At 41.3% G+C, this 288,358-nt stretch overlaps 1 long non-coding RNA gene across 1 annotated transcript; it reads left to right on the top strand.

The window, feature by feature from the left end:
• The first annotated feature begins 77,118 nt into the window (after nucleotides 1-77,118).
• Nucleotides 77,119-84,521, top strand: LOC116453670. The gene is made up of 2 exons (XR_004243892.1): nucleotides 77,119-77,159; nucleotides 80,189-84,521. It is a non-coding gene; the product is annotated as an uncharacterized LOC116453670 (long non-coding RNA).
• The last annotated feature ends 203,837 nt before the right edge of the window (nucleotides 84,522-288,358 follow it).

The following is a 288,358-nucleotide window of genomic DNA, read 5'->3' as shown; positions in this document are numbered from 1 at the left end:
CCATAGGTATGGTATTCTTGCATTTATCACACCAACACAGCAAATGGAAATTATTTTGACTGCTGATGGAGAAACAGGACATCCCTGCCTACCATCCATATGATTTGGGTTTTTTCCTTGAAATGGGAGCAAAATCTCATAGAAGGCCACTCAACATTACGTGTTAAATCAGCCTTACTGTGTGAAAAAAATTAACTGGAAGCCTCCAACTAAATTTATCTTCGAGAAATTGTGCTGGTCTGAGACAAAACTAAAATGTATCTAGGGCAGGTATGTCTAAACATCCTGGAGAATAATATTTACAAGTGGGGTTCCAATAGCTGTCTTTAGTTTCTAAGATCTGTGGTTTTCCAATCAGTTGTTGGTATCTGTCTTCTAGAGCAAGAGCACTTGGCCCTTCTTGCCAGTGCATCTGCATCACCTCATAGTGGAAAACTGGTCAGTAACTTTGCATTCTGTTCCATCCTGCGGGTCTACTCCAGAGTGACGATTATTTTGCAACCATTGCCTTTTAGGCTATTTGTTTTAAATTGTTGCAACACAAAATCAATACAACAGAGAAGGGCTCAAATGGTAAATACTGAAATTGGGAATGAAGTTTCTCCTGCTAACCCCCCACACCTGTGTTTTCATTATTTGTAGCACAGAGGATTGCATGTTTCTGTTTCCCCAATTTACAACAAGCTGTACTTCTGTGAACAGCCCAGGTGATTTTCTTCTAAGCATTTCTGTAGAAAGGCTACAGAGGTCTTCCACAGGAATAAGTTTTGTGACAAATGGGGTAGAAGTAGTTGGAATGTTTTTAGGGCAAACTGGGTGGTCTTCATATTCTGTTACATGATCTATCTTTTTAAAGGACACATGAGAAGCATAAAGAAAGAAAACCAACAAAAAATCCCATCCCCAAAACTACAAAATTTTTGTTAATAAGGCACAAGTTAAAAATGTAATTTCATAGTGTGTGTGATATCTGAAGCAGGGATCTTGGCACCCAATGTGGGGCTCGAGGGCATTAAGAAAAAGGAATAACAGTTCCTGGGTAACTTAATTCTGTGTGCTGGATATAGGAACCTCATTAGACAGCACCATGTGGGCTAGCTTACCCTGGTTCGCGTGTCACGTGTTTGTGGCTATATTTCTCCCCTTTGCATCTCCTTATCTAAACATGGGTCCTCTGACTAAGGCTACTGTAGCTGTTATCCAGTTGATGCTATGGGTTGATAAGGTGAGGAATTCATGGGTTTTTAATTTCCTCTTGAATGTGGGCACGTGGATAAAAAGCTATCACACACTAAGAGTAGGTTTTTGGGGTTACATTAACAATGGTACCTTCTGTGAGGAAATAACCCTGAGGGAAGTTTTCTCCCAGTCCTTCAAGCAGTTCTTTGGGCCTGCCCCACCAATCATCGAGGGGTTTAGATTTCCCCTAGCTACTAGTCAAGTGTTGTTGATAGGTTTACTCTATCTGGTGTTGTCGCTAGTTGTACTCTATTTAGCACTCAGGGATAAGGTGAAATTGACTTATATTGATGCCTTTTCCTGGTCTTAAAATCAAGAGGCATACACGGTTAGAAGGGGAAAAGGGATTTTACCTTGGTATTTATTCTTAAGGATCCTTAGGTGTACACGTCCAGGTCATATGCATCGAGATGTACCCCACCGAGTCTTTCCCTGTGTCTCTGTGTCTCTCCTCTCGTGTGTCCCCCCCCAACATTGGGTATAACATTATAGGCTTTACTAATTAGCATATCTATCAAAGATTCCCCAATGAGAGGTTCAAGTGAGCCCCCCCTCCTCAAGGAACCTTCCCCTGGATGGTTCTATCTTAGTTTACAGAATGTGTTCTGGAGAGGACCTTGGGCTCTGGGGCACACTGATCCCTAGCTAGGAAGCTTCTAAAATGTTTAGTCTCTTAGCTTAACAAACAAGTCCAAGAATGTAGGCAAAAAGCACTAGGAATACAGAAGCTGTAAAAAGGTATAACAGGGGTATAAAAGAAAAGGCAAAAATCTTCATGGCATCAATATAACTACCCAGGCACCTGCCCCAGAGTCTAGGGATGCTGCCTCAGAACCTGACATGGCCCCAGAGACTAGAGATCCTGTCCCACGGCTGCCCAACAGCCTGCCTCAGAAATGGACCACCCAAACTGGGTGGAGGTACTGGTGAAGGGGATGCAGGAGATGTGCCAGGAGATGGGCCAGGTGTGCCAGGAGATGTGCCAGGAGATGTGCCAGGTGCGCCAGGAGATATGCCAGGTGCTGAGGGAATATACCTCCCCAGCTAGTGAAAATCCTTCTCCCTGCCCCAAAGAGGGTGAGTCCAATGGTGCAGCAGTGGAACCCACAGATGTTACAACTGTCCTGGTTCCAGGTGAACCACAAGGGCAATCAGAGCCAGCAGCAGTCGTCCCTGTGCAAAGGAGGAAGTATAAGACCAAATCAGTATGACCAGTTAATGATGATGGGGAACCAGGGCCCTCACATCCAGCAGGAGAGCCAGAGCCAGAAATCATCACTGAGTCCCTGTTGTACGACAGTCTCCGTAATATGCAAAAAGACATTGTGCGAAGGGGGCGTGAGCCTTATACAACCTGGCTGCTTTGGGTTTGGGACCTTATGGGCACAGGTGTGCAACTAGATAGTGGTGAGGCAAAGTACCTGGGATCATTGACCCAGGACCCAGGTGTGGACCAGATATTTGTGAGGGAGCCAGGGCCCCTTTCTCTCTGGTAGCGGCTTTTAATGAGTGTGAGAGAAAGGTTCATTCACAAAGAAAGAATGCAGGAGTATCATCATAGAATGCAGTGGAAGACACTCAAGGAAGGGATCCAGCAGCTAAGAGAGGTGGCAGTATTAGAGGTACTCTTTGGGAAGGATGGACAGCGTGATAATGACCCCGATAAGGTCAGGTGCACAGGACAGATGATGTGGAACCTGGCAAAGCTAGGGCCACAGCAATACACCACCTTCATTGCAACGATTGATGCTGACAATACCCGAGAAACAGTGGGCTCTGTCGCCAACAGGCTGAGGAATTATGACAGTATGGTCAATGGCCCGCTGAAAGCTCATGTCTCTGCTGTGGTCCAGGACCTCAAAGAGGAATTTAAAGAAGAGATTAGGGGGATGAGGGGGGAGTTGAGGAAGATCAGTGTGGCACCAGTGCGAGTCACAGGCCCCCAAGTCAGAGCCCAACGTCATCCAGCTAGGGAGAGAGGGTACACCCCATGAGCTGTGCTGTGGTATTTTCTGTGCGACCACGGGGAAGACATGAGAAGGTGGGATGGGAAACCCACTCTTGTCCTGGCAGCACAGGTGCATGAACTCAAAGGGAAAGACACTAACCGCAGGGGTTCTGCTAAAGTGAAAGTAGCCTCAGCCTCCTGTGACCGAGCTGCCAGGTATTACAGAAGGGAGAATGATATGTTGGATCCCCTTGAAAGGACCTCTAGCATGTATACCCAGGGAGGGAATAATAACCAGGGCTAGGGGGGCCCTGCCTCTAGCCAGGGAGAAGCACGGGAGAACCAGGTTTTTTGGACAGTGTGGATCCGATGGCCTGGCACATCAGAGCCACAGAAATATGAAGTGTTGGTTGATACTGGTGTGCAATGTACTCTAATACCATCGAGACATGTGGGGGCAGAACCTGTATCCATCGCTGGGGTGACTGGGGGATCACAGCAGTTGACCCTGTTGGAAGCTGAGGTGAGCCTGACTGAGGAGTGGCAGAAACATCCAATTGTGACTGGCCCAGAGGCCCCGTGCATTTTGGGCATAGACTTCCTCTGGAACGGCTATTACAAAGACCCAAAAGGACTCAGGTGGGCATTTGGGATTGCTGCTGTGGAGGCAGAGGGCATTAGACAATTGAACACCCTGCCTGGACTATCAGAGAATCCTTCTGCAATCGGGGTCCTGAAAGTGGAAGAGCAACGAGTGCCAATTGCCACCTCGACAGTGCACCGCCGGCAGTATCAGACAAATCGAGATGCTCTGATCCCCATCCACAAGATGATCCACGAGCTAGAGAGCCAAGGGGTGGTCAGCAAGACCCACTCACCCTTCAACAGTCCCATCTGGCCTGTGCGCAAGCCTGACGGGGAATGGAGATTGACTGTGGACTATCGTGGCTTGAATGACGTGACTCCACCGCTAAGTGCTGCTGTGCTGGACATATTGGAGCTACAGTACAAGCTGGAGTCCAAAGCAGCAAAGTGGTACGCCACTGTTGACATTGCCAATGCATTCTTCTCCATTCCTCTGGCAGCAGAGTGCAGGCCTCGGTTTGCCTTCACCTGGAGGGGCGTGCAGTACACCTGGGACCGACTGCCCCAGGGGTGGAAGCACAGTCCCACCATCTGCCATGGACTGATCCAGGCTGCACTGGAAAAGGGTGAGGCCCCAGAACTCCTGCTGTACATTGATGACATCATTGTGTGGGGGAACATGGCATCGCAGGTATTTGAGAAAGGAGAGAAGATGATCCAAATTCTCCTGGAGGCTGACTTCACCATCAAGAAGAGCAAAGTCAAGGGACCTGCCCGAGAGATCCAGTTCCTCGGGGTAAAGTGGCAAGACAGAAGGTGTCAGCTTCCCACCGAGGTCATCAATAAGATCACTGCGATGTCTCCACTGACCAACAAAAAGGAAACCCAAGCTTTCCTAGGTGCCATAGACTTTTGGAGAATGCACATTCCCAAGTACAGCCAGATCGTGAGCCCTCTCTACCTGGTTACCCGCAAGAAGAACGATTTCCACTGGGGCCCTGAACAGCAGCAAACCTTCACCCAGATCAAGCAGGAAATCGCTCATGCTGTAGCTCTTGGCCCAGTCAGGACAGGATCAGAGGTGAAGAATGTGCTCTACTCTGCAGCCAGGAACAATGGTCTGTCCTGGAGCCTCTGGCAGAAGGTGCCTGGTGAGACTCGGGGTTGACCACTGGGATTCTGGAGCCAAAGCTACAGAGGGTCCAAAGCCAACTACACCCCAACAGAGAAGGAAATCTTGGCTGCCTACAAAGGAGTCCAAGCTGCCTCAGAAGTTATCAGCACAGAGGCACAACTCCTCCTGGCACCCCGACTACCGGTGCTGGGGTGGATGTTTAAGGGAAAGGTTCCCTCCATGCATCATGCCACCGACGCTACTTGGAGCAAATGGATCACCCTCATCACACAGTGCGCCCGAATTGGAAACCCAAATCGCCCTGGGATCTTGGAAGTAATTACGAACTGGGCGGAAGGTGAGACTTTTGGGTTATCTTCTGAAGAAGAAGAAGAGCAAGTGACACATGCCGAGGAAGCCCCACCATGTAACGAGCTACCAGAGACTGAAAGATGATATGTCCTCTTCACTGATGGTTCCTGCCAAATTGTAGGCACTAACTGGAAATGGAAAGCTGCCATATGGAGCCCCACATGACAAGTTGCACAAGCTACCGAGGGAGAGGGTGGATCGAGCCAGCTTGCTGAACTCAAAGATGTCCAGTTAGCCCTGGACATTGCTGAAAGAGAGAAGTGGCCAAAGCTCTACCTCTACACTGATTCATGGATGGTAGCCAATGCTCTGTGGGTTTGGCTGGAAAGGTGGAAAAAGGCCGACTGCCAGCATAGGGGAAAACCAATCTGGGCTGCTGATGAATGGAAAGACATTGCCACTCGGGTAGAGAAGCTGCCTGTGAAAGTCCGTCATGTAGATGCTCATGTTCCCAAGAGTAGGGCTAATGAACAACATCGTAACAACAAACAGGTAGATCAGGCTGCGAAAATAGAGGTGCCCCAGATAGACTTGGATTGGCAACATAAAGGAGAGTTGTTCCTAGCTCAATGGGCCCATGATGCCTCAGGTCATCAGGGCAGAGATGCCACCTATAAGTGGGCGTGAGATCGAGGGGTGGATCTAACTATGGACAGTATCTCCCAGGTTATCCATGATTGTGAGACATGCGCTGCGATCAAGCAGGCCAAGCGGGTGAAGCCCCTGTGGTATGGCGGGCAATGGTCCAAATACAAGTATGGGGAGGCCTGGCAGATTGATTACATCACACTGCCTCAAACTCGCCAAGGCAAGAGCTATGTGCTCGCAATGGTAGAAGCCACCGCAGGATGGCTGGAGACCTACCCTGTGCCTCATGCTACTGCCTGGAAAACCATCCTGGGCCTTGAAAAGCAAGTCCTTTGGAGGCATGGCACCCCTGAGAGAATCGAGTCTGACAATGGGACTCATTTCAAGAATAGCCTTATAAACACCTGGGCTAGGGAACATGGCATTGAGTGGGTGTACCACATCCCTTACCATGCACCAGCAGCTGAGAAGGTTGAGTGGTGTAATGGATTGCTTAAAACCACCTTGAAGGCACTGGGTGGGGGGACTTTCAAAAACTGGGAGGTGCATTTAGCAAGAGCTGCCTGGTTAGTTAACACTCGAGGTTCCACCAGCCGAGCAGGCCCTGCCCAATCTGAACCCCTACAAACAACAGACGGGGATAAGGTTCCAGTGGTGCACATGAGAGGTATGCTTGGAAAAACTGTTTGGGTAAAATCTGCCTTGAGCAAAGACAAACCCATCCGTGGGGTTGTTTTTGCTCAGGGACCAGGTTGCACCTGGTGGGTGATGCAAAAGGATGGAGAGACCCGATGCTTACCTCAAGGGGACCTTGATTTAGGGTGAACTACCCATGGCTCTGTACTTGTATCTGTATCAGCATGTATATATGTATATAATTCAAGTGATGCATGTATGTATATGGTTAAAAGGTTCAAGTTTGATGTAACATGTTAGTATGGGAAAAATTCAGGCTGGATAATGTTTGGGGTTTAGGAGTTCCCCTTCTGTTTTTTTCCCTCTTGAGGCATTTTCCCCATATATGTTTCTGGGGTGACAAATTGCTGGGTACTTTGGGAGGACAAAGGTTCTAGCCATTGAGGATGTGGTCCGACAAGCTACTCTCTTTGACCTGGGTGTGTTGGTGGTTTTGTGCTCTGTATTCAGACGGAGAGAGAGAGAGGCCGCTGCCATCTCATCAGCACTGCAGGCTTTCTGCTCTCGGCTACCTTCTTTCTACCAGAGAAACCACGGGATTCCCAAGCTTGCCTTTCCCTGCCCCGCTGGGAGCCAGGCCATGGCCGCCCTGCCCCTGCCGTTGCTTTGAGCCTTCGCTACTCTGTAGCCCTGCCACGTCCTGCCTGCCCAGACCTCCGAGGAGTTCCCACTGCAGCTCTGGAGTTTGATCCATCTCGTCTGCTGCCTGGGATTTGTGCTCGTCCCTGCCGTTCCAGCCTGCTGTTCCCGAGAGTCTGGCCGGACACCGGGATCGGCTCCCCAGGCGTTTGTGAAGCCTTTGTCCCATCCCTTCCCGGGATCCCTGGAGCACCGGTGCCGCGTGCTCCCCGAGCTCGCTCCGGAGCGCCCCCTGCAGCCGCGGGGGAACCATCGCACCTGCCCTGCTCACCGGGAGCTGCCAGCGCCCCTGCCGGCTGCGAGCGGAACTGCACCCGAGGGGAAAGGGCCCGACAGCCGAAAGGCTGGGACTGGGTTTGTGATTGTTTGCTGTTACTGCCATAGTTATTGCTGGGATTTTGCCTAGTTATACATATATATATATATATATAAAAAATAGTAAAGAACTGTTATTCCTGTTCCTCATACCTTTGCCTGAAAGCCCCTTAATTTCAAAATTATAATAATTTGGAGGGAAGGGGGTTGCATTTTCTTTTTTTCATTTCAAGGGAGACTCCTGCCTTCCTGTCTTTCAAACCAAGACAGAATTAATAAAATCTTCTCTTCAAGCAGCTGATTGTAGCAACACCTGGTGTTTACTTAGCTCCTCAGAGTGTCTGTGGTCTGAGACTACTCTGATTTGGTCTGACTGTTCCAGGCCGTGGGACACTTCTGGGAGCGAGCTTTGAAGGAGTCACTGGAGAGTCCACACATCACACTTGCTCTTGGCTCTTCCCCTTATTCCAGCTCCCCCTGTACTGATCTCTTGCTGCAAGAGAGGTCCCTGGAGGATGGGGTGCAGCTGTTACCAGGCTGATACACCACTGTCCTTTGCTCTTCTTACTCCCAGTTAAGTAAATGAAGTAACAGAAACCTTGCAGAAGAGTTTGACTGCTGCTATAAATTTTGTATTCAGATATAACACGGCTACAGATGTCCTGTCGCTGTTGGGGCAGTCACGACACACAAGGACAGGGCCTCTTTCAAGGGCCAAAAAGCCATTTTATTAAACAAAGCAGCCTCTTTCATACACCTTTTATATGTTAACATTCGTGTTACAGATTCATTGGCTGCTAAACTACTACACTAGACTCACTGGCTATTACTAACCACAACATGCTACCATTGGCCACCTATAGCCTAAGCACTCAAGCATTCAGAAAAATAACAGGTGCGGATATGTTGCTGTTTTCTCCTTCTACTGTTTAACTTACTGCTTCTGTTGATACCCATGATTCTCATGGGTAAAAACTAATTGTTTTTCTTCTCATGGACTTTTCTCACAGTGCTTCTCTAGCCGAAGTAGCAGGTCTGATCCATAATTTTACAAAGGCAGCAAGGCCTTCATTTTATAAGGTTTTACTTAAATGCCACAATGGCCTTGGTTTAGGTTTCTTGGTTTTCCAGTTATGTCCAAGTTCTTGTGTAAGGCTGGGTCTCAGTTTTCTGACTCAGTCCCATTTCTACCATTTGCAGAATTAACTACAGTAGTCCCTAGGAAAAAGATGATCTCATCTTACACTTGCTTTCAGCAAATACTTCCACATATGTATTGAAGAGTATATTGTTTGGATGGTTTTAGAGATACTTTTTTTGTTTTCAAAGAAGTTCTTAGAAGAAAATAGTGTTTATTTTTAAACTTTTAAACAGGGCTGCTTGAAGACGAGAATTCTTTCAGAGTCACTGTGTTTTCACTACTAAAATGCTAATTAAGCTTGCTGGAAGTGTAGAAGAAAGTGGCTTTTGACCTTCTATATTAATTTTGTGTAGTTACTTTCTTTTCCTTCTCTGCTCCATAGACTCCAAAGGTGCTGGTTTTACATTAACTTCTATTAATTTCCCGGTTTGTACGACCAATAGTGGGCTATTTGGCCCTGTTCTATTGACTTGGACAGAATCTGGGTAACATCCTTAGTGCTGTGGTGAGTAACCTGTGTCAGAGAGGTGGCAGTGGTGACTATAGAGTGGCTTGAGTTGGAAGGAACCTTAAAGATCACCTGGTTCCTCGCCATGGGCAGGGACACCTTTCACTAAACTACATTGCTCAGATCTTTATCTCTCTTGAGCTTTACACTTGGTCTTACTACTTATACCTAAATACTTAGTTACATAACTACTATCACCTGTTACCTAACCCTGAAGTCTAAATTTCCCAAGATTTTCAAGGGCCACTTCTGAGCTTGTCCAGGTCTGTCTGGATGACGCTTCATGATGGGATGCTCTTTTTCAGCTAATGTCTGGAGAAAAGCAGCTGCTCTAGAGGTGCAACCTACACCATTCCAAAGATTGCAGCACAATTTTATAGGCAGAGGTCTGACAAACATCTGCTTTAAAATATTGGTCATATTGGTGTATTGTCTTGATTCTGTTTCATGTTAACACTTCTGTGTTGATGCTGTGGGTCTTTAAAGGCAAAAAAATCTGTTAATAAATTCTTAACAATAGTATAGAATATGTAAAACAGAATATGCATGTGTAACAGGGAAGAATATGGGAATTCATGGGTTTGGGTAGGGAATGGTATAAACCCCCAAATCCCCTGAATCTTTACAACAGGGAATTTTATCAACTCCAAAATACCCTCGATCTTTACAAAAAAACCAAGAATTAGCTGTGCTAAAATGAGTGCTTGGAATTACTTCTATAACTGTCTGGATGTTTATGGACATGTTAAACAGGTTTTGTGTGAGAAGCCATTGGCAATCATAATTAAAACTTCCCCAAATACGTATTATTTATGGCACAGTTATTCTCTGTAGTAAGTAAAAATTTAAAGGCTTAAATTCAGATGACCTGCAGCTATAACCTTCTATATCTTATTGAGTATTTCAGCCATCTTTAATGACTTTTACTCTTTAAGTGTTCTGAAGGTTTTTTACCAGTCTGTAATTAGTAGACTTATTTCAAAAAGAAACCGAGTACTTTAACTCAAGATATCTTACCCTTGTCTCATTTTCTAAAGTTCCTAAATGTATTTTTTCACATCAATGTTGACTGCTGCAACTGAAACCAAAAATATATGTAATTTGATTCTTAGACAAACAGAAGGAGCTGTTCTATAATGTTGTGAGACAAAATCACCAAAAGTAATACGCTGAAGAGAACTCCCCAACATTTCTTTCACACTTCTTGTCAGCCAGTTATGGGGGATTAATGAAGTTTGTGGCCCAGGGAGGAGGCTGGTGCTGGGCACACTTGAACATCAGACCCTAGATTGAAGTTGTTCTTTTTTTGCTGATTCAGGGAACAGCAGGTTTCTGCTGAGCCCAGGGCTCTCTTAGCACATGCTGGGTCTACATCCATCTGCTCCTAGGTAATGCCAGAGTTTCCAAAATACTGTACAGGGGAACAGCATATGTGACTGATGCCTCTGTTCTCTCAGAAATTGCCAAGATGAAGTAGGGAGTGTTCTGCTCTCCTGAACCCAAAATATTTCTTTACACATGCAGAAAATAATCTCAGAAGAGGTTGCCAGAGTGCTGTGTGTTGTATGTAACTGAAATTCTTGATTTCACTATGTCACTTAATCCATATTACATAACTCTTCTTTTCTTTCTTTCAATGCTTTCCTTGAGAACATTGTTATTCTTGGAACCTTCAGCTGCCTGTGGTAACTCCACTGAAGAAGAATCAATCTGGGCATAATTTGCAATCCCCCCTTTTTTTTTTTTAGCTCTGTGTATTGATTATTTCTGCTTAACATTTAAAGATTAATTAATGCTGTGGTACACAAGGATTAACATAATAAATAGGCAGATTGTAAGCCTTTCTTCAAATTAAGGAAGAACCAGCCTGTGTAACAAAGCCTACCATTTCTGCAACGTGGGGAAAAAGAGAGAAATTGGAAATACAGAATAGGCATCTTTATTACTCTTCTGGCAAATTCAATATTGTAAAATTTTTATTCACTAGGGACAGGATGTCTTGGATCATCTAATTCTACATTTGAACCTGACAGTCCTTTACAAGCAAGGACAGCTCAGCACTGAATATTAAATTGTAAAAATAAGGAAGTGTTTTTTCAAAGGGCAAAATACATTGGTAATGTCATGTGTTATAACCTATAAACTTTACCTGTATAAATACTTGAAAGGCTGTCAGGCTGCTTAGATAATAACTTGATATTTCCAGCAAATAAATCTTTATAATGTGTTGACCCTTTATTTTTCTTGAGCCAGTTCAGCTATGGAGAAATCACTGTAATCTGGAATGCTCCATCAAGCTGCTGGTTTTTGTGACAACAGGAGTTTTTCAAACTTCTCTTATAGCTGTATACTGAACTTGGAAATACACAGTGAGGGAAGGGAGACTGAAAGCTCTGGAATACTGTGAGTCATCTTTGCAATTGTCTGGATGACTATCTGCCTTTTTTAGTTCTTTCAAATATCACTAATGGATCTGCATAGAAGAAGTGATGGTTTGGGTTCTTTTGGCAAATCTCCTTTGCTTTATTCCACTTAGAAACACGTCATAGGCATTTCAAAATTTACTAATTACAAACCAGTCAGGCAGGTTAATGTTGCAATTTGCAGCCACAGCAATTAGGCAACGACAGTGGGATGATGAATCCCAGGATCAATAACAGATGAACCCTGGCTAATTGCTGAGTTTAGTTGGTGTGATAAACCCACACCTCACGGTTGGGAAATGGTTTCTGGACAAGGTATTTAGAGTGAAGTTTAGGTCTTTATGTCAAAACAAATTCTCTGCCTCTGCAGTCTTGTTGTGAAGAGTCCATCACATACCTGTATCTTTTGTGGAGGGGAAAAGCACCTCCTTTGCCTTCAATCTGCATCCCATTAGTTCATCTGATGTCTCCTCCTTACCTATGTACCACCTCTTGTGATACTGTGTGACCTTGTGCCATGCTGACCAACAATTTATTATTTCTCTCTGCTCACTTTTCATCATGCATATATTGACTTCATTGCTGCCTAATGCTGCACAGAAGAGTCAACATTCTCTGTCAAAAATCTTTGTAGTTCAGCATTTGAGCAGCACTTTAATAACCAGTGCAGTGTTCTGGTCTGGCTGTCTGCAACCTGCTACAAATAACTTGTAGGCAAAATTATCTCATGAAATCACATTTCACATAAGGAAATTATAGTGTTTAGCAAGGAATTTAAAATTAATCTTATTTTTATGTCTTTCTGTTTTGCATAGTAAAGTAATCAAATCTTGCCTTGCAAAACCAAACAGTGCCGTTGCAGGGAAAGCAGTAAGAGGATCTGGAATTTTTCACTCTCTATTCTTTGTGCTTAGTCAGCTGTAGTAGAGTGGTTTACAAAAGTTTCTTCAGTAAATTCCCTATATGAAAGTGCCTTATATGGGCCACACTGGCTTCTTCTATGTCTTTTCCTTTCACCTTTAGTCATCACCTGACAGGACACATTTAGTGGCTGGCAAAAGAAAGAGGGTGCAAACTTGAATTTTAAAGGAATGATTTTCAAGTAAAAGTTTTTGTGCATAGAAGGTATTGATGAGAATGAAAAAATGTATCAGCCAAACCCTTTCTGACAAACACAAATTTTGAAATATTCAGCAGAATTTAGGTATTGATATCTAGTTTGCAATTTTGTGTTCTTTGCTAGGCATTTACAGGGCAGGTTGAAAAGCTGAATAGGAAACTTGAAGATGTCTGGGCAGACAGATTGAGGCAGAGGAAGAGGTTGGACCTGCTTTGCCTGGCTGCTGAAGGAAGCTGATTTATGTGGATGCCACAGGAGGGGAAAGTGTTAATATAGTTTAGAATTCCAAAATATGGACATTTTCCACGGTGTTTTTAGTATCTGGGCAAGGTGCTTCAAACAGCTTCCTTCACTTCCCAGACAGCTGGATCTGAAGCCTGGTTAACCAAAACTATTAAGACCTCATCAAAAAAATAAAAAGGTGTTCTTAAACACACCGTGACATGAAACCCAACGAGACCCAAAGTTTGAGGCATCCCAGTCTGTCCAGGACTGATTTATTGAGTTTCACAGTGGCTCAGAAATGCATCATCAGGAATATGTGCTAAGCTGTTTGTTACAATAACAAATTCTATGTACAGCAGCCACTTGACAAGGCTGAGTGATGGTGTCACGATCCGCTAATACAAGTGAGGGTCGTGATGGTTCATTTATAGATCTCAGAGTGTAAAAGGACACAAGGGATTTCAGTTTTAATCAGAACAGTGCATCTTTATTAAGTGCCCACAACACGGTAATGCGATAGAGGAGAGAAAGAGGGAGAGAGATAAAGGAAAACAAAGCAAAAGAGTAGGGAGGAAGAAAGGGGGCAATAGCTACCAACGGATGAGGCGAAGTCCTTGTGGTCTCCTGCCAATGGATTCATCTTCTTTCTGTGGGGAGATCTCGATCTCAGTTATTTCAGAAAGTCCCTTTATAGTCCTTTTCAGAAGCGAGGGGCAACTGGCCAAGAGGTTGGGGAAATCTACAACCATTGTTATGAGGCCCATTGCTTTGAGAAAACAGGCACAGGACAGGTGTACAGGACAGGTGTACAGGACAGGTGTACAGGACAGGTCATTCCTTTCCGCTTCAGCGCAGTCCTTCCCGCCTGGGCAGCAAGAACGGCGCAGTCCATTGTGACCTGCACTAATTTCCTCAGGAATGCGTACCAGTTCCCAGTGGGCACACCCGCAGGCAGCACTTGGCAGACACCCCACCTCAGCCAGGCCGGGACTCCTGTGTTCAGTCTCTGTCCTCGGCGATGATCATGAGGCAGATGAGGGATCTTCAGACCGTCTCTTATAGATGGTTTCTTACGTTACTGTCTTGGTTTGAAAGACGAGTGTCTGCTAAGGAAGGCAGAAGCCTCCCTTGGAATGGCAGATGCAACCCCTTTCCCTCCGAGTTATTATGATTTTGAAATTAAGGGGCTTTCAGGCAAAGGTATGAGGAACAGGAATAACAGTTCTTTACTATTCTATATATAACCAGTCAAACAAACAGCAATAACTATGGCAGTAACAGCAAACAATCACAAATCCAGTCCCAGCCTTTCGGCTGTCAGGCCCTTTCCCCTCGGGTGCAGTTCCGCTCGCAGCCGGCAGGGGCGCTGGCGGCTCCCGGTGAGCAGGGCAGGTGCGATGGTTCCCCCGCGGCTGCAGGGGGCGCTCCGGAGCGAGCTCGGGGAGCACGCGGCTCTGGTGGCCTGGGATCCCGGGAAGGGATGGAACAAAGAAGCTTCACAAACGCCTGGGGAGCCGATCCCGGTGTCCGGCCGGACCCTCGGGAACAGCAGGCTGGAATGGCAGGGACGAGCACAGATCCTGGGTGGCAGAGGAGGTGTATCCAAACTGTGGAGCTGCGGTGGGAACCCCCCCGGAGGTCTGGGCAGGCAGGGTGAGCACAGCTGCAATGTAGCGAAGGCTCAAAGCAAGGGCCGGGCAGGGCGGCCATGGCCTGGCTCCCAGTGGGGCAGGGAAGGCAGGCTTGGGATCCCGGGGCTTCTCCAGCAGAAAGGAAAAGCAGCTGAAGAAAGCAGCCTTCCTCTCTGTCTGAACCCAGGAGACTGAACTGCCCACACAGCCAGGTGAAACAAAAAGAGCAGCCAGCTCTTTTGTTTTTCTGAAGTACCTAGCCATTTGTCCCCCTGGCAACATGTATGGGCAAAACTCCTTTAACAGAAAAAAAACCCAGGAGAGCTCCTAAAACCCCAACAGTTACCTTACTTCTGAAATTTCCTTACCTTACAGCACTTGGCTTTGCAGCCTTGATTGCACTACTTAAACAAGAGGCATCTGTGTAACCGATGATGAATAGGGGTTTTTTTTCTGGATTTTGCACACAGTTAAAGAAATAAATTCCCAGAAAGCTTCCCATAATTATTCTTTTAGCTCTGTTTGGCTTTAATTGGTAAATTACTCCTTGTAAGTCTGACAAATGAAGAGTCTTCTTTCCTGGAGTTATTTGGTTGGCAACTTAGAGATGATTTTTTAAACTGTTAGAGAGTATTTCATAAGCTTAAATATAAAAATGCAGAACTTCTCAAGGCCGTAATTGCCCTGCTTTCTTCTAGAAACACTGTTGTGCTTCATATCTATAAACCAAATATGTTCTTGTGATGTTGGTACTGCAAAAGAGACACAATGGTACTTTCCTTGGATCTAAAATATTCACTCCATCCTTATATCTGTTCTCTGCTGCAAAGTCCCAAAGTATTCTTGTTAATAAATGAACTTTAAACCATAACCTTAACATATTGGAGGCAATTGGTCTCTGTTGCATCCTTTTAGCTTATCTGCTGATAATGCTTTCTCATTTCTTAGCTTGCAAACTCTTTTTTTTAATATGTGTAAAAATTTACTTTCTAACAGGGACAAGTTGGTGAAATGAAAAGGTGGATAAAATGGTGGATAAAAAATTTACTATTAATAATTATGAAGAGACTCGGTGATGTCTCCTCCTATACAGAGCAAACTCTAAAATAAGTTGGGAGGGGCAGGGCAGAAACTGATTTGAGATGTTTTGGCAGCAAGACCAGGATCTGGACCTTGAGTACATTAAATAAAATGACAGATACAGAAAGGCTGCAAATCACATTAAGGCAAAATATTAATAAAGGGCAGAATGTCTCTAATACTTTATGCTAGAACTAATTATTAATAAGATATGTTGAATCTCTCTTATTTGACTTGATAGGGTGATTCACAAGCTGAGGGTTTGTTAAGTGAATTACTCCTTCAGTCCCTGGGCTGTCCAAGTGCAGCATCTCTGCTGATCTGTTATCACTTATTGCTTGGGACCTTATCAGGATTAAAATTCTCTTTCAGCAATAGCCTGAATATTGCTGTGGTAGAGCACTGCAGCTGTCCCTGTCTTAGCCAGTTAGGGAAATCATTGATTTTCTCTTTTGTTAAACTCTTTGCGCTCTTTATGTACCCAAATCAAGAGCTTGTCATTTCTTAACCCTTCCCTGTTATACTGATACTTTCATCAAAGCTCTCAGTGATTTTATTGCCAGTAATGAGAGCGATGCATCAGTGTTCATTGCCTGGCAAAAGCCTCAAGTATTGGATGCACTGACATACCCTGTTGGACTCCAGTCCTAAAATCCACTGCAGTGCTAAAGTCTGTCAAGAAAAGCGCATGATCCCTCTTGCATAGATAAATATTGAGTATTTAGTTCTATAATGGACAGTGTCTTTTGGATTTTAGACAGTTATAAGGATAAAAAAGTCTGTGTTTTAAATGAAAGCAGGGTACTGCTTAAAAACTATCACTTCATTCTAGCATGACTGGGGTGGGGGAGATGAATTTTTTTTAGCACAAAAGGCTCATTCTCTTAAACCCTCCACAGCCCTTGGTGCCTTTTGATAAATCTTACGTTTTGCTGTGAATTAAATTAATAGGTTCTCCTTGTGCTGTGCATTTGATATCTATGGAATTTGAGAAAAGAAGATAAGAAACTCTTTCAGGTCTTAGATCATCCCCAGCATCTCTGTGGAGCTCTACAGTGCTCAGAAAAATGAGCAGTAAATGCAGCAATTCCTATCACACGTCACAGACCTTTTCCTGCAAGGAACCTGGGCTGGGGACATGTGGCATCCAGGCCTGTGATGACTCAGCAGCCCAGCTATGATAATGGTTTTAGGAAATCAAAAAACCCCCTCTTTGATGCTGTTACATTGAACAGTGGTGGTTGTAATGTGAGAATGCTCATTCCAAAATAATCTGGTTTGCTTTATGTGGCTTTGGAAGCTAGCAAGGTAAGTGTGCATTCCTGTGAGGCAGGGACGTTTGCTGAGAGTGCTTTTAGGAGTTGGCTTTGCTCTGATAGCAACAACCACTCTGGAATGATGTAAAAGCCATGGGAAAAGGTGCCTGAGGCAGTTTTTCTGGCTTTCTAAACTCCAGCCCCTAAATGCATCTATTTCCTTAAACCAGGGAGTTTAGAAGATCCTCAGAAATTTGACCCCAAGGTGAAAGCAATATTTTTGTGTCACCAGTTGGTGGTTTTCTCCTAGCAAGTTATGTGACTTTGTTTTTGCCAAATTATCTACTGCTAATATTTGCTATTTATGGCTTTGGGGATTTGAGTCCTGAAGGACATCTTGGAAAAGATGGATTTTTTTATGTGTGTGTCCCATGTCCTGGCTAGAATTTAGAGGTGATATATGCTTAATTCTCCTTAGGTTACAGCAACTCAGTGTTTCAAAGGAAAATTCAGGTTGGGATTCTCATGGGCGTTGGTTTTTTGGGTCTTCTGATGGGTTCTACTCCATTCGAATCAGGCTCCCTATTCTAACTCTTAATGTATCGAACTAGGAGAAGTTTTTTCCTCTATATCCAGTATGGGAATTGCATTTTCTTGATCTGTTTGGGGATCTGTATACAACTTGTTGATTAGTGAAATTGTTTATACCTGAAGGTTGCTCAAAGCTAATACAGTAGAGCCTAAGAAATTTTGATAAGAATACATTTCTCACATAGGGTTTGTACAGACAAGAGTCCTAATTCACCACTGAGGCCCTTTTTCCATGTTTCTGCAACCAGACTGAAATGGAAGAATGCAGTAGGGAATCTGTCAGCCTTTATCAAATCTTTTAAAGGCCTCCTCATTCCCAGTGCTGAGATTTCTCTCTGTTGAATTGGTTTTCCTTACAGAAACAGTGAGCACTACTAATATTTCTGAAAAACAAAACACAAAGTATTTTCTGCATTTAAGCAACAGATTAGATCAATCCTGGAGAGGAACTCACAGCATCTGAGATAACATGTTAGATATAAAAAGTGTGAGAGGATCCTCATGGAGCTGAATATAACAAGAGAGTAGAAAGGTGTTGCAGATAGTGGGAAAAAAAGCCCTGAGGGCTCAGCTGGCATGGCACTCAGGGAGAAGGTAATGCCATCTTCTTGCCTTTAACACTGGATTTCTCATTGTGTACAGGATACTTTCAGTAAGTGCTGAAAAAGAACTATTAAATCTCAGCCAGCTCAAGGATCTGGCTGTTCTGTAAGGACTTCAAAAGAAATTGGAAAATGAGGTATGAACAGAACACTTTGTCTTATGTGACTTCCTTTTGGTCCAGAAGCCACAAATCTCTTTGCAATTAGTAGTGAAGTCCCAGTGGAGCTGATAAATAATTGATTTAAAGGGGCTGTTGGTGGAGCAGAGGGGAGCGGAACAGCAGTGATGTCAACAGCAGTTTTGCACGGGCAGTGAAAATTTCAGTGCTGTATTGATGAGTACTGTTGGAAGTGGGAGATTTGTGGGGGTCAGGGACTGCATTATGAAGGGTGTAAAAACTTCCTTGGCTTTAGCCCTGTGAGAGATGGAAAGAAAACAAGCATTGAGGTTTGAGGTATGACCAACATTTGGGGAAATGAGGGCCTTGGCATTGTACCCAGAAGAGACCACTTTTTTATAGTAAGTGATGAAGGGAAAGAAGGGAGGAATAAGGGGTTGAAAGAACGGCAGTGGAGCCACTTAAATGAGTGGAAAAGAAGCTCTTGAACCCTAAGCCATTGTGGTACTTTGCTTTGTGTTCTAGAAATATATGTGTGCTCTTGGCCTATGTCCAATATTTTAAGGACCTACAGGACAAGTTGGGTGTTCAATCATCAGTGACAAGAAATCACACTGAAAATATGTCTTTAGCTAATGGCATCTCATGTATCACTGCTATCCATGGCATGGTTTTCTTCTCTTTATGGGTGAATCTTACAGCAAAGGCAAGCAAGTGGGCTTAGTATCTGGAAATTAAAATCTTGAGGGGTTACTCTATCAGCAGCCCTGGTATTAATATTAAATACTTCCTAGTGCTGCCTAGCCTCTAAGTTCTGCTCATGGAGAGGCACTGCCTGGCTAATTTTTCCTTTCGTGGAATGAGAACAGAAGAATAAACTCCAGTGTGCAACATTTTTTTGGTTTAGGCTTATAATGAGTAATTACAGCTATTTGTTCTCTAAGGGAATCTGAAATTTCCTGCAGCAGGTAGACTTGGGTGGCCAGGAGTCTTGCTTGGATGATCCCCCAGATGCCTGGAGCACCCTTGGATTTTGTCAGGCAGATGGAGGAATCAAACAGTGCAATTTCTTTCATGTCATCTTCATAGTTATATTGTCTTTCCCTGCTCCCACGAGCTAAAATAAGGGACTATGAATAACACTCAAAACAGGAAAGAATTTATCAAAGCTTGGAGTTATGAAAGGTTCATTTTAAGTCTAATTTGAAGCAACTGCTCAAAGACTCTGTGGTGCTGGTTAAAATTGTAAAGCAGAAGACTGTTTCATAATCACTATTTTTTTACAAAAATTACACTATTTTTCATCTAGTTCTGAGAGGTGTGGAAAAAACTGAGATGCTGTAGCTGGAGAGAACAAGAACTGAATTGGAGAGATTAAAATATAATACTAATATAAACTAGTGCAAATTCAGTGTAGCTGCACAAAGACTTACTGTAGTAGCAATGATACAGTGGCAGTACAGGACTTTACAGAGTAAATACTTATTCACTGCTGGAGCACTTGGGTCTCTGCATTAGTTTCCTTCTCCTTGGATGACCTAGGCAAGAAAATTGGAGCGAACTGAAACTAATAAGCAGGGTTCCAGTTGGTGTTTAGAGACCTTGTTGCAGCTTGAGTTTCCTCTGTCCCTACTTTACACTGTCCTGTCCATGATCTCCCTTTCCATTCCTGCCTTGTGTCCCGCAATCAATCCCCAGCAGAAGAAATTTGTCCCTTTTCTATCTTCCCCATACCTCCCTTTAGCTGAGGTGCTCCTTTTAACCCTTCACTCTTTTTGAGAGCAAAAACTGTACAAGGTACTGTATGATGTGGGGTATTTGCATATTTTGACACTTCAAGCCCAATTTGTGTCCCTCCACTGTGGTTTATAAATCCTCTGGGATCAGGACTTCTCCCTGCTGTGTGTGTGCAACTCCTGACACAATTTTCTATCCACTTGGCTTGGTCTGTAGATATCACCTAAGAAATATGAGTAATAACAGTAACAGCAATGGAATCTTCTCATCAGTCTTGAAGATATCCAGAGTATGAGCTTCAGCAAAGTGACATGAACTTTCTAGTTTATGAACTTTATCTGCAATGAACAGTGAGGTAATCAAAAAAAAAGTATGTGCACTAACATCAGAAGGTTTTTGATCCTGAAAATGGGACTGTGCAATTAATCTGGTTTCCCAGAAGCTAGCAGAAACATTCAAATGTGAAATTATTCCTCTTTTGCAGAAATGAATGAATTCAAAAGATCAATCTCAGCAGTTTCTGATGCAACTGTGCCCTGGGAATGTAATTTATTTTCTAATTTTTTTCAATTAGATTACTGCTCTCTTTCAAAAGAGAGGATGTCCGACTATTTAATCTAATCTAGTTCATTTATTGTTTTTATCCTGTTGAGCGTCTCACAGCAAATCCAATAGTTCTCTTATAGCACAGAGTTTGGGAGACCTCCAGGGAATTTTTACAGTACTTTTCCAGTAGCAAAGCTTACTAGGGTCAAGATCTTTATTTTAGTTGCAATGTACAGAATATTTCCAGCACTCTGTTATTAGTTGGGAAGATCTGGGTGGAAGACAGGGTGAGAAATACAGCTATGGTTTTCAAAACTGAGGAGCATTTATGAGAGGATTTCTTGAAGGTCATCTTCATCTATTCTCTAGCCATTTTGTTCCATAGCCAGGTGTTTCATATACTTTTTTGTGGGAATTGCCATGTTTCCAGTTTTGCTGTAGGGATCTCTGCCACTTTTTCGGGGTATAGAATGTCTTGTACACTGTGTAGTACTGATTTAACTGAATATACAACAAATTATACCAACAAAACATACCAGCAAAAGATATATCATTGCTCACTATCTGCTTTTGGATGTTTAATGAAGATCACTGAAACTACAGCACTCTGTGATCCTTTTTTACTGTATGTCTTAGCAAAGAATCAAACTGAAGATAAATCCAGACCCTGTGGAAAGAAGCTGAAAGATTCCCATTGGCTCCCGTGGGAAGTGGATGGGTTTTTCTGAGAGAAGCTGAAACAGCCCTTGAAAAAAAGATAGACCTCCAGATCAGAGTATAACTTAAATCTTCTGTGCAACTTTATCACCATCTGCTTTCAGTTCTGTTCACGCTGCAGAAGGTCACACACAGAAACTTGCCGTAGACTTGAGAAGTGCTTCTCTGTCCTTAAAAGTAAAAAGTGAGGAATGGAAAAACAAAGCTGGCAGTATTGCCAACTGGTGTTTTTATAAGGAGGGAGTTACTCATCAAGGTGTGCTCCTGGAGTTGCCAGGGTGATAGTTTTAAAGTCATTGTGCTTGGATATCTACATTCTTTTCCTCTTGGTTATTAGAAGCAAATGATTCCCTGTTAGTTAGATGGACAGTGAAACATGCAATAAATGTTTACTGAAATGAGTCAGAAATCCTAATTGCAGTTCTGGAATTATGAGTGCAATAAGCAGTAACGTTGTTTAGCGCTTTCTAATTTCCAAATAAAATGTGCAGTGTATGAAGATCACTGTGTTTAATAATGAACCGTAAGCTATTACATATATTTTGCCTGATGCTCTGAAACCACACAAAAAAAATGACCAAGTGAAACTTTGCAAATTAGAGAGAGGTTTATGATGCTCAATTCCCTGATCAGGGACTCACAGGCTCCTCCTGAGAGTGCTATTCCTTGTGGGGTGCAAATCATAGGTATGGGGGCACTACCTTTGATTCCTCAGCAAACTGCTGACATGTTTGAAGTGCTGAAAAATCACAGGAGTCTATCAAAGAAAAAACAATTAGATACATCAGCAGTCTGAACACCATACCATTTTTGTGGTTTTGTTTTCTTTCAGAAGGAAGTGACTGAAATTCTCATAATTGTTAAGTTTATGAAAAGGCTGCTGTTGGCAACTGCTGATTAGATATGGCAGTGCCCTGACAGAGTAAATCTGAAACCCAATGTCTGCTGGCAGAAATCTTTATTTTCCTTACTTCTAGGGATCTGGAGTTCTTAGGCTGTCCTGCCCCAGTGCTACAGTCTGAGGATTGATCACTACTAATTTTATACAGGAAAGCTTCATGCAACGTAGAGCACGTACAGAGACAATTAGGAAATAAGTGACAGGAAACATTTGCATTTTTGAGGCAATAACCTTAATTTCTTCATTTTTGAAAGCATTCCTCTTGTGATATTCAGGTGTAAAATTAAAGACAGAAAGGCAAGCAAATTTTAATGGTCTAAAATTGAGAGATTAATTCTGAGATCTGTGATTTTATTTTTTTTCCTGGACAGAGCAGGTGCAAAATGTTCCTTTTGTGCCACTCTTCTCCTTTTTATTCTCCATTCCTGTCACTTTTCTGCGCAGGTTTTATATAAATAGAACATGAATGGAGTTGCCTGCTCTGATCCAGATGGAAGGATACAGGGCTGGTGTAATTTTAGTGTGGAAGGTGCTTTAGTTTTCATTTAAATTCTGTAAATATGCATCTTCTTCACTGAACAAGTGAAGACAAACTGGAAGGCATCAGTGATAATTGTACATGGAAGGCAGGAGACCTTGGCATTGGTACCCACACAAGCTTTTCAGTTTTGAACAACTTAATGTGGATGAATCACTGACCTGATCTTGCAAACAATTACCCATGTGTTTAGTTTTATGCACTTCTGCAGAGCTGTTGCAGGCAGCAAGTTAATTGAAATTTGGAGTACGTGCACAATCGATAGATCACATTGGAATGGAATTTTGTGCTTGAAAACAATTTTGCTGTTGCTTTACATGTGAATTCAGTTAATTTAGGCACTGGTTTATGAAGCTGCTCCAATTATTGCAAATGTTTTGTCCCCCTCCAGGTAATAGTGTCATCAGAGAGGAGGTAGAAAAAGCAGCCTTGAGAATAAATTTACCCCAGGAAATGAATCAAAAATTTACCAAGGCATTGACAATCTGAAATTATTTCTTCTGCTGCTGACAGAGTCCAAACTGAGGTAAATGGATGGGCTTGACAATTATACACTCATGTTGTGTGGTGTCTGCTAACCATGGAATACAGACAGGATACAGAGGGCAATAAAAAATTATTTTGAATGAGTCAAATGAGTGCAGTGCTGTGCTAGGCAGGAGTTATGTAGTACAATAAGACCCATGAGCTGTAAAGGGACCCAGGCTCTTTGAACAGCAAGTCCATTTGTTGTGAGGGCTTGGAGAGAGTTGTGCACAGGTGTGAGTATTCATGTTCCTCATTAGAGAAATAAAATGTTCTCCCTTATTCTTAGCTCGTTTATTTTTATTTTTTCAGAGCAATACTACTCCCTAAAGAGAAATAATTCTGTTCTCCATGTCAGCAGTAGTAACTGCTCTGTGTTCCTCAGCTGGCTGGGGCAGCAATAATGTACATTGTGTATTTCCACAGCCTAAAATATTAAAAAATCAAGTGATTCATGGAAGAGAAAGGGCATGTATGTTGTTTCTTTTTAACCATTTTTCTCACCTTTGCATAAAGGGCTGCCTTAATTAGCTGTGGTGAACTGGAGAACAGCTGCAGCTGGGAGGATCTTCATTTCTCTCCTTTACTGACACCTAAGAAGGGAAATATTTGAGTACTTTGGACATGAGTACCTTTTAGATATTGATGTATTCTCTTTAAAAGGAGCCACCTCTATCAACCAAATACCCTCATAGCCAATGACAATGAAGCTTTTCACTTATGAGAAGGACTTTTGTAATTGGAACAGGCTTTTACTGATCCCTGCACACTGTGAAGAAAACGTGGTATTGCCCTACAAAAATGCTACAAAAATCATTATGTTGCCCCCCATCAAAATATCTTTTTCCTAATAAATATTTTATCTTTAAGAGTAGAAGTTTGGAATTAAGAAGTTACTCAGCAGCTGATAAAAACAATTAGAAAGCTTATCCTCTTTCTTCTCCAAACACAGCATTTGGAATAGTGAGTACCTCCAGGCAGCTTAGAAAGAAAGACTCGTTAAACAATTACAGTGTTGCAGAGACCACTATAATGGTATTTCATTGATTTTAAAATTTATTTGTTTAATTAGAAAATCCTTCCCAAACATATCTGGAAACTTTTATAGCCCTGGTCATTTTGTCATTAATATATTTTTTTTTTAAAGTTACAGCACATGTTTAACAAATATCTGAAAACATTATGCATATTTTATGTGGCATAACCACCCATTTATTATTTCTAACACATGTTGCTAAAAACATTTATTAAACATTGATAGCTTGTTTCATTTTACTACTACTCTATATTATAAATGCAATAAAATCACTCAAATGTTCCCACAATATTTCATCAACACTCACTTATTTTTAAAAACTATAGTAGTGTAAAAATGGCTGTAACGATCATAAATGATTTATGAAGTTATGTCTACCTTCTCATTTTTCACTTAGGCCATACATGATATGGCAGAATTTTCAAACCAAACTTGCTGGTAACCAAGTCAGTAACTAAGCTGAGATGACCTGGACTTGAGCACAGCAAATGAATTTGTTCAGCAAAGGAGTCTCTAACTCCTCTTACCCCACTCCTCAAGGGTTTTCTGCTGGGTTGGAAACCTCGCTCTGCAATCCAGCCTTTTTTCTGTGGGTCACTGCCCTTCTTCCCTGCTTTGGTTGTGGTGTCATCATCTTTGTCTCCCCTCTGGCAGATTTGGGAGTAACAGGGGTGGAGGGAAGGAGGTTGGGAGGCTTTGAGTGTGAGCTGGCCTGGGCCAAAGGCTGTGGGACAGGAATCCTTGTTTCTCTATGAGCGGAGTGTTCTAGGCAGAGCCACAGGAGTAGAGACTGCTGTTCTCTCCTTGGTGCCATGATGATTTTTTACCTTTTCTTTTATATCCCTTTTATATACCTTTTATAGCTTTTTGTAGTCTTAGTGTTTTTCAGCCTACATTCTTAGACTTATTTTGTCAAGCCAGGAGACTAAACATCTCAGGAGTCTCATAGTTAGGGATCAGAAAGCCCCAGATACCAAGGTCCTCTCCAGAACACATTTTGTAAACTAAGATAAAACCATCCAGGGGGAAGGTTCCTTGGGGAGGGGGACTCACTTGGGCCTCTCACTGGGGAATCTTTGATAGGTATGCTAATTAGTAAGACCTATAATGATATACCCAATCTATCAGGGGTGTGCACTGCAGTGTGTATTTCGGCACATTCCACCTGGACATGGTGCACCTAAGGATCCTTAAAATAAATACCAAGGTAAAATCCCTTTTTCCCTTCCAACCGTGTTTGATTCTTGATTTTAAGACCAGGAAAAGGCATAATCCTTACCACTACTTACTTGAAAAACCTGTTTAGTATAAGATGTTTAAGAAGTTCTGGAGCACGAGGTAGAGTTTAGGGCTGCACCTTTCCAAGGTGCCTGGACAGTGACCCTTAACTCTTATTTGTTGGTGTGAATCAGAACCACCCGCACTTCTTCAGCCTAGCATCTGCAAGATTAATGATCTTCCTTACTTGGCAAATCCCTTCAGATCTCTCCCTTGTATACTGCACTCTGTATTAATTTGTGGCCTTTGCCCTTGTCCATAAGTCTTGGGTTTTGACTCACAGCCTTTGAGCTCTGCTTTAATGGGCATTTGCTAGTTTAAGTTGCTTTGCTGCACTTGTGATTTTAGGCCTGCAGAGGAGAGAGCCCTTCCGAGGCCTGGGGAAGACACTGGGGAATGCTGGAGGGCAGGCCTTGGTTAAGTGGCAGCAGAACTCTTCCCTTGCATCCACTTGTTCATTATTGTCACATCCCCTGCTGTGATCTCTTTGCTACGTGAATGGGTATTTTGCAAATGAGATCCCTGGACCATGGGATGGTCTTCCTTCCTTTTGAATATTTAAACTGTGCCTCTGAATCAATACCAGCCATTTTATGATAAGGTTTCAAAGTATTCTGTGGAATTCCTTGAGATACACATGGCACATTGTTATTTTTATTGTGTTTCTATTTATGCTTTCACTATTTTTTTTTAATATAACCAACAGTTGTGTACAATTTAATCTCTTCCATTCCATGTATTCCTAACCCAGCTAAGTTTCACTCTCTGTGAAAGACTTTTCAGCCCTTACAGTTATATTAGAGCTGGAATTTTACGCAAATCCTATGCATTCTGAAATATTGCTGCGCAAATGTATAAGTTACTCTATTTTTGGTGCTACAATAATAACCACAATTAGTAGGCACCCCAAATAGTGTCTGATAGTCAAAGAGAATCATTTGGTGCTATGGATTCTCCCTAGCTAAGTGTAATTTAATTGCTCCATTGTTTGCGATCTGTAATTTGCCATTCTGAAAGATTCTTTTAATAAAGGGGGAAACTTTAAAATCCTGTTAAAGACATGATGAATTTTGCAAATAGGGATTCCTGTGTCTTCTGTTTTCCTGTACAGATCTACAAAGCCATTGATCCTTAGTGTCTGTGCTGTACTGCAAATCAACCTCCACCGTTCTCCAGTGTTATCCTGGAGAGCTCCAGGGGCTGCAGCAGTGATATTTGTTTTATTCTGTGTGCAGCTGATGCTAGCAGACTTTATTAGCCCATTACTTCATTGTTACTTTGTGTATCTCGATTATAAATAAAAGTAATGCTGGCCTTAAGCACAGGAGCCAGTGTATGTGACTGGAGTTTGTACACATAAATTATATATAAATCTGTCCCAGGATTGAGGAGACTGGAATTTTTAGAAATTTTAAAGAGAAGAATCATAAAGGGCTTTCAAATTCAGCTCCCACCCAGTTCCTTTACAGAAACTCAAAGCTGAGGCAAGTCAGGATAAATCCATAAAAACAATGCTTCAGAACCAGAGAGTGGTGTGATGCAAACATCCTGAGGCAGTGTTCATTATGAAGCAGTCTTGTTTAATGTATTTGGAGTTTTCCCAGTGCATTCAGACATGCAGTTTTTGCCATCTTTCCCTTTGATGGAGTTTTTGGTGCTCACACCTTACTCTTTCTAGGAGGAAATAATTGCCAATGAAGTTTTATCATTAACTTTCAAACAACTTTTCTTGTATGAAGGAAGATAAATCAAACTAGCAAGGTCTCTCCCGATCTGATATGCATTGCTCACCCTAAAGAACAGAAAATTTTAAACAGTTCTTAATAGGAACCTTAGAGGTATTCAAAGCTCTCTGAACATGGTCTGGCTAATAGCTTTAAGTGCCCCAGCTTGAGCAGGGCTTTTGGACAATGTAACCTCTAGAGATCCCTTCCAAACACAAAAATTCTGTGATATTTTATTAATTAGGTCCCTTATTCCACGATTAAACTTACGTGGGGTTTTTTTTCTAACCTTTTCTAATGAAACCTTTGTTTAATTAAATGCACTGAAAAATAAAGGTCCATTGTAGAACCAAGACTCTTTTTCCTCTTTGCATCTTTTAAAGCAAATGAAAATGGAGGATTTTGCCATGGAGGTAAATAAAGAGAACATGGGGGTGATAGGATCTGATTATGCCCTTAGAGGGTGACATCTTCAAATCAAAGAGAAGAAAAATGTTTTCAGTGCCTCAGTAATGGTAATTGTGGGAGCAGGGGTTTCTGACCCTCTAGTAATGAACTGAAAACACATGGAATATACTGGGTGTGAGGAAAAGGAGCAAGGCTTATGTGTGATTGCATTTGCTCATTGATATTGTGCTGAGAAATGAGTAGATGGAACTATCAATAAGCTTTAGGTGTTTCTTTGCAGTTGCTGTTATCATCATTTTAGAACATTGAAAACTGAAGTCTGAACCAATATCACACAGCATGTCCAGCAGATTAGAAAGGCAAACACAGAAACACTGTCTGGCAGCCCGGTGTGTTAGCCTTCCACCAACTTCTTGCCCAGTTTGCACTTCAGTTTCAAAACGTTTTTGTGCTTTTCCAGGGAAGAAATGCGATTCAGCTGCTTGTTTTCAGTTCGAGAAGAAAGCACTGAGTATTGTAAAGTGCTGGGTTTGAGGGTTTTTTTTTGTTTTGGGCTTTCTTTTTTCTTTTTTTTTGGTTTGTTTGCTTTGGGTTTTTGTTTGGTTTTGGGTTTGTTTTGTTTTGGGATTTTGTTTGTTTTGATGGGTTTTTTGGTTGGTTGGTTTTTTTGTTTGCTTGTTTGTTTTTGTTGGATTTTTTTCTGGGCAAATCTGGTTAATAATGAACACAACATAAGGCTCTATAAAGCAGCAGCCCTTGAGCCACAGCTCTCTCCATAACGGTAACAGAACTGCACTTAAACTAATGGGAACCATTGCGAATAAACAGCAGCAGCACTTTTGAGACAGAGCCCTGGACTCAGGGCTTTGCAGTCAGTTTGGAGGATGAATACTGGCAGTTTTCCAAGAGAATATCTCAGATGTGTGTGTCCATAATGATGCAGAGTTACAGTAGATTCAGGCTGACTTCCTTGCGCACACACACAGAGCATTCTCCAGTCCATGTACAGTGTGGGTTCTCAAGCCCTGTTGTTACAATGATCTCCTCTCTGTAAATATTTTTCTAAAGCAGGAGTGGCTTCTGATTTAAAAACAAACCCAAAGAACAACTGCTCTGGGAGCGGATGACAGCCCTGTGTTCTCTGTGTGTGGATGCTGGTAAATGAATTACTCTTGCTCTGCAGAGATTTTCCCCTCAGTATTGAGTGTGTCTCTAACAAGGCTTCACAGCTTTGGGAAACTTAACAGCTTTTCAGATGAAAAAGTGTAAACTAATTTACGTGTGTATTGCCTCTTTCTGCAAAGCACTTGGACAGGAGATGAAGTGACAATCGGAGGTTTTTGGGTTAACTATAGTGCAACCATCACTGTGTTTAAAACAAAGCATCTCCTCAAGCAGTGTCTGGGATCAGTGACAGATCTGGAGGATGGGTAATGCAATATCACTCAGGGCCCCCATCTTTTATTTCTAATGGAAGTTCTGACTGAGAGATTTCTTATTCCATAGCAATTGATGCTGCTTTTGGGATTCTGGTACATTGATTTTTTTTTTTTTGTACAGGCGGTGCAAAATAGTTTTGTGCTCTTGAGGGGGTTGGCTCAGATTCCAGTCTTAGGCATAGAAAGGCACAAGAATTAATTTCTGGGCATAGGGCAGTGATATGGGATACACATCATAAAGTCACCCCAAGACAAGGGGTGTATTTGAAATCACATTAGGAGATTGTTAACCAAACTCTGTGCAATTTCTTTCTGAAGCTGAAAGGAACTATTTAAATTGCCCAATAATATCACTGATTAAGTTAAAGTTATGGTCTCTTTTAAATTAAGGTATTTTTCTTGTTAAAATGCTAATGGTAAAATGGAAGCTTATGAGAACTTACAGTCTTCTGTGTCATTCTCTATTGTACATTTGTTCTGCTAATTAGTTTTTAAATAATAGATCTTATTCTGGTGTTTGAAGCTCAGATTTCATTTTGAGAGTGTATAAGGAATTCTCTGTAGGCAGTTTCATAATTACAGAGTCACTTGTTTGTTATTTGATGACACACATTTTCTGTTACGACTCTTCTGTAAATTAAAGACGTAAAGAACCTGACTTTAGGTCTACAAGTAATCAGAGATTTCTTTAAGTAGATGGAAGTGATAGTGAGATGCGATGGGTAATAGACAACACAGCACATTTTGCTAGAATACGGAATTTTCTCTATAACGGTTAGGGAAAGTTCATCTAGCCCAGCCTTCTAATTTGCTGAACATCCCTAAGTTCTTTATAATGATTCTGCTCCTGTTGGTACAAATTTAGATTTTAAAAAACACACACAAATGCCAATTTACTGAGAAACCCCTGGACAGCAGTGCTGAGGAGTCCTTTGTCGAAGAAATGCTTTTTTCCAAACTCCACAGGCTCTGTCTCTGTCAAAGGACTGAGGACTTGAGAAGCCAATGGTGAGAAGTGGTGTGGGTGAAACCAGAAGAATCCTTGTTAAAGAAACAGACTGTGCTCATGTAAAAGGCACAAACTATGCACTTCAAGAGTGTTCTGTCTGTTGTGAAGTTATTTATCTGAGTTAATTGACATATATAGGATTAAGCCTGGTTTAGTTAAGAAGGTGCCTGTGTATGGAGAAGGGAGGAATTCTGGGTGATATGATAGAAAAGGCTGTAATTTCCCTCTAACAGTCCCAGAAATTGGTATCAGTGATCTCTCCTCTGTGCATGGCATCTGTTTTTTCCTGTTGTGCTGCAGTAGAAAAGAAGAAAAAGAAGTGCTTCAAACCTAGCATCTCCTCATGAAATCCTGAAATTTCTGTTTTTAATGTGCCAATATTGATTATATGTGTGACCAGCATGGCCAGTGTCCTGTGAGACGTGATGAATCCATAGCTCCCAGACTCCTAATCTGGGAAAGATACAACACTCTCCTTCTCCAGCTATAGGACTACAGGAGGCACAGGGATTCTGGTGGGGGACGTGGATGCTCGGCAGCAGAATAAATTTACTTTAATGGCTGTGGTAGATGGAAAAATAGATGCTAATTTGTCCTCTTGAAATGGGGGGAAAATTCCAGAGAACTGGATGAAAACTACCAGGAGGGGCAGATGATAAGAAAGATGATATGGTAAGAGTGCAGAACATTTAGGTGCAATGACCACAACATGCTGCAGAGCTGGGCAGGGTAGACCACAAAGAGATCATGACCATCACTGGGGTGTCTTGACATGACTGTTACCTCACATTGTGGTTAATATGTCACTGTCCTGCTGGGATGATTGAATGTCATAATTTCTTTTGATTAGTCCTGGCTGTTGGAAAGTTTCCAAGTGCTGAATTTCTGTATTCAGTGAATTTTAAGTCTGTTTTTTATTAATCATATTTGGCTGGCACATCAGTTGGTCACTGTGAGAGGTTGTGGGGGAACCAGACTGCACTGATAAGGCGTTAAAATCCCTTCATCCTCTGGAGCTCCTGATGATTTTTGACTTTGTGACTGTGGCCTTGAACATCTGTTCCCTCCACCTTTGCAAAGCTAATGCTCAAAGTGAGCTGCTGGCTCCTGCACAAGGGCTGTGTGTACTGGTGTAGTTCTTTACTCCTACTTTTTTCCCACATACAGATCCACAAAAGGCAAAGTGCTTAAATCACCCCTGCATTGTAAATGTTTGTTTGTTTTCTTTTGTTAGTATTTTACAGGTGACAATTTTGTTAAGGAACTTAAGGAAACTTGCAAGGACAGATCTCACTTACCCCTCTCTATACTTACGACATATACATATAAATAATATTTAGCTTTATCCACATTTTCAAGAACCACTGCTGTAGCTTTGTAGGAGGATTATCTCTAACTGCTTGACAGGAGAGTGTGTGTTTATGTAATGGGTAGTATCCATGACTATAAATATATTTAAACACCAGGGCTGAGTTGCTGAGGATACAGAACTGCTGTTGGGATTGACCTGCTCTGCGGCTGGGTGCGTTGGAGCCATCTGGACCTGGCAGCTTTGAGGACCTTGTGCATGCACATTGGTGCCTTTCCTCTGGATGATGTGGGTCCCTGCTGTGGTCTCCCAGGGTTTTCAATAGAAAAGGAAATTTTCATTCGGCAAAAGATGGAGGGATGGAGGACTTGGACCCATCAGGACCCACCAGCTCCTCTCTTTTTCCCCCAGTACTGGTAGAGCAGTGGAGCCAGCAAGCAAAGCATGTACAATTAACCTGCTGCCTCTTCATCTGGAGGGACCTCAGAGTTAACAGGAACAAGAAAAAGTGCAATTCTGATCTTATTTACTACATTTGTTAACAAGCTGTGATATAAATCTTCTAAAGTGAAGGAGCTGTCAAATTTCATTCTAGTTAAACCTGTGAAAGCAAAAGAGTAGATTTTAATTTCTTTCATCTGGCATTCAGTGCAGCAACAACCTTGCACAAAGAGCAGTGCTAATGGAACTACTGTTTTTATTCTTTTGGTATGTCCACACTTTCACAGGTTCTGGTTGCTGACAGAGGTCACCAGTGGTCAGCAGGTTATGTGGAGGATGACAGGGAAGGAGGTCAGCAAGGTGAGAAACTTCCTTGACTGGAACTGTCAGGTTCTGTGAGAGGTGATGGACCCATAGCTTGGAGGTTGCTAAGGTGGCAGAGGTGCAACACTCTCCTTCTCCAGCTATGGGCCTACAGCAGGCAAATTAGGTCTGGTGGGGGACATGGATGCTCTGCAGCAGAATAAATTTGTTTGAATAGCTGTGGTAGATGGAAAGCAAGGTGCTAATTTGGCCTCTTGAACTGGGGAAAAGTGATGTCTGAGAATTCAGCCGAGACACTAGGAGGAGCCAAGTGATAATGAAGGTGCTGTAGCCTGCCCTGCAGAGGGATGGAAGCTCTCTTGGAGTTTGCACAGAAGGAGAACAGGGCAGGATCATTTTCAGAATTTGCTGGACAAGAATGCAATAAAAAATACAATGCAAAGAAGGATCAGCACAAATTGTGGCAGTTTAAGGTACTAGAAATGTAACAATAAATAATGTAATGGGGATGGTAAGATTTACTATACAGCGCTGAAAAAACTTTGCTCTTGGTTTGTGACTGTGGAAACTGAGCCGTGGTGTTCTTTGACAATTTTGTTTTTCATTATTTACCAGTTTAGAGCTCTGCTATCAAGTTGGAGAATTGGTGCTGCTCCCTTTCCTGAAAAGTAGTGAGCAAAAGTAAAAAAATTAAGGAAGAGAAATTACTTGAAGAGAGGGAAAAACAAATAAGAACAATGTCTCACAGCAGGGAGTCAAATTTTGCGCTGGAGCAACCTTGGTTTCACTGCAGTGAACACAGTTTAGAGGAGAAAAGTATTTGCCCCTGGATTTTGAAAGTGGGGGGAGAAAAATGCCCCAGTTCTGATCAGAGGTGAGGGAAAGCCGTATCAAGGGTGGGACAGAGAAGGTGTGATCACATAAAGTAGCTGTAGAGATCTCCTGCAAGACAGGAATGGGAATTGGTGGGAATCTCTTTTGTAATGCACACAGGCTTAGAATCTGGTCCTGACATACCCTGCTAGGTGTTGATTTACCTCTCAGGAACAGTGTACAAGCTAGAAAGAGGTATGGTGCTGCCTCCAGGAAAAATGAACTGGGGAACTGTAGCCCTTTGCAACGTGGGAGTTAAGTGTTCTGCACTACTGAGAATCAGGTTGCTTTGGTGCCAAAATATGGATTTAGTTGCTTAAAATTAAGTCTGCTTGTGTCCCAGTTTCCCCATCTGTAAAATGTATTACAGCAATTTCAGCTAATCCTATTAAATTGTAGTACTAGTGTTTCACTATTAATATATCCTCCAGGACATGCATCATGGTAACTTTACCCCATGGTAACTAGAATTTCTGCAGGAGCACAGGATGAAATAATCAGAGCCTTAGGGACTCTGGAGTTCTCCACTTTTAATTGGTTGACTAGCAAGAAATTATGCCAATTTTCTCCAAGTAAAGGTCTGGTCTACTACCCTCACCATGGAGGAGGGAAAGCAATCTATTTTTCAGACTATGATTTTTCCTATTTTGTCTCAACCTTGCTTTTTTGGGATAACAAACAAGCAGGATTTGGTGACAAATCTTTGCCTTTCCTTGTGAATTTTTTTTGGTTTCTTTGTTTTATATATCACTTTTCAAGCAAGAACTCTGGTGCCTTCAAAATGTAAAAACTCTGTAATGAAAAGTTTTCCTCCTAGGCGAGAAAAGCTTCAGAGGTAATTACAGATTTGTTTCTCTGGCATTTTGTTCTATTTAGTGTTTTATTAAACCTCTCACCTGATCTTTGGTGCGTATATGATAAAAGAAAATTTGTATTCCAGCCACCTCTGATAGATGATATAATCCTTTCAGCAGCCAGGATGTAAAGTAGGTCCCATAATGCATCAGAATTTCCTCAGAAATCTCTGGTAAGGCTAATTTTTTTTCCTAGCCACTGAGCAATCACTAACTCTCCTGCAGTTTCTAAGTGCTTCTGACCTTCAATATGTCTTCTACACTTGTTCAAATATTACACCTACAGTCCTCAAGGACATGCACCTGGGTTACTGTCTCAAACCAGGGCTTGGGAAGGACACAAGTTTTGAGAGATGCAGTGTTTGCTCTCTCAGTGCATTCTCCAAAGGCAGCAGCATAACCTGTCACTTTGCCATAAGAAAAAGTCAAAAGCCTGTGGGCAGGGTTATAGAGGAAGGTTATGGCACCTGGTGCTGGTAGCTTTCTGCTGGAATAAATCACGAGGCAAAGGCAGGGCAAGGTCCCAAAGAGACAAACTGGGTCCCAAATACCCAGAGCTGTCCCAGGCTGGGAGTGGAGCAGCAGTGAGAGATGCAGCTGCTTCCTTCATAACCTTTCTAACCTGAACTTGTGAGTGTGATGATCTGCCAGTGAGTGGTCCTTGTCTCAGAAAGGCTGGGAAATCTGATGCAGGGATTCAGAGCACGCAGCAAGAACCATCTCACCCCTCTCTCCCTCTTCTGCACAGCCACTCCCATTTCCCTCTGATTAGGAGCAAAGGTTTAATTAGAGTAAGGCTTTAAGTGTTCGCCAACGTGTGGTAATATTTTGGATGTCCAGATTTTTCCAAGACGTCCTGAATGTACTTTCAGATCTTCTGTCGGCTCATGGATCGCTGGTAATGCAGAAGATTATCCTTAAGGTCTCCAGAAATCAGAACTAATTGCAAAAATATGAGGCTTAACCTTCTTGAAATAGTCATTGTTTGATAAAATCAATAGGCATTTAAATATCTTCACTCTAATTATGACAAATTATGTACAAGGACTGAAATCTAAATTTGATGGTCAAGTGCCAAGAGCTTAAGTCTCAGGTCATATGTAATTTAGAAATGAATGTTCTATCTGTTGTTTTAATAAGTTAAATGTTACCTGTTGTAGTGCTTTATTTGAAACCATTTTCACCAGAGGTGAGTTCATAACGATTCTGTCTCTGTCCTCTGAACGATGAGCTTCTGCCACTTGAAATTTGCTCTCTCTGTTTAATGTTCTTTTATTTTAAACACTGATTCCTGCCAGCTTCATCCTTCTTTCTCAGCATCCCCAGAAAGACAGGGATGTCCTAGAGCAAAGTGGTTGGGGTTTACAGCCCCCAGCACATGGGTTGCTGTACCCTGGGGCTCCTTCTGAGAGTCAAGACTTGGGAAAAAACCTTACTCTCTTAGGCACATTTTCTTTTGACACATTATTGCCAAGTGTGTGACTACTATTTAAATAAATAATTACCAGAGGTATGGTTCCATTCAGTTGACAGCCTGTTTCTTATTTATGTAATTTTTATGGTTCTCCAACCAGAACTCAATACACCATATACACAAAATAATTACAAGGAAGCAGTGTTGCACTCTCTTTGAGGAGTCCATTTTTCAAGCATTCCCTCAGAGTGAGCTTTACCTCACCCAGGCACTCTCACTGTTACAGCTGTAACTGAAACTGGAACGATGCAATTAACTATTACATCATCAATCAGATGCTCCCTGTTGCTGTTTCATTAGATCAAGAACAATCAGCCTAAAAGGGAAGAAGAAAAAGGCAAAATCTACACCACTTCACATTTTCTGTGGAGGGCTGGGAGCCCTTGGCACAGGAGCCCTCTGCTCTCCCTTGGAGAAGAGAGGCCTGGGGGCACGACCTTCGTCTGGGTCATGGCAAGACAGCGAACCACGCCCAGCATGCCTTCTTTCTATATGGTAATACCCAGTACCCAGCTGGCTAGTTGGTTTCTACCCCACCCCCTGCCTACCCCATATAACCTCTGCCCTCTAGCCCTGATGCAGGGAGCTTTGTCCCTGGCCACCCCTTTACAGGGACTGCTGGACAATAAAGGCTACCTCTGTGGAACTGCTGTACGAGGCTCCTGTCTCTATCCCTGAGTTTGCTTGGGTGATTTCATAAAGAGCTGAATCACAAGAACTGGAATCACTTGTAGCTGAGAAATCGCTACACTTGCTGAAATCACTTGTTGCCCAGGGAAGCCGGCCACCGCTCCTGGAAGAGTTGTTCCTTGCAGGACACTCTTTCTAGGAAGGTCATGGCACACCGGGTTGTCCATCCTCAGCCTGCTTTGGAAGCAACAGTTTTCCACAAGTGGAAGAGACCTTGGGTGGCTTTACAAACATGAGTATGAGGAGACACCTCTGAGGAGCTCTATTCCTACAAATCATCAGCAACCTGCAGTTCTTGGCACAATTGAAGATTGAAAGAAGCCTTCCTCTTCCACAAGGGAAGATTAGAAGTGCTCCCACAAATAATACGTATTTCTATAAACCCTGTTTACCCTGCAGGCCAAACTATCCTCACATGTGGAAAGCTGCAGAACAGACATTGAATGAATTTCTGAGAACTTGAACACAACTGGGATTCCACCCCAAGTCTTGGAACTTGTAGAAGTTTTCTAGTAACTAATGGATTGTTTTTCTGTTGAGGTGATTATAATATTTTATGTCATAAATGAAAAAGTCTGATTTTCCTGAAAACAATTCCAAAGCTGTGTCTGGGATGCCTGCTAAAATCATGCTATAACAGTGATGTAATGAATGCCCCAAATGTATTCCCTGTCTAGCTGTGGAGTTGGCTGGTTCATGTAAAGAATATATTTTATGTATTTTGGAATACCTGTAGCTATAACTGGGGTTTTTTGCCCTACTGGGGCAGAGCAAAGCTTGAGAACAGACTTCAAAATATGACACTCTTCCTTACTACTTTTAAGGCCTTGATATTGCTGGAATAGCACAGTAAATCTCCTGCCTAATGAAAACCTGAGTCACTCAACCTATGATATTACTTCTATCAAAGGTAATTTTTCAAAGTGCAGGTATACTCAGCAGGGCATGATTCTTGTTGCTAATGAGATCTTTCCTTTTCTTTGCATTTACCTGGAGTTTTGCATTTCAGAGATACATCTACATGTTGTCAGCAGAGACCTGCTTTTAAACTAGAACTGGTCTGTGGTTTACCCCTTTATCTCTGACAAATATCTTCTTTCATTATTATTTGTTGTGTATTTTCTTTAAAGTAATTCTTGGATTGAAAGTCCATGCTCTGCACTTGTTTGGTTTTTTTTTTGGTTTTTTTTTTCAGCAGCAGCAGTTTAACTGTTGTGACCCAGAAATTTTTGCTCATTCTCTTTTCCTGGGTGCCTGAGCTCCCGTTGCATTAGAAATGAGGAAGGTTGAATGATGAATGCAGGGTTACTTCTCCTATCTCTCCTCTCTTCTATAGTTTGTATGGAGTAACTGCTTGCAGCTGGATACTCCAGTTGGAAATGTTGCTGCCTTTCAGAGGTTCTTAGGCTCTCCATTTCTCTCTGAAAAGCCAGCATTTTCCTGTGACACTGGGAAAAGTGTTTATATTGTGATATTTCTGATATCAAAATTGCATGTGCTGGAAAGTGCATTCTTCCTGTCCTTTCTCCACAATGGAACTTATTTCTCTTCTGTCGTCTTGTGACTCCATTTTTTGGCAATCTAATAATTCTCTTGCTGTGGTGGGTAAGTATATGTGACCTATTCCTGCCTTCAGGGCCTTTGAAGGCTGAACTAGACCATTGAGATCTACCTTAACATGGATTTGTTGAAGTCAGAAAAGCAGTGACAAATTAAACAGATGACAATTTGGCTCAAAAAAGTGTTCCAGCCTCTTGGAGGGCTCTGGCTAATAAACAGGAATGATGTGTGTGTTTTCCTACTAAGTAGAGTCACTACAAAGCAGGCTCTGCAGGGATGCTGAAATTGCTTGCAGCAGCATTTTCTGTAATATGAATCCAAATAAGTGAACAGACAAAACTTTCCATGAGGGTGAGCGACTCACAGGGGAAGAATCCGTTTCTCAAACACCTTAGAAATGTTTTTGTAGCTGGGGAATTACTGGGCATAAGCAGAGAGGCTGGATGGTGCATTCTCCAGTGCTGTCAGGGTGTTGTTTAGAGCTTTTCCACAGCCAAATCCCAGCAGTCCAGTGACAGCATTTCCAGAGAAGTACCTGGCAGAGGGAAGATGTGGCTGACCCAAGTACCACAATGATGCAGTAAAGGCTGTTCTTGTATTTTCTAATCAGAGTCTATAGGGTTTTGCTCTTTTGTAGTGTGACTCTGAGTCCTCTAAGCAGAAGGTTGCAAAAGCTTAAATCTGTGTCTTACTAGCATTTGACTATAGCTTGCTCTTTGAATACTTTAATATTTAGTATTTAGTAACTTCAAATCCTGGAGAATATTAAGAGTACTGTCATGGGTCAAGTCAATGTTAGGTGATAGTGCAAGTCATTCAAAATCTACCTTTTTTTTCCAGTGACAACCTTTTTATGTGCCAGTGTAATGTGTAACCCTGTGTTGGAGGTGGATCTGGGCTTTGCTTTGGAAGTAACTGAGAACTAGTGGTAAATAGAACTCACCATAAATTAAAACAGATTCCCATAGATACAAACTGCTCTGAGTCTGGAGCACCAAGTTCTGGGCACGAAGAATGAACTACAGGAGTTCAGGAAATTGGAAGCTCATAAGGAAGAGGAAAAATTCTCTCCATCCTGGTACCAAAGCCCAATTCTTCACATTATCTTTTAGGGAAAGGGGCAAGTCCCCCTACTTTTTGTTAATGTGGGGCTCCTTCAGCTAAAACCAAGGTGTCAACAGGAAACTGTATTTCTTCAGTGGTGTTCCAGGTGTTGTATCCTTCTTTAGTCTTTGTTTTTGCATCTGGTAAAATTGGATAACTATTTAATTTGCTGCTTACCTCACTGGTTAACCTAGGACAGATGTCCTAAAGCAGTGTCATTGAGCAGAGCTGATTATTCACAGCATTTCTCCAATTTGTCTTTATCTTCAAAATGATTTCAAGCAATAATTAAAAATTGCAAGGGAATGGAGAAAAACATCAGTGCAGCAGTTGTGTCGTGACTGACTGTGGGACTGTGTCAACAGATGTCAGCCAAGTGCCACCAAAGGACTGTCCACAGCAAAACTGCAGCTGTGCATTTGTCACCTCCCTCGGAAGGCAAGGGAGGATTATTTTGGATAGAAAAATATCAGCTTTCTGGATACTAATTGAACCTCATAACTGGGCTTCATTGACATAAAGGTGAAAGAAATGTAGAAAATTTGAGTGCTGCTGTGCAAATTTCTGCAAATAGTGCTCAGGCAGGCTGCTGGAGTGTGTTAGGCTCAGCCAGGCTGCCTCGCCACCTTCTCTAAAGCTCTCAGCACTTCTGTGTTGATGACTGACATGTTGAGAATGGATTTGCTCTCAGGTGACTGGCAATGGATTCTTGCACAGGTGACTGACCCACTCTCCACAGCTTGAGGTGTAACCCCAACACCTGTGTCTGAGAGATGTCTGAGAGTTTGTGCTTCCATGAGTAATAATTCAGCTGGTTTAGTTATCAGTGTGTTTTTTTGAGCATGGCAGGCACCTCCTTGGGCTTCCCCATGTATGAACAGGCTGGACAGATGGGCCAAATCCAAAAATATGAGGTTTAACAGGACTTAGTGCTGCGTCCTGGTTTTTGGCCACAACGTTTCCCTGCAGCGCTACGGGCTGGGGACAGAGTGGCTGGACCGTGGCCAGGCAGAAAGGGACCTGGGATGCTGACGGATGGCAGGCTGGACATGAGCCAGCAGTGTGCCCAGGCGGACAAGAAGGCTAATTGCCCCTGGCCTGGATCAGGAATGGTGTGGCCAGCAAGACCAGGGCAGTGATTCTTCCCCTGTACTGGGCACTGGTGAGGCCACAGCTTGAGTGCTGTGTCCAGTTCTGGGCCCACAATTTAGGAAGGCTCTTGAGCTGCTGGAGCATGTCCAGAGAAGGGCAACAAGGCTCGTGAAGCGCCTGGAACACAAGACCTGTGAGGAGGGGCTGAGGGAGCTAGGGTTGTTTATTCTGGAGAAAAGGAGGTCTCATTCTCTAAAACCCCCTTACAGGAGGGTGCAGCCGGATGGGGGGTTGGGCTTTGCCCCCAGGAAAACAGCGACAGGACAAGAGAAAGCCTTAAGCTGCACCAGGGGAGGTTCAGGTTGGACATTAGGAAGAAATTCTTTACAGAATGAGTGATTGGGCACTGGAATGGGCTGTCCAGGGAGGTGTCACTGTCCCTGGAGGTATTTAAGGACAGACTGGATATGGCACTCAGTGCCATGGGCTGGGTGACAGGGTGGTGTTGGGCCACAAGTTGGACTGGATGATCTCAAAGGTCTTTTCCAACCTCATTGATTCTGTGAAGGTGGAGGCATGTGCCTGTCGCATCAACCTGGACTGTAATGGATACAAGGGTTTTACCTGTGCACTCAGGTAGGGGAAACGACAGCATTGAACTCTGCATATGCATTAGAGACTGTCCTGGGTTGCAGTGTATTCTATTACCATCCTCATGAGGTGTTGAAATCAGGAGGGGCAGTGTTTCCTTGCCTCCTCCCCCCAGACTATCTTGCTGTTAATGGCCCATCATTGTCCTGCCCCATGACTCACAGATAACTCCCTCCGGACCATCTTCTGTTAATGAGCCTAATCAGCACTTGGCCTCATGACTCATTACCCCATTGTGAGATGCTCCACTCAGAGGGAGGAACCAAGCATCCCATCCTGAATATAATCTGAGACTCTGAACACCAGAGACAGCCTTTCCACTGGATTTCCAGAGGACAGGAGCTACACAGCCACCACTGGACCTTCTGAGGAAGAGCAGAACCTTTTTTCTACAGGATCACAGCTTCAGAGGACTGCAGCCACCATTCTACCAGACTGCTACCACCACCCTGACTAACAGGGAGTCAGGTTGTATCTTGACTCTGTCAGTTTGAACCAGTGTTTTCTTTAGTTTCTCCTTTTCTTTAATTTCCCTATTAAATTGTTATTCTGACTTGGTGCCTCCCCCTGGTTTGTTTTCAAACTAGTACAGACACTAAATGTCATCAAGTTTGGGTTGGCCAGCTTGAAAAGCCCGTGCATGTCTGTGCATGATAATTTTGACATGTGCTACACCTCTGGGGAGGAGGGAGTGCATCTGTGTCCTGCTGCTTTCATGGTGACCCCATCATAATGGACAAGAATAGTTCATGGCATGGAAATAATTTGTGCAAAGGACTAGGATGTCTATTTCTTGTAAAATACCCCAAAAGCATTAAAATAATTTCCTTTTGTATTATGATCAATCATTGTAAATCCATGTGTATAAAGAATACCTGACTAGAAAATACTGCCATCTCTGCTGATCCAAAGCTATCTGAAATTCTAGTTCAATACAGAATTATGAATCTGATAAAAATTTAGGTTTAGACTGAACTTCCTACTGACATTAAAAAAAAAAGAACCCACAAAATACAGCAGCCAAGAAACAAAAACCCAGACAACTCCAACACCCCGAAAACCCAAACACACCTACAAAAAACCCCAAACCAAAAAACCCAACCACAATAAAATAAAAGAAACCCTGAATAGTTTTTATCAATATTGTGTGACGTTGGAGCATTTTGATTGTTTCAGGGTTTTTTATTGTTTAATTCTGTATAAAACTATTTTAAATACTTTCACTAACAGTGTTTAGAATATAAATGCAAATTACAAGCCAAATAATACATTTACAAACTAAGAGGAAGATTAGAAGGTAATGAACTGTGATTTCTGAGAGAACCTATAAAAGTATTCTGTAGAAATATGGAATTCTGAACTGCAATAGAACATGTCTTTCCAGTGTTTAGATATTCAAATCCCTAGTTAGGATTTTTTTTTCTGTCTGATCTTTATTTTATGTACCAAAAATCTGAAAAAAGACCTTTTCTTCTCTATATTTCAATCTGCAGAATAGATGTCCACACACACACCCTCACCCATCCCTAACCCATCCATTCCTTGCCTCCTCCAGCTCCCAGGGCCACTCCCTTCTTGGACCACGTCCTGAATAATTCTCCCAATGTAGCTCTGTAATGGACCATTATTCTGAGACCTTCAGCACTGGGAAAGAAATACATCTTTGTGCAGGGGGCTGGCTTGAGATTGATGTGCCTCTTAAAATCTGGAAATAGGTCTGAAGTGTGCTATTCTCTCCAGAAGGGAATTGCAATTCCCTGAAGCACAAACTACTCCTCTTTGACTCATGGGTGTTACTGGAGAGCAGAACTCCAGCCTAGCGTGTCTCCTGTTGCATTTACCCCTCTGTGGGATACAACAGCTTATACAAGCCTCTAATCAGTGTGCCAACTTGGATGTGGTTTGGCATCCAAGTGATCCTGTGATCATATGCCTGAAGGTTCCATAGGTATCAGGGTGGAGATGGATCACAGAGCCGCAAAGTACCTCCTGAAATAGTTTGTGTAGGATGATTTGGGATTTCCCATTGACTAGGATAAGTCCTTGGGAAATCATTTGAGGCAAAAGAAAGAGAAAAAAGGAAGAAGGAAAAAAACCCTACAAAATTTCAACAAAACAAAAAGACTCAAACAGGAAAAACCAGGAAACACCCAGACCTCAAAAATCTGCCATGGCATTCTCTGGTACTGTCTGAAGGGAGAGCCTGTTATCTCCATTCAAATTTCTTTACGAACAGAATCCTGTAGGTTGTTCCAGACTGGAGCACAGCACATGTTTATGTGCAAGCTGGACAACTGGGGGACCTAAGCGCTGCAGTGCAGTGGAGAGAGCAGCTGGGTGGATATGCTGAGAGGTTCCTACAGCTGGGACAATATTAAATATTAAGTTCCGTTTATGGCTAACAACTGCAGCACATTAGAACCACCCACACTTCTATGCATGCAAAGCTGTTTTTACTGCAGAGTGTAAGTCCAGGAATCAAAAAAAATTAGCAGAAAATTCAATCAAATTATATCATGTTCATTAATGGTGGCAAACCAACCACATATATCAAGGCTAGATTAAGATTTGGTGTCATTGGGCTTTTTTGTCTCTCCCTACACCCTGCTATGGTTAAAAACCAGTTCAAAACAGTTTGGGGCTGTTTGGTAGTGGTTTGGTTCATATAGCCATAGAACTCCATTCTTGGAAAGCATTACTTTTCAAATTACCCTGTAACTCTCTCCTGTTGAGGTAATAACATATTTGGGCATCACAATATTGAATTGTAGCGTAACATTTCTTAAATATTACAAAAGGAACATTAGCATGGGCTGAGGCCACCAATTTCTCTCACGGCTGAGCAGCCTGAGAAGTTGCTGCTGAATCAGGATTCCCAGGAGGTGTGAGGGCTCGATTTGCTGCACAGTCTCTTAAAAGTCTCCAATTAATTTCCATTGGTGCCTTATTGCTGCAAGTATCTTCTGCACTAAAATATTTGCACCAAATTCTATTGTCTTTTTTCAGAAATTTTTCTGCCTTTTGCATTTGTCAGTTTTGTTGGACATTTCTCTGTGTGTTTAAAAGATTAATTTCAATGTAGAATTCATCCTGAAGCAGAACAAACATCATATTTACAAAGCAATCCTTTTGAATGTAAATTGGCAATTCCTATTTCCTACCATCTCCTGAATCCTCACCTTTTTCTGGCACAGGAGTATTAGCACATTGGAGCTGACAAACCGGATGCAACTTCCCAGGACGTCTCCTGTCCCTCCACCCCTTTTCCCTTCCAGTCAAAAGAGCTAAATCAAGTTACTGAATTAAACTGGGAGGACTGGTGCTGGTTTATGTTGCTGTTGTGTTCTCACAGCAGCAGTTTCTTTTTACTTTCCCATCTCTGGAGAGGTAAAACCTCACTATTGAGCTGGAAGGCTTTTCCTGCTCAAACTGTTCTCTCTGAGGGCTCATGAGGCCATCAGAGCCTTTTTTTTTGCAGGTCTCTGGCAGGGACATCATTCCTGCCAGAGGACTCCTCAGACAGTCGGTGTCCATGGTACAGACCAACAGCATTGTCCCTGGTTTAAGCAGTGTCCCCAGTGGCACAGACCATTTCTGGGTAGCTCATTGGCAAATAAACAACATATTTTGATCAGTTCTCCCTGATTGTCATGACGTGGGGTTTGCAGTGGGTGTGGAAGCCACATTACCTGCTGCAATGACAGACTGCAATTATCCTAACCAGGCCTGCTAACAAGCACTAACATTCTGTCTTCTGGCTCTGCAGCTCTATGAGAGCCAATATATCTCAATATTACAGCTCCATGCCATGTTCTGGAACTGGGCTGTGTGACACAGTTCGGATTAAAGTGCCTAAAAAGAAGAGGGTAAGAGGAATGGCAGCTTGTCAGAGTTTTAGAGCTCAGCAAATAGAGACTGAGGCTTTTCAGTGATTTGGTGATTTAGTTTATGCTGCTTTTTCCTTAATTTGTTTCAGTTGATATGGTATCTGTGTTTTAAGGAGTTGTTTAGTCTGTATTCTGCTATTCAAAGTTTTAAACTTAGGCTGTGTGGCTCACATTCACCAATATAATGCTCTTCCTATCTGAAGAAGCATGACCCCTGTAACTCATTTACAGGAGGAGAAGCTTATGGAAAATGTATTTTAAAATATAGTTTTAGAAAAGTGTAGAATGTCTAAAATTTATGCATTTTTTGGAATTCAGTTAGTGGGGGAAAAAAAAAAGCAAATGATCCCACAGCATGGTGGAAAAGTTGGAGGCAAACAATCATGAGCAGCAGAAATTTGTTTAAAGACTGAAATGATTTGTAATGAAAAGTCCTTTGTGGTAATTTGGCTTTACAAAGTGTAGGGGCGGGAGCCTTGTCTTGCTGTTCTGAAAAAATGCAATAGAGGACTTGGATTATTTTTGCATTTGCTGTGGGAATAACTATAATAAAACTCAAGAAGGCATTTTGCAAATACTAAATTAGAAATGATCAAAATATTCCAGTCAGGAAGGAAAGCAGTAGTGACTCAAGAAATTTCCAGATTAAATAAATTGTTAAAAGCAAATAAAAAAACCGAGGGTCGGACCAGATTTATTACAGCACAATAAGAAAGCAAATAACATTTGGAGCTGCAGTGTTCCTGACACTGCTGTGCTCTCTGGAAGGCTTTGTGCTGGATGGTAACTTTGTCCCCAAGACACATCTTCAGGCGAGGGCATAAAGACCATGTCAGCTCAGTTGTCAGGGGAATGGAGCTGCTGGTGCACAGCAGAATTTGCTCATGTTTTTTAGGGCAAGACAACAGAACAGCAAAAACTCCTCACAGAGACACAGCACTGGTATGGACTTCACCATGCCAAGGCTGCATGGGCTGGACCCCATTTCTGCAATCCCACACCAGGCTGCTGTTGCAGACCTGCTTCTCTGTTAGGACTTACCCTGTGAGATCTGGTGAGGTTTATCTACAGGGATTTGGATTTTTTGCAGCAAGGAGATGGGGAGGTTTTCCTGCCTCTTGGGGACGCTCATTGGCAGCAGTGGGTGCCAGTTAACAGGGTACCAGAGTGTCTTGCAAAGTTATCCAGTGTTAATCTCGTTGGATGTATCTGTATTTAGAATTAATTGTTTCTGCTGATATTGGCTCACATAGGAACTATGTTTGTGTACCTACTCATTTGCATGTTAATGGGGTTCTCCAGGGCTTTTCCTTGATCTTTAACAATAGGAATGCCTGGCTAATTGAAATTTATTTGAAAAGGGTTTTATTTGCCTCTCGGGCTGGGAACAATGGTCTACAACAGCTGAAGAAGGCTGCAATGCTCATTTTAGCAGAGTTAAATTCTAATACCTGAGCATTCCTACATTGTCAGGATAAACTGAGAGAGGCAGTGAAGTGTGCACACTGATCCTTTTCCTGCTAACCCCCCTAAATTGGTTTGGGTCCCTCTTGTTGTTGTAGTGCTGTTGTAGGCTGCTTCCCAGCTGCTGAGGTGGGAGCTCTTGTTCAGAGGAACAAAGGACCTCCATGAAAGGCTTTCCATATGCTGTTGTACATTTCTAACAGTTGAATCTGGCTCCAGGGTGTAGCAGTGACAGCCCACAAAGACCTGTCCTACTCACCACCACTGACCCCTGACCGCCTGGACCATCCTTAAGTGCCACACATCACACCATAGCTTTGTTTATACCAGCCCCTTTGCTTTTCCAAGCACCTTATTCCACTATCAGTGGAGCAAGACTCTTCTGTCTCAGGTCTTAGGGGGTCTTGCAAGCAGCCCCTTGCTTTGTGTGTGCCTCTTGTCCAGTGGAGCTTCTGAGGTGTGACAGTTGTTGCAGCAGATCAAGGTACTCTGGGAATTACTTCCAGGCTGGGAACATTGTGATGGCTCAATTCCTCAGCTGCCCCCTTGGCCAGCACCATCAGTCACACTGGAGCCGGAGGTCAGGATTTCAGTGTGGAAATAATGTTTTGGGCGAAGAATGATTATTTGCTAGGGGGAATGGGTTGTGTGTTTTTACTGCTCATCCTCTACAGCCTGTGTTTCCAGCTGACTGCATGAGAGCTATCCTGGTGTGCATCTTCTGGGGTGCTTTGGTTTTAATCCAAATACTGGAGTTTCCTTCTGTCTAGTTAGTCACCACAAAACACTGCAGGGGATGATTAACACTTCTCTAATCTCCGTGTTTTAGAACATGTCTATGATTTGGTGGTCTCAGTCCATTTCTTTCCAAATATTTAATTGCTGGGTCTTATGTTGAAGTTTTTGATTATGAAGAGTTCATTAGAAGGCAGACAGCACATTTCCTAGTACAGAACAGAGTATAATCACAGCTGAAGCACAGCTGTCAAAATAAAATGAACACAAAGTGCAGCTATTGCTTTAGTTGGGCTTACAGACTCATTAACTCTGAAAATTTCACACTCCAAAGTGGTTCTTCCTGCTCGTGGTGCAGTAAGAATGGACTCCCATGCTGCTGTGACCAGAGTCCAACTGGATTTTGTCTTGCTATCCTGAAGCAGAGCCGATAAATGTTTTGAAAAAAGCACAGTTACCTGTGATCTTCCAAGGCAGGGTAATACAAATGTAACAAAGAGAGCAGGACAAGACTACCAAAGGAGACTAGAGTTTGGAGGGATGACTGGATGCCAGGTGGCCTAGGGGTGTAGAGGTGTCCTGGTGACAGTTTTCTGTGGGGGACAGGAGGAGTGGGTGGAGTCTGTTCTCAAGGCAGCCTTTGTGTTCAGACCTGATAATCCATTTAGCAGGAAAGTGCAAGCACATTGTGAAACCAGAGCTGTTTGTACCATCCAAGCACCTTTCCTGAGGAATAATTTAGCATCTTCTTGTTTTTGAAGACTCTGACAGTTCAGGGTAGGATTGGACCATGCCAGCCTTCCATCCTTTGTATTCCTCCTTATCTCCCATGAGTGTGAGTCACTGATTTTATTTCTGCAGGAGAGATAAAGGTGTAAAGGCTCTACCAGAGAGCACAGGTGAGGAATTTTCTGGACCTTTTGTAAAAGTAATGGAAGTTTTAAAAGACTGGGAGACACTTGTTTGGCCACATATCTCTGGAAAAGGAGACCTACAATATGTGGGATTTTTGCCTTACATGGATGTAACTCAGCAAATTGCTCTGTCATTTGTTCATGATTTTGTGGCTATTTATAATCTCCCCTTTTCATTGTCCTTGAACAAATATGAGCTTTTATGTCTAATTTATTAATTTTTGACATGCTTAGAGCAAATGATGAAACGGTTCACCTTTCTGCTGTTATTTGTTTATGAATTCTTCCTATCTACAAACAAGAAATTATTTAACTGCATACATATTACCATGTACGTAAAGGGGTTTCTCATTGTTCCTTTCTTATTTTTGCCTTAGATTTCAGAAATTTTCTTCTGTACAAAGTTCCTTATAAGTAACTATATATGTTTCTAGCACTGAATGCCACAAGTACTGCATAAGGAAAACTGGAAATTCCTTAATAAATATTTCCATTTGTAATCTGGATTTGGGCATTTTTGATGCATACCTCCTCCTGTGTCTATTCAAGGACTATTATTTGTTATGAATGGAGAGGGGAGAGCTTAGCTCCTGCTTTTAACTCAGATTTATGGCAGTACCTCTGTTTGGGGCGGCCTGCACCCCAGATTGCTCTCACTCGCAAGTTTTTAATAATGACGAATCAGGCCTATAACAAGAATTATTTATTGGGTAGGCCAAGGGAACAGACACAAGACTGTAAACAGATTACACAGGATAAACAAAAGAAACTCTAGTAGTAGATAACATGCAGTGCATGACAAAGGTAGCTATATTACAGCTAGCAAAGAAATAGTATAGATTACGATTCAATGTAACTTACCACTGAATTAATGATGGGGTACACAACCAATTCTTCCTCTCAATTCCCTGGGAAAGTATCTGCAGAATTCGCATCCAAACTCACGGGAGAAGTCCCTGCATGTTTCCAGGTGTGTTTAGGGGGCTTCCACCTCCGTGGAATTTTGTGTAGCTTTTGTAGTTGTAAAAGTAGTGTCTATTCAGTCAGAAATTGCTGGGTTATCTCCCCACATCTGTCCTGCCCATTGTTTATTGGGATTTCTACTCCTGGTGCCAGAGGAAGAAATAGCTCTCAGGCTCCTGACAACAGGCTGGCCTGGGTTATCTCATCACTTCACGTCGGGGGAGAGAATGCCTGGAGCTGTTGCACCAGCTGTGGATAAGCTCATCCGTGGTAGGGGGGAAGTTCTGCCACATTATTTCACAGGCAATGTTATATAAGTGAAGAAAGAATTAAATTTTAAAAAAGAGAGAAATTTTAGAGATGGTGGTCCACCCACACAGGAGTGTTGGTCTTCCACGTGAGCTGTGGGGTGGTGCATTCTGCAGTGACCCCGACTAAAAATCCCGGGATGGTGGTGGGATTTCCAGTCAAGTCCCCCATTGGGATGAGCGATCCCTGCCCCAAAGCGTAAACCCTGAGCTGATGACAAATGGCTGGAGGGACGCAACATGACCGTCTGGGCCCTCTATGACAATATTATTAGTACTCCACATAGAAGCTGCCAACCCCCCTATCCCGGTGACCCTCCTGTTTACCGGCTTCAAGTCCCATTTTTTGGGCCACTTGGCACTGGAGACCATGGTGATATCGGCTCCAGTGTCGACCATTCCGGTCAGGGTGGCTGTGGAGTGCCCATTGCGCAGTTTGCAGTTCGGTGTTGGTTTGTCCTGTCCTACTATTTCCACCCACCATATGGATGGCGTCCTGTGGTACCGGGGATAGTCTTCTGGGATTAAAACTGCCTGTGCAACCACTTGTCCTTTAGAGAGGAGCCATGGCTGGTTCTGGCAGTAGACCAGAATGGTGATGTCACCATCAGGCTCCACCTCTTTAATCTCAGGGATGACAACTAACTCAGGTGGGCCTCGCACAGGGTCTCCCATCACCAAAAGGTCATAGTCAATGTCCATAGATAAGTCAATCCTTGCAGTGATCTGCCACTGAGCCTTGGTGAAGTGAATTGAAGAGGCACTCACCAGGGGAATATGCCTTCCTGCTTGCCTTCACCGTGATGTCCTGGCACAGTCACATTGGGTAGCAGGGCAGGGAGAAACGGCTTGTAGATTTCTGTCTTGTCTCGCGCAGGGCCGTCCTGTGCTCTAGCGTCTGTTTCCCTGGTGATGCTGTCGGCAGTTGTGGCAGCCTGTAACAGGAGGCTTAGGAACTGGGTTAGATCTTTTGGACTCCCGGCAGTCCTTGACAAAGTGTCCCAAGCACCCACAATTGTAGCAGCGGGGCTTGTTCTTAAAGTCTTTCTTGGTATTGGCCCCACCACTCCTCCCATGGGAGCTGGCAAGGGTGCTGTTTCTGTAGTTGCCAGCTTTGTCCAGGCCTTGATCATTTGATTGAGGGTGGCGGTTGGGTCCAGCGGGAGGGCTCTCAGCACTTGTTGACAGTGCTTGTTGGCATTCGCCCTCACCAACGCACAGAGCAGCTCTCACTGGGCCTCTGTGTTCTCGACTTGACTCCCTACTGACTCTTTTAATCGACCAATGAATTTAATAAAGGTCTCTCCTGAGGCCTGCTTAACATGGGAAAAGCTTACAGAAGGGGTGACATCAGTGGGAGTGAGCAACAACGTTCGCTCAGCCATTTTCTTTAGGTCTACCAGGACTGGCTTTGGCAATTGGAGGGCCTGGTCTTGAGGCTTTTCCAGGTTACCTTCACCACAAAGGTGTTCCATAGTTAGATGGTTCGTGGTGGGATCCCTCTGACAGCATGAGAGGAGATCCCGGAGTGATCTCCTCCATGTCCTTTCCCGCAGCAGGTATTCTGCTGGAGAAAGGAGGCATGACATGATGGTCTTGATGTCGTGTGGAACCAGGGTGTTGGTGGTGAAGGTAGCCTGTACTAGGCTTTTGAAATAGGGGGAGTCCCTCCCAAACTCCCTGCCTTGCACAGCTCCTTTAGATGTGCACATGGGAATGGCTCCCATTGGGGGTTCCCTGCCCTGTTATACAAAATCGGGTCAGCCATAAATCCCCCTTCTCCGCCCACCTCCTGGTTCTCAGCACTCCTACTTTCGGCCCCAAGAGCGTGGGAACCGGAAGGGGCGGCATGGGAACCTGGAGTGGGTTGGTTCCCAGGGGCGGATGGAGGGGGTGGGAATTTGGAAGGGGAATCCCAGAGACAGGGGAGGGACCTGATGTGGTTACACCCATCGATGTCACAGGGAGCGGAGACAAGGAGGAGCTGCACATTTTGACGGGAAAATGGGAGAGGGAAGGGGACAAAATGGCGGATCTGGCCATGTGGTTGGTGCCATTTTGTGGAGCCACCGGGGGGGACACAGCTGGGAAAGAGGGCATTGGCTGAAAGGTTTAGGGAGAGCTCAGGGCAGCATGGCCAGTGCTGTCCTGAAAAGGGTGCTGAGGGGACCTAAAAGGGTCAGAGGGACGGTAGCACCTCTGCACTGAGTGATGGGCTACACCTTCTGATTCCCTCAGAATGGGGTTAGTGGGATGAGAAGCACAGCTAGAGGACAGAGGCAGAGGAGCAACTTCAGCAAAGGGATTCAAACTACCCGACGCTCCCAGCTCTTTCCCTGCATCTTTAACTGATCTATAAATTAAAACCAGCAAAGGAAAAATCTTCCCCACTGAATCATCCCCATTTATTTTTAAAACTGTTAACTTCTTCCCCACTTCATCACAGAACTCAAGCAATGTAACCGAGATTTTAGGGAAAAACTGGAAGATCCATTGCACAAAACGTTTTAAAACACCCTTAGAAAACTTAAATCTTTCCGCTTTAGGGAGCCTGCAATTTGGATGTACACCTCTCTTTGGGGACAGGACAGCCTAGCACCCATCTTCCCCCAAAAAAAACCTCACCCGCCACCAAGAGGAAAGGAAAAAAACCTTCAAAGGCGCCCCATGGCGCTTCACTCACCAAAACACTAAGTCCCTGACTCCGAAGCTTCCACAGGAACAAAAGGAGCTCTTGGCAGGGTCCACCGGCTTCGACCGGTCCCTCTTCCTGAGAGGGGTATCGGTCGTCCCTCAGAACAGGTCCAATAAAACTTGGATCTGTCTTCAGAGGCATGGCTGCCCCGAGCACGAACTCCTGACAGCCTGCAGCTGTCAGGAATGCTTTTCGGGACGCTCCACAGAGGTCCCATTCAGGCACCACGCTGACACGATGCGAGTGTGGGGGGGGGTGGACAGGGTGTCGCGTCCGTCCCGATTGCATCTTTGTCGGATCAGCTCGGGGGATGCCACGCAAACACTCAGACGCACTCTGACACACCAGAGCTGGTGGATACTCGCCACCACTCGCACACACACAGAGCCGGACAGCTCCTGCAGTGTCATCGGGGACAAAGAGGCGGGAGGGGTCCTTTGTATGGAGTTCCGAGGGGTTTATTGGGGTCCCCACTCGAAGGGATCCAGGGACAAAGAACACAGAACACTGAGGGGTCCGGGGTTTTATCTGGCACCGAGGGCAGGCAGAACATCAGAACCTGTCATTTGGGGGCCAGGGGGTGGAGAGGACGTGGGGTGACAGGACAGTGACCATTGAGGAAGGCGAGGGGTGGAATAAGGGAACTGAGAGCCAGTGGGGTATCAAGGAAAGGAGAACTATCTAGAACATGGACTTTAAAAGGGGGGTGGTCTTAGACCTCTGAGCCTGTCCACCAGCAGGCCTCCACTGTTTTGGGGTCCTGAGGCTCCCTGGGCAATCCTGCGGTGGCCTCAACTCCTGCAACAGATCCCCAGGCTCTTGTGCATCACAGGAGAAACCATCCAGTGCACAGAGGAAGGCCAGGTGTTTTCCTCGAGGCAGAATGGTCTGTAGTCACCAAAAAAATGATGCTCTGCTCTCCTGTTTCTTCTCCACATGTGATATGTACAATAGAATGAGAAGTGAGCAAATGAGAAAGTAAATTCCTATTGGTGAGGAACAATGACCAGATGTATTTGACTTCAATTGTTTGGCATCCGCCTCTGAGGACAGATCTATTTAGCCAAACACAGACCAGTCTGCAAAGAAGAGGGGGGAAGAAAAAGGTCATTTTCTGAGATTGTCCAGATAACTGCACACTTCAGCTTCAGGCTAGCTACAGGGCTTCATTCCCAACAGCCATTTCTTTCATTTTGGCAGTACATCACTGCTAATGTCACACCAATCTTTGCAAAAATATTTAACAGAGGAAGATCAGGCTTGCTGCATCTGAGAGCAGCAATAGCAAAGTAAGGCATGAGTAAATGCTCTCCAGGTGTAAATGCACTGTGCACGTGAGGAAAGCTGAGTGTCCAGTAAGGAAACACTAGAGAATGTTCTGAGATGGATTTTTTTTTCTTTTGCTTGTCTCCACATCTGTTTGATGGGTGTTTTTTCTGTTGACTGGAAATGATGTTAAAGTAAGCAGCAGATGTGCCTCCTGAGATATACTGAGATACTCTGAAATCAATCTTTGTTCAGAAAGTCTTTCAGAAAGCTTCAAAAAGCTAAGAGAGAAAAATAGAATATTAATAGCTGAAGGAGTTGGTAAACTCTGCAAGCATTTTAGAAATACCCTTCAAAGAAAGAATGTGGTAAATTTTAAATTGGTCCTGAGGGAGCTACACAGGACCATCACCAAATAGAACATTTAAATTAAAGTGTGTCAGGAATATATGTTTTTGTCCCACCAGCTGGAAAACTTCTTCAGCATTTAGTTAATCATAGCCTTTATGATGTTTATTCCTATTCAAATGGAAAAATAAACCAAGATTAATATTACAGAGAAAATAGTTCCCTTTACAACAGAATTTTAATTAAGTACTGGAGAAAAAACACAGGCTAAACTAATTCTGCTTGCTTGAAATAATCTGGAAGCTGAAATAAATTTATTATTTCCTGTCTCAGTATATTAGGAATAAAATGGAGAACTGAAAGCAACAGGACTCCTTCATACAAACATTTCAAAAGCCTCAAAAGGGAGTTTCGGAGGCATATATTGCTGCAAATTTTACCTTAAGTGTGTTTGCATCTATTTCAACAGCTGAGTTTTAATGTATGTTAGAGTTCATTTATTAAGCAATGGTTATGAATATTTGTACATGGCAGACAGTGAAATAGGAAATTTGACAGGTTTGCCATGACTGATTAAATTCTTTCTCCACTTCCATTAGGGTTTTAAATCTCACCTTGAAAATCTCATCCACACCCTTGATGTGATTTTTAAATGACATTTATGGTGTGTGTATGAAACACAGTAACTTCTGCAAGCTCTGTATTTAATAATGAGCCTGAGAAAGTACTTGCAGGTAGTCCCCAGGAAAAGATAATGAATTTTTCAGCAGAATCATCTAATGCTGTCAGGCACTGGTGATGGGTCTACTCACTTTTCTGTATTCCTGGAAGCAGCAACCCCTATTTCATGAGGATTGTAAAATGGAAAAGACACCTATTCTCAAAGCCATTTCATGGTCACACATTCCCAGGTCAGCCCTTCTGGCTGAGCTCCTGGAGGAAGCAAAAATAACAGAACAAAGAGATACATGTGTTTACCTGCAAATCCACTCAAAATCAAAGTGAAATCAAAGTCTCAGACAAGGGACAGGAACATAGCACTACCAGAAAGCAGAGAATCTCTGGGGAAACACCGGGGAGAAGTTGCCAGGATTTTTACACAGACAATGGTGACAAAGCCTCATCCTTTGTCAGCTGGTGAAGGTCTGCTGGTTTCTGCACAGAATTTGGCCAGATATTTGCATGTGGAAGGGAGACTGTCTCTGAGTGGCTCTGGCAGGAGGTCTGCACGTCAAAAGTCAGTGTCCTCATCCTCCCAGAATATCTCTCCCTAAAGGCAGCCTTTCAAATTTTTGTTTTAATTAGAACATGTTGCATGAGAGCCACTGTATTTTCAGCTGCTGGATGCTCCTGGATGTAAGAGAGCAGGGCTCATTCTTTCTCTCAGTAAGGGCTGGGTGTGCTAGGTCAAAGGCAATGGTTAATACAAAAATTGTCTCTAATAGATCCATATGACCTATGAAGTGGTTGCAATGTGCTTATCATCACAGGATCTTGGTGGTGGGTGATGTTTGTTGGTACCAGAACAAAAACTGTAGAATCCAGAGACAAGAACTGGAAATAGAATATCTTTTCATCTATCTGTAATTTACCTTTGCCACCCTCTTTTCAGAGATTTTCTAACCAAAACACTGCATTTGATGGGTTCAGGCTTAACTTTTGTATATTTAGCTGGTTTTGAAAAAACTTTTTTTACTGACTCACAGGTCATTTGTTCCTCCCCTGTGCCCTGACAACACATTTGAATAAAAGGTAAACCTCGGCTGGCTGTAAAATCTGAAGTGGGAGAAAATGCTGATGTTGTGCTTATTTCCAGTACTTTTTAACTCCTGTTCAGGGAGACAGGCAAACACAGCACTGTTCAAAATGTGCCTAAAGCTACAGTTCTTTCATTTCCCTGCACGGTGCCCATAAGAAGAATTATTAAACATGGTTTTCACAAGGCAGGCATTTGTTTTTTAAATCAGGATTGGAAGATACGCTAGGGCTTAAGAGATTTATATGCTATTGCTTCTTATAATTGTTTCTGTAAATGGATGTGAGAATTGAATCACTTAGCATCATTTGCTTGGCTGGAAAAAAGCAAGGCATTTAAATCGAGCTTATTTTCATAGCCAGGCAGATGATCTGTTATTCCTGAGAACACCTTGGTGTTAGGGTTTATTACTGCATGTTTATTGCTGCCTTTTCCATGGGAAAGAGGAAAAAAATGTACAAACAGCAGCTCATGCTGTCAAAATTCTGGGATATCTTTGAAAATGTGTATTCTCCATATGTGAGCAAGATTTATTTTCACAGAGGCTGTTCATATCCTCAGATTTTACTGATTTTGCCAGCTCAGTTGATTTCACTGGTTCTAATTTACCTGGCACCAACTGTGAAAATCAGGATCCTGGATGTTTGTACTCCAAAGACAAGAATTTCTTGTTGAATATTCTGTAGTCAAAACTGGGGGTGTGTGTGTTCATCCTCAGTATGAAAGTTTGCAATTCCTAGTTTAGCCATGTCATTGTCTTGCAACCATTTTTCCATATACATGATATACTATTATAATTTAAAGATGCAATTTTACTTCCAACACAGAGTTAAATCTTATTTTAAGGACACTTAATGCAGTCAATGTCAGGATTTTTTTGCGACTAAAGATAGATAGTAATTTTAAATAACTAATATTTGGATTTATTCACATTTCTCCCTGTAAAAGGGAATTAGTTTGAGATACTGGGAAAAACATATTTTTCATAATTTCATGTTAGAAATAAGAAAATTGATATGAAGATATTTGGCATGGACCATAAAATCTCATTTAGCAGCAGTGTTCTGAAACAGCCTAAGAGGAGGAATGTATTTAGTCAGACCAGATTATTACATCACAGTGCTATGGAGTAACCTATGTCCTCCTGATTATTTTGTTGGACTTTAAGATATCAGTTTATTTTACTCATTTGTTTTCCCTCATGAAATTAATATTTAGTGAGCAAAATTCCAGAATAAGTCCCTCTGTCAAGAGTGGTTTGTAAATTGAAGCTATGGAGTAATCAGGAGTTTTTCTGTATTTTTGCTCTGCTGTTGTCCTGGACTGATGGAGAATACTCTGTCCTAGTGCAGCTGTGAGTATTGACAGGTTTTTTCCTCAATAAAGTTCTTGAAGAAACTTTCCATCCTTGTTCCCAGAGAAAACAGCTTTTATTGTAAGCAGGTCTGCAATGTTTGAAATATTCCAGTTGCTCTCCTTGGGGCCTGCAGGTTCTTCTTTGGTAGGGAGATAATAAAGACATTAAGATGCAGCATTACTATACTTCTGTAATCTCACAGTAAAATAATTAACTCTGGTAGCTGGATACAGGGCAAAAGGTCTGTTTGAAGAATAAGGTGTCACTAATTACTTTTTGTGATTGAATATATTGATAGGCCAATGCAGAGTCAAATGGCAGTAGTCTGTCAGAGAACTGTGCTCCTGGCAGCAAAACTCCCCTTTATTTGCATGAGCCCAGAATTAACACACTTGGGTAAATACATACTCTCCTTTGGCAGGAATCTCTTGCTCTAGAGTTGATTACTGGGTAAACCCACAAGACTCTAAAATAATAAAAAGCACTGGTAATCCTATGTGAAAACTAGGAAAAGAAAAGTTGATATTAAAATGTGATTTCAGTGAAAAACACTGCATATTCTCAGCTGAGGTGATCATAACTCTTGGCCCTTTACCTCTCCCAGGCTTTTCCCAGCAATGTAAAACAGTGCATTTTCAATGCTTTCAGTATTAGTTTAACATCAGTGTTTTCACTAATGTTCATGCTCCCTAAATTCCCCTGCAAACTCTGCAGTGATGGTGTCCTCCAGGACACCCGTATTTCAACAGGAATTGCTCCATTGCGGTCTCAACTTGGTTTGACCTCTCAAAGTGCAGTATTGAAAAAGACAGACAACTTCAACTGCATAATAAAGTATTAAAAAAAAAAAAAAATGTAGCTGCATCTTGCTCCAGAGGCTTGTTTTCCAAAGTGAAGCAGCCCCTTGGTTTTGCAAAACACTAAGAGGATGGCCATGAGTTCAACCAGTGCCATGAAAACTATTTGAAAGGCTTCATTTACATAGAATTGATTCAGAAGTTGCTTATGTCTTAATACTTATTTAAAATGTTAATATTAGATTACATCAGATAATTTCCATTTCTTTTTTTGCAATAGACTCAGTTTACTCTAAAGTAAACCCTATAGCATGGGGTTCAGGGCAGCAGTGGTGTTTCTGGTAAACTCCTGGAGATTCTGTTCTAAAATAAATCCAACACTCACCAAAGTCTAATGTTTGAACACTACTTTTGCCTCGTGTTACAATTTTGACCTTTTTTCCTGCTATTTTGTGTTTTCTTTTCTTCTTTCTTTTCTATATCATGTAGCTTCTCATAAAAGGTTTCATATAATGGCCATTAAGATCAGCAAGAGGCACTGCAGGTAAACATTATAATGTTCATTCATTCTTAAACATCCAGGTGATTTTTAAAAGGAAAAATTCACCAACCTCATTAGGCTAAAGACTGGCACATTTCACCTGGGGAGATGTGGTTTCACTCCAGTGATCTATGAGACTAATTAAGTGTGTTGTCTATAGCACAGCAGGCATATTATCTATTTTATTATAGTTGTAATATCCAGCTTAAATATTTTGGAGAACCAGTTTGAAGACCCAGAAGTACCTAAGTGGAAGTTTTTCAAATGATAGGAGGAGATACCTCAGAGATGCTATTCAGGTTTGATGTGCTCTTGTTGTTAAGCTCTTCTCTAGGGCTGCAAAAACAGTTTTAACTCAAATGTTCTGTGCAGGTCAGGATGTGCAGGAGCTGTAAATGAGAGGTGAAGGATTTTCAGGTAGGTAAAAGGATTTTATTAAACTGTAAAGACCAACAGCAGCATCACAGAAGGGGAAAAACTAAAGGTTTTTAAACTAATCTGTTCTTGGTCTCCAGAAAAGGTCCAAAGAAGGCATCAGGTGATGTTTTGTGCCATGGAAGTGTCAACAAAGGGGAGAATTACAATTTGAGGAAAACAGGCTACTGCATTTGTTCCTCAACACAGGTGCATGAAGAACATCTGATTTCTTGACATTTTAGCCTAGCAACCTTGGTTAAAAAAAAAAAAAAGAGATGATAATAAATATGTATCTAGACACATACATATAGATCCAGCTGGAAAATCAGCTGAAATTTACACGTTATATTCAGAGAAAAGCACATACTCTCTCTCTTGCAGGGCAGTCTGGGTGATGTGAATTATTTTGTATTTATAAATTTTGACAAGTTCCCTTTCTCTCTGAGAGAAACAGAAATGCCAGAAACAAGAATACTATATGCACTAAAAAAGAAAATGGAAAAAAGAAAATAAAAAGGTTGGGAGGATCAAAACAATTTTCTCAATCTGGAGAAATCTGTAACTCAGGGGGAATCCACAGGTAGCTGGTTAAGGCTGCTCTGTGCCTCTGGGCAATCCTGGGAGTCTGATTCATTATTACTACCATATAAATCTCAGACTTAAAGGTTTGCTTCTGGAAGATGTAGGCATGAGTCTCATTATTCAATCATTCTTATTTTTAAACAGAAGGAACTATTTCATGTCTTGGTGGTTTGTTGGTTTTTTCCCCCTTCCTTTGCTGATCTGGTGTTTATAGCCTGTTAAAATTTGTTAAATTTGTAAAATTTAGCTGGCAGTGAAATGCAAGGCTGTCTAAACCAAAAGATCATTTAGATAAGCTGTGTCCTCAAAACAGTTTTTTCCTTCTACTAAGAAAGCAATTATTTGAATACTACTGTGTTCCTACCTGCTACATCCCTTTCAGCACCTTGTTCAGAGGCACTGCGGACACAGCACAGTAAAACCAGAACAGCTCTTCTGCCATTTTTCATCACTGACAGCGCAGCTAAACCTTCATGAAAGCTCTGTCTCCAGAAGAGCAGGTGCCTGACAGAGGAGCTGCTCCCAACTGCAAGGAACAGAACTGCTTTTTCAGAGCTGGGAACTTCTGTTAGGTTGAAAATTTAATTTCCAGATGTTTGTTGAAGGATCCTTTGTACCCCTTCCACTGCTCAGTGGCCATAAAGAAGCCTGTAGTGAAAGGGCAAAAGCAATGCCTGTGATTGACAACCACCATCACCCTTCCCTTTAATTTAGGATGCTGGAATAGGATTCCTGTATGTGCTGCTGCTTAAGAGCTGTTCTTTCACAATAAAGGCCTTGTGTGACCATGAAGTGGAAGAATTTCTCTTGTGCCAGTATCATCCCATGTACAATTTATGAGCCAAGGAAGTTTAAAAGCAGAAAAGAACTTCAGAAATATTCTGCTCTTTGAATGCAGAAAAGATTTTCCAGCCTTTCAGGAACACAGGTGTTGGGTCTGGAAGTGGAGTCAGACAGAAAAGGGAAGCTGTCACAGCACGAATGCAGTGTGGACCTGGGGCACATCAGCTACCAGTGCTTACAGAAGTTTTGACACATCTTCAAGGATCATAAATCTATTTTATCCCAAAATGCAGAGTTGCAAATCCTTGTTTAATTCTGTAGGGTCACTTTGAAAGAAGTCGCTTTGCTGGTACATTTGTCAGGTGCTTGGGCTTGTAATCTTAATGTATGAGCTGTGACAGAGGAAGGGACAAGGCTGGACAAGCACAAATCTGGTGGCAGAAGTACCAACACTGCTGCCCATGAATGTGAGGCCAGTGTCTCCTCAGCAGTAAATACACCCAGCACCTCTCAAGAGCAGACCATTTTAGTGTCACTGGACTTTATAGGATTTGCCCCATTGAATTATATAAATAGCTACAAGTTACAGTCCTGTAAAATGCTAAATGTCCTTCTGAGGTTGCTGAAGGCACTCAGTTCCCACTGACCTCCAGATGAACTAAATAAAAGCTGATGTCAAAGGGAGTTAAACACATTCAAAACATTTCCTTCTCCTTGGGAAAGTGGTGAGCATTAAGAAAAGCTGTTATATCAGATATCTAGTCTGGATTTTCTTCTTGTGCTTGTTTCAATTTGTATGTGAATATATGTATATATGTGGATCCTACAGGTACGTGTAAAATACAGGAGAAATAATGCTCAGCATAAAAATGAATAAATGTGGAAAATTATAGTTGATGTGTTTTTATAGGGGAACTGCTCCTTGTAAATTACATATTCCACTCTGAGAAGATTTAAATTAAGTTATGTGTAGGTATTGATTTTTCTCATGAGTCACAGATCTATAACTTAGATAGAAATCCTTTTGTGTTCAGCAGCATTGTTGGGTTAGGAGTTTTCTTGTGTAACTGTGAACTTATAGGCTTCCATAAAAACAGCCTGTTGCTGCAGACAGGGACTGTTCTGCCTCTGACTCCTGGGGGTGACTGATGTCCAGCCTGCATGCAGACGGTGTCCTTGAGTTTGTGTGTGCACCAGTGAAAATGCTCTGGTTGTGCTTTGCCGGGGAATGATTGTGCTGGATAACAGCTGTAATGGATAACGTGCCCAAATCCGCAGAGATTAGCCCTGACAAGATATGTTCTTGTCAGGGTTTATAAGATTAAGTTCTCCAGAGGTGACCTCGAGCTGTGGTTACCACCCGAAAGCTAAAAGCAAAGCAGACTTCGATTAATGAACCTCACCGGCCACTTGTTTCTCTGTCGCTGAGTTCTATCCCCCAGACAGGCTTGATTTCTGAGCCCAGGAGTCCTGAGGTGCAGTGATACAGGTGCTCAGAAACGTGCTCTGTATGGTCTCATGTCGAACACCGTTGTGGGAGTCCCTTGGGAGCAGTTTGTCTCACGATATTTTCACTTTAATGTCTCCCACTGCCGCCCCTCACTCAGTTTGATGAGACTGGCTCTCTGCAGGAAAGTCTCCCCTTCCCAAGGTGGGTTTTAGGGCTTTTGGTTGACTCAGAAGGGTCTTGAATCATGTGCAAAATACCCCCCTCCGCTGATGGTGTCTGGGCACCAGTGACAGTGCTGGGCCAGGAGTCCTTGTGTGCACAGCAGGCACCCAAGGAAATAGTGCAGCATTAATTCTTGTCCATGGGAAGTTGTCCACAGAGTGCTGTCTGACAGGATCAACTCACTTCACACAGCCCAGGCTCTTCTTTCATGTCTAACACCAAATTCTCTTCATTTCTTTGAATGTTGGGGTTTCCCTTCATATTTCTCCTTCTGTATCAGAGTAATGGTTTTTAATTTGCTTGTTTACACCATCTCAAAGGTCGTGTTGCTCATAGTAATGCTAATTTCCTAAATTCACTCAGAATTTCCAGTTGCTGGTCCTTAAGTACTGGTTGTTTGCCCATTGATTTATTATCTTTTTCTTACAGTACGTGATGTTATTTTTTTAAACTTTTTGTCTCAATCCCAAGTAATTATCACCCCCCCACACACATTACAAAGGGTACATTTTGGAGTTCAAGTTTCCAGAATATGGTGCTGATAAATCTGTGAAACACCAAGACTAAGACTGAAAGGTGGTTTTATTTGGAAAAAAATACTCTGCCTCCTACTTCACAGACCACAGCACAGTTACAGCTGGGACAGTGCTGAGGTAGAGTGATGCTCCCAGGAGTTTCTTCAGGGTCTGGCACTACAAATGCAAAACAAAAGGCACAAAATAAACAAACTCCCTGGGTGCTAAGGACAAAACCCTTCCACACAGTAGCACAGAACTCAGGGTTTGTGCTAAATGTCCTAAATGGTTTCTTCTTAGCTTCGTGCAGTCAAGGAAGCCTTGGGGGGAGGAAAAACAGAAATCATACCAGGGGAAAAAGTTGTGAACATATTCCAATTAGTGTGTTAGAGGAACTTTATTTTTTTAAATTGTTCTACACTGTGTCTTTCACTGATAATCCAATTCACCCTCTGAAAATACATGGGTTTTAGATGTTTTGCAAGAGTTGTTTCAGATAACTCTTTATCAGCAGAAACTGCTCGAGGAAATACATTGTAAAGTCTTCCTTCATTCACTGATAACTTCAGACATTTAAGAAAATGAGAAATAAGATTATTTGATAAAATCATTATTTTTTTTTCACTTCAAGATTTTAAAGGAATTGATTTATTTTAAAAGAAAAAATCTTCAAGATGTCATTTTTCCAGAATAACCCACAAATATGACTGAATCGATTTGCCTTGGGATCTGAGGAAATTGTAATTTTTTAGCATGTTTTTAGTTAGGAATAGCAGTTCATGGACACACACTTTTCATCCTTGACGGATGTTGAAAACAATAATTTTTCATGATGAGATAAAGTGAATATACAGTACTTGCATGTGTAGTAAAATGAATTTTTATATGCCATTAATTATCAGTTTCTGAAAGCAGATGAGGAATGGTTTAGATGCTCAGATGAGCTATCTGGGATTCTTCGGTCTGTAGTGCTGGGTATGATTTATCTCCTATCAGCCAGAAAACAAATCTCTCTTAAAGATTAAAAGTTAAATTTTCCTGTGAACTCTGTGACAAGAAACTTGCTACATTCCTCCTGTGTCCCTTTGCATTTTGCAGTGCCCTCTTAAGGTGTGACAGAAATATGGCTCAGGATGGCTCTTTGCAGCCATAATTCTTTTAAGATATTTCACTTTGGGCACACAAAAAAACCAAACAAGCATCAAAGGAAAGTGATGTTTCAAAGGTGATTAAAAATTAAGAAAGGTGTATTTTACATAGTGAAGAAACTTTCTTCTGTCATCTCATGTATGATCTTTGGAACAGCAGTGAGTTACCACCTTTTCTTCTGTTCCAAATCCCATTTCTATTCCAGCCATGCAAAATTAATGTATTTCATTCAATCCCATTTAAGGCAACTCCACAGTACACGTTCTCCCTACAGTACATGGGGTTATTGCCTTCCAGATCTGATAGAGCCAAGGCTTTGGGATGAGATCAGCAATATTAATGTGAGTCCAACAAATCAGTGCAGCCATGGGCCCTGAGCACCAGCAGAGTAAACAGTTGGCTCCCCTCTGATGTGCAGCAGTGTCAGTTCCTCCTTGGGCACAGTTCCTGCAATTTGTTTTCATTTGTGTTGAACCACCAGAATCTTTTGTGCTGCCATTAGCACTTTGGAAGCATTAGGGAGAAAAGTGAGATGGATTCCAATCCATAGATGTTCAAAATCAAGCTAATGTTTTGTAGCTGAATGTGAAATTCTGAGAAGCTCGGAATTCCTCAGAGTCATTTCTCCAAATTCATTGTAGGAATGATCAAATCACTGTTTTTCTGCTTTCTCTTAGTCTGAAAAAGAGAAGTTACTTCTCCTGACTAGAAAGTATATTTTATATTCCAAATACAACCCAGAGCCTGCTCAAACTGAGTCCTCATTTATTCTTCAGAATACATTGTCTACAAAATGACTACAGAAAATAGTATCTGTGGGAGAGCAGGATGTAAGCAGCAAAACTATAGTTTGAAGTTTACCACACAAACATAATTAAATATGATTTCTTTAAAATACATAGTTTTTCTTTGAGGTTAGCAGGGAAACCCACACAATTCTCTGTCCTATTTTTCATTCTGTGCATGCTGTCGAGCTTGGTAAATTTTTTAGCAGCTGTCAAAATAAATTTATTACCAAAGAGGTCTATGTTCTTGTGCAATTCAGAAGGGAAAAGCCCTGCTGACTTGGTTTTGCTTCAGCTTTTGTCTTTACTACACTAAAAGCCTCATATACTTAAGATTCATGAACAGCGGTAGTTAAACAAAATTTTTCGTCTGCTAGGGTGTGTTGGTGTGTAAAATATCAGTGTGTTTACAATTAAAAAACAATTTAATAATAGCCTACTTCTTATAAATTCTGCTTTGATCATGTCATCTGCTAAGAATGCAAGTGTTAAACTAAGAATGCAAGTGTTAAGCTAATGGAATGGAATCTGAGAGCTGGGGTGGGCACAGCACAATTGAAGGTGCTCTGAAACAAGGGAATTTCTGATGATGTTTGGCCGAGGGAGCCTGAACTCGGGTGAAGGAGGAAAGCTGCCAGATCCATGACTGAGGGGTTGGAGGATGTGTCCCCACTGCTGTGCAGTGAGATGTCACCCTAAATGTCAGCACTGCAAAGAAACCTCTTAAAGAACAATAGAGAATATGGCACAAAAGGAATAAAATCAAGGAAAAAAAATCAGTATCTTACAATGTGTTCAAATTTATTAAATACTCCAAATATCCTGATTTTTTTGGGCAGAAAACATGAGATAAAATTCATTCATGGATCTGGTTGCTCAGTAGTAGTCTGGACTGTGCCTTACCTCCCGCTCTCCCTTCTGCTCCAGAAAAGCTGTACTACCTTGTTCTGACATGCAACCATCTGGTCCACGTTTGTGAAGTGAATTCTTTACTGCTCTGCAAGTCTGGGTCACTGGCAAAGCACTTCTGTGTTGTCACTCCTGAGAAATGAAAGTTCAGAGAGTCCCTCTCCACACTTGTGAGGAGCAGTCAGGGCTCTGAGTTATAGCGACAAACAGCAAGAGGCAGGAGGAAATTAGAAAGATTTATTTTTCAATTCATTTCTACAGAAACGTGCACAGCTCTGCTCCCAACAGCCTTCATTTAGATGAGCGTGTCTGTGCCTATCAATTTCCACTCAAACAAAAAAGCTTGGAGTTCACTTAAATTAAAGCAAACATGTTTTGAAAAACAACAATAAAACAAGCGAACAACCTACTGACCCCCCAAAAAACCACTGCACTTGGAAATGGAGCAGTTTGAACTCCCATGAGTGATGTCTCTTTGATTTTTGGGGAGTGTAAAGAGATCCCCACATGCTGATCCTGAACAGAAGGGATGAGGAGGGGTGAGCAGTAAAGCACCTCATTTTTGGTACTGTCCTGGACCTGTGCTGACCTTGGCTGAAGTCTTAAATCGTTGTGTGATCTCTTTCAAACACCTGGATTCCCTATCTTAGCATTATTTACATTTTATTGGTCAGCTTTAGCCTTTTTCACATGGGAGAACCCACCCCCTGGATCAGTGTCCATCTGATGATTGTGCCACGATGACTTGAGCTTTGCCACTTTAGTTTTACAGCGAGTTAATGTAACTCAAAGTCAATAGGATCAATCTGCCTCAAACTGATTTTAGTTCTTCCTCAGCAGGAGGAATAAATGAATGGGGCGAGAGATTAATTTGTAGAGGGATTCCTTGTGGAACAGGGGCATATGATACCCCTGGAAAGATTGGACAACCCAGCGTTGCTGAGGAAAAGCCCCTGAACAGGCCCCTGGCTGCAGGCAGGCCTGGAAAGCACCTGGCTGCAGGCAGCCCTGAGAGTCCTTGGCAAAGTTATACACTGGTCGGCTCCTCTGCAGATTAGAGGTCGTCTAGAGGCACTGGGCGTGAATCTTTGCAAAAGTAGATACAAGCTTGTATAGGTAAACAATAAAGGGAGAACGATGCTCAAATCGTATCAGTGTACGTGTCGTTACTCTGGCCAGCTCTCCAGCACTCGAACCCCTCAGAATTAACTCAACATGAAAAGTTGTATCATTTGCTACCCAGGTCTGCTAATGAGAGTATCATTGTTACCAGTTTTATTCTCTTTACTACATCAGTTCTTTATGAGGAATAAATTAATATGGCTTCAGGTTAGGTTTTATAGTTGTTACATTTTGGGGGAAATTATTATTTGCATAATATCCATATTATCCTTTATTCTTTCCCTGTGTTGTTCAAATTTGCCTTTTCTTGCATAACTGACGTTACTGGTGTGAGTGGTTGACCTAAATTAGCTGAAAATATCACCTCGGTGCACACTGTAGTATATTTTCTGTGTTTGCAAAATGTTTAATTTTGTTGGGAAATGTAAGAACACAAAATTGCCCTTTTTTGCAGTCTCTAAAAGAATTCCAGAGTCCTTAAGAAAAGTATTGTAGTACAGTTTTATAAAGGTTTCAATAGATTCACACAGAATATTTTAATTTTTTTACAATTTTAATGCAGTAAGGTTGCAATTTGTAAAGACTTCAGCATTGACACAACTGCGTTCCTCCTGAAGTCAGTGGAAAACAGTGATTGATTTCAGCAGGAGCAGGGTGAGCCAAAAGCAGGTAATTATGAAAGTCATAGCCAAGTGGGAGTAGACCTAGGTTAAATATTGAAAAGTGCCTCACTGACTGGGGACTGGAGTGCTATTGATTTTTATTCTGGGTGAATTTCTCGCCTGTAGCTCCACATGCCTCCAGCACCAAGTGTGGAACTGCATTTTGGTGTTTCTTGGGCTTGGGTTGCCTTTCAGATTAGGAACTGTCCCCCTGCTCAGTGTTTAGTGGTCACACACTGACCATCCATAAATTAGATCATGGCTGCAGAGGTCCCAGTGATTTAGGGATCCACCGAAGCTGTTACCAACACTCAGGCAGTGGCACTTGCCATGGAAGTGCTGCCCCAGATGAGTGAGGGTTTCGAGGTAATTAGTGTTGCTGCTTTTCACAATGCAGCAATCTGGACGTGGAAGGCAAAGTAGCACACAAAAGCTGATAAAAATAAATTTCTGCATCAGCTGGAGCTACAGCCTCAAATCTTCTAATCTACCAGGCTGAAACCTGCAATTTGTTCTCATTCAAAATATGCAGGGAAGTCATGGGCTTATTTCAACTCCTCCAACATTGTCATTAGGGATGCTCATTTCCAAACAGAAACCTGAGCTGCTGATTCTAATTGTCATGTAGCCTTTGTACATGGTCTGAGTGCTTTAAGGGGTTAGAATCAGGATCGATAACATTCACTTGAGTCTTTTTACACAGGAAGGAGAATGGGAAGGACAAGACACGAATAAAAATCAGCATCATTCTGATTTCAGTTTGGGGATTTTGTTCATGTAGCTCCTACTGTAAATTTTATCTTCTGTTCCAATTTTGTGGCATCTGACTTAGTTTCTTTAGTGTTGTCTGTGACCTGGTTATCTCTAGGATCTCTGTAAGAAACTTGCAGAACCACTGCTAGTGAGTTTCTCTAAATGTTACTGATTTTGGCTCAGTTCTGACCTCAGCCCTTCCCTTACCTGCCTTTGGTTCCACTTTTGCAACATCGGCAAATTTCATTCCTGTACTTTATATAATCTGTTTTTGAGTTACTGACATATAAACTCTGCATGTGTTGGGGGCCTTGATTACCCTGCTGGTATCAAGCTGGCAGCTCTGTGAATCTCAAATTGCTTCTATGCCAGGTACCTTTTCTATGTCAAACTAAGAGAATTTGCAATGGAAGATTTCTGGTTTTTTTCCTTTTAAAAGGCTCAGTTCCTCCTTAAGTAAGATGTGTATTTGTGCAATACTCCTTTTGCCTTAGGCAGAGTTCTTGTGGACATTAGTTCAGTTGCATAATAGTCTTGTAAAGTAAATAAAATCTTCACATATAAAAAAACTGAGGACAAGCAGCTAAGACTTTCTAGGATAATGCTGGAAATCTGTGTGCATCTAGGATTTGAACTTTTCATTCCAACCACGTTACTTCTGTCATTATAACACCATGTGATCATAGATATCCAGTATATAAACCCAGCAGGACTCAATTAAAGAGAGAATGGTTAAATATTATAGCTTTCCATTAGTATCTACTTTTAGTGTGTTAGATTCCTGCAAAGCTTTGGAAATGTGTTTGTTTTCACTCAGATTGTATTTTTAGGAGCTGTATAATGTTACCTTATGGTAAGAAAAATAATAATTGGCATCTTTTTGTTAATTAAATCATGAAATATTCTTGATGTAGACAGCTATGACACTTCTTCTAGAGATGCCAGGTAGAACATCCCCTAATGCTGCTTGGGAAGAGCTCGCAGATAGGATAAGGTGTTGCTCAGGACTAGGTGGGTACAGCCTGTTATGGGTTGAGTTATGATTTTTACCTTGTGTAGAACCATGTAAATTGGGATAATTGTGTGAAGTGAAAGTGCAGTGGCATTAAACTGCCCTAAAAAGAGTCTTATTTATTTCATGTTTGAAGTTTGGTTGTGAGATTTCCTGAGTGAATTCCTAGCTCCTGGAAGCCAATAGCAAAACTTCCTCTGCCTTCCATACAGCTCCACCATAGCATTTGTGTCATATACAACTCCTGGCATTTATTTTTTGTGTGTTTAACTTGTGCATAGCTAGGAATAACTGCCTTGGAAATTTTGTAAATACCAGGTGTTAATTTGACCAAAGCATCCTCATCCTCTAGAGGAAATCTGTATTTTTATCAGTTTATCTTTGTGCTTTGGGGGGAAAGCATGCAGCCCCTGCAAAGATGATTGCTAGGTAGAAAATGGGAATTTCTGTCTGTGTCCAGTTGGATCACATGCATTAAACCTGAATATATCCTCTTGAAACAGAAAGATGTGTACCTGCCATCCTAAACTCACTGGTTATCCTAAGAAGGAAACCTGAGCAGTGTTAATTGAGCAGTAAAGTAAAATGTTCTTTGTTTCATGCTGTGGGCACACTGGTGTCACAGGTTTTGAAAGGATGCTGCTGAAGGAGATCATAATATTCCAAATTCATTTCTGAAAGTGCCCATTCAAACACATGGCTAGAAATGCAGTACAAACAACTGGATATATCAGTTTCAGTGCTTTCCTTTTATTTTTTAACTCATTTGGCTTGCCCCAATGCATCATCTCTAATTAAATGGGCTTAAGGCTTTTTAAGGTTGCACACAAAAATATATAGAAGCCAATAGCAATATGTTGAAGCCAGTAGCAAAACTTCCTCTGCCTTCAAATGCAACATCATTTTACCTCATATTTATTTGCTTGAGAACATCCAGAATGTTTTCAGACATCATCATCATCATCACCAAAACATTCTCATAGTGCCAGTGGGACCAATTTACTGACTATCTTCAGGGAATAGTATTTTTTGAGTCTGTCATATTATTTAATGCCATAAAACAATCCTCATTATAGATTCTCCTCTCTTCTCTATCTTACAAAATATTACTATCTTGGTTTTCTTTCAGCACACTTAAACCTCTGTATCCTGTTAAATCTTTGATCACTTCAATACCAAAATTCCTTTTTTGACAGAATTTTTCCTTTAAGGCCGTATTTTTTCTCTGTGTATGCTACCGCATATCTTTAGGAAAACTTCTGTTGCCTGTTGAGTAGAAAGGAGATACTGTATTCTTTAAAACCTCAAATGTACCTTTACTTACTTGATATTCTGCTATTCAATATCCAGGATTTATTGTTCAGCTTTCTGTTTGTTTTTTATAGAATAGAGAGTAGGTGTTATCTCTGATAAACCAGGGGTTCTCAGGAGGAGAATGGATGCGGATTTTAAGGCTGAAGGATCTTCTACTTTTCCAGGAAGCTTAACAAACTTGTTTTTAACATGACCAGAAACTTAATAGCAAATACTGAAAGGGAACAATTAATAGGATAGAAATTAACTAGTAAAACCTCAAGAGAAATGCAGAGAGAGGCAGCAAAATGCAGCAATGGGAGATGCAGACTGTGGAGTCTGCAAAATGCAGACTGGGGAGACGCTCAGCTAATTCTTGTGTGCCCGTGCAACCCTTAGTTGGTAGAGAAAGTTACTCTGTGGCTCTTACTTAATTTTTCATTTCGATTTTGATTAGTTTTATGCTTAAGTGTTGTCAATATTCTCTTTAAATTTCTAACTTGCAAAAGTAGAAAAGCCCTTAGTAAGGTGGGGGTCAAATCCATAGTTAAAGACTTCCCAACCTGATAAAAGTTTAGTGCCCAGTATATGATGTGTAAAGCACCATGACACATATGGAGAAAAAACAGCTTTGTTTTTCCTTGGTTGAATCATCACTGTGGTTTCACTTGAGTCGAGGTGACCTGTATCAGCTCAAGAACTGTGATGCTGTGATGTTAAATGAAGAGGAAAGAAATCTGCAGTTTTAAATGAAAATGCAATTTTTTTCACTTTTTTTCTCCTAGAAAGTAAGTCTTTATTACCTTCAGCCACTGAAGAGATATGTACAGAAATCATGTTCCAGCTACAGAAGTCTACAGAGCTGATGTAAAGAATTTACAGAAATTATTTTAATCTGTGATATTTTAGGAATTTCTCCCTATTCCCACTGCAGCAGGGTTTGTTTTTTCCTATGTCTGTACCATTTCTACAAACAGTTTGTTAACAGGGAAATAGCAAAATTAATCAAATAAATTATTCACAAAGGGATTATTGGCTCAGTTCAAGTATTTCCTTGAAACAAAACTAGAAGTTGTCAACTCGTATACTTTGTTACAAGAATTAAAACTGGTGTATTTAGAAGAGCTTTTTATAACAAAAGAGACAAAAGGAAAACAATCTGACAGAAGCAAAGATTATGCTGGTTGTTAGCTAGTTTGGGGTATCAGCTTTTAAAAACCAGAACAATACACAAATGTAAATAGAACAATACATAAAATCCCCATCAGGGGATTCAAATTCTATTTTCTCTGTTGTACTTCTCGAGAATATACAGTCATAAAATTTTCAGAAGTGGCTAAATGAGTTAAAAATGTTTGTTTCTTTGGGAGGAGAGCTCCTTAAGTAGCTTTGGTGCATTTAAGCATAATGATCTCACGGGGTAGCTGGTATTTCCCTATGGTGCTACATTGTGGTTTTATTTGAGATATAAGGTAAAAAGTTCTTTTTTTACAAAAAAGCTGAATGAAAATTTGAAAAACAAGCATCTAAAAATGTAAGCAGTGAGATGTTTTAATAAAAATTCCATAATAAGAGGTAAATAGACCTTTCATTTTAATTTTAATGGCTTTTAAAATTGAAAGATAATAAATTGAGAGTATTTTTGTGATCATTTTGTTCTTCAAAAGTGTAGCACATCTGATTATGGAATTATGTATGACTCCTTGATTATGGAATTTTGATTAGCCTATTAACTTGAAAAATAATGAGCTGAGCTATCATAACGTGAGCCACAGTCCTCAAAATGAAAAAGATTGGCTCCCAGCCTTTCTTGAGAATATTGGGTATCACACCTGCTACCCTGACACACATTTTCTCACTTTCTCTCACACTGATGGGTGGAGTTCTCATGTTGAAACTTGTTTGCTCACAGTACCTGGTGAGATAAAGCCTTTCAGTGGAGGGGAAATGTTAGAATTATTAATCCTGAGGAGTTCCAACATGTCCGATGCTGAGGATCAATCAAAAACTAGATTGAGCAGCAAAGAATAGAAACAGCCAATGGCATGAGGACAGCATTTCATTTTGGGGGCTGATTTGAGCCCCACTGCTCCAGAATGGATAGTTTTGTCTTTGTTTTTGTTTTTTTCCCTGGTTCGTATATTCTTAATAGAAAATAGTCAACAGTGTTTCTGCATCCTGCCGCTATTTGCATTCACTTATGTCTTTATTAAGTAGCCTGGCCTAGTAACATGGAACAGGGATGGCATGTGTCCTGGCCCCAAAGCTGATGTTGTATCAAATACTCCAGACATGTCAGTTGCAGGATTGTCATGCAATTACAGGTTTGGTTAGAAGGACATTAAAGACCATCTCATTTCCTGCCATGGCAGGGACACCTTCCACTATCCCAGGTTGCTCCAAGCCCTGTCCAACCTGGCCTTGGGCACTGCCAGGGATGGGGAATGCACAATTTATCTGGGCAACCAGGTCCTTACCACCCTCACAGGGAAAGATTTCTTCCCGATATACCAATCTATACCTGCCCTATTTCAGGGCATTAGGGCCTCAATGCCTCTATAGTGGCCGAACAATTTTGACAATCCTTAAGAAGTTAAAGATGAGAACTTTTTAGAGTAGAATAATTGAAGGTAGATTAAAAATTGCTAGTTCTGGGAATGAGTTTATTTACAGGGGATGGATTTGGTCAAATAGGTGATCTTGGAGGAGGATAAGATAGGTGTGTGTCAGTTCGGTGCTCCTGTGTGGGAGGAAGCTCACACTGAGTGTAAGAAAGACGTTGCTGATTTGACAGAGGCAGGAGGGCAGTTCAGGGGTCTGGCCTGAACTCTTGCCCTGGATCAATACCCTGGAAAACAAATCTTAAAAGCATGGAGAATTGGCTACAGGGATGTGGAGTGGCCCTAAATCAGAGGTGGAGAGGGGAGTTAATAGCAGGTCACACGGGATGCTGGCAGGGGCAGTGACTGTGAGCAGACACCAAATGAGCCTCTCACGATCTATTGCCCAGGGCCCTCATTTGTTTTTCCAGAGAAGGATTTTTGCAGCCTGTGGAAAGCTGCATCTCCTGTCAGGACGAGGCATGGGGCAGGCTTTGCTCCACGTTTTGTACTGGTAGAACAACACTGAAAAGCCACAGGCTGCTTTTTAAATGTGAAACACTGAGCTGGATCGAGCTCCAAAGGGGATGGATTCTGGTAGGTGTGGGGGAAAGGGTATGCATAGTGGGAAGTAATGAGTCCTGGCAGGCATCCCTCTGCTTGCAGGAGCTGAAGCAAGGCTGGCACTAGTGGAGCCACTGCTTGACAAAATGAGCTGTGGGGATTTAATGAATGAGGAAGTGTCTCCCCATCAAATGTACTTTCACTCTAAACCAGGAAAAATTAAGAAGCAGGATCTCTTTTGTTTGCTGTACTCTGTAGCTTTGCAATTCCTCAGTAGTTCTTCTGCTTTCAATTCAACTAAGACTTAAACTTTGGTTTAGCACAGCAAACTCCTTAAGAATCAGAGCCTCTGTATGCAGTTTCTGTCTACAAATTAGCATTAATTTGTCAATTCTCTATAAGAATTTAGGGGGGTTTTGTTGATCAGCTTTGGATCCTTCTTTTCTGAAAGATCTTCTTTGGGGTCTTGCAGTTGAACACATCTGTCTGAACATATCCAGGAGCACTGGAGGACTGATAAAGTGTGACTGAAAGAAAAGTGTGACATTTGTAACTACTCTTATTTTAAAAGGAAGGAAGGGATTGTTAAAAAAGACAGACATTCTCTTTTGACAAAATCCTAAATAGTTTTATTAGGACAGAGGTGTTTCTGTAATGAAGTGATTATTTAAAAAGAAAGAAATCTTCAAAAAAAGTAGCTTTGAAAACTAGATTTTTTCCCATTCCTTGTTACTTTGCTTCAATATCAGGAAAAGAGATGGTATTTCATTATGTTGTCTCTCTTACTTCCAGGTGGTTTTGTTTGGTTTTCTTTCATGCTTTCTTCCCTTCTGTTTTCCCCCAGCTTAGATGCTCAGCTAGTATTTTTTTCCATCACAAGAATTGTTTCCTAATAGCAGAAGCTGAAATCCATACAGCTCCACCATAGCATTTGTGTCATATACAACTCCTGGCATTTATTTTTTGTGTGTTTTACTTGTGCATAGCTAGGAATAACTGCCTTGGAAATTTTGTAAATACCAGGTGTTAATTTGACCAAAGCATCCTCATCCTCTAGAGGAAATCTGTATTTTTATCAGTTTATCTTTGTGCTTTGGAGGGAAAGCATGCAGCCCCTGCAAAGATGATTGCTAGGTAGAAAATGGGAATTTCTGTCTGTGTCCAGTTGGATCACATGCATTAAACCTGAATATATCCTCTTGAAACAGAAAGATGTGTACCTGCCATCCTAAACTCACTGGTTATCCTAAGAAGGAAACCTGAGCAGTGTTAATTGAGCAGTAAAGTAAAATGTTCTTTGTTTCATGCTGTGGGCACACTGGTGTCACAGGTTTTGAAAGGATGCTGCTGAAGGAGATCATAATATTCCAAATTCATTTCTGAAAGTGCCCATTCAAACACATGGCTAGAAATGCAGTACAAACAACTGGATATATCAGTTTCAGTGCTTTCCTTTTATTTTTTAACTCATTTGGCTTGCCCCAATGCATCATCTCCAATTAAAGGGGCTTAAGGCTTTTTAAGGTTGCACACAAAAATATATAGAAATATCATTAGTGAAATGCTCAATTTTTATGGACTTCTCTGTGGGGTGTGTTCCCTCAGCTGATCACAGAAGCGTTCCCAGATGCAGGATGTAACTGTTGTATCTAAATCCCCTGCTAATGGATCTTAAATTTTTCTACAGCACCCATTCACCATTCCATGTGAGTTCTGAATCCAGGCTTCCCAAAACCACCATATTGTGTTTGATGGCTGCAGAGTTCCTGACGGGAGACACTTAATGGCTTCTGTGCCATACCTACTTTACCACATAAAAGTGTTTCATTACAGAGAAATATTGCTGTTGATTCTTCCAGTCTTAATGATGCACATCTGTGGAGGCAGATGATACCTGGGAAAATAAAGCTGCACACAAAGGGGCCAACTTGCTGTAGGAAGAAAAGAGCATCTCTGAGAATACAGAGCAGGGTCAGCACTCACTGCTTCTGCTGGGAGGAACTTTCAGCCTATCTGAAAGGCCAGGGTTAGCAGAAATATTGCTTGCAGAGGTTTGGGTTTGTTTTTCTTGTAAGTAGAAATGCTAATGAGCTTTAGACCAGCTCATCTTGCTCATAGAAGTGGCATTAAAAGAAAAAATGAGCAAAATGTGTCATCTATAAAGGTAAAAGAAACCCTAATTGAAGTTTATGAGGGATATTGCAAGTAGGATAAGGTGGAAAAGGAAGCATGTGGATGTAGAGTGGTCTTTCCATCATGTGTCTTTAGCATGGACTTTTGGTTTTGGTGGATTGTTTATTGGTTTGGGGTTTTTTTGGTTTTTTTTTGGCCATTGGTTTTGCTTTTTTTTTTTTTTTTTTTTAAATGGGATCTATATAGCTCTTTATGAGTGGTTTGGAGGGTTTTTTATTGCTTGGTGGTTAACTCAGACAATTCTCATCACTGCATCTTTAGCACATGCAGCCATCTCAAGCAGCTGTTTGTGGTCACATATTTTATCCTTCATGGTTTTTAGAGGTTTTAGGTATTTTTCCAAACCACAGAGGATTCACAAGACCAAGCTGCAGCAATATTGGTGCTGGCAACACTCCCTAGTCCAAGCACAGTTTCTCCAGTTTAGAGGTGGGCTCTTAATGGTTTAATATTTTATAAGAATCATTTTCTTTACATTCAAAATGTATGTTTAGTCTATTAAAGGGAGTTTGAGAATTTGTTAGAGTCAAGATCTGTTCTTCTTACTGAGGTATTTATACATATATATCTAAGTTTATAAGCAGCACGTCCTAATTCCTGCTTCAGATTTCCGTGTGTTTTTCTTTGCCTTCTGTGGCATCTCACTGAATATCTCCTACTGGGGTGTGTGGGGAGTTTGTGTGGGGAGTTAATTTGAAATCAATATCAGTTCAAGATTTTTTGAGGAATTACTCTGATTGTATTTTCTCCTGTTTTCAAGATGTTTATACCTGTATGATCTTTTCGCTTATTAGAGAACTCAAGAGGAAAATATAGCTGAAACAAAGAGAAAATTCTTCAGTCAGTTCTCTCTAAGTTTTCCATTTTCCATATTGTTGGGAATTTTTCTTTTCGTCACCCACCTGGACAATTCGTGTTCCTATTGACTTTTCAGAGCCTCTCCTTGCTAAGGGTCAGCTAAATAATCCATGAGGATCAGTCAGCAGAAAATTGCTGTTGGTTTTTAGTTGTCCCTATTTTTGCCTTGAAATATTAGTTTACAGGCAGCATTCACAGTTTTTGTTTGTTCTTTCTAACAACAACACTGTTCTACATGGAATTGTAGTTCAAAGGAAAAGTCCTGGCTCTTAATGGAAGTTTTTCTAAACCCTATTTTCCTTTTGCAGTTGTGTAAGCTGGGGCTGAGCAATATAAATCCTGCTTGTGTGAGCAAGGGAAGGATTTTCACTTTCTAGAACCCACACAAAGAAAATGGCTGAAATAGCTGTAAAGCAAATGAAAATCACTGTTCCAACCTCTCGGATCTAAAGAGATTTTTAAATTGTTTTACATTTTTTATCTGATTTTGAGACAGAAGGAAGTGAGATTAAAAAAAAAATACAGAAATATTCTGGCACAATCACTTATTTTTAAAATAAAGGTGCAGGTATTCATGTTGCAGGTGAGCCTTGCTTTAAACAGCTTAAAAGGAGCTCTCAGGTGGCAAAAGCTTCCTATAACTTTGAGCATTGTCTTGAATGAGAAAAGGGGCATGTTGTTTTCTAATATTAGGCCTCCCACTAGCAGGGAAAAATACACTGTATGAAATATGCAATTTATAAAGATGACACTCCAGGTGTTGTGAAATCACTTTTTTTCCCCCTCTGAATATAAGTAGTACTTTACTAAAACTTCTGTCAAGGGTTATCCCTGTTTATCATCCCGTTCTTCATGAAGTTATCAATTGGAACTCAAGTCCTAGATATCATGAGCCTTGAACATGGTTTGTGCTCTTGATACTGTCCTTAAAGAAACCCAGGCTGCCTCTGGCTGTGATGAGGATGGTTTGGAGAGCATGGGGATCCTGAGGTATCCACATTTCTATAATGCTGCTACCCCTTGCCAGAGCTCTTTGTCACATCCATATTCCTAATCAGCAGCACAAAGCCAGCCTAAGTTTTTCCCAGGCTGGCTGGACAACATCCCAAATCTCTCCTGTCCCATGTATTATGACAGTTTCCCACCAGGTCCAGACTCCAGCTGGCAAAAGGCACAGCTCTGCTCATGGACACCTACAGATCCCCAATGAAGCTGTCAAAGGGAATGAGCTCATTTCTTCTCTCAAAATTTCTCATGAACTGATGCAGAAGAGACTCGAAATACCTGAAAGCAGTACTCTAAGTATGATAATGAATATAATCCTGTCCTTCAATTTCCTTATGAAAACTACAGGATAAAAGGAAGAGGGTTTTTGGTTTTTTTCTTTCACTTTTCTCTCCACAACAGCAATTCTTTGACTTCAGGAAGTGTCATAGGTTAGCAAGCACAGTCCCGGAAGGGACGTCCTTGCTAAGGGGTGCTTACAGTTTCCTCTGGGAACTGATAGAACCTATCAGCTGGCCAGTTTGAATATGGACAACTCTCTAAGCCACTTAAAGTTGTGATCACCTCTGTGATCCACATTTAAGAATAGGCAAACTCCCCCTCCAAGCTCTCTCTCGTTTCCGGCGCTGGGACAGGTGGCTGTGGGGCCTGGCCAGGCCCTGCTTGGGCCAGGCCGGGCCGGGCCACGGCCATCCTGAAGCCATGGACCTGTTCCAGCCGTGGAACCCCCCCCCACTGCCTTGCCGTGAGCAGCCGGAGCAGCTCGGCTCTCCCCCCTCTCCACTGCGATAAGAAAAATTCAACATTCCAGCTGTAAAGCTGCAAGGCCGAGGTGAGAGTAACCCTTTTATTGCTGTGAAGAGCTGAAAACCTGAGGGAAGAGAGAGAGGAGATGCTTAAAGCTGAAATTCTCTTGTGAAGCTATGATATATCAGAGTATCCTGTTGTAATTTCATGAAGATATGGGGGGTGGAGTGTTCAACTCGTGAGCAAAAGCACCTGCGCTGAGATAGGCAGATGCTGACGCAGCTGTAATTTCATGAGAAGTTTGGACAGGGAGAGATGAACCAGATGAGGACTTTTGCTCCAAACGGGAAAGGAGAAAACCTCAGTCCCTAGAGATGAACCAGATGAGGACTTTTGCTCCAAACGGGAAAGGAGAAAACCTCAGTTCCTAGAGATGCTCCCAGAGATAGTCCTAACGATGAAGACGATGAAGACCCTTTGCTCCCAGGGAAGGAGAAGGGCCTCTGTTTTTGTTCCTGAACGGCTCAACCTTAAAATTGTACCCCAAAAAACTTCAAGAGTGGACCCTCGAAAGCAGTTGTGGGAAAAGCTGCAAGTCGGGGGAAAGGACTCACACGCAGGCAGAGAGACTCCTCTTCCTAAATGGACTGAACAATATTTGGAAGTGGGCGGCTGTCTCGTTGTGATGATGTTTTCATAGCATGAGCAAGAAGAGACTTCTCTTTCTAAATGGACTGAACAAGGTTATTATGGAAGTGGTAAACAGACTGAACATCTTAAGGGTTGTCTTTTTACATTGTCAGTGGGAGAAGGGAGGAAGGTGGGGGGAGGAGAAGAGTTCTGAAGGTGGTATAATTTTTTTCCCTCTTTTAGGTCTGTTAATAAACTTCTTTATATTCTTTCAAGTTTGGTGCCTGCTTTGCATTTCTCCTGATTCTTATCTCACAGCAGATAAACAGTAATGAGTATTTTGGACCAAACCACTACAGAAGTGAAGCTCAAACTGATTTTATACATTGCTTTCATCATCTGTGTAGCAGCAGTCATTTTAAATATGTCAGATTTACATCTCATATAAATGCATGAAAACAGGAGACTAAATCCAGAGCGAGAAATAGAAATTATATTTCTTAGAAACCAACGTAGATAGTTTTTTTTAAAAGGGTTGGATGCAAAGTGACAGTGACATTCTCATATCAGTAATTTAGCAAGTTATGTTTTCCCAGCCCTCTCTGTTGTAGTAATCCCCTCACTGACTCTCAGGATGTGATTACTCTCGGAGCAGAGCTCTGGAATTGGGACTGTGCGAACACCACTTCTCCAGAGAGAGGACTGTCACTTGGAATGTCCAAAGCTTATGGATTGCTGCAAACCAGTGGGTAAAGGAGAATGCACCACTAAAATTCCTTTTGCCTTAAGGCCCAGTCTAAGCCCCAAATATGTAAGAGAGACTTGCTCCCAAAAAGCATCCACTCCCTTTGGTGTTATTTTTAGTGGCCATTGGATCAGGCCTAAAATCCCACCGCAAAGAAATTATAATTTTGTTGTTGATATCAAAAGGATAATTCCATCTCTCCAACATTATTTACACACCAGCCCTCAGCACTTCAGGCAGAAGAGCAGCTCTCTCAAGCAGGTGAAGCTGGGATTGTGGCCGCAGGGCTTTGGCAGGGGAGCACAGCACACAGGTGTTATTTGGGATACAGCAATCTCAGGTGCCTGTGCTTATTCTTCTCATGGACACATCATGGCCAGCTAACGGCTTTTGGGAAATGTGCAAAGATGGTGAAGAAATGGTTTAAACCTTGCATGTTGTATTCAAGGAAATTGTAACAAGATTATAACTTGAATTGGTGCAAGTTTTGGAAACAAAAAGGAACAGTGATGGAAACTCAAATTTGGGTCAAATACCAACACCCCCACTTCCAGTTGTAACCAATAGCCAGCCCTTCAAAGTTGTTTCTTTGCCTAAGGATTTGCATATATCCAACCCCTCTGTTTCGCCTGAGACAGATATTTTTGGTTTAGTCCTAAGCTGAGAAAGACAATATCTTTTCTTCCACTGAGTCTCCTCAATATTCAAAACCAGTGCACTAATTTCTGGGAAGATCCCTGTTACTTTATGGAGCTCTGTGATGTGTTTATTCTTTCCACCAGATGTTAAACCAAGACTGTGTAAAACTGCTTCATAACTTTATGCAGACAACCTTATTTGTGACACAGTACTGGGGGTCTACCTGCAAAAACAGTACAGGACTCTCACATAATATGTGGATGTATAGAAATGTTGTGATTTGACACTGGTTAAAATACCAGGTACCCATGAAAATTGTAACAAAGAGTTCATGAGTTGAGATAAGGATGGGGAGAAAACACTCCAAGGGCAAAACAGGCTCAATCTTAAAGGCATAAAGTAAATTTTTTATTAACAGAGGAGGATAATGAGGAATAAAATAAGCCTTTAAAACACAATTTTTCCCCCCCAGCCCCCTCCCTCCTTCCCACCAACAGCGCAGGGAGGCAGGGCGTGGGGGTGTTTAGTCAGTTTGTCACTCTGGATCTTTCTTCAGTTCGCATAGGGAGAGGAGTCTCTTCTGCTATGTCGTGGGGTCCTTCCCATGGGAGACAGTTCTCCATGACCTTCTCCAACGTGGTTCTAATTTCATGAGTAGCAGTCCTGCCCAACCTGCTGTAAACTGAGTCCCTCCCATGGGCAAAACAGTCTTCCCAAAACTGCCATGACATGGGTCACTTAGTCCATGGGCTGTAGTCTTTTAAGGATAAGCTGTTCTAGCTTGGAAACAAGGGCCCTCTTTCTTGAACTCTGGAAGCAAGGGCCTTCTTTCTCTGTCCGGGTGTCCCACAGGATTACAGCTTTTTTAGCATCCACTTGCTCTGGCGTGAGCACTTTTTCCCACAGGCTGCGAGTGGGAAATGGACCTCATGGATTACAGGGAGGTAGTTTGTTTTATCCCAGTCCTCACCAGGGCTTGAAGAGAAAACCTCTACTCTGACACTTGGAGCACTTCCTCCCCCTCTTTCTTTCCACTGACCTTGGTGTTACCATGTTGGTTTTTTCCACATGTCCTCACTTCCTCCTCTTTCTCTGACTAGGAGGAAAAAACTGCTGCTCGTAAGTCCCATTGCCAACAAATTCCACCAGCTCAAAGATTTCTGCAGGATTTCGCAGTGCCGAGAAGTTGATTTCATCCAGGTTCTGCATCGGGGAACCGCTCGCCGTGTTTCTGCTACCGGCCACGTGGCCCCTGCCGCCACTGCATGGGCAGTGCTGGCGGCCACGGCACCGGTGCATTCAGCGCCTCTCTTCATGTGGAGCGCCGAAAAGGAGAAGCCACCGCCGCCGCTCCTGCCCTTCTGCCCACAGTGTGGCTGGCTAAGTGCAGCCAGGCAGGCAAAGCTCACCGTGGGCTGTGCTGAGGTGGCGGTGACTGCCACGGTGGCCGCATGGCCGCTCATGGCGCCAGGATGGTCTTGGTGGTGGGGCCATCCCACCCCTGGGGAAAAGCTGCGCACGCTGTTTTGATTTCCTTCTTAGATATGTCATTACAGAGGTGTTACCAGCTTCTCTAATTGGGCCAGAAGTATGTCCATCTTCAGAGCAATTGGCTCTGCTGGACATGGTGGAAGCTTCTAGCAGCTTCTCATGGAAGCAACCTCTTTGGCTTCCCCCCCCCCCCCCCACCAAAAAATCAGGCTGTGTTAAACCAACACAAGAAGAAAATTTCAGAGATGTAAAATTGTCTTTGCTTGCTATTTGTAGTCTTCTGGCTATCCCATTTTCTTATTCTGTGATTAAGGTAGTCTTCATGGGTGAAATCACAGTCTTCCCTCTAAATCAAATACTCATATTTATATTGTCTGTAAAATGAAGGAGAAAGTTGTTCTGCTGGTTTAAGTCTTGAATGCAGACAAAACAGTTCTAATTCAGAAGATGCTGGAGTCCTGGTGTGGAACTTGTTTATCTAGAAATCAAAATAAAGGCTTAATGGAAGAGGAACTTGTTCTTGCTGAGAGAGAATCAGTTCTGAGTTTTGGGCTAATATACTGACAGGTGAAAGCAAGGCAGAGTAACAGCATGAAATAGGAAAGGTGTATGTTATTGCTATTGGATGTATTGCAGACAACAGGGCTTTGGAAGGTTTATTTCTCACTTTTAAAGCATTTTGGCCTCTCTAGAGTTAATAAATACATTAACTAATATGATGGGTACGTAAAAAGATAGATCAAGTAGTTTAATTTTCTGGTGCCTGTGGTTAAGATTTAAAAGCATCACTTGTAATGCAGTATTGAAGGAACATAAGATCAGCATGTGTTTGTGCAACTTATTTTGGTAAAGAAATGGAACGGAGAATGCAAACTGCCACATCCTATTGGGATTAAAACAGATTTCACAGAGACAGAAAACATGGACTGGGCAGAATCCCAGCAAATGATAATATGGGAGCTATTTGGGGACGGACGTAATCATGTCATTCATGTTCACCTACTCTTCCACAGGTGATACAAACACCTTGGGGATTTTATAATGTAATATTTTTAATAACTTCTGTCAGCCAGCAACAAATCTAATTCTGTTCACCCTTCACAAACAATGGTCCATTAATTTATTGTGAAATATGGAATTCTATCTTCTATGATATAGTTGAGAATTGCTGCCTTTTGAGGTAAATGTGCCTCCAGCCTGGCAAGGTCTGAGTTTTAGGTCCAAAATGCAAATGATTGTGTCCCCTGAGGAAATCTGGGAAGGGGGGAGAATTTCTCAGGCTTATCATACTACAAGAATAATTCACGTCATTTAGAATAACATTGCAATGTACCTTAATAATTGCTGAGGGATCCATCTAAATGCCACATGAAATATTGCATGTTAACAGCATGGCACTGTTAAATAGATTAAATTTTCACAGAGAAACTTGAAAGTAAGGAAAAGCATTTCCTCCGAATGCAGTTGGTACAGATGGCTCTATCCTGGAGTTTTCTTCCTAGAAGTGTCTGTACATCTGGGAAAGGTCCCTTGTGATGTGAAATGTGTCTGTGCTCTGTGTCTGAAACTCTTCACACTGTGGAAAGTTTCTGCAGCTTGGGACTTTTGTCTAGAAGCTGCCACCTTCCTGGGTAGGAAGAAGAAAAATTCTTTCTCTTGTGAAGAACCTGTCCTTTTTGTATGAATTCCGTCCTGCACTGCAAACTTCAGACTTGCTTTAGACTGGCAGTGTTGCAAGGAATAGAGAAGCCATCCAAAAAGAGACAGAGAGACTGCTCTGATTTAAGTAAAATACATTGTCTAAAAAGTAATTCTATTATAAAGTGCTCAATGTGTTTTATTGCAACTTTCATTTGATTATTGTTTAAACTTCAGCATGTAGGTTTATATATATTTTCTGTCCTGGTTTTCACAGAAGCAGATGTTGTATGTCTGCCAATCGATCTGTCCTGAAGTGGCAGAGTAAAACACTTTTATTATAGCAAAAATAATTTAGAAAATTCCTGAGCTCACCCTTTTGTGTACAAAATTGACTTTTGGTGCAAAGCAAGTTTTATCACTGCTCAAACTGGTATTGATCAACCTATCAAAAATTGTGTTACGGTTTCAGCAGCCCTTCTGGAAACACCTACAAGAATAAGATTTTCTGTTTAAATTCTAAAATCAATCTCGATCCTGTGAAATACAATTTTTTTCACCAATTTTAAATTTGGTTACTCCTCTTGATCTTCTAGAAGAGAAAATGATAACTTGAAGTAATGCTGTCCTTTTTTTTTTCCATTTCCTCCTCAGAAAATAATTAATTTACATGTTAAAAGTCTCTTTTTATACATCCAGATCAGTTTTAATTTTGGGATTAAAGATACTGCTTAAAACTCCAGTTATAAAGGAAATACTGAAGAGCAAATTAAGAGTATGCTTAACTTAGAGCTTTTAGTAACATGCTCTGTACAAAATCTAGATATAGACAAATGTCAGGATACTTCATATTTTAGAAATGTAATATAACAACTGAAAGAAAAATATAACTATCCCAAAAATGGCAGAGCTTCAGAAAATGGAATTATTTTAATTTACCTTCAGGTCCCAGAAAGAAATCACTATATTAACATTCTGGGAAATAATGTTAAAGGAAATTTTTTTTTTCATTACTATTAATTACTTTCTATCTCCACATGTAGCTAACTCTCCCAGGACTGGGATTTCCATTATACAAATTAATTCATTATCTAGGAGTACTGGACTCCATTGGTGAGAGTTTGGGCTCTAAATGTATTCACTGATTTTGAAAACTGCACTTTGGCCTTTTGTCTTCTTAAGCCAGGAAGAGGAACCTCTTTCAGACTGAAGTGTCCCAACAAAAAAAAGCTTTGCACCCAGCTGCTTTATCTTTCTCCATCTTTATGGTTTCCAAGGCTTTTCAGTCCATCAGATGCATAAATGTAGTGGTAGAAACACTTTGGCATTAAAAAAAATCCAAACAGAAACCTGAAACTGGAGCAATTTTGCCCTCAAAAACAGCAGTTCCCCTTTGGTCCTGCTTGAGCATCAGGAGTTGGTTTGCAAAAAAACCCTTGGGTGGACACTTTTATTCCCGAAACAGATCCAGTCTCTGAACACATGACCCATATCAGGAAATGTTTTTTACAAGTTGTATTGATTTTGGGGGAACTGTCGTTCTTGGTTTATCATCAATTAGTCTCACAATCCAGTATGAAAGAAAGTAAATGAGGAAAAAGTAATGTACAGATGTATATCCTGCCTGGAACTCCCTGCAGCAGCTGACATGTTTTCTACTACAATGGGAGTGATAAAATCATTGCATGTTAGAAACTAAAGCTCTGGCTTTTTGGAGTGAGAAATCTCAGTGCTGATGAGTATCTGTGGTTTTAGTAGAGATTTGGAGAGCTTTTAGGCTTGAATCTCTGAGGCAAGCTCCAGCAAGGCTGATCTCCAACATGAAAAGTGGGTCAGGGAAGAAGGGAGGTACTAATTATACCTAAAATCTCTGGAGAACTATTCTCTAAATCTAGATATAGCTATGTAAGAAAAGGAGTGAGCTGAACATGCCTTGATTTACAATTCTGCAGGTTATAAGTTTGATTTTTACTATATTAACGTCATCAGGCAACTTGAAAAAGCAGTGATTTAAACACATTTGGAGCGTTTTGGTCAGGATTTGTTTTTAATGGCACAGGGATATCAGCAGTGCTATCTTGAAGCAGTAGGTTCAGAGTGCTGCTGTTGGTACAATCTAACCTGTGCACCTTCTCTGGTAACCCTTAAGGTACTGGGAAATAATGATTTTGTTCACATGAATTTGAAGTATTTAGGTCTATTCATCATTAAAGTACCTGTTTCTTGTGGTGTAAACACCTGGTTCTTGTGTGTTTACTTGGTGCAAATAAGTCTGTGTAAGTAAAAAGGTACCTGGATGAGTGAGCTGCTATTTTGTGATTTTTCCAAACAGTTTATTCTCTGATTTTCTGCAATTGTTGCTACTCTGATTTGCAAGGCAGGTGGGGTAGAAATCAGCAGGAACATGTTGTGTCTTAATTGTGGAGTTGAAATGGGAATCTGTACTTCCCCAAAACTGAGGCAAACTGAAAGTATGTCATGGTTTTTAAAGGCCCATTAATTACTGGTGTGTGGTGGGGAACACTTGTCCTGTTTCAAGTGGCCACGTGGAAGCACCAATTGCACTAAATTTCCTTTAAAAAATGGAGACTGTCTGTGATGGACCTGTCCTGTGCTGTGCTTTCCTTCAGAAAAGGCTGGGTCACAGTGGTAAACCCTGAGCTCTTCAATACATTAAAAAAAAAAAATCTTCTTAGGGTTGGTAAAATTTTATGATGCAAAAGCTGGAGATAATTACTGTGTAAATATTGGCATAAATTAACCGGTGCAATTTCAGCACTTGATTAATGGAGCGAGTAGGCTACTGGGATGTGTTAATGTTCACAGGTGTATTAAAACAGGAAATGAAATATGTATTACCCAGATGAAATTGGGGGGGGGGGAATGTAAGAGAATTGTGTAAAAGCAGCGGGGAGCTCACGTAGCCTGCATGAGAATTCCCTTTTTTCTCTCACAGGAAATGTAGACACCCAGCTTCTCACATGTAAAGGGATAAGTAGGGAATTATGCTAGAGAGTGCCAGATGGAGATCTGCCCCAGAATTTTAGTTCAAGGAAAAAATAATTGAACTAAAAAAAAACATGTTTATTGTTCAGGGGGAAGTGTCTGTGGTTAATGTAGCAGGCACAACTTCCACCCTCGTGTTGATGCAAACTTTATGCAAAAGTCGTGAGCAAAGAGCTCAGGGTGGGTGTCTGAATGTGTCACCAGGGGGGTTGTTCCACTGGATTTACATTGAAGTGACCTGGAAAACAATTCTCATGCCCATCTCTGTCTCTTTTTCCAGACAGGTCTGTAAACTCCAGATTTAGTAAGGTAAAAGAGCAAATGTTTGTCAAGGGGAACATACGTGTTCTCTCTTTATTTTCTGTATTAAATTGAATTTGCTGAAGATTTAATAGAACAAAGCATCACCTGGCAGTTTAATATTACATTAATATCAGTCATGCAGAGTGGGAGCCCTGCTTAATGACGAGGTTGCTGTTTGCCTGTGCTTGATAATCGAGATGAGATAGTTTTACTCTGTGCTTTGCTACAGGAGCTCTGTGCTTTGTTAATCACCTCCTCATTATGTTTGGATTGTTATTAAAATAAAATGTTTGATGTAGGGTGTGACTGACAAGTGGAAGAAGAAGGTTAGGCTGGTACTACATTTGTTCCTAACTTTTGAATTCTGTGAAAGGGTTTTATTTTATAGTGTTCTGCTGCAAATTTCCTTTAGCTCTCCATTTCTGAGAAGGGACACTTACATTTTCCTAAGTTAAATCATCCCTAGTTATAATTGTCATAGTGCAGGGACTTTTATTTTCTTTGATTCAATAGTGAAAGTATAATTATGACCCTGATCTCAATTATAACCTTAAATGGCATGGAGGAGATAATACATGAAAATATAGAGACTAATGAATTACCTATCAGAAAAAGAATTCACAAGTGAGTTCTTTGGTGGAATGGTATTATAAAGACAGAGAGGAAAACTATGCTAAATATTGGAAATTAATTAAAATGAGAAATCCTATAATTTTTATTTGCATTTGGTCTCAGATGCAAAATTTATCATAAATTACGGCTGGATATCACAGTGTTTCTGGAAGTCAAGAGCAATGCTAGAAGCAGAGGGACACTTGAGTGTGCTGTCTGTAGAGATGATGCAGTGAGACTGTTGGTAAATGCTGCAGAGGAAGGTTAAAAAAAAAAAGGACAAAAAATGGAATCTTCAGGTTGACAAATGGCTTCTTCCTGCCGAGGAGGAAGCAGAGATCTCCAAAAGTGAGCAGGAGCCTCACATTTCTCACATTCTGAGAAGCAAATTCAAGATGATGCAGCTTTTATAAAATGTGCAGGTGTTGTCACTGCCTTATTAGATGGAAAATGCTTTTACTTCTTTTTCTGAGTCTGCTAATATTCCTTCTCACTTGGTCCCACTTCATTTTCTTCTGTTATGAAACTCCATGCAGAAGTTTTCTGAGAATTGCTTCCTTGAAATGAGAATTCACTGCATCACTGGGTATTTTCATAACAGTTGAATCATCTAATGTGTAGTGGGTGATCTTTTTCAGCACTTTGGACTGAGGGAGAAAGCATTTGGTACAAGGGGCTCTTTACTCCTTCAAGGTATCCCAAATCTGCGTTTGGAATAGCATCTGCTTAAGGTGTAACGATTGTCTTGTTACATTCCTGAGGCTTGTCAGTTGTTTTTGTGATGCAAACTCTCAGCACTGGGGCACGTCACAGAACAAGCATAAGGCTTGATTACAGGGACGCTGTTCAGTGTTATGAGTTTCAATCAATACTTTCAAAGATTGTACTATATTGTACTTTATTTTATCTATTTCTTGCCATCTATAACAATCACCTCCTGTCCCAGAGAATATGGTCAATCAAGTAAGTAGAAGGGTGTTCCAGGGTGATGAAGTATTAATTCATCTCATTTTTAAGAGCTGTGGTTTTATGGTTGGATAGCTTCCTTGTTCATCAAAAGGTTCAAAAGCAATGAGACCTGTAACTTTTCTTCCTAATTTACTCCTTTGAACTCCTCACTCTCAGCCAATATTAGAAATTATTAAGGATAAGAATTATCTTTTGTACAGAGTTCAGGCATGTGTGAAATGCTGGAGCCCTTTTTTAACCCAATTTGTCAACTCTGTAACAAATCTCAAATTTTTTCCAGTTTACAAATAGCCTTTTATGTTTTACATACACATAGTACACACAGGTTTGAGTAAAATACCATTTTTTGTTCAGCATTCCTTGCCAAAATAGTTTGTCTTCAGGTCAACTTGGTCAAATTTTACTGCATGCTGTAATTTTAGCTACAAGTATGTGGTTAACAGTGCAGGTGGAATGTAGTAAACAACTTGACATTCAGTCATCACCACTGCTTTGTTGAACCTCTAAGGGGTTGTTTTACTGTCTGACCTCACTAATGCAATAAAATCTCATTTTTGGGACGTCCCTGAAATCAGTGTAAAGTAATTAAAATGGAGTAGGGGGATTACTTCACACCTGGAAAATCAGACCATTGCTGAAGGAAACCCATAATGCCACTTCTTTGCCTTCTGTTGATAACTGCATTCGCTGAGCTGTGTGTGTTTGATCAAAAAATTACATTAGTGGTCAAATGGCTGAAGGAGAGCCATGAAAGTGGTACCTTTCTGGATAGCAGTGAAAAATTAAGTTAGAGGATTTTCTTTGAGTTTTTTCTGTGTATTTCACTACAGCAGAGAGAAGACATGGTTTTACGGTAGAAATCCTTGATCTTGGAATGTTTGGCTTTGCTTTCTCTTTCCTTCATTGAATTCTTATAAATAGAAACAGCTGGATACAAATAATTATATTTTTATACATATTTAGTGCCTGTATGCAAATATTATTTATTTGTTATATTTTTCAAAGTTCCTATGCACAAAACTTTGCTTCCATGCAGATTACAACATTAAATAATCTTGAAATTCCCACTGATTTAATAGGATGTTAAGTTCTTAAAGGCTTTTAAAAGTGTTATCTTGAGTCCTAAAGTAGTTTTGGAAATCAATAATTAAGCAGTTTGTCAACAAAACTCCTGAAGGAGCAGTTTGTCAACAAAACTCCTGAAGGAGCTTTCCCCTTTAGCCTTTATTAAAATTTAAGTCTCAGGTGCTTTGGAGCTCCTATTTAATTAGGCTCAGCTTCAGATCTGTACATTTACAAGCAAACAATATAAGAACAGTTTCTGCTTATGCCCTGGGGAAAGGAAGTGTCAGCGATTTTGGATTCCATCCTGCTAAATTGCAACCACTGGCGCCTCAAACAGTGTGAAACTGAGATATTCGCTGCACTCGAAATGTGATATTAATGGATTATTCCTGCACTTAATTCAAGCAAATTCTTCAGTGTGCTCTTCCTGTAGTATTTTGTCAAGATCAAACCTTTAGCATATTAGAGTATTAATCATCAGTAGCAGAAGGATTATCAGGAAATAAGTTTTTAGCTGCAAATTCTTCTGTTAACATTTCAGTCTTCTAAAAGCTTTTTAGGCAAATCCAACCAAAACAAATAAGCCATCAAAACCAGAGGAAATCATGCTCCATTTAGCCACTTCCTCTGTTCTTACATTGCATTACCAGAAAGTGGTGATCTTTCATGTGTTCATTTACTTCTGATCCACTGGAAAGCCCTGAGAAGTAAAAGAAACTCTCCAGTCTTGGAAAGCAGCCCCTGGACAGGGCTGGTACCCATGACTGAGCTCCTCGCTCAGGGCTGGAGGCTTTCCCAGCCTTGTTGAGTTACACATGAAAAACAGAACAAACTTGATGATTCAAATACAGAAAACCAAAAAATAAACCCCTAAGCCTCAGGGGGACCTAGAGTAAATTGCAATTTTTAATTACCAATGTGTTAATGAAGGCAATGAAGTAACAAGAATTATTTCCAAATCTGATTTAAAGTATTAAACCTGAATTTCTGAAATATCAGTTAACAGCAAGAAGTGAATGCCTTGTCCTTTTAAAAGTGCACATACAAGTTGATTTATATTTTATTCCTGGGGTCTGTGTTCTAACCCAAACTCCACAGAAATTAGATTCCAGCTCTGGCCCAGGGGTGTTGTATAATCCATATTTGGGGTGGGGGGGGGGGTGGAGAGGAGAGAGGGGGGAAGGCGGGGGGAAGGAGGAAGAACAATCCAGACTATTTATTTACAGGTAATGGGAGTAATTTAATTTCTTTATAAACTATTTAAATTCCCATTAAACTTCAGTCCTTTCTCTGAGATCTGGATTACGGTGCACTTACAGGCAACTCTGCCACAAGGAAGGGAATCTTATTTCTATGGAAATTAAAACCAGATCATCTATGCAGGATTAAAGCAGAAATACAGTTTTGTTTCAAAGACTGTTACAGGAAATTGTCCTTGTTTAAAGCTGTATTCCCCACCTTTTATGTTAATTGCACTTTTGGGTGACGACACTATGAAAAGGACTTGTATGTTGAAAAAAGATTGCTAGAATATATTAGATCTGCCTTCAGAATTTACTCTCTGGTAATAAAAATTAATCCCTGTGTTTAACCTCCCCCTTTGATATCGACTTTGTATTTTTTGTTGATGCTTCTGAGTTTCTTGTTATATTCTCTCAGTAAAATAATTTGAAAGAATGAAAGTATGATACTTCTACTCATATTGAAATTATTTCATGAAAAGTTTATTTTCAACCTGGTATGAAGCTGGGAGGCAGTCGAGAGATGAAAGAGCCAATAAACTCACGTGTTTCCACTAAACTTTAGGTTTGATTGAGAAGAAGAATGAAAGTTCAAACTTCCAAAAATATAAAAAGTGCCTTTTACTGCTGCTCTTAGTGGAGGGGTTTTTGTTCGTTTTGGGGTTTTTTTTGTGTTTGGTTGGTTGGTTGGTATGGGCTTTTTTTAAACTTTAATTTTGTTTTTTTACTCTAGACCTTTTTTTTTGAAAATATGATCTCCTTGAAAAAAAAAATCTTGCTTTTTCCCAAACCTCTACCTCACTCTAAAGATCACCAATGAATTCCAAAGCTCCTGTGTGTGATTTCCTTTGGAATCACTGCTGCTGGAATACCCAGTCAGCAGGCAATGGCATGAACATTCTCCTATGTAGGCTGTTGATTACAAGAATATTTCTGGTGACCACATTTAGTGGACCTGAGGCAAAGCTGAAGTATGGCAGGGGTTGGGAAATCTTCTCCTGTTAAAATAGAATGAGGCTCAAGAAGTTGCATGTACTGTTCTGGCATTTCAACAGGTTATAAATGAATAAAAAAGGTAGGAAAAAGCAGATCCCTGATAATCAGTGTGATGTCTTGCTCAAAATCAACTTTTCTTCTAAAAGCTGCAGTCTACTCTGAAAAAACAAAGAATAGATACAGACTTCAGACGTAGGTAATAATCCTGTTCTACAAAATTTGCTGTTTTCAGGAGGGGTAGAGTTAATATTACATGATAGAAACTTTAATTAAACACACTGAAGGTTTCTGGACAGGTGAACAGGTAGAGCCTTTCTCCTGGCATCTGCTTCTGGAATAGAGTTTGAGGTTGTGATTAAAGATACTGATGTTGAATAGCTGAGCAGTGGCCTTTCTGCTCAACTTCCTGGTGCTCCAGAGTGAGAAATTGGCAATGATGGCCAGAACCAGGTTCACTTTTTTGACAAGGTTTAGATAAAAGGCTGGTTTCTCCCTTATCATCTGTAACGCCTTTCCAAGACTAAATTTTTATCAAGATTTATCGCTGCTGTCTCAAATAGAAGCAGTTCTTTGGTTGCAAAACCTCACTCTTATCTTCAGACAGCTGCTGAGGATTCAGTAAATACATGTGATGGGTCATGCGTGTGTTTAGTGGGAGTGTTCCTAGGAGAGTTTGAAAACAAGTTTTGTGTTGCTCTTGCTGGTGAAATATATTTACAAAAGTCTCCTTGAGCTGAGCTGGTTTTAAATATTGACCTTATAAAACAGTTTTCCATTTCAAATTACTTTTCTCTGGTGAGAGAGTGAGTGGCATAAAAATTTTGTAAAAAGGGGCATAGGGAATATTAAAAATAAAATAATTAAAGTGTAGGGTTTTATTTGAAATATTTTTGCTGTGGAATGATTCTTGATCAGCTTTATCCCTGAATATGACTTCTTTTCATTAAAAAATTTATTTCCATATTAAATTGGTCTTGTTGAATCAATTAAATGAAATTAAAAAGAAAAAAAATGCTGATTGGCTGGAAAAATCCAATAAGGAAATTGGCTTAATCTTTCGTTAAGGATAAAAATAAATTGTATAAATTGTACCCCAAGTGGTCCAAACTTCAGGAATATTTCAGTTTGGATCCCTGTTTTTTCCTCATCAAGACAAACAGGTGTGAAACCTCCCTACTGATGCTGCTTGATCATGGACTTAAATTTGGATCAATACTGGCTTGCAGATAGAGAGGTCTCTTATTTAACTGTTAGTGGGTGACCATCTTCTTTCTCATTTCTGCTGTTATTAAAAATACAATGATATTGTACATATGTATCTTGTCTTTCTACATTCTAGCACTAAACTGTGGGCTGTGACAAAATAACTGAAATTTTTTACCAGGAGTATCAACTATTTCTTAGCTTCTACAAATGTAATGTAGGTGCTGAGTTTTCCTTTGAACCCAGGCTGTGCCTGAGGTGTTGCTTCCCGTGTTTCTGAGCAGGGCAGCTCCAACTCTCTTGACTCACAATTAAAGAGTGATCAAGAGAAAGCATTGTGCCATCCTTCAGCTGCTTGATCACCAACTAATATCCATCTTCAGAGAAACTGTCTTTCAAAACTAAAATTGGAATTTGCAATCATTCACTTCTTACACCATTCGTCTGGTTTCTGGTTCAGGCCCAGAAAAACTTTTTTTTTTTCCTCTGTGATGCTTTTGCTTCATCTGGAATTTTGAGGTGAAACTCTGCTGTTTCCATGTATAAGAAGAATTCTGGGGTTTGTCTTTCACCCCAGCCCTACGTTGGCCATTGTCCTGAAGGTTTGAGTCTCTCAAGTTTGGCTACAACTTCTGCCCTGTTGTTATTCCCTGCCTCTGAGAAGAGACTTTGCTAAACTTTTCAATTTTCATCTTGATTCACCTTGTCCCTGAACATTAGGCAGGTTTAATGGTAAAACAAGGCAAAGATTTAACAAGACCAGAGGTCAAGGTTTTGTTGGCAAGGCTGGAAGCGGAAGATCACAAGTAAGCCCAACATAAAACACAGCCCTGGTTTATGTTGACAGTATTTCTTCCAGCCTGTTCTTGTCTCTCTCATCTGGAATTCTCTGCCACAGCCTCTTCATGAGCACTGAGCTTCCAGGTTCACCGAGTCATTTTCCTTCCCAGAGGCCTGAACACCAATCTCCCAAACTCTCCTCCCTTGCACTGCAGAGGAGTTGGGGATGAATACAAATGCAAAGCCCTTGATGGCTCAGGGAAGAAATGTGTCTGGGGCCCCCCACAGTGGCTCCCCCAACCCTGCTTTTCCCCACATCCCCCATCTCTGTTCTTCGTACCAGAAGGAACCATAAAAGCTTCTGGTTCTGTTCCTAAACTTCCCATTTCTGTATCCTTTGTTCCTCGACAGCTTTGTCCTTGGTGCCACTTGGAGCAGTTTATCACCTCCCCAGGCCTGTTGAGAGTACTGTTACATTAATATTAAATATTAATATTGTTTAATTCATAGTTATATGTACAGTCTGTGAGGCTCATAGTATTATGTTACTAACTTTCAAAGGACCCCATATATATTTGTTATTATGGTCTGTACGTGAAGTACATATTTAAGGTCACATTGAAAAAGAAAACCTGCTGGATCTTTTAAATTCTATCCAAAAAGTGCAGAAGAGATTACAGATATGTACTACGGATTTTCTGAATTATTGATTTAGAAACTTTAGTTTGCTAGCAAAGTATCAAGGAATAAGATCAGTATTTGCAAAAGAAGGAAGCCTCTAAATTTCATTTTTGTCTTGATGGCACTTAAAAAACTTTGAAAAAACGAAATTCAGGGCCAAAGTACTGATTCAAACTGTGGCATCAGCAGCTTTGGGCTGCATCCTCCCCCAGCAGAAGTATTTGACAAATTTTCACTGTCTGCAAGTTTTCCTTTGAATTCAACTGGAGTCTCCCTGACAGTGAGCTATGGGTGAAGTTCTTGGGCAGCTTAAGCTCTTCTAAATTACAGCTGCTCTGTTCATGCCTTGAGTCTCAGCATGCTCAGTTCTGCCCCTGCTGCCTTCTGGCACTGCTGAGCATGTGTATGGTGAGCTGGTTCAAGGATCTGATTGAGACAAACAAATAACCCTACAAAGGGGAGAGAACAGAGTTTAACTCAATCAGGCCCTGACCATCCCATTATCCACACTGTGATGGTGGGAATGTATGACCCAGGGAGAAGGGGGAACCAATCTTGCATGGACATCAGCTGATTTGGAACAGCATCCTAAAATGGGAGGTGTGGAAGTTGAAGAATATGGATTCACTGACTGATTAATGATGTCTCAGAGAATCCCAGCTTGCACTGGCCTTTCCTGACACATTGTTTTGTGACCAGTTGCCAAGAGTAGTGTATCTGTAGCCGTCACAAGGCAGCTCCACATGAGATCCCTCCAGCTGCCTTCAAATCTTAATTCTGTGATGCTACAGGCTAAAGCTTCGCCTACCGTAGGGAAAAAAAAAAGCTGATTTTACTATTTCCCTCTACCTCTGCTCCACTGAATCACAGCCTGGGACAGTAGGAAGAGCCTTTCTGGCAGAGCAGAGCTCAGTCTATGGTAATTCACCCTGCTTATGACCTCCCCACACACTTACCCCGTTTACTTTTGAAATGACCAATTTAATCAGGCACATGTACAACACAGGGATGGGTGTGTGAATAGCTAAATATGTGAGAGAGGGAACTTCAGATGTTTTATCTTTCATTAGCTAATAACAGCAGTAATGACCTCAGCAGTACAGGATGTCTTCTGCAAAATTAATAACCACATGAGGGTTAATGGCCCAAGGCGATGAACTCTCTCAGACAATCATTAATCTACCTTGATGATTATCACTTCATTACTGAACACTGAAACCTCCTTCATGTGCCAGTAAATGCTTGATTTCAGCCCTCCCCAATGATGTGCACAATGTGCCCTCTTTTCTTTCTTCTGGGCGGGCAGGAGAGCAGGAGAAGGCTCTGAGGTGCAAATAAATGTCATGACTGTGAGAGGTACTAAACTAATTTAAATATGAGTTTGGAGAACATGTTTCCCCAATTGTTGCCTGTTTTCTACCTGCATATTAAAGAGAGCTTTAAGGGGTATTTTTTGTTTATGTTTTTAAGTATTGTTCATGTTTTTTAGTAGTCTGGGAAACAATACCATGGCTTATGAAGCAAAGACTCTCTGAGGTGGTTATGTATACAGACTGTTTAATTGCTTGGGCTGTGTATTTAGATAGTGCCCATTAGTGCAGAGACCTTGTTTTCCTTCCCAGGAATAATAACATCCTGCAGCTGAAAACGTTTCCCATTCATTGCTGCTATTGATCTGAATTTAGACCTGCAAACTCAGTGTGGAGAAATGGGAACTGAGACATCCAGAAGAAAACTGTGTCAGGATATTTAGCACAACCAGCCTCTGCCACAGACTGAATTTTTTATGGCATCTTATTCCTGTCTATCTGGAATAGTCTGGTTTTTTGGAACAAGGCCAGTATCTGCAGAAGAAAAGGGCTCTGAAAGCATATAATCTTGCTGGCTATGGAATATAGAAACTTGCACAATCCCACGTCCAGCCTTTTTTCCTCCTTGTCAGCCTATGACAGCTGTGAACACTAACCTTCAGAACCTCCTTTTTTTTCTTTTTCTGCTTTATCATCTCTGCTGCCAGGATTAGTATTAGTTGGACAGTGATTAATATAGAGAGGGTGCTGCATAACCAGTTCAAATTTGGATAGGTAATTAGGACCTCTAACCACCAGCACCAAGTTAGGAACAGCTGCCATTCATCTGGATTTTGCAGCAGCACATAGACCTGGAATATAATTTTGCAGTTCATCTGCCTTACTGAGAAAATATGAACTGTTTACTCTTTTCTTGCTTTGTTTTCTGTTTTCCTTTGTGGAATGTGGGAGGTGTAGCTGAGTATTATTGATGTAAAGAAAGTGGAGTCATCAACCATGATGATTGGAGGTGGTTTGTTAGGGATGGGAGAGCTCTGTAAGACTCCCCAGGAGCAGACTGACACTGCACAAGGGCAGCCTGCCAAAATTAGGGGAGTTGAAAAAAACACTGACGTGCCTGAATCTCACACGTAAACTGGGGATTGGAAAGTGACAATTGGGAAAATTCATAACCTCAGCCTGCAAAGTGTCTTTCCTGCACTGTCTGATAGATGGAGTTAATAGAAACTTTCTGAACAAGTCCTCACCCACACAGTACCCAAACTGTAAAAGGGATTTCCAAACGATAACGAGGAAAAGTACCAGGAACTGTAGTGATGACATCAGTAATTATTCCACTCAGCACATAGTTTTGTAGTTTTGGCAGGCCCTGTGGTTCTTGTTTCTCACGGAGACTGATCCATGCTGGCTCCCTGGACCTCCCATCTCACTCTTCTGTATCCCATAGGATCTGTGGGTGCTCAGCAGCAGATCTGATGGGAGAATTTCCATGCTGTGCTCTCCAGTGAGCACTCACCACATGCCCAGCAGTTCCAGAACCTCAGTCCATTGCACAACTAATTTACAGCCAGTGAAATGATAAACAAGGTGATGACTGAATGTAATTCATGGCCCATGTAATGATAGAGCTGTCAAACAATGGCTGCAGCTGAATCAGTTTCTGGGTTTGGTGAGTTTTTGTTCTTATCATTTTTGAACAGACCAGGCCTGGGCTTTTTTTTCCAGTCTACTGAGTTCATTAATTGTCCACAAATGAAAATTTATTTTTCATTTGCAAGGTCACCAACCTTCAGTCTGAGAACCTGGTTGTAGTCAGTTGTAATTAACAACAGAACTGATGGGGAATTTTGCCTATTGGTCCTGGAATCTCTTCAGGTAAATGAAAAAAAGAAGTTTTGTCTACTGGTCAATTATTACAGCTGGTGATGGGGGTCAGTGGCTCTGACCCAGGAAGAGGTGACCGGTCCGGGGAGATGGTCCCGAAAGGAATCGCCTTCCCGAGGCCCGGTGTCTTCCCTCAGCTGCTGGCAGGAGGGCCCGTGCAGAAGCTGTCAGCTCTTTAGTGATTATCAGCTCATGATTCCAGCTCAGCTCTGCAGGGCAGCCTCCAGGCCAAGCCAGATCAGAGAGAGAGACGAGAAGGCTCATGTGGCTGGTTCTGCACAGAAGGTAGCTTTATTGTTGGTCCCCTCCGGCGAAGGGGGGAGTCAGGGACGAGAGCTTTCTCTGAGTCCCACAGGGGCCAGAGGGCTTGCTTTTATAGGGATACAGGGGATGGGTGAAGACCAGTGGGTTACAGAGGATCTGGGATGGGAACAGACCAATGGGTTACAGAATGATCTGCATAGTGTCTCCCAAAGGATTGTGGGTCTGTCTTTCCTCGCTGTGACCAAAGAAATGGTTGCCTTTCCAGGGAGTCCTGCTGGGCGATTGTGAAATCTCTTATCTCAGCAGAGATCCCTCCAGGGCAGGGGCTGGGCATACTCCACAGTCAATGAAGAAGAGAACTTCGATTCACTGAAAAAAAGCCAGGATGCTACAGTTAGGGCAGCATAAATACATTTAAAAAAATACTTGTCAAAACTGTTGCTTTTATAAAAGATACCCTGTCCACAGCTGGTTGGAAATATGGCCATATACACAATATAAAGAGTAAATCAGAATGAAAATACTGAACAGCTGCTTTTGATAGGATTATTGATTGCATATGCATAATTTTATGATGGATTAAATAACGAATTTGTAGAGACCTGCATGGAATTGCTTTTCCACAAGCACACAACTGTTGGAGAAAGGTCAGAGTAGAACTGCATCTCTTCTGTTTGAAAACTCCCAAGTACACTTTTGAAATGGTGGTAAATAAAACGTATGAACCAGTGCAATCCACAAGTAATGAATGGAACAGCACAGCACACAACTCTGCTTAATAACCAACTAAATAAACAGGCTTTTGTTTAATCAGCAGGGTATTGTCAAATTATTATTTTTACTCTTTATCTATTCAGGTTGCCAGGCTGTGGAAACAAGGAGGCCTGAGCGGTATGTCCTGTGTCTCTCTGACCTTCGATTTCCCCCACTGTCAAAGGGAAAAACCAACCAAACAGTCCCCAAAAATTGCCACTGCCATGTGCCTGCTGCTGACTGTGCAGGAGCAGTTGGCAAATACCACCTCCAGATCTGAATTGCTTTGTCTTTAATGCAAGTATAAGAGAGGAAAATCATTCTCTTGCTTTTATATCTATATCTGGTTCTTGCCAATGTCTGTTTTATTAACCAAGGTGCTCATGACTCGTGTTTCTAAGTTTGGGAACAAACAGTTGTAAACGGATTTGAAACTTCTGCTTGAATTAAAAATAGAAAAAAAAAAAGTGCTCGACAAGCACTTATGTAATTATCCAAGTCTTTGACAATATAGACAAATATAATTTCAATCTACTGACCACAGTCCTGTGGCTTAATTTCAGAAGGCTGAGGAGAAACAGAAGTCTAAGACACTTTATTCTGACACTTGTAAAGCCCTTGTTGTGTAAAAATGTCAGTAGGAGAGAACGTACACCTTTCTTAAAGAAAAAGTTAGCAACACTTCTGGGTTAATTGCACTGACTGCAGGGGGAACTGCAGAAAAGGTTTTTCTTGTTGTTCAGTTAGGATCCCAGAGACAGAAATTGTATGTTCAGTAGGTGAGTGAATTATTCTGATTAAACCGATCCCTATGACTGGTCACTGTCTGTGCTCTCTGTGTCAGCATAAAAAGAAGGGAAACTTAGGAGAAGAGACAAAAGAAAACGAAAAATACTAGACTTGAAAAGAAACTGAAGCTCTAACAATGTGGCAAGTCTCCTTTACCTCTGGTGGATTTGCCCCTTTGATCCTACCCATGCAAGGCTGGGCATCACTTTCTTGTATGAGTATAGGGCAGTGCATTAATGAAGTAAAAAGTGATTAGTTTTCTACTTTAGTAGTGTTTCTTACAGCAAATCTGTGGTCATTTTGAAGTACTCTGGATGTATGTCAAGTTTTGAAGACTGATTTTGGAAACAGCTTCTGTGTTGCAGTGATTGCAAGCTGTAGACAATGTCTGAAAGCTGGAATTGATGAGAGTTCCACCAATTATCTGTAGCACAATATGAATTAGTTTTAGTGCCTTCAGCCTAGTGTAGGCTGCTGGTGCAGATTGGGATTTCTCACCACGTTGCCCCTCAGTGCACTGGCACCTGTTGTCCACCCATGTAAGGGTAACCCTTTCTCAGGGGGCAAAAAGTTCATCTTGTTTCCATCAGCAGAGTGTTCCTCTGAAGTTACTCTTGAATGTCAATAATGTGAGGCTGCTTTAACTTCAGGCTAATTGTCAGGGATTATTCCATGTGTCACATGTCAGGGGAGGAAACGAGAACATTTGTCACCTATTCACGAGAAGCTTGTGGCAGTGCCTCACACATTATTTCTTTGGTTCACCTGGTACTTAACTCATTAATACTGTGTTGAATCAATTTGGGCTGCCATGCCTGCAAAAGTATCACAAACTAAATCAAGATTTCTACAAAATATTGATCACCACCTTATTGTTAATATATATTTTAATGTTCATGTCTGAGTATAACCCTCTCCAATTAAACCCCTGAAGGCGTCCATCCCTACCAGTTGTGCCCCAGATGCATTTAATCATCTTGAGACTATTTTTTTATCGTGCTGGACTCTGGTTTATTCATTTGGCTTGAGCTGTTCTCTGCTCCCTGGAAGATTTCTGCCTTTTCCTAAGCCCTGTCCATGAAGTGAGCAGCATCAGTGCACAGGAGGCTAGTGACAGGATGTGTCTGTAAATACCATTATCATTGCAGAATTAACAGGGCGAATCTTTGCTGGGTTTTGTTTGTTTGTTTGTTTGGGGGGTTTTTTGTGTTTTAGGGGTGGGGTTTAAAGAATAGGTAGGTAGGTGTTTACAGCTCAGTTCAATGTTTAGGCTCAATGACCTTGATTATGCTCCCAAAACTGACAAACCATGTTTTCTTATTAACATCCCACCTCTGACCTAAACTCTCTTCCCTTCCAGCCTACCTGCCTAGAGAACATTAAATACTGACTTAAGGAAGTGCTTAAGTGGGGAGTTTTAAAATTAGATTCTGAAACAATCAACCTTGAAATAAACACTTTTTAGTGTGCTTGGCTTCTCTGGCTTCCTCCTGAGGTAGAAGGATCACACTCCAATTTCTCATCTCTTATTCTCCCTTCTCCCCCCTTTTTCTAGCATTAATACTGGCTACCAGGGATCGAAGTTTTATTGAGAAAGGCCTTTCCATGTGTTGCTATAGATGATGAGAAAGATGGCAGAAGGTCAAGCAAAACAGATTTGTCTGCTGGCATGTCCTGCCAGACAGCCACAGCACAAAGGAGCAATGTGTCAAGGGTTTTGTGTATGCAGTGATATTTGCAACATCTTTTGAACACCAGTGTCCAAATCTCAGGCCACCAGCAGTGCTTGTCACCTCACAGTATGCCCCAGTTTGCATCAATAAAATCTGGGAGCCTTCAGTCACAGTGAAGACCTGAACCTGTATTTGGGTGGTCTGGGCATAGAAATGTCTGAAGTGGAGTTGGATGGTGTTACCATAAAATCAGTTTATTACTAGCTGGTATGAACCATGAGGACTACATTGCTCATTTTTAATGCAATTCCTTTGACAGTAGCCTGATCCATTTGGCTCTAGAGTGGATGCATGTCTCACCCTGCAGTCTGTTACTCAGGATCTCTTATTTTCTCTTTATTTCAATATGACTGCCTACTTTTCAAAATATTTTGGATTTAAATCTGTTAATCATGTGAGCAATCCCCTTAGCTGGCTGAATGAAGAACATTTACTGGAATAAGAGTAAAAACTAATATCTGTGAATGCTTTTCCTCCATCTAGACATTGCAATAGAATCTTCTGGAACAATCATTTAGCAGAACACAAGTGATGGAGTTTAGTCCCAGGAGAAGATGTCTGAGATTCTGGTTTTCTGTGTAAGGAATAAGCTTGAAATTAAATCCTAATGTTTTTTGAAACTGTGTGCTCTCCACTTTCATTCATTTTACAAGTTTGGTGGGACTGCTTGGAGTCACAGCACGGGTCTGGCAGGTCAGAGGAGTGAGAACAACCTGGAATTCTTGAAAATGCAAATATTCCATCCCTGCCCTTCTGGGAAGGAGTTCCTGAGGAAGGGAGTCAGCACTTGCTGTCCAGTGCAAACATTTGCTGTCACCTCTTTGCTTTCACTGTGGAAAAATGAGCTGCTGCTGACTTTGCCTTCGCCAACACTGAATATCCTTCATGAGAATACAAAAGCATTCAATGACTGCAAGGAAAAAAATGCTCTAAATACCCACTTGCCTTAAAATCTGTGAATTGTTGAAGCACAATTTCATCTTCTAAACACATGGAATCGATGATTATTTGAGACATTGCAGTGAGCTTTTTCTGTTCTAAATAAACAGACTTTGACAGCCTCATATTTTCATAGTACTAGAAAGATGTAATTAATAAATGGATGTGGGCTGAATGGGTACAGAGGCATAATTTATTCTAAGAAATGATGATTTGGAAGTCAATAATGTGAGGTTATATAGTACAGTACAAGTCAAAGCTAAAATCTGTGGGCAGCTGTAACTAAAGGCATCTGGATTTTCCTGATTCATCTTAAAAATGGAAGATGATTCCTGTTCCCAATTCCCAGATTGCAGAGATGTCTTACAAGTGCCCATGTTTGGTTTAGTTTTTCTGTTGCAGTTGTATAACATGCATAAACCTTCTTTCAATTTCCTGCAGAGGCTTTAGCAGTTATAGATTTTTCTGGCTGGCTAGTGAAAAAACTGGTTTCAGTTTTCAACTGAACTGAGTATTTTCAGGGAATTACGAAACAGTGAATTAATAAATGCACTGTTTTATTGAGTGATACATAATTTTGAAATTGTGAACCACTCTTCGGTAAAATGGCCACTTTGAGACAAAAAACGTTTGATATTTCAGTGAAGGACTTATTCTTCCTATTTCTGAAATCTATCAGTTTATAATTTATTTAGTTTTTTACCCTGGAAGTATTTTTTAATGGGGCAAACTTGCTACTCATTAGAAAACTTTTTTTTGGCTCTGTGCCACCATGCATTTTACTGTTTGGTGGTGGGGTTTACTAGGGAAAGACCTCCTCTTCTGTCCTCTCAATTCAGTGCAGCTTGAAACTCTTACGCTTTCTGTGATTGTAACTTGCAGGGAGAAAATAAAATAAGCTAAAAATAATTGGAGCTTGTATTTAATAGAATTTCAGTAAAAACAAGAGTCGGTAAAACAGGAACAGGCAGCTGTGAAGAGATGGGAGCTGTGTGAGATTTTAAAACTAGGTCCCAGTACTCAGCTCAGTAAATCTTAGGCATTCTGGAAGTTTTTATGGCTTTCCTCCCAGCTGAGCCCACCTTTCCTCCCAAAATTATATTAGGTGCCATTTTCAAACATGGCGAGTTTGCTTGTTTCTTTGTTGCCTGATAAAGTGTTATTTTCTGGATGTTTAGGAAAAAAAAAGAAAGAGATTATATCCTTACTGCAGACGTTGATAAAGAGATGTTTCAAATTATCCTGAGTTTGGATCAGAAAGAGCAGGAGACATGACAGTGTAATAACACAGAGTATCATTGTGCACAGCAATCTGATACAATTATCCTGTTATGTCATGATGGATTTTGTATTACTGAGGCTTCAGTGGCACAGTAGCACAGCACTGGCAAAGTGTCCAGAGAAAAAAAATCCACGGAAAAAATCAAAAAGTTGCTTGTGGTTCTTATGCACACATTAATCACAAAATAAAGAGAAGGGAAAGAGAGTATGATCCAAGTCCGCTCAAGTGGTTGGAATAGCTCTTGGAGACTAGAATATGAATGTTCCAGTTTGATCTGTACAGATCTCAGCATATGGGCAGCCATAAAATGTCAGTCTGTCCTTTCTCCAGAGCTGTGTCATTCCTGGCACACCTTCATGACACAGGCTGTTGTTTTTTGTTTGATTGGGGGTTTTTTTGGTTTGTTTTTTTTTCTTTTTCTTCAGGAAATATTGATTCTTCTAAACAAAATCAGATATTCTCTGGTGCAACAGTAAAATTGTGTACATGATGTTCTCCAGTGAACAAAAATTTGATGCTATCATAGGCTGGAAAAATCAATCATGTATGCCTACTTTCCTTCACTGAAACTCAAGTTAGTGGTGTGAAAAACAACTGAGAATGGTCTGGGTGTTGGAGTTCAGACTGGGAGATTGCTTTGGCTTAAGAATTTGTCACTTATTTTTTACCTGGGAGAGAATTTTATTAAATAAGTGGTATGTGGTAGTTTGTAGCTACAGAGTGGGACTGAATTTATTGTCTGTGTACGTCACACCCACAGAAACATTGAGAGGAGACTTTTCCGGCCTGTGGGTTTTGTGGGGGATTTTTTTTCTTGTTTGGTTATTGACTCAAGGCTATTATCTTGGATGATGATATCTGGAGTTTCACTGCTTGAATATTTAAAAGGCACGTTTAACTTACTTGGGGAAAATTATTGAGACAATTATGGGATTGTAATATAAAGTTCCATAATTACACTTTAATGCTTCTTATTGATTATTGAGCTTTGCACTTTGCTGTAGAATAAAACACTGAACACATTTCTTGGCCCACCCAGAAACTTAATGCTTTAATATCCAATTTACAGAGACAGTTTTTCAAACTTAGCAAGTAGGAACTTCTGAGACGAAAAATATATACTGTATTTATATGGTTTTGGATAGAGAGTTGGCTTAGATGGGATATTAGGAAGGAATTGTTCCCTGTGAGGGTGGTGAGGCCCTGGCACAGGGTGCCCAGAGAAGCTGTGGCTGCCCCTGGATCCCTGGAAGTGTCCAAGGCCAGCTCGGACAGGGCTTGGAGCAGCCTGGGACAGTGGAAGGTGTCCCTGCCCATGGCAGAGGGTGGAATCAGATGAGCTTTAAGATCCTTCCAACCCAAACCATTCTGTGACTCTATGATGATTCTATGAATACACACATGTGTATGTATATATTTATCATGATTTGAAAGTCATGCATCAGTAAATCATCAGGCAAAGGCAGATTTTGAACAGCTCTTCATAAATCAACAAAAGGAAATTCAAAGAAGCTGTTTTACTATTTCCAGGTAATGTACAAAATAAACTCTACAACGAATGCAGGCAAAAAGGTTTTGGCTTTTTGACTTCATTATTCTCCATTTCTTGCATCTATTTCAAAGACTTGCTGAATAAGGTTCTCACTGTAATAATGAATAAAAAGATAAATGTTCTTTCAGTGCAAAAATTCCTTATCACCCCTGTGTTTTCAGTGGATGTTGATGCTGTTCTCCTGTCTTTCCCCAAGCTACCACTTTTGAGTGTGCTATTCTTGGATGGCAAATGCTTGTGGGGCAGATAAAAGGAGGTACAGCTTTACCCCCAGTCCCACAGGCAGGAATTTTATTCCCTCTTGTTCCAGGTATCAGGGAGTGCTCAATTATCTCATTATGCTCCCTCAGCTCTCTGCCTGACACTTCTCTTTGCTTTGATACCTCCAAGTACTTGGTAATGCCCAATGCCAGCTCACAGATGGCCTTGTCACCTCACTGGTGTCCTTCCTGCTGCCAGCTTCTCTATGGTTTGATAGTGAATGTGACCAATTCCATGCTCTTTGTTTACAGCAATTTGGATGGAGAAATTTATTACACATGAGTGTGTCTCAAGTTTGTTTTTAGTTCATGATCATTTTTATCTATGAAATTATGAGCAACATGAGAAGCCTTCTCTCAGGCCTCTCATGAGAGGCATAAACAAGGTCGGAAGGTTTGCATTCACTGTCCCTTCCCCTCACGACCTCAGTTGTTTCCCACCAGCTGCCTTGGGGCCTCAGGAAGCTCCTGTGACATTTGGATTAAGCTCTGCAATAACAATATTGACTGAAGTGTTTTCCTGGTCAAAGTAGCAAGGCTGTCCTGTTCTGTAAATAGTCTGCCATCGTGTTGTTATAATCTTACATTTTAGACTCTTCTGATGTAAAGTGGATTTGTTTTTCACTTGCATATGAGACACACAGGGCCATTTCTTTATCTGCCAGATGCTCTTTCCTCTGTGCCATGTTCACCTTCCTGTGGAGGTAGCTGGGATCATGCTGCCATCTCATGGCAGGCCACAGTTTAATTAGAAATGACAAACAGCACAGGACAAATAAGTATTGTTATGTAAATTCATGAAGATAAGTAAAACCAATAACAATTCATCCTGTGTTTTAAAACTAAGAACATTCCCTGCTTTTCATGTAAGAGATAATGAGGCTGCAAGGGGCAGAATTACGGCTGAGCCTACTGTATATCCTTCTACATGTACAATTTTTTGTGCTTTTAGAAAAATAAAGGACCTTGACTACCCAGTACTAATATTAAAGATGTCTGGGATATTGCAGCAAATCCCACTGAACATTGCTATCAGTACAGCTCACTCCCCAGGAAAATATCTTCCTCTGCTTCCAGCACCCGATATTAGTATACATGGTAGAGGAAACTGTAATTAAATCTATTGAGCTGACTTGTTACAGAGCACAAATGTCTGAATGCTTGACAGAAAAAGGGAACATTTTTTTCTTTCTCTTCTGAGGGTAGATAACCCTGTTTCTTTCAATTCCTATTTAAGAATTCTCAGTCTGTGAGTCTGTTCAACCATCTGACATTTTAGTGTTCAGCTGGGATTTCATCCTGCACCCAGCTCGAGGATATCTACCTGCCATCATGATGGATTACTCTTAAAAATCGTGATGTCTCTGAGTCTTCAGTTATCATCAAGGGTATTTTGGGACAGGATCTGAGGGGAGGAAAGGTGTTTTTGTAGTTTGTGTTTTGCTTTTGAGATGTTTATTTCAAGACAGTGATTTGGCCTGGTGTTCCTAATGGCACTGCTCAGCAAATCTGGAATTTGAGGCATCATTCAGTGTCCTTCTTCCAGCACCAGCCACGGGTGGGATAACTGGGCTGGTAGCAGCCCTAGAAAATGTCTACCCAGTTCCCTTCTGCTTTTGGGATATGCTCCCAGCCACAGGGGAACTTCTTCTTTTTCCATCTCACATTTGTGAGACTTTGATCTCCCAGAATATAAAATCCTGACCACTAATTGGGCTTCCATGTAGCAAGTGACAGGATGAGAGGAAATGGCCTCAAGTTGTGCCATGGAAGGTTTAGACTGGATGTTAGGAAAACATTTTTCATGGAAAAGGTTATAAAGCATTGGAACAGGCTGCACAGGGAAGTGGGGGAATTCACCATCCCTGGAAATGTTCAAAAACCACGTGGATATGGCACTTGAGGACATGGTTTAGTGGGGAACATGATTGCAGTGCTGGGTTGATGGTTGAACTTGATCTTAAAGGCCCTTTCCAACCTCTATGGTTGTATAATTACCTGCAGTGTGTATCTACTGCCCAGAGACAGGAGGAAAGGATGGCTTGTGTTTCACAGTGGTAATTTCTATGAATTTGCTTGGTATGGTGCACATTCTTCTTAAAGAGTTAATAGACAGTTTGAAACATTAAAGTTACATAAATTAGCAACTGAAAAACTTGCAGTTTAAAAACTGAATATACTGGCCAGATGTGTTTCTGATGTGGAAAATAACCTTAGTGTAGTCTTTCAGTCTAATATTTTACCCTTCTTAGGAATATAAATTCAGCCTCTGATATGTTTGCAGGCAAGAGCATATTTTCTGAAAAGGGGGTTCACTTCATTAACTTCAGCTTATAAAATGGCCTTGCTATGGCCATGGCCATTCAGCGAATAAATTGGAAGGAGAACTTCTTGTCTCCCAATTCACACATCTGTGCAGTTTTTTCTGTGTTGTTTTAGTGTAAAGAGCAGGAGAAAAGTTAATTCAATATAATTCTTTTCTTCTCAACCATCTTCATGCTTTGAGAATTTCTCTGAGCTGATTCAGGTCCTTTACACACAGCAAACAGAGCAGGATGTCACTTCCCATGGACCTTTCTGAGCTGAATGCCTGTGTTGAGATCAAGAGAATGCTTGGAAGGCTGACATCACATTACTGAGTCCAACATGAAATAAATTTTAAACCCCTCTGAATTTTGACAACTTAAGTCTAAAAGGCATGGTTTTTTTCTTTTACCTAAACACCAACTCTGTCAAAATCCAAGACTCTGCCATCTGTTCATAAAAGACTGGTGGGAATTGACTTTTATTTTCTATATTTAACATCCCACCATCCTGTCAATTGGATTATAATCAGTGACTTTTCAAAAGGAAAACACAGCCCAAATGCTGCCTATCACCCTAAGCCTTGGGTGTTCTTGATTTCTTCCAAAATGCTCACAGTCAAAGTACCAGCCTCTTTTCTACCTCCTTCAAAATGAAAAGCAAAAGTTACAGCTCCGAAAGCTTGCAGATGACTCGTATGTGTTTGGTATCTGTAGTTGTTTTCATTAGTGCTTTATTTGCTTTGCTTTTCTCAGAAATTTGTCTCTTTTTAGTTGTCCAGTAACTCTTCTGTTTCCAGACAAACTCAGAGAAAACAACGATGTTATTCAAAATGAGAGTGAAATTTTTGGTGATCGAAGTGAGTGAACAGTTGCAGAACACAAGAATAAGCAAAAAAAGGAAGCCTTTTTTTGGATGTTCTTGACTTAAGAGCCTGGTGACATGATGTCTGTCAACCTAGGATTGACTGATACAGTTTTTCTCCTTAAATTTTTGTTCTCTTGTTCAATATGATATTTTTTCTTCCCTCCATGTTCCTATTTTTATTCCCAGTTTGGTATAGGTGGCCATGTAGCTCAAAAGTGATAAACAAGCTTTACCCTCCCCTTTCTTGCGCAGGACATCAGTTTTAAGACTGTTTGTGTTCATCCCATGGCACCTAAATCTCCTCTTCACGTTCCAGTATTGTCTGAAACACACATCATAAATAGCATTTTCTGATTGCACATGCATGATTTTTATCATCTTTCAATGACTTTTAATTCTGCTCAGATGTCACAATGACATCATTTCACGCAGAGTGGACTTGGTATGGACAGTGATTGTTCTAAATAGCTTTTTCTTACCATGAGCCTCTTTTTATCAATTTTAGGGGGTCACACTTTCACAGTCATTCAAATAGAATGTTCCTGCAACTTCACTCAGTCTTTTTATACTTCCTACAACAAAAATTATGAGAGGGTTTTCATTCTAGCTGAGGAGAGGAGAATGCATTGCAGGAGGTGGTGGTTGTTCCCCCAGGATGCTGCCCTATGAATAAAAGATTGAGGTGCATTTCCATATGATACTTTGTCTTTTTGTTAGATACTTAAAAAGAAAATCTATTCAGACTCTGATAGACTGAATGAGAATGAAGATGTTGGCATTTCCCAGTCCAGCTGGAGGGCTGAGAAGCAGGAGCTGTTAATGGCTTTGCTGTCAAGGGTTGTTGGCTCTGCCGTATCTTCACCCTGGCCTGGCGCTGTAATTGTAGCTCAGACACGGGAGATCAGAGATTGCAGCAGATTCATGGCCTTTATTGCTGCATGATTATCCACAGTGATTCAGCAGGTACTGGGAAGACCTGTACATCAATCCTTTTAATAGATGCCAGCTCTTTCTCCAAATCTCTGGTTGGCCTAACTGAAAAAATAATTAAAAAAAGAGAATAAATTAGTACTGGGAGGCTTTTTTCTACTGAGATGTTCTGGAACTAGATTGCCCTGCATGTGGATCACAGTGTTGTTAGGACAACTCCAAGATTTCTGTCAATGACTGACATCAGTGGGATATTCCAGGCAGCAGGAATGGTGCAGTGGCAGTGGGACAGTGCACAGTGGGGTTGGTGTTCATTCCAGTCCCTCCATAATTATGTTGTTACACCCTCATGTTGTTGATCCAAACATAAGTTGGCTCAGAACCCTTTATCTCATCCAGTGTATAAACTTTCTAATCTATTTTTTATTAATGGGATTTTGGGAATTTAGTGAGGTAGAGGATCTAAGGGCCTCTGGGAGCTGGAAGCCAAAGCTCTATGGAGAAGTGTTATAACAAATTTTAAAAAAGGAAGACAGGTGTAACTTCGCTGTGCAGCACTTTTGTAAGGAATATAATCCATCCTATTAGAACACAAGGCTTTTAAGCACATAACATTTGAAAAACTTGGATAAATGCTGTCATTATTATATCCCTGACACTTTCAGTTTCTTTGTGTGGGAAAGACTATACAGAAATAAATGGAGTACAATTCAGTTTACTCTTTTCCACTCTTAAGGGACTGTTTTGTCCTGCTTAGAAAATGGATGTTTAACAGAATCACTAAAATGAATACGGACCAAGATATACCAATACCAAGGGGTATTGTAAAAATGTGGGGGAAATGGGAAATTGTTTTAAATATTGTTTTTATTCTGTGGCAGGACATGTCTACCTCCTCTCTACCACAGTTGGCTGGTGCATATGCAAGAGATAACCCAGGCAGATCACAGGCCCAGCATGGGGTCATCTCTTGCGCCAAAAGGGCTCAGGCCCCCAGCTAAGAATCAACATCTTAGTCTGGAGGACAAATGTGGGAAGAGATTAAAGAAAAATAAATATTCTTGACCAAAAGACAGGGTTCTTATGTCTATAAAAGCCCCCACAAATATCACAGAGGCAGAAGCCTTCTACACACATGCACTGAAAGCAAGTCAGACTTCTTCCTGGAGTCTGGACACAGCTTCTGTGGTTACTTTCCTGGGAATTGAGGGAAAGGACTTCAATGTGTGCTCTACCAGGAAATGGATGGTAAGAAACATTGGATCCTAAGTTATATTATTTCTTCATATCTGTAAAATTAATGGTACCTTTAACCCCATGTGTAACACTAGTAGTCTCTTTTTGTCTTATCCCTGTGTAGTCTGTTTTATGTCTTATGTCTGTTAGTTTTGTGTCTACTAAGTAAATAATTCATTCTATAATAGACTGAATCAGCCATTATTAAAGAACTTGCAAGTGAGAGTGGATCTTGGGGTGCTGGCCACCTCAATAAAGCTACTGCCTGCTGCCAGAGGCCTGGGCAAAAGGCCAGGACTTATTTAAACCCTCACCATCCATTCATAACACATCTGCAGGACTGATTCTTACCTCTTTCTAAAACAGTGTATTTTACTTTGTGAGCAAATCTGATCTTCACTGGTGTTATGTCTGGGGAAGACTTATCTTTTCTAGAGGTAAGGAACGTGCCTTGATAAAAGCTGTCACAAGAGGTTTTTTCATCTGTAATAATACTTTGGAAAAACATGGGTGTGGAGATCTCTCCACCCCTCTTTTTTCTTTTTTAAAAAAAATTTATTTAGTTGCAGTCCTTGCTGTAGGGTTACATATGTTAACCAAGAGAGGTTGACCTGATGGCAGTCAATGACCAAACTCTTACTGATTACATTATGGTAATAATTTCAGGTGAGATGTCGCTGTAAAATCTCTGAGTTCTCTCTCTTCTGGCCTTGGTTGAATCTTTTTTGATGTTTTGAGGACTGATTTGTGTGTTCTCGAGCATGTACCACAACACAAGATATTGAAGTGTGCTGTAGTTGAAAATCACCTTCCCTAAACAGAGGATAGAAAGATACTGGTGAATGAGACAAATTTTTAAATTCTCTGAAGTATTAGATAGAAGAGTTGGGAAGTTGACAAAAAATGGGGCTGCGATGTTAGGGGTCTTCCTCCTTCACCTTCCCTCAGTGAAGCCAACACGGTTTGTAGTGTCAGCCCCTTGCTGTACACCAGGATGGAGCAAGACAGGACTGCAGAACAGCTTTTACGTGTGCTGGCATCAAGGCAAATACTGCCTTGACAATTGTTCAAGACTCTTGGGTTATAATTCTTTAGTTGAGTGTAAACTCACGTCCCGCTAATGGCATCAGGATACCAGATCTATGCAAATATTCCCACTGACTTGAATACCAGCTGGGTGAACAAAAACTGTGGCATTTTTGCTTCTAATCTCACCCATCTCCTGCATTTGCTACAAATTTTTATCGTGAAAACAAACCTGCCTGAGGCCATCTTGCAGCTGAAAGTAATGATGAAGGGAAGGGGTGATGCTGATAATTCACCCACACTTGAAAATGTTCAAATTCTGTCCTGACCTCATCCAACAACTTTCACATTAATTATTCCTTTCCTGGAGCTCTGTGTAGTGAGAGGAGGTTAGTGTAGCTGCTCTCAGCAACCTGAGTCTTTCCAGTGCCCGACTACACTTCTGGTAACACCTACTTCTCTGTGTCAGAGTTTGTCCTTGCAATCTCACATTTTCAACCTCATTTCCGTAACATCTTTTTTTTAATTTATTGAAATAAATAACCAATCGACACATCTTGCTCTCCTTTTTCAAATGTTTAGTTAATTTATTAAAGAGTGAACAATTATTCTTCACTTGTGGTGGACCGGTGATCCCAGTTCAGGTTGGTAATGAAATTATGTGTGTGGCTGTGTCTTGGGCAGGAGAGTCAAATGGGTAAATTTGCAGAACTTCAATGAATTCTTAACTCAGTACTCAATTTATCACAAATAAAACATTTCCCCTCTGTAAGTATTTACCAGGCAGTATTTAGTCATCCCTGGTGGGGTTTCCTCAGTTTCATGCAGCCCTGTCTGAGAAAATCCAGAAAGGCACTGCCATATTTTTTAAGGCCGTGAAGTCTTCAACAATCTCTTCCCTTTTAATCCACTTTTTCCTGAAAGAACAGTAAGCTTGCAGTGTTTCTTCTCTTTTACCTTTAAAGGAAAAATTGCTGAGATATATATATTGGGAATCAGTTATCCACCAACTTTTGCTGATGTTGCAATTTACCAATTGCCAACAATTAGTCCTAAATTTTCTCTTTCCCGTGACACTGCACTCCTATAAATTTTGATCATAAATTCTGAATAAACACTGCTAAAATCCCCACGATAATAGGAGGGATTAATAGCAGCAAAACCCAAATTACTGTTGTGTGCTTTATAAATTAACACAAAGGTGAAAGATAGCTGGAAACTGCTTATTTGTGCACTGGAGCTGGTTCTCCACTACTTAACAACTTATCCTGCCATATATATTAATATAGTGCTGCAATGTAAACCTGAATTGTCTATTTTCCAGCAGTACAAATTGTTAATTAATATCAGGACCCCAATGTGTGGATGTTTCACGGGGAGCAGCCCAGATTACAAAGAACTTTAGTTGAATATAAAAAGAATTGTAAGCAGAGACATGGAGAACAATTTCATCAAAGCCACATGTCAGATCAATAACAGAGTTGTGGGAGAAGTCTGTTCACTGCTCTCTGTAATGGGGGCTCAAGGCATAAAACTTTGTCATCTTTGGGCTTTCGGAAAGAATTTTCTATGGTCACGGACAGAAAGATTTAAAATTTCTACAGGAAAGAGTTTCTACAAAGCTGTCTATTTTAGAGGAGTCTTTCAGAAGTGGTTCCAATTGAGCTATGCTTGGTCAATCTTCATTCTCAGTCTCTTTCAGACATTCGTTTCACTGAGGAGTTATTTCAGGCATTCTTTAGTCAGAACATTAAGCGCTCTCATTCCATCCAGGAAAGAATTTAGGAAGGTCTTTTTTTAATATATGGTATGTGGAAGTCAAAGACTTTCTCCAAAAAACTTCTTTTTTTCTTTAAGTGAATGCAGCATTATCTGAATGCCAAGATTTTTTTTTATTATTTGACCAAGTAGTCAGAAACTTTGCAATTGCTACTCCTAAAGATAAGAGTATACTATTCAAATCTTGGCTTTATTAGAAAACCAACAAAGATCTAAACGAGTTTCTCCAAATTAAATACTTTGAGGAATGATTCCCCACTACAAATAGGTTCTATGATTTGCTGGGTTGCAGGAAGATAACGTAGGGGAAAATAATTTTCCAATGTAGTTGCCTGTGTGGATTCCTTTCCTGCCAATTTAAAGATACCCTTGTTCATATTTTCAGCTGATATAAATTTTGTATTGCTAATGGAATGTGGAAGTGCTACTTTAAGATCTTGCAAGCCCAAATTTCTGGCTTCTAAAGCCTTATGGCCACCTTAACAAAAATGTGCCAGCAGCAGCATCCCCAGAGTGTCTACGAGAGAGGTTCCTCTCTGTTTGCCTCCTGGGAACAAAACTCATGTGGACTTCTCTAACTTGTTGAGTTAGCAAAGCGCAATGGGTCTAACTCTTAAAAAGGATTCTGGAATCTCTCACACACTGTTCTCTTTTGCTATTCTCTTTTGCTGTTTATGAATAACTATCTTTAATAATACTGTGAATTCATGATACGTACAAGTACTCCCTGGGGCTCAGTATTTCAGTCTGAGCCCTGCTTGTCTGAAAAAATTACTGTAGCTACTGGTGTAATTTTGTGGGGGCTGGTGAAGAGAATTTGGTCTGCTGAAGTTTGTAGTTCTTTTCCAGTTGTGCTCTGGGGCAGCATTTCTGGAAGTGATGAACATTTTCTTGAGTCTAAATGGAAATTTCACTACTGATTTTGGAGGGACCAGGTCCCCTGAGGCTGAGCTTTTGGGAATATTCCTCTGTCTCTTCCCAGACAGCCTGGCATTTCATTTTCCTTGCCTGAGCCAGGTCCTTTATGTGACATTTCTGCACCATGTCAGAGCACCTTGCAATCACTAATACCCCTCAACAAGCTTCTGTCTGAAACCCCCTTTCTTTCCTTACTTTCTTATGCATAACAAAGGTACAGGATGATAAGTTCTTTGCCAACCAGATGGTAGCAGCATGTTAATTTCTCTGTTTTCGTTTTGCCTCTGAATCGCAAGTTCTTTTACTCAGAATTTGGATTAAAAGGCAGAAGATGCTAGGTTGTTCTTCGGACTTAGATGTTTATTATTTTCTTATCTATAGCACAGCTGCACAGAGTGTGCCTCCAAGTTAACAAGGTGAAAAATGGCCCCGAGTTCTAACTTTCAAGGCCTTTTAAGGTCCAAATCAACCAATTATGAAATGCTAAGTAATATGTTTTTACTTATAATCCAATTACTAACTATACATGATCCGCAGTGTGGGTTTTTTTGACCCAATACCAGAGCACTCAGATTGGTGAAGCAGGAGGAGAAAAGAAGAAGGACAAATCCACACCCAAAATCCTCTGTACTGTTATACATGCATATATTATTATATCCCAGAAACCTAAATTCTCTAAACCCAGGGTTCCAATATCTCCCCTCCTGTTTGAGCCATGAACCCTGCTTTAACTGCTTTGTTAAACCATTGTCGGATACACTGAAGTAGACAAGGTGTAAGTACCATGATGACTATAATGACAATCAAAACATATATGCCCAATTTCAGAAGCTCTCTCCACAATAGAGTGAGGCTCAACCAATCAAACAGATCATCCAGCCATGATCCTCTTTCAACTTTGAGTTTGGTTAAACCTTCTTCTAATTGTTTTTCAACCAGAAATGCAGCGTTTCTGGTCCTCTGCAGGGCCCTTTGCAGAAAGGAGAACAAACACGGCTCAAGGAGGAAAATGAGAAGGATAACAATTATATTTAGACCTCCCATTTTTATGAGACCTTTGATCAATTTAGTAATTTGCTAGTTCCCAAACAGATCATTAAACTAACCGGACTCATTTTCTTCTCTTAATTTTGAAAGACCTATTTGCAGTTCTTTGATATCAGCAAAGACTGACTTAGAGTGGTCAGAAAGATTCCTGCAAGACATTCCAAAAAAAGGAGAATGTGTGAGGATCGAACTCGTGACCTTCAGATTATGAGACTGAGGTGAAATTGTACCAAGATGTCTCATTTTCGTACAATGCATGATTTGGAGTGACATCTGTGATTTTGTTTTTATTCTGTTTTGACTCAGGAGAATTAAATATTATGCAAAAATCCATTTTTACTGAGCCAAGGATTTCCAATTCTTAAGGTTCATAGGGTGTCTTAGGGAGAAATTTAGTCCAGACACCCCATTCCTCTGTAGGATTCATGAGGAATCATGAAAGAATTGAAGAGACATTTTTTGGTATCGGCCAATTGTCTACCAGTAAACAGACTAAGCAGGTTGAAAATGGCTTTTCTGGACTTGAATAAGTCAAACAAATGGTATCCAAGCCTGAGGCATTGGCTAAGGTCACCCAAACATTGGTCTTAGGTTGACTAACTGGCAAAGCTATACCACTAAAAGCAGACAAAACAAACTAAGCAAAAAACAAACTTAACATCTGATTAAACTTCATGTTTCTTTAAAGCTATCCTTTGGCAAAATATTCTTTTCTTAAATTTTAATTTTTAAACGAATTTTTAAGAATATTCTTTTATATTTTTCAATCTTGTTCAAACATCACCTAATGATGAGGCACAAAGGTACTTCGTGCCTTCTTTAAAATAAGAAAGTAAGGATTATTTGCCAAAAGAGCTTTACGACATTCTCTTTTTTCACACTCTTTTTATTGACATAAAACCCAAAGTTCACAGTTTTAGCAATAAAAACAAGAGATTGCAGGTATGAGTTTTAGTCTCTGCATAGTTCATGTCTGTGTACTTTCTTCTTTACTTGTGGGGCTGTCAACGTGTTTCTGCGCGTGGTATGGCTTCACGCTCTTCGCAGGAAGCCACCTGGGTCCTGTACCTGTAGAAACACAAGCAAACCCTTTGCGCCTGGTTATTAAAGGAAATGGACCTTCAATTTGTCCTATCTCTGGATTTCTAATTAGAACTAAAGGATTTTCCCTTGAGTTTTGCATGTGTGCTGTTAAAAAAATGTCTGATTATTAGCGGATTTGGTTCTGCAAAAGAGCTGTTTAAAAAATGTAAAACGTATAGAGCTTTATTCAAGTGCATTTGAGGCATAGCCTCTGCCTCCCCTTGCCCTGTAGGAGAATGAGGAATACCGAAGGAGTCACGTACACCCCAATTCATTAAGAATTTATGTGGCTCTTTTGCTATATAAGCTGGACCATTGTCTGTTTTTATTTCTTGAGGCACACCTAATGATGCAAATGCTTGCAGAAAAATGCTGAAGTGCATGTTTTGCTGTTTGTCCTGTGTGCAAGAAGGCAAAAACTGCATTGGAAAATGTATCCACTGGCAGATGGATATCTTTATATTTTCCAAAAAATGAGTACTTGGTGATATCTGTTTGCCGCTCTGTCAAAAGCCTTTTGAGCCTCAGGAGTAAGAGTCCTGGGAGATGTGATGTCACAGTCTCCTCTTCGCAAGTCAAAAACTGGAGCAAGTTCGTCACTGGTGATCCCCAAAATTGGCCTGATTCAATCAAATTCTCCCAAGAGCTGCTGTAGATCCTGTAGATTGCTGACACAGGTTCTAAGTTGTATCTCCTGTGGCTTGATGTTGTTGTATCTTGTTGGTGGTGTTGTATCTTCTTAGGCTTGTCTGCCCAGTTGGTAAAGTTAGGCATATCTTCTGAAGAATTATTTGGATTATTGCTTGAAAATACTCCTAAATTATGAGAAAATGTGACTAATTCTCTATTTGCAATGTGTAGATTGTGCATTTTGTAGATTTATGCCCTGTAAAGATGTTTTTCCTTCTGGCTTCAAAGCTGCATTCACGCTTTCTTCCCTAGCGCAGAAATCGGGTCGACTCTGTGTCTGTTTATTACATATATTTGAGAGTGCAATAATAGAAATGGCCACGGGTGGCGCTGTAGCTGGAGGACGAGCAACTTGTTGGTCCCAAGATGGTGCAGGTGGAAGTCGGTAGGCATTGTTTATGGAAATGACTAGGGTGGCGCCACTTTGTTGTACACGGGAAGTGAGCTGTGTGCTGCCATTTTGCAGGAAGCACACGTCCTGTACGCAGCTTTGTAGCTGTATTAAAAAGTTTTGGAGCAAGTCTCCAGGAAATACACTAGCCTGTGCCATGCTGGGATTTAACCAGGAAGCCGCGGGGCTTGCCGCCATGGTGAGAGACCTATCAGGACCCTGCACAAAAGCAGGTGACTGAGAGGGACCTCGTGCCACAGCGACGGGCAGGAGGGAGTTACAGCTTGTTATTTCTGGTTCAGTGTTTGAAACTGCCATTCCGACATCGTGCCCTGCTTTTGTTTCTCTTGTCTGGGGTGGCTCCTGTTGTTCTGTTACCTCCTGCCACCCCAGATCGGTCTGTTCCGCTGTTTGTGGACCGGCTAGGGACAAACCCACGCTCCCCTCGCTTGAGCCCCTGGTATCTGCCAAATTTGCCTCTTCTCCGAGAGAAGCAGCGGAACTGCTTCCCTCCATTCTCTCAAAAGTTGGTTGTTTCTCTTTTATTGTGCCTGCTGCAAGGGCACACATCTCGACTGGCTAGGGATCTATTACAGATTCCTTCTGTTTCGCTAGAATTATAGCTCCTGCTGCCTGAGCCTGAGAAGGAGGCGGGGTCCCCTCCCCTCCTGTGCAGGCAGCATAGGCTGCACGCCAGCCGTGTCGCTGTGAGAAGCTGCCGGCACCTCGCTGCGTTGTTCTATCTGATTTTTGCTTACTATTACTTTATATACAGCTCTGCAAATGGGAAGAAGCTGTGCAGCTGGACCATTTCCACAGGAGGCTGCTTATTAACTTATTAAAAGCATCTCTCTGCGATTTTGGCATAACATTTCCCATTATGACTCTAGGATTAACCCTGAAGCATATGAATCATACCTGACTTTGGCGTCAGAAGCCTTCCTCAGTTCCCTTTGTTCCGTAACTGTTCAGAAGTCTGGTCCTGGTTCCTTTCACCAGCCACTAGGGTCCAAGATCCTTTTTCTTTTTTTCCCCAGGGAATGTTCTTCTACCTTTTCCAGCTCTAAGCTGCCTTTTCTTCTTTTCTCTCTTCCAGCTCTAAGCTGCTTTTTCTTCTTTTTCCTCTCGTTTTCCTCAGGGAGTCCAAAGTCTGAGTCCTCACACGGGGCTCCAATAGTTAATTTCTCTATTTTCATTTTGCCTCTGAATCGCAAGTTCTTTTACTCAGAATTTGGATTAAAAGGCAGAAGGTGCTAGGTTGTTCTTCGGACTTAGATGTTTATTATTTTCTTATCTATAGCACAGCTGCACAGAGTGTGCCTCCAAGTTAACAAGGTGAAAAATGGCCCCAAGTTCTAACTTTCAAGGCCTTTTAAGGTCCAAATCAACCAATTATGAAATGCTAAGTAATATGTTTTTACTTATAATCCAATTACTAACTATACATGATCCGCAGTGTGGGTTTTTTTGACCCAATACCAGAGCACTCAGATTGGTGAAGCAGGAGGAGAAAAGAAGAAGGACAAATCCACACCCAAAATCCTCTGTACTGTTATACATGCATATATTATTATATCCCAGAAACCTAAATTCTCTAAACCCAGGGTTCCAACAGCAGCAGTTCATTGAAAGCAGGTTTTCTAGATGCAGGCTGAAATCACTGCATCATACTTCTTCTCCAAGGACTGGCTCCAAAAGTGACATTAGTCCAGGATATTTTTTTCGTATGATATCTTCCCATTTCTAATGAAGGGAAGTGTCGGGGTCCCTTCCCCGCCTGCCATGGAGCCCTGGGAGAGGGGCCCCGGGCGGGAGGCACGAGATTTCCCTGCCCCTGGTCAGCCTCATTCCCCATTGGTTGGTTTGTGATCCCCTGCGCGGGCAAGGACCCTCGGGTCCCATGACTGGAACAGTTCCTCGGCAGATCCCGGCCATGCGGCTGGAGAAATAAACATCTCTGAAACATCCATCAAGAATCGGTCCATTTATATTTCTTTTCCACGGGCCTCGTTGTTTGATACGCGTTACAGTATCTGCACTGTAACAGGGAAGCTTGCAGATCACTGCAGAAAGTGACATGCTTTTAAAATATCTGGAGTGGATGTCACATTTGAAATAACACCTGCATTATATTTGTGTGTCTCTTTAAGCACATTTAAAGTGTCTCTTTAAGCACTTCTTTTTTTTCTCTAAATTGAAATCTTGGTGCTAGATCCAAGATAATTCCCTATATTTGAAAGGAAACATTGGATTCTCTGGTTTCTGTGGCGATTACCTAAAAAATATTACCACTGTAATAATGTAAGGACTGACTGTTCCATTTTAGAGCATGAAATTACACCAAATGCCACACACCAACAATTGTTTCTTCTACTCAAACATGACTGAAGGCTTGACAACACTGGATATTGTTCTTGGGTTGATATTTTGAAATAAGTGTAAAGTCTTCAGTTGCTGTATGAAGACTGATTCTCCATGGAGTGTTTTTCTTTTAGTCAGGATGCATAACTCATTTTTGAAACCTTTCTCTGCAAGAGGTTTACAATCAATGAACTCGTGGGCTCCCTGTATGAGGCAGAGCTGCATACAGGGAAATTGCTGAGCTGGATGCATGATGTCAAACTTCACCTTTCAGAGTAATTGTGAGCACTCATTGCACAGAGCCTGCTGGCTGCAGAGAGCACCCCACACTCTGGGATTTCTCTCTCTGTAACCTACTGCACTCTGTTGAAACAGCTTCCATCCTTTCCTTCCCAGCGCTCTGGGGTAGGGACAGTTTTTGTTTCTTGTTTTGCTCAGCTACCATAATATTCCTTGTTCTCCTCTTTTGGAACACAGGGCATGGCACACCAGTAAAAAACTGGAGGTTGGAACAAGCAGACAAAGAGCTTTGCCTTTCTCCTTTTGGCTCAGTCTGTGTTACATCACAAAATGTGTGTCCGGTGGCAAGGACTCAACTATGGTTCGTCCATGAGTTCAGAGGCCCTTGTGTTGCCTTGGGCTTAGCTGAAATAATCAATCAAACACTAAAACAGCCTCAGCTACATCATATGGTTGAAACCATATAGGATGGCACACTCCAGCCTTGCCCTTTCTGTGGAGAAGGACACACAGTTATTTGGTGTCTGCCATAACAAACTCTCACATTGTGGTTGATTGCCATAAGAAGAGAGGTAAAAGAATATGTTCTATTACTTCACAGTTTGGGTCATTGTTTTGTCTCGAGTGTGTGTGCTGCTTTTCCACTTCTGAACAAAGACTCTGATATAGCTTTTTTAATATGCATTTTCTTTGTTTTGGTGCTGTAGAAATAGTGTGATTCTTCTGTTATGGGACATCCCAGGAGCATATAGAAGGTTTTCCTACACAAGATATACTCTCAGATATAATTTTTCACCCTTTTATGCATGTCTGTCTGTGAATTTATTCTGAGGGATCACTTCTTCACTCTTACATGACACACTTTGGGTGAATGGCTTTGGTTTCAGCTGGAATCAAGTAGGATTTTTTTCTGTTCTTGTATATTGAATACTTACAGCCATGTAAAGTTGGTGTGGTTTACATACAGTAATATTTTCAAATATTTAAATCTCCAAACTTCTGAAACATTAGTTTCTCTATAAATTCGTACACAATGACCTGAAATATTTTTCTGCTGTATAGAAGGTAACAAGATGTAATTATGTATAGCTGAGCTCTGAATAGTTTTCCCATTGTCCGTTGTGCTAAAAATGTGAATTCTTTTTCCCTTTGTCCCCCTTCTCATTCTTTTTTATTTCTTGAATAAACTATTTTTATTATCTTTAAAGCTTTTTATCTAAACCTATTCAGTGGCTTTAGTGTGTCATTGCCTACTATTTTCTAGGATGGATTTTTTTTCTGAAGTCTTTTATTAATGCAGCACATATGTATATTCTTTCATTTCCTTCCCTCGGGTTGCATATTTTCTTGCCGTCCCCTTTTTCTTGTCTCCCACTCCTTGTGATAAATACCCTTTTTGCATTCTCTTTTTGGATCCTGGCCTTCACAAAAGGCAAAGATACCCATTTGACATCACAAAGAGGATGTCAGTGTTTAAACATCAAGGGCTTCATTTTGTAAATGCTGAGAGTGCTTATGGTCTCCAGCAGTTCCACACTGGAATATAGGTTCTCACTTCTGCAAATATGGTCCTATTTTCTGTCTTTCTAGCTGATAATAAACTGATAATGAATGCAGGACTTTGCTGGGGAAATATATTAATCATTTAGCCATTGTACGAGTCTCCTAAACTTGAAAATATCAAATGAAATGTACAGATGAAAACTTGCATCCTTCTTGGCATCAGGAATGACTCCTATGAAAATACATATAAATGTCACCATTTATTTTAAAGTGAATGGATGTGGGCTGTGGATACCATGAGCGCAATTGGTCCTTCTAGAATTAGCAGTGTTACCTTCTCCTAACACAGAAATGAGGAAACGCTTCAAACTAGGGAAATCCAGTGTCTGTTTTCTTGAAATGCTGTTGGTGTCAGGTAGGTAGAATTTGTCTGGCTGTGAACACAGTGCTGCTATGCCCTTGTAGTGGGACTTGATTAAAACTCAGTCATGTAATCTGTTGACAGGAGTCATAATCACCCAGCCCTGGACTTCAGTAACACAGCTGCACTCCTTTGTAAGGAAATTTCTTTTTATCATTTCCCCTTTAGCTGCTTTGTCCCCTATTTATTTATTTTTTTATCCTGAAGTCATGGATTTCTGACATTGCTCTGGCAATGGAGTTTAGCATATGCTGGGATTCGAGCATATCAGTGGAATTTGATGAGATATCAGTGTGTACTCATCAGCCCTCAGAGCAAGATTTTTTGTTGCAGTAGACTAATTTCCAGTGTTACATTCTGGTAGGACCCGTAACAAGGCCAAGACTGATAAATGTAAATACCATAATAGATATCAGCAGATGTCTGGGAGTTAGAGGGAATAGAGAGCTGGGATATTATCATTAAATATATCTCCAGCTTTATTCCTCCTGAAATGTTCTTTTCAATGAGCACTTACTGTGGCAATATCTGCTGTTGAGCTCTGCCAAAATCCTTCGTTCTCCTCCTCAGTGCTCAGGTTGTCCTCCCAGACCTGTGCATTTCTTGAGCAGTGATCAGTTATGTCAGTAATAACATATCTGAGGCATTTTTTTCCTCAGCCTCGTAGGTCACTCTCAGGTGATGCTCCCATTCCGCATATGGGTTTTGCTTACCTAAATGAAGGAGTTTATTTATTTCTGAAATGACAGGTAGTTACTGTAAACCTGTCCAAATATCTTTTTTCTTTTTTTTCCACTCTTAATGATACCTGGATCGATGAAATATTGTTTTGTGCATTTCTAACTTTGTAAATGCATTAGCAATTGAGTTTTTTACCTCAGATTCCCTCCCTGTCATACACTTCATTAATTCCACGCATCACATTCTTTCCAGCTTTATTCTAAATTGCTGTATCATTTACTCAGATAAGTTAAGTTGTCACAGAAGCTCTGTGAAGTGTTTGGTCTTTTCATACCCTTTGGCAGCATAGTTTTGATTTTTAAATAACAGCTTCTTTTTCTCCTGTATTCTCTGTCTCCTGTTCTGATAGATCAGCTTGAATGAGTTGTCATGATGTGAATAGGTATTTATTCCTACTGAGACATGTGGAGGTGTAGAACAGTCTGGGACTACCTAGTAGTGGCTTCTAGGGTCAAGTAGCGAGGGGGGAAAAAGGATCTGCAAGCACATGGAATTTACAAAATTAATTTTCCCTGGTCCTCTCATTTATCTGTTTAACCTGTTCTCTACAGTTATTAAATAATGATATCTTTGTCTGTTGACAGAAAAGGAATCTTGTAAATATTTGAGCAAATAGGATTACATGAAGATTTAAATAGCCATCTTTCAGGGCTTTCTGATTTTCAGTCTTCTTGTTTCAAAAGGTTTTTCATCTGTTAAGCTCTGCTTCAGAAAAGCACTTAAGCACATACTCAAATCCATCAGTACAAGGAAGACCCATAAGCCTGGATTTAACTAGATGCATATTTCTAAATCAAGGCATTAAGCTCTTTGCTCAACATGCAGAAAATTCCATGTTTTTAATCACAGTGCCAGTATACTTCCTTGCTAAAATGCACCACCATGTATGAATATTTATTATTGAAGGAGCTGTAGTGCAAATGGGAAGGTATGTTTTCTTCGTGGAAAACAACAACTTGGGATATATAACCCAAGTTGATTGGAGGGATGGAGCACCTCTCATATGAGGAAAGGCTGAGAGAATTGGGATTGTTCAGCCTGGAAAAGAGATGGCTTTGAGGTGACCTAATTTTGGCCTTTCAGTATCGGAAGGAGCTACAAGATGGGGAGAGACTCTTTGCAAGGGCTTGGAGTGTCAGGATGAAGGGGAATGGCTTCCCACTGACAGAGGGCAGGGTTAGATGGGATATTGGGAAGAAATTGTTCCCTGTGAGGGTGGGGAGGCCCTGGCACAGATTGGCCAGAGAAGCTGTGGCTGCCCCTGGATCGCTAGAAGTGCCCAAGGCCAGGTTGGTTGGGGCTTGGAGCACCCTGGGATAGTGGAAGGTGTCCCTACCCATGGGATGGGGTGGGCTGAGCTGGACTTTAAGGTCCCTTCCAACCCCAACCATATCACACTGTGGTATCTGGTGGTGGCAAGAGAAAGACTTACTACCTGGGGCCTAACCATGCCCTGGAGTTGTGCTTAGTTATATAGGATGAAATGCCCACCATGGCCTAGTTGCTACTGGAATTAAAAGGCATGGATTGCAGCACCCCGGATGTATTGGGAGCCACAAGCAGTCTGGGACCAGTTTGTGGATGGTTTTGATCTTGTAACAGGATTAGTGGGAACTGGGAGCTGCTGGACCCAGAGCTGAGCTTTGTCAACCTCCTCAATTGTAGGTGGCAATTCTGCCCAGCCCCGCTGTGAGTTACCCATGTCACAGATCCATCTGATCATGCTGGGACTCCTTCAGACATTCAACTTTAGGCATGAATCAGGTCCTTGCCCCTTTACAGCTGGAATTCTGTCCAGGGACGATTTACTGGTTCAGCTCATAGGATCAGGAATTTTGCCTGTTTGAGTCTAATACAAAACATATACATATACAAAAATAGTGTTGATGCTAGTGCCTTGCCACTGCTCTAAACCAAATAAAACCAAACACATTAAATGGTATTTCCAGATTTATTTTATGAAGTTTTGTGGGTGAAAAAATTAGAAAAGAAAGGAAGGAGAAGTAGAAACCCTTTATTGCAGAATTATAGAATGGTTTGGGTTGGAAGGGACCTTAAAGATCTTCTTGTTTCAACCCTTGCCATGGGCTGGGACACCTTCCACTAGACCAGGTTGCTCAGTGACCCATCCAACCCTGAAAAGGGCCTTTGGATTTGTCTCTTTTAAAATGATGGGTAATTAGCCTAAGAAATTGCTGTGAGCCTAAAATGAACAGATTGCTTATATATTTAAGTAATTTCTGAAATGATGATTTACTCACAGAAGTCTGATATCTTCTAAATGCTCCCCTGTAAAACATATTTTACTGTGGAACCTTACAAATATTAGAACAAAAATCTTTGCAGAACAAACAGGTCTGAAAGCACAGAAATGCACAACAGTGATTCATTTCTTCTATCAGTCATTCAATACATTATTAACTTTCCTGTGAGCCCAGGGAGCAGCACCATGTCTGTGCCTGAGGAGCAAAAGTCAAAATATTCCCAGAGCAGCACAGAGGAATTTATTTTCCAGGTATTGGTATTGCCTCTATTTGTAATGTGCCTAAATGCAGAAAGCTGAATGCATCTATATTCAAATCTGGAATTAGACCCAACAATACACCCTATTAGGTTTTCCTGTGAGGTTGCTGAAAGCTCATGTTATGGCTTAGCAGCCTTATTGGGTGTTTGCAGTGTGAGCCCAAGAGGAGTTATCACAAAGCCCCACTGGCCTGGAATGGCAGGGCAGCAAGATATTTATTTTTTCATTATGAAAAGGAGAAATTGTTTCTAATAATCCACTGTATGCTCAACTCCTTTTATTTTTATTTTTTAAACTTAGCATGGAGCTCAAAAAAACCAACTGTAGAAATTTAATGACACAATTCACTCCTCCATGTATTTTTATAGGATCAATTAGCATCTAAACAACAATTTTTTTCTGCAGCCCTAAGCTCAGCTTTTATAGAGCCAATTATATCTCTGCATTTCAGTCTATTGGAAGCTCTTGGCACAGCAGTATTCCCAGGGAGGTCAGCAATGGTGATAAGCCATTCTTAAGGGCTTTTTCCACTATTTGCATTTTGACAGTCGTTGCACATTGTATTTATGCTGACAGGTTCTGTCAGTATCTACAGATATTAAACCACCAGTGTCCTTATTTTGTCTGTGCTTCGTTAAGACCTGTGTAACTAAAAGCACAGATATTTGCATTAGTACTAAATAACTGTAGGATTCATTTAAATCAGGTAATGTTGTTCTTATTTTGCCTCAGCAGAAACACAGTGCAAAGCACAAGTCCAGGAACACTTGTGGCAAGTCTCTACCGCTCTAAAGGAAGCTCAATTTTGCAATTTGCAGGTAGTATTTGATATTAGGTTGCTTGGTGTTCATGTGTGAATAAAACCAACTAAAGGCGGGCTATGAATGAGACTCTGATTTTAAAATTCTGACACAATAATATATGTTACCTCTACGTTTTTCATCTCTGGAAGCATCCACTGTATGAGCTAGGCTGGGGTAAGGCTTGGTGCTACCTTCTGACCCATAGATCTCTAAAATGTAGTGTTGGTTCTGTTTCTTGCAAACTGTAGTAGCATCCCTCAGTGATTTAGAAGTTCCATCAGAGATCACAAGAAATACCAATTTTAGTGGTGACTTAAAGAAATCTGCAGGTGTGGGTGCAATGGACATTTGGTAAGGCAATCACTGAGTGATTGGGGAACTCAGAGGACCTTCTGTAGAGCAATGGTCTGAGTGAAGAAATCATTTATTTAGGGTGAGGATGTTCAGAACATGGGATGATCCACTTCATTGCTGTATATGCCTTAATAATAAATTCCACGTGAAGTGTTCATCAATAATTATGCTAAATGTGAATTTTTCCACTCTTTAGCTATGTCACACTTTCTTGCCAGATACCATGTTTAATTACAGACAAGTTAATTACTCCCCAGTCACAATTTACTGTGTCTACTGGCCACTATTTTGACTTGATTTCTGTCACTTCTCAGGATGACAATGAAAAATTATGCTTCAAACTGGATGTCAAAGGAAAGAGAAACTCAGTTTAAAATTCAAATCTGGAATAGCAGCATTCCTTGGTAAACTCCAGGATGAAAAGACTGGAGAAAACTTGCACACCTGTGCACCTCCCACCACTCTGGTGTACAACTGAAACTGCACTAATTATCAAACCCATGAATCCATATTTGTCCACACTTGTTTGTCTGGGATCAAGCTACTGCATCTTGTCATAAATTATGAAGTCCCTGAAACAGAGGCTACATTTGAATCAATCCTTACCATGGCAGCATCGCTCTCAAGTGCAGAGCCAGTTAGTCAGGAACTGCTCTTGGGCCTCTTTCACCATAGCCAGAGTCCCAGTTTTAGACTTCCCTACCTTTGGGAGCAGATAAAAATGCTTTTGGAAAACTGTAGTTACTAGCTCATGCTAAAATTCTGGTTTTGTTCCACTTATTATGCCAGTTCTTCAGCTTTTTTACATATTTCTGTGCCTCTTTGGATTCTGGTTTATTCTGGTCTTTCCCTTTTTGCATCCAGCACACTTGAGCTGTTTCTCTTGATTTTTCTGTGTGAGGGATCATCATCAGAAACAGCCTGTGTTAGAGTAAAAGTTTGGAAAATGTGAGCAGACATTTGTTGTGTCATCAGAATTTTGCAATTCTGAGAGATTTGTCCAGTGAGACTGTTTGAATACCAGCCTGTTTAACTTACTCTTTCCTCACCAAGTTTCTTGAATTATTTCGAAAAGTTATTAATAAGAATGTCAGCTCCAGCCATCACTGATGATAACAATGACAAAAATGTGTCATAAAAAAAGCTGAAAATTCACTTCACCTTGAGATTCATGAGGACATTTATACATATGTTCCCTCTTCCAAAACAGACTATGAATTTCATCTTCCAAATTTGCTCTCACTGCACAAAAGAATTCATGGGGAAAATGTTCATACGATGCTTGGAACAACTTGGACACATTTCATATCAAGAAGAGAAGCTGGATCTTGTTAATCACTCCAACAATGAAGTCTATTAGAGAAGTGCATCTTGTTAGCTATCTGCTAAGATTCTATTCAATGGCTTATTACTTGCAGGCGAGCAATCTGACATCATTTATAGTGCCATGTGAAATAATGAGATGGAAAATCATATGGGAGAGCAAACTGTGCTGTTATTAATTTTCATTTTCTGTTTGCTTTTCATGCTATTGGTGAAATAAGTCCCTTCTAAAATGAAATTGTATTTAATCTGTCCTATTTCTGCCCAACAAACAGATGACATGAATACTCTCTTTACTGTGTTTGGCTAAGGATATAGGATGTCTGGTTTCAAGAGCCTTGTCTGATTGCCTAACAGTGCTCACTCCCTCAACTAATTCCTTGTTCCTTCAGTTATTTCATACTCATTAAATAGAGAGAGAGGCATCTGTGAATAAAGACTGCACTGGTGCACTAAGGATTCCTGACTGATTCCCTTCCTTGGGGAAGGAGCATAAGTCATGTAGTGATTGGATGTTGGTGTGAGGAAGAGTGGGTTTTCATTCCTCTGCAGGCACAAATGGGGGATTTAATTTGCTCAGTGTCACACTCTGGGTGATTGCTGCCTTGTGTGCTCAGGCAGGGCTGAGCAGGCAAAGGACAGTGCCTTGTTTGGTTGTTATTGCTGGCTAATGACTCTGCAGGGATCTCACAGTTATTAACCCTCTTTGTTTCCCTTTATAACTGCCTCCATCCCCTCCTGCTCAGCTGCTGCAGGACGTTGGCTCCATTAGGATTTTTTTGGGATTTGCAAGGAGCTGTGTGGTGAGTAGGCAGATTCTGAGCTGCAGCCAGCCCTACCCTCAGGACAAAGGCATGGGAATCCCAGGGAGGGTATCTCTGGACAGATGCAATGGACACTGCAGAGACAGTGAATTGGACCCCGGTTAACAGCTGGAATTTTAAAATCTTCTTGAGCTTCCCCTTGTACATAACACCTTTGAATTCCAGGTATTAAGAGATGGAGCTTAGTCAACTGCCCTGGAATTTGAGCTGTGGTTATCCCAAGGACCTCTGTGATTAGGGTGCAGTGCTCACTGCCATTCCTGTAAAATAACACAGTGCTTTAAGAAGCATATGATGCTCTAAAATGAATGGCTGCTTACAGGAGTAATCCTATAATCAGGAGAATGTTTTATACACAAGACTATTTTTTGTACAATGCCTCTCTAGTAAATGAGCCTATTCTGATAACATTGAACAAGCACCACAATTTTCCAGGTGGGCAACTTCGATTAGACATTGGTCTTTTTCTTCGGGAACTGCAGGTTCTGCTAAACAACACACTGTGCTGAAGTATTTAGCACATTGAATTTTAAATAAGGTAATTCTTCTTTATAAATACTTGTCTTTCCTCTGTAAGTCCAGAATGGTGATTTTTTTTTTTTTTTTTTTAATTCTCCCTTGCAGCAGGGTTATAAATACCTAAATACCTAAATATGTCAAAATGCTGTCTTCTCCAGCACTATAAAATTGAGAACATTGCAAGTTTTTGAGATTTATGTCAGGTGCAAACATATATGGTAAGTGTCACTTCTTTCACCTTTTTTATTGAATTTAAGTTATTGGGGTTTTTCAGTTCTAGAGCAAAACCAGCTCAGAGATGTGATATTTTGGTCTGAAAGCCATGAGATCTGTGGGTTCCAGTGCTGTTTTCCCTGACTCTGCTCATGGTGAAAAAGCTGGATATGAGTCTTACATCTGGAACAGACACCTTCCACCCTATGGGATAAACCAGTTGTGTTGTGAGATGCAGGTACAGCTACTCCAATGTGTCCATAAACTCAAGAGAACTCATGCAGGGATTTAAATCCAAGACCAGTTACTTGTTTTTGGCTCAAGTCTGTTTGGGGAGCCATGGCTTTTAAAAATAACGTGAAAGATTTAGTCTGGAGATGCTAATATGAAGAGGATGGCTGCTCAGGAGAGTGCAGGCAAATCAGAGGATGAAGCATAAGAACATGTATTTTTCAGTTAATGTTTGAAAATATCTTTCCATTTTCTTCAGCACCCCCAATCATGTTATTTGATAAAACTACTTTCAGCAGTAAATTCTAGGGATTAAGGATGAGCAGGATCATCGCCACAGAGGAACAGCAGTGACAGCTGAACTTGGGGCAGGTGGATCTGCCAGAGGTGAGCATCACCTGCAAGAATTTGCTTATATGTGCACTCTCATTTTAATTACAGATACTCGCAAGCTCAGATTTATCATCTTAGTTTTGCTGCTCTTTCTTTGTGTATTATGATATAATTTTCGTGAATCAGTCTATAAGACTTTTTCCTTCCTGAATTAGCATCTGAATTTGACATTTTCTTGATAATAAGTAGGTTGTGCTATAATCAAAGTACCCAGGAAGGCTGCATTACATTCTCTGCCAATTTATTTTAAAGACATGTAAATTGTGTCCTTCTTCCCAGACAGAGCTGATGCCACTGTATATAGCACATCTCAGGGCTTTTAAATCATCAGGGAAATTATCTTTTAAATTACTTAAGGGGAGAAAAATAAAAAGGCAGCAGGGCTTGACACCAAGGATTAACTGCTCCTACATAAGTTAATTTGGTTTAAAGACCTTCTGGATATTGATTTGGATATTTTAGTTCTATAACTCCTAAATTTTAGGCAAACTTGGCACATTATGAAGGCATTTGACTGTATATTAAAATTTTTTAAATATTTATGAAATAATTGCCAAAGTCAGAAATGCTCTGATATTCTGTTTTTTTAAAAAATTTCAAAAACAGAGTAATACAGGAGAAGTGGGAAATAAATCAATTTCTAGAAACACCAGCATCATCTGTGAAAGCAAACAAATTCCACAGCTGGGGGACACCACCTGTGACTTTATCTGTCTCCTTTGTACATGTTACACTCAGTTTCCACCACTGATTCCAAAGAGACATGGGGATATTTGGCATGTAGGAAGTTGAAATCTGTGGGATATTCAGCTGTAGGGAAGTAAAATAAAAGGCTTTCATCTCTGGTAGAAACACTGTCAGGAAACCTTGATGCATTTTTCTACATTAAAGACTTTTATTTTTTAACTTACCATTCACCGGAAAGAGTGTGGATTTTTAACAGATAAATAGGGATTGGGAATGAGCAATACATTGGCAAAGTGTCTGTAGGATAAATCATTTCATAAAAATGGCTCTTGATGTTAGCTGGGCTTTGACAAGGCAAACCCTTCATTCTGCTACAAAATGTATTCATGTCTCGCATCCAGTACGAAATTTCGTTTGACTGGCAAAGCCTGTTTTCTAAAAAATAAACAACCAAAAAAATCCAACAAAACCCCTCAAAACAACAACAACCACCACCAAAAACAACTCAAAACCGAAAAACAACTAAACAAAAAAAACCCCCAAACTCAAAAAACCAAACCCCAAACAAACAAAGAAACTCCAACTAAATCAACAAAAAAAACCCCCAAAAACCAACAAAAACCCCAAACACCAACAAACATAAAAAACCCGCAAAAACCAAAAACCCAAACTTCCAAACCCAAAAAATATTGGATTCTGTTACATATGCAAAGGGTGGCAGAGCCTTTCAAAAATGTGCCACTCCAAGCAGTGTCAAGGATGCCGTGAGCAGTTTGGCCTCTCTGAGCTGCTGGGTGTGGGGTGCACACAATTAACACTAACAGGGGCCACATGGGGAGAGATGCTGCAACTAAGTGCAGATTTATAGAACAGGTTGTAAGACAAACAGCAATGTTTTTTCACCAGCAACAGAACTGAGTAACCTGAGGTTTTCTATAGTTATTAATCTGTGTGGTTGCTCTCACTTCCTCTTGCCTCATCCCTTTGCAACTTTTGTTACAGTTCTTCTATTCTGAACAGTTGTAGTTGGTTTTATTTAGAAGAAATCCTTTGATCACTTTTCCTTTGTGCTCCAAGAAAGTTGAGTTGATGGTGTGCATGTGCAGAGATTCCACATTTCAGACTACTTTTCTACTTTTTTTTTTAATTGTGATATGCATAAATTACTATTGATCTACTTTCATTTGCAGATCCTTGCCCTGGAGTGATGTAGTCTCCTACTGACATTTTTTGTTGCTTAGTTTTGAAATACCTGTCACTTTCACAGGAATTATTTCAATGTGTCTCAATTGTTGGGGTTTTTTTCTACCTCCCTGTGAAATGAATGCAGTTTTCTATATCTTTTTGTAATGAGAGTAATTATTTTTCTGTCTCAGTGTCACTACACTTCTTTTGCTGAAATGATTATGTCATTAGAATTCCCTTCAAAGAAGTCATAAGGGCTTGCCAGGTATTCTGGGTGATGTACAGACTGTGAATTCATAGGACAGTGACAATAAATTTCTTCTTTCTCATTTTCTCCTTTAACTCCACAGTATTATGTGAATAATTGTCAAAGATTCAGGTCTTTTCTAGGTGCAGTGACTTTATTTCTGTTACTTTAAAACATTGTAAGAGGATGGTATAAGTGGATCGTTCAATTTTCTGGATTTTGTCAGTTGGCATGTTTCTCAAAGGAAATTTAAAACAAAAAATGCTCAAATCCATAATATAGAAGATCGTTATTTGTTCTCAGTAATTACAAAACCTGACAAGTTTTTACTGCTTGTCTTTTTAAGTCCAGTTGTCTATGTAGTCACGTACGTAACAAAGATATGTAAAAGTTTTTAAAATATAAAATGAGCTCCTTAAGAGGATGTCATCTGTCCAGCACAGCACATTCTGCACTGTAGGACTTTAAGCATTACCCTAAATTGTACTGAGAAAATGAAACCTCTTTGCAGAAGTGGATTTAGTGGAGAATGAAGGGAAACCTGGAGGCACTTACACATTTTAGCTCTGACCTCTGCTCAGGCTGGCAGAATTTAAAGTCTTTGGAGTGATAATCTGAGCTCTTTTCTCCCATGAAGGAGATGGGAAGATAAAATAATAGTTGATACCAGCCAGGTTAGTCAATGCACAGTTCAACAATACACACTAAGCTGATGAACATGGAGTATTTTTCTCTATAGAATCAAACCTGTTATTAGTCCAGTATTTTAATTCAGTAAACATTGGATTCCTCTTGTGATTTAATGATTAAGGTTGCATCAAATGACATTGATCTGAGGCTAGAAATGACATATTTCACCTTCATTTTATGCTTATATTTCTTCCAGCCATATTTAATTATTCTCACTAGGAAATTTTCTTAAGAAAGAACTAATATATAGAAAATCTTTTGCTTCAATATTTATTTATTTTCTCACTTTCTTTCTTCTCCTTTAAGGTCTTATTTGCAAAGTTGTTGATGTAATTGCTGACACATCTAAACGTCTGGTGGGTTTTCTGAATTCCCACACATTCAGGACCTTGGTGATCCTTCCCACATACCACAGCAGGCACCATCAGCACATCCATCAGCATTTCATTTCCTGTTGTCTATGCACTCAAATATTTCGAAACAGACAATTTCTTTTTAATAATTCTATTGTTGCATTCTATTCTTGCTAAAATGATGAGCTTCTATTTTAACTGATATTGTTCCCACTTAGGCTGGTTACAGTGCACAACACAGTACTTTCAAAGGTCCCTTTGTTACCTCACTAAAGGAATGTTGGAGTGTTCCCTGAAATAGCTCAATTGGTTTGGATTCTTTCTTCTTTTCTTCCCTGCAGTCCTATTCATTCACTTTCAAGTTTGCAGTTTCTTGCACTCTCTTCAATAATGACACCTTCATCTCCCAAACTTTCCTTTTTTCATTAAAGAACCTCAGACCAGTATAATGCTGCCATGAAATTCAGCTGGTTCCCATACTTGTGTCTATTCCCAATTTTGTGTATTCTGTATGAATTTCCTTTCAAGGTAGCTGGTGTGACAGAGCTTTTCTCAATGCTTTGTAATGTCCATTTTCCCGCCTCAAATGTGAGGCCCTTGACATTTTTATTCACTTTGAGAAGGAAAATTACATTGTTCAGAACACGATACTCCATGCTAGAACACCCAATAGCCTGATTTAGACCATTTATCTTAAAAACAGAACTTTCAAATCAACCTTCAGGTTGGCAACTTTGTCCTCTAATAATTTAATGATTTCTTTTTTGATTGCTGGTTTGAGAGGGATCTGTCATCAGATCTATAGAAAAGACAAAACCTCCAGATTGCCTTCATCCTGTTGTATCTTAAAAAGAGAAATGCTTTTCCCCTCACAACTGGCTTGAATGTGCATGGTACCTGGGAAACCTGAGGCAGTTTTGCAGGCTCGTGTGATTATGCACTGAAATGTCCTCTTGACACGGGCAAATCTCCTGCAGTGTCTGAGCAAAAGCTAAATTAATTCTGAAGGACTTCTTTAGGTCTTGGTGACTGGTGGATACAAGAGGCTATAATTGCTGAGCTGTAGTCCTGCTTTTAATAATTTTTACTTTATATATTTTTTAATAGTCATGCTTTGGATTTGCCCATCAGTAAAAAATAATACAAAGCAAACAAATCCAACAACTATATATAATTACTTGTCTTCCAGTTATTAATATTTCTTTTAAAATTGTTCTATGATTTCTGCTTCCCAGAGAGAGGGACAACTGAAAGGGAAGTGTATGCAAATTCTCTGATAGTAAATTGGAGGACCCAATTATTAACATTATTTATTGGGGTCACTGAACTACTCCAATAGAGAGCTGTGGAGAGGAGGTAACTCCCACTCTCTGAGAAGGTGAAACACTTTCCTGTGTCTTCTCATTTATTAATAGAATCCACCCTGCCTTGCATAGGAAAATACAAAAGTAATAGAAAAGCAATATAAATTGTTACAGTGACACCACTGATAACACTGGCTGTAAAATTTAAATATACTGAGAATGGCTTTAAATTAACAGCTCTTGGAACTGTACCTTGTAAAACTCACTCATACGTGACAATTTTATTACATTTCTGTTGCACATACAGTGCTGGAATTATACATGTGAAGAACATCCATTGTGGAAAAATGAATTTTTGTGTGTTTAACAGGTAATATTACAGTGGTTAAACACTGTAATTAGGATAATCATAGTGATAGGAGGCTGTGAATCCATTGCTGCCACTGCTTTGGATTTTGTTGGAATGCTTTTCCATGAAAACTGTCAGCAGCAGAGAGGGAGTGGCAGGGAAAGGGGAGATGCACTGGCATTGATTAGGTACATTTCTCATTAATGCAAGTACACTTACACAGAGACATTGCACATTCTCAAGCTGAAAACTGAACAGCCAAGGCAGGTAAACAGATATTTAACCCAACAAGGAGCAGGACTATTCCTTTAGCAAGGTCAGGATGTAATGAACAATTATCTCAGGACAAGCTCTTAAACCTCATTTAATTGGGGTATGACCCGGCCTGTTCTCTTTGAGAAAACATTTGGCTATCTCCTTTCTGAATAAGATTGTGTGACCCCGAAGTATTCTTAGTTGTTTAACAACAATAATTCTGCCCCTGAAGATCTGTCCACCCCTGACTAAAGTTTTATGGAAAGACTTGCGTAAGTATCAATGGTGCCTTCATCAATGGCAGGATTTTTTTCACAATGTAGATTATTAAAAAAAGAGAGATCAATATTTTGGAGACTCACTGTATTCAGGTTTAAATATCAGTTTATTTAATTTGAAAGGCTTTTTGGTTTTCCTTTATGCACCAAAAATTTTGCAAAACTTATTGACTGCAGCTTTTGCTCTGCAGAAGCAGCTGGAAAGCTCCTACTTATAATGCAACACTTGATAAAAACTCATATATACTCTCAATAGACTAAAATTCCAAAATCTGGTGGATGCTGTTCTTTCTAGGAGTGATTTGGGTGGGAAATAAGAATAATTTTCTCTGGGTTTGGGTTTTTTTGGGAGAGAGCATGTGTGTAAAAAGCTATGCAGCAGAAACAGAATTTTAATCTTTTTTTCCCCACACAGTGTCAGATGCCAACTCTGCCAGGCCCCTTGGGAATGCAGTTTCTGACTGAGTGGTGATGACAGTGATGCAGGAATACCTGGCTGGATGGCTCTGCTGGCCACAACATCTCAAAGGACCTCATTAGTTCTTTGGAATGAGATAATTTTCCATCCTCTCTTTGCTCTTTATTGGTAGCTCCAATGTCTCTCTCTCTCATTTTACTTCCAAAATGGCTAAATTGGGTATTGTAGAGATTGTTCACATGACCACATTATCGACATCCAGAGTAGATGGATGTCAAAGACGGGCTAAAGCACTGATTATCTCTTTGGAAAATCCAAAGAACTTTAACAGGGCCTATCCTATGAGAGAATGGGAAATATTTTTCCTTTTCTCTTTCCTGAGACGCAATTTTTGTATAATAGCCCTAATCTTTATAGCTTTGTGGTATATAGTTCTTGCCATTAATGGCCATCGGGATTGATTAAATGCCTGAACCTCAATGTGCCTCCCATGAATGGTTATCAGGATTGATTAAATGCCTCAGCTTCAATACTTAATCAAACTCACCAGCTGTTGATTGCTGTACATTACAAAATCATCAGATTTTTCCTTAAATATGATGCAAGAAGGATTTTCCTACTGCCCCTCAAGGGAGCTTGTGGGAAGAGTTTTTCATTATGTTCATGTTCTTTACATCTAGATAACAACAATGAACCAGCTGAAAGGAAATACTACACTTAGCATTTATATTCACTAATAAAATTTGGGACAAGGAATATCACACAAAACCATTTAGACGAGATAATATGAGTTGTCTGCATTAAAAAGAATTTTTTTTAAAGAGTTAGATTATTTGTAAATGTACTTTGTATGTTTGGGTTTGTTTTTAAATCCACATGTCATTGCCAGGAAATAAGACTGTATTGATTTTTACAAGAATTACTCTGTGTAGTTGATGTTGCCACATGAATAAATTACTAAGTATTCATTCTTTATTTAGATTCCACTGTATTACAAATGAATTCTTAGCTCATAGTTTGCACTTTCAGAAAGTACCTTGTGGTTGAGTGTCAAAATACATTCAGCAAATCCTCCAGGCTAATTGGTAAACAGGAAAAACTAATTGTGGTTTGTAGGAACATAATTAGGCTGGAAGGAGAACCATGATCCCTGAGTTAGGGGGAAAATAAATGCCTGCATGGTTCTCCAGCCAAGTTGTCTCTGAGATAACCGGGAGCCTGGGGACCAGGTGATGCCTAAGTGAGTGGGAAACAACAATATCTATTCATATGTCCTGCTTGTCTGATCTGCTGAGGCTCCTTCCAAGGTTAACTGAGCATCTGGCTGTTATTTGTGGTGCAATAAAGACTATATAAGTAGTAATTAATGTCTGAAAATAATAATGGGATAATGAAAAAATTAAGACAAAGAAAACTGTAAGTGAATGTATTGGGTTGACCCTGAGTTGATGGACAGTCTTTAAGACCAATTACGCTTCTCACAATTTACATATTTAAACCGCACAGAAAGGCGGGACTTCCCCTTTTGGTCGGAGCTCGCCTGCTGGAAGGTGGGGGGGCTCCGAGCCTCCCGGCCCCGCCAGGCCAGGCCGGGGCCACTGCCCCTTTCCCCCTTTCCCAACACTGCGGCACGGACCCTGGGTCGCTGGGGGGAACTGTCCCAGAGCCGCAGGCAGCTAAAACCAGCCATGGACTGTCACACAGCTAAAACCAGCCATGGACTGCTCACAGCTAAACCCATCCGGCGTGGCTTCTGGGGACAGGCGGGTCCCTCTCCTCTCCACGCGGAGCCGGCGGAGTCAACGGGAGCCGGCAGAGCCTCCTGTCTGCAGCCAGCACACTTTGTGCTGAACTGAAGAGGACACCATGCAGCCAGCAGCACAAAGGGAGCGAGGCTTTCCCCACCGTAAAGCCTGAACAAGAACACCCTTCAACATGGCGGCTTCAGAGTCAGAGAGAAAGGGAAGTGAGTCACGTGGGACGGAGCTGAGCATGGCGATGGGAGAAAAGAGGGCGGTGCCGCGATCCTGGCACGCAGCTTAAACAAAACCTTCTTGCATGCCGTGGTAAGAAACTGTAATACCACAAACTGTTTGTCTCTTTAATCCATTTGAAGTACATGGGAAGATGGAGAATCCTCGTGTGGCCTGTGAAGATTGTGAAGAGTGCCTATGCCAGGCTATATAGAAGTAGTAAGAGGCTGTTAGAGACTTGTGGCGAAGAAAAGCCTTTGTGTGCAGGCCAAAATAACTTATCCTTAAAAAGTTGAATAACCCCATGTGATGGCCCATGTTTTGTAGTGTGAAGGAACTGTGAGATTTTTTTTCATGGGAGAGATGTTCTACACACAGCAGATTGTTTGTTTCCAGGCGGATCTGCTGTTAGTGGCAGTTTGGGAACCCGTGCAACTGAAGGAAAACCCCTTTTTTCCTTAAGCATAAGAGAGAGACTTTTCAAGAACTGCAACACTGACTAACATCCCATGTTCTGTTATCCCTTGTGTGAGCTGGGTAAAAGGAGAGAAGTGCTGGAGGGGGGGGATTTGCTTTAATTTTGTTTTGTTATTTTCTCTTTACTTTTAATTCTATTAGTAATAAAACTCTTTCATTGTACTGCAACTGTTTAAGGTTTGTGCCTACTTTGCTTTTCTCCTAATTCTTATCTCACAGAAGGAAAATAAGTAAGTAATGAATATTTTGAACCAAAACCACTACATTTAATTGGTGTTTCCGCCCGGTTTCGAACTCAACCCGCTACAGTGAACAAAGGAAAAAAATCAGTACGAATTGCTTAACTCTAAACTAGGAAATTTCTGGATTAAATCCTAAAATAATGAAGTACTTGGTGAGATTGGAAGGATGTGTATATAAATTGCTGGAGTGGAATTCAGTATGATGTGTACTTTTAAGCTGAAATTGGAGTATCCTAGCAAGACGCCAGGGATTGAAGCTGTAAATAACAGAACAGTTCAAATGTCTTGATATTTATGTAGATCTAATCTCAGCTAATAACTGTACCCCATTTAGGGAACTGCTAGATTCAAACAAAAGTCATCCTCATTAACTGATGTTCTATTGTAGTGGAGATCACAGAATCACAGAATTAACTAGGTTGGAAAAGACCTTTGAGATCATCAAGTGCAACCTATGACCCAACACCACCTCATCAACAAAACCATGGCACTGAGTGCCATGTCCAGTCTTTTTTTAAACACCTCCAGGGATGGTGACGCCCTGAGCAGATGATTCCAGTGCCCAATCACTCTTTCAGTGAAGATTTTTTCCTAATGTCCAACCTAAACTTCCTCTGGCACAGCTTAAGACTGTGTCCTCTCATTCTGTCAGTGGTTGCTTGGGAGAAGTGACTGACCCCCACCTGGCTACAATCTCCTTTCAGGGAGTTGTAGAGAGTGGTAAGATCTCCCTTGAGCCTCCTTTTTTCCAGGCTAAACAACCCCAGTTTCCTCAGCTGTTCTTCTAAGGGCTTGTGTTCCAGGCCCTTCACCCGCTTTGTTGCTCTTCTCTGGATGTGTTCAAGCATCTCAACATCCTTCCTAAATTGTGGGCCCAAAACTGGACACAGCACTCAAGGTGCGGCCTCACCAGTGCTGAGTACAGGGGAAGAATCACTGCCCTGGTCCTGCTGGCCACACTATTCCTGATAAAGTCCAGGATGCCATTGGCCTTCTTGGCCACCTGGGCACACTGCTGGCTCATGTCCAGCCTGCTGTCCATCAGTCCCCCAGGTCCCTCTCTACCTGGCCACTGTCCAGCCACTCTGTCCCCAGCCTGTAGTGCTGCAGGGGTTGTTGTGGACAAAGTGCAAGACTTGGCACTTGGACTTGTTAAACTTCATATTGTTGGACTCCACCCATCTATCCAGCCTGTCCAGGTCCCTCTGCAGAGCCCTCCTGCCCTCCAGCAGATGACACCAAGCTCCCAGCCTGGTGTCATCTGCAAATTTACTGATGGTGGACTCAATCCCCTCATCCAGATCATCAGTGAAGATATTAAACAGGACTGACCCCAACACAGATCCCTGGGGGACACCTCTAGTGATTGGCCACCAACTGGATGCAGCACCGTTCACCAGCACTCTCTGGGCCCAGCCATCCAGCCAGTTCCTCACCCAGCAAAGAGTGCTCCTGTCCAAGCTGTGAGCTGCCAGCTTTTCCAGGAGTATGCTGTGGGAGACCATGTCAAAGGCTTTGCTAAAGTCCAGGTAGACAACATCTACCTTTTACCTGGTCGTAAAAGGAGATCAGGTCATGCACAACCTGCCCCTCCTAAACCCATGCTGGCTGGATCTGATCCCCCAGCCACCCTGTAGGTGCCGTGTGATGGCACTCAGGACGATCTGTTCCATAACCTTGCGGGGCACTGAGGTCAGGCTGACAGGCCTGGAGTTTCCCAGATCCTCCTTCTGGCCCTTCTTACGGATGGCCATCACATTGGCCAGCTTCCAGTCATCTGGGACCTCCCCGCTGAGCCAGGACTTACGATAAATGATGGAGAGCGGCTTGGCAAGCTCATCCACCAGCTCCCTCATCACCCTAGGATGGATCCCATCTGATCCCAGAGATTTGTGAGCACCTAAGTGGCTCAGCAGGTCTCTGACTGCTTCCTCCTGGATTACAGGGTGCTGTTCTGCTCCTGGATCCCATCTATCAGCCCAGGAGAACAGTTGTCCTGAGGACAACCTGTCTTTCCATTGAAAATAGAGGCAAAGAAAGTGTTAAGTACCTCTGCCTTTTCCTCATCTTTAGTTACTAAATTTTCTCCCTCATCTAACAGAGGATGGAGGTTGTCCTTGCCCTTCCTTTTGCCATTAATGTATTTATAAAAATATTTTTTATTATCCTTCACAGAAGTGGCCAGATTGAGTTCTAACTGGGCTTTTGCCTCTCTAATTTTTTTCCTACATGACCTAGCAACTCCCTTAAAACATTTCCTGAAATACCTGACTCTTCTTCCAAAGGTGATACACCCTCTTTTTTTCCTTAGTTCCTTCAAAAGCTCCTTGCCCATGCAGGCCTGTCGTCTTCCTCGTTGGCTCATCTTTCGGCACACAGGGACAGTCTGTTCCTGTGCCTTCAAGATTTATGTTTTGAATCATGCCCATCCTTCCTGGATTCCTTTGTTTTTAAGGGCTGCTTCCCAAGGAACTCCCTGAATAAGTCTCTTGAATAGGCCAAAGTCTGGCCTCTGGAAGTCCAGTGTGGAAGTTTTATTGATGCCCCTCCTTGTTTCAGCAAATATTGAAAATTCTATGATTTCATGGTCACTGTGCCCCAGATGGCCTCCAGCCACCACATCTCCCACCAGCCGTTCTCTGTTTGCAAACAGCAGGTCTAGCATAGTCCCTCCCCTGGTAGGCTCTCTCACCAGCTGTGTTAAGAAGTTGTCTTCCATACACTCTAAGAACCTTCTAGACTGCCTTTTCTCTGCTGTGTTGAGCTCCCAGCAGATACCTGGCAAGTTGAAGTCACCTACAAGAACAAGGGCTGGTGATCTTGAAACATCCTCCAGCTGGTTATAGAGTAAATCATCTACCTCTTCATCCTGGCTGGGTGGTCTATAACAGAGTCCCACCGGGATGTCGGCCTTGTTGGCCTTCCCCCTGATTCTTACCCACAGGCACTCGACCTTAGCATCATTAATCTCAATTTCCATGGTGTTGAGAGCCTCCCTAATACACAGAGCCACCCCTCCACCTCTTTTCCCTCTCCTGTCTCTTCTGAAGAGCTTGTAGCCATCCACTGCAGCACTCAATTTATGTGAGTCATCCCACCACATTTCTGTGGTGGCAACTATGTCACAGTTTTCTTCCTGTACCACAGCTTCCAACTCCTCTTGTTTGTTACCCATGCTGCGCGCATTAGTGTACATGCACTTCAGCTGGGCTGCTGATTTCACCCCTGACTCTGGCTTACCACCCTTGGGCTTATTTCTGGGGAGCCTAGTTGCACGTGCTTCCCCCTTCAACCGAGTTTAAAGCCCTCTCAATCAGCCCCAATTCATGGGCTAGAATTCTTTTGCCCTTGAGATGAGATAAAGAGTAGAGAAAAATGAAGATTAAGTCAGCTTTAAGGAAAAAAAAAGGAGCTGAAAAATACCCAGAAAGATTTTTCTTTCAGGGAGAAATGCAATTCCTTCTACTTCTTCCAGGGGAAATGGGCAGACAGGGTGCCATACAGCAGGAGACAAGGAAGGTGCTCGCCCAGGATTCCCATGCTCGCCCAGGGTGAGCATGAGAATCCTACAAACAAAAAAAGGTGGAGAGTAAAATGTCTTAACTTAATCCATGTGCCAAGTCAGTATTGGAGCCAGGATTAATGTTCTGGATTTAAAACAAAACCATCCTCCCGCAGTTCGCGTACAAACCCCAAAGATTCAGTAATTGTTAATAAGGAAATTCCTTTCCCTGGCTCATCCCATGATACCCTGCATTTGTTAAAGTCCTGGCAGGCACTGAGCGCATAAGTTCTCGAGGAGCAGGGGGCAAAAAACAAGCTGAAGGTCATATTTTTCCTGTCACAAATAACAGTGGTGTGGCTTTGGGTAACTGGATCCTGAAGACCTGTGAGTCCCTAAACATATCTACAAAAATACACCTTCGTAATTGCGTGACTGCATTTCTTTTCCAATTACGGTCTGCAGCATCATCTGACTCTGTTTCAAAGCCCTCTCTCTTATTTTTTCTGCAATGCACCATGATGAGTGTCTGATGAATATTAGCAAAATATAATTTAGAGTTAGGAAAGATTGCTATATACTGTGTTTTGTGATGGTCTTTCCTCCTTGAAATATTTTGTGTCACAAACTGATTTTTGCCTGATGCAGAGTTACAGAAGAGAAGTACCTTTTGTTTTAACACATTTACTAGAGAAACAATTCCCAACTGAACTGGCGTTATAAATGCTTTTAGCACTACTTTTCTTCTTTTAAACTTATGGCCTAAGTTAAGCAATGCAGACACTGTTTATTCTGAGTATTAATTATGTGTTCTTTGTGTAGGGCTTTGTTTTACTCTTTTTGTATGAAAAACAGCAGGCTGCTGTATTGCAATCTAGAAAAAAAGGAGAACCTAAAATAACATTTAGTGATGTGCCTTTCTATGCCAGGTTCTTCTCAGGTAAAAGGCTGGTGAAGATCAAACCTGTTGTTTTTCTGAAAATTTTAAGGAATATAAAAGCATCATTTGATTGAATATATATCACCAGAGTGTAACTGCTTTTCAAGTGCTCATCTTCTTAAAAAATAAAGACTTTCTCTGTTGTTTTTTTTTCTTGTGGAAATTAAGGTTTAAAAGAAAGTTTGAAGTACAGGTAGCACTTAAAGTTTTGTGTTAATTTAACTGTTTTAAGCCATTGTTGAATTTTCCCTAGACCTGTCGACAGCTGGGTGAGTGTTTGAGGTAAACACATAAATTATCTTCACTCTGCAGCAAGTCTTAAGTAGGAAAAATACACAAACATTATGTAGAGAATAAAATATATTATACATTTATCAGTATATGGTTAGACCCAATCTGGGGAGCAGGGGGAAAATGGAGTTTAACAGCCTATTTTTATTAATCCAAAGTTCAACAATATATTTTTATTCATCTAAAGTCAGTGAGTGGTGTTTGAAGGCAGAGCTATAAATCCTGAACTTTCCCTGGGTAAAACAATGTCTGTCTGCGACATAATATACTAAAATATCTTGGTCCTTACCAAAGGCCTAAAACCCATTCAACCCTAAAATAGCTGTGGTATTCCATCACCTTCTAGATTATAATAATTTTTTTTAAATATTGGTAAAAGGTATCTATTTCATTACAAAAGTTTGACTAAAGAAAATACCTGAAATTGTTCAGCCATAAAAGTAGTTTATTAGTGTTTAGTTTAAAATGGATTTTACTTGATTTCATTGATTTGTTGCTGTCCAAATCCAGAAGCTCATTGTTGTAGTCCACTGCCGCTTCCAAGGGAAACACTGCAAATAAAATGAATTAACAGAAACTGCTGACTAGTTTCGCTGAGCAGAGTTAATCTCTCCATGTCTGTGTCTCGGGGTGATTTTATGATAATACGGTATGTTAGAAACGAGGCCTGGACTTTTTTGGGTGGAACAAAAGTCTGCTCGTTTATTAAAAAGAAAACCAGGAGCGGAGACTCGAGGTAAGCCCAAGTCCCACTCGACAACCCAGAAAAACAAACTGTGTGTCGCACAGGGATTCCCTTGGACTCAGGTTCCTCAGGAAGACCAGGGGCTGAGCCCCGGAGCAGTTCTTAGAGTCTCTTTTGACGCTGTGATTGGTGCAGCTCAGATCCTCCTCTGATGGCTCGTTGCTAGGGTCCTCATTGGTGTTCAATTCTGTCAGTCTCTGGGGCGTCGTGTGATTGGTTGGCCCCTTGATCAATAATCCTTCAAAATGTTTACATCATGAGTATTGGGTTGTCTTGAGAACATTCTAGAACATTCTCCTCCTTTCTATAGACCCACTACTTTCCCCCATTGGTGTCCCCATCTAGTGGGCACATGGCAACATTACGCCCGTACAATCGCAGTAACAATTAACTCATTAACTGCATACCCCACTCCTCTAACAAGCAACTTTTAACTTCTTCTCAACCAAAAAAAAAGAACTTTTAACCATTTATTACACTGTATTTCCCTATCGTCTGCTTATTGCCCAGAAATGGGTCCCATAGCTCTAAGCTGGGTCCAGGAGAGGGGGGAGAGAAGCTGAGCGAATTCCTCAGCACGGGTTGTGTTCGAGGACTCACACACTGCCCCGCGGCCTCACCGCTGCAGAGCCGAGGGAGCACCCTCCTTCCTGCTTTTGGCCAGCCTCTCAGCTGAGGCAAGAAATTCTCCTATACCAGCATACAGAAATGTTCCGCTAGCTGCTTCTTCCTCTTGTGGAAGTGCTCGGCCTAGCAGGGATCCAAGAACCAGATCATCGCACGCCGTGGGCCGGCAGGGAGGCATCCCGGCCTTGGGCCTCGGGAGGGCCGAGCCAGCCACTGAGGGAGCCCTGAATCCACCCGCTTTCTCCGCAGCGAGGAGGTTTATTATCTGCCAGTACTCATTTTATTTCTGTGTCTGCCGGCACTCTGCCTGTTAACTAAACAGTTTTCTTCACTTTCATCCACGGAAATTCCTTTCATATCGGTGGGGAAGGGAGTGCTGACGCCTGCCTTCTGTGGAGGAGATGTTCCTTCCAGAGCGCTTCCCCCTAAACTTGTCTCAAACAGAGACAGTTTTTTAGTTTAAAAAAAAAAAAAATCCAAAAAAAAAAAACAACCAAAAAAACCACCAAAACCCCAACAACAACCAAAACAAAACAACAAAAAAACCCAAAACAAAACAATAAAAAACAAAACAAAACAAAACCAACCAAAAAAACCCCCCAAACCAAACAAAAAATAGACCAAACCAAACCAAAAAAATTATTTGCTTTACTACTTCATTTCCCCACTATAATTTCATTACATTTAGGTCTTATTTAATAACATTTATCTGTCTGATGTTAAACTGGGCATGATACAGCTCGTGCTCCTGGAGTGCAGTTTGCCATCAGTGCTTGGAAAACTCCAAACAGTAGGAATAGGTCCCCTTTCCTGTGAATTCACTGAACATCAGAAGTACTTTTTCTTAAAATACCAAGGCAAAGAAAAAGGGACTGTCTAACACTTGTTAATTATAAAAAGATGGGAGAATACTTATATCCTAGAGCATAGTTCCTCTCACTTGTTTACAGCTAATGGGGTGAAGTGTTAATGTAGTTCTTCTGCCAGTGTTGTGAAGTGTCTTCTCCATTTTAGCTAGGAAACCATAAAAGAGAAAATTGTTTATTTAATAAAAATTAGATAATTTGCCCAGTTTAGGAAACAGGAAATAATTATTGAATTCCTAAATTTTATGTCAAAAAGGAACTTTTGGTGCTTGATTTTGGCATTAACATCGCTAACACTACAATATTTAAAGAATTGGATTGTATTTTGAGCCAGCATTAATTAATATAGGTTCCCAGGTCGCACTGGATTTGTAGATTTTGACAACATCCACTTCACTGTAAAGGCTTAGGTGCTACCAGAGCTTGCTGCATATTAAAGGAGCGCAGATCCATGCTCCACAGGGCAGACTCCCGCTAAAATTAACAAGTTATTTCCAATTAAGAAGTTGTGCATAAAATAAGTTGCGCACGTGCGTTTTGAGGCCGACGTGCTCTGGATGTGTTGGACTTGCTGTGTAGAACATCACTGTTCTCTGCAAACACTGAAATGAAATTGTATGTGCAGAAAAAAATCAGATTTGTGGTAGCAGAATTTGAGTCCATTCAATTATAATTGCAGGTTTATTTAAAAAATCTGGGGACCAGGGTATCATTTTTGTGAAAAAAAATTTTTACAAAGATATTTAGGCCATAACTCTGCAGTAGGCTGTGAATTGGAGAACCCTGGGATGGTTTGGCTCACAGGATTTCACACATTCCACTCACTTAATGGATCCAGAGGGGTTTTTTAATAATGCAAAATGAATATAGGTTTAGTGTTCTAAAACATGGCACCTCTTGGAATTTGTCTTTATGATAGTTATTCTAGATATTTCATGTTGATTTTTGTTTAGGCATATATTACCTTATTAATTATGGTGGTACCAGATCGATTAAATTGGATTAATTGTTGAAGTCCACCTGTTGTGTTTTGCACAGTTAACCTCAAGGGGTGAACAGTTTTAGAGCTTTACTAAGAACTATTGGGACAGGGATATGCACCCACCTAAAGAGAGGTAAATGGACTTTTTTAAAGTTCTGAGAACCTGAAGGGTTGAGTTTGTCAAAGGATACACAGAATCCCTTATCTCCAGTGTGGAGAGTATCTGTCAAAATATGAAAGTTACACATTTTTAAGGTGTTTTTCTTGATAAGGTGTTTTGGAGTATAATTAATTTAGGGCTCAGTTTCTCCTCTGAACCTACAACTTACAGGACATCCCAGCATTGTTACAGCCTGGTCTGTTTGCATGTGATAGTTGGATCCTTGAAATTCCCAGTCTAGAATGGTCCCTCACTGTTCTCTTCTCCCATTTTGATGTGGAATTCCCTTCCTCCCCCATTCCTTCCTTCATCAAGCTTTTCTTCTCCTACTTCCCTCCCTCTTGGAAAGCATCCTCCCTAAAACGAGGGCAGGAAGGCAGCTGCTCCCTGCTTTGAGCTGCCTTCCCTGTGGGTCTCCTTAAGCACAGTCACGGGTAGAATTTAAGGGCTAAAAGTAAAAAGAATAATTTATATTTCCAAAGGTGGAAGAGTCCCTGGTGAAACTCCTTCCCTTCTGCTTTCCATCCTTTTTTACCAGTCCTGTGGCAAAGCAGATCTGAATGCCTGGGGACAAAGTGATGCCTCAGCAGCTCCAGTATCCCATCCCTACCTGTCCCATGGGGAAATGTCAGGAAAGAGGGATATGAGAAGACTCTGCCTGGAAGTGACCAGTTTTTCCACTTAAATTGCTGTGTTTAATAATGTTTCTGCATCCTCATTTAAAATTAGGAACAATGGAGGCATTTCCCAAGCTCTGTAAATAAAGTCATTTATCTGAGGAGTGCATGACATGACTGATATGTCTGTATTTTCTTATGACTGAATCTTGGCTATATGGAGAAATATCCAGATAAATAATTTAAGTTTCCTTTGTTTTCCTCCTTTTCTTCTCACTAATGAGAGGAGCTGTAGAGAAGGAAAGAGTTCCCTCAGTTAATTGATAATTTTCTAGCTGACAGTCACACCAAAGTCCCTGGTGTGAAATGCAGGAGAAAAGAATCTTGAGTGAAAAGTAGAGAAATAGTAACAGTAGAAAATAACTGTACTTTTCTGGAAAACTTGGCACTAGGATTTAGGGTCTCCAGTTTATGTCTTAAAAAAAATCAAGCCATCAATTATGGAGCATCTTGAGTAAGAAACTGGAAAGAAAGAAGGGTGCCACAAGACTTCTTCCAGAGTTTTCCCAGGGAAAGGGAAAGGAAAATAAACCTAAACCTCTTGGACAAGTGCAGAACCAAATGTTCAGATCACTCTGCTTTAAGTAACCACTTTAACCTCCAGGCATCTCTAGTGGGGTAAATATTTTGCCTTTTTGCTCCGTGAACTGCTGAATTTTCAGATTTTTCTTCTTCCCTGAAGTATCATCAGTTTGGAATTCACCCAGTAATCCAAGAAACATCCTTCTGAGTGAGGCTGGAGGATTTCCCAGTTCACACTTAAATTATGGCAAATGGTGTAAAAAACAAAAAAGGATTAGACACAGCAAGTTTCATGAGCACTGTATGGTCGTGGAGATGTTTTTATTTTCACTGCTAAAAATCCCACTTCTATTCTGAGATCTATTAAATATTTTTCTCTCACTATTTGCAGCTAAATTTAGTATGTTAACATGACTTTAGATGATGGAGGTTCAAGACAACATAATGCAGTATGTACTTGCATGACAGGTGTTTTTTATTGAGGTATAAAATGTCCTGACTCCACAGTCTTGAAACTGGTACCTTAAATTTAATAACCAGGGGCTGAATTTTCTTTCTTTGGCTAAAATGTCACCTCCAGACCCTCACACAATGGCTTACTGCTACCCTTAAAATTCTAGAATCAAATATTGCCCTTGCTTTTCCACCACCTTCCTTTTAAATTCATACATGTGGATTAAAGTGTTAGAAATTCAGTGCAGATTTTCCCCCCTGGGATTGCACTGAGTGGTGATATTCAGTTACTGTACCTTGATGTCAGCCTGACACTGGGGGAATCTGCTCCCTCTCCATGCTCAGAATACCCAACTCAGCTGTTTCCATGAGGATCTGAGGAGGAAATTTCGCCTCCCATGTCTGGGTGCCACTGGCGTTTCTCAGGAGATCTATAAAACATGATGCAAGTTGATGCAGTGTTTTCCCCCTCCTTTCAGTGAATACCTTTAATCCTTCTGGCCAGAATTCTGCAGCACGAATATCCAAAAACCCCTGTGTATCAGCACTTGGTAATTGCTAAGGAATGGGTTATTTTTTAATTTGCTTGTGGAGGGGCTATGATGAAAACACAATTTGCATTCCTGTATATAAATGACCAGTTATAGTGGGACTTTGACCACTGGACAAGCGTAGTCCTGGAGATTCAGCCTGCTGTGAGCAGCTAATTAGAGTCCAGAAACCATATAAAGTATTTATTGAGTATTCTTTGAGCAAATCACAGCACTTTAACAGCAGTTCACGCTTGGAAAGGACACCGAGTAATTTCATTCATTTAATGAATAAACTCCAGATTATGCCTTGGAAAAGATAGCTCAATTTTTTTTTCTGAATATAAATGAATTTTTGTACGCTTCAAGACAGCAAAATTAAATATCTTTCAACAAAAGATTAATTGCCATCTTTATGCAGTCACAGACTTGATGGATGTCACGCTTCAGGTGTGAGATTTCCAGAACTGGGCTTCTCCTCTGCTGCATGGCTGGACAGGCTAATGCCCAGCTCAGTTTATTTGAGAAATTTTTTGAGAATCTCAGAATAAAGGCTCCAGAAAATAAACTCTCTGTATGTTCTACACTGTCTCTGTAGCATTGGAGAGCTTGTTCTGCTATTTCTGTGGAAGTCTGTATTGGAGTTCCTTGGTCCTGTATAGAGGCAGCAGGATAAAAGAGGGGTATTAACTTGTTTCTGTCCTGACTTGGAGCAGAAAGTAGTAGTAATTTTAAAAAATAGCATCAAAAATGACAAAATTGAGTCACATTTTTGTAAAATTCAGTCTAAACATATTTCAGGACAAAATGCTACCTAAGGAAGAATTTTCTGGAAGGTAACATCAAGGTCTTCTGTCTACAAATGTGATACCTGTAGGGAATAACCTCATACCTGTCTAGAAAGAAGGAAAAAAAAGCCCTTAAGGATGTGTAAATCTTACTCATTAAAGTAAATAAGACTACTTAATATCCAGCTGTAGCACAGCCTTAACTCTGGTCCACTTTTCTATGCTGAAATCAATCCCATTTCAGGTATTGGGACTACTCATGGTGCATTTTCCAGCACCCGGTGGTGTGTCTGCAAAGGCAGGACATTAATGTGGGAACTGCTCTGCCTGCTCAAATGCTGCTGAGCTGGGCATCTAACTTGACAAAGTTTTAATTTATTTAAAATTTATTTAAACAAATTATTCCCTAGTGAAATTTGATTTTTTTCAGAATTTCAGGGTGGACTTGCAGTCTGAAGGTGGTAGTAAGGTAAATTAAACTGCAAGCTTTAAATATGAGCCATACTCAGGACAGCTTAAATAATGTAGGCCTGGGAATTCTGTTGAGAATTGATGCTGAAACACATTAATTTTAGTCTAAAAGATTTTTGGTTGTTGATAGCAGTGCCCTGGGAGTGGTGGTGATCTGGTTAGGTTTGTATTGTGAACACCAAGGAGCTATGCAGTTTTGGGGGTTTTATTGAAATATTAGTAAATACAACAGAGGGATTTGCCAAACCTGCTGTAAGGCAGCTGAATGGACAGGAAATTCCCTAACTTTTGCTTCAGCCAAGTCTGGTATCTGCAAACCAAGATTTCCCCTGTTGAATCTGATTTTGAAGATCTGCTTGGTATAGAAGGAGGTGGGGAGGTAACAGGCAGGATTTTGATAAACTGAAAGACATTGAGATGATCTTTAAGGTCCCTTTCAGCCCAAATCATTCTGTATGGTCAGGGATTTTTTCTTTTACTATAGAATCAAATGTGCTGGAAAACCAACAAACTGTAAATCATGAGCTATGTGAGACAGCCACATATACCAGTGCTGTAGGGATATTAATTATGACTTATGAATCCTGCTCAACAATCAGCAGTATCATTCTTAGAATTAAGAATTTTAGACAGGAGATGTCTCAGGTAAAAGCTTGCAAAGATTGTGCTGTGCTTCTTGGGGAAAAAAAGCAGCTTGGAGCGAAGCTGAAGGGAGTGAGGCTTGAATTGCCTCGCAGCTTTTTCTAGAACTCAGAATAGATTTGAGTAAATATTTGGTAGAACATTTAGTTTTAAAGGATATTTAAATATTTGGTTTGCATGCTGACAGCTACTAATTTTTGCACTTCAAATTTCTTAAAGAAGCTCAAAATGAGGAACTGTTTTTCAAAGCACTGACTAATGTTTTCCTTACATAAAATCTGAAGAGTTAAATGTTGTTATTAAGTGCCTACAAGTTGACAACTTCAGTAGCTGAAAACAGGGGGTTGTAAAATAAAACAGACATTAAATACTGAGAGGGAGGAGGAGAGGCTTATTTGGAAAATGCCAAGTCACGTTGCTTCACATTCTGGCCGAATAAATAAATGCTGTCAAAACTGAGTGTGAGCACTCAGCAGGTGTCTGATGGAGTGGTCGCTGCTTTCCGTGGAGGTTCATCTGGACTGAGAGGGTGTTCCTTAGCTGCTGCCTCTGGTCGTGGGAGTGTGACGGCCACAGACTCCCAGGAAGGGTCACACTGGGAAGTTTCCTGATCATAACTACAAATATAGTTCACCTACAGTGAATCCAGGCGAGCCAGCTCTGGTCTTGGATGATGAATTATTATTATTTCCTCTCAGAGATTTCAGAAATTTGCTTGAGTAGCAGGGGTGTGGAAGTGAAGAATTTCCTGGCCTGGCCCACAGAAAATATGAGTTCTGCAGTCTCTGGCTGCCTCCTCAGGAACTCAAGTAACTGAAAATTTTTAAGCTCTTCAGGTATCTGACCCAAGTGCTGGTCAGCTTTGCATACAGGGGGAGTTCGTGGGTTTAGTTTGAACTGAGTCTAGTAGAGAAAATAGCAAGAGTTTTGGTGCGTGTGTCTTCACTCATCTTCCCATGCCCTCTTGAGAGAGAAAGGAGAGAGGCTTCTAAAAGCCAAAGCAAATGTGGTGAATGGCTCTGACTGAAACCTTGAGTCTGGGATTTGATGCATGAGACCAGATCACGAGTGAATATTCTTGTCTGTGATGGAAGAGGCAACCAAGTGTTGCTCTTGTTCTTTCCCACCTACAGCTCCTGTTTCTGCCAAGATATGTTTCCTTCACTTGTGCCCTTATTTAGCATGCTGTCCACCTACTATCTGCATTTCCATTATGTATTTTAAACGAGCAATAAAATAACCATTTACATAATGAATACACTTATATTGATATTATGTTATATAATTTAGAGATGGTACTTAATTATAACTTGTTTATAATTAGGTCTCTTGCTATGCCAGCTAGCTTTTATGTTGTTTATAAAACTTCAGGCACATAGAAAAACACGAAGGTGAAAATAATCTTTGATATTGTTTTTTTGTAACCCTTTTGTGCCCATTTCCATTTATCTTGAGGCTCCTCTTTTGCTGGGGTTAATATTCATGGCAAACAGAGTACTTTTTTGTGAGGATATAATGCCAAGAAACTGCTACTGCTATCAATTTGAGTTTGGATTTAATTGTTTAGTTGTTTCAGAGCAGGAGGTTGGAATGATAGGAGAAGGGCAATGAAGCTGGGGAAGAGTCTGGAAAATGAGTCTTGTAAGGAGTGGCTGAGGGAGCTGGGGGGGCTCAGCCTGGAGAAAAGGAGACTCAGGGGCCTCCTTCTGGCTCTCCACAACTCCCTGACAGGAAGGGGCAGCCGGGGGGAGTCAGGCTGTGCTCCCAAGGAACAGGGACAGGATGAGAGGTAAAGGCCTCAAGTTGTGCCAGGGAAGGTTTAGGTTGGACATCGGGAGGAATTCCTCCATAGAAAGGGTGGTCAGGCATCGGAAGTGACTGCCCAGGGAGGTGGTGGAGTCACCCCATCCCTGGAGGTGTCCAAGGAAGGACTAGGTCTGGCGCTCAGTGCTCTGGGCTGGGTGACAAGGTGGGGATGGGTCACAGGTTGGACTCGTTGATCCTGGAGGTCTTTTCCAACCTTAAAGATTCTATGAATATCTGGGGTATTTTGGTTTTGTTTTATTTGATATGAATAAAAAAGTAATACAATTTTTTTAGCACTTTTATAAGTTTTAAAAACTTAAGACTGAAGTCTTAAGACTTGGAACATGTGTTCCAAAGAGATTTGGGCAGGCATCCAGGTATCTTCAAGTTCTTTTGACAATCCAATTCATTTCTCTCATGAAACCACTGATTGTCATTTTATAAAGTCTTTCTTGTGATGCATCAAAATGGGTAGAGACCAAACTGTCTTGGATGAATAGGGATAGACTTCAAATGGAGATTCTGGCTCTAGAGATAACTGATGCATTTGAATATGTCACTGTTTTAAGGAATCACTCAAGGCCTTTGAAGGCATCATGTCTTGGTTCAGTGCCTTGCAAAATTAAATCTTTTTAAAATTCTAAAATTAGGCTTCCCAAATTAGTAAAAACTAATGGCATGTTCAGGCTACACTTTCTCTGTGTGTGCTACTTCTTAACCAGAGTTATCACTTGTGTTGGTTTAACACAGCCTGATTTTTTGGTGGGGGAGGGGGCAGGGGGATGCCACAGAGTTGGCTTCCATGAGAAGCTGCTAGAAGCTTCCACTATGTCTGACAGAGCCAATCTCTGATGGCTCTGAAGATGGACATACCGCTGGCCCAATTAGAGAGGTTGGTAACACCTCTGCGATGACATATTTAAGAAGAAAATCAAAACCGTGCAGGTGCAGATTTTCCCCAGGGGTGGCGAGGCACTGCCGCAGAGCCATGTGGCCGCCGCGGCCGCACAGCCACCACCATCTTGGCATGGCCCACGATGAACTTTGCCTGCCTGGCTGCCTCCAGCGGGCAGAAGGGCAGGGGTGGCAGCAGTGGCTTCTTCTTCTCGGTGCCCCATATGAAAAGAGGCATTAAATAGTGCCAGCGCCGCAGCGGCCACGACCACCCGCACAGTGGCGGCAGGGGCCACGTGGCCGGTAGCAGAAACACGGCAAGCGGTTCCCCGATGCAGAACCTGGATGAAATCAACTTCTCAGCACTGCGAAATCCTGCAGAAATCTTTGAGCTGGTGGAATTTGTTGGCAATGGGACTTACGAGCAGCAGTTTTTTCCTCCTAGTCAGAGAAAGAGGAGGAAGTGAGGACATGTGGAAAAAACCAACATGGTAACACCAAGGTCAGTGGAAAGAAAGAGGGGGAGGAAGTGCTCCAAGTGTCAGAGTAGAGGTTTTCTCTTCAAGCCCTGGTGAGGACTGGGATAAAACAAACTACCTCCCTGTAATCCATGAGGTCCATTTCCCACTCGCAGCCTGTGGGGAAAAGTGCTCACGCCAGAGCAAGTGGATGCTAAAAAAGCTGTAATCCTGTGGGACACCCGGACAGAGAAAGAAGGCCCTTGCTTCCAGAGTTCAAGAAAGAGGGCCCTTGTTTCCAAGCTAGAACAGCTTATCCTTAAAAGACTACAGCCCATGGACTAAGTGACCCATGTCATGGCAGTTTTGGGAAGACTGTTTTGCCCATGGGAGGGACTCAGTTTACAGCAGGTTGGGCAGGACTGCTACTCATGAAATTAGAACCATGTTGGAGAAGGTCATGGAGAGCTGTCTCCCATGGGAAGGACCCCACGACATAGCAGAAGAGACTCTTCTCCCTATGCGAACTGAAGAAAGATCCAGAGTGACAAACTGACTAAACACCCCCATGCCCTGCCTCCCTGCGCTGTTGGTGGGAAGGAGGGAGGGGCTGGGGGCGGGGGGGGGCGGGCGGAAATTGTGTTTTAAAGGCTTATTTTGTTCCTCATTATCCTCCTCTGACTCTATTAATAATAAATTTACTTCGTACCTTTAAGTTTGAGCCTGTTTTGCCCTTGGAGTGTTTTCTCCCCATCCTTAACTCATGAACCCTTTGTTACAATTTTCATGGGTACCTGGTAGTTTAACCAGGGTCAAACCACTACATCACTGAGGGCAAGCAGCACTCTTGTTTAGAGGGGAAAGCAATTTGAGGTTTCACACTTCAGCTGTTCCTGGTTTGCCTCTGGTTGGAGAAGTGACCTCTTGTGTCTGTCTCACTGAGTGTGGTTTCCATAGGAGCCAGCTGACTTGTAGCATATCTGTGTTCTGGCAGCAGCCTAAGGTGGTCTTCAACCACGAATTGTGGTGGGAAGGACAGTGGTTCTGCTAACTATCAGAAAAGATGTTGGTGGTCCCATATTGGGAGTCTGAGATGTGCTGAGCTCCCCTGCTCCATCTGTGGCTGGTGGTGAAGATGGTCCCTGTGAGATGTGCACATTCACAGAAAGTTGAGTTTGGGCTTGCATGGGGAAGTTAAGACCATTTTTGAAAAGCTGATAAACACAATCACCAATGAGAAATAAAGCACACTAAAAACTGCACCCTTCAGGATCTGTTATCAATGAAAAATGGCACTTTTTTAAAACTGGGAGGCAGCCACTTTGCACTGAAAAGGTGAATTCAGTTTGCTTTGTCATGCGAGATTCCCTTCCTTGGGGAAAATGGAAATTCAGAAAACATATTTTGGAATTAATTGTGCTCTGGCTCTGTAACTCTTCTAAAGTTTAATAAAGCAGGCTGGTCCCTCCAGGGTTCCTTTGGGAAAACTAAGACACTAAAATATGCAGTGTAATGTCTGTGACTTCTCTTACAAAGCTCTGTTCCTGCAAAGACAGGCTGGAAGAGACACAGCTTGTAGAGCACTCACCCATCTAGAGAGTATGTTTCAGAATGGAGATGGAAATATTTGGAAAGATCTGCTCTCTGAAGTAATTTTAGTTTAAAAATAATTTGTGTTGGATAATCATGGAAGAATTTTTAGATCATCTCACAGAATGGTCAATCTTCCCTAACAATCTCAAAAAATAGCAGATATGTATTAATGAATCAGGGCAGGATGAAACAACTGAAGCAGGAGGTTGCTCTAATTCCTAAAGAATTTTTCTTTAATTTTAATCCAAGTAATTAATTGGTTTTTGGATTATCCCAGATTATCCCAGAGCTGTATTTCAGAAGAGGCTGGGCTCCTTGTATGGTACAGACTGTCCTTTTCCTTCCATTATGTAATGTTTAGCTTATTTGTTATAGCAACATAAATGCTTTTCTAATTTTGGGCTTTTTTGTTTGTTTTTGATTGGAACAGGTTTCACATTATTCATTTTTTAAATTATTGGTAATTTTCTACTAGGATAAATCTTCAGACTGTCTTTTATTTCTCAATCGACTGCTTTCACAAATATTCCTTCTTGAAAAATATACACTTCTTTCTTCCTTTCTTGTTTGTTTGTTTTTAAAACCATATTAATGAAATAGAATAAGAAAACAGAATAATGAAAGGAAAATATTTTTCTGGTTTTTGTTTTACTTTGAAGCCCAGAATCAGAGAAGTGGTGGTTGTAAGGGGCCTCTGGAGGTCTCTTATCACATCTCCTACTCCAAGCAGGACTTCCAGGTCATCCAGGGTTTTGTCTAACAAGTCTTGTATTCCTGGAAGGGTGGAAAACATTCACAGCTGACATCTTAAGGCTCTGAACATATCTTCTTCTCTATATTTAGAGGTCCAGTTCAGATCTTTTTGAAGTATATAAATCCTAGTTGTTGCTTCTCTGCTTTTTCTACATACACCTTGTTCAAACTCATTCACAGGGAAAATGAAAGACTGAAAAGAAATGTTGTCTGTAACTCTTAGAGAAGTTTAGATTCCTGAATTCTGCAGCAGAAAGACATTTTTATTCTGTTCTTGAAGTGGAAATAAAGGATTCCTTCAGTGTTAACTGAAGATCTGTATTTTGTTTCTAAAGCTTAAATTTGAATTTAAATTCAATAGAAATCAACTTCTTTTTCTGCATAAACATGCTCTAGAGCATTATGATCAAAATCCACAGCTAAGATATGCCTAACTTGGCAGCTTATTTATTGCTTTATTGATTAACATTCAGGCAACAGCAGCACCAGAGAAACACTCCCTTCAGTTTTCCACCTCTTTACTCTTGTTGTTCTCTCTGTGGATCACCCTGGGTGTAATCAGTAGAAAATGTCAATTGTTCTGATATCTGGTGTTTCAAGGAACAGAATCAAGATTTTAGGCTACTTAACAGTTACCTTTACTGTAATAACAACAACAAAATTACCCAACAACAGAAAAAAATTATCTTATTGCTTTTGTTTATTTGAAAGATTTTTTATTGTTATTATTCATACAAAATGTCAAGTGGATGGCACTCCAAAGAATACAAGCATGAAAACAAACTGCCAGATAAAAGTGCTGTTTTGAACAGACTGTAAAGTTCGGAGTTGGTGCAGTTACATTGCAGGTATTGGTTGGAGTCAGCACATGTAAGAATTTCTGTAGGATATGTTCTTCATAGGAATAGTTTGCAAGAACAGAAGAGGCCATTTGGTTAAAGCTAATCACACTCTGTGCCTTGTATTCAGCAGTCCACAAAGAGTTTTTTAGGTGAATGAAAGTGAGAAAGACAAACGCAGTTCTTTTGAGAAGTTTGTAAAAAAGGTGGGAACAAAACAGATTGGGCATGTGAGGTGGAATTGTCATTTTTGGTCTTTTCTCTGTAGAGCCATAATGCAACAAATTATATCTGGATATCACATATCTATAAATACATATATATATATATATAACTTGAAATTAAAATGTGCCACAGAATCAAGTTTCTGCCACCCTTATGGACCCTGCCCTTCATGAGAGATCTGAACCCAGATGCACTTTGTGCAATGATTCAGGGGATTCTGCAGCAGCAGAATTTCTCCCTTTGGCAGAGATGTAGATGTCAAGATCACCATCCTATATACAAGAAGGATAATCTATTTAGTATAATTCCTAAGGGCACAAACTCCACTTGTAGCCTTTACACAACTTGTGCAGGATCCAACCCCAGGTGAGTTCCATGAGTTGCCAGGTGACAACACAAAGCAGACACTGCCAGAAACTGTGCAGGAGGTTCAGGGTCACCCCAGGACCTCTTTTCTCCTGTTGATCACATTATATTTAGTAATAATGGGAGCACAGAGTCTTTGCCTATATGCCATGTTGCGTGCCAGGCCTTACAAAGCAGTTCCTGGGCTTTCAGGAGTGTTCTGAGAGTTTTCTGCAGAGCTAATTCTCATGCTCCAGTTCCTGTGTCCATTTTGGGAAGAAGGGGTCTGTAAACTTGAATGCTTTCAGCTGGATTGCCATGCTGGCTTTTTATCAGTGTGAGCAACTAATGGCAGCACTGGAAAAAGCCTGGAATGTAATAACAAATGTGTGAATAAACACTCCAAGTCCTCGTTTGCGGGGGTGTCCGAATGACGCAGAACGTAACTCACTTGAACAGCACAGGCACATCCCAGAGCAGGTGTTACATGGAACGAATCATATCTGTACTTGGAAGGTGAGATGCTCTGTCACCCCCAGAGAGAGAGGGGAAGGTATAACCAGGCTGTTGGTTAACATGTCCCACAAGCATTTGAACAGGAACACCAGAGGAAGCTTTCCGCATCATCCAAAAAGTCTGGTGTGGAAGGAGAGAGATCAAAGTGTCTCACTGGCTCATTCTAAAGGCTGTGAATTAGCTCTGAGCAAGGTGTTAATTAAAAAACAATCTGGAAGAAAGTTTCAGGATTTGCATTTTGCAAGAGAACTTGGCTCAAGTCAATGGAGAAGTTTATCTCAGGTTAAGAGCATTTTTCTGTAAGCCTGGCTTGGTGTGTATTTCAAATGATGCAAAACAGCTCTCAGCAAGGATCAATGCGTTTGTCACATCAAAACTGCACCATGTGATTTACATTACCTGGGACTGGCAGTCCCAGATTTATCTGATTTATCAGAGCAGCCCAGACATGAAAGCCTCACTCTGCAGTTCCATTTACAATTTTTCTAAACCATCTGAGAAGAATATTTTGTGTGTCTTTCTCCCTGTCATACTGTCTTTTAAAAATATACAAAGCACAAGACTAATAGACTGAATTGTCAGGAAAGCTTTAGGATCTGATGGGTCTTAGTTTGATGGTCTGTGTTCTGTCTCTGCTTTTTGTTGTTGGACTATTGAGTATGTGGAGTTCTCAGCTGTGTTGGCATGAATGGAGGTATGCTTCAAGAAAACCTGTAAACTTCATCTTTATTTGAAATTCATTGCCACTTAATTAAAAGTATTTTAATTTTAATCTGATTCAGTTATAGAAAATACTGATAGTGTTCTGTGATGGCAGGAGGAGTATCTGGTTTTCACTGTGTTCCCCATGATTTTCCAGTGAGGCGTTGAAGGATTCTCTGGGTTCCTCGAGGCTGTGGCTCTCTCTAAGGATGAGATCCCTCTTTTCTGTTATTTCTATGCCTTCATTCTAAAGCCACTAGGAAATAGTTGATAAGAGAAACAGGGAGGCACTGTGAGCTAGGTTTTTGAGAATTGAATAATAAAGCGCTTATAAATGTTCAGAGTGTGGTGCAGTAAATATATTAGAAAAGACAATCCTAGTAAGGATTGCAGATAATTAATTGAGCTGTGCTTTTTAACTGTTGTTTCTACAGTGTATCCATGCTGAAACTCACAGGAGGCACCTCTTCTCGATTAGCTGGATTTTTAACTAGCACATCTTCCCAACACCCTCAGATTTATGATCTCATCTCTCTTCCAGGGTGTCTATAATTAAACAAAGCTAAGGGTAAGATTTAGTCAAATGATGCTGAAATTAAACTCATTTCACATCTTCTGAAAGGGTCCAAACTTTATTGATGCCAGGCTATTGAATGTAAACGTGCTGTACTTTAGTCTGGTTTATTTTTCCTTTAAGGCTGATAGAAGGGGATTATTTTTAGCCCTTCTGAAATGTAACAGATCCACAGCAGTAGAAACCAGCTCCCCCCATATGAAGTTTCCAATGTATTATTTAGGATCCTGAGATGCTATTACATTCTTCCACCTATTGCTATGCTTATCTGAGCATGATATGAATGCATTCTGCTATAAAAGACTATGATGTAAAGCACTAGATAAACTTTAGAGCTGGTAATCTCCTGGCATGCTTTATTGCTTGGGTTTGAAGTGGCTCTAGAGATTCTCTGCATGAGAAACCTGTTATTTTGCAGCTTTTTTGGAGTGCAAGTTGGAGTCCTTTTCCCTGCTGCTTTGACATGTGAAATGGTTGCTGCTACTGCTGGGTTTATTGCCATCTTTAGTATTATTAGGATAACAATGGTACCTGATAAAAGAGAGCACATCACACCATTATGATGGGCTAAAAATTGGGCATTTTAGCAAATGAGTAAATGGGATTGTTCATTCTTTCTCTGTTGTGAAGCAAATGGGGAAAATGTCCTTTGCAAAGTGCTTTGAGAGCTGCAAATACAACAAGAATTGTATGTGCAAATTGCTATTTATAAATATAAAAAATGCAGGTAGCTGGGAGTTAAGTACAGGATTGCTGTAGATATTAGAATAAAGCCCACATTTCATTAAATGAGTCAGAAAATGAAAGTTCTGGAGGAGGCTAATCAGTCCACCGATGCTAGCAAAGATATGTGAGTCACCACACACTGGAGAAGGATGTTTTAAAGTGCTCATGGGTGACTTCATGTTTGGGCACCAACTGGAGGGAGTTAACAGCAAAATCGTGGCTGATCTTCTTGAGTGGCCACTGTGGAGCTCACATTCCCACTGTAATTAGGTGATAAAATGTAACTACTCTGATTGCCTTTGAAAATCTTAGTTTCTAAGTAAATATATTCCCTTCTCAGGCATAGTTTTATTGATGCTGCCTTTATTTTTCCTTTTTATCTTGTTCTTCCTTAGCAGTTGTTCTGAGCGTCTCTGAAATACTACTCAGGTTTAGTAGTTCTAGGGAAGTGCAGTTCCTGCATGATGCTGAGACCAGAATGTTACCAGTAACTCACCAGCAAAAATGTGAAGCCTTTTGGCAATCTTGGCTGTGGTAGAAAATATTAAAAATAAGCACTGTAGTAAAGTGATTAGCTTGGTTATCCCAGTACTAATGTACTGGCCCTCTGAGGGTGACTTTTACTGCCACAGCAAACAGCAAGGTTTGATTTTCTTGTTATGAAAAAATTCCAGTGACTCTATGTCTGAAACAAAATGGAGATCTTAATATGATTTTGCTTGGCTCAAGGAAGTTTCTGTGGCTAAAAACTAGGGATTTCAGACAAGGAACCCAAAAATATCACCAACCTGGGATGAATAAAGCCTGGAAATAGAAGACAGACTTGACTCAGTGCACAAGATCTGACAGCTTTGAATAAATGCTGGATTCAGAGCTCCTTGTGTCTTTCCATTCAATATGGTGGAGGTACCGAAGGGAGAGGGAGCAGAGCAGTCCCCACCATCTGTAAAGCTCAGCTGCAGTGGATGCAGAGTGCCCACAGTTAACTGGGTACTTCAGCATCAGATTTAAGTTCTGTGAGGACTCAGTTCTGTGTGTTTCAATAATTGTCTGGAACAAAAGTAATATCTATGATCTATCCAATCTATCTATCTATTTCAAGGGAAAATAGGAAGGGTGAAACACCATCAGCAAGTTTCAGGTACTATGGTTCTGCATGGAATACCCTGATGGTTCTACCTTGGTTGGGAGTTAGCTGATAAAATATAAAGACAGAAAGAAAAAAAAAAAAAAGGAAAGATAGATATTTAGATATTTGTGGGAGTGTGTCTTGTTTGGTTCAGTCCGGGTCTCCCCTTTGGATTTCGTGTTACTGTACCATTCCAGTTTATACCCTCCGGGTTTCGTGTTCACAGCCCTGCTTTCTCTATTTGTCTCCTCCCAGACCCCTGCCAATCTCTCCGGCACCCCTCCCAAGCTTCTAGAAAGTTCTGGCAGGGGCGTCGAGTGATTGGTCTTGGGGGGAGGATCCCTCCCTTCCTTTCCCGAGATAGGTTCCCTCGTGTGTCCCTCATCCCGCAGACCCGTCCTTCTCCTTCCCTGATTCGATGCCGTTGTCATCCCTCCCCTGTCGCCACCCCCCCATAAAACCCTGGCAGGCGCGCTCAGGGTTGCTCATTGCTGGACACCCCCGGGGGGCGAGGTCTCCTGTTCGGAGACACAGTAAACCTTCCGGATTTCATCCACAATTGAGCCTGCCTCCTTCTTCCACCACCTGCCTCTATTGCCGCGGTCCTGTGGAAGGACCCACGAGCCAGACCTCTGGTCTCCCGGATTCCGGAGGCTGGTCCCCGCAGCCTGCTGCGTCCAGAGCTGACCGGGGTAAGTGGGAACTGCTCCAAAAAGGACGCAGAGGCGGATATTGAGAGCCATGGATATAAATTAACCTAAGATTATTATCTATATATCGAAATCGTGCAAGAGTTTTGAGACCAGACAATATGAACCTGGGAATTTTCAGCTGCACAGTTTAGTAGATTACAGAGCTGGTGACTAAAGGAAGCAGTGGCATTAAGGAAGTCCAGTGCTGGGATGTGTCCGTATTTGTGGATATGCCCAGATTTCTCTATTAACATTAGATTACTCTAACAATGGGGCATTGGTCCCCGAATTGAGGAGACCCTTGCATCATTTTTCTTATTCTCCAGGATGATTCTGCAGCACAAGGTTTAAGAGAGACACACTATTGAAACTTCACTGCAGATTTTACAAGAGCAAAATCTTCGTTGAGGTGGTGTAGCTTCCTCCAGTTGGGCATTTTACCTTTCTATACCCACACGGTGTGTCAGGAAAAAGGGTGGATGATTTTTGTGTTATAACGACAGCCAGCAATCCTAGGGAGGTTTGGTGGGGCAGCAAGGTTTTCTTACCCTCCCAACACTCCTTATCCACTTTTGAGGGGGCCTGGGATCTTGCAGATCTCCTACAGAGCAGGGTGGGCTCTGAGTGAAGGAGTGGAGGGGAGCAGGAATGTCCCATGTCCTCTCCCTGCCCCCACCACAGCTTCCCGTCCCCCTCAGACTGATTTCAATGCTCTCCATTTGCAGGAACAGGAGGATGAGTTTTAAAGGGATTATTGCCATGAACACTGTAATTGGAAAACTAGTTAACAGATGCAGACACTCGTAGCACTGAACTGAATGGAAATTAAATTAATGTAAACATGATGTTTCCAGAATCATCTAAAAATACTTTATAACTTTCTGCACAATTTTTCATTCATTATTGTCCAAGCAGCTGCCTCATTCTGTAGCACTGTACGAGGAACTCTCTGTCCTGAGGTGATGCTTCCTTGGGCTGATGGGCTGGAGGTCTCTGCCTCAAAAGTGAGCAGGGTGGCAAATAACAGCAGGGCAACAGCTAAACTTGAGGTAAAACCACCTCAGCATCTGCCCCTGTGAGGGTAGGGTAGAAAACTGCCTCTCTTTTGACCTGCTGCTGCTGTCTGAAAGGCATTGAGAAATTGGAATGGACACCCTGATCATATAGGTAAGGAAAGCAATTTTTCATGCAAGGGAAACACCATAAATGATTCATAGTCCCCATATTTCTCATGATTATTTCCTGTGGGTGTAGAGAAGCAGGGATTAGAAATGGATGGCACTGTTTACTGTTCATAAGGGCCTTGCCTGGAGGTGATTTTACTTTTTTAAGCTTTAAAAGTAACTCTGCAGATGCCAGTCCCCAGAGCTAAAATCTAAAAACCCTCTGCAAGCTTCAGATATCTAAGATAGAAAAGAAGCACAGCAAGAGGGAATTGAACATGATGTGAAAGTATTTTGTTTATCTTCTTACTTCTATTTGCAGGATCAGGGCCACACACAAATGATACTTATACCATTTGTGCGGGAACAGAAATTTTAAATGATTTTCCCCATAATGTTCTGTAGAGTCTGTGACACAACACTAAATCCCAAGTCTCCTGAGACCCATTCATGCTCTTCAGACACAGGATGAGTCCTGTTTCTCTGCAGTGCAAGTACAGTTTAGATGGAAAACAATACACATGGGGATGGGTGGAAACTGTGCTTAATTTTAATGGTGATTTATGTGGTGTAGTGTAGTTGATATTGGGCTATCTCCTGAGGGAGAGGAAATACTCCCAAAACCAAAAATGTGCAGTAAAAAGATCATAGATTCAATCAGTGGGCAATTAGGAGCTTTGCAGCTTCTGTATGTCTTGCTTCTATATTTGAATGGTAAGTATATTATATATCAGTTCTATCTGCCCAACCTCCATAATCTGTGGTGAGATGGGTGCTGCAACCCACTGTTCATTTAAAAATATTTTGATGTCAACTTCCACTGTTTAAAAAAAATTTACATCTCTCAAATAATGACAAAGTACTGGAAAATATTGGAAAATGGGCTTCTTTTGATAATTTAATGTGTCAACGAGTTTGACATTTGTAATCAAAACCTTTTCCAAAGGTTCCCTCATCCCCCTCCTTCCCTTTATACTGTGACAGCAGCAGAAACCCCCCAGTTCCTGCAGTGTCACACCTCCAAAGACTTCCCTCTCCTCAGGGAGGTTTCAGCATTTTGTGCAGGATGCATATTCAGCAATCAATATCTTTCACTTGCTCTTTGGAGTAGCTTTGGTAACATCTTAAAACTGTTCAACAAGCTGACATTAAGTATCTTTTATTGTGCTGAAGAGATTTAATGGCTATAATTCTCAGTGAAACCACTGTTAGACAAGGATTACCTTCTGATGCACCTTGTTATTTTGGATGTGCTCATACACCATGAAGTCCCAAAGAATTTGTTCCATAAATGTCTATTATTATTATTATTGGTAGTAGTAGTAGTATTTAGTAGAAACTTTAGCTCTAACTTCTCTCATGCCTGCATTTTCAAAAAGGATTTTTCTGACTCTGGATAACTCTTGCATTGAGGAGTAGCTCGAGTTCAGGCAAGCCCGAGATGTCCGTATGCTTAAAGTTTGGTTAATCATGAAGCAGATTAGGTTGCCTTTAATGTCTAATTCAAATTTCTGTTGCTGAGCAGCTGCTGAGCTGCTGCACAATGGTTGCACATCACTAACTATCAGTGTGCTGCAAAATGAGGGATTATATGTGTTTGTAAGATGTCCTGGTTCTATCTGCTGCACAGGCACTGTAGCACTGGAAGATACATCTCAAAGCAAAGCTTAAAGCTGAAATCCTTCTCTGTAGAAAAAGAAATAAATTATTCCCTTTGATATCTCCTTATGCTGTTATAATTCTTGACAGAATTGCCTTCTTAGCAAATTGATTTCTAAAAGGATGAACTATACTGCTTTTCTTGTAATTGTAGGAATTGTGTGTTTTAAGTACGACTTAAAAGAATGTTTCAGAGCACTTGCCTGTGTGAAATTCTAGTCTATACTTTTTCTACATTCTGCTAGGCCATGGTATTTTCTCCTGGAGAATAGGGACAAGAAATTATAAAAAAAAAAAATCAAATATTTGGGTTTATTATCAAATGTTTAGTAGTTGCTGATTAAAATGTTATTTAATAGTTTGTACAATATGGTCATTTCAAGAATTCCGAGAGCACTGCCTAAATAATTGGAGCAGTGCTGGAGAATCTCTTTTAAGTGGATATGATCCCCTCATTTGTGTTTTCCAGAACCTGCAGGCAGCTCTGAATGACACCACTGCGTGTTGGTCCTTTAGGGAAATAAATATGGGCTTGTTCGAGACACCTCTGTGTCCATAAGTCATATTGACAGTTGATGAAGAGTATCTGGGTGAAATTCCTATTCTAGAAAAATGTATCCTAGGATCTTTAATAATCACAAAGAATTGAGATCTCTTTTTTTGGACTTTAACCCATTTCCTTTAGGAAGGATGTCCTCTCTCTTTTTTTTTTCTTTAAGATTGTTTGGGTAAAAGATTGTTTTATCTTATGTCAGTATAGCTGTAATACAACAGCTGATGGTTATTGTTCCACATGATATTTGAACTGCTGGATTTAAATAAACAGATATCAGCTTATTTTTAAGGGGCTTTCCCCAGCATGAGAGAGTCCTTGTGTAAAAGAAGTCATACATTGGAGTGATTTGATCCAATGCAGAAACTCTGAATGAAACCACACATTCCCCTGAGTCTGTTTTCATCTTTGTAGACCTTGATCTTAAAAAAGCCTAACTTCACATGCTGCGCTGCTACTCAAATATAAATAATCCTGGGATTTACTGTGCTTATGTACGTGCTTAGAGTCTGGACAATTAGGGCATTAATGGTAACATATGCTTAAGATAGGATTTAATCAAAGAGCTGGAGTTACATACCAGAAGATAATTTTCCAAAATCACAACATGTGCAGGCAGCAGAGAACATGTATTTCCTTTACTTTGTAGCTCTTGCCAGGCAGGAACATCATCTGCAAAACTTTAATTTGTTTAGTGCTACACTTTTCCTTTCTGATTTATTTTTTTACATATGTATGTTATTATTATTATTTTCATGGCTTTACCTTGCAGTTCAGAAAGAGAAAGACTGGTTCAGGTGTAGAGCCCCAAGGACTGGAGTGCTGAGTTGCCCACAGTGAAGTCATGAAGTTTGAGATTATTTTATTTTATGTAAATATGTGAAACTGCTTTGGCCTTCCTTCAATTGCTGGGCTTTTCTGTCTTCTAACACAGGTTATCTGTGGTCATTCAGAAACCACGGGAGACATTTTTGAATAGCTGAATGTGACAGTAGAAATGACTGCAAAGAAGTCCAGATGTTCACAAATTGCATCTTGCTGGGACTGCCACTTTTGAGCTAATAGATGTGTCAGTCATGGGAGCTGGCAGGATGGTTTTTATTTAGGGAAATTAGGATTTCTGAAGTCTGCTGCTTTTCCCATTCCTGTTGTACTCAAACTTCACCAAAAAAACCCCAACCCCTGTACTAAAAAGAAGCCAAGTAATTTTTCCTTTAGGATAATGGTCATGTTACACTTGTGTCAAGTGGCTTAACCTGCTCCAAAATCAGACATCTCCCTTTTCTTTCCTGTTTTCTATCTCTCTGTCAGAGCACAGTTTCTGTTCACAAGAAACTGGCAATTTTTTGATGGTTTGCTGTTCCTGGTTTGGGGATCTGGCTCATCCTCAGACTGGAAAAAGACCTTGATTTGTGATTTGGTTTTGTCTTTGATTTAGACCCAGGAGAGCAGATCTTTTCAGGCCAGTTGAGATTTGCCCTTAGACTAAAACATCACTTGCTTGTATTGTGAGATTTAAATAGCCTCTAAAATAAAAGTAATGAATAGTTTATCAGTTTCAAACCTTTCTAAACCCTCATTGAATTACTCTGATTCTGGATTCCAGTACTGCATTTACAGTCTTTGTCTAATTATATTTTAAGGGCATAAACAGCTGAAGGGGAAATACGCAGCTAAGAAAGGAGATATCTATGCAATATCCTCCTCAGTAATGGAATTCAATGGAGAATTTCTGGCAATGAGTTTTATTTTTAAATGCATTTGCCATGTTTAACTGCATTTATTTAGCTTTTCAATATCTTATCCTAGCCAGCATTTGCTCTTTTTTTCTTTGGTGGTGTCATTACTCTGTGCAAACAGAATAGGACTCTGAAAGACTTTGGAAGTTATATCTGTGTTTACAGGAAAAACAACAACTTGTCCATTCTTCAGCTGAATAATCCATTGAAATTGCAAAGGCTTTTCGAATGATCTAGTTGAATCTCCAGATGTTCCTCTAATTGCATCCAGAAAAGCTATATTCAGCCATATCTAAATCTCAAAGCTCATTTGAGAAAATTAGGTAATTTATTAATTTACCTGAATTGTTTCTTCCACCTCTGAATTTAATCCGATGGAAATTCATCTATTTCAAATGAGCCTTTATTTTCGTCCTCTAGGAAAACAAATATTTGTCTGCACAGAAAAGCTGCACTTAGCTGTGGTAAGTGGCTTCTTTGATTCATGGACAGAAGATTTATGGGACTTCTTGTGATTCCACAGGAGTCTTATTTTCATTTACTGCCCTACTTATCATAAAAAGTGGCAGTCACTGGGAAGCAAAGTGACGAATGTCATCTTAGTGCTCTTCACACCAGGGCAAGAAGCACATTCCTTTGATCCAAAATGCCATTAGAATCACTATTCAGGTAATAGCAGTGGGAGATTCAGCTGAGATACTCAGAGGGAACTCCATTTCTGTGGATACATGAGGACTTGCACAAATAATGCAGAGAGCCTGTTATGTTCCTTACTCTGGAGTTTTCAAAAATAAGTTGGATGAATATTAGAGAAAAGGGTAGAGCTGGCCTGGTTCAGTGGTAGCAATAAGAGCCAGGATGAGTTCTGGAAGCCCTGTGCAGGTCTGTGTTTACATGGTTCACTGCTGGGTGAGACATGGATCCAGGAAAAAAGGACACAGGACTTGTGACACCACAGTGCTGACGAATTTTATGTCATGGACTGCCCTGGCTCAGTTCTTCTTTCAGTACCAGTGCACCTACAGCTTCCTCAGGTGCTGATACTGTGATAGGATGACACTTACGTACAACACACACCTCAGAGTGTTCATAATAATCAAGTCAAATCACCTCAAGACTCAGAAATGACAACTCAAAACTCAGACACCCCTTTTGCTGGGACTGTGCTGGTAGTGTTGATAGAGTGGTTCAAACCTTCTTGGTCATGTGAACTTGGATTTAACACATTCAAGAACAATTGAGACTATTTACGTGCTTGTTCATGGGTTTACAGCAGAACAATTTTTGCCTTGCCTGTTTTATGGTGCCTACATGTACAGTACCAGCACACTGAAGCTTCAGTTTAATTCACTCGCCCTAAAGAGGAGCCTAAAAACTTGAATATTGAGAAACTGAATTTGAAGTGCTCTCCAATCCAAAAATCCTTGATCCTTTATGCTTAAGAGTGATATACATTCAGCAACAATATTGCAATTTCAGTTGCATTTAAACAGAATAAACTCCTGGAAACCATCACAGACAGCAATTACTTTTCCCTACTTTCTGATTTAAAATAGGCAATGGTTATTGAGAATTAAAGCTGTGGGGAGAGGTGCTTTCAGAAACAATAAGTTCTACTTTAGGTAATGCATTTTCTGATAATTTATCTTTAGAAAAAAACTCAAACAGCAAAACCTCAGAGCATTATTTTGAGAGGCAAAACCAAAACTAAATCTATTGCTTCCCAATCTGAAATGACCAACTCTAATTGTGATACAGCGGAAATTAGCCATGATCCGTTTTCTGAAAAGGAGCTTTTCAGCCCATGGAAACACAAAATGTTCAGACAAGGTTTTTAAATAGGATTCTAGGAGCCAATGGAAGCAGACAGGTGTGTACTTAAGGCTAAAGATGCTTCAAGCAGCTTTGGAAAGAGATAATGCTGCTGAGATCCCAATAAAAAATGTAAATCTGTGTGTTAAAAATAACCTCTCCCAGCTCCACTTGCCCAGCAAGGTGTCCAGATTGGAGCCTTGGTGCTCCTGAGAAAGCTGCCTCTGTAAATAAGGGAAAGACATTAAGTTTTCTTATGGAATTGAAAGGAATGATGAGATACATACTTAATCATCATTTTTATGTCATTGCTGTGATTATTTAATTTTAAAGAGAGCTTAGCTAAATATTACCCTTACTTCTGAAATGGCCTTATCAGAAGATAGTACAGCTGAACAGGTGAAATCTATTTTTACTGCACCCAGTGTATATTCTTTAGTCAGTAATTTGTAGCAATTGGAGGTAGCATTTTAAGGTACCCTTCAATATAATATATTCTTTGGCATATTGCTGCTAGCCCATTTGTCTCATTACAAAAGGTCTGTTAAAAAAAAAAATCGTCAAGATAATGAAACACTAGCTAAAAGGACTGCATTTAAATCAGTCTATATTTAGCATTGCTACATTTCAGAATGGCATCAGAGAAGCAAGGACAGTTACCTGCTGACATTTTGTTTGACATAAAAATGAAAAAAAAAGAAAAAAGAGAAAAAAAGCGGTCTGTGCTGCTCAGAGCTGATATGGGAGTCACTGGGGGCTTTGGATGTGTGTGAGAAGGATAAGAGAACACACACAGGATGAATTTGGGGTCCTCAGGGCAGCCACCAGAACATGGACACGATGGGTAAAGAAGTGACAAACACAAGTGGAGTCACAAAGAGTTGCCTTTTTGTCATAATCAGCATCACCTTGGACTGAGTTATGAGGGTGAAATGAGCCACAACGCCATAAAATCCCCAAGAGAGGGAGATGAGGAAGGGAATCAGCTGTTTGCTGAGTGTAGACAGGCAATGGGCAGCTGGGCTGGGTGGGGAGCTGCTGAGCCTCAGGGCTCGGGATTGTCACAGGGGTGCTTGTGGACCGTGAGCTGTCATTGGCCATGGGGAGGGTCCCAGATCATTGTGAGCTATGTAATGCCATTTGCACTTTGTTTTTGCTTGAAAATCTGTATTATATTAAGGCAGGTGGATTTGTATTGGTGCTATCACCCAGACAGGCTGGGGGAAGCAACAGCGGGAAAGCTTGAAGAGAAATTAGCAGAAGTAGCAGAAGGTGGTGGTTGTGCCATGAAGGGACATGGGTTAAATGGTGCTGATGTGCTGGGATTGCACTTGGACCTGGGGCTGCAGCCAGGATAATGCTCTGTTTTACAGGATGGAGTGTCTGCTCTGCCCACCTGGACAGTCACTGGTAATTTGCCATCCTGCAGAGCTGAGTGATGTGGCACGTGGACTTTTAGAAATCTCCTGTAGGTGTTTGCATGGTTTGTATTACATAGAAGGTATTCCACAGCGAGAGGATTCTCCCTACCAGCTTTCTTGTGCTTAGCTCATACTGGATTTCAGTGAAATAGGTGGACAGGACAAGGGGGAATGGCTTCGAACTGAAAGAGGGCAGGTTTAGATGGGATATTAGGAAGGAATTATTCCCTGTGAGGGTGGTGAGGCCCTGGTTGCCCAGAGAAGCTGTGGCTGCCCCATCCCAGGAAGTGTTCAAGGCCAGGTTGGATGGGCCTCAGAGGAACCTGAGACAGCAGAAGGTGTTCCAGGACAGGTGGTTGAAACTGCATGAGCTTTAAGATCCCTTCCAGCCCAAACTCTCCTGTGATTGATTCCAGCTCTCAGCAGAACTGGGTGTAGCTCTAGTGCTGCTCCAGTGCTGCCAGGCCTGTCTCTCTGCCCTGGCTGTGGTGTGGATGTTCCTGCCCAGAACATTAACAGCACATGTTCCCTCATGTTTTACCATTCTCTCCTTGTATCAGAGCTGCAAGGCTTCTCCCTTTTTCGGTTCAATTATCAGATCTTTGGCTCTTAGCCTGAAGACTTTCATCATAGTTTTAGTAAGTATGATCTTAGGAGTTTAGAGCATATGAACTAACCTGGGAAATAAAGCGTAATTCATCTTACAGTCAGAAATGAGCTAAATGTCCCCGTGCAGCCAGTCTGATCTCTCTGGCTAATTCACAGGTTTCACTGCTCCCCAAACACAAAGCAGGACAGATGGCAGGTGGGAACAAACACCATGGAACTTCCCACCACCACCATCCCTACAGGGTCTTGCACGGCCACATCCCTGGGTGTTTGCCTCTGAACACTGGGGCACCAAATGCCACTGTGCATTCAGTGTTCTGCCTGTGCAGGGGACGACAGATCTGATGTGTCTCTTTATTTTTACTGCAGTAATTGGTGATTTTATTCTCCATAACACCAATCATTTTAAGTAATTAATTTTCTCCATAGGCCCCTTGTCCTTTCCAAGTTGTGATCTTACTATATTTCAAGGAATGTAATCTATTCCATATATTGTAGGTTTTTAGAAACATGTTATTGAAGTCCATAGTATGTTATCAGTTGTGAAACAGGTATCTTTCAAAAGGCAATATCTCTTATTGTACAGTTACCAATTTGAACTCAAAAACTTCAATAGTCTATAAATTTCACACCAGAAACATGCTGACATATTTTCCCCATACTCATCATTACTTGGCAAGCTTCAGGGTCTGGGATTTATAATAATAATAATAATGTATTTCAGTATTACTTGGCATGTGCCATAAATTATTAAGAAATTAGATCTTGGCTTCAATAGGGAATAGATTAAGAGATTATTTATATCATGAGAGTTCACATCTACTGGTAAGTGAAGTGTTTCAGAGCAAAAAAACCCTGATGTTTAAATAAGGTAAATAAACACATTCTTCATAGGTTAACTGGAGAATAAAATCAGGATGAACTGTATTCTGTTGTATTTTTGTATGAATACGATATGACATATCCTTCCATGTCTTACTGCATTGAAAAAGGGACTGTTCAGCATTTTATGAATCAACATTTTGAGGAAAAGCTGTGTTTGACAATTCTTTGTCCTGAAATGTTGTTCCTTTCTCTCTTTCTGTGCTCTATCATATTTTTCACTGCTAATAGAATTGCAAGGGAATGAGTCAAGAAAGGTGTTGTTCAAGAACACTTTGGTTATTTATGAAACTCAAAGCTATTTGTTTACAAACCCAACACGAAATGGGGAAGACAAGGCAATGAGCCTCATTTACAGGGATTATCAGGGCTAAGCTGTACCCGCCCAGCTCATTTGCATTGGAGTTCATTGTGTAAATTTTGAATAGTACATTTTTTGTTAGAAGCGTAGGATATTTAAAAGCAATTTTATAGTCCTTCAAAGACAGTGATTTCACCTTAGAGCCTGGGTCTGGCAGCATATATCCCATACAATGCTTGCCCTGAATTTGGGGATTTATATTTTATTTTCTTTAACAGCTTGCACAGTGCAACCACTGCAGATATGCACTGTGCAAAAGAAAGAAGTTAGGCAAATTCTTTTGATGTCTCCCTATATGGTTATAATTCTTGACAGAATAACTAGCAAATGAATTCCTAAAGCAGCATATTGGATTTCTCTGCATTTTATCTTTCATGGAATATAGCAGAATCATCAGTATACACATCAGTGGAGAGCAGGGAGGGACTCAGTGAACTGAGGCTTGGACTTATGCTCCAAAACCCAAGTATTTGTAATTAAAAGGTTTAAAGTTTTTAGAAGCCATTCTACTTGTTTTTCCTAAAGAAGCCAATATATTCTGTTGCATGTGGAAGATATCTGTCTAAAGGAAGCTACTGCAAGTAAAGAAATGTGCCAAAATAAAGTTGAGACCTGTGTTAGTAACGAGACTTTAAGAACATGTTATTTCCAAAAATCTTCCCTTTACATGTAAAGAAAATTTTTTTGGAGTATAGTACTTATTTCAGGCTTTCTATATAGACACAAACTCATTCACAAAGTATTTCTCTTATTTCTTTCATGGACAGAGGAATTCACCTCTGTGTGTGCTGGGCTTGGGCCCTTTGGTGTGTCTGGGAACATCCAGGTGTATGACTTCAATCTGCAGCTGTGGTTTGAGCATATTCAGAGGCCTGAAAATCCTGATACCTGAAAGTATTTCCAAGTAATTATTGCCTAGGATATACAGGGGCAATGGTAGAAGCTTTTCAGTCCTGTGCCAGTTGGATTTGTCCTTCAGAGAACAAACCCTTCTCTCTTGTGCAGTGGACTTGTGCCGGGAATGCCAACAAGGAACTGCCTGTGCTGAGGCTGAACAAAATGCTGGATGTCTCAACTGAAATATCACTAACAAAACATTTTCAAAACACTTCAAAATGCTGACATTTTTCTGGGAAGGAAGGCTACCAGGAATTTAGGATAAAGTATGTTTCTGGAGTTTTGGAAACTCATTTTTGCGTCTTGTACTGTGGAGCTCCTGAAAAAAGAAAAATCCTCGTGTGCCTGTGTTGGGCTGCTGTGATTCTGTGCATAGTCAGAAGTGGAATCCGAGCAATTAAAGTTCAAATGTTCCATGAAAATGCCATTTCAAAACACTGTCAAGAAAAATTAAAGCACAAGGGACTTTTGTGACATTTTATGACACTGACAAATTTAAAGTAGCCTGATGGTTTAGAAACTACATTGTCCTGCAGTATAAAAGAGTAATTTCAGTGGCACTCAGACTCCTCACCAACAGAAATCTGACCATTGGATGGTCAGTTATTGTGTTTCCTTAACTTCTGTTTATAACAAAACCCAAACTTATCAGGAGCTCAAATTTGAAAACTCACATCCTGCCCGAAAAACCCCCAGCCAAACAAAACCACAAACCCAAAGAAACCCAGAATGTGTAGGAGGCAAGGGTGGGCTAAATAGAACCACGAAAAGAAAAACAAATTGGAAGAAAGGAGTTCATGCTGAGTCAAAACAAGACAGTGAAGAAAACTTCTGGGGAGAAAAAACCCCATTACTCTCTTTTCCTGTCTGTCAGGAAGATAAATCTTTCCCTTTGGGGTGGCACAGGGGCCCTGTGCAGCCTCTCTGTCCTCATTACAGGCACAAAGCCTCCACTCAGCACTCAGTACACCCCCTCCCCATCCTCGGGGGCTGTTGGCTCCAGGTAAGAGCCATGACAGCACTTGGATATAAACAGGAAAGTCTGGAAGTCTCAGCACAGGTTCCAAGTTCAGGTTCATCCTAAGCCTGAGCCCATGCAGGGCCAGGGGGGCTCTGAAATGCAGGCAACCACTCCCTGCCTGCATCCAGAGCTCATTTTCCCTGTTTGTGGCTCCTTCTCATGGGCTTCCCTCATTTATATCAACCTCCTGCTTGCATATATTTTTTCCCTCTTTCTCACACGTATTTTATAGGAGAGAATGCTTTCAGTTTTCCTGAACAGGAACAGTTGCTCTGGCAATAAGTGCAGGGAATCAGCATCAAAGCACCTTTTACTGAGTCAGCCTGATTTTTATTCGCTGCAAAACTGCAAATGTGGATTTCAGGCTTACTTGTTGGATAGCTTTCCTAATGTGCACTGCAGGTGCACAATGTATTTGCAGTGGCTGTTGCACATGCTGATACACACCTACATCTGTGATGGAAATGAACAAATGTGTCTGTGGCCCATGCAATTAAAAATGAATGGCCATGTAAAAAAGAGAGCGGGGTTGTTTCCATACGATGATGGCATCCACAACAATAGATCATTGCACAGTAAATTATCAGTTTATAGATGGAAGGGGGGTTTTCAACTTCAAAATACCAGTTTGCTGAAGCACATTCCCACTGCTACCACCTGCTTGACTTATTAATATGTTTTTTTTCCTAATACTGAACTAACATTGAAATATAAATTTATTCTGGCGCTTGCAGGCTGTGGTTATGTGTCTGTGTGGGTGTCTGTAGGTGGACATTGCTGTGCAGCTGTTGAATTCACTCAGTAAAATAGTAAGAGGCAAGTCCTGGCTGCACTAAAGGAAAGGCAAAACTGCCATTACCTCAAAATTCATCCAACAGCCCGTGGAATGAGCAGTTGAGGCAGCTTTGACTCATCTCACTGTCTTTTATTTTTTTAATTGATAACAATTGTCTGCCATAATAATGCACTGGTAATGCTTTCATAGGGAGTTAATAAAGTTTTTTTCAAGAAGCAGGATCTATCTGCAGCTTGCTGTGGCTACGTAGACAAGCTGAGATGTGCTCAGATTTTTGTCCAAGGGCTATATCAGCCATAAAATTTCAAATTTGCAAATTATTCTTTTAGAAATAGACTCAAAGTATTGGGTGTACTGGGACCCTCTAAGTTTTTTAGGAATGTTTTAGGATGCCAGGAAGATCCAGTTACCAATTTAACATGATTTTTTTACAAAATGGCAAAATAAATCAGTATTCAAATTTAGTCGGATTTATTCTCTGCCCACAAGGAGTTTCTAGTTGAATAAGCACCTCAAGAAGGTTTTGGAAGAAAAATACAGTCAATGGAGGATAGATATTCCCAGAATTTGTGTCATTCAGTGATGCTTATTTAGTATTTTATAACAAACTCAAAAGCAGCATTAGCTAGGGAAAAATACCTATACGGTGCTGTTGATCTGGCTGGCATTAGTAACTATTAACAGTGCTCACAGTGTGGGGTGTTGGTGATTCCCAGGAATGTTGTTATTCAAGGGGCTGGACTTCTCCTGCTGCTCCTCTGTGAGCAGAGGGAACTCTGCTCCTCAGTGTGAGAAGTGTGGTGTAAGCAGCATTTTAAGCCTCAGTTCCATGAGCCAGCTCAGTTTCTCTCCCAGTCTGTGCTGGGTTTGATGTGTGTGTGCTCATGTGTATAAATAGTCTGTGAATATCTTAGAAAAAAAAAAAAAAACCAAAAATGATGTTTTTCCTATCTGTGCTCTGGTGCTTTCTCTCTTACTTGTCTGGGGTTTGGCAGTGCCAGTGTTGTTGTTGTCACATTCAATGGCTCAAAGGACAGGGCCACTAATGGAAGGCAACACAATAGGTTCCAGTTTTATTGTTTGATCTCCTCAGTCGCCAGTGCCATTTTCAGCAGGAAAATGTTTTGAGCTCTGTGAAACAGCAAATCATTTAATTGCATGGGTGGATATGAGCAGCTTCACCTCTTTGAAAATGTCACACATAGAGAGAGCTCTTTAAGAATGTCACTGTTCTTTTAAGCAAAGAGCCATGGAACCCTCGTGATGCTGGAACAAGGCATCAGTGTTCATGCCTTTAAAGTGTCCCATTAGTGACATGTTGAGGCGTAATTATAAATGTTACAAGAGAAAGTCCAGCATTGCAAGTGGGGCTAAAATATCAGAGCAACACTCTTACCATCAAGAAGATACATCATGTCAGCAATTCCAACAAGTCTGCTCCCCTCTGTAAACAGAAGTCTATCCACTGCTAGCACGGATTTCCAATAACATAAAATGACAATATTTTATGTTTAAATTCTTTTTCTCCATGCATTAAGATTCTATTTTCACTCAACTTTCATTCAAGGGTTATCAGTAAGTAGAAGATTCTCCATTATTCAAATGTGTGAACGTGTGTTCATACTTTGTTTAATTATTCACAGTTTTTGCTACACCTCTGGTGCTGGATTCACTGTAGGCATAATTCCAGTAATGAGTGGATTCCTGTAAGAGTACAGCACTGTGTGTTTGGAGAGTGAGTGGGTGATGTCTAGATCTACTTGTGCTTGGTTACATTGGTCTGCAAATAAGGTTGTTCCTCCTGCTTTTGTGTGTAGTCCCTGATTTCCTCCTCTTACAGTGACAGGCACAGACTCCAGGAGGATTTTATCCTTCTTTTTACATTCCATAGCAATATAAATTTGCCAATACCCCCCTCATTGTGCATCAGCTCAGAGGTAGAAAGGATACTAAATCCTTTTACTGATGATTTGCATAAGTCCCTTGGATTTCTTTCTGCAAAGATCTTAAAATTAGCTCTTCATTAAGCTGATTAGAACACTATCATTAGAAACAATCATATTATCACAAGGTTCTGTTTAAGAAAAGCTGTTTCATTTTGAGAGATGTGTTAACTTTTTCTCCTGCTGTCATCTGCACCATACTTGGATCCTTATCTGCTCTAACAAATCAAAGGTCTGGTTTTGACAATAAGTTCATCTTTTCTTTCTTTCTTTTTATTTCCTCTTTTTTTTTTTTTTTCCTCCCTGAAGCCTTTAGCAAGCCATGCTAGAAGTAATCTTCTCTTGTTTTTTACTTCAATTAAATTTTTCTTTTCCTGGAAGTCAAGTATTTCCAAGTAGTCCCTGTTCTCTGAGAATATGATACTTTGGGTCACCTGGTGTTTGGGTGGCAAGACTCAAGTTATCAGGAATATATTGAAGGACTGAAAGTTTGGATTTGTACACTTACTGGTGATTTTTCTTAATCCATTATTATATACAGTAGACTCCAACTTGCCAGCTTTTAGAAGAGGCTCTTGGTGTTAAAAATAGGAACAACTCTAATCCTGCCTCTCGTGGGACATTATCATGAAGTTTGCAAACATTCATGTGGACACTGGAGAACAGCAGAGGAAACCATGGCCCTCTGTCACCTTCATTAGCTCATCTGGTAACAAAACAAATCATCCTTTAATTATAGAAATGATGATTAGAATGTACTTATGGAGGGCTGTGCTCCAACCTCCTGCTTGAAATGGGGCTGTCTGTGCTGCATCAGGCCAGTTTGGCCATTTCTGAATCTTGAAAATCCCTGATGATGTCGTTTCTGCGGCCTCTCCACCTGACCTCAAAGGCTGAGCTACCCCTGTGGTGAAATCCTCTGCAGCTCATTTCTCCTATTCAGAGAGATGAGGGTGCTCCTAAAAACTGAGCTTTGATTGTGGAGGATCTCTCTCCATTCAGCCTCACAAGCACCTCCCAAACAAAGGGGTTTCCTAATCCCCCGTGGTTTTTGACAACTGTTGGACCAGCTACATCAGGCAGGAGAGCTTAACAGGAGCAGGGATGGCTAATACAGGGGGCCTCTTTGCTGAAAAAGCAGCTTTGAGTCATTGCTTCTCAACAGCTGATAAATTCTGTAGTGCTCCTTAGGAAAGCTCACTGCAGAAAGTCAGAAGATTTTCATAGCCCATTACAGCACTGCTATACCAATATATTATTTAGCAAACAGACTTTCATGCACAGTTTGTTTCATATTATCATCGTACACTTTAGTTCAGCTTTGAAGGGTCCTTTTTTCTTGGTGGTTTTTTTTTCCTTCCTTATTTAAACCTTGGTATCTGGCAGTGAAGTCTGCAGCTATTTGTAAACAGATTTGCAAGCACAGTTAAAGGGTGACTTTTTTACACAGAGGCACAGCATGAGTTTTTGCCAGAAGTTTCAGCCTGCAGTGGGGAGCATTGATTTCCCACTGTGGCAGATAGAGACACGCAGAGAATAACCCCTTCCTGGATCAGGGATTCAAAAGCTCTTTAATATAGAGCAGACTGGCTCGACTTGCCCAGTTTTCAGAGAGCGTGTTGGAAATGTCTGCAGCAAATGGAGTAAGGCACGGCTTTGGTATTGCTGGATCTGTTTATTCACTGTGGTAGTGATGCCAGGGAGGTCAAAACAGAAATATATGTGGCTGATTGATGCTTGCTACAGAATGTACAGAGGCTGAATTGCTGCAGTAAGACATAGAGATGGGCAAAGAGTGAATGTGGGGGTTTTTATTGCCTAAAGTCCTTCTGTGCCAGGGGTTTGAACAGAAGTTGTTTCTCTGGATGCAGCAGTTCTCTCACAGTATATCCTGAATTAAAATAATATTTATTATTGGAAGAGCTCAGAAGAAACAGTGAGGACCTGAGTTTTAGATGCAGATACATTTTTTTAAGACTGGGTCTAGAAGAAGATCTTAGGCTTACTTATAATTTAGTTTTAAAGGAGGCAGTGATTAAGCTAGATCAGCTTTCTATATGGTGTGCTAATCTCCTTGAGCCAGGTAAGTTAAAAAAAAGAAAAAACAAGTAAAAAAACACCCGTCCAAAAAAATAAACACAACCAAGCAAAAAAACCCTACAAACATTTCAGTGTAGAGACAACATGTATTTGCAGACACAGCATCAGAGCTGCTGGGCATGACCAGCACTGTCAGATCTGGTTTACCTGACCAGGACAGCATTAATGTTGTTCCTGATGAAGAAAACTGGCTTCTGTAGCCACAGAAAAGAAATATTTCAGAAATTAGAGACAAAGTGAAGTATTTAGGACAAAAGAAATCCCATAATTTGAAAGCAAATAATTAATCATGGCTCTCCTAACAGTATGGCTTCATTCATTTGTTGCCTTGCAGGTTTATTTGACTGCTTTGCAAGGATTGATCATGACCTGCTTCTGCTCCTTGCCTGACAGGATCCTTTGTGCAGTGTTTTATTGGGAAGGTGTTTCTGTGGCAGAGGTGACAGGCAGTGTCTGCTGACAAGGATTACAGTAATTGTTATCTGTAATGTCAAAGCCACTTAGTGCAGACTTGTTGGGTGAGGAAATTTCTATTCTGCTCTTTATGGCAGCAAGACAATTGCTGTGTTTCAGAGCATGACAGGATTTTCTCCTAGTATCAGTTATCTGTGCAGAGATCTTCTCTTGGGTGCCACTTGAGTGAGCTTACTTTGTGTTTAAATTGTATTACCAGTGTGCTTAGTTTTGGGAAAATAAATGAAACAATGCAGCATATTGCTCAGCTTTGTTCAATTTTAATTTTGACTCGAATGTTCTGTGTATCTATGGCCACAAACAAACTGGAAGACAGTATATTGTGATTAAGTTAACCATAGTAACTCAGCTGTCTCAAAGCAACATCGGCTTGACAGATACGACAAGCCTGGGATTTTGACTTCTCCAGATATATTCTGGAGGGAGCTGGAAAATAAGAATCATAGGGCCTCATTTCTTAAGATAAGTCACAGTGGGAACTGGTGTGTTCTTGTTAGAACTGGTAAATGTGGGCTGAGGTCTGAGATTAGATTCTCTTTTGCTCTGAATACCTCATTCTGGGAAATTTTCTTGAAAGGAATAATGTTTCTTGAAATGGAGATTAATGTTTGATATTTATCTGGACTTAAGATTTTTCACCCTAAATATTAAAGGGGAGAGTGTTTGTGAAAACCAGAAAAATCTATTTCTAATCCTGGCTTGTGCAGGCTGCTCAGGAACCATTTTCTCCACAGCTCTGACTTGCTGGAGTTTATGGCTGGCAAATATTGTGGTGCTAAAGCAACAAATCTATTGGTTTCAAAATAACTATCCTGTATTTGATGTTATCTAAATAATAATGATAGTGAGCACAATCTGTCATCTTCTTGTCACTTGGATTCTTCTAGAAACCCCAAGATTAGCACAGAGCACCAGCTCTGGCTCTGTCACAAGTGACAGTTCCCTGTTGTGCTTCATTTACTTCTGTTGTATTTGATTTACTTGTCAAGCTTCTAAAGCATAAACTATAAATTAATTTGTTGTCTGACTTTTATGGCCCCCTGAACCCCAACCTCACCCCCACAAGGAGATTTGTTAAATTGTATTTCAATCCAGGTAAAGTAATTTTATTATGGTTTTTTCCTTCCAACCAGTTTGGGTTTTTGACATTTCCTTGAAAACACTACAACAAATTAAGAAGAGATGTTTGTAAATGTATATTGAAGGAATATTTTCTAGCAGGGAGAAATATTTTCTTTGTAGTGCCAGTGCAACAGGAAATATTGGTATTACTGAACATCTGTTTCTTTTTTTCCTTGGGTTTAAGTATTTCATTATTAACCCCAGGGCTTTCAGTCCTTCTGGTCTACATATGCCAACAAATGCATTTCCAAGGTCTTGGAAGACATGAGATGTATTATTTCTTGGAAGTCTTGATAATGTCCATCACCTATCTTTGCTGATATAGGAGAATAAAGGACAGGCTTTCATGATACTCAGTGATGGTCATTTGGCCTGTGATTTACTCTGGGATCTTGCCATTACATTCAGCTCTTCACTGCAACTGTTCCTGTAATTTAGTTTTGCATCTTCCTGTATGTAAGTATGATCATATACAGACATGTGTGCACAAACATAGACACAACTGTCCCTTATTTGTCCATGAAAAATGTATAAAATAGGTGCATGGCCAAAATGCTGTCTGGTCATAAGGAAGAGATGAGTCAAATGACAAGATTACACAACTAAGCATGGACAGATAATTAGCCAGGGCTCTTAGAAAAGAGCTCGTCTTAACTGGAGGCCTGAAGATGTTTCTCCTGCTGGATATCACTGGACTAAGATGCTCTCATGTGCCAAAGTAAATTTTCCAACCTTAGAATGAACAATTTCTGGTTATCATTTTGCTTGGGGCTGTAGATAAAACTGTATTGATAGGCTGGTATTCTTTTTGTTTTGCCATTGAGGGGAAAACATCTGTACAAGTGCTCTAATCTGTTGTGGCATTCTATACAAATGTTTTTAATCTTATTTATTTGCTTTGAGCGTGTGTTACCATTTGGCAGTGACTGCAGCTTCAATGGGAGGTCTGAGGGCTGTCTGTTCACCCCATGCTGCACGGAGCAATTACCTCGACAGATTAATATGTGCTTCTCATTTTTCTCTTTATTTTCTTCTCCAAACATGAAAGCAAACACTTTTGGGAAAGAAGACATCTTCCTTTGTCAGAAGCTGTGGTAATTAACACAACTAAGCAGAGTCAGGCTCTCCTTGTTTGATAAGAATGGGTTTATAGGTAGAGTGTTTGCTGCCTCAGGAAAAGCTTCCTGGCTCTCTGTGGAGTTCCTGCAGTGGCAGTGAGGCAGAGGGGAGGTAATTCCTTTAGCTGGGAGATTGGCTGGTTTTTTCCCTGCACTTAATGTAGGCTGCCCATGGAGTGGGGAGTGCTGCTCAGCTCGTCTCCAGAAGAAACAGAGATGAAAAAGGGAGAAAAATACAATGGGGGAGAGGAAAAAGAGAAGTTTTGTCTTTGCTGGGCTGGTCAGAAATTACCTGTGAGCAGACAAGTCATGCCCTTCTGCCATTCAGTACCTCTTTGGGGACCTAAAGTTCTATGTGATTTTTTTAGCTTCCAGGTGTATATGAGCTGTTCCTCCAACCCTTGCCTATTTTTTTATTTTATGTTGAGTTTTTAATGGGTTATGTCCTTGCTGGCTTTGCTATGTGACTGACACCAGCCTGGCTCTGTGACCTTCCCTCCCAGGCTGGGCTTTTTGGGAAGGCAGGACAGAAAATTGTAGGCTGGTTGACTGGCCCATGCCTGTGGGTAGTCCTGTTTTATCCCTTTTTGTCCTTTAAAAAGCTGCCCTTGTGTGAGTGGGAAAAAGCTACACCTTGTGCAATTCAGTGCCAGTGCAGTTGATGAATTTAAAAAAAAGTATTTAATTATATAACTGAAAGAAAGGAAAAATCTGTATGTTTCCTGAATAATCAGTAGGGGATGAACCCGAGGAAGAGGAGAGCTGTGCCAGGCTGAACTTTGGAATAGGAGGAGATTTAAGGTAGGAGTCCAGACATTATCACAAGAATGTTAAAAAATAATGCTTTGTTCTGTATTGTTGTGTTATCAAATGTCACATCTGCCTTGAAGGATGTGGGGGGTTTTTTGAAGCTCAGGTGCTCTTCTCAAACACCATGCCCTAGTTTTCAGCCTGGGAAGGAGCAGGTGATTTCCCTACGCAGGAACAAATTTCTGCCTCTCTGCTTTCCTGAGCACACTTCCCAAGTGCCCAGGAGCTCCTGAAAATTCTACTGCAAAGTCAACTTTAATTTCATCTCAGCAGCAAGAGTTTTGGGAATTTTACATTGTTGTTTGGGTTTTTTTTTTTGTTGTTTTTTGTTTTTTTATCATTATCTCTGCATTTTACTGTCTGAACATTTTATAACTTTTGTCCTAATAAACCCATCTACTTTAACAACTATTAATCTGAGCATTTTGAAATCACAGTGGATATTTCCCATTTGCTATTGAACACTTTAGGAACCATAAATGTGACATGATGTAAATCTATAAGTGAAATATTACCTTTCACATAAAATCTGCGTAGATTTTTTTGCCTTGGTTATTTTATAGTCTGTTCTCTGTGGTCATTTTTGAATCATCAGTGTCTTTTTCCTTGCCTCTTGAATATAAAAAATTCTACTAATTATTGAACAGTCTTTGTAAGTTAAGCCAAATAAGGACTTAACGACTTCTCAGATTCAAGACTTCATCCATCTCATATTTCATATACATATTTTAAATGCTGTTCATTTAGTTGAAACATCCTGAGAATGGCCATAAATTGATGTCATTTTTTCTTCCCATCTGTAATCTGGAAACAGAAAAAAATAAATTACCCTGCTTTTTCTGTTTCATTAGAACAGTAGAGAATAGGTATTTTCCCCCCCTTCCTCTCAACTATCAACATCCTTTAGCACCAGAGGTATTTTTAAGTTGTGATTACCTTAATTCACCTCTGATTATTATGCTGAGTTAACTTCAAGAAGTTTAAAACTTGAGATGAATACACACTATTGCAGGTGTTTCATCTAAAATATTTGAGTCTGGGGAAGATTTCTAAGATTATTTTTTTCTTAGCCACAAATTTCATAATAGGAATTTTCTGTGTGGGATAATTAATTTTACAAATTAGATTAATAGAACCATTTAGAAACTTCTATTAGTCTCAAGAGGGGAGTAAAAAAAAAATTACAAAAGACTTTTGCATTTTTTTTTCTTCATTTTATCTACTTTTGAAGTTCTTGCAGGAGGTACAAGATAACATAGATCACCCAAAAATGTGGAGATGTCTGGGACAGAAGCCATGATTCAGTTTACCTCCTGTGTCTCACAAGAATGATGATTGATGGACTAAGCACAGAGATGTTTCATCACAATAAATTGGGAACCACAAATACCTGGCTCGGCAGGGACTCTACCAGGCTCTAGAATTGGAGCTGACAGAATCATGGGGCTGCTGGGGTGAATGGACTCATGATAAATTTATATCACTGCAAATGAGAATAGAGCTTGACCGAGTATTTCCAAAAGACAAAACCAATGATTTTCTGTTAGTGTTTCCTACAAGTGTCCCAGTCTTTTTAGTGTTGTAGCAAATTATCAAAAGAATTTGCACAGTGAATGTGGTTGTCATCTGATTATTTGATGATATTATGGCAATGTTTCTGATCAAAGTAAATGCTAGTGTCCCTCACAATATCTTTTAAAAAGGTCAGCAAAGTCTTTAATATCCTAAATAATCTAAAAATTATTTTGGTTTTATTGGTTAGCAGGATACAAATGGATCATTTCTAGATGACCTTGATGCCTCATGTGACATCAGCACATAATGCACGGCATTAATGGAAATTCCTACAGGGTTGTGGGACCTTGGACTGTCCTTTTCAAGAGCTTCTGTGACACTGGGTGATGTTGTCCTGCAGGATCATCCCAGGATCATGAACAAGATCAGGAACACCCCTGACTGACCTGCCCAGGTGGCCTTGCAGCCACCCTAGGAAATAATTCAGTGGTTAGGACACAGTAGATGTTGAGGAACATATGCCTCACCAAAACTTTTTCACACTCCAAACCACCTTGCCCCTCAGGGAAAACAGGGAATTGGGGTAGGCTGCAAACAGTATCCATTTGGGGGGACAGAAATAATAAAGTGAAAAGTAAAAGAACTGGTCAGTAATCAAATCAAGTATGTTAAGGATCATATAATACTTTAAATGATAAAAAGATGAGTTGGCATTTCTGATTGTTTGTAGTATAACTCAGTAACAGATGTACATCTTCTAAGTCCTGTTAGTTAGATTATTTTGACAAGCCATTATAACAGTATTTTATAATATTCTTAAGATTGGAGACTATTCAATAGTATCACTATCAAAATTAAAAAGTTAATTAAGACAACTCTGGATCTAGCATATGGAGTCTTATGAGGAATGAGAGCACATGGAGGAAATGAGCATCTATTCAAATTCATAGAATCACAGAATCACTGAGGTTGGAAACCACCTCTAAGATCGAGTCCAAACTTTGTCTGATTTACCACCCTGTTAACAGGACCAGAGCACTGAGTGCCACATCCAGTTATTTCTTGAATACCTCCAAAATGGTTTAGCAAGGTTTTTATAATCTTCACTAACAATAATCAAACCAGCCTGACCCTCTGTACTTTTTCCATTTTAAGACTGGAAAGTTTGTTGTATTACAGAATGAGTGATTTATGATTTTTGAACCCTATTGCATTTTTTCCTATTATATTTTATGTCTTCCAAAAAAGAGCATGATTGTAAGTGGCAAAACTTACTGCAGTAAATGGGCAGGACCTGACCATTTCCCAGCACTGAGGTTGCATCCAAACTCCTTTGTAAGTAACCAGACCCCAAGGCGTTCCTTCCATCCTTTCCAGTGGGACCTCAGGTAAGGAATGGGTTTCATATTGTGTTGTTCTGGCTGATGAAAGGATGCAGAGTCCACCTGAGTGACCCATAATACAGAAATGATGTGTACATGGGCATGGTCAGCTTCTGCAGAGCTTTAATTGAAGCAAATTTAGACTATTTCCTACTGTCTGATCAATGTTTTGCTTTTCTCTTGGCCAGCTATCTTGTTATCATTAGGGATTTGGTTACTCAGAGTTGGAATGACCAAAATTTAAAAAATGTAATTTTCAATGCTGAAAATATGTTGTAATTGAAAAGGTAAAAGGTAGGTGAGCTCTCTTGGAAAATCTTGCTCTGGTGTGAGCTGAACAAACTTGATGTGTGTATAGAACTTCTGTCTTGTTGCTTTCATGTGCTTTGAAGGGTTTTTTCTCTCTGTACTTCATCACCAGAGCTGTGCTCCCTGAGTGCTCCTGAGCTCGCTGCTGTGTAGGTAAGAAAAAAGGCACAATAAGGGGGCATTCTCTGCTCAGAATACGGTGATTTTGTGCTAAACCCAGATATAAATTTAACACAGTGATTTTTTTTAAGGTATGTTTTTCTCTAAACTGCCTTAGAATAAATTTCTTTTAATGCCACTTAAAATAAAAATAAAAATGCATTGGCATGATTGGAGCTGAAGATTTGTTGCTATCTGCCTTCCTGGGATGTCAAAGGCATGAGAGGAAAGTGTTTGGCACAGAGGAGGCTAGGACAGGGAAGAAGGTATGCAAAGACATCAAAATAACTGCAACTTTTCTGAACTTAAATCCTGCAGGTCAAATTAGAAACATATCTGTCAAGGTATTCTTGTCACATATAGAACAGCTAATTTAAATACCATTATAAAAAGTTAATTAAGCATAATCTGCAAAAACCTGAAGTATAAAACTAAAGAACTAAAATTAATAGTGCAAGAATGAGATTCATTCAGTTTTAAACTAATGGATTTTACATTATATCTTCTGTTAAAGCATACTCTCATTGGGGGACTGCAGGATAGTAAATTTTTATCAGGATTTAATTTTGTTTAATTTAGACCAGAGTTCTGTGATAACATTTACCATGGAATACTCAAATTAGGTTAATTATGCATGTCAATTTTTGTTCATAAATCATTCTTAAAAATAGACTTGGGACTCAAGGTGGGTAGCACACTACATTAGTGCTAATGTGGTTTAGAGTGCTGGTTTTATTTGGATGCAGCAGAAACTGATGGTGCTCATTATGTATTTGTGAAGACCATAAAGTCATGAGTGGAAACAGCCTGATATTTGATGAGATGTCCCAGGATTCAGCAGGGCAGATTGTCCTGGATGACCACGAACCAAACCCATAATGCAGGAATTAAAGTATCCTTGGAAATGACATCTGAAACACGACCTGACTGTTCTTCACAGTAATGGCACAGAACTTTTGTAGGAAAACCATCATCAGTCATTTGGTTTCACCTTTGCAAACCATTTCCAGGAGTGTGGGCATTGCAGGCAATGTCCTTCAACAAGTGGATGACAAAAGGGGACCCTTCTGAGCTGCAGGTGTGTCCCAGAGTGACAGGGTTGTCCCGTTAGTGGTTCGCAGTGCCGTTGGAAAATAAATCCATCCACCCAAACACTCTTTCATTGGAAGTTAGTTCTTTTCCTTGCTGACACAGAGAATGTGCTTCATTCTCCATTGGAGGGGTGTGCAGACACCCTCCTCCTCTCCTCTAAAGGCAGATAACCTTGTTTTAAAACTCAGTGCAGATGCTGAGTGATTGCAGTGCACTTATCTGCCACATTATTTACAAATCTCAAGAATTTAACAGCTAGAAAATGATTAGTTAAAGGACATCATAAATCTTCACACAGCCCACACAGTGAGTGTGTTGGCTGGAATCCAATCCTTGCAGCTGGGCAACACGTTTTTAATGTGACCCAGAAAAGGAGAATTTAAATGGCTTTTATGTTCTCTCAGTGTGGAAAAGTCACCAGTTTTACCCATGGAGTAGCTTGGGGCATGTTCAGAGCACCTCACATTGCAGCTTGTGGCCTCAGAGGCTGCTCCAGAAGAAAAGGAACCCCCTGATACCCTGGTCAAACAGCAGCTTTGACAGATTCTGGGGGCTGGGGGGAGGGCTGGGGCATGACAAAGCTGGCAGTGTTTCACCAGAGAATAAACTCATCCTGATAAACAAGTCACGAAGATTGATAGAAAGGGGTAATAAAGCCAATTTAATGACCTGTAGTTGGAGCAAGAGATCTGATATATATTTCTGATCCAACATAAAGGAATATTTATTTCCTCACAGAACCTTCTCTGGCCTGTAGTTGCAGAGGTGAGGTGTGGTGTTTGTCAGCATGATTTCTGCAGTGGAGTGTATTCTTTCCAAGGGTAGCCTTAAAGTAGGTGCCTCTGGACTGGGGGTCCAGCAGTGCTGGCAAGTAATTTTTGGGATAATTTTGTCAGATATGGCAGCTTCTGAGAAATCTCCAAGGCACATTCAAATTCTAATAGAAGGAGCTCAGTGGATCCCCAGAAAGTAAATCTGGTATCTGACTTATTCATCTCTCTATTGATTTATCTGTCTCATTTATCTAATAAGCTTTATCACCTGAATCCTTCAAAATCTAATTTTATTTAATCCACCTATGTTTTTTCTAACAATCCTACTGCTGTATTATTTTACTGGGGAAGCTGGAATAAATAAATGAAATGGCAAAAAGGAAGAAAGATTGATTTTTTTATGTTATGTTATTTATTTTTAATTTCACATGTTTTCATTTTATTTTTTGTCTTCTACATTCCTCTGCTTTTAGAACAGTAGGGACAGCTTGTTGATTTTTTGTTTTTTTTCCTTCTGCACAAGTCTGGAGTTGGTAAATGCTTGTACCTGATGAGACAATTGCCAACACCCAGCAGAGGTCTGATTTGTCTGTGCTTTGTGGTAACTCCATTAACTGCAGCAATCTTGCAACATCTCTTTAGGAGTTATGGCTCTAAGTGGAACATGCTTTTGAGGATGCTCAGAGAATAAAGATTTGCCTGGGATGGACAACAAGCAGCGCACACGTGGATAAAAACATGCACGTGCACAGAGACAAATCAATGTTTTCAGGGGGGTAAATGGGCACAGTACAATAAAGAGGGAAAAACAGGATAGGTGCTGCTGTGACTGCACAGGACAAGCTCCTCTGCTGGTGGGTGAACCCACGGGAATACAGGGACCCCACCAGCTCAGGATGGGAAGCCACAGCAGTGGGAACTTTTGTCCCGTTCACAGAATCACAGAATCAATGAGGTTGGAAAAGACCTTTGAAGCCATCGAGTCCAACCTATGACTTAACACTGCCCTGTCACCCAGCCCATGGCACTGAGTGCCACATCCAGTCTGTCCTTAAGCACTTCCAGGGACGGTGGCTCCACCACCTCCCTGGGAAGCCCATTCCAATGTTCAGTCACCCTTTCTGTGAAGAAGTTTTTCCTAATGTCCAGCCTAAACCTCCCCTAGCACAGCTTAAGGCTCTGTCCTCTTGTTGTATCACTGTTTGCCTGGGAGCAGAGCCCGACCCTCACCTGGCTGTACCTTCCTGTCAGGGAGTTGCAGAGAGTGATAAGGTCTCCCCTGAGCCTCCTTTTCTCCAGAATAAACAACCCCAGCTCCCTCAGGTTTGTCACAGCCTGGCCCTGCCAGCTCCAATCTGTCAGAGCCTTGCTGGGCTGGGGCTGAGGAGGAAAGGGACTTCCCTTGCTGGCAGAGCCTTTGCACACACAATGAGGAGTTGTTCTGCACTCAGCAAAACACACCCTCTCCCTCTCTGAGTACACTGCCCAGGGCTTTTTGCTTCCCCTCCTCCCAGGCAGCACATCTGTACATCCCTGAAACACCATGTTACCACCTGGGGCCAGATTGTGCTATGGCACAAACGTGGCCACTCTTGGTTAATTCTGAATAGGGTGATTTTCTGTGCTGCTTTGTTTCTCAAACGACCTGAGAGTCAGTGAAATGCAGGTGGGGGCTCTCTTGGGGTAAGGCTGTGCTGCAATTTGGAGATGGGATTGTCAGGGACAGTGTTTAGATGTGCTTCACTCTATCTAAGAGTAAGAGAGATTGACTCTCACCTGCAATCCGAATTCCTGGAGAGCTTGTTCAGCTCCTGCCCAGCTCCTTGTTGCTGTTATTTCCCAAACTGGTTCATTTGGAGTCTGTGCCTACACATCCTGCACATACCCCCAGGCTCCAAGCAAGAGCTGCTCAATGATGTTTACTTCTCTCAAAGACTCTTCAATTTAGCCAGCAATGGCATAATGTGATCCAGTCTCTGAAAATGAGAGCTGAAAGCATTCAAATCAGAAATAAAAGGCCAGCTTTTCAACAGTGGGGGTAATTATTAATTGCCATAGTTCATTCAAACAATAATTTCTGTTTTCATGGAGCTGTTTGAGAAACGTGAGTAATTCTTGCTTAAAATACGGGAATATCTTCGTAGTAAAACTCCTGTGTAGTAAAGGAGCTCTTCCAGCTACCTAAGGAATGTCAGGCCTGTATTCCACTTGAGCAGTCATCCTCAGGGCTTTGTGCAGGGTGCACACAGAGTTGTGAGTGCCTTATTTCATGCCAGAAGATGGGTCAGATTCTGCTCTTTGTTCCTTTTTGGTTTTCCACAAACAAGTGGTAGGTCCTTTGCAGGTGCTTACAAGCATTTTCATCCTTCAAAACCCCACTCTCAAGACTTTTGTGCAGAATCCCTGCTCTTTGTTAAAGCTTTCATTGTGGGAGACAAGGACGTGTGTTCTCTTCTGGCTTTTGCCATCAGAGATTTATGTTTGTGTTTACTGAAAAACTCTTCACTAATACGGATTGAAAGATGTAGTATAAAAGAAGAATCCAGTGCCAAAAATTTTCTGCCTCCTAATGCTACTTCAGAACTGATACATTATTGTATTTACTTAAGAAACAGATCACTATTTACATTTTTTCTCACCTTTCCTTACCCAAATCTTTCTATTTTCCATTTATTCTCTCCCCCTGTAGCACAGTGCTGGCTGTTTGTCAGGTACAAGGCTTCACTGCCGAAACAATACACTATTCATTGCTGGAAGCCTGATAATGGGTAAAAGATCAGCTCTGCCTGAAAGTGGGTTTGGCCTTGGAGGGTTGAGATGTTCTCTAATGAATGTGGTTTATGTTATTTTTCCAAAAAGGGGGAAAATTAATTTGAAGTAAAATGTTCCTTGAATATTACTTATGTGTTTCCTGGAGGACATGAAACTCTGGAACAATGCTGACAACCGAAGCAGAATCTCCAAAGATTCTGTACAGCTGCTGTTCTCTTCCTCCCCACCACACTTTCTTGTCACTCACATTGGAAAATCCTTATTCAGCATTCTGAGCACTGCCCATGTTTCACACAGGTTTTTTGCTCTTACTTTTTCAGTAACATGCTCACAATTCTCTTATCTTTTTATTTTTGAGCTGTTTTCCAAACTGTTCCTAACTTTTGGGGAGTAAACATAATTACACCTAAATTTGGTTGCTTTCTCCCTGACAGTACTTTCCATTTACTTTCCTCACAATACTTTGCATTTGTGTTTTGTGCCTACCAAGAGAAATTAGATTTTATCTTCTTAGGATCAGCTTTTGGGTGGTTCATATATGTTCACTGCCTGCAAAATTCTGGTGTCCTGTAGAAAGCAGTGAATAACATTTATTAACTGGCTTACCTGGTGCAACTAATTTCACTCCCAAATCTCAGGAGAGGCAGCTTCAGTGAAGCCAAAATTCTGCTGCCCTCAGGAGCAGGAGAATCAAATCCCAGTCTATCTTAACCCAGGCTGGGACTCTGCCTTTGTTATCAGCTTCCTATGTTTTTAACTGGTGGTAAAATGATCTTTTTGAACTATGTGTGAACAGTGTCAGTCCAGGAGACTCAGGAAAGAGTTTTCCATTTAGAAGTAGATCCAAGTAATGCAAGAGTAATGAGATCAGTTTTTTCTGGTCTTTCACTGACTTTCTGATTACTTTTAGCTCTGGCCAGAATCCAGCCTGGATAATTAAATTCTTCCTACCTAATTCCCCCTATAGTTTCAGTTGCATATGGCATTCTTTGGCTTCTGTTGTTTTTTTTGTTTGTTGGTAACTACTAAACTGTTTTACATTTCACCCCAGAATTGGCTGCATTTCAAAAGCTCATGAAGTGTTTCATATTTTCTATTATTTATAAGGCACCTTGAGACTAATGTGGATTAAGGGTCCCACCTGAACTGAAGAATATATTATTCCATTCCCTGACATAATTCATAACTCATAGGTTTTAGAATCTTACTAAATATCTCTCCATAGGATTAGTGGGGTTGGAAGGGAGCTCTGGAGACCAAACAGTCCTTGCTTGGAACAGGGTCAGCTGTGGTAGGATGCTCAGGATCATGCTGGGTTTTGCATAGTTCCAAGAATGGAGACTTCATACCCTCCCTCAGCCTCCTGTTGCAGGGCTTGACCCCTTGTGAGCACTTGTTACATCTCTGTCAGGACACAAAAAGTGTTTTGAATCTCCAGGCAGTTTTAATTTTTGAGTCTTGTATCCTCTGTTCCACAGCTGTTCCTGTGATCTCACTCCCAGGTCCTGTCATCCATGGTATTCTCTTTTCCAGGAAAGCTATTTTTGTATCCCAGTGGTGATTGTTAAAATAGTGCTGTCACTGACAGTCACAACTTTATTAATTTAGTTTAGTTCACTAGGCCACTGATCTGGAAGGAAATTTCTAGTGGGCAGATCCTGTAATTATTTTGGAAAGACCCACTTGATGGGCTCTGTCTGATCAAGACCTGGAACCTTCACCTGGTTTCACTTTATTAAGTGGATCGAGTGTGTGTGAGTGACAATCATAAGTCTGTTTGTATTAAGGTCCAGCAAAGCTCAAGCAGGGTCTGAGGGATGAGGAGTCTTCCCCAAACATTTGTAATGGGAATTGAGTCATAGTGGGATCTTCAAACATTGCACTTCAAACAGAGCTGTAAGGCAAAGTGTCATTTAACTGAGTTCACCAACTAGAAAACTCTAATTTTTGTCAATTTTTAGCCAAATACCATGTGTTTGGACATTCATTGAGAGTGGAGAAACTCACAATGAACTCACAACAGAAGAAACACAAAATTTAGCATTGTAATGTAATACTTCAATACCGTCATAGAATCCTAGAATAAAATCATAGAAAGGGTTGGGTTGGAAGGGACCTTAACACCATCCAGTTCCAACCCCGTGCCATGGACAGGGACATCTCCCAGTAGACCAGGTTGCTCAGAGCCCCATCCAGCCTGGCTCTGTCAAAACAGAACACTCTAACTGACCATATAAAAGTGTTGAAACCTTGCAAAAAGTAATTTCTCTTTTTTGTTTTAAATTCTCAGATGGTCTCAGAATTGGGTAAAACCACGCTCTTTTACCTTAGCAGTTTTTTGAGTGATACGTTTAAACCACTTTTTAAATGAGATTTCAGTGTGAGGTGTGAATTTTCCTTTCCAGAAGTTCAAAGTCCTTAGAGCCCCATGTGCACCACATTTCTTACCCTCCAGAAAAAAAACTTCCTGGCTCCTTGGCTAAGACAAGTGGTACCTAAAGCACTTCACCTGCCTTGCCAAGCTAATGGCACCATGTGAGTGGTGGCCTCATCCCTCATGAGTGGTAATGTCTGGAGAAAGCAGTTACTGCCTTCTGGATACTCCCATTTGACAGGGAATATCACCCATTGCCAGGCTGCCTTTATCTCCTGCCTGGAGCCTGGAGATTTAGGCTGGTTTCTTAATAGCTTTGCTGTAATCCACACTTGTCGTTGTGATGTGTATCTGGGAGGCAGGTATTAAATATTAATAAACCTACTATTAAGCTTGGGTTTGCAAGGTAGGGAAGATTGAGATCCTTATTTGTCACGGCATTTAAAAGCATGTTAAAAGTCCCATTAACATCAGTTCAACTACTCACATGCATAGAGATAAGGCTTTATCTAGACTGAGACCAGTGCTCAGTGCTTGACAGAATATAACCCTAGATATATTGTCTCTGTATTTCCACATGCTCTAGATTTGCACATTAAATCAGTCATCTTTATAAGACTGCAGATTGTAATAAAGCATTTAGTATCAAAAAGTCTTAACTTTTTTATCTTACACAAGCATCCCAAAAACTTCAAGTTATTAGATAACAAAAAATAATTTATGTTGCTTGAATATGGCATAGAGTGCCCATGGTCTGTGGGTTTGAATTTCTACATCTCTGACTGACAAAATACAGCGTGTATATGGATCAGAAAATGTTATTTTATCCCCCTTCCCCTCTAAGAAAAAAAAAGAACTCAGAAAATAACAATACAATTCAACAAGACAATTCAAAGAAAAGGTAGATATTGCTGCAGAAGTACTCAGTTATTTTTTAAAGTGGCATTGTGCTTTTCCCATGCAGCAGTAGATTCATCAGTCAGCAAGAATTACACAAGTACCTACCTGTTCATTCTTTCCTTTAAAAAAAAATGTACTGCAGGCCAACAGAAATAAATGTGAGCCAAGATTTGAGGGAACACTCCCCCATCAGCTCATGGGAAAGATTTACAGGAGAAGTCCCCTCACTTATTCACGTGGAGATCTCACTGATTCTGTTCCAAGGCTGGAGTCATCAACAAGGCAGGCATCAACTTGGACACAAGGCAAACGTAGCTCATAAATCTGCAACTGGGCTGGGAAATTCAGAAAGTCACATGAAATGCCCCAGAACAGCTGCCTAAGCAGATAGCTCAAATCCCATAAATTTTGGAGCAGGAACAAAGTAAGGAGATGAACCATTGCTGATGGGGTTTAAATTGCTGATTCATTTCCTTGTGTGTAGCACTGCTTTGGGTTTGGACTTCTATTTTTTTATTTGCTTATGCATTTTAAATGCAATCCCTCCAGATAATTTTATTATGAAGGAGCAGTGCAGTGAATCAAGTTAAATCCCACACAGCCCATGATTTGGATTCTGAACCAAATTTTCCCAAGATTGTGAACTTAGGGTCCCACTTCAGGGAGATCATTGATTTAAACATTGTATTTGTCCTTGAATACTGATGTTAAATTTGAGTTTTCTGGAAAGTGCCACAAAAAGTCTGAAACCTGAAAAGTAAAGTAAATTAATTGAAAGGAAAACTGCTTTCTCTTTAAGCAGAAAAATTTATTTGCTTCATTCACACCTTGTGCTTGTATTTTTAATTTCCTGCTTTCCAAACAGTGTTATCAGAGTTTTGAGTCTACTGTGCTGGTTGTTTGTGATGAAGATAACACTTTCTGACCATACACTTGACTGCAACAAAATAACTACAGCCAATAAATTTGAATAAGGAGAAAATTAATGACGTTATTTACTGCTTCTCATTAAGGGCATTAAAACAGATGTGCATCAAGGAAAAAAAGATTAATTAATAGAATTAATTGAGGCCAACAAGTGCAACATTTAAAATGAAAGCAATTTAAAAAATGTTTAGTTGCAAATTGCTTATAATGAAATACTTAATTTTAGAAAAGCAACCAATTTAAAAAGCATGGAAAAAAATTAAATTAAATTACAATCAACCTGATGAAAGGAATGCGATGGATTTGTCTTTACAAACAAACTGTGGGTCTGCTGGTAGGTAAAAGCTAGATACTGAGAGGTGAAAGAAACAATGGGAGGAATTCCACTATTGATGAAAGGGGTGAGAGGGATTTGTCCTTACAAACAAACTGTGGCTTGGCTGATAGGTAAAGATAGGCACTGAGAGACAAAAGAAGCAATGGGAAGAACCATAAGTTCCATAGGAACTTCCATCAGAAGCCGGTCTGTATTAGGTGATTCGGGAAGTCTCTACCTCCTAAGTACCTCAGCCAACGGGGAAAGACAGAGGGAAATGTGGCCAGGAAATAAGGATAAAAAGGAGGCTGCATCCTCTAACAATTTGAGAGACCCCAGGGGAACTGCCCCGTGGCCTCTCTCTTTGTTCAAATAAAGTAGCAGGGCTCCTCTGTCTCCTTTTTGGACATAAACCTCTGGTGTTTGTGGATTAATTTTCCTGACACTGATGACTTCCAGCAATTAAAAGCCTAAATTGTAGGTCCCATCTGCTTAATAAATATTCTGTCAAAACAGTGTGGGACAATAATTTAAATGACATGGGTTTAAGAATTCAGCCATCAGCTTCCTGGCTCTTTCTCAGTGCTCCTCATAGAAGGTATGACCCTTACAAAAAACCCCCAAATCTATTTATTCTAGCTGGATGGCTTTGTTTTAAACAAGAAAGGTTTCAGCTCTCTGGTAGATGCTGGGGTGGTCTTAGGAGAGATATCCATCTCTACCTTTTTATTATTAAGAATAACTTTCCTGAGGGAAGTAGAATGAAGTTAAATCATGGGATAGGTGAGTCTGCAGTGACCTTTTGATAGATGGTAACTAATAACATGAACAAGTTGGTAGTTTGCAGGTAGTTGGTGCAAAAGAATTGGGCTGGGGGGGTTACAGCTCATATTTGAGAAGTAAAAGGAACAGCAACTCTTCCATGAGGCCAGCATGTGGAATATAGGGTTATATTTGTTAAAATGGTTGAGGCTTATGCTCACCAGAAGGCCCTGTGGAAAAGCCCAGCTGAGGGCTGCACATTGGAAGTTGGGTGAGGGGTGAGAGGCAGCTGCAAGTGAGGAGAGCATCAGGTGAGTGACAGGCGGAAGTGAGACTGTGATTGGCTGGAGGAAAATGTGCACAGCATATGAGCGGGAAGCTGATTGGCTGATAGGATGTGTGGACAGCAGCGCTGCAGCTGTGCCAGCCAATGGGTGCCCTTCTGCTGTTAAGTTCGGTTTGGTTTCGGTTGTGTTCGGTTGAGATTAAGGGTATAAAGAGGGGGTGAGTTCTGGCAATAAAGGGATCTTCTTGGGACATACAAGGGGGTCTGTTGTCTTTGTTCCCCATTGCTGCAAATGGCTGGCCCGAATCGGGACCAATAAAAGCGGTGAAGGGTGTGCATCGCTCCGGTAGCAATTTCCACTGTGTTAGGAATTGGTTGACCGGGAAGAGTTCAGGGAAGGAACTCAAGGAATCCAAGTGCGTGCACCTCACCTACCAGGTGAGTAACCAGTGGAAGCAATATGGGAGGTGGAATATCCCTGGAACAAAGAAGGAGATTGGACCTGTATGGCGGCTCCTACATCGGCAAACTACTGATATTGCTGATGTGAAATTAAGCACCCTGCTGGACTGGGAGTCCAATCACGTTAGAGATTTTCCCTTCAGTGGGCCCCTTCAATCAGAAGCCTGGCAAGCGGTAGGGCAGAGACTTTTTGAGATCGCCAGGGACAGCGATGCTGAAGCTTGCAGGCACCTCGCTTCTTGGGAAACGACCATGGCGGACTTTAAGTGAAGTTGCGCGGATGTTGGCCATTACGTGGCCTCAGAAGCTGATTCCCCTGAGCCCTCAGTGCGACCAGAACCCGTATCTGATGCATCAGGATACCCCGAGATTAATCCATCCTCTATGGAATTGCTTTACCCTGATAAAAATCCCTCCATGGTTGGCCCCTTGGCACGGAACTCCCTGACCGTGAGCAAACGTTGGACTCGCTTCCTGCCCAGAATGACCCAGCATTGGTGGAACCGTAGGGAAGCTGCGATGGAGGAGGGCGACCTGGCGGTCGTCACTGCCTGTCTGGTTATATATATGCCAAACCAACAAGCCCAGCCTACAGAGAACTAGACTATAAAGTAATCAAAGAACTGAGGATGCTAGTAAAGGAAAGCGGCGTATCCTCCTGTCACGTCCTAACTTACCTAGAGTCCATAAGTACTGCGTACGTTCTCATACCTAATGACTGGAAAAGCATAATGAGAATGATCTTAACAATGACGCAATTTGCAGTCTGGCTCACTGACTACCGTGAGTTGTGTACTACCCAGGTGGAAATGCAAGACAGAAATCCACCCATCGTTGCCGCACAGCTGAGCAGAGAGGGTCCGTACGCCATCCCTACAGTGCAGACAGGCTATCCGCGTGACGTATATGATATCATCACCCGCCTAGCCTGGCAAGCCCTGCGGCGACTCCCAGGGATGGGTATTGATGCTGACATGTCTTTTGCTAAGATTTTACAGGATCCAGCGGAGTCGTTTGTACAGTTCCTGGACAGACTGCAAGCCATGCTCTCCCGGCAAGTCGATAACGATGAGGCCAGAGCTATTCTGTTGCGGTAGCTTGCTTTCGTAAATGCAAATGAAGACTGCAGAAAAGCATTGCTCGCTGTCAGTAACCCGCACACTTGTGACATAGCAGATATTGTTAGAGCATGCCAAAGTGTGGGTTCTGCCACTCATCATACTAACTCTCTGGCCGCGGCTCTAGCCGCGCATTTCTGGGTTCCAGACACGCGGGCAGAAGGTTGTTTTAACTGCGGTTCAACTGATCATTTTAAAAAGGATTGCCCTCAACAAGGGGATGGGATAAAAATGCCACCTAGAGATTGTCCCCGGTGTGGAGGAGGGAAGCATTGGGCTACTGATTGCCATTCACGGTACACTATAAAAGGGAAAGCTATACGACCAGGAAACTTCCAGCGAGGGGTGGGCCCGCATGCCCCTCAGAATCAAAAAAATACGAGGCAAAATATTTGGCAAGTGAGCTCCTGCCTGCAACCACAGGCAGTGCAGGGTTGGACCTGGCCTCCGGAGAGTCAATAACTCTCATGACATCTTCAGTGCACCTAGTTCCTACTGGAGTGTGGAGACCCCTTGGTAATAATATTCATGCCTTGCTAATAGGGCGTTCCTCTGCCACTAAATTGGGGCTTTATGTACTACCTGGAGTTATTGATTCGGATTAGGAAGGTGAAATACAAATTATGCTATGGACTCCTATGCCACCCTCCTTTATACTTGCAGGTCAATGCATTGCACAACTTACTCCTTTTTCCAGCAAAACCCCTAGTAGTAAGAGTAAACGTGGCACAAGTAACTTTGGCAGCACAGGTCAGCCACAGGTTTTCTGGACAAGCTCCATTACAATAGTTCAACCAACCTTGATATGCAGTATAGATGGCAAAAAATTTAAAGGGCTTGTTGATACTGGAGCTGATGTCTCTATTATTAAAAGCAGTCAATGGCCTAGTAATTGGCCCGCAATCAGCCCCACATCGACCCTAATTGGGGTGGGAGGAATGCATCACCCTAGACAAAGCCCTCACCTTTGGCTTGTCCTTGGTCCTGAAGGGAAAACTGCCCAGATTGCCCCATTCATTGCCTCTATACCATGGACATTATGGGGAAGAGCTGTTCTGGGACAATTTGGAACCACCATACAAATAGACTCAACCTCACCGAAAAAACATTTTTCACTCGGGCCATTGATCAGCCATTCCAAAATCAAATACTGGACATAGGTAAGCTCACATGGCGGACTGAGGACCCTGTGTAGGCTGACCAATGGCCCCTACGAAAGAAACGGCTACAAAACTTAAAACAGCTTGTAGAAGACCATTTGTCTTTAGGCCATATTTGTCCGTCTTCTAGCCCTTGGAACACCCCTGTGTTCTGTATACCTAAGAAAAAATGGCAAATGGCGATTATTGCATGATTTACGGGCAGTAAATGCAGTCATCAAACCTATGGGTGCTCTGCAACCTGGGCTTCCGTCACCTACAATGATTCCCCTAAACTGACCCTTAGTAATTATAGACCTAAAACACTGCTTTTTCACCATACCTTTACACCCTGATGTTGCACCTTTGTTTGCCTTTTCTGTGCCTACCTTGAATCATGCAGAACCAATGAAGAGATTTCATTGGACAGTGTTGCCACAAGGCATGTGTAACAGCCCAACTAAATGCCAAAGGGTGGTCGATCTTGCCCTACAGCCTGTCCATTGTAAATTTCCTGCTGCAACCATATATCATTATATGGATGACATTTTACTTGCAGCTCACGATCAATCCATCTTATGTTCTATTCAGGTAGCTATCATGCAGGAAATTCAAGATGCAGGACTGAACGTGGCACCTGAAAAGGTGCAGCGTGAGTCCCCATGGCATTAATTACTCAACAAGCCATCAGCCTTCAGCCTTTAAGGCTTTGTGTTAAAGATACCCTAACTTTAAATGAGTTACAGAAACTGCCAGGTTCTTTAAATTGGCTGTGTTCTGTTTTGGGTTTATCCACAGAGATTTTACACCCTTTATTTTACTTACTCAGAGGAAACCCCCACCTGAATTTTCATCGACAGCTAACCCCAGAAGCTACATTAAAATTTTCACAATGAGAGAGTTTTTGATGTGACAGTTATAAAAACTTTATTAGTGAGGGCTTATACTTTAGAAATTGGTACCGGAAAATGCTCCTCTAGGTAAAGAATGTCCCTACTTTTCTGTTGTTATTTCTGTATTAATTAAATATTAGCTAACTCTACTTGACAGAAGCATTGGGAATGCTGCCTATGACCCATCAATGCCAGTGGAAAGCCCATCACTTACTGCGTGAGCTTTAAACAAATCCCACGTTTGGGAGAGCATCCTTGTCCATGCAGTCACCAAGAGTGAACTTGTATCTAACCACAGAAAAATAATTTCATTTCCCATGTCTGAGACTTCCCTCTGCATCAAACTCTCACAAGTTATTATTTGGCTGAATTTTGGGTCTAGTGAAGGACAGAACTGCTGGAGGTTTCAGTGGTTCACAGCCAGGTAGCAGCTGTTGCAGGTGACAGCAGAAAGGTGACATGCTGCTTGAGACTGTCTCAGTGAATTCCCACTGGTGTCAAAAACACCACTACGTCTTTGCAGTTTCAGCCAGAATGAAACAAATCTCCAAGCCTTGGAGTGTATCTGTAACTTATTTCTTCTTATTGGGGTAGGAATAAACTCTTTGAAGGAGTAGTTTTGACAGGTAAGGTAACACTGCTGAATGATGGTATAAAGGACTGGATGGCTAGAGTTTGTTTTCATTTTCTTCCTTGGGAAGAATAGGGAGAGAGGTTAGGAGAAACAAGGGGGCTTTAAAAAATAACATGTCATTCAGTATCCAGCCTCAAATCCTTACTTTATATATATATATAATTCAAAGTAAACAAAACTGACATGATTCACAGTGTTCAATTACTGCAGTGCAAGGTCAATTAGCCTCAGTACAAATTGCAAACACTTGCAGACATATAACAGAACCCCTAAAAACAGCAAAAAAAGCAGCTCATGGGCAGATTGAGCAACATAACTCACATGTACATGTTTGCCAGCACACTTTCTGAGTTAATTCCAAGACTTCCTGAAAAGTTTGGGACCTAGAAGCAGCAATGCCAGAAAAACAAGTCACTTGTTTTGAGACTTCCATTGCTTTTCTCACTCCAGCACCTTGACAGTGTTTAACCCCTTGGGATCAGACAAAATGTATTTCAGATTCTGCCAAACCTTGGAAGTGAGTTAAGGTGGCTTTTTCGCCCTGTTTCCATGCATTTTCTTCACTTGCACTGCAATTCCCAGTGTGGATTCACATTTCAGTTTGGATGCCACATGAGGGGTCGATTGCCACGTGCGATACAATGGCCATTACAGTAATTATTATGGTCCTGCTCCCGGGCTGAAATCTCAGGAATCTGAGAGCAAGGGCAGAAAATACATCACTTTTTCTGGTTTGCTGGTTTTATTGCCCATGACTAGGCAACACAGTGCTTGGAAGGATGGGAGACTACTCTTTCAGTCTTAATTTTGATCAGAACCCAATCATAGCACAGGAGCACTTATGAATGGATGAGCAGCTTCAAGCATCAATCTTTGTTAACAGTTTATCAGTGGTAAAAATAACCCCCTAGTCATAGATTTGAGTAGGAATAATATTGGGATTTATACTTGCTGCAATGGAAATACAAAAGTAAAAGGAATTGCTATTAACATTTAGAGGGAATGAAGAGCATGCATGTAGGCATGACATGGATACATCAGCCATTGCAGCAGGCATTAATTTAACTTTCTGCAACACGTGGACAGCTTGGGTATAAGCCTGGTGTGGAAAATCAAATGCACATCAGTTTAACCCTGCCTGCTAAAATGGAATAGCAATTCTTCCCAGCATCTCAATCAGCTCTATCAGGTTATTAAATGCAGACTGGTGGTGCCAGGAGCTGCTCTGTTGCACAAACTGATACATTTAAAAAATGAACACAATTCATGTCAACATGTATTGGAATTACCCAGAATGGTTTTTCCAGCTATCACTTCTCTGTGTGTTTATGAATAAGTTTATGGGGATTTGTTCTGGTTTTGGCAGAAGGGAGTGGACTTTTGAATATCCACATTTCCATGAAAACAAGATTTCAGTCATAGCTGGGGAATAGAACACATCTATTATTCTATCCAGTATGAGCAAAGCTGTGGGTGTTGTTTATGGCAGAGAGGGAGTAAGTGTGAAGTGCTTTGATTTAGGGGCATGTGAGGAGGGTTTGGGGGGGTCCAAGGCCATATTTTATTTTGCAGAATTATTTCAGGGTGCAGAGGAGGAGAGGAGCTATTCCAAACTGAGTCTAACTGTAGCACTAACTTCCAGTTCTAATTTACTGCACAGTTCAACTGAATATTTCACTGTGAAGATACCAATGAGCTGCATCTTCATCTTCTTGAAGGCAGTAGAAACACGTGTCCACAAAGGCCAGTGCCCATAGGAGCTGATCTATTTAGTGAGAGAAGGAAGGAAGGATGTGGAAAAGAGATGTAAAGAAAATGTGAGTAATGTTGCCAGATTTTGCCCTCTAGATCAAGTAATTACATTAAAGCCTTGACTATCTATTTTTCTACCTGTATCTCTAATTAGCTCATTTAAGTATGTCTGTGTTCATAACCATGAAAACCTTAATCTGGAATATTATCATATCATGATCATAAATTCATGGTACTGCTCAGAAACTAAATTAATGCATTTCAGCATTACAGTCACTGTATATATGCACAAATATACATCCTTTGGATAGAAACCTGACTTAGAGAAGTCTGAATTCTCAGTTTGGCAACAGCTTGATAAGTTTAGGATGAGGGAGCCTTTTTGGAGCTGTACCCCATTTAACCAGTGCCTGCTGAAAGACTCTGTGAGGACCTTCCTGTGAGAGGCCCCCAGAACCTTTTGCTAGTTCAGTCCAAGAAGAAGGTATGCAAAGAAATATTAAGTACCTCCAAAAATTGGTTTCTGAGACTGACTTCAAAAAACCATCCCTGAAAGGCCCCTCTGAAGAGCACAGGAGATTCAAAGGGCTGGGGCTGGTGGGGCTGGGGTGGGGGTGGGAATGAGGCAGAACAGGAGGAGGGTGTGCAATGCAAACAGAAATGGGAGCAGAAATACAGCCAGGAGGGGAAATTGTGAAAGTGAGAAGAAATAAAAGCTTGATCTTGCTGTGTCAAAGAATAGAGGAGTCAATGAGGAGATCTGAGAACTTCTAAAGACTTCCTAATCTTCAAAGACTTTAAAAAATATTAAGGCTTGGGAATTTTTTTTACCATTTATAATATTATATGAGACAGAGCAGATATAAAAAGTGTTTAGGCACATATAAAATAAAAATATTTAAAATAAAATCAAAGCAGCACTCAAGGTCCTTCTGAAAAGCAGCCCACCACCCCCAGGTAAGAAGGCAAGGCTGAGTTTTATCGTCTCATCCAAGATGAATAAAATTTCAAAGTTTAAGCACAGCTCAGTGGCAATTTAGAGCAGAAGGGCGGTTATTTCCACTGTGAGAGTGACAACTGTCAAGTGACAGCAACCTGCACAGCCCTGGGAGAGAAGCCGAGCACAGAACCAGAATGTTCTAACAGAATATCCCCTTGGCACATCAAACAAAGCTGAATCCCTCATTAGCATGCCTTCACTTCCCTTTTACCATTGACATTTCTGATCCCAAGGGAGTTATAATGAAACAACACACTTCAAACTGCCCCAGTTTTGTTACTGTTTTTATTGCTAATCCTGTTTGGAAGGAATTTGTGCTTGACCTTTAACTGGGTAGGTTTACAGTCAGGTCTCAAGGAGCAGACAATTAGCAGCTAATCAATAAAAAGCATCATTGTTTCAGTAGTGCCTTTTCCTGAAAGGTTTAGACTTTCGCTGATCTCCAAATATCTGTAGTTTAGGTCGTATCAATGCCTTTAAGTTGGGAAGAATGTAGAGCAGAAAGCAGCACTGATTCTGCTTGGCTGCCCAGCTTGACCAGTCGGATGCAGGTAGGAAATGTTATTTTCAGATCTATTGACTTATTTTCACTTGCCTTAGAGGAAAACAGGCTTTTCAGACTGTGTTGATGCACTTTATCCTCTGAAATCCAGCCCTGTGTTGGGAAGAGTGAATGTGAACACTGAATTCATACATACCACATTTTTAAATGAAAATCTTATCGTGGTAAATGGTGAAAGACTACTTCTGTCCCATGCAAGCTGTCATCATGAAATCATTGTTTTCAACAAAGTGCAATGAACAGCACTGGGGGATTTGAAAAAAATCTAGAGCTTGAGCTCATGCAAACTTAATGGAAGTCTAGGGCAGTTTTTGTTTGGCAGGCCCCAAACTCTCAATGACTATGGTCTAGATTTCTCTAAGCTGATATTTTGATGGTAATCATCCCTGGAAAAACCTCCTACTTCAGATGGTTTCTCTTGAGTGTAAAGCTCCCAAAAGGGAAGGAACACTCAAGAACTTGCAGTAAGTTCACAGAGAGCTACTGGTGAGGATAAATAGCTTTGTCTTTAAATTACTACCACTGCCAAAATCCTTCCTGCACTGTGAAAATGTCCCTTCTCTCCCATGCGGTCTCACATGTGAGGCACAGACTGTCTTTTACTGGTTTTAAGCCAAGCCATAACTGACCATGGTGTATTGCAGTTTTAGATGAGAGGTCAATCTATTTGCCAAGTAATTGTCTGAAAATTACAGGAACAATAAAACACAAAGTTGTACAGTTTGCAACATACAAGTTCAGGCCAGTAAGAAATGTTTTTGCATTTACTTGATGTTTAACAAAATAATTACAAGTCTTTCAGGATAATTAGAATACACACTTTATTTGCAAAGTGCTTAAAATACTAGTTAACCTTTAGTAAGTGTGTTAATCAATAACAAACATATAACTTGCTATTATGCCAATTAAATGCCTGTGTATTTCGTTCAGATGCTTAAAGGTGAAGGTTAAATTATGTTAAATCACTGCCCTGTCAGGATGGGCATTTGTCTCTGATGTGCTGCTTCCAAAGAACACAAGCAAAATATCCTCTGAAATGCCCTAGGGATCTGCCTGATCCAGTTTTTAATTTGCAGCAGGGATTTTAGAGCCTTGTACTCCTGTGAGTTGCAGTCATAGAACTCATTCCCAAGATGGAGAGTTCTGAAGAGGCGATCTGTCTTTTGTCTCTCCAAAAATGTTAATGAATTGACGGGTGTCTGTGCTGAGTGGTGCTTCTCTTGCAATGTCTTCCAGCATCCAGAAAAATATAATGACCTTGGATATAAGGCATCTTTCACCAGAAAGATTAATATCTTCTCCCAAGATAGAGATATCACAATGTTTTGTATGTAATAATGAGTTCATACAATAAAGGTCAGTGTAGACATAAAAAATATTTGTGTTGTGTTCTGCTTTTCTGTTACACTTGGTGCACAACCTCAAAAGTAAGAGGTGGAAATGTTTGCCAGTTGCAATCAAAAGTTGTAGATTTGCTGCCAAATTTAGTCAGGTAGCTCAAAAGAAGAAAAGGAAAGAAGTACTATTTTACTTTCTGCTCTTGCAGGAATTCTTCCAAGTTGTTATCTTTGCAAAAAAATCTATTCCCAACACAAGTGATCTAAGAGCAGAACAGCGACTTGTGTGATGTAAATCAGCATTGCTCCACTAAGCTATAACTGTTCTATTTTGTTCAAGAGCTGATCAAATGTATTTGAGAAAGGTGCAGTAAATTAATATGGCCATTCTCTCTCTTTTTCAGGAGTAATATGCCTCTGACTTTGCATAAAGGTCAATGAAGTGTTAAATTGAGGGTGATTAAATACATAGTGTGAAGGAAATGATTCTAAGGGAGAAGATATGAATGAGGATGCAATAAAAATAAGGTAATCATTGAATTATAAAAACAGCTTCTGATATACAGACCCCAAAGCTGTAGTGACAATGTGCAGGGGAAATACCAAACAGCACTCTTTCCCTGCCATGCAACTGAGGTTTCTATATAGTCCTGTGAAAAGTATTTTGTAATTTTCAGTATTGGCTCTGTACCTGGAACTCACGTGGTTAGAAATTTTAGAGTCAACTCAGTAAGTAACTCAGAACTGCTTTTTATTAATATTAACCCCAGGCCCAGAGCTTCCAGGAGAATTCCTTTTCATAACTATATGCTTATCTAAAAGTTTCTGTTCCTGGTCCTGCCTTTACATTGCTATTACAGTGCAACTAGGCAAGATGCTTATCTTTATTTAATTTGCTAAGGACATGCAAATCAGATTGGGTATTTTCCAAGTGATATGTAAATTGCAACCATTATAAAGAAATTTTTTTCTTCAGTTTCAGTGTGGACTAGATTTTACTGAGGAAATAAGGAGCTCTGTGTTGCCTTAAGATCCCAAGGAGTTCTCAATTAATACTGAAGCCATTCTGGTCTGCAGGTTCCCATGATGCTCCTATACAAGGTACAATTCCTCGCATTCACTGGTTAAATCCATCCTTTACATTCTAAAACATGGCACAGACAAGAAATCAGGCCATCAATATCTATGTTACCCATGTGAAATAAAGCCTGATGCTGCAGATGATGTCTTCTGAATAAAACATTGCTCCCAAGTTGTAATCTAATTCCCCAACAGGTAAACAGGGAATTCTGCAACAGAGCTAATGAAACTAAAGTGAGACTGACATCAATAAAAACTGTCCCTAAAATATTCTTAAAGTGGAGTAGTACACCTTGGATTTAGAATACACAGAAGTAGAGATTTATAGTCAGTGAGAAGTCGATGATGAAAAAGTTGAGCGATTTTATGAGCCCTGAGGCAACAAAATGCCAAGATAACAGTCAGGCCATTTGAAATAAAAGCTCAGAAATCACTCTCAAAGAGGGTTGTTGATTTTCCATGTTAATAATTGATAAAATAATGCAGAGACATCTTAGCTGTAGATGTAGCTGCCAAAAGCTGTGAGGCTGCATTAATATATCCTGCATTGCTTTGATGTGAAGATTTAAAATGTCACACATACACATAGTGGAAAGTTTTATGCAGAAATAAGCTATTAATGATCTATTCATGAAGAGGTCCCAGTGACTTGATCTTTATGAATCACTGGTGTGTAAGGTGGAGAACAGTCCTAAGGGTGACATTTCTCTGTAGAGTGATTTTGCTGTTTTTCTTCCTGCTTCTGAATTGGATCATTTTGCATTTGCTTTTTCTGAGCTTATGGGAGTCCCATCATTCCCATTTCCCTAATTCAGCTTTGATATATCTGGAAGAATGGGTAGAGTTCAGAAAGAGGAAATACTGTTATCTGCTGGCTGGAAAACTTGCCTGAGGAACTTGGAAATTTTTTTTCCATAGCCTGTAAGTTTCTTGCGTGTGGAGGCATCTGGAGGAGCAAACAGAGCTCACATTGATTTCAGCAGCAATTACAGATCACAACCACTGGCAGGATTTGCTGGGCATCCCCTCTGCCCCTAAAGTTCAGACCTCGTGGCCCTTTGTCACACAGGTGCCACTGCCTGAAATAGCTCCACCGTTTTCCAGAGCATTACACCTGTAGAAAGAGACCCAGCTCTTTTACAACACTTTGCAACAAGCAAGTGGTACCTCCCCTTGTACTTGGGGTTACTATTTTTCACCCTGTGATGTAGCTGATGCTGGAGTCTTCAGCTTTGCAAGCTCTTTGCAGAGGGCAGGACAGAGAGAGAGCAACAGTGTGTGGCTGCAGCCTCCCTTAGCTAGAAAGTCTTGGCTTTTCATACGCTCAGCACCTTGGCCACCAGTCTAGAAATAGAACACTGGAAGCAGTGTCAAAATGTACAAATTTACTTTAGATAAAATAAATAAAGAACTCGAACCAAAGCAGGAAATGTTTTGTCTTCTCTGTCCATGATATCGCAGGCAGTGCTTTGATATTTGAGGGATCTATTTGCTTATGGCCTGGGGTCTTGGCAGGTTTTGGAGACTTCAACTTGTGAAATACTGATGAGATTAAAATACACTTGTGGGGTTTTTTTCTGAGACTGATCTACTTAATGCACAAAATTTAATAGAGTAAGGTTGGTGTGTATGCAAAGATGGCACTTCGCTGAGTTTTTAAGTGAATTTACTACAAGAAATGAATTCACTTTTTAAGTTGTGACATTGGCTCATTGAGGCTGTGGGATTTTTGTGTGTGAGCTTTTATTTAGGTGACACAAGCTGAGTAGATGTTTCAATACAGAGTGAACAGAAATAAGCCGTTCCTGAGTCCAAATTACCTTTATTTTTAGTATTTACACTGTCCCAAGCTCCAGGACAAATCCATTTTACAATATAAAAGAGAGTGAAAGCTTCAAATGAAAAGTTTGTTCCCTGCTTTGATTATTAAACTCTTAGTTTAAATTCTGCCTTTTCCACATGGCATATATTAAAATAAATGAAAATATATTAGGTCTGATTCTCCTCTCAGCAAGACAGATTTCCCAGCTGTGCAATTCCAATGCTTGCAATAATGGCTTTACTAGCTCAAATTGCATAGAAGAAAAGAAAAATCAAATCACAAAATATTTATGTTTAAAACTGTACAAGAGCCTAATGGATCACAAGGATGACTGGAACAATGTAATAGCCCATAAAGTGTTCTTTGGCATGACTTTTTACTTGTTTATTTAGTGATCCTGTCAAAATAGAAATATTGGTGTACCTTATAAGGTTATGGACTATTCAGAAATGTACAGCAACTGTCTTTTCAGATCTTCCATGAGGAAAGCATTTATTACAGTTATTTTGGTGACATCCTGTGGAACTGTAAATTATACTGTAGTTATGCCAAAGGCATGTTCAAATGAAACTACAGAAAATAAGATATAAAATGAAAGGCTCAACCTTTCTGTCTTTAAATCTGTAGACTGCTGTGAGAGTTCCTTTATGGCCAGCAGATGTCAATGTGGTGATAAACTGAAGCTCACTGGGAATCCAAACCAAGCCTGGCCTCGTTCAGAATGAAGGCAGAGCAACCACTCACATCCCCAGTGCCAGACTCGGCTGTGCTCTCCCAGTCCAGTGAAGCATTCATTTAATTTCTTTGGACAGCTCCTCAAAAACTGATTCTGTTTGTCCACATCGTCAAAACTGATTTAACTGTAGTTAAAAATGCTTCATGACTCTTATGACGTAGGACATCACTTGGCTTTTCTCTTTCCATTTCTCCTCATCCTCGGCTCCTGCAGATATGACGGGCTTTCTTTTCACCCACGTGCAGAATAATTAATGTAGGCTTTTGTATCCAGTGCTGGTCAGATTTTCTCTCCAGACTGATCCAGGGAACTCCCTCTTGTGCTGTTTGTTGTGTTATACTTAATTTCGAAGAGTGGATGTTTCACTGATGTCAATGATGTAGGAAACAGCAGCAATAGATGGTGGTTAACACTTTGTAGGTGGATAACTTGTCCTCTAAGTAGTTCTTCTATTTAGTCTTTTACTGTCATGTTTGAACACTCTATTGATTTTCTTTAAGTTCACCATATTGTTTAGCTGTTTCTTTACTGTTCATGATGTTTGTGTATTACTATATTGATTTCCCAACAAGACATTTTAGTTTCAAAATATTAATGACTCTAAGTACTGCTACACATGTTTTTTGTTTCATAAAATCAATCAACAGCAGCCAAGGAACAGAAAACCTTCCTACGCTTCTAGCCTTTTTTTTGGAGTCATTGATCTGGAGCATTGGTTAACAGCAGGCTTCTTCCAATGCAGAAGATCAAAGTGTCACAAAATTGATTAGGAAGTTGTTACCTGTGTAAGATGCCTGGAGTTGGGGGTATGGACACCTGTCACCTCAGTGAGGAGTCACTGTACATGAAAGCTCAGAGCTGTTCTGCCACAGACATCCAAAAATTGTGCTGAGAATTGTCACCTAGGCACAGGTTGAAGTGGCTATAGCAGTGATCCCATGTGCTTCCCTGAAGCTGAATGGCTTCATGGCACTGTTTCCAATATTAATGGAAAGTCTACATTTGTCTCAAACTCTGGAAAAAAAAAGGAAATTATATTTAGATTTTATCACCCCACATCTGTGCCTCTCTCCTTAGCAGGGCTTCCGCTTGACTGAGGCAATTTGTCAGCTTCTGGAACTGGAGATACCCAGTGGACTTTCTCCAGTATTATTTTCTCCCATGGCTGTTAGCCCTGTGCTGGGGCTCTCCAGGGAATAACTGCCAATAAAGAGCCATTAAAGCAGTAGCAGATCCCCCTCTCAATTCTCTTTCCCTTACTGCTGATCTCTGCTTCCTCAGATAAGAAAGTGGTCATATGCACGTAAAGGAACTGCTCCCTACTGTTGAATATTTCATACAAGCTTCCTGTTGAAAGATTGGTTTTTGCCACAGCTCTCTGACTTTATTTGTTGTCAAGAGGCAGAAGCACATTGTGTTTTCAAAATGTAAATATGAATATTTGCTCTTTTGTCTGTGTTTGAGAGCTCTGACTTTGCCATGTCATGAGCCCTGTTTTCTACAAGAATCTGAAACTTGCAAGCAAAGAAATGTTCAGGTTGAAATTGCTATTCAGTTCAATCCTCTTGTGGACTTCTCAAATAAATTCTTAGTCTTAGACCAACATTTGTCAATTCACACAGGGCAATAAGCACCATAAGTAGATAAAATATACTATAGAAGACACCCAGACTAAAATAAGATTTTTATACTGGTTTATCTACACCAGTAATTGTGCATCTTGAGATTTTTTTTTGTAACTATACAGTATAGTTGTGGTTTAGCATAATAACATACTTTCATTACAATATAGACATTTTTGCACAATAGTTTGCCTGACACCAGCTGTCACAAGGGACTAAACCAGGGGAACTTCTATTGCTTCATTTTATGAACACCAGACTCCGTATTTTAGTATAACAAATGGACTAAGCCTGCAACTTTGGGAAGTTTGGGGAATATTTTTTATTTCAATCACACCCAGTGTATCAGTTTTATTTAATTCTCGAAAGCATCACTCATGGGGATGTGTTTGTTATACCCACTGTTAACACAAATGCTGCCCCTTACAATTCAGACTTTGAAGGTTCCCTCAGAAAGGAGTGGTACCATAAGGAAAATCTCCCAAAGATTTAGTTCCTGGTGTGGGACTTTCTGACATAATAATTCAGATATACAGTTTTTGACCCAGGATTGCCCATCATGCTGTTGGTGTCTCTCTGTTCCTGTCCAATGACCCCAAAGTGTTCTAAATTTTCCAATTTCCTGCTGCAGGCTTCTATAAAATACCTTTCTAGGTTTTGTCCTGGAATTTGGCATTAGCAGAAAGTGTTTGTTGTGAAGCCAGGACAGAAGCCCGCTGGAGCAGTGAGCTGAGCTCTAGGAGGGCTAAACCAAGTCATTCTGAAGTGCTGAAGGAGCATTCCCAACTTACAGTGCTCCAATTAAGCATAAAGTCATTGGTGCTCACGAATTTTCCAATTATATTTTCAAGGGTATAACGTGCACTTCAGCAGACTCTTCATCTGACACCTTCATAGCATCCAACTCCAAGTCAGGAGAGGGGGAGTGACTCGGGATTGGGGCAGGAGCAGGGGCACAGCAGCTGCAAAAGTCTTTAAGGTCATTCAGATAAGCCTGCTGTAAACCTGCAGATCAGTTTGTAGCTCACAGTGCTGCTGGTTTGGGGGAGGTATGCTTTTTGAATAGCTTGTGTGATTCCAAGTATGATAAATAATCTTTCTTTTCAAAATTAAAAATTGCTTTTTTTCTGTTTTTTCTCTCTGTTTTGGCGTTGCTGAATGCTCCTCCTGGGTGCTGCCAGCCCAGAAAAGCTCTTTTTAAACCTGCCAGGGGATGGGGCATCCACCAACACTTCAGTTCAGCCTGTGCAGCAGTGCTGCCTTCAGCCAGACGTGCACAGCAAAGTGGTACCGTGTCACCCCGCCCTGCAGGAAAGTTATTTACTTGTTTGTCCTCACTTAGTCCTCAGCTGTTAACCATAGATTAATTTTTTGCCTAATAGCTCTGTGGAACCTGGGGGGCAACACCCACTGGGATCTGTCTGCTGACTTATACCAAATTTTAGTTCCAAATATATTTACTGTCACTTCTTTTATATGGGACTTGTAAATCTTTTCATGTAGAAACAGTGTGGAACTAAAGGTCTAAACTCTCCCTTTGATGTCAGTAAGAACTTCCTGCTTGGTTGGATTGCTCTATAATATTATACATCCACTGGAAATAAAAAAAAACCCTTGATAATGGCTTGTTAGAAACTTTATAGGAATTTTTAAATTAAACTTGAAGTGAGCCTAAACTTGAAGATAAGCTGGTATAATAAGCTCTGCTGTAGGTTTGTGGAAACATGCATAAATATGCATAAATGATGAAATCAAAAGTAAAAGTTATCCAGATACCCCCATTTGTGTGCAACAGGTTTTGTCATTCAGCTATATATGTGATTTAAATCTTAAATTAGCTGAGGATGCCATATGGTTTCAGTGGTGTATCCAAAACATTGCAGCCCTCACTGAGGAAATGGTATTAAGAAAATTTTATTCTTGGTTTATTGCAATATTTCTTCTGAGTGGTGAATACATTTGGAGCTGCTCTGGAATGTTGTGCTGTCAGGAACAGAAACAGATAAGTTGGTCTATTCTTATATATGAGACCCACAAGGGAAAACCCCACAAACCAAAGCAACCCATCATTTTGGGGGTGGTAACTATTCTGTGTCCTGCTGATGCCTCTCTCCTGACTCTCATCAAATTTGGGATTTCAAAGATAATCACTGAGAAGTGTACAGAGTATTTATTATTTTCTGATAAGAACATGTGGTAATCATCTCACTTGGTCAGATCCTTTTGTCTCAACATCTTAAGGTCATTTCCAGAATCCAGAATCAAGGTATGCAGATTTTTATGTAACACCATAATGTTTTCACATATAAAATTTCATTAATGCTTTTATATAATGATCTTCATGATTTCGTGCATATAATGAGATAAATCCTTCTTTTCCTTACTTACTGGAAATCCTGGATAGCATCAAGAACACAATCTGGTATAAATTTCCTTGTTCCAAAGACACAATGGTCTTCTGCAGTGCCATAGAGCTTAATGCAATTCCTAAATTAATGTAGGCTCAGTGCAAAAATGCATTAACTGAGGATTTTCCAAAATGCTGATTTCACAGTAATATGAGTTGATTAACACTTAAATGAAGGAAATTATAATCCTGTGCATTGGGACTCTGATGTTTACACTGCATCATATGCTGTGTGGTTTATTCCATCTCTAACCACTCTCTGTATTTTCTGGTCCACAATTTTTTCTGCATACCCAGAGAACTGAATATGCTCTTTCTTATTAAGAGTCAGTATTTCAGCTGTCATCTTTTCATAGGGCAACAGCAAAGAGGAAGAGAGAGAAAAATAAGAGCAACTTATTGTATAGCATCTTTCATCTCAGTCTCCAAAGCCAAACATCATTAGAGAGATGGGACTGTTGGTTTTATTTCTGACCCACATCCAGGCTGCCTTTTCTTCTGATCCTACTGAAGGTAATTAGGGAAAGTAGAATGGATGGGTGGCCAGGAAGAAGGTAACTCAGATGTTTGCAGGAGCACTGCTGAGTACTTACTTTTTCCAATTTCTCCTCTCCTGTGAGGTAACAGTGTCCTTTCCTAGAAATGTCCTTCTGAGTGGGGCATAAAATTCAGAATCTAAGGCATGCTTAGTCATTAAATATATGCAGATCATTTTCTAAGAGCCAGGTTCCATCCATTTACTTCCACTTCAGCTTCTGATGTACTTCCTCAGTTTAAATGAATACAACATGCTCTCTTCCAGGCCCTAATTAATGTGTAGTTGTTTAGTTTTGTTGTGAGATATTAAACAGTCTCTGATCTTGTCTGGAGGAACAGCTGTGGTTTCTGCCTGTGTGATGCAGCAAAGCTTACACAGGTAGCAGAATATTTTGAAATCTTTTGCTCAGTAGTATGGTTCTTTCCAGCTTTGAGTCCGCTTGGGTACGAAAATAAACCAGGATGTGTTCAGTGACAGTGATTATGGCTTTTTCCCTCATGGCAGTGGATCTACCCCTGTGCTTTCAGCGTGGTAATGTTAATTTTTGCACAGATAAACTGAGGCAGAACATCTTAACTGAATTGATCCTGGCAGATATTCCAAGATTATGATGGTCCTTGAGTACAGCAATGACATCTTCACCTCTTTCCTTCTGGTGATAGGAGGAAACACAACTCATGCTGATCAAAACTTTCCTCTGATGGGACTCTAGCTATTGATATTGTCGTTAACAATAGTAATTATTGATCCAGTTTGTCATATTCCCACCTTGTTTTGATTTTACCTAGTGAAATGAGACACACAGGATGTCCCCAGACAATGCAAGTTTTTCTGCCAGCCCTCATGTGCTTTACAAATGGCTTGTGGTGGTTCTTCCAGTGCAGTCCATGTTCTTCTTCCATGCAGTTCTTCTTTTATTTTGTGCCACATAAGCCTGCACAGTCAAAGCCACCTCCTCGTGGCTGCTGGGGTTTTGTTTTTGAAATCAGAACCCTGGTTTCTAGTCTCATTACTGATCCCACGACTGTTGTGATGGCAGCAGCAGTGTTTAAAGTTGACATGACTTAGTACTTATAAAAAGAAACCAAGAAAAAAATAATAGGCATGTAACTTTTTATCCCTTTTCAGCCTGATTATATATTTTTTTATTCTGCCCACGGTGAAACAGCAGCCTTAGGCTCTGCTGCAGTCTCTTACCCAGGTAGATAAAGTCAAATATATTAGGAAACCTCAATAATCTCTAATCACAGAACTTCAGACAACTGTATAAGAATGGCATTGTTTATGTAAACAGTGTCACTGCAGCTTATTACAGTTTTGTGTGCTCTCTTCAGAGATGCTGATCTTATCTTGCAGCTATCAGGGTGCTGAATCTTATCTTGCTTGTGGTTTTGATTTCCTTCTCCCTTCTCCTCCTGTGCAAAGTGTGTAAAATCTATATGGTAAGGATAATTTTTGGATGGTTTATGTGTACTGCTCCTGCCATCAGGAGATCCCAACCCAGTAGCTGGGGACTGTGACCTTACTGTGGTGTAGGTACAAAGTACAAATTTTGGTTCACATCAGTTTGAGCGAAATCTGGTGCAAAAAACCCTCAAACCATCTTTGCATGTGGGAGAAGTTTAGTGATACATTTCCCAAAAAATTATTATGGAAATTCTGCTCCTCCTTAAAATATGATAATAATAGGGAAAACAGAGAGAAGAATACAACCCAAGAAGGACAAATGATGCCCCACACAATCACTCAGCAAGGCCCAGCCCATCCCAGCAGTGACCAGTGCTCCCCAGCCAACTGTCCCCAGTTCCTATACTGGACAGGATGCTCCAGGGTGTGGAATATCCCTATGGTGACTTTGGGTCAGTTGTCCTGGCCGTGCTCCCTCGTGGCTTCCTGAGCACCTGCTCCTTTGCAGAGCTGAGACTGAAAAGTCATTGACTCAGTGAAGGGGATCCTTAGCAATGACTACAACATCAGTGTGTTATCAACATTATTCTCATTCTAAACCTAAAACTCAGCTACAGAGAAGAAAATAAATTCCATCCCAGCTGCAAGCAGGACACAGAGTATCAGTGTACTCTGGTGTGGTTCCTGCTGTGGGTAGAATACAAATACAGAGAATCTAAAAGAGAAATGAGGCTGCTCTGGGTTTCTGGAACGTGATCATCTGTTTCTGCTGTTGCACAGGGGAAATAAAATAAATCAGAACAATGTGAACTGGAAGGAAAGAGTGACAGCCATTCTTCAGTTAAAGGAAAGGGTAAAGAAATGTGTGAAATCTTTTTGCTATCCAAAAAATGACAGAGAGGAACATTATGAACAGGGTCTCATATTTCCCCAGTAACTAAATATTGCTTTGGCTTTATTGCTCAGTTGACTTACAGAGAATGGATTTGTGGTTAGAGGAAAGAGTTTTAAAATTGCAACTAGATTACTTTTTTTTTTTCCTTTTTTGACCACAGAACTTTTGATTTAAAAAATAGCTTGAAGCTTAATTTCATTTTTTTAAAGGAATTCTTTCTTCAGTCAGAATTTTACAGTCCTATTTAAACAAAAAGTAGAAATTATAATAAATTATACACTGATGTTAGTTTTGCTCCTCTTTAGCCCCGTATTTTTAAATGGAGCTTGAAGGCAAAACTAATTAATGAGAAGACACGTATATAAAATCAGTTCAGAAGTACAGAAATACTGGTATTGCCTCAAGCAAAGAGCTCTCAACACAATGAGCCAAATATAGACTGTTTTACTGGAAAAATTTAAGTCTTAAATTCAGACCCTCTCCTTCACCCTCCTTCCTTTCAAGTCACTTTGTTTAAGATGAATCGATTGACCAAGACAGAGTTTTCCTGAGTGATTTGCACTTCGGAGCAGCCAAGTACTTTCAGACTCTCTCTTTTCATTTCCTTAAAGAAGTCTGAGCTTTAAAGGGAATCCTTTTGTCTCAGAGCAGAGGAAGAATAAACCCTTCTGATTTGAGAGTCAGGGAAATGAGCTGAGTGAATTGTCAGGAGCTGTTGAAGGCATTGCTATTACAAGATCCTCTCCCTGTTCAAATCAAATGAAAATGAGAGGAAAAAAAAAAAGGAGAGGAATCACAAATATTGTGATGCAAACTATAAAAACTGATAAGGTATAAAGACTGAAAAGAGCTGATAGGTCATACTTACCCTTCTTTAAATGCTTGCGCTCCCTGCACTATCAATATTCTTCTGGAGGCCTGCGCATTGTTTGCAACTCCCTGAGTGACAGTGCCTGTTGGAAGCTTTGAAAGAAACTTTGAGATTTTGGTGGGTTTTGTTTTCACTGAACATAAATCCAGTCATCACTGCATATTTCACCCCGTTGGTCAGGACAATACAAATGGTGCTTTTTTGCAAGCTGGGCCATGTCGCTCTAATTTGGAATAATGGGAATTGAAAACAACCAGGACCATTTCTCTGGGCTATGAATATATTGCCTCTAAGGTGAATACAAATTCACATCTTCATCCCAGATTATTGTTTCTATGCCAGCAAAACATTTGATAGCAAAATAGAAAAGAGCATTTTATTTATTTTAGAGCACGATTGGAATAATTATTTTCTCTTACAAGTGGCACAACCATAACTTAAACTGACAGTGCTAAATACTGTGGTAAACCTGAAAACAATTCCTTTGTTGCTTGATAAATTAAACTGACCTAAAATAAGAATCACATTCCAAAAATGTGTCCAAGCTATAAACATAAATTTGTTCAGAATCCAGCAACGCTTAAGCAGTAGACCAAGTACTGTTTTCATCCACCTGACTTCAGTAACATGTTTTTCCAGTAGGTTTCACAAACACAATAATGAAATTAGGTTAATAAATCTTTCCTTTCATATACGTCTGACTGGATATTAGGAAAGATGGCATGTGCTTTCTGTAGCTCCTGGTGGCCATGTGCCTGTGAAGTGCAGAACTCCTGCACCTCTCTTGGTAGCATTGGAGCCTGACTGCAGCCAGAAAGCCTGTCCAGGTTGTGCCACTGTATCCTCCAAGTCCAGGTAAATATTTCATGGCAGCATGTAACAGGATTTATCAGTTAGTCTGGGATTACACAGGTGTGGCCATGTTCTTCCCTGCACTAACTTTCTGAAGTGTTGGTTTAAAAAGAATTAGCAGTGTAGAGATGCTGAGGTCCCCCTGGGGTGGGAGTGCTCCTTGCATGGCTTTGTTCCGTTTATCAGCGCAGCCTGTCTCTGGCACTGACTCCTAGAGCAGGCTGGGATTTCCCTGTGCCCTGCAGATCACAGACACGTGTCCCTGTGTAACACAAAAGGAAAGGTGAAAAGGAGAGTGGTGGAGCTGCAGCATCCTACAGCCATGGGAAGAATCAGGGCTTGGAAAAGCTGGGACAGGGCATGATGCGAGCAGGAGCAGAGACAACACTTGAGCAATGAGCCCAGAGCCCCCAGCCAGCCTAATGTGTTCTGTTTCTGCAGGGAAAGAATCAGATAGGGAAACAACACTGCTTAGTGTGTGCTTTTGTCATCCAGAAACACTTAAGCTGCATGAAATAAATTGTATTCGGTGTGCCAAGGGCATGAATAACTCCACAGGCTGAAAGGGAAGTGCATCAGCTTGGATGATTACCAGTGTCTAGGCAGCAGGCTCCCCTGTTTTCACTGGAGTTTTACAGAACAGGGAAGGAAGAAACATCCATAAAGAGAAAGTGGGTCAGATACCAGTGAGAAAGAACAAAAGGAACAAGAATCAGAGAGCCCACAAGCTGCATCCCATCAGCTCTGATTCTGGGGACAGAATCTGTGTAAGCACAAATGTCACTTTTCTTGCCCTTAACAAAACCTGACAGACCTTCCATGTTGCTGTAAAGGACGCTGGGCTTGTCTAGCAGCTTTGTTAAGTAGAGAGCCATAAATGCTGCAGACAATGCTTCAGATTCTTAAAGCTTGATTTCTGACAGTAGAAAACTGTTTTTTCTGTTAAGCAGGGCAGGTTCTCTGACCTGGGAAAATCCTTAATCCTGCTGGTGACAGATCCTTTTAACTGCCTGGGTCTGACTTAAAATACTCTTTCTGTGAGGAGAGTTTGATGGATGAAAATGAGGCTGCTCCTCACTTCGTTGTGCCTGGTGAGCTTCCACACTGTTTTGTTTAAAACACAGGAACAGCCTACTAGCCTGGAGCTACCAGTCTGTCCTGCATGGAGCAGTGTAAAGACTCGGCCCATTGCTGTAAAAATAAATAAGGTGCATGTATTTTGTGCTCCAGGTAACGTGGTATTTTGTATGCAGACCTAGGCCACTCAGGCGGTGCAGCATTATTCCATAGCCCAGCAAGAGAAAAAGCTTAATAAGACAAAGGAAAAATAGAAATGGCCCAGTAGAAAATACATGTGGAGAGCTGTTCATCCATCTGCCACAACACAGAAACCCTGGCTGGTCATAATTTAAGGTGTTTTCTCCTCTTGCTCCCCATAGTGCCTCTCTGAGCCTTTCCTCCCTTGGCAGAGCTGATCCTGCTTCTCCAAAACATCAAAAGGATGTGTAATGTTTCTAGAAGACTGGTGTGAGTCTTTCTTGTGCCACTGGCTCCCTGAGCAGACTCCAGGGACTGGGCTCTTCACCCTGACATTCTCCACCCCAGAACCTGATAGTGGGGAAGGGACTCCTGAGCTGGTGATCCTTGGAATGTGGCTCTGCTGTTCCCAGTCATGAGCTGACTGCCTGTTCCCTGTCTCTGGCAGATCCCCTCCTGTGGATAATCATAGCCATAGCATGGCCTGATGGATAAGCTCTTCACTTTCCACCTCCTCTTCTAGAAGGATGTTAAATTACAGTGGCTTGTCCCAACCCTGAGCTATAGATCCTTGTCTTACCTCATGACAGTTACACAGAGACTTTTAAGTGACAGCTCAGTATTTCCCACGTTCCCTCATTTTCATTTTGTAATTGCAGAAAACTTATGATCCCATTAGCAAGTTGCTTGTTTGTGGCTTTTTGTCTAGAATTTGCAGCCTTTTGATGAATGTGTTACGTACATGCTGACTGATTAAATATGACAGTAAATGAAAATACATTCAATAATCCAGGCTTGGGATGGCAGCCAAAGTACTCCTGTATAAACCCAAAGAACAACAGAGGACATGTGGGTTATATACTGGGCCCTGCAGCAGGATCTGCAGTTCAAAGAGTGGCAAGTTCAAAAAATCAGCCCTACTGAGGGGTTTAGTGCAGTTACATCTACCAGGGTTGGCTTGTCTGCTACTACAGCTCCAGTGAAAACTCCCTCCTGTGTCCTTCTCAACAAGAGCCTGAATTCTGCCTGGGTTTTTGTTTGGTTGGGTTTTTTTCCTTGAACAAATGAGCATATGGAAACTAAGGCATGAAATGCAGGTGAGCCCCAGGACCAGGTGTGATGCTCCCCAGCCTCTATCCTGGGGCAGCCAGTCCCACTGCTTCCCATTTCCCCCAAGCTTTCTGTGGTATTGAAGGACTATTTGTGCTGAACTGTCTCACAATAAAAAGCAACTTGGCCAATTAAATCCTCTGTCTCCCTGGATTAAAGTAATTGTGGAGCTGTTGCTGAAGCCTGTTTACTAACCTTGAGCTGATACAAAACGTGCAAATCCGGTGACACCTGTTCTACCACAGAGACTGAGAAAGAAGCATTAACACTTTCCCTGTCAGACTTCAGGTGGTTTCAATCTATTTTTCTTTCATACAAGAATAGAGAAATACAAACACAGGGAAATTGTGATGTCAAATTGTAGTCTAAGGTCAAGATCAGGAAGTTTTCATTGGCTTGTGATATCTTAGCACCTGCATCCTTGCCCTCTCTCCATAATCAGCAGTCTGCAGAAGGCTGTAAACCTTTTCTGAGCAGTTTAAATCTTCCCACGACAGTTTTATATTTTATTTCCACAGGTCCCAATTTTGCAAAGCTGTTAAATGTGCACTGTGCATTGAGGGTGATCCCAAAGTTCTCTGCAAGCGATTTATATGCAGGAGTAGCACCTTTTCCTGTTGAAAAGCAGTCACCAGCTGAGGAAAAAAGTGCATTATACTGTCCGTATTTCAGTGTTATAGTCTGGAATAAGCAGAGGTTTTGGATTAAATAAAAAAAATCATTCAAGGAAAGAGAAAAGAAACTTTAGCCTGTAATTTAGAATGGCAAACATAGGCTCTTTCCATCCTGTTTAAATGGGAGACAGCACCTTCCCTGACAGTGACCTGGATTTTTTTGACAGACAGATACGCATATTTTGAGATGTGCACCCCTGGCCAGCCCTTGACCATCTTCCCCTCCCTCTGCCCACACAGCCCTTGGCTGGCACAGCTCTTCCCCCTCCCATCCCTGTGCAATCCAAATTGCCTCAGCCCCTGGCCTGGGAGGAACAAAGCTCAGTCAGTGCTCAAATGTAGCAGGAAGACGAGAAAAGTCATAAAGGGGAAGTTAATGGCCCAGCAAACCCTGTTGGGATCTCTACTGAAGCAGGCTCAGTTATTTTGGCCCTATCAATCACAGCTTTGATGGTTTCCTTGTTTCTGCTCTTCCTGGGGAAAGATCCAGGTGAGGAATCCCTGGCTGCCTGGCACGGGGCTTGTTAGCCAAGGGACAGCCTGTGGCATTTATCCCTGTGTCACCTCCTGGTTCTTCTCTCTGCTTGCTCAGCAAAGTTTCTCCATCAACATCAATGTCTCCCGAAGTGCTCATTCATTTTGAATTCATTGACACCTGAGTGCTGACAATTTGTTTTGGGTACAGCAGGCTGGTCAGAATGCTGCTGTGGAATAAAAGGTTGCTGACAGGAGTTATATAAAAATATTTGAAATCTACCAGTTGTGGCTGGTGTTCTTTCTAGAGGTTGTTTTGTGCTTAGTTTTCCTTTGAAGTAGGTTCTAAATCAGTTGCAAAGATCACTTCATATAAATTTATTGGACCTCTTTGCACTTAAACAGGCTAGCCTGGATCTATGGATGCTCACATACTTACAATGTAGCTCTTGAATATAAACATGTGGCTTTGTTGATGATACGTACATTTAAAAAAAAATCCGAGAAAAACCTTAGTTTTCTGTATTGACTGAGACACAGATGTAGACCAGCAGGGAATCGGAATCGTTTATTCAAAGGAATGAGCTGGTTTTATACTCTTTTCTAAGGCACAGTACTTCCTTATATGGCAATCTTCACTATGTGAGCTATCCCATGTTGCCACATCAGCAACACCCTTTCTCAATGTCCTTTTATGGGGTGATCACTCGCGGTTCAGTCGTCCGTCAGCTCCCGGCAGGCTCCTCTCTGTAGGGTCTGCCGTGTGACACCTCCTCCCCCCAGGGTCCCATGGAGACAAGCCTCTCTGTGCTGCCACGTGCTTCTTTGTGCCCCCATGTGCTCCTTTGTGCTGCCACGTGCTTCTTTGTGCCCCCATGAGCTCCTTTGTGCTGCCACGTGCTCCTTTGTGCCCCCATGAGCTCCTCTGTGCTGCCATGTGCTCCTCTGTGCTGCCATGTGCTTCTTTGTGCCCCCATGTGCTCCTTTGTGTCACCATGTGCTCCTTTGTGCTGCCATGTGCTCCTTTGTGCTGCCATGTGCTTCTTTGTGCCCCCATGTGCTCCTTTGTGCCCCCATGTGCTCCTCGGTGCCACCATGTGCTCCTTTGTGCTGCCATGTGCTTCTTTGTGTCACCATGTGCTCCTTTGTGTCACCATGTGCTCCTCGGTGCCACCATGTGCTTCTTTGTGCCGCCATGTGCTCCTTTGTGCCACCATGTGCTTCTTTGTGCTGCCATGTGCTCCTTTGTGTCACCATGTGCTCCTTTGTGCCACCATGTGCTCCTCTGTGCTGCCATGTGCTCCTCGGTGCCACCATGTGCTCCTTTGTGCCACCATGTGCTTCTTTGTGCCGCCATGTGCTCCTTTGTGTCACCATGTGTTCCTTTGTGTCACCATGTGCTCCTTTGTGCCACCATGTGCTTCTGCAGGCGCATCCCACAGCCCACAGCTCAATTCTACCTTAGCTCTCCCCACAGTTTCCCTGCAAAATGTTGTGTAATACAAGCTGTAAACTTGTTCTTCCTGGACAACCTCTATCACTTGCATTAAATAGAGCATTCTGGTTTAGGCGTTTCTATGTTCATACAGCTTTATGAGACCCACATTTACCAGGGCTTTGTTTGACTTTCACTCTAAAGCCCTAATATTTGCAGAGATAAGCATATGCAAATATTTGACTACAGGCATCCCTTTCAGGGCGTGCAGTTTGGTTTCAGTTCAGAAAATGCCTTTCCCTGTTTTATTTTCCAGCAAAGATGTGAAATCTTCTGTTAAGTCATCAGACAACTCTGGAGTGTCAGGGCTGTGCTCTTCCTTGTGCTTGCTGGGTAATGATTGATGCAAATACAAAGTAAAATGTTCTGAATTGGTAATTTTAAACTCCTACAATTGACTACACAGCAAGCAGAGAAAGGGGGGGAAATAGTTTCCTAATATATTACAGCTGATATTTGACCAGTGTGAGACCAGAGGAGAGCAAAAGGGGAAGGTTGTTATTCTGCTGAAAGTTGGGGGTTTGAAAGACTCTTTGATGAGCTTATTCCTTGCCATCTCCTTGTGCTGGGAATGGCCTGTGTGTGCTGCCGTGTGTAGCTCCTGCCGCAGACTAACATTGTGTAGCAACAGCAAAAGTGACACTGGCAATGTATAGATTTGATGTCTTAATGACTTCCAGATCAAGTTTTCTCAAATTGCAAGCAGATCCTATTTTCCTATCTATTTTTTTAAGTATATGCAGCTTACAGAAGAGCCGGGCATCCCACTAGCTACCTCTACAGCATCTCTCTGTAGTTCCCTTTTTATTGCTGCCACTGCTAAACTACTTGGAGTTACCAAGCAAGGATGATCCACGCTCAGGCTGCAGAGAAATTTGTAATATGAATTGGGAGCAGTATTTGGAACCCAGGTGCACAGAAGGACACAAAGGAAAATAAGAGTAGATTGCCTGTTGCCACTGTGACTGTAGTAAGTCTTGTTTCAAAAGATTGAGAGGATGGATTTAATATAAACTGCAGAAATACGATGTTTAGAGTGGCAAGTCATCATGAAAATTAGAAAATATATTTAGCCCTCACAAGGGCACTGCGTTTAGAGTATTATATTTTTAGACTCTCCGTAAGCCAGGCACACACTGTCTTACATCCCCTGACATTTTCATTATTTGAGGCTGGCAGTGGACATAAATATTATTGCAGAATAACAAAGCAAAGCCCAGCAAAACCAACTCAATTTACGTTTGAGTTTTAATAATTAATATTTCTGCATATATGAAGGGAGTAATGACACACTGTTTTACCGTAATTGAGCCAGAACTTCCTGAGAGGACAACCCACAAGATCTTTGGCTGGGGACAGCATTTTAGCAGCAGTGGAAGCCACCTCAGGGACCACAAAGGGAAACCCTGAAGTGCTTGAGAGCATCCCAAGGGCAAGGAATAGGATCAGGTATCAAAGCTTATGGATGGGCACAGCCCAGAGGCTTGGTTAATGGATTTTAATGGATTTTTGCATCTCACAGTGACAGGTTTTCCCTGTTATCCATTATTGAAGTAAGCATTCCCTTTAAAGCACTTGAACAGGTCTGGTGTGGGTGTCCTCTGACCCAGCTGTGCCACCAGCAGCAGCTGCAGGAGGAGAGACTGGGAACACTGGGAGGTGGGGTTGGTCACAGCAAGGTCTCCTCCATGCAGGCATTTAAGATCCAAATCCAGTGGATATTATTGGGAGACTCTTGGATTTCTTCTCCTTCTCATCTGACTGCATCATCAGTGATGCCTGGCTACAGGAGCAAAAGAGATATGCAGAATAAAATCTATTTTGCCATTAACTTCTTTAAAATTTAATGTAAGAGGAAGTGCACCAACAGGAGCAAATTATAAAAATCACCCATCCCTGACTTTGATAGATGTTCTCCTCACAAACTCACTACACACTGTTTTATGAACTAGATTGTTTGCCTAAGTCATCAGCTTATGATTGATTAGAGAAGCAAAATGAGAACATAATCACTTCTACATATCTTGCTTACTACAAATAAGAAAGTTTTGTACAACAATTTATTAAAAGCTGATTAGATTAAAACAAATTGTATAGTTGGAGCCCTGACAAATGGTTATTTTGTATTAAAATACTTGGTGGTTAGGTGGTGTTAGCAGAGCAGCTAGTGAGGACTGGCTCCATGTCTACATCCAAGTGCTGGGGCAGGAATTTTTTACTCTGGGAGTGATCAGGGGACAACAAGGAAATTCAGTTTTTGTGTCTATTCCGTGCCAACTGTCAATGTCATCACTAAAATAATTATTCCTTTGAGAAGTCAGGAAATGTTCTTCCTTGCTGTTTTTCAATACGTGAGACCGATAGGATTATTGACATGGAAAAAAAATCCTAAATTGTAATTTTTCAGAGCTTTATATTGACAGCAATTTTTTAATGTAGACATCCTGTTTACAATATAAATTCCAGATTTGATGAATAAATGCATACATTTTATTAGAGTGTGTGGTATAAAATGTTTAATCTGAAATCTAGGAACTAAGCTGAAACACATTTGTTCCTCTTTCCCAATGGTTTTTCAGGATATATTTGAGCCCCAAATGTAGAACAAGTACTGAAGCAATGTAATATAACTTGTCAATTTTAAGGAAAAGAAATATGGTCATGCTAAGCAAAAGAGATTAAACACTGTGAAAAATGAAACTATATTGAAGAGCCATAGATTTTAAGAAAAATATGCTCCCAAGGTATCCAAAACTGATTCAATTTAATCTATAACCAGTCCTGAGCAAGAGAGTAAAATTGACTCTTGAACATTATATGAATAAAAAGCATCTTTGGGCAAGGTCCTGTCTTTATCAAAGTCTTATAAACTACTCAATTCAAAACTCAGTGTCTCTCTCTCCCCTCTCTCAAATTGTGAATGATGGGGAAATGAGTAAGAGAAAGGTCCTGTTCTTCATTTGGGGAGGACAAATTGCCTTACTTGTCAAATCACTTAGCGTGGGGATGGGCATGGTGTAATGCAACGAGGGATGTGAATTCTCTTCCACCTCCCAGTGCATGTAGAAATGAGTCACATATTCCCAAATTACACCCCAAGAATACAGTCATCTCCAAAATTAACTTGCCATTGCTATCTGCAGCCTGGATATTTCTACTGTAGCAGAAACCATCTCATTGCAGCAGATCCACCAAATTCAAATGAATTGCAATCGTGGCAGGACAGAAATAAGATATGGTGGAGGTATTTCAGCTTATTTTTTCTTTTCAATAGGGTCTGAAACATCTTGTAAGCAGTCCTGATAGGATGAAGTGTTAATGACTGATTTAGAGTGTCCCTAAATTGAACACATCTTTCACACTGAGTTAAAATCACTTTGTTTTAAATAAAAGGGATAATTTAACTTAAGTAGACCTTTCACTGCATAGCATGGTGGTGGGTTTCTTAGCAATATCAAGAAATTTGTAAGCTCTTCTGGTGATACTTTACCAAACTCTTCTATGGACATGTTTTCAGCAGGAAAAGAAAATACAATCTTATGTAGTGAGAACTTGAGTAGTTTTAATTTCATAGCCGTATCTGCTAGCTTTAGATGCAGAATGATTTTTAAGCATGTAATTAAACTTACAGGTGCTGATGGCTTCTTACTTAAGTGGCTTAAAATTAAGCATGTACTTTTGTTGATTGATAGACTGGTTAACAGCAAAAACCCTGCTTAACCATCCAGCTGGCTGCAGGCTTGGCATGGCACAGAAAATGAAATGATATCTATAAAGTTGCTGTGGTCAGGGTGTGTTAAAACCCTATTTATCATCAGGAAATTATTAATTTAGCTATTGTTTTAAAATTTTTTAAAATATTTTTTCTTTTAATAGGGGAGAAAAATACTCAAATCTTTATTTTTGTATTTTTAATATATTTATTTCATTTCTCTGTAGTGTCTGCCTGTTACCCATTATAAAGAATTCCAACTTGTTTCATATGAAAGGCAGGCTTATTAATGTCTCAGTGCTGCACAACACATCATTAAAGCTCAGATATAGTCATTACCCCATGTTACAGTGCTTTGGATTATTAATATTTCCAACACTATGAGGACACAGGAGATATGCCACTGATGCATGCATTTCTAAGCCCTGTGATGGATTAAAGTAGGGATGCCTGGATACAAAGTATAACAACACTGTCCTGGCCTTTTTTGCAAAGTTCTTTCAACATTCAGGGAGGTTTTTCTGTTGTTCCACCAAGCGTGTGCTAATTAAACCGATGGGAGGACTGAGAGCTAATTGATGACAGGATGGGTTTCCAGAAGTGCTGTGCTAAAGGGAGAAAGGTTAGATTTGCTTTTGAAAACTCAGGGATTTAAGTTCTGACATGTGCAGGTTCAATAGACCAGAGCCTGAACAGGACCCAGTCCCCAGAAACTCAGCAGGGAGGCTCTCAGGGAAGTTCTCGGAGAAGTTCATCTCATAGTTTCCAGCAGATGTCCTGCAGAGCAGAGAGGGCAGAACACATGAAGGGATCTCTTCCTCCCAGGCACACGAGCACTGCATGATCCATGTGGACACTGGAGAAGGCAGATCTGACATCTCCTGAGTGCAATGGGAATTGTGCAACTGTATATCCTAGACCAGGAATTCCTCCCTGGACTCACACAGAAGAGGCAGGTGCATGATGCTGGACACAGCACACTGACACTCACAAGCAGCCTACAAAGCTGAAGATGTTGGGTCACAATTGATGATGTTGTGCAATAATTTTGTACCACTGCACAGTGCAGTGTGATAGGTACAGGTATATGGTATATGCACTTCTGTAATGGGGGTCAGCACAGTGCTGAAAATGGGAGAAATCCCTGCAAAGAGGGATTTTAGCAGCATAATTGATGGTATTCCTCAGCTTAGAACAGATTTCAGTCACAGGTTGCTTTAAGTAGAGAAAAGTGGTTGCAATGAGGTTTGTAACTCTGTTGGAAATTACTTTTAGACTAGATGAGATAACCGGAGGGTTGTCTATTGTGCTGGTGTGTCCCTGCCTGGGCTCTGGGTGTTCCTTCTGTCAGTGTGACTGAATCCCCTTTTTGTATTCAGTTTTGCTCAGGGAGAGATGAGTCTTTAATATGACTGGGCAGATTTTTATCACCAGCCAACATGAGAACTTTAGTTCAGTGTTTGGCTCATTGAACTCTTCTTTGGTACTACACAATGGTTTTATAATTATTATTGACTGAATTGTCCTTTTCAATACTTAGTCTCCTTGTATTTTGCTGACCAAGACAGATGCTCTTATCTCTGATATCTGCAAGATACCCCTTGAGTTTTCTGTATTCTCTCCTTGCTGCAGAACAAACTTTGTTTATGGAACTTTCATGTATAAAATGAATGAGAGAGTAATCGTGCTAGAAGAGGGTAGTGTGAAATGGAGAGAGAAGAGAGCCCTGAAACACCGGAACTGGAATTTAGTCACACCATCTTCTGCACCAGCTTCTTTTCTTACATTTTGCAGAGTTTAGAAAGTGGCTGAATATACATTCTCTCTTCTGAGCTTTGCATGTTGTCTTGCACAATAATCCCTCTTCTACTAATGCATTTTAACAATGAAATTAAACTTCATAATTGGCATTTTTTATTCCCCCTGCAAAGAGGCTGGCAGGGTTGTATTCTCAGGTGGCTGATTCTGCCTAAGCCCTGTAGTGCTGTAGTTGTGAAGTCTGAATTTCTGTTGTTTTCTAGGAGAAAAAAAATCACGCTCCTATAATGGTAGATTTTTATTATTATTATTACAAATTATTTTTGTTACAGTACAATAATTTCTTTTTAATTGAATGCTGCTGTTTTGTCATGGGATTGTGTCCTCCTTCCATTGTAAAGGGAAATGGCACCACTTTCCAAGAACCTCTTTGAGAGGAACTGCACCAAACACATTTTGACCAGCACAGAGAAGAAAAGCAGCTCCATAGAACTGGTAGTGGCTATTTTCCATATTTGTGAGATGAAAGCAAAGCAAGTGAAAATGAGGGGAAGGCAAAAACAGTGTCATGGGATAAGCCATACACTGTTCCAGGTTGCCATCCATGTGCAGGGAACACTTTTGTCTCCCTCCTTGAGACGACCCAGCATCCTCAGAGGAATTGTTCACCTCTGGCAGTGGATGATGTCTGGAGCTCTGAGGGTCCTTGATTAAGGAGAACATTCCAATAAGTGAGTTTGAACTCAGAGATTCTCATTAAGCTTCTTACTGTTTTACTTCTCCTTCTGCAAAATAAGTTCTTGCCTAATGGCCCATGTACCCAGTGTTTCAGAGAAACCCAGAGTACTTTGACATCTGGCCCCCACTGACTTTGCACCTTAGTTATGATACGGGTTCATCCAGATCATTTCCATGAGCACTGCAAAAGCAATCCGCTCCCCAAATAAGATGCTCATGCTGCTGTCTGTGTTTATTGATGGGTGACAACTTCAGAACTGTTATCTATCATGATTCCTGCAGCTCAGCAGGTAGTAAACATTCTCTTTACTATAGCATATTGAACAAAATTGGTATGCAAGTCTATTAGCAAAGCTTGTAAACACTTGACTAAACGTGGCTCAATTAGCAAAGAATAATGGAGCAATAGGTAAAGTGTGTGCAGTTTTATCAACTCTGCAGCTCAGTGACGTCTACAGCATTATCAGGAAAGCATAAAGAGCAATTGTCAGTACATCTCACTGAATCCTTGCATATCACCTTTGACTAAATCACAAAGGTATGTCAGAAAATCAGAAAATATTACTAACAGCATTAGCACAAAATGCAGCACAGTCAGATGCATTTGTTCATTATTTAGCAAACGTGTGTGACCTGGTTAATTAAGAATATTAAAATGTGACATCTGGAGTGTGCTATTAAATTATTGGAACAGCAAGGTTGATCACTAACATACAGTACACAAACAGCTCCTTCATGTATATATGTACAAGATAATTTTTAAATTATGTAAATATGAGTGCATTTGAAGTAGTGCTTTATAATCAGCACGTGAAATGGGTGCTGCCAGGAATTTCTCTATTGGATCCAAGCTTGGCTTGGCCTAAGGTTCAGGCAAACATTTGAAGACTAAGATTTTGATTCAGCTGTAGCAAAGCACAGGCAGCTGCCCTCAGCATTTCATTTTCTGCCAGCATTTTCAGTTGCTTTTACACCTAGTTCATTCCACAGTCTCATTTCTTGTTTTTATGCTGTGGATAAAAATGAAAATGAAATGCGCAGGCAAAAGCCTGTGATATATAAAGCTATTCCATCTTGTGCTGATGCAGAATTGCTCTTTAAGGACCTGTGTTGCAGTTCTGTGCTGCATTATCAGAAGTCTGATGTTCTCAGCAGACTGTGCCTGTGCAAAGAAAACCAAAGGAGAAAGGAATGTGTCCACCACCACCACAAGTCCTGCAGAACACCTTGCTCCCTGCAGGATGCTGTACCCAGGTCATCTGAGGGAGGGATTATATTCTGTTTTCCTTCCCACCAACAGTAAATCAGTACCTGACTTTCCCCTTTATTAAAGATCTTGGTGCCAGCCCAACTGTGTTTAGATCTGTGATGAATCTCTCTGGAAGCACAGATCAAAAAAAAGAATGAAGGTGGCACCTGTATTTTCTGCATCCCACAAGGAATAGTCAGTAAAAGGCTGTTGTTGGTACTCAGAGAAGAAGCTGCTTTGGCAGCCTGAAGACCACCCTCTGCAGTATTGTGCATGTCTCAGCTGCCACTGTAAGACCAGGAGAAGAAACACAGTTTGGGACAGGTTGGGTTTAATCTTTGACCTCTTCGAAAATAAAAATCAGGATCTGGTATAGTGTAAGTGTTGTAGGTGTATAATAACCTCTCAGGATTATTGGAGACTTTTGCAATATCTGTAGCAGCAAAAGATATATTGATGGTATCAAGAATTTTGACTTTAAGACATTTGAAGGTCTGCTTCATTAAAGGATTATAACCATGAGGTAACTGGAGACTTTTGCTTCCCTTTAGTTTCTCTCCCCACTTTCCTGCCAGCGTTACTTGGCTCAGGACCTGGAGAGTGTTGCTCCCAGTAAGAGCAGTAGCATCATATAATAATATTAGATGGGTTGGGATCTCTGTTTTCTGTCCCACTTCTCTCATACTCGTCTCCCACCCATTTCCCTTTCCAGGAACAGAGAGCTCATAGGCAGGCCCACCAGCAGCCCAACAGCCCTGATGACTTTAGTCTTTCAGCTTCCTGAGGAAGCCAAGTCATCCCTAGCATGGCATTTCAGGTGGAAATAAAGCAGAGAAACAGAGAGACCACAATATTCAGACTTCATTCACTCACCCTGCACTTGCAGAGAAGCCATTTCCAGTGGTGCCATCGATAAGGAAATTAGGAACACTCTTTCTTGTGCCCTAAAGTGGGGTGAATTTAACTCCTACTCATTCATCAGTTGAACTGTCAGGTTGAAATTTTACCTATGCTCTATTTACATGCTCTATTCCCATTTGGTTGAGCTATATGGCACATTCACATGTGAATATTTAAGTTATCCAAGCTTTTGCTCAGCAAAATCAAGGCTGACTATCCCCAGCCAGGGCAGGGATCTGTCACGCTGCATTAGGTGACTGTATTTCTTATGACAAAGAGAACAAGATTCCTTAAGGCCACAATAAACTGCCAGGGAGACCTCTGGAGCACCATGGATCTTCAGCCTGGGGGGCTTTTTCCATCCTGAAGCCATTAAGTGTGGCATTAGCTACAGCATATGAATGGGTTCCACAGATTATAGCCATAGGAGGTACTGGGAACTTGCCCCCTCTTACATTGTTTGCAGAAATGCATTCCTGTCGTGAGGATTTACGTTTTCATTACAGAACAATTCCCATAATAACAGCCATTGAATAGGGATGCTTAATGTGGAGTACAGGAGGAAAAAAATAGAACCATGCTTCGAGTGATAAGTTTTGATTGAATGAATGGCTACTTTATAAACTTTCATTACTGTGATTTGGTCTGAGGGAAATAGCAGCCTGTCAGTTTTTTTCCAATGGAAAATTTAATCAACAGAAAATGACGCATTAGGAGGATGAAAAGGCTGATGGCATCATTCTACTGGAACCTCACAGCTTTTCTCTGCCTTTCTCTGCCTTCAACTGTCACTGAAACTGTGGGAAAAACAAAAATCCTCCAACAACATTTTTAGTGTTAGAGAATCAAGGCATTACTTTATTCTGGCCAGGATGTGCAGCAGAAATCATTTCATCCACATATACCCCTGATTGTGCAGAGAAAATCATTCCATGACACCTGGATTTTACTAGATTTTTCCTAAACTTTATACAGTCAAAACCCATAGAAATTCATTGGTTCAATGTTCATTGGTTCCAAGTTGCTCAGTTCTTAGTATTTGGTTTCCTATTGGATACGGATTTCTTCGGCTCTGATGCTAATTAGGACCTCATTCTTATCTCTCCTTTCCCAGTCCGGGTGCCTCCAACCATGCCAGGGGTATTGTTTGGAGCTGATGGTCTGTCAATGGTCATTAACGGGTTTTGTATCTTCTGTGCTACTCCCAGTCTGTTGAGGTGTTAAGCTCATCAAGCCGTCACCTGGTGGAACAATGCCCTGGAAAGAAACTTAAAATTCCCTTCTGCCAGGGCAAAGGTGAACATAGGTTGGGCTTGATGATATCAAAGGTCTTTTCCAACCTAGTTCATTCTATGATTCTGTGAAAACTGACTAAAGTAACATTAAAAAAATTTTAAATTTTTTGTCATCTCCAACATAACAACTTGGGGTTTTGGGATCCTGTTGCTGCTGGGATTTTTGTGGGAGATGTGTTAGGAGCTTTCACAGAGCCTGCAGAAGCTCTTGAGAACTTTTTTCACCATCCTCATGCAAAATGTGATGTTCAGTCACCTCCAAGACATGGAGACTGGCACTCCTGAGTGAACAGCACTGTCCTCCATGGCTCTTTGCTAAACCCTGCTGGACATGAAGCTGTCCAAGGTTAACACACTGTGCAGGTTCGTGAAGGGTAGCTGCATTTCCCTGAAATGTCCCTGGCAAAGGAATCATTCTGGTGGGTGCAGTATAGCACTCCAGCAGACTTACTCCTTTCACCCACTTACTCCTTTCACCCACGGGCTCTCACACACACACTCAAACTGGATAGCTCAGCGTTACCAGAGGCAGAGTCATGAGGGCTCTCCCATACAGCACCTCCACAGATGAGGTTTATTGCATCCTGCCACGAAGGAAGACCAGAGACGAAATAGAGCGGGACCAAGCAGTCCCATGTAGCAGTGGAAGTGGCTGCAGCCACCCTGACCCCACAGAAAACTCCAGATTCCACTGTTTGGTGGTCAGGCACCAATGTTTGAAGCCTGCCTTCTTGGTTAGGGTGAGATCCCATTACCCCTTGGTGCAGTTATTTACATGTCCTGAGTTGGTTGGTTAATGCTTTCCCCTCCCTGTTTTATGTATGAAGTTGTAAAAATCCATTTCCCTTAGTTGACTATGCAATAGTTCTAGAAAGTTCGGTACTCCTCGATACCCCCTTGGTTACTTCCCCTAATCCCTTCTATGTGTTGTTCACATTGGTTCCCTCAGCTTCAACCCCACCTCCTTCCCTTTGTCCCATTCGCTGTATCGCTTAGCCCTGGCTTTACATCCCTCAGTATAGAATTCCTGGCCCCTGGATATTTTTGGCTCTTCGTCCCTAGTGCCTTCACGAATAAACCTTCACGTGGAACCTATACGAGGAGTCCCCTCTCTCCTTCTTTACCTCTGCCTGCACGCCTGACAACCAGACCAGGAGTGGCTCCCTCGGGTGAGAAGCTCACTTTCTGCCCTTTTTGTGTGAAGCCACTGTGAATCAGAGGATGCAGCCAGACCTCCGGGCTTCTGTAGTGATTTCCTGGCCACCGCACCCTCAGTCCCAGGGTTTTTGTACCAGAGCAGAGGGAGCATCAGGGACCAATGATCTGAGGGCACAGGGGTGGTACAAAGGCAGGACTAGGGAAGGGGAGCCAATGGGGAAGGTCTGGGGGTGTGTAGGGTAACAAGCCAAGGAGACAGACCAAGTCTGCGTGGCACCACAAAGCCTGATGGGAGAGGCTTCTCCTTTCTCACCATATTTGGGAGTGTTCTTAAACCTAGTCACCTCAACATCTCCCCCTTTCTTTTTTAAAGGAAAAGCCTTTCCTATTGACTTAGATAGGCACTTAAGACAACCAAATAAACTTAAAAGTATAACAATTATTAGAATTACCCACAATCCAGCTTTGACTAAGGGTTTCACCCGTCCTTCAAATCCCCATTGTCCAAAAAGGTTTCCAAACCAATCCGAGTCTCCTTCTATCTTTAGCTCTTTAATCTGGTCCTTCATTTTCTGTATCGTTGCGTGGATGCTCTGGCTACGAGATGACAGGTTAAAACAGCAAAGTCCTTCAAATTCCTTACAGCCATGTCCATGGGCCAGTAAAAGAAAATCAGTTGCTACTCTGTTTCTCAGCATTGTGTGCCTGGTGGTTTCTTCATCCTCAAGTAATTGGGAGAGGGCACTCAATGTTAGGTTAGCATGCTTTCCGAGCCGGCATTCAAGGTGAGTGATTTGGCCCAGGGCCTTCGCTGCTGCTACCCAAGGCAGGAAAAGCAATGTAACAACCCTTTTAGATGTGGACCAATTAACAATTTTGCTACCACAATTTGAGTCTAATTGCTGTATTCCTCTCTTTTGGCAGGCCAATTGAGTATGGTTTTTCCAATACAAAATTTGGATCTTATTGGGTTCTAGTACAGAAGGCCTGCCGAGAGTGCACGGTCCTCCCCAGAATCAGGATGGGATTCTGGACCATGCCTGATTCCCACAAATCAGGAGCATACCCATAGGTAGTGCTTTGGGGTACATGGGTGACTCAGCTGGGATGAGGTGCTCGTCTCGGCACCAATTTTTGGTGAAATAAACTTTTTCAAGAGGTGTCATATCTTTAATATGACTCAATTTCTGGTGTTCTGACCAGATTATCACCACTCCATTCAGGCTGAGGAAAAACTTGAGGTAGTGGGTAGCCTTGGAGGACCCAGTAGTCCCAATTCTTGGGGTTCCTCTGGTGCTGTAGGCAGCACATTCACCCATTTAACCAAAGCGGCTACCGGATAGGGTACCTGACCTGAGAAGGGCAGATCATCCTCACGGAGAGGGATCCCCACCAGGCACGATCAAAGTGGGACATTGGCGCTACCCATAGACAAGCACATATGGTCTTGCTGGAGTGCTTTCACCAGGGTGACCCACGCATTGGCTTTTGGCTGTGAGACAATCCATGCGACGACGTCTGATGGTAAGAGGATCCAGGCGAGCGGGAGAAGGCAGAGGTAGACAGTTACGGACATGGTGGTAAGTAAGGTATGGGTAGTCTTTTTTCTGTGGGATTTTAAGCAAAAAATTATTAAAATATGTTTTTTCATTGACTTATCTTTTTCCCTCTCGCCTCCCCCCTTTTTTCTTATATTCATGAGATAGGTAGCACATGGGTAAGGTGGTTGTGGGGTAGGGAAACACATGAAGGTAACATATAAGGGGCTTTGGGGTTTCAGATTTTTGGGGAACAGCCTGGAGGTAGCACAGTTGGACATTCACGTGTCCAACATCTTGCACCAGCGTCTTCTCCAAGCTGCACTTGTCTCCTTGTCTGGGGTTTTCTTTTCACAGTCTGGAGTGTCATCTGTTGTCTCCTCAGGAGCTGTCACCAATGGTCCAAGGTAGGGCTTTACGTTCTTTCCAGGTATCCACTTGGGCCCTGAAGGTGTAGAAACACAGGCTTATCCCCTCCCCCATATGATTAGTGGGAAAGGGCCCAAAATTTGATGGCTCTCTGGATCTTTGATTAACACTGGCAGTTGTTCCTTTAATTTGGCTTGGGTCGAATTGGAGAAATGCCAGAGTACGGGGTGGGGGGGTTTGCTCTGAGAATGAATTGTTCCATAAATTTATTGTGAAAAGAGCCTTACAGAGTCTCACAATGGGAGAATTGACCTCTGTCACTCCCCGCTGTTGGTCCAGGACCCTCTTGATAGGTTGATGGGCCCTCTCAACTATAGATTGACCTGTGGGGGAGTGGGGAATGCCTGTGGTATGTTGGATACCCCACAAACCAAAAAATTCCTGAAGTTTGTTAGAGATGTAAGCCAGACAATTATTGGTTTTTATCTCTGCCAGAACGCCCAGGGTAGAAAAAGCAAGGAGAAGATATTTCAAAACATCCTTTGCCTTTTCTCCTGCATGGGCAGACACGAACACAGCTCTGGAAAACGTGTCAACAGAGACATGTACGTATTTTAATCTTCCAAAATGAGGGACATGGGTTACATCTGTCTGCCAGATTTCACAGCTACGTAAGCCTCGGGAGTTAGCCCCGGAGCCCAATGACGGCACCTGGAAGCTTTGGCAGTTGGCACAATTGCCCTTGCCTGGTCTCTAGGCAGTTTAAACATTCTCACAAGGGCTGGAGCGTTTTGATGATAAAACTGATGGCTCGGCTTCACTTGAGTGAATGTGTCCGGCACGCTGGGAACTTGTATCGGCATTGCAAGAGTGTCTGCCCTCCAATTCCCTTCAGTAACAGGCCCAGGGAGATCGGTGTATGACCTCACATGCGTTACGTGGAACGGGTGTTTTTGGTGGGAGAGTAGAAAAACAAGCTTTGAAGGCAAGCTATACAATTTAGGGTTGGACACTTCTTTTAAAAAAGTGTTCTGCTCTGGCAATTACTCCAGGTACATAAGCTGAATGTGTTATCAAATTAATAGGTTCCTCGAACCTCTCAAAAGCTCTAACTACTGCTGCCAGTTTGGCAATCTGTGGGGAACCATCCACCACCTGGACGTCAGACTCCCACATTTGCATCCTGGGATCCTTCCAAGTCATGATAGATTTACGGGATCTACCCGATCCGTCCATGAAGACCGTTAGAGCTTCGAGAGAGGTTCGACTTTGAAGTTCTTTTGGAGCCAAATGAAAGGCTGAATTGAACAATTTATGTATTGGATTGTGAATTGAGGCTTTGCCTGGGTAGCTGTCCAGAGCAAACTGGAGGTGTTCATTTGTCTGGAGCAAGTGCACCAAGACACCGGTTTTCAATAGCAAATAAATGCATGTGAACTCACACCCAGCAAGGGTACAGAGGCATGCTCTGGCTTTCATAATCAGTTGTCCCATTAGTTCCTGTGGCATGGTTATAGTTTTGAACAGCTGATGAGACAAGAAGACCCACTCTAATATAAGAAGAGGGTCTTTTTTGCTGTGTCCCATTGAAAAATCAGTCCATGCAACTTGGGCAACTTACCCAAAGTGATGAAACTAAAGGGCAGTTCAGGACTGGTCCAGTGGGCCTGGCAAGAAGACAGGGCAAGCTGTACCTTTTCAATGGACCATCGGGCTTCCTCAGAGATGACTCTGGCGGAGTCCAGGTCCTTGCAGCCTTTCAGGAGGTTAAACAGTGGTGCTAGGTCTTCTGTTGTGAGTCCCAGCAGAGTACGAACCCAGTTGATAGAGCCACTCAGGTGGTGCAGGTCCTGGAGGGTCCTTGCATCATCCCTGATGGCAAGCTGCTGGGGCACAATGGTCTGTTCACTGATGCAGAGTCCCAGGTAGGTCCACGGGCAGGTACGCTGGATCTTTTCCTGCTATATTTCAAACCCTGCTTTTTCGATGGCCTGAAGAGTTTTTTCTAGAGTCAAGTCCAGGTAAGTATTGTCCAGTGCACAGATTAATACATCATCCATATAGTGGAGGATAATGGACTTTGAGAACTCTTTGAGGACAGGGGATAGGACACGGGCAACATACCATTGACAGATTGTGGGCAAGTTCTTCATTCCCTGGGGAAGAACTTGCCAGTGGTGCCTGTGCAATAGGGCTTGATGGTTGGGGGATGGGACAGAGAAAGCAAACCTGGGAGCATCACGGGGGTGCAGGGGTATATTGAAAAAACACTCTTTGATGTCTAAGACAGCGAGCTTCCATTCTCATGGGAGCATAGAGGGCGAGGGCAACCCTGGTTGCAGGGGACCCATGTCTTCGATCACCTCGTGAATTCACCTGAGGTCGTGGAGAAGCCTCCACCTGTCTGTGCCTGGCTTTTTTACTACAAAGACAGGGGAGTTCCAGGGGCTATTGGTGGGAACTATGTGGCCCTTGGAATGCTGCTCCTCCACTAAGGACTCGAGAGTGTGTAATTTCTCTACTGACTGGGACCACTGGTCCACCCAGATCGCTTTATCTGTCTTCCAGGTAAGACGTGGGGTGGCGCACTCCACAGTGGTCCCTGCTAGAAATCCCATGGAGATGGGATTTCCAGCCGAGTCCCCCATTGGGATAGAAGGTCCCTGCCCCACAGTGTAAAGCCTGAGTCAATTACAAAAGGTCAGACTGTGGCCATATGACCATCGGGTCCTTCTATTATGATGTTATTAGTACTCCTTATAGAAGTTGCTGACTCCCCTATTCCTGTGATCCTCCCATTCATTGGTTTGACCTTCCACTCTTGGGGCCACTTAGCTTGAGAAATGATGGTCACATCTGCCCGTGTCCACCATCCCCATCAAGTAAACAGTGGCTTTCCTATTGCACAGTTTACAATGCAACATGGGTTTGTCCCTGCCCACAATCTCTGCCCACCATATGGATGGCATTCTGTGGCACCGAGGGAATTCTTGGGGGAGGAAATTGGCCTGTGCAATAGGTGTCTCTTTGTTCATGAACCATGGTGGGTTGTTACAGCTAACAGTAACAGTAACTGTACTGTTTATATTCACAGTCTGAACCTCAGGAAAGATAAAAAGTTCAGGTGGTCCATGCACAGGGTCTCCCCTGATCAGAATGTCTGTAGTCCTGTCCAGAAATCCAGTCTGTCCCACAGTTATGTGTGGTGTTGTCATGGTTTAGCATAGTTTGTGTTTTTAGTAAAGAAGGCTCCATCAGCCATGGAAGTGATTTTCTTGTAAAAAGGTGCTTACAGCTTCCTCTATGACCTAACAGAACCTATCAACTGGCTAGTTTGAATATTGGCAACTTTTTAAGCCACTTAAGAAGCTTGACACGCCTCTGTGATCCACATTTAAGAATGAACAGAGCCCAGGAAAGCTCTCTTGTCTTCCGGCTTTTGGACAGGTAGCAGGGGGGGCCTGCAGGCGAACAAGCAGGGCTGGGCCTTGTCTTGCTCGTCCCGGCTGGGTCGGCCGTGGCGCGGCCCTGTTCCATCCGTGCCCCCCCCCCCAGCCCTGCTCAGTGCAGGTGGCGCGGCCTGGCTCCCCAGCCCCCTCCCCCCTCTAGTGTGGCCAAAGATTCATCTGGGGTTGCCCCACTGCTTGGCAAAGATCATGTGACCAACAGCGATAAGCGAACTCCAGCTGCAAGGCCCGGGTGAGATTAACCCTTTTTTAGTGCTGTAAGTTTCCTCCAGAACAGATGAAGCCTGCAGACGTCAATCCTCTCCCAAGTCAGAGGAAGAGGGAAGGTGAAGGCACGTGAAGAAAACGCCATAAAGACACCAAAGTCAGTGAAGCAGGAAGATCTGAAACCCTGAGGGAGGAGAAAGAGGAGATGCTTCAAGCTTAGAAGCTGAAATTCTGTTGTAAAGCTATGGTGATGGACTATGATATATCAGAGTACCTGTTGTAATTTCATGAAAGCATGGGGGGTTGGAGCGTTCAAACTGTACTTGTGAGCAAAAGCACCTGTGCTGGAATAAGCAAATTACATTAGCTGTAATTTGATGAGGACCCTTGCTCCTAGGGAAGGAGAAGACCTCTATTCCTAGAGATGAAAGTGATGAGGACCCTTGCTCCCAGGGGAGGAGGAGGGCCTCTATTCCTAGAGATGAAAGTGATGAGGACCCTTGCTCCCAGGGGAGGAGGAGGGCCTCTATTCCTAGAGATGAAGATGCTCCCAGAGATAGGTGAAGAGAACTTTTGTTTCTGAACAGCTCATCCTTAAAATGGTACCCCAATAGCTCAAGATTGAACCCTCGAAAACAGTTGTAGGGAAAGCTGTAAGTCGGGGGAAGGGACTCTCACATGCGAGCAGAGAACCAACCCGGGCGGCTGTCTCGTTGTGAAGCCATGAAGAGAACTTCTTGTGGAGATGTCTCCATACCATGAGCAAGAGAGACTCCTCTCCCTAAGTGAACTGAGAAAGGTTACTATAGAAGTGGTAAACTGACTGGAAATCTCAAGGGTTGTCTTTTTGCATTGTCAGTGGGAGAAGGGAGTAAGGTCGGGGGAGGAGAAGTGGTCTGAAGGTTTAGTCTGATTATTTTTTCGTTCTTTTAGGTCTGTTAATAAACTTCTTTATATTCTTTTAAGTTTTGTGCCTGCTTTGCTTTCTCCTAATTCTTATCTCACAGAAAGAAAATAAGTAAGTAATGGATATTTTGAACCAAACCACTACAGGTGTATTGTCCTCAAAGAGAAAAGAAAGCTCACTCACCAAAACCCAGTGAGTTTCCGTTTGCTTACAGTTCTGAGGTCCATCCTTCAGGCTAGAATCCTGGTGGAGGGAAACAGCTCGATGCTTAGTGTCCTCACATGAGGCCGTCCCGCACAACATTTTCCCAAATGTTTCTGGTGGTGGTGTTTGCATGTGGGACAGTCTTGGGGGACAGGCTTGGAATCTTTGTTATTATCTTTTGGTTCAGGACAACTTTTAACCAGAAGTTTAAAGCTTCCACAATCGAAGCATCTTGGCTTCTCTCTCTGCCAGTGCTTCCACCACCCCTTTTGAAACCACCTGGGCTATTGTCACCTCAGGGGAGGTTAATTTAGTGCAGGCCTCAATCATTTGATCAATAGTAGGAGCAGGATCCAAAGGAAGAGCCTGGAGGATTTTTTTACAATTCTCATTTGCATTTGCCATAGCCAATACACACAACAGCTCTTTCTGGGTTTCCAAATTCTCAACTTGCTTTTCAAATGAGTCTTTAAGTCTGTCAATGATCTTCTATATAGAAGTCTCATCGACTGCCTGCTTTATAGTGGAGAAATTATGAGAGGGGGTGTAGTCACTAGGCGTCAGAAACAAAGCTCTTTCAGCTAGCCTTTTAATATGTCCCAGGACCAGTTCAGAAAGCAGTTTTGCCTGATCCTGAGACTTTTCTAAAGTCCCCTCACCACAGAGCTGGTCTAACGCCAAATTAGGTCTTGTTGGGGTCTCTCTGATAACTTCAGAGGAGGTCCCGCAACAGCCTTTTCCAAGTTCTTTCCCATAGCATGTATTCCGCAGGGGAGAGAAGGCACGACATAATGTTTTTTATGTCGTGGGGGACGAGGGTGTTTGCGGCAAAGGTAGCTTAGATCAGGTTTTTAAAATAAGGGGAATTCCGCCCAAAGCTTTTTCCTGCTTTACACAACTCTTTTAACTGTTCGTAGGGAATTGCCTCCCACCATGTGTTCTCTCCCCTCCAGTCGTATCGGACTGGGGCTGCTCTTACATCGAGTCTGCCTGCCAGCTCCCAGTCCCCTCCCCTCACGGCCCGCCTCCTTATCTTTGCCCGGCAATCCTTGGTATCTGAGGTATCACTCTCTCCCTCCGAGGAGCAGGGAGGTATCCCAGTGCTGAACGCAGCGGGCCCGGCAGCCCCAGCCACCTGGCACTGCTTTTGCTTTTGGTTTTAGTAGCATGGGGGCTGGGCAGCACACGTGCTGATGTGGGGCAGGGGTCTGACGCAGGGACATGCAGCAACGCTGTGGGCGGAGTTAGGGAGGGGCCAGGGACCCGGGCAGGCGCGAGTGAATTCAAAGAAGGCAATATGGCGTGGCCAGCCAGGCCGTCTGTGCCATTTTGAAAACCTACTAGGGTCGACACAGCGGGATCTTGGGGTGTTGGGGGGAGGTTTAGCGGTCCCCCCAGGGTGGGGTGATTAGTCCCGATCTGAGAAGAGGCTAGGGGGGACCTAGAAAAGTCAGAAGGCCAGTAGCTCCTCTGCACCACGTGGTGGATTACACTTTCTGATCACCCCTGCGGGTTGGGGTGGGGGGGAACACAGGGAGAGGGAAGAAACAAAGGGATACCATCACCAAAGGGACCCGGATTCCCCAGCACAGCTGACTCAGTCTCCGAATTCCTAACTGATTTATAAATAATGACTAACAGAGGGAAAAACCTTGCAACTGAGGCATCTCCACTTTGTCTGAGAAGGGTTAACTTCTCTCCGACTTTGTCCCAGAACCCAAGAGACTGTACAGAAGCCCTAGAAACACCCGGGAAAAACTCAAACGGCCAATGGACAAAACATTTCAAATTTCTCTCAGAAAAGGAGAGGTTTTCCCACCTTAAGATTATTCTTTATTTGGGAATATACCTCCTTTTGGGGAAGAGCTAACTTTCTACCCATCCTTCCCCAGAAGACTCTTCCCAGTACTGAGAGGAAAAGGTAATACAAAAAAGTGCAAAAAGGGACCCAAACGAAGTACCACTTACACTGCTCCAGCACTCTGGGGGTCAAATAAAACTCTCAGCGTGGTCTTCTGGAGTTCAGCTGGTCCTCCCGACCTGGAGGGGTCCCAGATGCCCCTCCAAACAGACCTAATAAAATGTAGATCTGCTCCTCAGGGGAGCAGCAGCACTGAAACATGACTCCTGGTAGCTCAGAAGCTTCAGGGACATTTTCAGGAACTTTTTAGCAGAAGTCCAGGTTCAGGTGGCCACTTAACGCACTGTGTGTGGTTCATGAAGGGCAGTTGCGTTTCCCTGAAACACCCCTGGCTATGGAATCGTTCTGGTGGGTGCAGTGTGGCACTCCAGCAGGCTTACTCCTTTCACCCACACAGCTGTAAGGCATGGACTCTCACAGACACACTCAAGCTGGATGGCTCAGCGTTCCCAGAGGCAGAGTCAGGAGGGCTCTCCCGTATGGCATCTCCACGGACGAGGTTTATTGCATCCTGCTGCGAAGGGAGACCAGAGACGAACGAGAGCGGGACCAAGCAGTCCCAGGGTTTTTGTACTGGAGCAGAGAGAGCATCAGGGACCAATGATCTGAGGGCACAGGGGTGGTACAAAGGCAGGACTAGGGAAGGGGAGCCAGTGGGGAAGGTCTGGGGGTGTGTAGGGTAACAAGCCAAGGAGACAGACCAAGTCTGCGTGGCACCACAAAGCCTGATGGGAGAGGCTTCTCCTTTCTCGTCATATTTGGGAGTGTTCTTAAACCTAGTCACCTCAACACAAGGTCAGGTTGGGTTTATGGCCATGCTAAAGTCTCCAGAGCGTGTTTGGTTCCTTTCTTAGCCCAGTGGTGTTTAGCTGTGCTCAGTCTCTGTTTATGCTGTATCTGTGTAGGACAGAAGTGTTTTTACTGGGAAATTCATCAGCACGGTGTCATTTTTAGTAGAACAGTGACTTTGAAATAGTATTGAGACATCACTATAACTCCAATCTGCTTGTTTTTTCACTACAATTTAAAATCTTCCAGCAATAATATATAATGCTAGTCAAGTTCTATTTTCTTTATGCAATATTTTGATCAATAGAGGGTTTTTCTCTTGCTAAGATATCTGATTGCCAGGTAGGTTTTTGAGGATCACATTTTATCCCTCTGATTCAACAACACTTTTCCCCCCCTCTCGTCTTTATTCTTTCTTTCTAGAAAAGAAGAAGTCACAAAGTTTAACCAGATCTTTATGTTTCTGTTTCCTCTAGTTTCAGCAAAGTGGAAAACAGGGAAACACATTTTTTAAAAAATTAAATTCAAACCAGAGGAAGTCCCCGGTATTCCCTCAACTAAAAGAGACCTTGTAATATACATTGGCAGAACATATGAGTTATATCTATGCTGGTTTTTCATCTTTATTTTTCTCTTGGCAATTCTACTACTTTCATTCTGCATATCTTTTCTGTTTATATTTCATCACAGGCTCAGTCATCTCTGTTTAAACGTTTTTTCCTATGATTTTCTTCATTTCCCCATGTTTCTTCTGGTTGAAAACTCTGATTTTACTCACAGCAATAAAACACCTTGAAGGAAATCTTCCATATCTGCCCCAATTCTAAATTCTCATAGCAATTTGTTGGTACATTTATCTTTCATTTAAGTTGCTAAATGATTTCTTTTCCTTTCTGTTGCACTGTCATTTTTCCCCAATTATCCATCAGTTTCAGTATTTCTGTGCTTTAGAGATGAACAATAACAACTTCAGGCAGTGTGCTGTATTAAATTATTTATTCTGCTGTCCTTATCAGGAGCCTGGTAGTCTACAAACTCAGAAATGTACAAGACATACAACAAAGGCTTGGAAATTTAGAGTCAGAGTGCTTTTGATCATAGAACTATGGATTTAAACACATGAAAACAAGGGGTCATGCAGATATATTTACCATTTAAGAAGTTGTTTGGACCAATGTATTGGAGAATCTACAGCTGGTTATCATAGCACCTTCCAAAGAGCATCTCTAGAACTCCACTCTTACAGGCTTTCTCATGGGTTTTGGCCAGATTCAACATGCTTTTTCAAACTACCCTTTATCTAGCAGCTTCTCCCATTATTTGAATTACTGCTAGTTGGCTTCACCCTGTTTATATTAATCATGGATATGATTAATCTAGATTGATATAAATTAGCAAAACCCCACTGCAGCAAAGCAACGCAGTGAAGCACATTGTAAGTGAAAAGCTAAAGTTTAGGTGGTGAATTTTACCCTGTTAGTGGATGTCACCTAACATGTATTGCAGTGGCTGCCAGCATCAATTCAACACTTCTTATGTGCCTCTGATGAGACCTGTGTCATCTGAGGATAAATACGTGAGCATGTCACAGCTTGAATTCTGTTTGGCTGCCTGGAATAGACTGTAACTCAAAATCTTCCTAGTTTCTGGCAAGAAATCCTCATCAAGCAGACAAATCTGTGTGAATCTGGTCTCTGACGTCAAGAAATCCCAGACTTCGGGTGCCCCTCTCAGCACACAGGGCAACTTCTGTGCTGCTGGAAGCTGCAGCTGCTCAGCTGAAGTATAATATTGAAGACACTCATTATGTAGTTGCTCACCTGTTGGGTATATGACCCTCTCAATCACTGCCTTTCTTTATCTTCCTCTCTCGTTCAAGCAGCGGGTGAGATCCTGCGGGCTCTCAGCTGGAGCTGAGCTCTTCATGCTCCTGTTGCATATGGATCAGGGAATGATGCTGCAGCTCTGCCTTCAGCTCTGAAATCTACTCACTTGCATGGGAAAATAGCACTGCGCTCCAGCTGACCATTCTATAAAGAAGTCAGGGGTTTTTATTGACTCCCACTTTTCATGGAAATTGCACATAGACCCTAAATAAAATAGTATTTGTTATTAAGATTCAAAACTTTTAACCAGGCCAAATACAGAAAAATCTACGTTTTTCCCCTGAATAGTTTTGTCTGATTATAGACCTGAGCGAGAGATACAAACTGATTTCTTCATTTGTTTTTGATAAGGCCCTGACTAACCTGACTAAGATCTGACTAACCTTTTGAGGGCACCATTCTGGCACTGGTGATATGAGGCCCAAAACTGGGCAAGAAGATAAAACTCTATATTCAGACAGCTACAAGAGCAGGTATTTTTTATTCAGCACTGGGAGCGAGGGGGATCTCTCTGCCACAAAACTCACTCAATCTTCTTTAGCCTTCAGTTATATTTTAAAAGTCCTTCCACACGACGTCACAATTACAACATATCATTAGCATACTCATATTTGCATAAAGCTGTGTCATGGTTTTCAACAGTTTGTTGCTTCCACGCATGCATCAGTTCCTTCTGTGGTGGTTGTCAGTCTTCTGGTGGTCTTTTGATGAAGGCTTCTGTAGTCTTCCTCACGTTTGAACTTTTAACCTCTATTTTCAGCACACGCCTGTTGCTTCTTGTTTTTCGGTCTAACTTGTTTTTAGCTAATTTTGCAGTTTGCAAGTTCCATTAAAACTTGCTGTCTTGCTCTTGATGGCTCATGTTATCTCACTAGCGTTGCTATCTTGCTTTCGCTGTTATCTTGCTTGCTTTACCTGCACATCTTGTTACAATGTTACTTGTGGTTAACCTTTTGTTTCATACCACTTAGGCTTCAGACAAAGGAATGATATGTTCCAGTGGGAAATATGCAAATTCAGTTCAAACCTCTAAGCAGGACAGGAACTAAATGTACCACATAGCAGAGGAATTTTTTAACCAGTGGCTATTAAGCCTTTCTTCCATGACTATATACTGCATCATCTAAAGAAAAATCCTTAAAGGTCTCCCTTGTTTTTCATTTTTTGAAAAAAAACCCTGAATTTTCAGGTTCACATTGCTGACAAAGCATCTCTTTTATTTTCCATCCCCCCCTTAGAGCCTAAGCACAAGCAGTACTTTCCTCATCAATAGATTTATTTTCCAGAGCAGCTTTGACATGCAGAACTAGCTGAAACTGAGCTGTACTTTAGCACCTTCTAAGACACCCCTGTCAAGTTAGGATTTAGGGAAGATCAGGAAGTCTGTATGAATATTGCTAAATTTAAATTGTGCAGAGAGAAGGAACCACATTTCCATGCGCCACAGTCAAAGTTTTCACATTAGTAAACTAAAGGCATGTGAAAACAGGGGGATGGTCCCAAGAAACACAAAACACAAAGCTACATTTCTATCTATGTCTAGCCAGGCCACAGGGCATCTTTGACAATCCTCAAGTAGTTTAACCTTCTGTATGTTAGGTGAGAAGTTCTCTGCTGCAATTGCAAGATCCTAGTCTGGCTGTACAGTTTCCCTCACAGAGACAGCTCCATTCACCCTGCTCTTCTGAAGTGCTGAAGTATAAATAAAACACCTACAAGGAGACATAGAAAAGGAAGGAAAGTTGGGGTTATATCCCATATCCGCTTGTGCTATCAGGCTTCTCCTGAGAGGTTTCAGACTTGTTTGTTTTTGAGAGTCTCTGCTTGTGCAGCACTTGATAACAACGTACTTGAGACACTTCTGTCATGTAGGACAAAGCTCTTCTATCAGGAATGGCTCATCTTTCTCAAGGGCATTTCCATCTATGTTTTGAAGCATAGGACTTACACCCATCCTTCAAACTCTTGGAAAAAGCTTCACTGGTATTTGATGAGTATATCTTTAGGTGCTGGAAGGATTCTTACTGCAGATGGCTTTAGGGTCCTTTCCCAACCTAGAACATGAGGGTTGCTGTTGCTGGGACTGAGGCAGTTGAAGAGATCAATGCAGCTGAACCCAGTGAACCTCCTTCCTAAATCCTCATCCTGCTTGGAAACACCCTCTCCTATGAAGCACTGAGGATATATAATCTCTTTACAGAATTTGATCAAAAAACACTTTGTTTCAGAGTATCCTTGCTGAGCTGTGTCAGCTGAGCTGTAATTCAGAACGACTTGGTGTTCATGTGGACACAGCAGATGTGACAAAACAGATTTTTCTGTATAGACACAGATGGAGCTGGGAGCCCTTGGAGTCTTGAGCACAGATCAGAAAAGCTGAGCCTGTGCTCAGGCAGGTGGGATGAGGATGAGCAGAGCAAATCATTCCCCTGGGGCATGACTGCTCCTTTCATGAGCTGCTGCTGGTGTGACAGAGCCCCAACAGCCTCCAGCAAGCTCAGTCCAGCCTTAGAAGGCAGATTCCTGTGGGTAAAAGTCATCTCTGTTTGTCCCATGTCCTCGTGTGTTTAGTATTAAGGGAAGCAAGAACAAGTTTTACACGATGAAGCTTTGCCAGGGACAAGTCAAGTTCAAGTTAAAATTAGAGTTACAAAGTACCTGTTCACCTCCGGGACACCTTCCCTTTCCCATCCTTGGGCCAAGTAACACAACTGTACGAATTCTCATAATCCATATCAAAATTATTTCCATGGCAAAGAAAATCTCCATGCAGACATGTCCTGAAATACGCACCAGCTTTTCCCGATAAAACCTTCCCTTTAAAACAAGCCTTTGGAAAGTTTAGTTGGTTTGTTTCGACTTCTGCTGTTTCAAGGAGATTTCTTCCTTCCTGGAAGGCATTGGGTACTTTTTTGGGGGTTCCTGTGTGTATCAGCAGCTCCTGAATACAGGACTTTGACAACCTATGCACTTTCTTGAAATACATACTCTGACTCTTTTTCACCTCCTACATCAATCTCCTTGGTGACAGAGGGACACCAGGCCACTTTGTGGTCTTTGTGCCTTTTCTTCTTTCAAAGGATTTGGAGTTTCCCCCTTTTTTATCTTTTGTGTGCTCATCCCATTCATTGGTCTCTGGGTTTTGTGTTTGATGATTTATTGATAAATAAAATGTGTTTTGTTTCTCTATACAATCTTGATCCTCAACCAAAACACCACAAAGCTCAATAAAAATCCAAGCCACCAGGAATAAACCCAGGAGATAGAAGCAGACAATAAGAATGGAGAAGGGAATATTCTAATAATATTTTTTTCCTAAACACTATTTCTTCATGCATTTATATGAGGTTTTCTAGACCCAGCTTTGACCATGAGATATAAAGTACCAAATAATTTCTGTTTCAATTACAAATTGCTGAAACTTCTTTTTCTGTTGGCCTGAATGTAGACATATGAATATTCAAAAAATATATATGCATTTCTTTCTCTGCTATTTAATTAATGGATGATCAGGGTCATAATCTGTCAGTCAGATTCAAATCTTTATTAAAAAAAATTTGAAGATTTTCACAGCAATAGAAATGGTAAAATATCCAAGCTTTCAAATGAGCCCCTCTGTGCAAGCTCTGTAATAAATACACCTTCAACATATTCTGACCTCTTCATTTTTCGTTGCAAAGATTAATAATAGGTATCTTAGCAACGATGCTGTATTGTCAGCACATGTTGGGGACTTGGCAGCATTCAAGGTCGATCTGCAATAAGCTTAGATTGAATGCCATTAGCTAGATGCCACTTTGCCTCTGGATTTTATTGCTAAATTTTTATTCCTGGAGGGGGAGAAAATACCATGCTGACACAGTTAATATTTGGACCACAGCAGAAAGGTCTGGATCACTTACATGACTTGTGTGTTGTAAAAGCCCTGTAATAAATTATATTTTAACCATTTGAAAACTGAATCTATTTGGGGTAATTTCTGCATGGAGTAGTCATTAAACTGCATGCAGTTATGAATGCAATGGTTATGGGTTTGATTCACAAGAATAAGAGTTCAAATGACAGTTCTGAACCGGGAGAATCAGGTACATATGGTCATCTGTTGGCTGACTCCTGTGGGAAAGCCAGATCCACAAGATGATATTAGTGCCTAAAACAGGGATGATGTAACTGCATCCAAAAGTTTTAAGTACAACATCCCTCTTTAGCTACTGCACAAAAAGAGCCATCAAATAAAACCTGTATGTGGGTGTTAGGGCAATGATGGGTTTTGCTGAAAGGGGGAAAAAATTAAACTCTGTTTATAGTTCTTAGACTTGCAAAAATCTGAAATGAGGGATTCATTCAGGCAGCTCATCCTCATGGCTACAGGAGAGGCAACCAGTAAGAACATCCTTGGTGCATGGTCTTCCCCTTTACACTATTTGATTAAACCAGCAGTAAACTTCCATTGCCTTTTGAGGGCAGAGGGATCTCACCCCAAATTTGATCAGTTAAGACTGAAAAATGAACAACACTCTGGAAAGTGATATGGATTGAACCTTTAAGGGTTGGCAGTCACCAAGCTTTAAACCTGCTGTGACCAATCAGACAGGCAGAGCTGTGTAATTCTAGGGTAGTTTTCAGACTACTAAATAACACAAGACAAAGGGTTGGAAATCTCTTCCTGGAGCTCTAAAATGCTGTAACATTTAACATCTGTCCCTTGGCTAATCCCTGTCCAGTGATAGCATGAGTTCAATATTTTCCTATGATTTTGAAAAAGCTTATTCATTTTTTACTTCTGCATAGGCTTAGTCATGTCTGTCTCTGCCCCAGCATTTCCCTTTCCCCAAATGCCTGTTTTTGCAGGGTTTTATGGGACAATCTGACTCAATACCAGAGTCAGACTTGAACGGGGAGAACAACAAACCTATTATGGAGCAGGTTTTCAAACTGTGACACATGAAGTAGGTGGCCCATGACCCTTGAGATAACAAGTGTTAGCTGATTTCCTTAAACTAACTCAGTTTTCCCCTGTAATTTCCATGTTTCCAGTGTAGAGAATCAATTTCTTGTGGAAAAAATGAAGAATTATGACAATAAAAAAAAAGGAGAAAATGTCAGATCAATGCCCCATTTAGTGTTCCTTCTACCACATGGTTAATGGCATGATTGAATTTTTCTTTCCCTTGAAAATGTTTATACTCAGTAATATGTCATTTCTTGTGCTTGAGATTAGAGAAAATACAATTATAAATCCAGATCTGATGCATAATTTTCTCATACAGTCAACTTTTCCCATTGTTCATATACTACAGCCATGTCTAATTTATTTCTCATTAGGCTCTGGCATCACTAGCTAGGAGTAAAGCGTTCAGAAGTAAATCAACAGACCTGAGAAGAATTTTTAATAATTATTCTTTAAAAATACACCAAAAGTTAAATTATTCCATCATATAGGGATTTTTTCTTTAATTTCTATTTTGGAATTTTTTAAAAATTTAACTTCCCCCTCTTTTTCTTCACATCCATTAATCTGTACCCTGGCTAGTATGTCCCAAATGCATTTATCATAAATAGGTTATCTGAAATCGTTTTCACCAAAGAAAATCAAACCAAAGTTTATTCCAGCTACTCATGTTATATTTCATATTGTATATTCCCTGGAGACCAGATTATGAGCTTTGAAGTCTCTCTCTTGAGCAGAAATAGCTTTTCCTGGTTGGCCCTGTACCTTACTTTGCTGGTTTGGAGTCAGGCACGTAATAGCAGTTCTTCACTCTCTCTGTGGTGTTTCCTATACCATAGGGGAAAAATATACAAAAATATCAACATGCATCCTGCCTCCTCTGCTTGGTCTGCAGGTACAGCAGTCCCTGATAGGAACACAGGGCAGAGGACCTGCCTTCGGTCCCATTTAGTGATGCTTTGTGACACCATCCTCCATTCAACCTAAAAATGCCCATAAAATTTAGAATAATGCTCTGAATTTAATTCCTTGGATCCACCCCAGGGGAATTGTCCCTGTTAAGTTTCTGCAGATTGTTGTGTCAATATGTTAGTCACCTGAGTACACCTTGTCCTGTTAAAATGCCCGTGGTGCTTCTTCCCCCTTGGAATTTTGTTCACTTTAAGTTTAGTGGAATGGGGCCCCTTGTTCTTTTAAGGGAATTCCCTGGTACTCTGAGGCCTGGGGCTCCTGCACAGAGGGGCTTCTACTGCTGGTAATCATTAAATGTGGGGATTTTTAAAACTTACTCCTCTCACAAATGCCATTTGATTTGTTCCATTTAATTGTGTCTATTAGAGCTCTCCCTTTGTGATTTCATAGCGTATTTTTACTTGCGAAACCTAAGGCTCATTATATTCATAAAAAAGTGAAAATATGTGATAAAAACTTGAATTCATGTGCTTTTCTCTTTTGTCATGTGCGTTTTGCACCTCTCCAAAGAAATACATTCAACATACCTTGCTCATGTTTGCTTTTGCTTTAGTCCCTTGCACTGTAATTCCTTATTAAAATACTGAATTAGGAAGTTAATGAGGATACACAGGGTCTTACACCTTTAGGTCTCTTTTCCCCTTGTGCAGATTGACAACGCTGAAGGAGATTGCCCCTGTAAAGAATATTTAGCGCCCCTTTTCCTATGAATTCTGTTGGATTATCTGCCCTGTGACAGGTGTGTGAAGTGCCTTCCCCACAGAACCCAGGAGGTCACATCACTTACTGCTTATTATCCAAACCAACAAATCAGTGAATAACATGAACTGGAATTTTGGTACCAGTCAAAGAAAATGTTGGAAACAACACCACCACCACCAATGATATCAATAATATAACAAAAATAAGGATGATACCAATGCAATGGTCTATGAAATCACTGGTGGTGACATAAGAGTATTAAAAAATAGAATAAATAGGCAGTTAACTTTAAAATTACAAACTATTCTGCGTTTTTTGTATATTACTTTTCCCAGTGTGTTGTGAAAGCAATAGCAAACTAATAGTGAAGCATCATATGAAAATAACTGCCAAATTAACATCTGCTTTCAATTAAACAGGTGTACCAGAAATTCAGCATATTCATATGCTTAATTACGGATTGTTATTACCAGGAAGTAGAGAGATACTCTAGTAATTAAACATAGTAGAAAATTGTTGTACTCTTTCTTTATAAACTTATTTTGCTTGTTTAAAAGAAATTAACTGTTCTCAAACTGATCATGTTGAGGAGTACATCCATAATTTAAACAAAATTTGGGAGTGGAAATAGTTTATCTTTAAGATGCACCTTATTTCTTATTTTGAGGTTTTTGATGAATGATTTTAGGTCATTCATGCTATCAGTGCTTTGCTAGAGGTAACACCAAAAGCTTTCTTCTCAGAAGACGGTGAGTTATCTCCCTTCTCAAACACTGAATATTGGGCATCAAAAGTTCAGCCCCTACAAATGGAGACACATGAAACTGGAATTCCCATTAGCAAATGTTGACCTTTTGCTCGTGTGTCTCCCTAAAGGCATTTGACTGAAGAATTCCTACATGAGACAGATATTGACTGGGGATTATGGACTAAAACGTCAGAAGTGCCTGAAAAATTTATTGCCAGTGAGTTTTGGTTTTGATGAGCCAACTTGAGACAACCAATGAGTCATCATTGCCCAAAAGAACAAACTGTCAGGGTCTGGGGTAGGATCTGGAAGCTGATATAGGATTTACAGAGAAGCAAAGCCAGGCCAACAAACAAGAAAATAGGTAATGTTACAAGGCGATGTTTACATGCAGAGTTAAAAAGAGCAACAACCCCTCCATGTTAGTTTCTGGTAGAGGTTTGCTCTGGTAGAGCAGTTTTGGCCCAGCCCAGCATCTGTGAGGGTCTTCCTTGCTCACTTTTGGACAGCCCCCACATGGGGACAGGTCATTTCTCCCTTGGGACTCAACTTTCTGTTGAGTGCTCCCTGCTCTGGACAACACACCTACCTCAACACTGAAATAATCAGTGAGTTAGTCAGCTTTTTCTCCCATGGAAAAAAAAAGGTGTGTGTGGGTCTCTCATCCAGTTTGGAGAGCCAGATTCAGTCAGAATGTGAAACAAGAAGTAAACATGTGTTGCTGTTTCATGAAATCATGGTGGCTTTCCTTGACTTGCCTGTACTTGGGGAGGAAAAAACCACATTGTTGACATAGTGTTATTTCATATTTTCCTTCTCTGCTGCCACTAGTTTAATTAACCCCCTACTTCACTGCTGTTCACAGTCAACCCACTTGTGTCCATTCCTCTGTGGTTTATGCCCCAGCCCTCATCTTCAGCTGCATAAATTGGCTGACTTGAAAACTGCTGATACAGACCTGTCATGATGTTTTCCTCAGCTTTGTAAATTATGTTTTCCAGGTGAAGGACATTGTGTTAATGAACATTCTGTATGTGCCTGCTTCACTTCAGGCTGTGTTTTCTGAGAGATGTGAAAAGTCAAAGTGAACTTCATAGAGCTGAACACAAGCAGGTAGAAAGATAAAAACAACAGCTGAGAACCTCTCCAGTATGAATGGAAAAATGATTCGATTTCCCTCACAGATCAGCACCAAATCTTTTTGCTTGTATCTTTCTCACCAATGAATCAGCAGAGAAAATTCTGCCATTAATTTTCAAATTAAATGAGCCTTAATATCAGCTTCTCCAGCTACTTCTGCTGTGGGGTCATGGGCATGGCTCAGGAGGTTCACAGAGTACTGAGCCAGGAGCAGCTGAGTTGAGTAGTAAAAACTGTACTAAGCTCCTGCTTATCCCTGGACATTAATGTGGGGAGGACTGGATTAACCTAATTAATTTCTAAACCTCTGTACTTCCTCTAGTTGTTCTCCCTCCTTCCCCCAGTTTTCTGTGACATATCCATGTAGCATCTCTCTATGTTATTCCAGACTTTACACAGTGGAAGAGACATAGGTTTTTTCTTTCCTTCCCTCTTACCCAGCATACCAGACTTAACTCAAGCAGGAGTAAAAACAAAGAGCAAGTGCATGAAATGCTGCCCCTGTTCATGTAAATCTGAGGTAGTTATCAGAATAGATTGAAAATGGAATTTTCATCCCATAGGCATATCCTTTTAACTTAGAAACCATACCAAATGTAAAAGGGTTGAGGGAAATGGAGTTTAAATTTAATGAGATATTTTAATTTCATAGTTTCAAATTTTGTTTCACTTCAATGACTTCAGTGTTTCTGTTGGATGGTACAGCACAGCTGAGACAATGGAAATGAAATGCTGTGATAATGCCACTGAAACTGTGGGAAAAACAAAAAACTCTCCAACAACACTTTTAGTGTTGGAGAATCGAGGCATTACTTTATTCTGGCCAGGATGTTGTTCTGGCCAGGATGTGCAACAGAAATAATTTCATCCACACATAGCCCTGGTTGTGCAGAGAAAATCATTCCATGACACATGGATTTTATTAGACTTTTCACATACTTTATACAGCCAAAACCCATAGAAATTCATTGGTTCAATGTTCATTGCTCCCATATCACGCAGTTCTCAGTATTTGGTATCCTATTGGATACGGATTTCTTCGCCTCCGATGCTAACTAAGGTCTCATTCTTATCTCTCTTTTCCCAGACCAGGTGTCTCTGATCATACCAGGGGTGATGTCTGGAGTTGATGGTCGTTAATGGTTGTTATTTTTCGTGTATCTTCTGTGCTACTCCCAGTCTGTTGAGGTGTTAAGCTCATCAGACCACACCTGGTGGAACAGTCCCCTGAAAAGATACTTCAATTCCCTTCCCCTGGGGCAAAGGCAAACAAAACTGACTAAAGATACATGAAAAATTTTAAACTTTATATCATTTCCAACAATAACTTTTCACACAGAAGATTGAGTAATCTGATCTGTTATCATGTGTTCTGGTTTTTGTAAATCAGTTTTATTTGGTGGAGCAAAGATCTGTAGGAAAGCTTTCAAACAGTTTCTGTGTTCACCCAGAAGAAATAACATAGATTGTATTTCAGACAAACCTGCAGCCAGGGTAACCCAGCTGAGTTACTGCACAAACCGCAGAGCTGCTTCAGACTTCACAAGCACAAGGAAATCTATCCAATAAATCCATTAACAATTTTCTTCTCCTGTATCCTTTCACCCCCATGACACAGTCACCTTCAGTGGACATACAAATTACTGGGTTCATGCAGTTTATAATTACCTTTTAAGTACTCAGTTGGCACTTGGAACAGCCAAATTTAGCTGGTTTATTATAAAGCTAGAAATAACCATAGGTATTTTGTCTATTATTCTGGCTTCTCAGCACAAAGGCTCTGACTGAATACTGCTTCAAACTATTATCAGCTACTCAAAAGGTCTGTGTTCCCTGTTACTGCCCCACAGAGAGCACAGATTATTTAGGTTGGGGGTTGATGTTAGAAGTCACTGGTGAATGAGATTCAAGTCAAGTTGGAAAGTATTAAATTTTAATGTCTTTTAAAAGAACTAATCAAATTGTAAATACATGAAGTAGTATTTGCTGAATTGACTTTTTTCCTCCTATTGATCCTTAGCCGATTTATAAGGTGCTTTGAAGTAGAATAGCTTGAAAAAATGAGTTGTTTTAGGACATTTGGAAACATCTCCTATCAAAGAGATGCAGCTTTTGCATCTCTTAGCAGCAGCATTTGGGCTCATTGGGAAACCCACCTGTTTCTCCAGTATTGTGATGTAGAGAAGTTCATGAAAACTTTATATAATGCAGGTGAGTGATCTCATCTTTGTGTCTTTAGTTCAGCAGAACTAAGTGAATTAAGAACCAAGCAGAACTAAATTCTTCTGATAGAGTTTTACAGAGCTTTTATTTCTTCCTACTGACACCAGTAACCTGTATTTGAAAGAGAGAGGTATATTTTAATTTCTATTTTTATTTTCGCAGCAGAATGAGTGTTCATCATACCTCATAGAATGACCAAAAGATTAAATCTTGTCTCACTTCCACAGCTTTTAATTTGGATCAACTTCAAGGGAGCTAATCCAGACTTGAATATTTTAAGTGGGAGCAGGAAAATTTGACTCAGTATGAGCTTGATTCTGATTTCAGATGTGGCTGTCATCACCACTGCCCTTACTTGATTCAAAACCTTGGGTTAAGCGCATTAGCTGTGTGGCCCCATCTTTTTCAGGTGGAAATTACTGCAGGACCATTTAAATAAAGTCTTAATCAGGAGCCATACAAACTCCTGATTAAGGTTTTTAAATAACAAACTTGAAGTTAAAACCAGCAGGGCATAAGAAATTCCCAGAGTGGTGAATACAGAATCATTAATCTGAACCACTTTGGGTTTCTTTTCTGAATATGTTAGTAGAGTGCTTAATTAAATTGTGATCCTACTCTTAGAAAAGTATCTGCTGTGACGTTCACTTTTTGCTAATCAGAAATGCTATCCAATAGAACTCATAGAAACAAGTTGTCATTTAGTATTTGAATATGGAATAAAAGAATATCATGGAAAAGATTTGGTTTCTCTTAAGTAGCAAACACTGCAGCATGAGACCAGCAAGAAGATCAGTATGGAGGTCTGAATGTATACCAAATCTCCCAGAATTGTGTGGACCAGGTGTCTTGGGGTGACTTTATGATGTGTATCCCATATTGCTGCCCTATGCCCAGAAATTAATTCTTGTGCCTTTCTATGCCTTTAAACTGAGCCTGAGAGGGGGAAGGAAAAACTGAGCAAAACTTTCTCAAAGCAGTTTGCAGCTTGTTCAAGGTCACACAGAGATAGCGACTTTTTTTTCCAGCTGTGGCAGGGAAGCGAGGAAGCACCCGGCTTGCTGCTTTCCAGTCAGCTTTTGGCCAGTTGTTCAGTTTCTTTTTCTCTGGAGAGAGACTGAGAGTTGAACTTTGTTTTTCCTTCCCTGGACTTTTGGATTTTCTCCTTTTTCTACTGGACTGCTTCAACCTCAGAGCACATCAGGAGGACTTTCCACCAGGCACAGAGGGCCTGGCCTTGGGCCAAGCCCCAGCTCCGAGGAGACCAAAGGGAGGACTCTAACACTTTCCCAGGTTTTTCCTCCACAGAGAAAGATTTTATTTGGCATTATTTTCCTTTTCCCGTGTGTTTGTTAAATAAATAGTTTTATGTCCTTCACTTTCCTTCGAGGAAAATGTATTCTTCCCAAACCTGGGGGGGGAGGGGTGGTTGTGCCTTCTCTCAGAGGATATATTTCTAAATTTGGCCAAACCGGAACACCAGGATAAGGACATCCCTGTGGCTCCTGTTTGCAGTGATGGAGTGATGTCAATGGAAAAACAGAGTAAACCAAAGTCAGAATCAGAACCATGAGTTTATTCACGCTTCCTTTCTATTTACCACCTGGGTTTGCTGCTGTTCCCAACCCATTTTGTAGAAGAAGCTGTCACAGCAATGCACAAATTTGATGCTGGAGAGAACCCAAGCAGTTGTCTTGGTTTGAAAGACAGGTGTCTGCTAAGGAAGGTAGGAGCCTCCCTTGGAGTGGAAAATGCAACCCCCTTCCCTCCGAATTATTATAATTTTGAAATCAAGGGGCTTCCAGGCAAAGATATGAGGAATAGGAATAACAGTTCTTTACTATTATATATCTATATGTGTATAACAAGTCAAACAAACAGCAATAACCATGGCAGTAACAGCAAACAATCACAAACCCAGTCCCAGCCTTTCGGCTGTCAGGCCCTTTCCCCTCGGGTGCAGTTCCACTCGCAGCCGGCAGGGGCGCTGGCGGCTCCCGGTGAGCAGGGCAGGTGCGATGGTTCCCCCGCGGCTCTGGCGGATGAAAAGCTTGCTTCACAAACCCCCTGGGAGGAGCCGATCCTGGTGCCCCAAGCAGGACCCTCGGGAACAGCAGGGACGAACACAAAACTCTGGGTGGTAGATGAGATGTACCAAACTCTGGAACTGCAGCGGAAACCCCAGGACTTCTCAGCAGGCAGGATGTCCAGAGCTACAGTGTAGCGAAACTGAGCGGGGGGGGGGGGGGGGGTGGCACAGCAATGGTGGGGGCAGGGCAGCCGTGGCCCTGCTCTCAGCAGGGCAGGAAAGGCGGGCTTGGGATCCTGGGGTTTTCCCTGAGGCACAGGAGCAGATGGTGAAAAAGTCTCTCTTTTTAGTGAGGTAGGGTGTTAGGGTCCCAGTGCAACAGCCACTTCAGCGAGCAAGCTCCACTCATGGTAGAAGGAAGGCAGCAGAAGCAGAAACCCGCAGTGGCGACAAATTCTTTCCGCAACAGCAGCCGCTCCCCCCTCTGAACCGCAGGAGAACAAGAGAGCTAGGGGCTCCACCCAACCCCTTTTTCCCAGTTCAAATCTCCTGGCATCTCTGCCCTACACGAGAAAACCCCAGGTGAAAGAGGGTAGCCAGCTGGACCCGTCCCCCTGTGGCCAGGTCTTTTTGTCTCTCTTAAGTACCCAGTAATTTGTCTCCTAGTATGGGTAAAATTCTTTAAGAGAAAAACAAAAGGAGAACTCCTAAAACCCCAACAGCAGTGCTTTGTATTTTGGCCAGGATCTTCTACATTTTCAGTGCAGGGTACCCTTAGGTGCAACTCAGCCTCAGTTTTATCACTGCTGAGGAAATGCTTCCTGGTCCCCCACTCAGGGCGATGGGGTCAAGTTGTTTAGCTGAGGTTATCTCTCTAATCACATTGATGAGGAACAGGAGAGCTCCCAGGAACCCAAGTTCTCCTGGCGGATAGAGTAGGTAGCACACAGCATTCAGGTGGCAAAGCTGCTTCTCTTCAGGTTGTAAACAGCTTTGCCTGAGACATCATCTGGAGGACAGTTGGGATTCTGTGAAGCTCATTAGTCATCTAAAGAGATTAGGTGTTAATGATCTTTGGTGTTATAAATCTGCATGGAAGGGGGATGAACAGCCTGTAAATTACTGTTTGAACCTGCCTCTGTGCTGGGCTCTCCAAAGATTTCTCCTACACATCTTCTGCTTCTCTTTTCCAGACTCTTCCATGCATTTCCTTAGTCTAGGGGTGACTGATGCCTGTCAATCACTGGGATGAAGGAGGCTATTGATTTTTGACAAAGGTGGCATTTCCCCCAGCACAGAATTGGCCCCCAGGAAGCCAAATGTGAGATTTGTGCTGGTCAAAACTGTGTCTTCACCACTGATGTTTCCAGTGTCAAGTGACAGAACTGTGACACAGCCAGAGTCGGTCCAGGTGGGCTCAGCATCACCTCCAGAGAATCCCAACCTCACGGACACGATGATTCTCTGTAGGTGTTGGGATTTTTTTTTCCTTGAATTGTGACTAAGCAGAGGAGCTCCAAATGGAAAATTCAACTGACACTGGGAAGAAGGAAGAAAGGATTCTCCAGGGAGAACTAATAGGTCACTGCAGGAAAGCCCAGCCCTGGAAATCCAGCAGGACTTAAATCAATGGGCATGTTACCAGCTCTGGGCTAATTGCCCTTTCCCCATGTTCAGTAGATGTGCACACCCTGAGATTAAGACTGGATTTGGATTCCACTCTCTTTAACAAAACACTTCTCCACTTCTCCATTGAAGTTTCAGTAATTCAAGGCTCCTGCGAGGTGCCTACTGCTACAATTTCAATTTAGTTAAAAATGGGTGAGCAAGTTCAGCCCATCCCAGGAGATTCCCAACTACGCTTTGCAGGACTTAGAGAATTTCTTAGACTCCCCATGCAGCAAAGCTCAAATATGCAGCTAAAAATTAAGTTCCTTTTATAGGTATTTTTTATATATTCACTAATTTAAGGAAACGAGTTCTTTACAGCAAGTAAACATAGGGTATGTGCAATGAATATTAGAGTGCTTAAAAAAGGAAAACAATATAATATATTCTCTGTGTGATTGGAGTATCCCCAGTGCTTGTTTTCCAATTAAGTGAAAAAACACAGAAAAGTAGGGATTATATAAAAAGAATATATCTGCCGTCACATCCAGGATATTGGTAGAAGCAACTAACAATAATTTTTTGTCTCAGAAGAGTGTTGTGAGAATTAACTCATATCTGAAAAAAAGGCTTTTAGTTCTGGGATGGAAGACCCTGGACAAATATAAACCATTTCAATATTTTGAACCAGTCTGGCAAAATTTCTTGTGCTGTAATCCAATTCCTCTTTGCTGGAACTACTTGCACTAGGAGATGGAAATAACAATAAGGACATTAAGGATTTATCTTATATATGAAGGAAGTCACTGCTTGATGCAACTAAGAATTACCTGTATGATTAGATGGGGTTATTACTGGTTAGCTAAACATCAAAATGGTTCTTGCAATCAGTTAAAACACCATCTTAGGCTTTTTATGAGACTTTTCACACACAAGTCAGATTTTGACAAAAATGTAGAGATTGGTAGCACTTGTGTTGGTCTCTTAAAGCTGCACACAGAAAAAACAACTGTTTTAAACAAATACGATTTTGAGGTCTAAATGTAGAAACATTAACTTTCAAGGTGGGATATAAACTAACTAATCTTCTGGAGGCTTTGTTGATTTGATATGACAGTGCAGAATTTTTATCTCATCAGCGAGTGATATTTTGCATATGACGTTTGCAAACACAATATGTTTTTGTCATATAAAATACAGTTAATTTTGCTCACCACCACAAGGGAAATGTTGGAGTAATTTTATCAACATGTTCCATAATGAAATTAATTTTGGGGCTCCCAGGCTCAGTAACTTTCTCAGAAGAAGAAATAACACTTCTTAGTCTCACTCTGATGGTTGCTGGCAACTATAAAAGTCTGTAAATACTTTAAACAGGAACATTTTAAAAGGTTAGAAATTAACCATGGTGAAATTTGCTGCTCCTTTCTCTCACTTCAGAAACCTGAAAGAGTAAAAGCAAAGGGAAACAGGTGGAGGGAGTACAGAAGCAAAACCTAGAGAAAATTAATCCAGCTCAGAGCAAGGTGCAGGAGCTTTAACAAAGAATGTGACTTAACCATAATAACTTCTGCAAGGATGGATGATCCAAGACATTGGCAGCATGCAGGTATCACATGCTGAGTGGCTGGTTCACTGGTGGGTATCCCAGTTTTTACTGCATTTATCCCAGTCCATGCCTGGCAGAATGTCCAAGTTTGAAATCCAGTAGCTAGTTTGGAAGAAACCACTGTCATGTAAATGTCAGAGCATGAGATATGGTTGTTTGGACCAGAAACATCCACCTGTCCAAGAGCAACCTGCCTTTCCTCCTGGGAAGGCTGTAGCTCATGGAGAGCCTTGCGGCCTTTCCCATGGCCTGCAGCTCTCAGGCAGAACTGGATGTGGGGGGATTTTGGTATGTAAGGAAGGGAGGAGGTCCCTGCTCGCACTGCAGCACAGCCAAAAGGAGGGGAGTGGCTGTGTCTGACTGCAGTAATCAGCGTGAAGCAGAACTGGAGGCACAGCCCTGGTAAGGCTGATGACCAAGTGCTCCAGCACATCCTGCAGCAGAGGAAAAGAGCTGTGCAAAATGCTTCAGTCCTGTGTGAGGGCAGGTAAAATAACCTCCAGCCTTTGTGGGGAATGAACTGCCCCTGGCTCCAAGCTCTGATCACCCTCCTTGGATGGAGGCCACGGAAAGAACCAATAGTGACATATATGTAACACTTTTATTTTCAAATGATCTGAAAATTATGCCTTTTAAAATAAAGGCTTTGGCAATGTAAGAGATGTTGCTGTGCTGGGCAGGGGATATTTCTGTGCTGCTGCTGGGCAGGGGACACTGTGGGGATGCAGGGAGGCTGAATCCCTGTAGTCCCATCCTCTGCCCCCACATTTCCTCTTCAAGTTTGGACTTCACTTTGTGCAGCTTTTTACAGCACTGAGAAGTGTTATAAAAGGAAGGTTCTGTAAAACAATGCTGCAGAGAGATTAAAAATCCTAACACAGAGATGGAATGAGGTGAGGCCCATATATTTCCATGCCAAAGTTGTATAATCTCAGGCAAATTAATGTTTAATGATTTGACTTATTCAAGATTTGTAAGCCCCCCTTTGGGCTTACTCTCTTTGCTCCATTGGCTTTAATTAAACTCATCTGCATCTTATGAGTTTCGGTGAGCTCATTACAAAGCCAACCAAACAAACAAAACATTGCTCATGTGGGTGAATTATCCTCATTTCTGCATTTTTGCTATTTCATGTGATCCAATGAACAAACAAATTAGCAGTAAATGTTTGCAGATTATTGCAATGAACATGTTACTCCTGTCAGGATTGATTGAGGGGAAAAGAGGCTACATTCTGATTTTTATCAACGATATGCCTCTGCACAGAAGTCCTGGTAAGCATGAAATGAGGAATTGAGCATCCTGCTTTCACTGTCAGACTCTGGATCTCAGACAAAAACTCTTTCCAGAGTCTGTATCTGATAAATTATTGGAACCAGAGTGTCATTTGAGGTGCCTGGATAAAGAGGCAATAAAAATATTTTCTATTTGTTTACACTGAAAAATATCATATACTGAAGTGTCAAGTTTGAAAAATTGATGCTTCTGACTTCACAAATATTCAGCAGCCTAATAGAAATGTCAGATGTGTGTGGTTCTGAGAGAGGAAAAGGAGAAAGAAAAGAAACAATCAGCCACATAACAAATGTTCATTTATTTTCATCAGATTTGATATTCATCATGCAAGTGATAGATCCAAAGACCGAGAAAGTTTATAGAGCTTCTTTTCTTCTTGACTTCAGTGATTTTTGATTAAGCACTATAGAATAGCAGGGTTGAGTTGCAGCTGTTTAACATCACCAGTTCTTGCTGGAAAATTGGCGCCTCATGGGTGAAGATCTGTGCTGTTAAAAGCAAAGAGGGTGGGGCTGCCTTCCAGCAAATTCTAACAGGAGGGGCACGTGGCTTTGGGGATCAAGTAGAACCATTTTGGTTCTGCAAGATTTCCCCCTGTTCACATGCAGATTGGAGAGTTATGTTAAGAGTGGGAGGGGAAGCAATATTCTTCTACCCTTTCATTTTTTATAAATTTTTTTGTAACTTACTATTTTCTGCTTTAGAAAGGAGAAAAGAAAGTAACATAATAGTGGGAGGGCTTAATGGATTTTTCATCCGTTTGGCTGAAATTGCAAAGAGTAGTAAAAATGGAACTTTTGAACTAGAGGGTCCAAATCTGGGAATGTGGAAACTGGGATATTCTGATCACCAAAGATACAAAGATGGTCCTTGGGGAGAGCATCAGCAAACTGATGGAAATTGGCATTTTTGCTGCCAAGAGCTGCCAGAGCTGGACATTCTGCAGTTGTCTCTTGCCTTTATCATGTGCACACAGTGAAAACAAGAAGGTAAAAAGTCTGAAATTGAAGCCCACTAAGATACAGAAAAAAATATAATTCTTGCTTCTTTCAATTTCTTTGTAAATAGCTTTCAGTCCCTACATTCTAAGCCAAAGCAGATCAGTTTTATGATGGTCTTTGTTTTCTCTGTAATATCTTAGGACAGATTATCCTTTGGGCAATAGCTGTGTTTTGGTGTAATTATATAATTAGAGCAAATGCCTGTAAATCAGATAAACGGGGCATAATCAGTTATAGGATTTTCGTGGCAAACATACACAGTGCATTTGAAGTACATGGTCCTGAGGTCCCACTAATGGAGCTGTCAGCAGCCATTAAGGGTGATAAAGTTGCAGCTTTCAAGTCTTGCCTGTGAGGAACAGGAAGAATTGGATATGCATTAAAAATGCAGCCCCAGGGGGCTGGTTCAGCTGCTGGAGGGGCTGGAGCAGTCCCTGCATGCTCTTCTGTCCTGAAGGCACAGAAGGAGATTCAGGTATGAGGAACAAAACAAATTTCAGCTGGACTTTGGGGGCTGCTCATTTTCAAGATGCCATTTCTGTATCAGACTGATGTTTAATGGTGGTGTTCAGTGGATGGTTGGACTTGATGAGCTTGGACGTCTTTCCAAACATGGATGATTCCATTATTCTAAATTTCAAAAGGAGTGTGGTGTCTGGATATTGAACTAGGTTAAAATAATATTTTCTTTTCTGAGGCAAAACTCATGATTTTACCCAGCCCAAGGAAGTTACCCTATGCCTAAGCTGTCTCTGGGCATAGGGATGGCTAGGACACCAAAACACTGAGACTGCAACTGTGAAGAAGAGTTTTGTCCTTATTCAGTCCTGACTACCACTGTGCCCCATTAAGTCAGCATGGAAAAAAGACTTAAAATGTCTTTGAATCCCTAGGTACCAAAAAACCCCCACTTCTTTAAATACAGGTTGAGAATTGCATTCTCACAGGAACTTGTACACATGGTTGTCTATTTTTGTATTTGACCTAAACTTGTTCCTAAATCTTATGGATTTAACAGGAGTTAAGTCAAAGCATACAAGTGGAGAAATTATTGTCTGTATAACTGGTGTTCCTTTGCTGAGAAAAGAAATTGCTCTTGTAAGAAACAACAGGAAAAAGAAACTGGTCTCAGATGAATGGATATTGCTGTGGCATAATAGTCCCTGATAGTCTGTAACTTTTGTTTGTGCAAGCTAAATGGTGCAATTTTAATTACCATAATGCTCAAATCACTGCAATGGATTACAGGATGTTTGTGTTGCTGAAAATCTAATTTTTTTTCTTCAATTTTTTAAGTGGGAACTCGTGAGCAGCCATGTTGTCATTGCCTTGTGGTTCTTTTGAAGAGCCTTGGGATTTGCAGGAGAGAATGAAGGCACAGGTTAAATATTGTCATGCCACAGTCCTGCTATAAATAGCTGATGAGGGTGGGTTTTGCTTGCAAGCTTGGGCTTCCAAAGGCAGCATTTATGGTATTTCTTTCTCTGAACATGGATGCCTGGAGAGACATGAGGGTACAAGAGAAAAACAAATGTCAACTGAGCTGCTTCTGGCTCTCATGTGCACTGGTGTCCCTCCCTGCCTCTCCTGTGCGGGTAAAGCACTGTAGTGTCCTTAAAAAATACTATGTACTACCCTTGGAAAGAATGTCCTGAGTTGAAAAATGGATGCCTTGGACTTTAGGACTATTGAAAGGAAGAAAAGAAAATAGGAAAGTTGATTGAGGCAGGTTATATTGAACTGCCTGGCACTCTGTGGAAGTGGTGCTTTTGGAAAAACTGCAGGGGTACAACAGATAAATAAACCAGCAGCAGAATTGTCAAATCAATAGCAGCAGTAAAGCAGAAATATATAGTCAGTATCAGTCTGAATAAGCATTTGTTAAACAGACCAAGGACAGACAGACAGTTGTGCAAAGCCATAATGTCAGTGGTGTTTTCGAAAGATAATTGTTCCTGTTGGTACCAGCTGGTAGCTGACACTCTGTTCTGATGACTATGACTGTCTTAATCAAATGAGTGAGGAAAAAGAACCATGAAATCATTTTTAGGAAAAAACCCCCCGTTACCCCATTAGTTTTGAGTGATGGAGTGATCCTGCCATCCTTTTTCCCCTGAGTTTCCCATAATGGAGTCTGCTAGGAACTGACACCATCAAGAGGTGACTGCAGAATTTAGGAAGGTATCAGTCAAGTGGGGACCTGACCTGGCTCTGCACTCAACAAGGTACTGCTGGGAGCTGAAAACATTTTGTTTCCCCACCACAAACGTTTTTCCACAGTCAGAAGTGGTGGATTCTCCCAGCTCAGCCTGTGCAGCTTTGGGAGTGCTGATCCCAAAGGTGTTGGGTTTTATTAAGATTTTTGAAGATGAATGTTGCCTTGTAAATGCACACAAACCAAATGCGTGGTAGAGGCATGACAACACAACACAGAGGGGTTTAGTGCCTGCCCACAAACAACATTGTCTGATTCCGTGTGTGGGTAATGGATAGTGTCTATGACCAGTCCATGTCCGTAATTAAGTTTTTGAGTTTTCCAGGTTATTAACTCTGGAAACTTCTAAGGAACTGGGTGTTCCCTGGGCTGCAAACAAGAACTTGGGAGACAGGTCTGGGCAGCAGTGAAAGAACAACCACTGGAAAACGACTGGGGTTTCAACCACTTCCCCTGCCAGTGAATTCTGAGCTGTCTTTTATTAAAATTAAAGTAATTTTAGTTGGATGAACTAATGATATTAGACCATCTTTCTGTAGTTTTTCTATAGTGACTCTCAATTCTGCAGGGCATCTCTTTATGCACGTTCTAATTTCTGCAATTCCTGTAACTCTGCAGGAGCAGGTCACCTGAAATGCTCACAGAATAATCCTTCCCAGACCTCAGACAGGCTGCTTTGATAAGTGTGCTCATGAAGAGCTTTTGAAACAGAAGCCAGCAGCTGCACACTGCTACTGCCTCCACAGCATGGGGAACATTTCATCAGCTTCTTTTTAATGTGCAACTTTGTTTTCTCATCTGGGATTATGTCTGATAAGGACAATCTAAAACTTTCTCTAGCAGTGAAACTCTAGGCAGATGTGTGCCTCTCTGTATGGGAAAAAACCCCCTCTCTACAAATGTGCAGCTTCTAAAGCCAAGATGGGTTGAGAAAAGCTATAGTACCAAATGTGCATCATCAAAGTCCACAGTTCTTGTGGCTTTCTTTCCCTTCCTCTCATCCTTTAAGATTCTGAAGCAGCACACTTCAAGGGTTTGACAAGAAAGAGGCAGATATTACCTTTTGTGCAAATCTGCTTGATGCTTATGAACACTGTTAATTCAAAAACCCTATTAAGGTACTCTCCTAGTGTTGTGGCACTGACAGAGAGAAACAGAATTAGTTCCACAGCAAGGAGGAAGAAAAAAACCAAGAAAAGCCATCTTGCAAGTTTGTCACTCCAAAGAATATATTAAGTTAACATTAATTAGCATGTCCTGTTAAATAGGGTTTATTGTTTCTTATCTGAAGGGGAGAAATGTGTACAAAAATTCAAATAGGACAGCACAGACACAGGTTTCCCTACCAAAAGTTGTGTGGCCCTTTGGAGTCTGCTCCAGAGCCATTTGTATTTCAGAGATCATTCTCCTGTGCAGTGCAAGAAGTGAAACAACTCTCTGAATCCTTCTGGCAGAAATCTGGTCAACAGGGGCACAATAAGGGCTTTTCTGAAACCTAACCTCCCACCTTAGGTACTGGAATGTTCCTATAATTATGGAAAATTTGGGGTCCTTTTTTGGACTAAGTTGTTATTTATATAATCCCAATGGATGACAGGTTCCTTAGAATACATGCTGGCCAAGATTTACAGAGATTGGAAAGGAAAAGGGTGTTTGTTTATTTATTTATTTATTTGCCCAGGGACAGTTCCTTGCAGCACAGCTCCAGCCATACATCAAAGGCACGTTTTATGTGGCTTTGCACAAGAAAGAATGAGTCATTCTTCTGGCTCCAAAAGCCTTCAAGTTTACAAAAAAAGAGACAACAGGCAGATGAGTAGTAAGACATGACAGAAGATTTGGTCAGCAGCACTCAAAATCACAGACCTCAGAAAATGCCTCTTTTGAAAAACAATGTGTCAGAGTGGAACATCTCCTTTAGCTTTGAAATTAAGATATGCAATAAATAGCATAAAAAGCAAACAGAGATGTCACTTGAATACACAGAGAACTTATTTCGCTCTGACAATCAAAATGTTTCTATCTTACTGCTTTGTCTTGAACTGAAATTTGTCAAAATTGGTATATCCTGCAGAATTTTTCAATTTTGCAGAAAGCTCCTTTTTTTCAGTAAACTAATTGTTGGATTTTTTGTTCTTGTTGCCTTTATGATTTTGGGGATTTTATCATCTCCTTAAAAAAAAATGGTGGGAGAATATTATGGTTATGGTCATGTTATGAAAAAATGGGTATAAATGTACAAAAATCAGATTATTCTGGATTTCAAATTACAAAGCAGAGTTTGTGCTTTGATTAAGTTTACTGAGGTCGCTTGCACTATTCTTTTGGTGAATTTTAATAGCTTTTTGTGACTAATGAGCCTTTCCCATAAAGCATGTGTCATTAGGAAGAGGTGGCTCTCTATGTGTTCATAGTTACACATTAAGCAACCTCTTTTCAGTTTAGAATAAAACGTCTGTTATCATATTTTGAATATGTGGCAGCTAATGCAACGTAGTAGTTGTGCTAGGGAAAACATAGGGCTGAAAAACTTTAAAAATACAGTGCTTGAAAACCCCAATAAACTACTGTCTTTGCATATATTCCTTACGTATTATAACTGCTGTGACTCTAGACAGCTCTTTCTGAATAATTTTCAAGGTTAAATTTTTTACTACTGCATCTGTGCATGTCCGAATGCTGAATTATTTAACAATATTTTAGATCAATTATCAAGTGATATATCAGAGAATATTTTCTGCCAACTCACTGTACCTCTCCAATTGCATGTGAGTAAAAAAACACCATCCAGTATATTTTGTACAATACTTTTAATCAAAAAGAGGTAAGAAAGAAGCAGACACAAAGAAAAGAATTGTAAAATAGGCAACAGAGAATTGTGTCTATAGATACAAACATTGGCACAGATTTAGTCACACTAGCCAGGGTACTAGATGTATATTCCCATCTTTAAGTGTACTTTGCTAAAAACAGTGAAATTACTTGGCCACATTACCCAGTGTTTGTAGGTTGGGATCAGGTGCCTGAGCCTCTGCCTACAGTCAGTGAGGGCCTTTTTCCAATGCATAGGGAGTTTCCAAATGGTCCTACCTGAAAATTTACTTCACAAATCTCACACCTTTTTTTTTAAAATGAAGGAAAAACCCCAACCCACCAGTCATTTTTTGTCCAAAGTCCAACTAATGTTCTATTTAGGCGCAAGTGTGAGGTCGTATGTGTGATTCCTGAGGGATGGGAGAAGGATGAGCGCTTGGATCCCTGCAGCACTGGGATTGCTGTGCACAGTGGCCTTTGGTGTGAACTCAGGACACCCTCATTCTTCAGTGCATGAATATTCTTTACCTTAGCAATTAAATATGTAAATCTGTAGTGCTGTTCTCTGGTTTGCCATAGAGAGAATCAGGCCCTGAACTTTTATCAGTACTAATCCATCTACTTTGTTGATAACATGGGCTATGCAAACTAATAAAGCCTTTTCCCTTTCCCTGTCTTAAAGCTCAGATTCAGAGTTCATCCCCAGTATTTAGGTTTTACTTATTTCTTAAAAAACTAAGATACAAAGGTGGATGAATTTTTGTCATGACAACCTTGCGGCTTGACTGTTCCATAACTCGTACTGTAAGTCATGGTTTAGGCACCATGACAATGCAGGGGGAGAAAATAATGGCATCTGGGATTTTCAGCAGCCTCTGGCACATCTCAGGAATGTATCTTCCCTTTAAACAGCCACAGAGGTGCAGTTTATTCAAGGATCACACCATGCAATTACATGGTTTACTTCTTCACATCAGTGACAGACATACTTGGTTTGGTTTTATTGCATTCCCGTGGTAGAACATGGGACATTGATTTGTCTCTGTCCTTGAAGCCCTGATTTCTGCTCTGTTCCTGGCTCCCCATGGCAATTCTCACTGGGAACAAGCATCAGGCTTTCCCTGGATTTCTGATACCCAGGTGTTGCAGGTGATGTGGAGCAATCATCAATTGCCCAGATGACAGGAGACTGGTGGATGCCAGTAAAGGCATTGCCATCCTTTCAGCATCTGTGGTGATAAAGCCACTATTTCAGCATGTGATTGAATTATTAGCTAATTACCTTATTTCCTGTGTCTGTACATCTCCTTTCATTCATTCATTCCCACCTACATGCTTTCCCCTGCATGTATGTAGTTATTATTTTAGTAGCACCTCAGAGGCCTAAAATGCAGCAGGCACCCTACTGTTTTAGGGAGAGTTAATTAAGTTTCTCTGCTCTCTCTTTCCCATGTGCTTAATACCTATTAAATGTGCTTTATCTGACACATAAGAGTACCTGGCAACAATAAAGGACCCCACTGAGGCAGGTGAGGCTGTTTTCTCCCTGCTTTATAAATTCTGAGTAGATGAGCTGGTTTAGGATGGGGAAGAACAGTCTCATTGTGGGTACAAGCACTTGGAGAGGCATGGAAGTTAGAGTAAATCTATAAGACCCTAGCTGAGAATGCACTTCTCTAGCAGTTAAATTAGAAAAAAATATTATTCTGAGTCATCCTTGGTGCCCTTTCCACCACTGAAATAAAGAATACAGTCTAGTGCATATATTGAATTGGGAATTTTTTTTTTTCAGAAGTGACAGCTTAAAATCTGTTTCCATTGGAATGGAGATGATGGCATTTTCCTAGGGTTTAGCTAATATTATGTGATTCTAAACATAACTACTGCTACCAGGAAAGCTGGGTTAGAAATTCCTGAGGGCCACTGCCTAGAAGAGCCTAGTAATTAAAGAAACTGGGGTGAATGAAAAGAATCGAGTATACTGAAAGAAAACTAGCATCTGATGCAGTCAGAGCTCATGAGTGACTGCTGATCATTGTACTGAGAATTTTAGCTCAGACTTCTTCAATCCAGTTATATGATCCTTTTGTAATCTTGCTAAAAGAAGTATATTTTTTGAGGACCATGAACTGGTTTTATCAGTGCCCACATTCTGCACATGCTCAGCACAACAAATCATATTCCCAAATCAGTGGAACATGGGGGCCCAAGGGACTTAATTTTATTTATTTATTTGCATGTGTTTTCGCCTGCAAATGCATTTGTTAAGACAGGCATTAAGTGACATGAGTGAAATAGTAAATGTTTCACTTTTGGAGGCAGTCAGGGAAAATAAATCTATATGTATGAATTCAGGGGTTTTTTTCTTTCTAGCTAAGAGAAATATATTAATTTGTGCAAATCCAAGAAGTTGCAAATAAGAATACAGGCAACCTTAAAAGGTCAGGCAGAGTATGATCCAAACAATATTTTCTGCCTCATGCCTACTTTCTCCCTAATTGGAGGGGTAAGAGATGTTCTATGGCTGTGTTCTTTTACACTGTTTGGGTGAAAACACTGTTGGTTTTGGTAAAAACATTACCATCCTAATGATTGCAGTGTAAGCTGGAATCTTTAGGATGTTTATGTCCCCTCCACACATAATAACTTCAACTCTTCTCAATCCTTCTGGTTTCACTGGTGGATGGCAGGATGACAATCCAAATGCCAACCAACATGCCTGCTAATAGATTTTTGCAATTTTCAGTGAATATTATTGTTTGGAAACTAGCTCCTGCTACAAACAGGAATGTCAGTTAAAATTGTGACGGTTCTTCTTGAATCTTTCATAGTATTTCTGTCCCTTCCTGGCTCGGTGGTGTGTGCTGACTGCCACCTCATAGGTCTTTAATGGCATCCTTTGAAGGCAGACATGGGAATTTCTGGTCTGTGACTATGCAAAAGGAATGAAAATTCCAGGTGCTCAATGACAGCCTATTTTCATCCATAATGTATTAACTTTTTCTTATGTGGCCATGTACGTGTCCGTGTGGATTTTCTGATTCATGCTGTGTCTCTCCTCTCCTGGCTGTGGTGTTTCCTTGCACTCTTGGATTATTTGTTTGGCTGAAGGACAAAGGAGTGGAATGTGGCCATCCTGGGAAAATACAAGGCTGCTTTTGGCTCTTCCTGGTGCATGTGCTGGAAAAATATCGAGGAGGAAATAAGTGCCTTCCATAGGGCTCACCCGAGAAAGGCCTTGTAAAAATGAGTGAACAGAATGAAATACTGGGAATGCTGAAGGAGAAGGATGCACAAAGGAGCTGACTGTCACTGCTGAGGAGACAGAGCTGCAGATCTTCTTCTTTTAGTTTTTCCTTTTCTTTGTTTAACTTTAAGAAAAAAGATGCAAAGAAAGAAAATTAAAATATTGTTTTGCTGGCAATAGTGAGCTGAACCCAAGTTCCTTTACTCATAAACCCATACAGATCTTTAGGTGTAGTGACACCATTTATTTTAACTGGTTTACAGTGCAGCCTGTGGATTGAGTTCGACATGCACCAGGTCCTCATGGATCTCCCAGAGTTTGTAGAAACCAGGGACTGACTCAGTCCTTGATGTAACTGTGTATCATTTGGGAACCTTCTCATCAGGAAGGCAAGTGCCAGCTCAGATTTGCAGATTTCTATCACATAATCATCAAAGAGAATATCCTAAATAAGTCTCTGCACTGGCTCTTAAATTAAACACAAACAAAACACCTTTGCGATAGTTATCCTTCATGAACAACATAGAAATCCCAGTCCTGTAAGAATCCCTTTCCTCTTGAATGCCTGGCCAGCCATAGAGATGCATTTCAATCTTCCAGCAATCGTATTTTCCATCCTTTTTTCTTATTCTTTCTGAAGATGCTTGTTAATGAACCTTCTTGAACAGTCACAAAGGAGGATGAAAGGCCAGGGCACTGGGTGGAAAAGCAATGCAGATTGGAAAAGACAGAAAGGTTATTTAATTATTTCTTTTCCTGATCTCAACTCCCTCAAGTTATCTTTTAAAGGATGTTTAAAGCTTACTGTTAAAACTTTTCTACATTTAACTGTAATAATTAGAAGCAGATAAGGTAGCACTCAGAAAAGGGGAAAAATTTCACAACTGATTTCAACCACTGCTAGTCATGTGTTTGGGGGTAGATGGGATTTTGAGCAGAGTTCACAGCTGTCTTTTTACCTTGGTTTTTATTTTTTAATCTGTTTTGCTTCAATTTCATTTGTTAAGAATTAAAGTCTTCATTTTGTGCCTGTTACTTGCCAACCCTCTGAATTCTGAATGGGCACTAATGACTCTTAGCAGCAGCGAGTTGAGCTTTATTTGAGGATGGAGTTCATGATTCTGCCAGTAAAGTGAAAGGTGTAGGTTGAAAGAAGGAACTGGGGGTGTGGGAAGAGTAGAGGGATTGAAACTGTCTTGATCAGGTCCCCAGGAAGCGGCACTGCACTTTGCATGCTGCTCACCACATGGATCACCCTCCCAGTGGAATGATCAGGATTGATTGTTCCTAATGAGAACATAAACCCAGGAAGTCGGGTATCATGCCTACATCAATGACTAATTCCAGTCATTTAAAGAGGACATAAAAACCCTCTAATGAATCTACTGATTTCGTAAGGGAAGGGAAGTGCTGATGTGATATTCTAAATACCAAGATCTCAGTCGACATAATTAATATTCATTCTCAGCCATGCTTTTCTCAGAATTGTTAAAGTATCTTAAATGCAGATGAAGGCTCTTACAGGTGAATGTCTTCAGCTTTTTTTCAGGGTAGATGGAAATCACTGGTCTAATGGCTTCTAGTCAAGCTGAATTTTTGAGGTAGTAGTAACTCAAGGGATCAGTTTATTCCTGTATCATCTTAGACCTGAAGAAACAGGAAAAGAGTAAAAATATTCCTGGAAAAGGGTCATTAGAATATGATATACAGCTGGAGTAGGGGTTAGAAATAGGGCCATGCGTGTGGTTTAGGAGCAGGGAATAGGGACAGCATAGTCACAGCTGTCACATATGTTCCTGTCATTTACAGTGAAATTGATGTCAACAAGAGTGAGTGACTTTATTTCTTCTTTTGGTCATTGCTGCAGCTCTGGGTTGGGACAGGAGAGGACTCTGCAGGTGAGGGTTGGAGGCAGTGAGGCTCTGGTGAGGGCGCAGATGGACAGGGGTCACCACTGCTGTCAGCAGGCACTGCTGGTCTGATTTTGACCCTGTGTCCTATAAATTTTCTGTTGCATCTCCAAAGAAGGAATGTCCATAGAGTCCCAGAGTGGCTGAGGCTGGATCTGGAGACTGACCTGCCCAGTCTCCTGTTCAGAGCAGGCTCACCTGGAGCAGGTTGCTCAGGACCTTCTCAAACTGGGTTTTCAATTTCTTCAGAACTGGAGACTGCCAAAACTTGTTGGGCAGTGTGTTTTCTGGATGTGTTAAGGTGTTAAACATAAACAAATAAATTAATCCTTGCATTTTTTATACAATGCCTTGCTTAACCACACTATTAAAAACGTCTTTTCAAAAACCTGGATGGACACAGTTCCTTAAATTTACAAAAATACAGGGGGATTTGTGTCCAAGAAAATAAATCCTAGGAATCAACAGGTTGGTTGCAGGAGTTTCTGCTAGTGAGAAGGGTTCAGGAGCTGGCACCTCTCCGAGTTCATGGCAGCACACTGGTTTTATTTGTTCTGCTCAGTCCCATGTTATCACACAGCAGTGAAACTGCAATTTAAAAATTGTGCACTGCTCTTTTCCCCCAGTGCACACAGGACAAATCTGCTGGGCTGGCAGCACTCGAGATGAGGCAGTTCTGGAGTTCCAGCAGCCACAGAATCTTGATGTTCAAAGATTTCCAGGTGCCATGTCTTCTCTGGCATCAGAGCACTGCCAAGCCCGTGCCTTTGTTGGAACTTGAGCTCACACAGGTTGTTCCCCAGGCACAATTTATCCCACAAATCAGCTTTTATGGATGAACACAGCCCTCTCACCCAAACTGAGTGGGTCCTGCAAAGACTTCATGATTGCAACACTAAAATCCAAGGGAGTTGTTTCAGTCAGATTATGAATGTTTCAGAAGGGGAATTCTGAATTTCTGGTTTCCTTCCACTGCCCTCCAACTGTTCCCTTACCTGGTCCTCAAAAGGTTATGCATGTGGGGTTTTTTCCTCAGGATTTTACAGAGTTGAATGGCAGAGGACTGAGCTTGCTGATGCTCAGAGAAATAGGCCCACAACCACCAACTTTCATGAGTCATCTTGGCCATGGCTTTGCCTCAAGGCTTGTCTGCAGCTCAGTCTTGAGCTGCTTGTCCAAGGAAGGCTTCAGGCCAGGTACAGGAGCAGCAGCAGATCTGATAAGGGACATAAGAGCAACATCCTTTTTCCCAGCTGCTGATGGATGCAGAGCAATGAGGCTTTGCCCAGGCTCTTCCTTCTGCTGCTGATCAGTGGACGTTTCCAATGGCAAGAACTGGGGAGGAATTAGAGGGAAGGTGTCATTCATTTTATGTGTATGCAGAGATCATAAGTAATGATGCACTAATTCCAAAGCGGACACCAGTGTCAAATGACATCATTTAACAAAGCCAGCCTCCCAAGATACAGATAAATGTAATCCCTAAACCACAAGCTCTGTGTTGGGTCCTTATGCCAGTTCTAATGCTGATGGATTTATAGTGTGGAACTTCAGCCTGGCATTCCCTCTCCCCACTGGGCTTTAATCCCAACCACACATACCACTGTCTCTTTATGTAGTAATTAGTAATAAATCTTCAAGTAATCTAGTTACAACATAATCTCCAGGCTGTTACTTCCACTATGTGCAAGACAAAACAAACCAACGGATGATTTGGAGACTCCTGAAGCAGTGTTAGCTGTATGGGGGTTTTCAGTCACTTCAATATGGAAAGCCTTAGCAAGAAATTTGGATTATATGACAGAATGTGTGCCTGGCTGCTTTGGCTGTTACACTGAAGTAACTTAGAAATAACTTTAATGAAGTTATGAGACTTTATATATAATCTCCTTAAGGCAGGAGTCTTCTCACAGAGCTATGTAGGTCTTGGTAACTTTTAACAGCAGCTCATTAGTCAGCCTTATGTTAGATATTAGTGATAGATAAGCCTTTTCTGGGCCTCTGCAAAGTGGTTCATGGTAACTGCCATGGAGCAGTTGGACACCACACATTGCCCACACATTTATCACAAACCATCAAGTTGGTATTAAATCAAGTGGCTCCATATGTGGAACTCTCGTGGCACCCCTTCCCCAGTGTCTCACCTGGAGGTTTGGTTTCCATCTGATCCATCAGCCAGGCTGTTCTCCCCCTTCTTCTGCTTCTTTCAAACCCTAAACTGCCCCATTTGCAAAACTGGGCAAGCGTGGTAGGTCCTGTTTGGAAATGCTGCATGTGTGCTTTCACATCTTATTGACAGGGATTGGCAAATGCCTGCTTGGCTTGGATGGATTTTTTTGTGTGAGAAAGCAAATTTGTGTATTTGGCTGTCTAGAAAGGGAAATCACTAGTTTCTGAATGTGTATAAACTGACACAATTAGTGTTACCCAGTCTTCCAGTCCCTTCCTGGTGCATATGTGTGTCCCAGCACTTATCAATACAGAAGGGAGAAAAAGGGAGATGAAATGAAGCTGACTCTATCCAGAACACTGGTGTAAAACTGCTACCCTAATATGTAAGCACTTTTAATTTAGGGAACTGTTATAACTGGAGTGAGGTTAAAGAAGGGATATTTCCAAAGCTTGGAGTGCTGTTTGTATTTGCTGATTAATTCCTAATGAGGGCAGAAGCACTTAAAGGAATACTATAAAGGTACATTTTCTCTTTTCATTTGGAAACATAACATCTGAGAAGCATTTATGAGCAAAACACCAACACATTTCTAAATAGAATGCTAGGGCAGCTGAATTTTAATTTTCATGTCTGTAATTTGTTAATACAATTACTGTACAATACAGTTAGGTGCTTTCAAATCTTTCAGTGTTAATTAAAAAGCTAATAACTTGAAAAGCTATAAATACTGAGGTAGAGGGGCTAGTTCTCCAAGGAGATAACCCTTTATTTGTCATTTAGGAGAGATCCCTTTACTAGAAGGCCAGGCTTGGTACTGCATGTGGCACTTTGTGACTCCACTCCTCTGTGCTACCTGGTATATATTCCCACAAACAGTGCAGGGGTTGATCCCATAGAACAGATCAGCATATTCAGAGTTAAATGCAAGCAGTAAACAGAATCGACCTCATCCCTTCAGCCCATGAACTTTTCTTCCTTCTCTGCTTTCATCTCCTCTGACCCATCTAGACCCACCTGCCTGTCTGTGGACTGACTGATGCTTGGCACAGGGTGAGAAGTTCTTTTCAGGCTCGTAAAGCATCTCCAGCTCTTTTTGTAGCCTGATATGTGGGAACTATGAGAAACTCTGAAATGCCAACAAGCCCACCATGAACAGTGGGGTGTGTTAGTCAGAGGATGTGTCTTTGCAGCTCTGAGATTCAGGGCAGCAGTTTTGGGAAATACCTCTTGATCAGAACTGATAGTGGTATTTTCAGTTTTGGGGGGAAATTTTTCATGTCCCAAATTAAAAAAGGGAAAGGAAAATTTAAAAAGGAAATTCAGGGTTTCTCACTGGAATCTTTGCTTCTGTGAGTCTCCTGAAAAAACCTTGGGGTTCCCAGGAGCACGTCCTTCCCTGGGACTGCCCAGGGGATTAAGTCCCACTTGCACTGTTACATCAGTGTGGATGTGCAGAGCAGCACCCACAGGGCTAATCACAGCTAAAAGGAAAAGTACTCAGTTATCATCGTGCAGTGCTCAAAGCAGTGTAATTTGTGTGGTACTGCTGCAAACAAATTGTGGTAGGCTAGAACATGAATCACTCTTTCCTATGCAGTGTCTATTCCTTAGTCTACAGGAATGGAAGGAAGATGTAGTGATCCTGTTCCTAAATTAACTTTATCTGGATGTAGACTAGTTTTAATACAGTGGCTCGTGACCTTATGCTGGTGGGGGAGAAAAATGCTTTGCATTAGATATACCATGGTCTGGCACTGATTGTTTTAAATCCTCTAAAATAAAGTATCTATTTTAAGCAAAAATGGACTTGCTCTGCAGTTACGTAAATGAAGCACAAAAAATGAGGCTGGGCTACCTCACAGAAGGAAAAGCTGTGTTTTAAACTGTAATGAAATGGTAACTTTATGCCAGATAAATCCAGCCAGCTCCCCACACACAGAGCACAAAGCAGTTGCAGCAGAGTTTTAAAATAATCCAACCAGACACACTCTGGAGCTGGGGAACAACATCCTCTCATACCAAAAACAATGCTTAGTGGTGCACCTCAGCATTGTCCTAGCCCACAGTCATTTACCTCACGTAAATCATTAATTCTGCCCCGCCCTTTTGAGGAATGGTGTGACATTGAGATTCCTAAAAGGCACTCAAAGGAAGCCCTGTGTGCTGCAGTTGGTTCAGATTGTTTAATGTTTGTCAGACCTGAATTGTGTTGGAAGGAGCTGTGAGTAATGGATTCTCTTGCTATTTCCACACAGGCAAGGCTGCACAGCCGCTCCATGTGCCGTTTATTGCACTGCATTATGGATGAGGTGGTTTTGCCAGCAGATACATAAACACAAAAGGGGGGAGGGAAGAAGAGCACAAGAGGACAAATTCGTGTATTGCCCAATATACAACTCTTAGGAATAACCTAGAAAATTTCAAAACACTCATGTGCAAATAGTTTGGAACTGTAGCTCTGAAATGAGTTACTTGCTGCATTCTTAGCAGAGAACATAGTGGCCTTACCATGAAACCACTCTTTCTTCTGTTGGAATTATCTTATAGCTACTGCACTGCTTTTACAGGACACCTGCAATCCCAACAGCCTGCCCTGAAAACGTGAGGTCACATCCTCAAAAAAGAGCTGTGCTCTTTCATTTCTTGTTGCTTTAAGGGGATTTTAGGTGCTAAGTCCGTTTGTAAACCTGCTGTTCAAACTGCTAAGATTGCGTAGGTGTGTAGCAAGTGAGAAATGCCAAATGTCTAAAAAGCACCCACCAAGCATTGATTTCCAACAGGCATTAGGGAACGCTCTGCTTAGGGATTTATTGGTAAATCCTACTGGGCTACCTTGTAGGTAGTCAAATCACTGTGGTACTCTGTCTGGGAGCAGTCACAGGAGATGCTAGGCCCCTGCGTTGCTGGGTTCTCCCAGGCTGGTTGTAAATTCCTTTCTGATCAGCACTCAGCTGGTCCAGAGGGGTTCCAGCTGGTCCATTGGGGCCAGTTTCAGTCAGCACAGCCCCCCGGAGATATCAAGGGAAGGGTGAGGCTGGTGACAGTAATTGCTCACCCATGAGAGAACACAGCCCTTCAGTCTGGCACTGCAGTAGGACTAATCAGAATAAATCACCACTTCAAGCCAAGAAGAGTGTCAGGATTTGGTCTTTATCAGTTGTTAGGTAATTGGCTTGGCACTTGGCATCCATGTACCTGGGAATCACCACTTGTGTTGACCACAAGACATTGGCATTTTGTCAGGGCAGTTTCTTGGCTTTCAGAGTAACACCTAACTTGGAAGGGTTCACTCCTATTTCTTTAAATCTCCCAAATGCTGTGCAGAACTGAAGGTCGTTACAGTTTTCCTGGATGAGCTGTCATGGAGAGCAAAAGGAGAGACAGCACATTGCAAACCAGAGGTAACACTTGGACATTTTGTCTCTGACTATGAAATCCAATGGCAGAACCTGTGATTTCTCAGGGAGGTTGTATGAACACAGATGCATTGTCAGGGTACAAATTGTTGTTTGTTAGTTCTGGAACAAGCTAACTGATGAGCACTGCCAGGGCACAGGAGCCAGGGACGCATTTCATGGAATGAAAGGGACCTGACAGCCAGCACAAGGTGAGATACCAAAGCTGCTTCTCCAGACATACTTCCCTTGTAGAGCACAACATATTCTAAATATCTATAATAGTTTCAGAGTCAGGGTTTTTTCAGCATCACCTAATACTTACAGTGTACTACTTCAGATGAGACTGTTTTGAGAACAAATATAGCCCTTTTTAAAAATTAAGTCTTTTGAAGGCCATGACAGATGCCAGGATGTTTTTTCTATGATTTGCATGAGATGGGTAGAGACATGAACTACCTGTCCTGAGCTCATGGATTTGCTGTGTCTGGATTAAACCTCAAACTCAAAATATTATTCCTTTCCCATGCATCTTCCCAAAATTTCTAGACCATGCCGTCTCTACTAAGAAAGAAGAAAAAAAAAAGAGAACTCAACAGTCTCTTGGATGAGCTCTAATTCAGATCCTCGCAGGCTTTTGAGACTATTTATCCTCAAATGTTACATCCCCAACCTGGCAGCAGAAATAAACTTAACCAGTCAAAACCTTTTCTAAACTATACCTGGCAGGCTGGATCCCTCCCTTGTGCATGTTGGAATTACTACTAATATACTTACAAAATACTAGTCCATGGAAGAAGCAGCTTAATTCTAGACAGTGTTAATATTGAATGCAAGTGTATGAGGATTGATAGTCCTTGTAATCTCTTATCTAAACACAGAAGAGCTGCATATGCTGTTCATAAAGCACTGAAATCAATCATCATAGTGGCAGGTAGGTAAATTGCTTGTGCAGGCCAGGAGAGGATAACAGCCTTCAACAGGTTGTTTTTGTTTGTTTGTTTTAAATTATTCCCTGTCTCAGGTTTCAAATTTCACTATCTCACTTAAAATCCCTGAGTGTGAGCACTCAGAAAGCCATCATGGCTTTCAGAACTGCACAGACCTTGTGTTTCTCCCACAGCTTCAGAGAGCATGGGGTCATCCAGCACTGCAGGTAGAAAGTCCTGGAAAAGGGGGGTAGCCGGAGCTCAGTGCTGGTTCCTGATACCTGACTGCAAAAAGAGAGTTCAGAGTTGTGGATCCTGGTTATAGATAAAAACCAGTTATGTCTGCATGGCCCTACAAGTAGGATCAGATTTTAATTAAGTCCTTTGAAATATTAAGATTTAAAACAATTATGTGACTGCACAAATCTGCAATTTTAACAATCAAGGTCGTGTAAGAGGGATCTTGGAGCATTTAAGAACAGCTCTGTTTACATGTTCAATCAGATGAGGATAGTCAGAAAGACTCCATAATTAGAATTTTTTACTAAAAGCTTCTCCATGTATTAAACAGTAACAGAATATTTCTAACTATGAAATGAACTAGACCTAACTAAACTTGTAGGAATTAGCACTAGTCAGTCTCTGATTTTGCAGATTAGTTACATTAATTTTAAACACTTCTTTCTGCCAGGAAGAGACTTGTAAAAACACAATACTAAAAATTGACTGTGCCTCATTAAAACATTGAGAAAAGAATATACTGCTTGCATTTTAAAAAAAATCTTTGGTTTTGGCAACTCATAATCCCTGACTTTCATTGAGATTGCTGGCATTTATCCTTTTTTATAACAACACCAATAATTATTTTGCTTTGTTTTTTATTGCTTCATAATATGAATGGAAGTTGCTTAGAGAAGCACAGCTTAGCTCTAAGAGGTGTCTGTGGAATTGGCAATGGTTCCACTTCTCTACACAATGTTACAGAAGTCCTTTCAGCCCCTCAGATGGGAGACCTTATCTGTGCTTTCCTCATTCCAGAACAGTAGGTGTTTCCCTTATCAAGGCATGTGGTTTGTTTGGGGGGTTTAAGGTCTGTTTTCCTTTGGGGTTTTTTTTGTTGTTTGGTTTTTTGGTGGGTTTTTTTGTTGCTTTGGGGTTTTGGTGTTTTTATATTGTTGGTTTTGGTTGGTTGTTTGGTTGTTTGTTTATTTTTTTATTTATCCTGGTCTTGCAAGGAGTGTGTGTGTGGGCAGAGCTGTGCATCCCTTCAGCTCGCCTGAAGTGTGAAATGCAAACTGCTGTTTGCCTTGTCACGTCCCATCCCAGTGCTGGCTTTTGGCAGGAAGGACTGGTTGTATTACTGTTGTGGGTTGCAACCACAGCTTTCTGCAAGTAGAACAAGCTGACAGTTGGCTGGGTGGCAGTGGAAAAGCAACAGAAGAAATGTGGGAATTTATTTTTTTTTTTACATCCTGTGATAGTAAAGCATCTTCTTTTAACAGTCCATGCATTACATCTTTGCTGCTGCACATTGCATTTATTCTCTGATGACTCTTAGCATGATGGTAAATTCTATATTTTCTTCCTTAATATGGTGGTATTTTTAAAAGTGAAATAAAAATCTCATGTAAGTTTTTAAATTACTTGAATAAGTTACCAGGTTTTAAGCTGTTGCACAGTATGTGCTAGCATTTGTTTCAGAGTTTTCTTTGTACATAAACAAAAGCTTAAAAGGCTCTGGAAAAAGGTTGGCCATCTTCCTTCTCTGGAGATACTGTCCTTTCCTCTCCACTCTCTAATTGCTGTCTATCACCCAAACAGAAAACTCACCCAAGAAAAAATTGTCTTGTTCGAGTATTTACATGCTGTTCAGCACAACAGAGTCCTGATTTTAACCTAATGTCTTTAGATGCCACCTTTATGCTGATCAATAAATAACCATCCGTAAAAGTACCCATGGATGTGAATCTTGATTAAACACAGTATCTGGGTCTGCATCAAAATTTCCTTTTGACAATTCTTCAGGTGTAATCCAGCATAAACTCTGTGCTATATTACAGAATAACTCCCTGCTACCACCATAATTACTCAGCCTGCTCTGTCCAGCTGTGTCTTGCTCCTCCAGGACACTGCAGGGAAGGTGCAGCACTGGGGCAGTAATTTCATCTTAATTTTCTACTTGGGGTCTGAAACCCAGATGAAATTGGCATCAAAACATCCTCTTGGTCTAGGTTTAAAATGATGCTTGGTGAGAACTGGAAGGGGCTTTAGTCTCTGCATGAATCTGGGCTGGCATGGGAAGCTGATCTGGTCTCGCCAGGTGATGCTGGCTCAGATTAGGGCTAGGCCAGAGCCACTCCACATTTGCCAAGGATTTAAGCACATCCTTAGGAGTGCATTCAGGAACCCTTGTCCTGTATGAACAGAATTTTACACTTCTGTTTTAAATTACAGTTTAATTGATCACAGTGCTGATTTAGCGTCTCATTTTTCCCATCCGTGATAAAAGCTGCTTGGAAATGCACAGGCATCAAAACTATTAACACTGTCAGAGTTTAAAATATGTAATCTCAAACTGAGTACAGTCTTTTCCCTTTTTAAAAGCATGTTCTTTATAAAGGAGGCCCTGCCATAAATATCAGTTCTGTGTACAGAATCATACATGATCACTGCAGATGCCCACATGAGGAGTGAGCAGCAAGGCACTGCTGGGAGTGGCTTAGAGTGAAATCGTTCATGAGCTGATGCTGTTGCAGCAAGGCTGAAGGCTGAGAGCTGTGAAATGCAGCAAGTGGGAACTGCTGCACCACAACTCACAGGCTCAGGTGTCTTATTAGAATTACATAATAGCCCTACGCAAATGTTGTTTAAGGATGCAAGAGCAAGTAATCAGCCATAGCTGAGGCCACACCTCAGCTAAAGGTCCAGAAGTCTTGAATGGCAACAAAATATTACATTACAAAAATAAAGGAGGGGAATGGGTTATTTTAAATTGGTTAAAATATTTAAATACAAGTGCATTTGAAATGTTTATTCCTAGTTGCTTTGTCAGTTAGCCACTGCATGTGGCTGTCACCATTGCTGTGGAAGGCCCCTGTTCAGTTTTCTCCTAGAGACATCTCTGTCCAGTGCAGAGGCAGCCAAAATCTCTATAAAAATCAGGCTTTTGATCATCCATGATTTAGGAGCTTTCTTACAAGGATTAATCTGTTATAGAAATGACTGAAGCAGATGCACAGTATTTCCATTTTGTAAGGTGTGCTCTAGTTTTGAGTACCTGGTGTTAATGCTCATTGTGATGAGTTTATATCTGTACCAGAAGCAGAACCCACTGAGGTCTGAAATCCTCTGTAGCCTCTGAAAATCAAACGTCTCCATTTCCAATTAAAATGTTAAATCTGTGGGCTCATGGCAGCTCAGCCATTGTCAGTACATGTAGGACCTGGAAATCGCAGCCATCCCCTCTAAAAACAAACATGCTGATAGATCCAAGTATATTCTTATTATAAAAACACCCAAATTCAACAGATGAGGTCTCAGAAAATAGTGGTTTGTTTAAGAGAGGAGAATTGATGAGGGTTTCCTGGGAAAGAGGGTGTGGGGTGGAGGCTGAGCTCACCAAGAAATAAATCAACTTTCAGGTTGTACCAGGGAAGTGGAGCAGGCTGGTGTGATCTAATGAGCTCAACAGCTGCTGGGTGTCAGTTTGCAACAATGCTATAAAAAAGCTAATTTGATGTTTTGTTACGTGGGAAATTCATTTTTAAAACACATATTTGAATGTTTATACTCTCCAGACCATTTCTGTCAAGAAGGTAAAAAAATTGCATGCCTTTTCTGAGTTTATTTTTTGGCAAGTTACACCATTGGCAACTTGCAGGTTTTGTAAATAAAACAATATGTAACAATTTTATCTTTTAGTTTCCTCAGCATATTGTCCAGCCAGGAGATATACTGGCATCTTTGGCTCCTTTTTTGGATCAGAGAGTTTCAAGTGTGGTTGTCTTAATTTACTAAGTATATCATCATAGATCCAAAATTATCCTGGCCCCACACTGAGGTTTATTACCAGGCCCAGGTTGCCTAAAGAAGTTGTGGATGCCCCAACCCTGGAAGTGTTTGAGGTCAGATGAAGCTCTGAGCAATGTGGTCTAGTGGAAGGTGTCCCTGCCCATGACAGGGGAGTGGAACTGGATGATATTTAAAGTCCCCTCCAACCCAAACCATTTTATGATTCTATACAGAAAATGTACAACTAAGAGTACTTGGAAGTCCCCTGTTTTCCTTCAGTATTTATTTGGGCTGAAAATGTTTATTCTCAGAGCACTGAAAGATGATTCTTGATCTGGCTTGGCCTGGAGGCTGCCCTGCAGAGCTGAGCTGGAATCATGAGCTGATAATCACTAAAGAGCTGACAGCTTCTGCACGGGCCCTCCTGCCAGCAGCTGAGGGAAGACACCGGGCCTCGGGAAGGCGATTCCTTTCGGGACCATCTCCCCGGACTGGTCACCTCTTCCTGGGTCAGAGCCGCTGACCCCCATCACCAGCTGTAATATTGATCCAACTGAAATTCAGTGGCAGTCCCCAGCCCATTTGGCTCCTTTAAGGAGCCACCCTTCCCTGAACGCTTCCCAAATTAGATTTCTGTTACTCTTATTTGGGGCTACTTCAACACTTTTAGGAAATTGAGTCATCTTCTCTTTACAAGGAGAATTCAACCTAAAATGAGCAATGGCTTCCACAGCTTTGTGGGTACCAGAGTGGCGTTACTTGAGCGCATGTTGCAGCATATGTATCCTACAGGAACATCAAATGGATAAATGTTGCTAAGCTGCCTAAGAGCAAGTGTCAGACTCCTCAAGCAAGGACTTGACTGCACTCTGATGCCTATCTGAGATTGTAAAAAGGTCTCCAAACATTAAACAGAAAAGGCAGCTTGCCACAAGGATTGATTTCATCCCACCCCTCCAGCCCGGGCGCTCATGGGATACGGCCCCCACTGGCTCTGCCAAGGTGTTCCGACCTCTGATCTCACAAAAGAATTCAAGCAAGGATCTCTGCTGAGAGAGACAACGTTGCCATGGAAAACTGAACAAGCTTTGCTCTGCCCTATATCCCTGGCACTCTCTATTTCTCCAGGCTTATCTGGCTGTGTACACCGCAGGGTCTAGCTCCAAAATCTATCAAACAAGATGCTCCCTAGATTTACAGCAAGATTTACTGCTCCACATCCAGGCTGGTGTTTTCTGATGGGGACCCAGGAACTGGATTTCTCTATCTCTCTACTCACATATTTTCTCCATGTAGAACTGTTCGGAATTACATTTAATGCTCATTCAAAGGCAAGGAGTTGAAAGTAATTGTAGTCATGGTGCCTCCATCTCCAGGCAGAAAATGTGAATATTAATTGCTCACCCTCAAGAAATTATTTCACATTTACTTAGTGGTTTGGGTCCACAGGAGGGTTGGTAAATAAGGACATTCTAGATTCACTGTACTTTCAAGTTTGGGTAATCTCAGGCTGCCTGCTTCAAGTTAGCAGTCAAAAGGCAAATGGAGATAAATAATTACCTTCTAAAATAAATCTTCTGAATTGGTTTTCTTTGCTTCAATTTTATGTAAGTTTGCCACTATTTCTGCAAGCATTCTTCTTAGAGCTTTTGTAGCACCTGAATAGTTTTGTAAATAGCAGTCCTCGTCACTGGAGGTCTGAATCTGCCCACCAAAATGAACCAAAAATCTTAGGTAAGCCAAGATGTTAAAAAAATTTCCTGCAGCCAGTACTTTGAAATTCTCTATTCAGAGAACCGGCTGACTGAAGAGCATTACAGAAATGGATTAAAGACATCATTAGCTGTTCCAGTTATCAAAATGATATTAAGTTCTTCCTTGTGGATGCAGAAACACCCACTGCAACTCCATTTTTATTTTAAGCCAAGTGGGATTTCAAGGCATGCAAAGCCTTTTATAGGAATTCAAAGTTTACATTTGAGGCATGTGAAAACAACGTGGTGTTTTCAGCATTTTTGTGTGGTCACCGCAGGACAAAAAGGCTCTCTTGAGTCCCTGTGCTTGTGTCACTGCAATAAATTCTTGTGTCAGTGGCATTACCTTAACACAACGTGACTGATCTAATTAGACACAATGTGTCCTAGCAGCTGCACACCAGTCTGGAGCCTGCGAGAGGCCTTTTCAGGTGATGGCAGCTCTATGTGCTCCTTCCACCCGTGATTTAAAACGCAGCTGTTTTCAGCCTGGAAGCCAAACTCCTTCCACAGTCCCCTAAGGGATGACAGTGACACAGACCTGGGTGCAGGCAGTGCTGAGCCCCATGGGATGTTCACAGCTCCAGCCCTCACCTGGTGCCCCCATAGCTGTGGGCACAGCTGGGCAGTTTGAGTGCATCCAGCTGTGCAACTACACAGAGACCCAATACAGGAATGGGCACATCTGCCCAGCACTGGTGATGGAGCTCCAGGAGAGCTCTTCCAGCACCACTGTGGAGGGGATTGAGGAAGGGGACAGCAAGTGCAAGCAGGTGGATCTCTACCATGTCTTTGCCCTCAGTCCTCATCTGGTCCCAAAAAGCACATCCATGACCAGCATTGAGGCCACTTGGGTACAGTGGCAGTGCCCTGCCAGGACATGATGATGTGTGTGAAGCTTGGCAGAAGCTGGACCTCACCTGGTACCTGGACAACCAGGTCTTCCACTTTGACCAGAACTTTGATTATCAAGATTTATGGAAGTGAATTGTACGACCCTGTGAAATGGAAGAAAAGGAGGAGAGTGTGGGAAGTTGATCCAAATGATGGGGCTGTCAGAGGAAGGAGTCACCAGTGTGGAAGATGTCATGAAGCAAATTGAAATGGGTGGCAGATGTCACATGTCAGAGAAGACCTCTGCCAAATCCAGGCCATCTTCCAGACCATTCTCAAGAAGAGAGAAAATTTTGTAAGCCAAGTTTTCCCTAATTGATTTGGCCAGGAATGAGTGATGCATAGACATCACTGCAGAGAGGCAAACCAGGCTGGAGGGGACTGATATTAATAAAAGCTTCCTGGCATTTGAAAGTAGGGGGTTAGACATGTAGGAAAATATTACAGTGTTGTTTCCAATTATTTTTCACTGTAGAAAGTAAAATTGGGCAGTTGTGGGGATCAAACTGCAGGAAAAGGCAAGAATTTACAGAAAATGTATCTCAATTTATCTAGGTAGGTTTCCCCCTCGTGCCTGTAAAATACACACACACACCCACCCCTCTATAACTCCCTAGATGGGGCCTGCTCCAGGTTTGTGTCACACTGCACCAAAATCAAAGTAGTTTTTCCAGGGCAGGAGGCATTTGGAGTGATTTAAAAAGGCATTGGAGTGCAAAGCACTGTCATCTCTGAGCAAGATACATTTGGGAAATGAGGGTTCTTTTGTCATGGCATAAGCAATGGCTTTATTACAGCATCAGCTCACGTTACTCCCTCTCTCCTTCTCTCTTTCTTTCTTAACTATGTTCTCATGAGACATTAAAGGATGCTGGAACCTGTCTTCAGAAAAATGAGACTAAAGATGATGGCAATTGCCTGGCCGATGGGGAGAGGATGTGCCTGCTTTGCAGAGGGAAGCAGGGGAGTCAGTGCCCTGTGTCAGAGGCCTGATGAGAGGAGATTTGCCAGATCAAAGGGTCAGAAAAGCTGCATCCAAAAAAGCAGCATCTGATAGTGCTTATCAGTGCATGGCCCAGACTGGGACATCATTCCTGAGGGGAAACCCTGCAAAAACTGCTCTTTGCAGGGAGGTCAAAGCATCAGGCTCATATCTATGATTACTATTCCATTTGGAAATTAATTAGCATAAAATACAGAAAGGATAACAAAGAAGTGGATGAAGTTAAACTGTTTAAATCATATCTAATTAACTGATTATAATCATCCTCCATTTCCTCACACTCCAACTGTTAGTCCCATCCACCAGTTTGTGCCAGCAAATATTTAAATTTCTGGTCTGAAGTCTGATGAAAACAACAAAAGGACTTCAGCAGTCTTTGAACCAAACCAGAGATTTGTTTTCAGTGACAAAATTATGAAACAGCAAATATTGTTTAAATGCTGGTCATCTCCTAGTAATCATACACCATGCTTTTCAGCTCCAGTGCACTCTACAAGCATTTATTCATTGGCATCTTATCTGCTTTGGTAGTCTCAGCTTCAGCAGCTTGTGGTGTTCAGAGAAACAATGAGATTCAGGTGCTACTTGCCAGACTGAGGTAAAAATATGTTGTTTCCAGAGGGGATTTACCATGAGAAGGTTTTCTCCTTTCTGAAAAGAAACTTCCTCGAGGTTCCTTAGAGTTTGTCTTGGATTCTGGTATATTAAGTGCTGGATGTAACAGAGCACCACAGGGGCATATGCAAGCAGAGGGTCTCAGTCCCTTGCCTGGGACTATCAAGCTGGCTCCTTTTTCTCTGGGTGTACGAAGTATTTTCCTCACAAGGCATGAGATAGATTCACTCGTTTGGCTTCCTTTGCTCTGGTCCTTCCTCCAGGTCTGAGTTCCTGCTGTTCTGCTGTGGCCTTATCTGTAACTCGTGGGCACGAACTGCTTTGGCAAAAAGGGCTGTGGATTAACTGAGTTGGGCACAGTTCTAGAAACACAGTGTTAATGAGCTGGAACAAAGTCATACCAGGGTGGGATGGTTTGCAGGGAGTAGGAAAATTATTCTCTCCCTGTTGATAATCACACGTTCAGGCGGCTGTTTGCAGCTGAGCTCAGAAAGTGACTCTTGAGCACACCCTACTGCTTCCCACAGCACATGCAAAAGGAATTAACTAAATCAGCTTTTCCCCCCAGTTTTTGTGTGTAAGTAAAGTGTTGATTAACCTCTTTTCTTTCTCTTATGAACTTAATTTACATATTTGCCTTTGCTTTCTGAACATAAATCCTGTATATGTAGAGAGTGCAGAACCTCTTCTTCCCATTACCTGGACTTATATGACTTCTGCCTGGTTTCCTTGAGTTCATAGCCACAAAATAAATAGCCCTCTGTATTTTGGGTTTGGAAATGCAGTTTAACCATGTTTACGTGTGACCACAGAGCCCAGCTCATAAAGTTGCAGAGATTCAATCAAAATTCCTTCTAATTTTTACTGGCCTTTGGAATGAAGCCAGCATCAAAGAATGCCAGGGTATAGGTTTGCATCGCTCCTGTAACCATAAATGTTCAATTAAGTAAAGATCCCTAATTAATTATAGTGAGGTCAGCCATTCATTTAGCCTGTTAAACAACTGAAACCCTTTTATGGGATGTGTTTTTGTTTATAACTGACTGTAGCTGAATGAAGAGAAGCAACGGCTGTATAAATAGGACCTGGTTAATCTAATCATTTAATGCCTGATAATTAACCATAAATACTGCTATTCTGTTATGCTTCAAGGACTTAAATCTGTTCTCTTCCAGCCTATTTCATTTCTAGGGGAGATTTCACTGCTAGTGAGATATTTTACTTAGGAGATTTACACACCCACAGTTCAGATGCCTCTGCTTGACTTCAGTGTTTTATAAGGACAGAACACAGACACTCAACAAGTCAGAGCAGTTCCCATTGCAAAGACAGACACATAAATGTTGGTCTAGTCTTCCAGCTGCTGCCTTCCTAGTTCTGACCTGAGAACAGCTTTGACTGTAAAATATACTCATATTTTCCACACTTCTCTAGTGTTTGCCATTTAATTTTGTCAGAGCAGCACTGCATTGCCTCCAGAGCTTGATTCAGTCTCTGCTGAACTCCTGGTTGGGTTTCCTCATTGCTGATTCCAACCCTTGCATGTTCCCCCCATGCAGTCCTCAAAGGCTTGAATTTCCTCAGCTGAGGAATGCCCATATGCTCCCTTGAACAGACAGGGCAGTTCAACCCATCACATGTGTGACAGCTGAAAAAATAAAATTGATTCATCCACAACAGTTTTGAAGAATTTAATTGCTTTTCCCTCTGCTCTCACACCCATTTGTCATCCCATCTCCCACTCCTATTCAAACTACCTTTCTGGCAGTGATACTCCACACCAGACAATCAGCAGCAATATTGTTGCATCTATCTTAGAATCTTTCATTTCAAAATTTCTGCTAGCAGTGCCAGCTCTCATCTCTCACAAAATGCAGGTTTTTTCATTCCCCTTGTACCTTCCAGAACTATTCAATTGTCAGAATTATACCTTAAGTGATTAATCTTTTAGACTTCCTGGTAGCAGAAAAAACTTGGAAAGCTACAATATAAATGCTTATAAAAAGAATTTAAATGCTGAACAAATATTTACAGAAAGTTAATCTAGTGAGTTTTGGCACCAGAAACAGAGCATTTAAAAACCTGACTTTGGCAATACACCAAAACCTGCTTAAACCTTCTTGGTTCAGGCACCCGTGATCAAGGCTGTGCAGGGCTCTCCTCAGTACCTTTGATAACCAGAGACTTTGTTGACCATTTGAAGGCATCATAATTTGTCTTTGTTTCTGTGCCAGTCCAGGGGAACAATATCTTTTCTTGGGGCCCAGAAAAGCTACATCTTGATGTGGTGCAAGAGCTCACCTGGGGCACACAGCAGCTCTGATAGGAGGTGACCCCAAGCTGCTCTAGGAGGGTTCAAGGGTAGAACTGG

This window comes from Corvus moneduloides, chromosome 19, assembly GCF_009650955.1.
Source record: "Corvus moneduloides isolate bCorMon1 chromosome 19, bCorMon1.pri, whole genome shotgun sequence".
Lineage (NCBI taxonomy): Eukaryota > Metazoa > Chordata > Aves > Passeriformes > Corvidae > Corvus > Corvus moneduloides.
Note: the sequence above shows the minus strand (reverse complement) of the source record. Positions and strands in the feature narration are given on the sequence as shown.